The following is a 288,358-nucleotide window of genomic DNA, read 5'->3' as shown; positions in this document are numbered from 1 at the left end:
TGCGCAGTGATGGACAGAGAGAAGGGATCACTGAGGGACGGAGAGAGGTAGAGAAAGGTTCAGTGAGTTTCGGGGAGAAGTGTTCAGTGAGTACTGGAGAGAATGGTACAGTGGGGAACAGAGAAGTGTTCAGTGGGGAACACAGAGAATGGTTAAGTGAGGGACGGGGAGAAGATTTCAGTAAGGGTCAGAGAGAAGTGTTCAGTGAACAACGAGGGGAAGGTTTCAGTGATGATAGAGGGAATGTTTCAATGAGGGACGGAGGGAATGTCCAGTGAGGGAAAGAAACAGGCGTTCAGTGTATAACGGGGAGAAGGGTTCAGTGTGGGATGCAGAGTAGTGTAGAGTAAGGGTTAGAGAGAGGATTTCAGTAAGGAACGGTGATATGGCTAGAGTTAGGAATGGAGAGAAGGTTTCAGTGAGCTAAAGGAAGAAGGGTCCTGTGTGGGACAGAGAGAAGTGTTCAGTGAGGAACGGAGAGAATGTTTCATTGATGCACGGGGAATATGGTCAATTGAGGAATTGAGAGAAGGTTCCAATGGGGCACGGAGTGAAGTATTCAGTGAAGGACGGAGAATAGGGTTCAAGGAGGAAAGGGGGAAAGGGTTCAGTGAAGTACTGAGTGAAGGGATCAGTGAGGGACGGAGAGAAGGTAGCATTGAGGGACAGGGAGAATGGCTCAGTGACGGAGGGAGAGAAGTGATCACTGAGGGATGGAGAGTGGCGTTCAATCAGGAATGTAAATAAGTGTTCAGTGAGGGATTTGCAGAATGGTTCAGTTATTGATGGAGAGTGCATTTAGTGAGGAACAGAGTGAACGATTCATTGAGTGATGGACAGAAGGATTCAGTGACGGATAGAGAGAATGCTCCAGTGAGGGACTGGGAGACGTGTTCAGTAAGGAAGGGGGAGAAGGGTTCAGTGATGAATGGAGAGAAGGGTGCAGTGAGGGATGGAGAGAAATGTTCAATGAGGAACGGAGATTGGCGTTCATTGATGGACAGAGAGAAGTGATCAGTGAGGGACGGAGATAAGGCTTCAGTGATGAAGGTAGAGGAGGGATCAGTGAGGAACAGAGAGAATGGTTCAGTGAGGGACGGAGAAGAGGGTTCAGTGAGGGAAAGAGAGAAGGTATCAGTGGGGAACGGATTGAAGGGTTCAATGAGGGACGGAGAAAAGAGAACAGTGAAGGATGGAGGGAACGTTTCAGTGAGGAAAAGAGAGAAGGCAGCTTTGGGGAACGGACTGAAAAGGGTTCAATTGGGGCGGAGAAAAGACTTCAGTGAAGGGACGGAGAGAAGGGTTCACTGAGGAATGGAGGGAGCCATTCAGTGAGGGCCAGAGAGAAGGCTTCAGAGAGGGACGAGGAGAAGGGTTCAGTGAGGGATGGAGAGAATGGACCAGTGAGGAACGGGGAGAAGGTTCATTTGGGAAAGGTTAGAAGGGTTCAGTGAGAAATGGAGAGAAGGATTCAGTGAGGAAAAGGGAGAAGTGCTCAGTGAGCGATGGAGAGAAGGGTTCAGTGAGGTACGGAATGAACAGTTCAGTGAGTAATGTCGAGAAGGCTTCAGAGGGGAACAGAGAAGGGTTCAGTGGGGATCCCAGAGAATGTTTCTGTGAGGTACAGGATGAAGTTTTCAGTGAAGAAGGGATAGAAGGGTTCAATGAGGTACGGAGACAAATATTCAGTGAGGAACGGAGATAGGCATTCAGTGAGGGACAGAGAGAAGGGATCTGTGAGAGGCGGAGAGAAGGGATCAGTGAGTAATTGAGAGAAGAGTTCAGTGGAAATCATAATAAGGTCAGTGGAGATGCATAGTATGCTTCAGTGAGCAACGTGGAGAAGGGTTCAGTGAGAAATGGAGAGAAGGCTTCAGTAAGGGACAGAGAGGTGTTCACTGAGGAATGGAGAGAGCCGATCAGTGAGGGAAAGAGAGAAGGGGTCAGTGAACAACGAGGAGAAGGGTTCAGTGACTGATAGAGAGAAGGTTTCAGTGAAGGATGGAGGGAATGTCCAGTGAAGGAAAGAAACAGGCGTTCAGTGTATAACGGGGAGAAGGGTTCAGTGTGGGATGGAGAGAAGTGTATAGTAAGGGTTAGAGAGAGGTTTTCAGTGAGGAAAGGTGATAAGGCTACAGTTAGGAATGGAGAGATGTTTTCTGTGAGTAAAAGGGAGATGGGTTCTGTGAGGGACGGAGAGGATGCTTCAGTGAGGAATGGACAGAAAAGTTCAGCGAGGGACAGAGAGAAGCTTTCATCGAGAGAAGGAGAGAAGGGATCAGTGGGGAACAGCATGAAGGATTCAGTGAGTTACAGGGAAAAGGGTTCAGTGAAGGATTGAGAGAAGGGTTTACTGAGAAAATGAGAGAAGGGATCAGTGGGGAAAGGACTGATGGGTTCAGTGAGGAGAGGAGAAAAGGCTTCATTGAAGGATGGAGAGAAGGGTTCAGTGAGGAACGGAGAGGCCTTCAGTGTGGGACAGAGAGAAGGAATCAGTGAGGGATGGAGAGAAGGGATCATTGAGTGGTAGATAGAGGCGTTCAATCATGAATGTTAATAAGTGTTCATTGAGGGAAGGAGAGAAGGGATCAGTGGCGAACGTAATGAAGGGTTCAGTGTGACGGAGAAAAGCGTTCAGTGAAGGATGGAGAGAAGGGATCAGTGAGGGACTGAAAGAAGGTATCATTGAGGGGCAAGGAGAATGGCTCAGTGAGGGTCGGAGAGAAGTGATCTCTGAGGGATGGAGAGAGGCGTTCAATCAAGAATGTAAATAAGTGTTCAGTGAGGGATTTGGAGAATGGTTCAGTGATTGATGGAGAGAGGCATTTAGTCAGGAACGGAATGAATGATTAATTGAGTGATGGACAGAAGGATTCAGTGACGGATGGAGAGAATGGTCCAGTGAGGGACGGAGAAAAGGGATCAGTGGGGAACGGCATGAAAGGTTCAGTGAATGACGGGGATACCGGATCAGTGAAGGATGGAGAGAAGGGGTCAGTGGGAAAAGGACTGAAGGGTTTGGTGAGGGGAGGAGGAAAGGCTTCATTGAAGGACGGAGAGAAGGGTTCAGTGAGGAACGGATTGGCGTTCACTGAGGAACAGATAGAAGGGTTCAGTGAGGGACGGAGAGAAGGGTTCAGTTAGGGACGGAGAGAAGGGTTCACTGAGGAATGGACAGAGCCGTTCAGTGAGGGACAAAGAGAAGGTTTCAGTGAACAACGAGGGGAAGGGTTCAGTGAGTGATAGAGAGAAGGTTTCAATGAGGGACGGAGGGAATGTCCAGTGAGGGAAAGAAACAGGAGTTCAGTGTATAACGGGGAGAAGGGTTCAGTGTGGGATGCAGAGTAGTGTAGAGTAAGGGTTAGAGAGAGGATTTCAGTAAGGAACGGTGATATGGCTAGAGTTAGGAATGGAGAGAAGGTTTCAGTGAGCTAAAGGAAGAAGGGTCCTGTGTGGGACAGAGAGAAGTGTTCAGTGAGGAACGGAGAGAATGTTTCATTGATGCACGGGGAATATGGTCAATTGAGGAATTGAGAGAAGGTTCCAATGGGGCACGGAGTGAAGTATTCAGTGAAGGACGGAGAATAGGGTTCAAGGAGGAAATGGGAAAAGGGTTCAGTGAAGTACTGAGTGAAGGGATCAGTGAGGGACGGAGAGAAGGTAGCATTGAGGGACAGGGAGAATGGCTCAGTGACGGAGGGAGAGAAGTGATCACTGAGGGATGGAGAGTGGCGTTCAATCAGGAATGTAAATAAGTGTTCAGTGAGGGATTTGCAGAATGGTTCAGTTATTGATGGAGAGTGCATTTAGTGAGGAACAGGGTGAACGATTCATTGAGTGATGGACAGAAGGATTCAGTGACGGATAGAGAGAATGCTCCAGTGAGGGACGGGGAGACGTGTTCAGTAAGGAAGGGGGAGAAGGGTTCAGTGATGAATGGAGAGAAGGGTGCAGTGAGGGATGGAGAGAAATGTTCAATGAGGAACGGAGATTGGCGTTCATTGATGGACAGAGAGAAGTGATCAGTGAGGGACGGAGATAAGGCTTCAGTGATGAAGGTAGAGGAGGGATCAGTGAGGAACAGAGAGAAGGGTTCAGTTAGGGACGGAGAGAAGGGTTCACTGAGGAATAGAGGGAGCCATTCAGTGAGGGCCAGAGAGCAGGTTTCAGTGAACAACGAGGGGAATGGTTCAGTGAGTGATGGAGAATAGGGTTCAGAGAGGAAAGGGGAAAGGTTTTAGTGAGGGATGGAGGGACGGGTTCAGTGATGGACGGAGAGAATGGATAAGTGAGGGACGGAGAAGAGGACTCAGTGAGCGAAAGAGAGAAGGTATCAGTGGGGAACGGATTGAAGGGTTCAATGAGGGACGGAGAAAAGAGAACAGTGAAGGATGGAGGGAACGTTTCAGTGAGGAAAAGAGAGAAGACAGCTTTGGGGAACGGACTGAAAAGGGTTCAATTGGGGCGGAGAAAAGACTTCAGTGAAGGGACGGAGAGAAGGGTTCACTGAGGAATGGAGGGAGCCATTCAGTGAGGGCCAAAGAGAAGGCTCCAGAGAGGGACGAGGAGAAGGGTTCAGTGAGGGATGGAGAGAATGGACCAGTGAGGAACGGGGAGAAGGTTCATTTGGGAAAGGTTAGAAGGGTTCAGTGAGAAATGGAGAGAAGGATTCAGTGAGGAAAAGGGAGAAGTGCTCAGTGAGCGATGGAGAGAAGGGTTCAGTGAGGTACGGAATGAACAGTTCAGTGAGTAATGTCGAGAAGGCTTCAGTGGGGAACAGAGAAGGATTCAGTGGGGATCCCAGAGAATGTTTCTGTGAGGTACAGGTTGAAGTTTTCAGTGAAGAAGGGATAGAAGGGTTCAGTGAGGTATGGAGACAAATATTCAGTGAGGAACGGAGATAGGCATTCAGTGAGGGGCAGAGAGAAGGGATCTGTGAGAGGCGGAGAGAAGAGATCAGTGATGAAGGTAGAGGAGGGATCAGTGAGGAACAGAGAGAAGGGTTCAGTTAGGGACGGAGAGAAGGGTTCACTGAGGAATGGAGGGAGCCATTCAGTGAGGGCCAGAGAGCAGGTTTCAGTGAACAACGAGGGGAAGGGTTCAGTGAGTGATAGAGAGAAGGTTTCAATGAGGGACGGAGGGAATGTCCAGTGAGGGACAGAAACAGGCGTTCAGTGTATAACGGGGAGAATGGTTCTGTGGAGAATGGAGAGAAGTGTACAGTAATGGTTGGAGAGAGGCTTTCAGTTAGGAACAGTGATAAGGCTGCAGTTAGGAACGGAGAGGAGGTTTCAGTGATCTAAAGGGAGAAGGGTCCTATGAGGGACGGAGAGAAGCGTTTAGTGAGGAATGAAGGGAATGTTTCATTGATGCATGGGGAAAATGGTCAATTGAGGAATGGCGAGAAAGTTTCAGTGGGGCACGGAGTGAAGGGTTCAGTGAGGGACGGAGAATAGCGTTCAGAGAGGAAAGGGGAAAAGTTTCAGTGAGGGATGGAGAGATGGGTTCAGTGATGGACGGAGAGAATGTTTCAGTGAGAGATGGAGAGGAGGGTTCATTGAGGGAAAGAGAAAAGGGATCAGGGGAGAATGGATTGAAGGGTTCAATTAGGGACGGAGTAAAGGGATCAGTGAAGGATGGAGGGAAGTGTTCTGTGAGGAAAAGAGAGAAAGCATCTGTGGGGAGCGGACTGGAAAGGGTTCAATTGGGGCGGAGAAAAAGTTTCAGTGATGGACAGAGAGAAGGCTACAGTGAGGGACGAGGAGAGCGTTCAGTGAGGCATGGAGAGAATGGACAAGTGAGGGACGGGGAGAAGGTTCATTTGGGAAGGGTTAGAAGAGTTATAACCCTTCTGAATGGAGAGAAGGATTCAGTGAAGAAAAGGGAGAAGTGCTCAGTGAGGGATGGAGAGAAGGGTTCAGTGACGCACGGAATGAACGTTTCAGTGAGTAATGGCGAGAAGGCTTCAGTGGGGAACACAGAAGGGTTCAGTATGGAATGCAGAGAATGTTTCCATGAGGGACGGGATGAAGTTTTCAGTGAGGAAGGGAGAGAAGGGTTCAGTGAGGTACGGAGACAAATATTCAGTGAGGAACGGAGATAGTCATTCACTGAGGGACAGAGAGAAGGGTTCAGTGAGCAACGAGGGGAAGTGTTCAGTGAGTGATAGAGAGAAGGTTTCAATGAGGGACGGAGGGAATGTCCAGTGAGGGAAAGAAACAGGTGTTCTATGTATAACGGGGGAAAGGGTTCAGTGGGAGATGGAGAGAAATGTCCAGTGAGGGTTGGAGAGAGGATTTCAGTGAGGAATGATCATAAGGCTTCAGTTAGGAACAGAGAGAAGGTTATATTGAGGAAATGAGAGAAGGGTTCAGTGAGGTACGGAGACAAATATTCAGTGAGGAATGGAGATAGGCATTCAGTGAGGGTCAGGGTGAAGGGATCTGTGTGGGGCGGAGAGAGGGGTTCAGTGAGTAATGGAGAGAAGAGTTCAGTGGGGATCATAGTAAGGTTCAGTGGAGAATGCATTGTATGCTTCAGTGAGGAACCTTGGAGAAGGGTTCAGTGAGGTAGGGTGAGAATGGTTCAGTGTCGACGGAGAGAAGGGATCGTTGGAGAACGGACTGAAGGGTTCAGTGAGTGACAGAGAAAATCGTTCAGTGAAGGACGGAGAGAAGGGATCACTGAGGGACGGAGAGAGGCGTTCAATCAGGAATGTAAATAAGTGTTCAGTGAGAGATTTGGAGAATGAATCAGTGATGGAGGGAGAGAGTCAATTAGTCAGGAACGGGAAGTGCATTTAGTGAGGAACAGAGTGAAAGATTCATTGAGTGATGGACAGAAGGGTTCAGTGAAGGATGGAGAGAAAGATCCAGTGACGGACGGGGAGAAGTGTTCAGTAAGGAAGCGGGAGAAGGATTCAGTGAGGAATGGAGAGAAGGGATCATTGAGGAACGGACAGAAGGGTTCAGTGAGTGACTGAGTAAAGAGGTCAGTGAAGGATGGAGAGAAGGGGTCAGTGGGGAATGGACTGAAGGATTCAGTGAGGAGCAGAGAGATTCATTCAGTGAGGAACGGAGAGAAGGTTTCAGTATGGAACGGGGAGAAGGGTGTAGTGACCGAATTAGAGAATGGTCCAGTGTGGGAGGGGAGAAGGGTTCAGTCAGGTAGGATGAGAATGGTTCAGTGCTGACGGAGAGAAGGGATCATTGGAGAACGGATTGAAGGGTTCAGTGAGTGATGGAGAAAAGCGTTCAGTGAAGGACGTAGAGAAGCGATCACTGAGGGACGGAGAGAGGCATTCAATCAGGAATGTAAATAAGTGTTCAGTGAGAGATTTGGAGAATGAATCAGTGATGGAGGGAGAGAGTCAATTAGTCAGGAATGGACAGTGCATTTAGTGAGGAACAGAGTGAACGATTCATTGAGTGATGGAAAGAAGGGTTCAGGGATGGATTGGGAGAATGCACACGTGAGGGACGGGTAGAAGTGTTCAGTACGGAAGGGGTAGAAGGGTTCAGTGAAGAATGGAGAGAAGGGTTCAGTGAGGAAAAGGAAGGTGTTCTGTGAGGTTTTGAGAGAAGGGTTCAATGAGGAAAGGAGAGAAGGCTTCAGTGAGGGAAGAACAGAAGCTTTCAGTGAAAATGGAAAGAAGAGTTCAGTGAGGGACAGAGAGAAGCGTTCATCGAGGCAAGCAGAAAATGGATCAGTGGGGAATGGCATGAAGGCTTCAGTGAGTGATGGGGAAAAACGTTCAGTAAAGGATGAAGAGAAAGGTTTACTGAGGAAAGGAGAGAAGGGGTCATTGGGGAAAGGACTGAAGGGTTCGGTGAGGGGAGTAAAAAAGTCTTCATTGAAGGACGGGACAGAGAGAAGGGTTCAGTGAGGAACGGAGAGGGCCTTCAATGTGCGACAGAGAGAAGGGATCAGTGTGGGAAGGAGAGAAGGGATCATTGAGGGACGGATAGAGGCGTTCAATCAGGAATGTAAATAAGTGTTCAGTGAGGGACGGCGAGAGGGGTTCAGTGAAGGATGTGTAGAATGGTTCAGTGATGGATGGAGAGAAGGTTTCAGTGAGGAATGGAGAGAAGGAATCAGTGGGGAAAGGACTGAAATGTTCAGTGCGGGGCAGAGAGAAGCGTTCAGTGAGGGAAGAAGATAAGGGATCAGTGGGGAACGGAATGAATGGTTCAGTGAGTGACGGAGTAAAGGGGTCAGTGAAGGATGGAGAGAAGGAATCAGTGAGGAAAGGAGACAAGGGATCAGTGGGGAACGGACAGAAGCATTCTGTGAGTGGCGGAGAAATGCATTCAGTGAGTAACGCAGAGATGCCTTCAGTGTGCGACAGAGAGATGGGATCAGTGTGGGACGGAGAGAGCTGTTCATTCAGGAATGTTAATAAGTGTTCAGTGAGGGATTTGGAGAATGGTTCAGTGATTAATCGAGAGAGGCATTTAGTCAGGAAGGGAGAGTGCCTTTCGTGAGGAAGAGAGTGAAAGATTCATTGAGTGATGGACAGAAGGGTTCAGTGAAAGATGGAGAGAATGGTCCAATGAGGGACAGGGAAAAGTGTTCAGTAAGGAAGCGGGAGAAGGATTCAATGAGGAATGGAGAGAAGGGATCATTGGGGTACGGACAGAAGGGTTCAGTGAGGGTCGGATAGAAGCTTTCAGTGAGGGAATAAGAGAAGGGATCAGAGGGGAACGGACTGAATGGTTCAGTGAGTGACTGAGTAAAGGGGTCAGTGAAGGATGGAGAGAAGGGGTCAGTGGGGAACGGACTGAAGGGTTCAGTGAGGAGCGGAGAGATTCTTTCAGTGAGGAACGGAGAGAAGGTTTCAGTATGGAACGGGGAGAAGGGTGTAGTTACCGAAATGGAGAATGGTCCAGTGTGGGAGGGGAGAAGGGTTCAGTGAGGTAGGGTGAGAATAGTTCAGTGTCGACGGAAAGAAGGGATCATTGGAGAACGGACTGAAGGTTCCAGTGAGTGACGGAGAAAATCGTTCAGTGAAGGACGGAGAGAAAGGATCACTGAGGGACGGAGAGTGGCGTTCAATCAGGAATGTAAATAAGTGTTCAGTGAGAGATTTGGTGAATGAATCAGTGATGGATGGAGAGAGTCAATTAGTCAGGAAGGGGAAGTGCATTTAGTGGGGAACAGATTGAACGATTCATTGAGTGATGTACAGAAGGGTTCAGTGTTGGATTGAGAGAATGCACACGTGAGGGTCGAGAAGAAGTGTTCAGTAAAGAAGGGGTAGAAGGGTTCGTGAGGAATGGAGCGAAGGGTTCAGTGAGGAAAGGAAGGTGTTCAGTGAGGGTTTGAGAGAAGGGTTCAGTGAGGAAAGGAGAGAAGGCTTCAGTGAGGGATGAACAGAAGATTTCAGTGAGAAATGGAAAGAAGAGTTCAGTGAGGGACAGAGAGAAGCGTTCAGCGAGGGAAGGAGAGAAGGGATCAGTGGGGAACGGCATGAAGGCTTCAGTGAGTGACGGGGAAAAAGGTTCAGTGAAGGATGAAGAGAAAGGTTTAGTGAGGAAAGGAGAGAAGGGGTCATTGGGGAAAGGACTGAAGGGTTCGGTGAGGGGAGTAAAAAAGACTTCATTGAAGGACGGGATGGAGAGAAGGGTTCAGGGAGGAACGGAGAGGGGCCTTCAGTGTGCGACACAGAGAAGGGATCAGTGAGGGAAGGAGAGAAGGCTTCAGTGAGGGATGAACAGAAGATTTCAGTGAGAAATGCAAAGAAAAGTTCAGTGAGGGACAGAGAGAAGCGTTCAGCGAGGGAAGGAGAGAAGGGATCAGTGGGGAACGGCATGAAGGCTTCAGTGAGGAATGCAGAGAAGGAATCAGGTGGAACGGACTGAAGTGTTCAGTGCGGGGTGGAGAGAAGCGTTCCGCGAGGGCAGGAGAGAAGGGATCAGTGGGGAACGGCATGAAGGCTTCAGTGAGTGACGGGGAAAAAGGTTCAGTGAAGGATGAAGAGAAAGGTTTCGTGAGGAAAGGAGAGAAGGGGTCATTGGGGAAAGGACTGATGGGTTCGGTGAGGGGAGTAAAAAAGGCTTAATTGAAGAACGGGACGGAGAGAAGGGTTCAGTGAAGAACAGAGAGGGGCCTTCAGTGTGTGACAGAGAGAAGGGATCAGTGAGGAAAGGAGAGAAGCGATCATTGAGGGACGGATAGAGGCATTCAATCAGGAATATAAATAAGTGTTCAGTGAGGGACGGAGAGAGGGGTTCAGTGAAGGATGTGTAGAATGGTTCAGTGATGGATGGAGAAAAGGTTTCAGTGAGGAATGCAAAGAAGGAGTCAGGTGGAACAGACTGAAGTGTTCAGTGCGGGGCGGAGAGAAGTGTTCAGTGAGGGAAGAAGATAAGGGATCAGTGGGGAACCCACTGAATTGTTCATTGAGTGACGGAGTAAAGGGGTCTGTGAAGGACGGATAGAGGTGTTCAATCAGGAATGTAAATAAATGTTCAGTGTGTGACGGAGAGAAGGGATCAGTGAGGGAAGGAGAGAAGGGATCATTGAGGGACGGATAGAGGCATTCAATCAGGAATGTAAATAAGTGTTCAGTGAGGGACGGAGAGAGGGGTTCAGTGAAGGATGTGTAGAATGGTTCAGTGATGGATGGAGAGAAGGTTTCAGTGAGGAATGGAGAGAAGGAATCAGTGCGGAATGCACTGAATGGTTCAGTGAGTGATGGAGAAAAGGGGTCTGTGAAGGAGGGATTGAAGGATTCAGTAAGGAAAAGAGAGAAGGGATCAGTGAGGAACGGACTGATTGGTTCAGTGTGGGGCGGAGAGATGCATTCAGTGAGGAATGGAGAGAAGGTTTCAGTATGGAACGGGAAGAAGGGTTTAGTGACCGAAATAGAGAATAGTCCAGTGAGGGAGGGGAGAAGGGTTCAGTGAGATAGGGTGAGAATGGTTCAGTGAGGGACAGAGAGATGGGATCATTGGGGAACGGACTGAAGGGTTCAGTGAGTGAGGGAGAAAAGCGTTCAGTGAAGGACGGAGAGAAGGGATCAATGAGGGACGGAGAGTAGGTATCATTGAGAGGCAGGGAGAATGGCTCAGTGAGGGACGAAGAGAAGGGATCACTGAGGGACGGATAGAGGCGTTCAATTAGCATTATAAATAAGTGTTCAGTGAGGGATTTGGAGAATGGTTCAGTGATTGATGGTGAGAGGCATTTCGTCAGGAACGGAGTGTGCATTATTGAGGAACAGAGTGAACGATTCATTGAGTGATGGACAGAAGGGTTCAGTGATGGATGGAGAGAATAGTCCAGTTAGGGAAGGGGAGAAGTGTTCAGTGAAGAAGGGGAAAAGGATTCAGTGAGGAATGGAGAAAAAGGTTCAGCGAGGAAAAGGAAGAACTGTTCAGGAAGGTTTGGAGAGAAGGATTCAGTGAGCAAAGGAGAGAATGCTTCAGTGAGGAATGGACAGAAGAGTCCATCGAGGGACAGAAATAAGCGTTCAGCGAGGGGAGGATAGAAGGGATCATTGGGGAACGGCATGAAGGGTTCAGTGAGTGACAGGGAAAAGGGTTCATTGAATGATGGAGAGAAGCATTTACTGAGGAAAGGAGAGAAGGCATCAGTGCGGATAGGACTGAAGGGTTCGATGAGGGGAGGAGAAAAGGCTTCATTGAACGACGGAGAGAAGGGTTCAGTGAGGAACGGAGAGAGGCCTTCAGTGTGCGACAGACAGAGGGTATCAGGGAGGGAGCGAGAGGAGGTAACACTGAGGGACGGATTAAAGCGTTCAATCAGGAATATAAATAAGTGTTCAGTGATGGACAGAGAGAAGAGGTCAGTGGGGAACAGACTGAAGGGTTCCATGAGTGATGGAGAAAAGCATTCAGTGAAGGACGGAGAGAAGGGATCAGTGAGGGACGGAGAGAGGAGTTCTATCAAGAATGTAATTAAGTGTTCAGTGAGGGATTTGGAAAATGTTTCAGTGATTGATTGAGAGTGGTATTTAGTCAGGAACGGAGTGTGCTTTTCGTGAGGAACAGCGTGAACGAATCATTGAGTGATGGACAGAAGGATTCAGTGACGGATAGAGTGAATGGTCCAGTGAGGGACGGGGAGAAGTGTGCAGTAAAGAAGGGTTGAAGGATTCAGTGATGAATGGAGAGAAGGTTTCAGTGAGGAAAAGTAAGAAGTGTTCAGTGAGGGTTGGAGAGAAGGATTCAGTGAGGGGCGAAGAGAGGGGTTCAGTGAAGGATGTGTAGAATGGTTTAGTGATAGATGGAGAGAAGGTTTCAGTGGGGAATGGAGAGAAGGAATCAGTGGGGAACGGACTGAAGTTTTCAGTAAGGGGCGGAGAGAAGCGTTCATTGAGGGAAGAAGAGAAGGAATCAGTGGGGAACGTAGTGAATGGTTCAATGAGTGCCGGAGTAAAGGGGTCTGTGAAGGAAGGAGTGAAGGATTCAGTAAGGAAAAGAGAAAAGGGATCAGTGGGGAATGGACTGAATGGTTCAGTGTGGGGTGGAGAGAAGCATTCAGTGAGGAATGGAGAGAAGGTTTCAGTATGGAACGGGGAGAAGGGCTTAGTGACCGAAATAGAGAATGGCCCAGTGATGGAGGGGAGAAGCGTTCAGTGAGATAGGGTGAGAATGCTTCCGTGAGGGATGGAGAGAAGGGATCATTGGGGAACGGACTGAAGGGTTCAGTGAGTGAGTGAGAAAAACGTTCAGTAAAGGTGCAAGAGAAGGGATCAATGAGGGACGGAGAGAAGGTATCATTGAGAGGCAGGGAGAATGGCTCAGTGAGGGACGAAGAGAAGGGATCACTGAGGGATGGAGCGAGGTGTTCAATTTGCAATGTAAATAAGTGTTCAGTGAGGGATTTGGAGAATGGTTCAGTAATTGATGGTGAGAGGCATTTTGTCAGGAACGGAGTGTGCATTTAGTGAGGAACAGAGTGAACGATTCATTGAGTGAAGGACAGAAGAGTTCAGTGACGGATGCAGAGAATGGTCCATTTAGGGACGGGGAGAAGTGTTCAGTGAGGAAAGGAAATAGGCTTTCATTGAGGGACAAAAAGAATGGATCAGTGAGGGGCAGGGAGAAGGATTCATTGAGGAAAATAAAGGGATCAGTGAGGAATGGAGGAAAGGTTTCATTTAGGGATGGAGAGAAGGTTTCACTAAGGAATGGAGAGTGCCGTTCAGTGAGGGACAGAGAGAAGGGTTCGGTGAACAACGAGGGGATGAGTTCAGTTAGTGATAGAGAGAAGGTTGCAATGAGGGACGGAGAGAATGTCCAGTGAGGGAGAGAAGCAGGCGTTCAGTGTATAACGTGGTGAAGGGTTCAGTGTGGGATGGAGGGAAGGGATCAGTTAGGGACGGTGAGAAGGGATCACTGAGGGATGCACAGAGGCGTTCAATAAGGAATGTAAATAAGTGTTCAGTGAGGGACGGAGAGAAGGGTTCAGTGAGGGATGGGGTGAATGGTTCAGTGAGGGATGGAGAGAATGTTCTAGTGAGGAATGAACAGAATCGTTCAGTGATGGTCAGAGAGAGCGTTAAGTGAGGGAAGAAGAGAAGGGATCAGTGGGGAACAGACTGAAGGGATCCGTGAGTGACAGGGTAAAGCGTTCAGTGAAGGATGGAGAGAAGCATTCACTGAGGAAAGGGGAGAAGAGATCAGTGGGGAAAGGACTGAAAGGTTCGGTGAGGGGAGGAGAAAGGCTTCATTGAAGGACAGAGAGAAGGGATCAGTGGGGAACAGACTGAATGGTTCAGTGAGTGATGGAGTAAAGGGGTCAGTGAAGGATGGAGAGAAGTATTCAGTGAAGAAGGGAGAAAAGGGGTCAGTGGGGAACGGACTGAAGAGTTCAGTGAGAAGTGGAGAGATTCATTCAGTGAGGAACGGAGAGAAGGTTTCAGTATGGAATGGGGAGAAGGGTGTAGTGACCAAAATAGAGAATGATCCAGTATGAGAGGGGAGAAGGGTTCAGTGAGGTAGGGTGAGAATGGTTCAGTGTCGACTGAGAGAAGAGATCATTGGAGAATGGACTGAAGGGTTCAGTGAGTGACAGAGAAAAGTGTTCAGTGAAGGATGGAGAGAACGGATCACTGAGGGATGGAGAGAGGCGTTAAATCAGGAATGTAAATAAGTGTTCAGTGAGAGATTTGGAGAATGGTTCAGTGATGGATGGGGAGAGGCAATTAGTCAGGAATGGAGAGTGCATTTAGTGAGGAACAGAGTGAACGATTCATTGAGTAATGGACAGAAGGGATCGGTAATGGATTGAGAGAATGCACACGTGAGGGACGGGAAGAAGTGTTAAGTAAGAAAGGGGTAGAAGGGTTCAGTGAGGAATGGAGAGAAGGGTTCAGTGAGGAAAAGGAAAATGTTCTGTGAGGGTTTGAGAGAAGGGTTCAGTGAGGAAAGGAGAGAAGGCTTCAGTGAGTAATGGACAGAAGTTTTCAGTGAGAAATGGAAAGAAGAGTTCAGTGAGGGAAGAGAGATGCGTTCAGCGATGGAAGGAGACAAGGGATCAGTGGGGAACGGCATGAAGGATTCAGTGAGTAACGGGGAAAAAGGTTCAGCGAAGGATGAAGAGAAAGGTTTACTGAGCAAAGGAGAGAAGGGGTCATTGGGGAAAGGACTGAAGGGTTCGGTGAGGGGAGTAAAAAAGTCTTCATTGAAGGACGGGACAGAGAGAAGGGTTCAGTGAGGAACGGAGAGGGCCTTCAATGTGTGACAGAGAGAAGGGATCAGTGTGGGAAGGAGAGAAGGGATCATTGAGGGACGGATAGAGGCATTCAATCAGGAATGTAAATAAGTGTTCAGTGAGGGACGGCGAGAGGGGTTCAGTGAAGGATGTGTAGAATGGTTCAGTGATGGATGGAGAGAAGGTTTCAGTGAGGAATGCAGAGAAGAAATCAGGTGGAACGGTCTGAAGTGTTCAGTGCGGGGCGGAGAGAAGCGTTCAGTGAGGGAAGAAGATAAGGGATCAGTGAGGAACCCACTGAATGGTTCATTGAGTGACGGAGTAAAGGGGTCTGTGAAGGACGGATAGAGGCGTTCAATCAGGAATGTAAATAAGTGTTCAGTGTGTGACGGAGAGAAGGGATCAGTGAGGGAAGGAGAGAAGGGATCATTGAGGGACGGATAGAGGCATTCAATCAGGAATGTAAATAAGTGTTCAGTGAGGGACGGAGAGTGGGGTTCAGTGAAGGATGTGTAGAATGGTTCAGTGATGGATGGAGAGAAGGTTTCAGTGAGGAATGGAGAGAAGGAATCAGTGGGAAATGCACTGAATGGTTCAGTGAGTGATGGAGAAAAGGGGTCTGTGAAGGATGGATTGAAGGATTCAGTAAGGAAAAGAGAGAAGGGATCAGTGGGGAACAGACTGAATGGTTCAGTGTGGGGTGGAGAGATGCATTCAGTGAGGAATGGAGTGAAGGTTTCAGTATGGAACGGGGAGAAGGGTTTAGTGACCGAAATAGAGAATAGTCCAGTGAGGGAGGGGAGAAGGGTTCAGTGAGATAGGGTGAGAATGGTTCAGTGAGGGACAGAGAGAAGGGATCATTGGGGAACGGACTGAAGGGTTCAGTGAGTGACAGGGAAAAGGGTTCAGTGAATGATGGAGAGAAGCATTTACTGAAGAAAGGAGAGAAGGCATCAGTGCGGATAGGACTGAAGGGTTCGATGAGGGGAGGAGAAAAGGCTTCATTGAATGATGGAGAGAAGGGTTCAGTGAGGAACGGAGAGAGGCCTTCAGTGTGCGACAGACAGAGGGTATCAGGGAGGGACCGAGAGGAGGTATCACTGAGGGACGGATGAAGGCGTTCAATCAGGAATATAAATAAGTGTTCAGTGATGGACGGAGAGAAGAGGTCAGTGGGGAACAGACTGAAGGGTTCAATGAGTGATGGAGAAAAGCGTTCAGTGAAGGACGGAGAGAAGGGATCAGTGAGGGATGGAGAGAAGATATAACTGTGGGGCAGGGAGAATGCTCAGTGAGGGACGGAGAGAAGGGATTACTGAGGGACGAGGAGAGGAGTTCTATCAAGAATGTAATTAAGTGTTCAGTGAGGGATTTGGAGAATGTTTCAGTGATTGATTGAGAGTGGTATTTAGTCAGGACCGGAGAGTGCTTTTAGTGAGGATCAGCGTGAACGACTCATTGAGTGATGGACACAAGGATTCAGTGATGGATAGAGAGAATGGTCCAGTGCGGGACGGGGACAAGTGTGCAGTAAGGAAGGGTTGAAGGGTTCAGTGATGAATGTAGAGAAGGTTTCAGTGAGGAAAAGTAAGAAGTGTTCAGTGAGGGTTGGAGAGAAGGATTCAGTGAGGGGCGAAGAGAGGGGTTCAGTGAAGGATGTGTAGAATGGTTTAGTGATAGATGGAGAGGAGGTTTCAGTGGAGAATGGAGCGAAGGAATCAGTGGGGAACGAACTGAAGTTTTCAGTGAGGGGCGGAGAGAAGCGTTCATTGAGGGAAGAAGAGAAGGAATCAGTGGGGAACGCAGTGAATGGTTCAATGAGTGCCGGAGTAAAGGGGTCTGTGAAGGATGGAGAGAAGGATTCAGTAAGGAAAAGAGAGAAGGGATCAGTGGGGAACAGACTGAATGGTTCAGTGTGGGGCGGAGAGATGCATTCAGTGAGGAATGGAGTGAAGGTTTCAGTATGGAACGGGGAGAAGGGTTTAGTGACCGAAATAGAGAATAGTCCAGTGAGGGAGGGGAGAAGGGTTCATGAGATAGGGTGAGAATGGTTCAGTGAGGGACAGAGAGGAGCGATCATTGGGGGACGAACTGAAGGGTTCAGTGAGTGACAGGGAAAAGGGTTCAGTGAATGATGGAGAGAAGCATTTACTGAGGAAAGGAGAGAAGGCATCAGTGCAGATAGGACTGAAGGGTTCGATGAGGGGAGGAGAAAAGGCTTCATTGAACGACGGAGAGAAGGCTTCAGTGAGGAACGGAGAGATGCCTTCAGTGTGCGACAGACAGGGGTATCAGGGAGGGACCGAGAGGAGGTATCACTGAGGGACGGATGAAGGCGTTCAATCAGGAATGTAAATAAGTGTTCAATGAGGGACGGAGAGAGGGGTTCAGTGAAGGATGTGTAGAATTGTTCAGTGATGGATGGAGAGAATGTTTCAGTGAGGAATGCAGAGATGAAATCAGGTGGAACAGTCTGAAGTGTTCAGTGTGGGGCGGAGAGAAGCGTTCAGTGAGGGAAGAAGATAAGGGATCAGTGGGGAACCCACTGAATGGTTCATTGAGTGATGGAGCAAAAGGGTCTGTGAAGGACGGATAGAGGCGTTCAATCAGGAATGTAAATAAGTGTTCAGTGTGTGACGGAGAGAAGGGATCAGTGAGGGAAGGAGAGAAGGTATCATTGAGGGACGGATAGAGGCATTCAATCAGGAATGTAAATAAGTGTTCAGTGAGGGACGGAGAGAGGGGTTCAGTGAAGGATGTGTAGAATGGTTCAGTGATGGATGGAGAGAAGTTTTCAGTGAGCAATGCAGAGACGAAATCAGGTGGAACGGTCTGAAGTGTTCAGTGCGGGGCGGAGAGAAGCGTTCAGTGAGGGAAGAAGATAAGGGATCAGTGGGGAACCCACTGAATGGTTCATTGAGTAAAGGGGTCTGTGAAGGACGGATAGAGGCGTTCAATCAGGAATGTAAATAAGTGTTCAGTGTGTGACGGAGAGAAGGGATCAGTGAGGGAAGGAGAGAAGGGATCATTGAGGGACGGATAGAGGCATTCAATCAGGAATGTAAATAAGTGTTCAGTGAGGGACGGAGAGGGGTTCAGTGAGGAATGGAGAGAGGCCTTCAGTGTGCGACAGACAGAGGGTATCAGGGAGGGACCGAGAGGAGGTACCACTGAGGAACGGATGAAGGCGTTCAATCAGGAATGTAAATAAGTGTTCAGTGAGGGACGGAGAGAAGGGTTCAGTGTGGGATGGGGTGAATGGTTCAGTGAGGGATGGAGAGAATGTTCTAGTGAGGAATGAACAGAATGGTTCAGTGATGGTCAGAGAGAGCGTTAAGTGAGGGAAGAAGAGAAGGGATCAGTGGGGAACAGACTGAAGGGTTCCGTGAGTGACGGGGTAAAGCGTTCAGTGAAGGATGAAGAGAAGCGTTCACTGAGGAAAGGGGAGAAGAGATCAGTGGGGAAAGGACTGAAAGGTTCGGTGAGGGGAAGAGAAAGGCTTAATTGAAGGACAGAGAGAAGGGATCAGTGGGGAACAGACTGAATGGTTCAGTGAGTGATGGAGTAAAGGGGTCAGTGAAGGATGGAGAGAAGTATTCAGTGAAGAAGGGAGAAAAAGGGTCAGTGGGGAACGGACTGAAGAGTTCAGTGAGGAGTGGAGAGATTCATTCAGTGAGGAACGGAGAGAAGGTTTCAGTATGGAATGGGGAGAAGGGTGTAGTGACCAAAATAGAGAATGGTCCAGTATGAGAGGGGAGAAGGGATCAGTGAGGTAGGGTGAGAATGGTTCAGTGTCGACTGAGAGAAGAGATCATTGGAGAATGGACTGAAGGGTTCAGTGAGTGACAGAGAAAAGTGTTCAGTGAAGGATGGAGAGAAGGGATCACTGAGGGATGGAGAGAGGCGTTAAATCAGGAATGTAAATAAGTGTTCAGTGAGAGATTTGGAGAATGGTTCAGTGATGGATGGGGAGAGGCAATTAGTCAGGAATGGAGAGTGCATTTAGTGAGGAACAGAGTGAACGATTCATTGAGTAATGGACAGAAGGGTTCAGTAATGGATTGAGAGAATGCACACGTGAGGGACGGGAACAAGTGTTCAGTAAGAAAGGGGTAGAAGGGTTCAGTAAGGAATGGAGAGAAGGGTTCAGTGAGGAAAAGGAAAATGTTCTGTGAGGGTTTGAGAGAAGGGTTCAGTGAGGAAAGGAGAGAAGGCTTCAGTGAGGGATGGGCAGAAGCTTTCAGTGAGAAATGGAAAGAAGAGTTCAGTGAGGGAAGAGAGATGCGTTCAGCGAGGGAAGGAGAGAAGGGATCAGTGGGGAACGGCATGAAGGATTCAGTGAGTAACGGGGAAAAAGGTTCAGCGAAGGATGAAGAGAAAGGTTTACTGAGCAAAGGAGAGAACGGGTCAGTGGGGAAAGGACTGAAGGGTTCGGTGAGGGGAGGAAAAAAGGCTTCATTGAAGGACGGGATGGAGAGAAGGGTTCAGTGAAGAACAGAGAGGGGCCTTCAGTGTGTGACAGAGAGAAGGGATCAGTGAGGGAAGGAGAGAAGGGATCATTGAGGGACGGATAGAGGCATTCAATCAGGAATGTAAATAAGTGTTCAGTGAGGGACGGAGAGAGGGGTTCAGTGAAGGATGTGTAGAATGGTTCAGTGATGGATGGAGAGAAGATTTCAGTGAGGAATGCAGAGAAGAAATCAGGTGGAACGGTCTGAAGTGATCAGTGCGGGGCGGAGAGAAGCGTTAAGTGAGGGAAGAAGATAAGGGATCAGTGAGGAACCCACTGAATGGTTCATTGAGTGACGGAGTAAAGGGGTCTGTGAAGGACGGATAGAGGCGTTCAATCAGGAATGTAAATAAGTGTTCAGTGTGTGATGGAGAGAAGGGATCAGTGAGGGAAGGAGAGAAGGGATCATTGAGGGACGGTTAAAGGCATTCAATCAGGAATCTAAATAAGTGTTCAGTGAGGGACGGAGAGTGGGGTTCAGTGAAGGATGTGTAGAATGGTTCAGTGATGGATGGAGAGAAGGTTTCAGTGAGGAAAGGAGAGAAGGAATCAGTGGGAAATGCGCTGAATGGTTCAGTGAGTGATGAAGAAAAGGGGTCTGTGAAGGATGGATTGAAGGATTCAGTAAGGAAAAGAGAGAAGGGATCTGTGCGGAACGGACTGAATGGTTCAGTGTGGGGCGGAGAGATGCATTCAGTGAGGAATGGAGTGAAGGTTTCAGTATGGAACGGGGAGAAGGGTTTAGTGATCGAAATAGAGAATAGTCCAGTGAGGGAGGGGAGAAGGGTTCAGTGAGATAGGGTGAGAATGGTTCAGTGAGGGACAGAGAGAAGGGATCATTGGGGGACGGACTGAAGGGTTCAGTGAGTGACAGGGAAAAGGGTTCAGTGAATGATGGAGAGAAGCATTTACTGAGGAAAGGAGAGAAGGCATCAGTGCGGATAGGACTGAAGGGTTCGATGAGGGGAGGAGAAAAGGCTTCATTGAACGACGGAGAGAAGGGTTCAGTGAGGAACGGAGAGAGGCCTTCAGTGTGCGACAGACAGAGGGTATCAGGGAGGGACCGAGAGGAGGTATCACTGAGGGACGGATGAAGGCGTTCAATCAGGAATGTAAATAAGTGTTCAATGAGGGACGGAGAGAGGGGTTCAGTGAAGGATGTGTAGAATTGTTCAGTGATGGATGGAGAGAAGGTTTCAGTGAGGAACGCAGAGAAGAAATCAGGTGGAACGGTCTGAAGTGTTCAGTGTGGGGCGGAGAGAAGCGTTCAGTGAGAGAAGAAGATAAGGGATCAGTGGGGAACCCACTGAATGGTTCATTGAGTGATGGAGTAAAAGGGTCTGTGAAGGACGGATAGAGGCGTTCAATCTGGAATGTAAATAAGTGTTCAGTGTGTGACGGAGAGAAGGGATCAGTGAGGGAAGGAGAGAAGGGATCATTGAGGGACGGATAGAGGCATTCAATCAGGAATGTAAATAAGTGTTCAGTGAGGGACGGAGAGAGGGGTTCAGTGAAGGATGTGTAGAATGGTTCAGTGATGGATGGAGAGAAGGTTTCAGTGAGGAATGCAGAGAAGAAATCAGGAGGAACGGTCTGAAGTGTTCAGTGCGGGGCGGAGAGAAGCGTTCAGTGAGGAAAGAAGATAAGGGATCAGTGGGGAACCCACTGAATGGTTCATTGAGTGATGGAGTAAAGGGGTCTGTGAAGGACGGATAGAGGCGTTCAATCAGGAATGTAAATAAGTGTTCAGTGTGTGACGGAGAGAAGGGATCAGTGAGGGAAGGAGAGAAGGGATCATTGAGGGACGGATAGAGGCGTTCAATCAGGAATGTAAATAAGTGTTCAGTGTGTGACGGAGAGAAGGGATCAGTGAGGGAAGGAGAGAAGGGATCATTGAGGGACGGATAGAGGCATTCAATCAGGAATGTAAATAAGTGTTCAGTGAGGGACGGAGAGAGGGGTTCAGTGAAGGATGTGTAGAATGGTTCAGTGATGGATGGATAGAATGTTTCAGTGAGGAATGGAGAGAAGGAATCTGTGGGGAACGCACTGAATGGTTCAGTGAGTGACAGAGAAAAGGGGTCTGTGAAGGATGTATTGAAGGATTCATTAAGGAAAAGAGAGAAAGGATCAGTGGGGAACGGACTGAATGGTTCAGTGTGGGGCGGAGAGATGCATTCAGTGAGGAATGGAGAGATGCATTCAGTGAGGAATAGAGAGAAGGTTTCAGTATGGAACGGGGAGAAGGATTTAGTGACCGAAATAGAGATTAGTCCAGTGAGGGAGTGGTGAAGGGTTCAGTGAGATAGGGTGAGAATTGTTTAGTGAGGGACGGAGAGAAGGGATCATTGGGGAACGTACTGAAGGGTTCAGTGAGTGAGGGAGAAAATCGTTCAGTGAAGATCGGAGAGAAGGGATCAATGAGGGACAGAGAGAAGGTATCATTGAGGGACAGAGAGAATGGATCAGTGAGGGGCGGGGAGAAGGATTCATTGAGGAATGTAGAGAAGGGATCAGTGAGGAATAGAGGGAAGGTTGCAGTTAGGGACCAAGAGACGGGTTCACTGAGGAATGGAGAGTGCCGTTCAGTGAGGGACAGATAGAAGGGTTCGGTGAACAACGAGGGGATGAGTTCAGTTAGTGATAGAGAGAAGGTTGCAATGAGGGACAGAGAGAATGTCCAGTGAGGGAAAGAAGCAGGCGTTCAGTGTGTAACGTGGAGAAGGGTTCAGTGTGGGATGGAGAGAAGGGATCAGTTCGGGATGGAGAGAAGGGATCACTGAGGGATGCACAGAGGCGTTCAATCAGGAATGTAAATAAGTGTTCAGTGAGGGATGGAGGGAAGGGTTCAGTGAGGGATGGGGAGAATGGTTCAGTGAGGGATGGAGAGAAGGTTCTAGTGAGGAATTGACATAACGGTTCTGTGAGGGACAGGGAGAGTGTTCATCGAGGGAAGGAGAGAAAGGATCAGTGGGGAACAGACCTGAAGGGTTCAGTGAGTGACGGGGTAAAGCTTTCAGTGAACGTTGGAGAGAAGCGTTTACTGAGGAAAGGAGAGAAGGGATCAGTGGGGAAAGGACTGAAGGGTTCGGTGAGGGGATGAGAAAAGGCTTCTTTGAAGGACGGAGAGAAGGGTTCAGTGAGGAATGGAGAGAAGGCCTTCAGTGTGGGAAGGAGAAAAGGGATCAGTGGGGAATGGCATGAAGGGTTCCGTGAGTGACGGGAAACGGGTTCAGTGAAGGATGGAGAGAAGGGTTTACTGAAGAAAGGAGCGAAGGGATCCGTGGGAATAGGACTGAAGGTTTCGGTGATGTGAGGAGGAAAGGCTTCATTGATGGACGGAGAGAAGGGTTCAGTGAGGAACGGAGAGAGGCCTTCATTGTGCGACAGAGAGAAGGGATCAGTAAGGAACGGAGAGGAGGATCTCTGAGGGATGCATAGAGGCGTTCAATCAGGAAGGGAAATAAGTGTTCAATGAGGGTCGGAGGGAATGGTACAGTGAGGGATGTGGAGAAGGGTTCAGTGATGGATAGAGAGAAGGTTTCATTGAGGAATGGAGAGAAGGGATGAGTGGGCAATGGACTGAACGGTTCATTGAGAGGCGGAGAGAAGCTTTCAGTGAGGGAAGAAGAGAAGGGATCAGTGGGGAAAGGACTGAATGGTTCAGTGAGTGACGGAGTAAAGGGGTCAGTGAAGGATGGAGAGAAGGATTCAGTGATGAAAGGAGAAAAGGGGTCAGTGAGGTAGGGTGAGAATGGTTCAGTGGCGACGGAGAGAAGGCTTCATTGAGTGTCGGAGAAAAGTGTTCAGTGAAGGACGCAGAGAAGAGATCAGTGTGGGACGGAGAGAAGGGATCATTGAGGGATGGAGAGAGGCGTTCAATCAGGAATGTAAATAAGTGTTCAGTGCGAGATTTGGAGAATGGTTCAGTGATGGTTTGAGAGAGGCATTTAGTCTGGAATGGAGAGTGCATTTAGTTAGGAAGAGAGTGAACGATTCATTGAGTGATGTACAGAAGGGATCAGTCATGGATGGAGAGAATGGTCCAGTGAGGGCCGGGCGAAGTGTTCAGTAAGGAAGCGGGAGAAGGATTCAGTGAGGAATGGAGAGAAGGGATCATTGGAGAACGGGATGAATGGTCCAGTGAGTGACGGATTAAAGGGGTCAGTGAAGGATGGAGAGAAGGATTCAATGAAGGGGTCAGTGGGGAATGGACTGAAGGGTTCAGTGAAGAGCGGAGAGATTCATTCATTGTGGAATGGAGAGAAGGTTTCAGTATGGAACGGGGAGAAGGGTGTACTGACCAAAATAGAGAATGGTCCAGTGTGGGAGGGGAGAAGGGTTCAGTGAGGTAGGGTGAGAATGATTCAGTGTCGACGGAGAGAAGGGATCATTGGGGAATGGACTGAAGGGTTCAGTGAGTGACAGAGAAAAGCGTTCAGTGAAGGATGGAGAGAACGGATCACTGAGGGATGGAGAGAGGCGTTAAATCAGGAATGTAAATAAGTGTTCAGTGAGAGATTTGGAGAATGGTTCAGTGATGGATGGGGAGAGGCAATTAGTCAGGAATGGAGAGTGCATTTAGGGAGGAAAAGAGTGAACGATTCATTGAGTGATGGACAGAAGGCTTCAGTGATGAATTGAGAGAATGCACACGTGAGGGACGGGAAGAAGTGTTCAGTAAGTAAGGGGTAGAAGGGTTCAGTGAGGAATGGAGAGAAGTGTTCAGTGAGGGAAAAGGAAGGTGTTCCGTGAGTGTTTGAGAGAAGGGTTCAGTGAGGAAAGGAGAGAAGGCTTCAGTGAGGGATGGACAGAAGCTTTCAGTGAGAAATGGAATGAAGAGTTCAGTGAGGGACAGAGAGAAGCGTTCAGCGAGGGAAGGAGAGAAGGGATCAGTGGGGAAAGGACTGAAGGGTTCGGTGAGGGGAGGAAAAAAAGCTACATTGAAGGACGGGACGGAGAGAAGGGTTCAGTGAAAAATGGAGAGGGGCCTTCATTGTGCGACAGAGAAAAGGGATCAGTGAGCGAAGGATAGAAGCGATCATTGAGGGACAGATAGAGGCGTTCAATCAGGAATGTAAATAAGTGTTCAGTGAGGGGCGGAGAGAGGGGTTCAGTGAAGGATGTGTAGAATGGTTCAGTGATGGAAGGAGAGAAGGTTTCAGTGAGGAATTGAGAGAAGGAATCAGTGGGGAATGGACCTGAGGGTTCAGTGAGGGGCGGAGAGAAGTGTTCAATGAGGGAAGAAGAGAAGGGATCAGTGGGGAACGGACTGAATGGTTCAGTGAGGGGCGGAGAGATGCATTCAGTGAGGAATGGAGAGAAGATTTCAGTATGGAACGGGGAGAAGGGTTTAGTGACCGAAATGGAGACTGGTCCAGTGAGGGAGGGGAGAAGGGTTCAGTGAGGTAGGGTGAGAATGGTTAAGTGAGGGACGGACAGATAGGATCATTGGGGAACGGACTGAAGGGTTCAGTGAGTGAGGGAGAAAAGCATTCAGTGAAGGAGGGAGAGAAGGGCACAATGAGGGACGGAGAGAAGGTATCATTGAGAGGCAGGGAGAATGGCTCAGTGAGGGACGAAGAGAAGGGATCACTGAGTGACGGAGAGATGCGTTCAATTAGCAATGTAAATAAGTGTTCAGTGAGGGATTTGGAGAATGGTTCAGTGATTGATGGTGAGAGGCATTTCGTCAGGAACGGAGTGTGCATTTAGTGAGGAACAGAGTGAACGATTCATTGAGAGATAGACAGAAGGTTTCAGTGATGGATGGAGAGAATGGTCCAGTTAGGGATGGGGATAAGTGTTCAGTGAAGAAGGGGAGAAGGAGACAGTGAGGAATGGAAAGTAGGTTTCAGTGAGGAAAAGGAAGAACTGTTCAGTGAGGGTTGGAGAGGTGGGTTCAGTGAGGGGCAGAGAAAATGGATCAGTGAGGTGCTGAGAGAAGGATTCATTAAGGAAGTTAGAGAAGTGATCTGTGAGGAATAGAGGGAAGGTTTCAATTAGGGATGGAGAGAAGGGTTGACTGAGAAATGTAGAGTGCCATTCAGTGAGGGACAGAGAGATGGGTTCGGTGAACAACGAGGGGATGAGTTCAGTTAGTGATAGAGAGAAGGTTGCAATGAGGGACGAAGAGAATGTCCAGTGAGGAAAAGAAACATGCGTTCAGTGTATAACGTGGAGAAGGATTCAGTGTGGGATGGAGAGAAGGGATAAGTTAGGGATGGAGAGAAGGGATCACTGAGGGATGCACAGAGGCGTTCAATCAGGAATGTAAATAAGTGTTCAGTGAGGGACGGAGAGAAGGGTTCAGTGAGGGATGGGCAGAATGGTTCAGTGAGGGATGGAGAGAAGGTTCTAGTGAGGAATGGACAGAACGGTTCTGTGAGGGACAGAGAGAGCGTTCAGCGAGGGAAGGAGAGAAGGCATCAGTGGGGAACAGACCTGAAGGGTTCAGTGAATGACGGGGTAAAGCGTTCAGTGAACGTTGGAGAGAAGCGTTTACTGAGGAAAGGAGAGAAGGGATCAGTGGGGAAAGGACTGAAGGGTTCGGTGAGCGGATGAGAAAAGGCTTTGTTGAAGGACGGAGAGAAGGGTTCAGTGAGGAATGGAGAGAAGGCCTTCAGTGTGGGAAGGAGAAAAGGGATCAGTGGGGAACGGCATGAAGGGTTCAGTGAGTGACGGGGAAACTGGTTCAGTGAAGGATGGAGAGAAGGGTTTACTGAAGAAAGGAGAGAAGGGATCAGTGGGAAAACGACTGAATGGTTCGGTGTGGGGAGGAGGAAAGGCTTCATTGATGGACGGAGAGAAGGGTTCAGTGAGGAACGGAGAGAGGCCTTCAGTGTGCTACAGAGAAAAGGGATCAGTCAGGGACGGAGAGAAGGGATCACTGAGGGATGAATAGAGGCGTTCAATCAGGAATGGAAATAAGTGTTCAGTGAGTGACGGTGAGAAGGATACAGTGAGGGATGTGGAGAATGGTTCAGTGATGGATAGAGAAAAGGTTTCAGTGAGGAATGGAGAGAAAGGGTTAGTGGGCAACGGGCTGAATGGTTCAGTGAGGGGCGAAGAGAAGCGTTCAGTGAGGGAAGAAGAGAAGGTATCAGTGGGCAACGGACTGAATGGTTCAGTCAGTGACGGAGTAAAGGGGTCAGTGAAGGATGGAGAGAAGGATTCAGTGAAGGAAGGAGAGAAGGGTTCAGTGGGCAACGGACTGAAGGGTTCAGTGAGGAGCGGAGAGATGCATTCAGTGAAGAATGGAGAGAAGGTTTCTGTATGGAACGGGGAAAAGGCTTTAGTGACCGAAATAGAGAATGGTCAAGTGTGGGAGGGGAGAAGGGTTCAGTGAGGTAGGGTGAGAATGGCTCAGTGAGGGACGGAGAGAAGGGATCAGTCAGGGACGGAGGGAAGGTACCATTGAGGGACAGGGACAATGGCTCAGTGAGGGATGGAGAGAAGTGATCACTGAGGGACGGAGAGAGGCGTTCAATCAGGCATGTAAATATGTGTTCAGTGAAAGATTTGGAGAATGGTTCAGTGATGGATGGAGAGAGGCATTCGTCAGGAAGGGAGAGTGCATTTCGTGAGGAACAGGGTGAATGATTCATAGAGTGATGGACAGAAGGGATGGAGAGAAATGTTCAATGAGGAGCGGAGAGAATGGTCCAGTGATGGACAGGGAGAAGTGTTGAGTAACGAAGGGGGATAAGGATTCAGTGAGGAATGGAGAGAAGGGTTCAGTGAGGAAAGCAAGAAGTGTTCAGTGAGGGTTGGAGAGAAGGGTTCAGTGAGGGTTGTAGATAAATGTTCAGTGAGGTACGGAGATAGGCGTTCATTGAGTGACAGAGAAAAGGGATCAGTGAGGGGCGGAGAGAAAGGTTAATTGTGGGAGGTATAGAAGGTATCATTGAGGGGCAGGCAGAATTGCGCAGTGATGGACAGAGAGAAGGGATCACTGAGGGACGGAGAGAGGTAGAGAAAGGTTCAGTGAGTTTCGGGGAGAAGTGTTCAGTGAGTACTGGAGAGAATGGTACAGTGGGGAACAGAGAAGTGTTCAGTGGGGAACACAGAGAATGGTTAAGTGAGGGACGGGGAGAAGATTTCAGTAAGGGTCAGAGAGAAGTGTTCAGTGAACAACGAGGGGAAGGTTTCAGTGATGATAGAGGGAATGTTTCAATGAGGGACGGAGGGAATGTCCAGTGAGGGAAAGAAACAGGCGTTCAGTGTATAACGGGGAGAAGGGTTCAGTGTGGGATGCAGAGTAGTGTAGAGTAAGGGTTAGAGAGAGGATTTCAGTAAGGAACGGTGATATGGCTAGAGTTAGGAATGGAGAGAAGGTTTCAGTGAGCTAAAGGAAGAAGGGTCCTGTGTGGGACAGAGAGAAGTGTTCAGTGAGGAACGGAGAGAATGTTTCATTGATGCACGGGGAATATGGTCAATTGAGGAATTGAGAGAAGGTTCCAATGGGGCACGGAGTGAAGTATTCAGTGAAGGACGGAGAATAGGGTTCAAGGAGGAAAGGGGGAAAGGGTTCAGTGAAGTACTGAGTGAAGGGATCAGTGAGGGACGGAGAGAAGGTAGCATTGAGGGACAGGGAGAATGGCTCAGTGACGGAGGGAGAGAAGTGATCACTGAGGGATGGAGAGTGGCGTTCAATCAGGAATGTAAATAAGTGTTCAGTGAGGGATTTGCAGAATGGTTCAGTTATTGATGGAGAGTGCATTTAGTGAGGAACAGAGTGAACGATTCATTGAGTGATGGACAGAAGGATTCAGTGACGGATAGAGAGAATGCTCCAGTGAGGGACTGGGAGACGTGTTCAGTAAGGAAGGGGGAGAAGGGTTCAGTGATGAATGGAGAGAAGGGTGCAGTGAGGGATGGAGAGAAATGTTCAATGAGGAACGGAGATTGGCGTTCATTGATGGACAGAGAGAAGTGATCAGTGAGGGACGGAGATAAGGCTTCAGTGATGAAGGTAGAGGAGGGATCAGTGAGGAACAGAGAGAATGGTTCAGTGAGGGACGGAGAAGAGGGTTCAGTGAGGGAAAGAGAGAAGGTATCAGTGGGGAACGGATTGAAGGGTTCAATGAGGGACGGAGAAAAGAGAACAGTGAAGGATGGAGGGAACGTTTCAGTGAGGAAAAGAGAGAAGGCAGCTTTGGGGAACGGACTGAAAAGGGTTCAATTGGGGCGGAGAAAAGACTTCAGTGAAGGGACGGAGAGAAGGGTTCACTGAGGAATGGAGGGAGCCATTCAGTGAGGGCCAGAGAGAAGGCTTCAGAGAGGGACGAGGAGAAGGGTTCAGTGAGGGATGGAGAGAATGGACCAGTGAGGAACGGGGAGAAGGTTCATTTGGGAAAGGTTAGAAGGGTTCAGTGAGAAATGGAGAGAAGGATTCAGTGAGGAAAAGGGAGAAGTGCTCAGTGAGCGATGGAGAGAAGGGTTCAGTGAGGTACGGAATGAACAGTTCAGTGAGTAATGTCGAGAAGGCTTCAGAGGGGAACAGAGAAGGGTTCAGTGGGGATCCCAGAGAATGTTTCTGTGAGGTACAGGATGAAGTTTTCAGTGAAGAAGGGATAGAAGGGTTCAATGAGGTACGGAGACAAATATTCAGTGAGGAACGGAGATAGGCATTCAGTGAGGGACAGAGAGAAGGGATCTGTGAGAGGCGGAGAGAAGGGATCAGTGAGTAATTGAGAGAAGAGTTCAGTGGAAATCATAATAAGGTCAGTGGAGATGCATAGTATGCTTCAGTGAGCAACGTGGAGAAGGGTTCAGTGAGAAATGGAGAGAAGGCTTCAGTAAGGGACAGAGAGGTGTTCACTGAGGAATGGAGAGAGCCGATCAGTGAGGGAAAGAGAGAAGGGGTCAGTGAACAACGAGGAGAAGGGTTCAGTGACTGATAGAGAGAAGGTTTCAGTGAAGGATGGAGGGAATGTCCAGTGAAGGAAAGAAACAGGCGTTCAGTGTATAACGGGGAGAAGGGTTCAGTGTGGGATGGAGAGAAGTGTATAGTAAGGGTTAGAGAGAGGTTTTCAGTGAGGAAAGGTGATAAGGCTACAGTTAGGAATGGAGAGATGTTTTCTGTGAGTAAAAGGGAGATGGGTTCTGTGAGGGACGGAGAGGATGCTTCAGTGAGGAATGGACAGAAAAGTTCAGCGAGGGACAGAGAGAAGCTTTCATCGAGAGAAGGAGAGAAGGGATCAGTGGGGAACAGCATGAAGGATTCAGTGAGTTACAGGGAAAAGGGTTCAGTGAAGGATTGAGAGAAGGGTTTACTGAGAAAATGAGAGAAGGGATCAGTGGGGAAAGGACTGATGGGTTCAGTGAGGAGAGGAGAAAAGGCTTCATTGAAGGATGGAGAGAAGGGTTCAGTGAGGAACGGAGAGGCCTTCAGTGTGGGACAGAGAGAAGGAATCAGTGAGGGATGGAGAGAAGGGATCATTGAGTGGTAGATAGAGGCGTTCAATCATGAATGTTAATAAGTGTTCATTGAGGGAAGGAGAGAAGGGATCAGTGGCGAACGTAATGAAGGGTTCAGTGTGACGGAGAAAAGCGTTCAGTGAAGGATGGAGAGAAGGGATCAGTGAGGGACTGAAAGAAGGTATCATTGAGGGGCAAGGAGAATGGCTCAGTGAGGGTCGGAGAGAAGTGATCTCTGAGGGATGGAGAGAGGCGTTCAATCAAGAATGTAAATAAGTGTTCAGTGAGGGATTTGGAGAATGGTTCAGTGATTGATGGAGAGAGGCATTTAGTCAGGAACGGAATGAATGATTAATTGAGTGATGGACAGAAGGATTCAGTGACGGATGGAGAGAATGGTCCAGTGAGGGACGGAGAAAAGGGATCAGTGGGGAACGGCATGAAAGGTTCAGTGAATGACGGGGATACCGGATCAGTGAAGGATGGAGAGAAGGGGTCAGTGGGAAAAGGACTGAAGGGTTTGGTGAGGGGAGGAGGAAAGGCTTCATTGAAGGACGGAGAGAAGGGTTCAGTGAGGAACGGATTGGCGTTCACTGAGGAACAGATAGAAGGGTTCAGTGAGGGACGGAGAGAAGGGTTCAGTTAGGGACGGAGAGAAGGGTTCACTGAGGAATGGACAGAGCCGTTCAGTGAGGGACAAAGAGAAGGTTTCAGTGAACAACGAGGGGAAGGGTTCAGTGAGTGATAGAGAGAAGGTTTCAATGAGGGACGGAGGGAATGTCCAGTGAGGGAAAGAAACAGGAGTTCAGTGTATAACGGGGAGAAGGGTTCAGTGTGGGATGCAGAGTAGTGTAGAGTAAGGGTTAGAGAGAGGATTTCAGTAAGGAACGGTGATATGGCTAGAGTTAGGAATGGAGAGAAGGTTTCAGTGAGCTAAAGGAAGAAGGGTCCTGTGTGGGACAGAGAGAAGTGTTCAGTGAGGAACGGAGAGAATGTTTCATTGATGCACGGGGAATATGGTCAATTGAGGAATTGAGAGAAGGTTCCAATGGGGCACGGAGTGAAGTATTCAGTGAAGGACGGAGAATAGGGTTCAAGGAGGAAATGGGAAAAGGGTTCAGTGAAGTACTGAGTGAAGGGATCAGTGAGGGACGGAGAGAAGGTAGCATTGAGGGACAGGGAGAATGGCTCAGTGACGGAGGGAGAGAAGTGATCACTGAGGGATGGAGAGTGGCGTTCAATCAGGAATGTAAATAAGTGTTCAGTGAGGGATTTGCAGAATGGTTCAGTTATTGATGGAGAGTGCATTTAGTGAGGAACAGGGTGAACGATTCATTGAGTGATGGACAGAAGGATTCAGTGACGGATAGAGAGAATGCTCCAGTGAGGGACGGGGAGACGTGTTCAGTAAGGAAGGGGGAGAAGGGTTCAGTGATGAATGGAGAGAAGGGTGCAGTGAGGGATGGAGAGAAATGTTCAATGAGGAACGGAGATTGGCGTTCATTGATGGACAGAGAGAAGTGATCAGTGAGGGACGGAGATAAGGCTTCAGTGATGAAGGTAGAGGAGGGATCAGTGAGGAACAGAGAGAAGGGTTCAGTTAGGGACGGAGAGAAGGGTTCACTGAGGAATAGAGGGAGCCATTCAGTGAGGGCCAGAGAGCAGGTTTCAGTGAACAACGAGGGGAATGGTTCAGTGAGTGATGGAGAATAGGGTTCAGAGAGGAAAGGGGAAAGGTTTTAGTGAGGGATGGAGGGACGGGTTCAGTGATGGACGGAGAGAATGGATAAGTGAGGGACGGAGAAGAGGACTCAGTGAGCGAAAGAGAGAAGGTATCAGTGGGGAACGGATTGAAGGGTTCAATGAGGGACGGAGAAAAGAGAACAGTGAAGGATGGAGGGAACGTTTCAGTGAGGAAAAGAGAGAAGACAGCTTTGGGGAACGGACTGAAAAGGGTTCAATTGGGGCGGAGAAAAGACTTCAGTGAAGGGACGGAGAGAAGGGTTCACTGAGGAATGGAGGGAGCCATTCAGTGAGGGCCAAAGAGAAGGCTCCAGAGAGGGACGAGGAGAAGGGTTCAGTGAGGGATGGAGAGAATGGACCAGTGAGGAACGGGGAGAAGGTTCATTTGGGAAAGGTTAGAAGGGTTCAGTGAGAAATGGAGAGAAGGATTCAGTGAGGAAAAGGGAGAAGTGCTCAGTGAGCGATGGAGAGAAGGGTTCAGTGAGGTACGGAATGAACAGTTCAGTGAGTAATGTCGAGAAGGCTTCAGTGGGGAACAGAGAAGGATTCAGTGGGGATCCCAGAGAATGTTTCTGTGAGGTACAGGTTGAAGTTTTCAGTGAAGAAGGGATAGAAGGGTTCAGTGAGGTATGGAGACAAATATTCAGTGAGGAACGGAGATAGGCATTCAGTGAGGGACAGAGAGAAGGGATCTGTGAGAGGCGGAGAGAAGAGATCAGTGATGAAGGTAGAGGAGGGATCAGTGAGGAACAGAGAGAAGGGTTCAGTTAGGGACGGAGAGAAGGGTTCACTGAGGAATGGAGGGAGCCATTCAGTGAGGGCCAGAGAGCAGGTTTCAGTGAACAACGAGGGGAAGGGTTCAGTGAGTGATAGAGAGAAGGTTTCAATGAGGGACGGAGGGAATGTCCAGTGAGGGACAGAAACAGGCGTTCAGTGTATAACGGGGAGAATGGTTCTGTGGAGAATGGAGAGAAGTGTACAGTAATGGTTGGAGAGAGGCTTTCAGTTAGGAACAGTGATAAGGCTGCAGTTAGGAACGGAGAGGAGGTTTCAGTGATCTAAAGGGAGAAGGGTCCTATGAGGGACGGAGAGAAGCGTTTAGTGAGGAATGAAGGGAATGTTTCATTGATGCATGGGGAAAATGGTCAATTGAGGAATGGCGAGAAAGTTTCAGTGGGGCACGGAGTGAAGGGTTCAGTGAGGGACGGAGAATAGCGTTCAGAGAGGAAAGGGGAAAAGTTTCAGTGAGGGATGGAGAGATGGGTTCAGTGATGGACGGAGAGAATGTTTCAGTGAGAGATGGAGAGGAGGGTTCATTGAGGGAAAGAGAAAAGGGATCAGGGGAGAATGGATTGAAGGGTTCAATTAGGGACGGAGTAAAGGGATCAGTGAAGGATGGAGGGAAGTGTTCTGTGAGGAAAAGAGAGAAAGCATCTGTGGGGAGCGGACTGGAAAGGGTTCAATTGGGGCGGAGAAAAAGTTTCAGTGATGGACAGAGAGAAGGCTACAGTGAGGGACGAGGAGAGCGTTCAGTGAGGCATGGAGAGAATGGACAAGTGAGGGACGGGGAGAAGGTTCATTTGGGAAGGGTTAGAAGAGTTATAACCCTTCTGAATGGAGAGAAGGATTCAGTGAAGAAAAGGGAGAAGTGCTCAGTGAGGGATGGAGAGAAGGGTTCAGTGACGCACGGAATGAACGTTTCAGTGAGTAATGGCGAGAAGGCTTCAGTGGGGAACACAGAAGGGTTCAGTATGGAATGCAGAGAATGTTTCCATGAGGGACGGGATGAAGTTTTCAGTGAGGAAGGGAGAGAAGGGTTCAGTGAGGTACGGAGACAAATATTCAGTGAGGAACGGAGATAGTCATTCACTGAGGGACAGAGAGAAGGGTTCAGTGAGCAACGAGGGGAAGTGTTCAGTGAGTGATAGAGAGAAGGTTTCAATGAGGGACGGAGGGAATGTCCAGTGAGGGAAAGAAACAGGTGTTCTATGTATAACGGGGGAAAGGGTTCAGTGGGAGATGGAGAGAAATGTCCAGTGAGGGTTGGAGAGAGGATTTCAGTGAGGAATGATCATAAGGCTTCAGTTAGGAACAGAGAGAAGGTTATATTGAGGAAATGAGAGAAGGGTTCAGTGAGGTACGGAGACAAATATTCAGTGAGGAATGGAGATAGGCATTCAGTGAGGGTCAGGGTGAAGGGATCTGTGTGGGGCGGAGAGAGGGGTTCAGTGAGTAATGGAGAGAAGAGTTCAGTGGGGATCATAGTAAGGTTCAGTGGAGAATGCATTGTATGCTTCAGTGAGGAACCTTGGAGAAGGGTTCAGTGAGGAATGGAGAGAAGGGTTCAGTGAGTTTCAGGAAGAAGTGTGCAGTGAGTAATGGAGAGAATGGTTCTGTAGGGAACAGAGAAGAGTTCAGTGGGGAACGCATAGTATGTTTCTGTGAGGGACGTGTAAAGTGGTTCCGTGAGGAAGGGAGAGGACAGATCAGTGAGGGATGGAGAGAAGGGTTCAGTGAGTTTCGGGGAGAAGGTTTCACTGATTAATGGAGAGAATGGTACAGTGGTGAACAGAGAAGGGTTCAGTGGGGAACACAGAAAATGGTTAAGTGAGGGATGAGGAGAAGATTTCAGTGAGGAAGGGAGAGAAGGGTTCAGTGGGCAACGAGGGGAAATTTTCAGTGAGTGATAGAGAGAAGGTTTCAATGAGGGACGGAGGGAATGTCCTGTGAGGGAAAGAAACAGGTGTTCTGTGTATAACGGGGGAAAGGGTTCAGTGGGGGATGGAGAGAAATGTCCAGTGAGGGTTGGAGAGAGGCTTTCAGTGAGGAATGGTCATAAGGCCTCAGTTAGGAACGGAGAGAAGGTTTTATTGAGGAAATGAGAGAAGGGTCCTGGAGGGACGAAGAGAAGGGTTCAGTGAGGAACTGAGAGCATAGTTCAGTGATTTACGGGGAGAAGGGTTCAGTGAGGAATGGAGAGTTTTCAGTGGGACACGGAGTGAATGGTTCAGTGAGGGATGGAGAATATTGTTCAGTGAGGATAGGGGAAAAGGTTTCAATGAGGGATGGAGAGATATTTTCAGTGAGGGACTGAGAGAAGGGTTCAGTGAGGGATGGAGAAAAGGGTTCAGTGAGGGAAGGAGTGAAGGGATCAGTGGGGAACTGACTGAAGCATTCAGTGAGGGATGGAGAAAAGGGTACCGTGAAGGATTGAGAGAAGGGTTCAGTGAGGAAAGGAGAGAAGGCATCAGTGAAGAACAGACTGAAGGGTTCAGTTGGGGCTGAGAAAAGTCTTCAGTGAAGGACAGAGGGAAGGGTTCAGTGAGGATTGCAGAGAATGTATCAGTGAGGGATGTGGAGAAGCTTTCAGTGAGGAAGGGAGAGAAGGATTCAGTGAGGGTCGGAGAGAAATGTTCAGTGAGGAAGGGAAATAGGCATGCAGTGAGGGACAGAGAGAAGGGTTCAGTGAGTGACGGAGTAAAGGCTTCAGTGAAGGATGGAGAGATGGATTCAGTGAGAAAAGGAGAGAAGGGATCAGTGGAGAATTGAATAAAGCGTTCAGTGAGGAATGGAGAGAAGGGTTCAGTGAGGAAAAGGAAAGTGTTCCGTGAGGGTTTGAGAGAAGGGTTCAGTGAGGGAAGGAGACAAGGGATCAGTGGGGAACGGCATGAAGGATTCAGTGAGTGACGGGGAAAAAGGTTCAGTGAAGGATGAAGAGAAAGGTTTACTGAGGAAAGGAGAGAAGGGGTCAGTGGGGAAAGGACTGAAGGGTTCGGTGAGGGGAGGAAAAAAGGCTTAATTGAAGGACGGGACGGAGAGAAGGGTTCAGTGAAGAACAGAGAGGGGCCTTCAGTGTGGGACGGAGAAAAGGGATCAGTGAGGGAAGGAGAGAAGGGATCATTGAGGGATGGATAGAGGCATTCAATCAGGAATGAAAATAAGTGTTCAGTGAGGGACAGAGAGAGGGGTTCAGTGAAGGATGTGTAGAATGGTTCAGTGATGGATGGAGAGAAGGTTTCAGTTAGGAATGGAGAGAAGGAATCAGTGGGGAACGCACTGAATGGTTCAGTGAGTGACGTAGAAAAGGGGTCTGTGAAGGATGTATTGAAGGATTCAGTAAGGAAAAGAGAGAAGGGATCAGTGGGGAACGGACTGAATGGTTCAGTGTGGGGCAGAGAGATGCATTCAGTGAGGAATGGAGAGAAGGTTTCAGTATGGAACGGGGAGAAGGGTTTAGTGACCGAAATAGAGAATAGTCCAGTGAGGGAGTGGAGAAGGGTTCAGTGAGATAGGGTGAGAATTGTTTAGTGAGGGACGGAGAGAAGGGATCACTGGGGAACGGACTGAAGGGTTAAGTGAGTGAGGGAGAAAAGCGTTCAGTGCAGGATGGAGAGAAGGGATCAATGAGGGACGGAGAGAAGGTATCATTGAGGGACAGAGAGAATGGATCAGTGAGGGGCGGAGAGAAGGATTCATTGAGGAATGTAGAGAAGGGATCAGTGAGGAATAGAGGGAAGGTTTCAGTTAGGGATGAAGAGACGGGTTCACTGAGGAATGGAGAGTGCCGTTCTGTGAGGGACAGAGAGAAGGGTTCGGTGAACAACGAGGGGATGAGTTCAGTTAGTGATATAGAGAAGGTTGCAATGAGGGACAGAGAGAATGTCCAGTGAGGGAAAGAAGCAGGCGTTCAGTGTATAATGTGGAGAAGGGTTCAATGTGGGATGGAGAGAAGGGATCAATTCGGGACGGAGAGAAGGGATGACTGAGGGATTCACAGAGGTGTTCAATCATGAATATAAATAAGTGTTCATTGAGGGATGGAGAGAAGGGTTCAGTGAGGGATGGGGAGAATGGTTCAGTGAGGGATGGAGAGAAGGTTCTAGTGAGCAATGGACAGAACGGTTTTGTGAGGGACAGGGAGAGCATTCATCGAGGGAAGGAGAAAAGGGATCAGTGGGGAACGGCATGAAGGTTTCCGTGAGTGACGGGGAAATGGGTTCAGTGAAGGATGGAGAGAAGGGTTTACTGAAGAAAGGAGAGAAGGGATCAGTGGGAAAAGGACTGAAGGGTTCGGTGACGTGAGAGGCCTTCAGTGTGCTACAGAGAAAAGGGATCAGTGAGGGACGGAGAGAAGGGATCACTGAGGGATGAATAGAGGCGTACAATCAGGAATGGAAATAAGTGTTCAGTGAGTGACGGTGAGAAGGATACAGTGAGGGATGTGGAGAAGGGTTCAGTGATGGATAGAGAGAAGGTTTCAGTGAGGAATGGAGAGAAGGGATTAGTGGGCAATGGACTGAAGGGTTCAGTGAGGGGCGGAGAGAAGCGTTCAGTGAGGGAAGAAGAGAAGGGATCAGTGGGCAACGGACGGAATGGTTCAGTGAGTAACGGATAAAGGGGTCAGTAAAGGATGGAGAGAAGGATTCAGTGAGGAAAGGAGAGAAGGGTTCAGTGACGGATATAGAGAATGGACAAGTGAGGGACTGGGAGAAGTATTGAGTAAGGAAGGGGGATAAGGATTCAGTGAGGAATGGAAGAAGTGTTCAGTGAGGGTTGGAGAGAAGGGTTCAGTGAGGAAATGAGAGAAGGCTTCAGTGAGGGATGGAGAGAAATGTTCAATGAGGAGCGGAGAGAATGGTCCAGTGATGGACGGGGAGAAGTATTCAGTAAGGAAGGGGTAGAAGGGTTCAGTGAGGAATGGAGAGAAGGGTTCAGTGAGGAAAAGGAAGAAGTGTTCAGTGAGGGTTGGAGAGAAGGGTTCAGTGAGGGTTGGAGTTAAATGTTCAGTGAGGTACGGAGATAGGCGTTCATTGAGGGACAGAGAAAAGGGATCAGTGAGTGGCGGAGAGAAAGGTTAATTGTGGGAGGTAGAGAAGCTATCATTGAGGGGCAGGCAGAATTGCGCAGTGAGGGACAGAGAGAAGGGATCACTGAGGGACGGAGAGAGGTAGAGAAAGGTTCAGTGAGTTTCGGGGAGAAGGGTTCAGTGAGTACTGGAGAGAATGGTACAGTGGGGAACAGAGAAGTGTTCAGTGGGGAACACAGATAATGGTTAAGTGAGGGACGGGGAGAAGATTTCAGTGAGGAAGGGAGAGAAGGGTTCAGTTAGGGACGAGAGAAGTGTTCACTGAGGAATGGAGAGAGCCGTTCAGTGAGGGTCAGGGAGACGGGTTCAGTGAACAACGAGGGGAAGGTTTCAGTGAGCGATAGAGGGAATGTTTCAATGAGGGACGGAGGGAATGTCCATTGGGGGAAAGAAACAGGCGTTCAGTGTATAACAGGGAGAAGGGTTCAGTGGGGGATGGAGAGAAGTATACAGTAAGGTTTGAAGAGTGGATATCAGTTTGAAACGATGATAAAGCTACAGTTCGGAACAGAGTGGTTTCAGTGAGCTAAAGGGAGAAAGGTCCTATGAGGGACAGAGAGAAGGGTTTATTGAGGAACAGAGAGAATGTTTCAGTGATGCACAGGGAAAGGGTCAATTGAGGAATGGAGAGAAAATTCCAGTGGGGCAAGGAGTGAAGGGTTAAGTGAAGGAGGGAGAATAGGTTTCAGAGAGGAACGGAGAGAGGAAAGCGTTCAGTGAAGGACGGAGAGAAGGGAACAGTGAGGGACAGAGAGAATGTATAATTGAGGGCAGGAAGAATGGCTCAGTGAGGGACGGAGGGTAGGGATCACTGAGGGATGGAGAGAGGAGTTCAATCAGGAATGTAAATAAATGTTCAGTGAGGGATTTGGAGAATGGATCGGTGATTGATGGAGAGAGGCACTTCCTCAGGAACGGAGAGCACATTTAGTGAGGAACAGAGTGAACAATTCATTGAGTGATGGACAGAAGGTTTCATTGACGGATGGGAAGAATGCTCCAGTGAGGTACGGGGAGAAGTGTTCAGTAAGGAAGGTGGAGAATCTTTCAGTGATGCACGGGAAAGTGTCAATTGAGGAATGGAGAGAAGGTTCCAGTGGAGAACGGAGTGAAGGGTTCAGTGAAGGATGGAAAATAGGGTTACGAGAGGAAAGGGGAAAAGGTTTCAGTGAGGAATGGAGAGAAGGGATCAGTTGGGAGCAGACTAAAGCATTCAGTGAGGGATGGAGAGAAGGTTCTAGTGAGGAATGGACAGAACGGTTCTGTGAGGGACAGAGAGCGCGTTCAGCGAGGGAAGGAGAGAAGGGATCAGTGGGGAACAGACCTGAAGGGTTCAGTGAGTGACGGGGTAAAGCGTTCAGTGAACGTTGGAGAGAAGCGTTTTCTGAGGAAAGGAGAGAAGGGATCAGTGGGGAAAGGACTGAAGGGTTCGGTGAGGGGAGGAGAAAAAGATTCGTTGAAGGACGAAGAGAAGGTTCAGTGAGGAATGGAGAGAAGGCCTTCAGTGTGGGAAGTAGAAAAGGGATCAGTGGGGAACGGCATGAAGGGTTCAGTGAGTGACGGGGAAACTGGTTCAGTGAAGGATGGAGAGAAGGGTTTACTGAAGAAAGGAGAGAAAGGATCTGTGGGAAAAGGACTAAAGGTTCGGTGAGGGCAGGAGGAAAGGCTTCATTGATGGACGGAGAGAAGGGTTCAGTGAGGAACGGAGAGAGGCCTTCAGTGTGCTACAGAGAAAAGGGATCAGTCAGGGACGGAGAGAAGGGATCACTGAGGGATGAATAGAGGCGTTCAATCAGGAATGGAAATAAGTGTTCAGTGAGTGACGGTGAGAAGGATACAGTGAGGGATGTGGAGAATGGTTCAGTGATGGATAGAGAGAAGGTTTCAGTGAGGAATGGAGAGAAGGGTTTAGTGGACAACGGGCTGAAGGGTTCAGTGAGGGGCGAAGAGAAGCGTTCAGTGAGGGAAGAAGAGAAGGGATCAGTGGACAACGGACTGAATGGTTCAGTCAGTGACGGAGTAAAGGGGTCAGTGAAGGATGGAGAGAAGGATTCAGTGAGGAAAGGAGAGAAGGGTTCAGTGGGCAACAGACTGAAGGGTTCAGTGAGGAGCGGAGAAATGCATTCAGTGAAGAACGGAGAGAAGGTTTCAGTATGGAACGGGGAAAAGGCTTTAGTGACCGAAATAGAGAATGGTCAAGTGTGGGAGGGGAGAAGGGTTCAGTGAGGTAGGGTGAGAATGGTTCAGTGAGGGACGGAGAGAAGGGATCAGTCAGGGATGGAGGGAAGGTACCATTGAGGGACAGGGACAATGGCTCAGTGAGGGATGGAGAGAAGTGATCACTGAGGGACGGAGAGAGGCATTCAATCAGGCTTGTAAATATGTGTTCAGTGAAAGATTTGGTGAATGGTTCAGTGATGGATGGAGAGAGGCATTAGTCAGGAAGGGAGAGTGCATTTCGTGAGGAACAGGGTGAATGATTCATAGAGTGATGGACAGAAGGGTTCAGTGATGGATATAGAGAATGGACAAGTGAGGGACTCGGAGAAGTATTGAGTAAGGAAGAGGATAAGGATTCAGTGAGGAATGGAGAGAAAGGTTCAGTGAGGAAAGGAAGAAGTGTTCAGTGAGGGTTGGAGAGAAGGGTTCAGTGAGGAAATGAGAGAAGGCTTCAGTGAGGGATGGAGAGAAATGTTCAATGAGGAGCGGAGAGAATGGTCCAGTGCTGGACGGGGAGAAGTATTCAGTAAGGAAGGGGTAGAAGGGTTCAGTGAGGAATGGAGGGAAGGGTTCAGTGAGGAAAAGGAAGAAGTGTTCAGTGAGGGTTGGAGAGAAGGGTTCAATGAGGGTTGGAGTTAAATGTTCAGTGAGGTACGGAGATAGGCGTTCATTGAGGGACAGAGAAAAGGGATCAGTGAGTGGCGGAGAGAAAGGTTAATTGTGGGAGGTAGAGAAGGTATCATTGAGGGGCAGGCAGAATTGCGCAGTGAGGGACAGAGAGAAGGGATCACTGAGGGACAGAGAGAGGTAGAGAAAGGTTCAGTGAGTTTCGGGGAGAAGGGTTCAGTGAGTACTGGAGAGAATGGTACAGTGGGGAACAGAGAAGTGTTCAGTGGGGAACACAGAGAATGGTTAAGTGAGGGACGGGGAGAAGATTTCAGTGAGGAAGGGAGAGAAGGGTTCAGTTATGGACGAGAGAAGTGTTCACTGAGGAATGGAGAGAGCCGTTCAGTGAGGGTCAGAGAGAAGGGTTCAGTGAACAACGAGGGGAAGGTTTCAGTGAGCGATAGAGGCAATGTTTCAATGAGGGACAGAGGGAATGTCCAGAGAGGGAAAGAAACAGGCATTCAGTGTATAACGGGGAGAAGGGTTCAGTGGGGGATGGAGAGAAATATACAGTAAGGTTTGAAGAGAGGATATCAGTTTGAAACGATGATAAAGCTACAGTTCGGAACAGAGAGGTTTCAGTGAGCTAAAGGGAGAAAGGTCCTATGAAGGACAGAGAGAAGGGTTTAGTGAGGAACGGAGAGAATGTTTCAGTGATGCACAGGGAAAGGGTCAATTGAGGAATGGAGAGAAAATTCCAGTGGGGCAAGGAGTGAAGGGTTAAGTGAAGGAGGGAGAATAGGTTTCAGAGAGGAACGGAGAGAGGAAAGCGTTCAGTGAAGGACGGAGAGAAGGGAACAGTGAGGGACAGAGAGAATGTATCATTGAGGGCAGGAAGAATGGCTCAGTGAGGGACGGAGGATAGGGATCACTGAGGGATGGAGAGAGGAGTTCAATCAGGAATGTAAATAAACGTTCAGTGAGGGATTTGGAGAATGGTTCGGTGATTGATGGAGAGAGGCACTTCGTCAGGAACGGAGAGCACATTTAGTGAGGAACAGAGGGAACAATTCATTGAGTGATGGACAGAAGGTTTCATTGACGGATGGGGAGAATGCTCCAGTGAGGGACGGGGAGAAGTGTTCAGTAAGGAAGGGGGAGAATGTTTCAGTGATGCACGGGAAAAGTGTCAATTGAGGAATGGAGAGAAGGTTCCAGTGGGGAACGGAGTGAACGGTTCAGTGAAGGATGGAAAATAGGGTTACGAGAGGAAAGGGGAAAAGGTTTCAGTGAGGAATGGAGAGAGGGGATCAGTTGGGAACAGACTAAAGGATTCAGTGAGGGGAGGAGAGAAGGAATCAGTAGGGAACGGACTGAAGGTTTCAGTGAGTGATGGGGAAAAGTGTTCAGTGAAGGATGAGAGAAAGGTTTACTGAGGAAAGGCGAGAAGGGATCAGTGGGGAAAGGACTGAAGGCTTCGGTGAGGGCAGGAGAAAAGGCTTCATTGAAGGATGGAGAAAAGGGTTCAGTGAGGAACAGAGAGAGGCCTTCAGTGTGCGACAGAAAGAAGGGATCAGTTAGGGACGGAGAGAAGGGATCACTGAGGGACGGACAAAGGTGTTCAATCAGGAATGTCAATGTGTTCAATGAGGGACGGAGAGAAGGGTTCAGTGAGGGATAGGGAGAATGGTTCAGTGACGGATGGAAAGAAGGTTTCAATGAGGAATGGAGAGAAGGGATCAGTTGGGACCAGACTAAAGGATTCAGTGGGGGGTGGATAGAAGCGTTCAGTGAGGGAATGAGAGAAGGGATCAGTGGGGAACAGGCTGAATGGTTCAGTGAGTGAGGAGAAAAGGGGTCAGTGAAGGATGGAGAGAAGGATTAAGTGAGGAAAGGAGAGATGGAATCAGTGGGAAACGGACTGAAGAGTTCAGTGAGGGGCAGAGAGATGCTTTCAGTGAGGAATGGAGAGAAGGTTTCAGTATGAAATGGGGAGAAGGGTTTAGTGACCGAAGTAGAGAATGCACCAGTGAGGGAGGGGAGAAGGGTTCAGTGAAGTAGGGTGAGAAAGTTTCAGTGAAGGACAGAGAGATTGGATCAGTGGTGAACGGACTGAAGGCTTCAGTGAGTGACGGAGAAAAGCGTTCAATGAAGGATGGAGAGAAAGGTTCAGTGAGGGACGGAAATGAGGTATCATTGAGGGCCAGGGAGAATGGCGCAGTGAGGGACAGAGAGAAAGGATCACTGAGGGACGGAGAGAGGCGTTCAATCAGGATTTTAAATAAATGTTCAGTCAGGGATTTGGAGAATGGTTCAGTGATTGATGGAGAGAGGCACTTCGTCAGGAACGGAGAGTGCATTTAGTGAGGAACAGAGTGAACGATTCATTGAGTGATGGACAGAAAGTTTCACTGACGGATGTGGAGAATGGTCGAGTGAGGGATGGGGAGAAGTGTTCAGTAAGGAAGGGGGAGAATGGCTCAGTGAGGAATTGAGAGAAGGATTCAGTGAGGAAAAGGAAGAAGTGTTCAGTGAGGGTTGGAGAGAAGGGTTCAGTGAGGGACGGAGAGAAGGGATCAGTGGGGAACGGACTGAAGGGTTCAGTGAGTGAATGTGATAGGCGTTCATTGAGGGACAGAGAGAATGGATCAGTGAGGGGCGGAGAGGATGGTTCATTGAGGAAGGTAGAGAAGGGGTCAGTGAGAAATAGTGAGAAGGATTCAAATAGGGCCGGAGAGAAGGGTTCACTGAGGAATGGAGAGACCCGTTCAGTGAGGGACAGAGAGAAGCGTTCACTGAACAACATGGGGAAGGTTTCAGTGAGTGTTAGAGAGAATGTTTCAATGAGGGACGGTGGGAAAGTCCAGTGAAGGAAAGAAACAGGTGCTCAGTGTCTTAAACGGAAAAGGGTTCCGTGTGGGATGGAGAGAAGTGTAGAGTAAGGGTTAGAGAGAGGATTTCAGTGAGGAACGGTGATATGGCTAGAGTTAGGAATGGAGAGAAGGTTTCAGTGAGCTAAAGGGGGAAGGGTCCTGTGAGGGACAGAGAGAAGTGTTCAGTGAGGAACGGAGAGAATGTTTCATTGATGCACGGGGAATATGGTCAATTGAGGAATGGAGAGAAGGTTCCAGTGGGGCACGGAGTGAAGTATTAAGTGAAGGACGGAGAATAGGGTTCAAGGAGGAAAGGGGAAAAGGTTTCAGTGAAGTACTGAGTGAAGGGATCAGTGAGGGACGCAGAGAAGGTAGCATTGAGGGACAGGGAGAATGGCTCAGTGACGGAGGGAGAGAAGTGATCACTGAGGGATGGAGAGAGGCGTTCAATCAGGAATGTAAATAAGTGTTCAGTGAGGGATTTGCAGAATGGTTCAGTTATTGATGGAGGGAGGCATTTAGTCATGAACGGAGAGTGCATTTAGTGAGGAACAGAGTGAACGATTCATTGAGTGATGGACAGAAGGATTCAGTGACGGATAGAGAGAATGCTCCAGTGAGGGACGGGGAGACGTGTTCAGTAAGGAAGGAGGAGAAGGGTTCAGTGATGAATGGAGAGAAGGGTGCAGTGAGGGATGGAGAGAAATGTTCAATGAGGAACGGAGATTGGCGTTCATTGATGGACAGAGAGAAGGGATCAGTGAGGGACGGAGATAAGGGTTCACTGAGGAATGGAGGGAGCCATTCAGTGAGGGCCAGAGAGCAGGTTTCAGTGAAGAACGAGGGAAATGGTTCAGTGAGTGATTTAGAATAGGGTTCAGAGAGGAAAGGGGAAAGGTTTTAGTGAGGGATGGAGGGACGGGTTCAGTGATGGACGGAGAGAATGGTTCAGTGCGGGACGGAGAAGAGGATTCAGTGAGGGAAAGAGAGAAGGTATCAGTGGGGAACGGACTGAAGGGTTCAATGAGGGACGGAGAAAAGGGATCTGTGAAGGATGGAGGGAACGTTTCAGAGAGGAAAAGAGAGAAGGCAGCTTTGGGGAACGGACTGAAAAGGGTTCAATTAGGGCGGAGAAAAGACTTCAGTGAAGGACAGAGAGAAGGCTCCAGTGAGGGACGAGTAGAAGGGTTCAGTGAGGGATGGAGAGAATGGACCAGTGAGGAACGGGGAGAAGGTTCATTTGGGAAGTGTTAGAAGGGTTCAGTGAGAAATGGAGAGAAGGATTCAGTGAGGAAAAGGGAGAAGTGCTCAGTGAGCGATGGAGAGAAGGGTTGAGTGAGGTGCGGAATGAACAGTTCAGTGAGTAATGACGAGAAGGCTTCAGTGAGGAACAGAGAAGGGTTCAGTGGGGATCCCAGAGAATGTTTCCGTGAGGTACAGGATGAAGTTTTCAGTGAAGAAGGGAGAGAAGGGTTCAGTGAGGTATGGAAACAAATATTCAGTGAGGAACGGAGATAGGCATTCAGTGAGGGACAGAGAGAAGGGATCTGTGAGAGGCGGAGAGAAGGGATCAGTGAGTAATTGAGAGAAGAGTTCAGTGGGAATCATAATAAGGTCAGTGGAGAATGCATAGTATGCTTCAGTGAGCAACGTGGAGAAGGGTTCAGTGAGAAATGGAGAGAAGGCTTAAGTAAGGGACAGAGAGGTGTTCACTGATGAATGGAGAGAGCTGATCAGTGAGGGAAGGAGAGAATGGGTCAGTGAACAACGAGGAGAAGGGTTCAGTGAGTGATAGAGAGAAGATTTCAGTGAGGGATGGAGGGAAGGGATCTTTGAGTGGTAGATAGAGGCGCTCAATCATGAATGTTAATAAGTGTTCATTGAGGGAAGGAGAGAAGGGATCAGTGGCGAACGTAATGAAGGGTTCAGTGTGACGGAGAAAAGCGTTCAGTGAAGGACGGAGAGAAGGGATCAGTGAGGGACTGAAAGAAGGTATCATTGAGGGGCAAGGAGAATGGCTCAGTGAGGGTCGGAGAGAAGTGATCACTGAGGGACGGAGAGAGGCGTTCAATCAAGAATGTAAATAAGTGTTCAGTGAGGGATTTGGAGAATGGTTCAGTGATTGAAGGAGAGAGGCATTTAGTCAGGAACGGAATGAATGATTAATTGAGTGATGGACAGAAGGGTTCAGTGACGGATGGAGAGAATGTCCAGTGAGGGACGGAGAGAGGGCTTCAGTGAGGGAAGGAGAAAAGGGATCAGTGGGGAACGGCATGAAAGGTTCAGTGAATGACGGGGAAACCGGATCAGTGAAGGATGGAGAGAAGGGGTCAGTGGGAAAAGGACTGAAGGGTTTGGTGAGGGGAGGAGGAAAGGCTTCATTGAAGGACGGAGAGAAGGGTTCAGTGAGGAACGGATTGGCGTTCACTGAGGGACAGATAGAAGGGTTCAGTGAGGGACAGAGAGAAGGGTTCAGTTAGGGACGGAGAGAAGGGTTCACTGAGGAATGGACAGAGCCGTTCAGTGAGGGACAAAGAGAAGGTTTCAGTGAACAACGAGGGGAAGGGTTCAGTGAGTGATAGAGAGAAGGTTTCAATGAGGGACGGAGGGAATATCCAGTGAGGGAAAGAAACAGGCGTTCAGTGTATAATGGGAAGAATGGTTCTGTGGAGAATGGAGAGAAGTGTACAGTAATGGTTGGAGAGAGGCTTTCAGTTAGGAACAGTGATAAGGCTACACTTAGGAACGGAGAGGAGGTTTCAGTGATCTAAAGGGAGAAGGGTCCTATGAGGGACGGAGAGAAGTGTTTAGTGAGGAATGAAGGGAATGTTTCATTGATGCACGGGGAAAATGGTCAATTGAGGAATGGAGAGAAGATTTCAGTGGGGCACGGAGTGAAGGGTTCAGTGTGGGACGGAGAATAGCGTACAGAGAGGAAAGGGGAAAAGTTTCAGTGAGGGATGGAGAGAATGTTTCAGTGAGAGACGGAGAGGAGGGTTCATTGAGGGTAAGAGAGAAGGGATCAGTGGAGAACAGATTGAAGGGTTCAATTAGGGACGGAGTAAAGGGATCAGTGAAGGATGGAGGGAAGTGTTCTGTGAGGAAAAGAGAGAAGGCATCTGTGGGGAACGGACTGGAAAGGGTTCAATTGGGGCGGAGAAAAAGCTTCAGTGATGGGCAGAGGGAAGGCTACAGTGAGGGACGAGGAGAGGGTTCAGTGAGGCATGGAGAGAATGGACAAGTGAGGGACGGGGAGGAGGTTCATTTGGGAAGGGTTAGAAGAGTTATAACCCTTCTGAATGGAGAGAAGGATTCAGTGAGGAAAAGGGAGAAGTGCTCAGTGAGGGATGGAGAGAAGGGTTCAGTGATGTACGGAATGAACGTTTCAGTGAGTATTGGCGAGAAGGCTTCAGTGGGGAACAGAGAAGGGTTCAGTATGGAACGCAGAGAATGTTTCCATGAGGGACGGGATGAAGTTTTCAGTGAGGAAGGGAGAGTAGGGTTCAGTGAGTTACGGAGACAAATATTCAGTGAGGAACGGAGATAGTCATTCAGTGAGGGACAGAGAAAGGGTTCAGTTAGGGACGGAGAGAAGGGTTCACTGAGGAATGGAAAGAGCAGTTCAGTGTGGGACAGAGAGAAGGGTTCAGTGAGCAACGAGGGGAAGTGTTCAGTGAGTGATAGAGAGAAGGTTTCAATGAGGGACGGAGGGAATGTCCTGTGAGGGAAAGAAACAGGTGTTCTGTTTATAACGGGGGAAAGGGTTCAGTGGGGAATGGAGAGAAATGTCCAGTGAGGGTTGGAGAGAGGCTTTCAGTAAGGAATGGTCATAAGGCTTCAGTTAGGAACAGAGAGAAGGTTTTATTGAGGAAATGAGAGAAGGGTCCTGGAGGGACGAAGAGAAGGGTTCAATGAGGAACTGAGAGCATTGTTCAGTGATGTACGGGGAGAAGGGTTCAGTGAGGAATGGAGAGAAGTTTTCAGTGGGGCACGGAGTGAATGGTTCAGTGAGGGATGGAGAATAGGGTTCAGTGAGGATAGGGGAAAAGGTTTCAATGAGGGATGGAGAGATATTTTCAGTGAGGAACTGAGAGAAGGGTTCAGTGAGGGATGGAGAAAAGGGTTCAGTGAGGGAAGGAGTGAAGGGATCAGTGGGGAACTGACTGAAGCATTCAGTGAGGGACGGAGAAAAGGGTTCCGTGAAGGATTGAGAGAAGGGTTCAGTGAGGAATGCAGAGAATGTATCAGTGAGGGATGTGGAGAAGGTTTCAGTGAGGAAGGGAAAGAAGGATTCAGTGAGGGTCGGAGAGAAATGTTCAGTGAGGAAGGGAGATAGGCATGCAGTGAGGGACAGAGAGAAGGGTTCAGTGAGTGACGGAGTAAAGGCTTCAGTGAAGGATGGAGAGATGGATTCAGTGAGAAAAGGAGAGAAGGGATCAGTGGAGAATGGAATAAAGCGTTCAGTGAGGAATGGAGAGAAGGGTTAAGTGAGTGATGGAGAATAAAGTTCAGTGAGGAAAGGGGAAAAGGTTTCAGTGAGGGAAGGCGAGAAGGGTTCAGTGGGGAACGCTGATAATGTTTCATGAGGAACGGGGAGAAGCATTTAGTACAGAAGTGAGAGAAGGGATAAGCGAGGGACAGAGAGAAGGGTTCAGTGAGCATCGAGGGGAAGGATTCAGTGTGTGATAGAGAGAAGGTTTCAATGAGGAATGGAGGAAAGGTCCAGTTGGGAAAGAATCAGGCGTTCAGTGTATAATGGGAAGAAGAGTTCAGTGGGGGATGGACAGAAGTATCCAGTGAGGGTTGGAGAGAGGCTATCTGTGAGGAACGGTGATTAGGCTTCAGTTAGGAATGGAGAGAAGGTTTCAGTTAGGAAAAGGGAGAAGCGTCCTGTGAGGGACAGAGAGAAGGGTTCAGTGAGGGATGGAGAGAATGGTTCAGTGAAGTACTGGGAGACGGTATCTGTGAGGGATTGAGAGAAGGGTTCAGTGAGGGACGGAGCGAAGGCTTCAGTGAGGAAAGATAGAAGGGATCAGTGGGGAATGGACTGAAGGGTTCAGTGTGGGAGAGAGAGAATGGTTCAGTGAAGGATGGAGAGAAGGGTTCAGTGAGGAAAGGAAAGAAGGGATGTGGGGAATGGACTGAAGGGTTCAGTTGGGGCGGAGAAAAGGCTTAATTGAAGGATGGAGAGAAGGGTTCACTGAGGGACTGAAGGATTCACTGAGGGACGGAAAAGGTTCAGTGAGGAATGGAGAGAAAGATTCAGTGAGGGACGGAGAGAAGGGTTCAGTGAGGGATGGAGAGAACGGTTCAGTGATGTAGGGTTCAGTGAGGAATGGAGAGAAGGTTTATTTGGTGCATGGAGTGAAGGGTTCAGTGAGGGACAGAGAATAGGGTTCAGTGAGGAAACGGGAAAAGGTTTCAGTGAGCTATGGAGAGAATGTTCAGTGAGGGACGGAGAGAATGTTTCAGTGAGGGACAGAGAGAATGGTTCAGTGAGGGATGGGGAGAAGGGCACAGTGAGGAATGGAGAGAATGGTTCAGTGGAGAACAGGTTCAGTGAGGAATGGAGAGATGGGTTCAGTGAGGGATGGGTAGAAGGTTTCAGTGAGGAATGGAGAGAACGGTTCAGTGAGGTAGGGTTCAGAGTAATGGAGAGAAGGTTTCATTGGTGCATGGAGTGAAGGGTTCAGTGAGGGATGGAGAGAAGGGTTCAGTGAGTGAAAGAGAGAAGGACTCAATGAGGGATGGGGGAAGAGTCCAGTGAGGGATGGAGAGAGGCCTTCAGTGGGAAGGGTTAGAAGGTTTCAGTGACAGATGGAGAGAATTGTCCAGTGAGGGACGGGGAGAAGGGTTCAATGAGGAAGGGTGAGAAAGGTTCAGTGAGGAATGGAGAGAGGCGTTCAATGAGGAATGAAGAAAAGGGTTCATTGAGGAATGGAATGAACGGTTCAGTGAGTAATGGAGAGAAGGTTTCAGTGGGGATCAGAGAAGGCTTCAGTGGGGAATGCAGAGAATGTTTCCGTGAGGGACGGGGAGAAACTTTTAGTGTGGAAGGGAGAGAAGGGTTCTGTGAGGAATGGGGAGAATTGTTCAGTGAAGGATAGAGAGAAGGGTTCAGTGAGGAATGGAGAGAACGGTTCAGTGAGGTAGGGTTCAGTGAGGAATTGAGAGAAGGTTTCATTGGGGCATGAAGTGAAGGGTTCAGTGAGGGACGGAGAACAGTGTTCAATGAGGAAAGGGGAAGAGGTTTCAGTGAGGGATGGAAAGAAGGGTTCAGTCAGGGATGGAGAGATTGGTTCAGTACGGGACAGAGAGAATGGTTCAGTGAGGGAAGGAGAGAAGGGATCAGTGGGGAACAGACTGAAGGGTTCAGTGAGGAACGGAGAAAAGGGATCAGTGAAGGATTGAGAGAAGGGTTCAATGAGGAACGGAGAGAATGGTTCAGTGGTGTATGGGAAGAAGGTTTCAGTGAGGAATGGAGAGGATGTTTCAGTGGGGCACGGAGTGAAGTGTTCACTGAAGGACGGAGATAAGGGTTCAGTGAGGAAACGAGAAAAGGTTTCAGTGAGGGATGGAGAGAAGGTTTCAGTGAGGAATGGAGAGAAGGGTTCAGTGAGGGATGGAGTGAAGCATTCAATGAGGAATGGAGAGAAAGGATCAGTGGGGAATGGACTGAAGGGTTCTGTGAGTAATGGAGAAAAGGGTTCAGTGAAGGACAGAGGGAAGGGTTCTGTGAGACATGGGAGAGTGACATTCAGTAATGGATGGAGAGAACGTTTCAGTTAGGAAAGTGAAGGATTCATTGAGGGATGTATAGAAGGGTTCATTGAGGGATGGAGAGAATGGTGCAGTGCGGGTCAGAGGGAGGCGTTCAGTGGGAAATGGGGAGAAAGGTTCAGTGTTGGATGGAGAGAATGGTCCAGTGAGCTACGGAGAGAATGGTCCAGTGGGGAATGGTGAAAATGGTTAAATGAGGGATGGGGTGAAGGGTTCAGTGAGGAAGGGAGAGAAGGGTTTAATGAAGGATGGAGAGAGGCGTTCAGTGTGGGACAGAGTGAAGGGATCAATGAGGGATGGAGAGATGGGTTCATTGAGGCATGGAGAAAATGGTTCAGTGAGGGATGGAGAGAGGCATTCAGTCAGGAATGGAGAGTGCATTTAGTGAGGAACAGAGAAGGATTAATTGAGGGATGGACAGAAGGGTTCAGTGAGGATCGGAGAGAGGCATTCAGTGAGGGGCAGAGGGAAGGTTTCAGTGACGGATGGAGAGAATGGTCTTGTGAAGGACGGAGAGAAGGGTTCAGTGAGAAATTGAGAGAAGGTTTCAGTGAGGGAAAGGGAGAAGGGTTCAGTAAGGGATGGAGAGAAGGTTTCAGTGAGGAAAGGAGAGAGGTGTTCAGTGAGGAATGGAGAGAAAAGTTCAATAAGGTTCGAGGAGAAGGGTTCAGTGTGGAATGGAGAAAACTATTCAGTGAGGAATTGAAAGAAGGGTTCCATGTGGGGCAGAGAGAAGGGTTCAGTGAGGAATGGGGATGTGTTCAGTGAGGGATGCAGATAAGGATTCTGTGAGGGACGGAGAGAATGGTTCAGTGAGGGATGGAGAGAATTTTTCAGTAGGGAACAGAGAGGATTCAGTGAGGGACAGAGAGAAATGTTCATTGAGGATCAGAGAGAGGCGTTCAGTGAGGGACAGAGAGAAGAGAACAGTGAGGAATGGAGAGATTCATTCATTGAGCGGCAGAGAGAAGGGATCACTGAGGGATGGAGAGAAGTGTTCTGTGAGGTACGGGGAGAATGGTTCAGTGAGGGATGCAGAGAAGGGTTCAGTGAGGAACGGAGAGAGGCATTCAATGAGGGACAGAGAGAAGGGATTAGTGAGGAATGGAGAGAGGCGTTCAGTGAGGGGAAGAAAGAAGAGATAAGTGAGGGACGGAGAGAGGCGTTCATTTAGGAATGTAGAGAAGGTTTCAGTCAAGAACAGAGAGTGGTATTTAGCGAGGAACAGAGAGAAGGGTTCAGTGAGTAATGGAGTGAATGGATCAGTGGGGAATGGAAAGAAGGGTTCACTGAGGGACGGGGTGAAGGGTTCACTGATGGTCAGGGAGAAGGTTTCAGTGAGGGATGGAGAGATGGGAACTTTGAGGGATAGAGAGAGACATTCAGTGAGGGACAAAGAGTAGGGTTCAGTGCGGGACAAAGAGAATGGTTCAGTGAGGCACGGGGAGAATGGTTCAATCAGTGATGGATGGAAGAATTTAGCGATGAATGGAGAGTGACATTTAGTGAGGAACAGAGAGAAGGGTTCATTTCGGGACAGAGAGAAGGGTTCACTGAGGAATGGAGAGAGCCATTCAGTGAGGGACAGAGAGAAGGTTTCAGAGAGCAACGAGGAGAAGGGTTCAGTGAGGGATAGAGAGAAGGGTTCAGTGAGGGATGGAAAGTAGGGTCCAGTGAGGGACAGAAACAGGTGTTCAGTGTTTAACGGGGAGAATGATTCAGTGAGGGATGAAGAGTTCAGTGAGGGATAGAGAGAAGAGTCCAGTGAGGGATGGAGAGAGGCGTTCAGTGAGGGATGGTGAAAAGCATTCAGTGAAGGAGGGAGTGATGGGATTAGTGAGGAATGGACTGAAGGGTTCAGTGAGTAATGGAGAAAAGGGGTCAGTGTAGGATGGAGAGAAGGATTCAGTGAGGAAAGAAGAGAAGGGATCCGTGAGGAAAAGGGAGAAGGGTTCTGTGAGGTACGGGGAGAAGGGTTTGCTGAGGAATTGAGAGAGTGAAGGATGGAGAGAAGGGTTCAGTGAGGAATGGAGTGAAAGTTTCAGTGGGGCACAGAGTGAAGGGTTCAGTGAGGGATGGAGATAAGAATTCAGTGAGGAACGGAGAGAAGGGTTCATTGAGGTATGGGGAAAAGGGTTCAGTGAGGAATGATGAGAAGGGATCAGTGGGGAACAGATAAGGGTTCAGTGAGAGATGGAGAGAAAGGTTCAGTGGGGAATGGAGTGAAGTGTTCAGTGAGGGACGGGAAAAGGGTTCAGTGAGGAAGGGAGAGAATGGTTCAGTGAGGAATGGAGAAAAGTGTTCAGTGAGGGAAGGAGAGAAGGGTTCAGTGAGGGATGGGGTGGAGGGTTCAGATAAGGATGGAGTGAAGGGATCAGTGAGGGATTGAGACGTTCAGTGAGGAATGTAGAGAAGGTTTCAGTGAGGGGCGGCGAGGTGTTCAGTGAGGGATGAGGAGGTTGTTTCAGTGAGCAATGGAGAGTGGCATTTCGTGAGGAATGGAGAGTTGCATTTAATGAGGAACAGAGAGAAGTGTTCAGTGAGGGATGGATAGAAGGGTTCAGTGAGGATCGGAATGTGGAGTTCATTGAGGGATGGAGAGTAGTGTTCATCATGGAAGGGTTCGGTGAGTGATGGAGATAAGGGTTCAGTGATGGACGGAGAGAATGGTTCAGTGAAGGATGGAGAAAGGGTTTCTGTATGGAATGGGGAGATGGTTTCAGTGAGGGATGGAGATAAGGATTCAGTGAGGGTCAGAGAGAATGTTCCAGTTAGCGATAGAAGAGGCATTCAGTGAGGAATGGAGATAAGCATTCAGTGAGGATTGGAGAGAAGGGTTCAGTGAGTGACGGGGAGAGGCGTTCAGTGAGGATCTGAGAGAAGCATTCAGTGAAGAATGCAGAGAAGCGTTCAGTGAAGAATGGGGAGAAGGATTCAGTGAGGAATGGAGAGAAGGGTCCAATGAGCAACGGGGAAGAAGTGTTCAGTGTCGTGAGGAAGAACAAAAACACTGAATGCATCTTTTTGTTCCACACATGTTGCTAAACTTTCATCTTTTGACACTGTTTTTAATTTTGAGTTTCGCAAAATCTGAAGATCTCTCAGGACCTGTTGCTGATTCGTTCTTTGAAGGGGACCTGACTGATAACCTCAGTGTTTCAGAGTTTTGGGGCAAAGTGGAGGACATCAATACACTGTTTTTAATTTTGAGTTTCGCAAAATCTGAAGATCTCTCAGGACCTGTTGCTGATTCGTTCTTTGAAGGGGGACCTGACTGATAACCTCAGTGTTTCAGAGTTTTGGGGCAAAGTGGAGGACATCAATACCTTGATGATGACTGATGATAGTAACTCACCTGGCAGGGTATATCCCTTCCATATGTTATGGACCATAAACTATGTGGTATCCCCTCAAATGTTTCTTTGCAGAGGCGAAAGAGGATCTCCCTGCCTCACTGATGGCACAGCATAATGTAGGAACAGTCTGTCCTTCACATCACTGCGTTACATGAGCCAGGATTCGGTAAAGATGAGCGCTGCTTACGAAATACCCGTAATCTTCAAGGTAAAGGTTCCATTATCATCACATGAAGCTACATTTAATATGTAACATGCATGCAATTCTTTAGCTTTTTCTACCATAAAGCAGACCTTATTTGAAATACTGGAGCTCTGCTAATACTAGACATATTGGGGCCATAGCCTTTGCAAGAGCTTTGGAGAGTGCCCAAGAGACTTCACTCATGGATTGCTGTTTACAAAAAGGCAACATATGAAAGAATTTGTCGAGCAGCCTTCTGTCTGGTGTGGAACTTGCTGTTCTAGGAGGGTCATGTGGTTTTGTAAGCAGAGAGTTTCAATCAGGCTTTCTCTCAGAGAGAGACAGAGACAGAGATATATGTTCTGCAGTGATACAGGCAGCAACAGCAGCTGGAACTGGAATTGGACAGACTGGCAAGCTTGTGGAAAACCCCATTTGGAAGACGGGCTGTGAGTTCTTAGTTCAGCCTGGTCAAAGCCCTTGTGATTCATGCAAAAGTAGAGGACTGGCTGTCTAATATTTCATTTGAAGTAAGTGAAACAAAAAGGAACTCTGAGGTGACCTGAAAGAAAGAGGTTATCATTAAGTTTCATCAGCAAGACACTGAAGTGGCTGGGTGTCCATCGTGCAACAAATCTCTCTCTGAAAACTGACAAGAACCTTCCTGAACGGTAACCATTTACCTTTCAAGCACCAAAGCCTGGTGAACTTCATAAATGTTACATTCTGTGTACAGTTTAAGAATTGCCTGCAACCAGTGAACTTGGAGGAATGCGAAGTGAGATTGGACTGTGAATCAAAGAACTTTTCTGAACTTACAAACACATAACACACACGTGAACTTAGAATTAGGAGGGGGTTAAGTTAGGTTAGTTAAGTTAATAGTGATAAGTTAAAGTGTGATTCTGTTTACATGTTTAAAGATAATTAAAAGCAACTTTTGTTTAAGTAACTATTTAAGTAACTTTATGAGTCCTCTGGGCTTGCAACAGGGTGTTCTCTACAAAAGAAGGAGTATAAAACTGGAGGGCATTGATTGCAGATGAATGGGGATACATTCAAAAGCACATCATGAAATCAAAAAGAAAAGATGAATCATCGGAGTCCAAATGCAGAAGTTTTAAATGGTCCTAAATAGCCCTTCACAAGAGGGTGGTGAATCTATGGAATTTGTTGCAATTGGTAGCTTTGGGCACTAAGTCATTGGGTGAATTTGAGGAAGGTTCTTCCACAACTCAATAATATAGATAGATACATACATGGGAGGGATATGGAGGTCAAGGAGAAAAGGGAGAATGATCGTTCACCATGGATTAAATGGGATGAAGGGCTTGTTTCTGTGCTGTAGTGTTCTATGGTTTGAGATTCTGAAACATTTTTTTATTCCTCCCTCCTGCCTCTTTCTCTCCACGTAATTTTTCATGTCCACATTGGTTTCCATTTGCCTCCTTCCTCACCCATCAGATTCTCTGTTTTACCCATGTGTGTGACAAAATGCCCATCAGGTCTCCATTTGATCTTTCCACAGTTCCTTTAAATGTTAAAACCGAGCATGCAATCGGCACTTCAGCTGTCAATTCATTCCACACTCCCACCACTCTTTATGTGGTTCCACTTTGTGTTCCTTTAAACCTTCCCCCCTTTCACACTTGACCCATATCCTTCTCCATCCAATTCAACTGCAAGAACAAGAAATATCTGCCACTGTATACCCCCCTTCTCCCCCCGATCCTCTCTCTTTTTCTGAGGATGACGTACGGGCTGCCTGCAGGAGTATGAATCTGAGAAAAGCATCCAGTCCAGATGGAGTAACTGGCCGAGCATTAAAAGGACACAGGAGGCAACATGTGCCTGGAGGCGGAGGAAGTTGGGGAGGTCCTAAATGAATACTTTGCGTTAGTATTCACAAGAGAAAAGGTCTTTAATCAGGATGAGATTGAAATTGAACAGGCCTGTGTCTGAACAATATGGAGATTAAGGAAGTGTTAATGCTAGATCTTCTTAAAAACATCAAGTCACCAGGGCCGGATACTGCTGTGAGAAGTGAGAGAAGAGAGAGCTAGGGCAGTAGCTATGATCTTTGAGTCCTCTTTGGTTGCAGAGGATGTGCCAGAGGATTGGAGAATGGCAAATGTCATCCCCTGTTTAAGAAAGGAAATCGTGAGAATCCTGAGAATTATAGACTGGTGAGTGGTGTCTAAACTAATGGAGAGGATTCTTATGGATAGGATCTATGAGCATTTGGAGAAGTCCAGTCTACTCAAGGTTAGTCAGCAGGGCTTAGAAAAGGGAAGGTCATGCCTCACAAGTCTAAATGAGTCTTTTGAGGAGGTAACAAAATAAATTCATGAGGGTCGGGCGGTCAATGTGGTCAACCTAGATTTTAGCAAAGCATTTGACAAGGTCCCCTGTGAGAGATTCATCCTGAAAGTCATGAGTCACGGGATCAGTGGAACCTTGGCTTGTAGGAAGAAAGCAGAAAGTAGTAGTGGAAGGAAAATATTCTGCCTGGAAGTCAGTGACTAGTGGAGGGGCCGCAGGGATCTGTTCTTGGACCCCCCTGCTCTTTGTGTTTTTTTTTATAAATTACTTGGATGAAGAGATGGATGGATGGGTCAGTAAGATTGTTGATGACATGAAGGTTGGAGGAGTTATGGATGGAGCTGAACATTGTTGAAGTTTACAAGAGGATATAGACAGAATGCACAGAGAAGTGGCAGATGGATTTCAATCCAGATAAGTGTCCTTCCATTTTGGAAGGACAAACCAGAAGGCTGAGTGCAGACTGACCAATAGGTCAGTCACTTCACTGTGGATGAACAGAGGAATGTTGGGGTTCAAATCCGTACACCCATCAAGGTCACCGCATGGGTTGATAGGATAGTTAAGAAGGTCTATGAAATTTTTGGCTTCATTAATAGAGAGCAGATCAAATTCAGGAGTAGAGAGGTCATGTTGCAAATCTACAAATCTCTGATGAGACCACAGAGTATTGTGTTCAGTTCTGGTCATCTCATTTCAGGAAGAATGTGGATGTCATGGAGAGGGTGCAGAGATGATTCATTAGGGTATTGCCTGGATTGGAAAGCAAGTCTTATGAGGCAAGTTTAGCAGAGCTGGGACTTTTCTCTTTTGAGCGTAGAAGGATGAGAGGAGACTTGTTAGAGGTCGACAAGATAATGAGAAGCTTAGATGGGATGGACAGTCAACACCTGTTTCCCAGGGCAGGATCAACAAATACCAGAGGACATATGTCCAAAGTTAAGAGAGGAAAGTTTAAGGGAGACATCAGGGGCATTTTCTTTACACAGAGAGTTGTGGTGCCTGGATGGTGGTGGATGCTGGAACAATGGGGGCATTTAAGAGACCCATGTGGTCACACGATGACATTGTGGTGAATGCAATCTATGGATAAAAGTTAAGAAAATCCCCCTCTAAAGAGAAGAAACCATAAAATTTAGAAGAGAAAAAATAAAGCCCAGGAAACCTACAAATCCTACCAGTGAAGACACCAAACCCTCCATTGTTGTGCAGGATGTAACTGAAGAACATTCCAAGACCGGCAGGATGGTTGATATCTGTCCAACAGAAGCAGTAGTGTTTTTCAGACACCAATGCTCGAAAAATCTGTGAAAGATTTAACATAATTACTCACCTTATGGTCATTTACACTGCACACCTTAAATTCCTATGTATGTTAGTCCCAGTGCTTTTATGTGGAGCAACGTGGCATTGTGAAGAAAGTAAGCCAGTAGCTTTACTTCTTCTGGAGTCTGCAGAGGTTTGAAATAACATCGGAACCCATGAGAAAATTTACAGAGATGTGGTGGAAAGTGTGCTGACAGGTTGCATCATGGTCTGGTATAAGGGACACCAATACCTCTGAGAGTAAATCCCTCCAAACAGTGGGAACAGACCAGGACATCACAGGCAAAACCCTCCCCTCTATCAAGATCATCTACAGGGAACACTGTAGACCAGAGAGATAATGCTAAGACTTGTCATTCAATACCCTACTGTGTAATTGGATCCTGGGTTTCCTCCCCTCCAGACAACAATCAGTGAAGATTGGCAAGAACCTCTCCTCCACAACCTTCATCAGTACAGGAGGACCATAGGGCTGTGTTCTTAGCCCCCTGCTCTACTGACTATACACCTCTGACTGTGTAACTTTGCATGGCAACATCACTATCTACAAATTTGCCAGCAATACCACTGTCGTTAATTGTATAAAATGGGATGATGAGTCAACGAACAAGAGGACGATAGAAAACTTGGCTGAAGGGTGCCCCAACAACAACCTTGAACTCAATCTCACCAAAAGTAAGGAGCTGATTGTTGACTTCAGGAAAGTAAAACCAGAGGTGTATGGTCCAGTGATCATTGGGGGGGATCGGAGGTGGAGAGGATGAGAAAATTTAATTTCTTGGGAATCACTATCTTGGAGGATCTTTCCTGGACCCAATACACAAATGGCATCATGAAGAAAGCTTGTCAGTGCCTTTACTTCCTCAGGAGTGTGTGGAGGTTTGATACGCTATCAGAAACCCTGACAAATTTCTACAGAGGTCCGGTGGAAAGTGTACATCACAGACTGGTATGGGGGCGCCAATGCCCCTGAGCATAAAACCCTGCAAAAGGTAGTGGAAATAGCCCAGGACATCACAGGCAACCTCCCACCACCACCACCACCATCAAGAACATCTACAGGGAACGCTGCCATCAGAGAGCAGCAGCAAGCATCAAAGATCCCCACCATCCAGCATACCCTCTGTTCTCGCTGCTGCCATCAGGAAAGAGGTGTCTGTGCTACAAGACTCGCTCCACCAGGTTTGGGAACAGCTGCTGCCCCTCCACCATCTGACTCCTCAATGACAAACTCAATCTGGGTCTTGTTTAAGGACACTTACTTGTACACTTTATTGATTCTTAAAATTCTCTTGGTATTGCTTCCATTCATTATCTATTTACAATTCTTTGGTTGTTTACACATTTTACACTGTGTACAGTTTATTTGCAATAAGTGGTAATTCTGCCTCACAATTCGGAAAAAGAATCTCAGGGTTGTATGTGATGTTATGGATGTACTCTCACAACACATCTAAAATCGGAAACTAATTACTGACTCACACAATTTCAGTGGAAAATGCCAAACTTCATTTGATCTATCAATTCATAGTTTGAAATATCAAATCATCCTCATTCTATGCTCCAGTTTAACCCGTCTCTGTAACTCTGCTCCTCAAGTTTTGGCCACATTCTAGTAAATCTTGTCTCCACTCTTTCACACTTATTGATATCTTTCCAAAACTCCATGCAATACTCTAAATATGGCCTCACCGATGTCTTATACAACTTCACAATAATATCATACTCAATACTTTGATTGACAAAGGCCAATGTCCCAAAAGCTCTCTTTACAACCCTCTGTCGTCACAATTATGTATCTGTATTTCCAGATCCCTCTGTTCCACTGTTCTCCTCATTGCCCAATGGTTTCCCAGGTATATCTTACCTTGGTTAATCCTGCCTTAAGTACAACACTTCACCTCTATGAACATAAGAATATAAGAAGTGGAATGTAATGATAGGAAAGCCAGGTTTGCGAGTCAGATGTGCCAAGGCCTTCTGTTTCCCTCCCCACCTCTCCCTTGCCCACATATCTCCAGTTCATCCCTCAGTACATACTCCTTTTGCCTGGAATGTGTCACATGGCAACGTTCCAATGGAGATTTCTCTGTACCGGAGAGCCAATGCATTTGGAAAAGACCCAAAAATGATAATGTAGGAATGTGTTACACAGAGCACCAAAACAATTGTGACAGGCACATTTGGAGTTGTACTCAAGACTGCTTCATTCAGGCCTGCACCCCCGACTTTATACGTATTTCTGTTTCTGCAGCTCCCGGCGGAAATTACGTTATCAGTGAATACAAATAGATATTCCCACGCACGGGCTTTCTCCCCTCAATGAAGAAAGACCCGCACCATCTTGGGAGCCAGGCTCCCTGCCGACATGCGACCGCCATTTTGGAAGCCAGTCTGCGTGCGTCGTGAGAGGGCTGCCACAATGATATCCCAGTGCCAGCTAGCTGAAAGCTATTCAGCGCCAGCGACCCGGGTTCAAACCCAGAGCTGTCTGTTGGACGCAGCAGCAGCTGCACTCCCGAAAGAGGACCAGGAGAGCAAGGCAGTCAACCCCCGTCATTTTACAGGAGCACAATGGAGAGTATCCTGTCTGGCTGTATAATGTTATGGCATCAGACTGGAAGTCAATAGGGACAGCGTGGTTGGTGAAGTATCTAGGGCAATGCCTTTACAGCACCAGCGATTGGGACCAGGTTTCGTATCATGTGCAGTCTGCAAAGAGTTTCTACATTCTTCCAGTGTCTCCATGGGTTTTTCCCAGTGGCTCTGGTTTCCTCCTCCATTCAAAACCTACCGGGGGGGGGGGGGGGGGGGGTGGGGTTAACTTGGTGTAAACCTGGTGGCACGGACTCATGGGCCTAAATGGTGTGGTAGCGTGCTATATGTCTAAGTTTAAAATGTAAAATACTGAGGATCATTAATATGGCCGAGAAGGTCATTGGGGTCTCCTTTTCCTTCAGGAATGGCATTCACTGGTAGTGTTGTTTAAATAGAGCTCAAAGACTTATTGAGGACCTTTTCCATCCAGCACGCAGCATCTTTGACCCACAACCATCAGGAAGGATGTACAGAACTGTCAAAATCAGGACAGCCTGGCGGGGAAATAGTTACAGCCTGTAACCTTCAGTGTCTTATGAGTAAAATGAATCAATTATTCCAAAATATATACAAATATATTTTTATATTATACCTTTATATGACTATATATGAGTATTATTTGCTGTAAATTTTGAGTGCGTGCATGTGTGTACACCTATGTGAGTGTGTACCTGTGCGTGTGTGTGTGTGTGTGTGTGTGTGTGTGTGTGTGTGTGTGTGTGTGTGTGTGTGTGTGAGACAATGGAGTTTCATCGAACATTATAGCACAGAACAGGCCCTTCAGCCTACAATGGTGTGCTAACTTACCAAAAATATGAGACCCTGTCTCATGACTCTCTGTTTTTCTTTCATCCATGTGCCTGTCCAAGGGCATAATATGTTCTGATTGTTCCAGCCTCCACCACCACCCCTGGTGACACATTCCAGGCTCCCACAACTCTATGTGTAAAACAAACCTACTTCTTTTGTCTTCCCTAAACTTTCCTCCCTTCTCTTTGCTCAGATGTCCTCTGGTGTTTGCTATTCCTGCCCTCAGGAAAAGACACCAGACTTATCCCTGCTTCTCAGAATCTTGTTGACCTCTATTAAGTCTCCTCTCATCCTTCTTCGTTCCAAAGAGAAAAGTCCCAGCTCTGCCAACCTTGTCTCATAAGATGTATTCTCCAATCCAGGCAACATCCTGTGGAATCTCCTCTGCACCCTCTCTGCAGCTTTCACATTTGTCGTGTTATGAGGTGACCAGAACTGAACACAATATTCCTAGTCTGGTCTCACCAGAGATTTATAGAGCTACAACATTACCTCATGACTCCTGAACTTCATCTCCAATGGAGATGAACTCCAGCAAACCATGGGCCTTCTTGCCTATCCTACCAACCGCAAGGCAACATGAAGAGATCTATGGATTTGGATGCCAAAGTCCCTCTGTTTTTCCACACTGTTAAGAATCCCACCATAAACCATGTACTCTGCCTTCAAGACTGATCTTCCAAAATGCATCATTTCACACTTATCTGGATTGAACTCCATCTGGCACTTTTCTGCACAAATCTGAATCGTCTTTATATCCTGTTTTAAACTATGACAACTCTTCCAATCTTCATATCATCTGCAAACGTACTGAACCATCCCTTACTTCTTCATCCAGGTCATTCATTTAAAAAATCACAGAGAGCTGGAAAAAAAATCTCAGGGTTGTATATGATACCATAGAACCATAGAATATTACAGTACAGAAACAAACTCCTTCAACCCATTTAGTTCCTGCAAAATTATTATACTATCTAGCTCCACTGACCTGTACCTGGATCATTTCTCTCCATACCCTCCCATGTCCCTGTCCAAATTCTTCATAAATGTTAAAATTGAGCCCATATTCATCACTTCAACTGGCAGCTCACTCCACACGCCCACTGCTCTCTGTGTGAAGAAGTTCCCTCTCAACCCATGTCCTCTAGTTTGTATCTCATCTGCCCTCAGTGGGAAAAGCCTCCCTACATTTACTCTGTCCACCCCCTCCTCGTTTTAAATCCCTCTATCAAATCTACCCTCCTTAATTCTACTACACTCCATGGAATAAAGACCTCACCTGCTTATCCTTTCCATACAGCTCAGTTCCTGAAGGCCAGGCAACGTCCAAGTAAGCCTTCTCATGTATGTTCTCTGACGATAAATCTGAAATCTAAAGTTGTGTTGGATGTGCTGCTCGATGGTCCCAGCTCCACACAGTCTAAACCAGCCATTCTCAACCTTATATCTGCTATGGCTCATTTCAAATTCTGCTAAATGTTAATGGGGTCCCATCCCTTGAAGTCCTGGCTTCTTTGGTACTTTTCTCCTACTAAATGACATTAAAAAAATAACATGACAATTATTTACGTTGTATATTCCCAACAATGAAGACGCTGTTTACATCCGGTACCGCACGGATGGCAGTCTCTTCAATCTGAGGCGCCTGCAAGCTCACACCAAGACACAAGAGAAACTTGTCCGTGAACTACTCTTTGCAGACGATGCCGCTTTAGTTGCCCATTCAGCGCCAGCTCTTCAGCGCTTGACGTCCTGCTTTGCGGAAACTGCCAAAATGTTTGGCCTGGAAGTCAGCCTGAAGAAAACTGAGGTCCTCCATCAGCCAGCTCCCCACCATGACTACCAGCCCCCCCACATCTCCATCGGGCACACAAAACTCAAAACGGTCAACCAGTTTACCTATCTCGGCTGCACCATTTCATCAGATGCAAGGATAGACAGCAGACTCGCCAAGGCAAATAGCGCCTTTGGAAGACTACACAAAAGAGTCTGGAAAAACAACCAACTGAAAAACCTCACAAAGATAAGCGTATACAGAGCCGTTGTCATACCCACACTCCTGTTCGGCTCCGAATCATGGGTCCTCTACCGGCATCACCTACGGCTCCTAGAACGCTTCCACCAGCGTTGTCTCCGCTCCATCCTCAACATCCATTGGAGCGCTTTCATCCCTAACGTCGAAGTACTCGAGATGGCAGAGGTCGACAGCATCGAGTCCACGCTGCTGAAGATCCAGCTGCGCTGGGTGGGTCACGTCTCCAAAATGGAGGACCATCGCCTTCCCAAGATCGTGTTATATGGCGAGCTCTCCACTGGCCACCGTGACAGAGGTGCACCAAAGAAGAGGTACAAGGACTGCCTAAAGAAATCTCTTGGTGCCTGCCACATTGACCACCGCCAGTGGGCTGATATCGCCTCAAACCGTGCATTTTGGCGCCTCACAGTTTGGCGGGCAGCAACCTCTTTTGAAGAAGACCGCAGAGCCCACCTCACTGACAAAAGGCAAAGGAGGAAAAACCCAACACCCAACCCCAACCAACCAATTTTCCCCTGCAGCCGCTGCAACCGTGTCTGCCTGTCCCGCATCGGACTTGTCAGCCACAAACGAGCCTGCAGCTGACGTGGACTTTTACCCCCTCCTTAAATCTTCGTCCGCGAAGCCAAGCCAAAGAAGAAGATAAAGCAAAAAGAAAACAAGGCTTTTAGTTAAAGGTGTTGTGGCCCCCCGGGGGCGCCGCAGGGTTCCTGTTGAGAATGGTTGTTCTAAACCAATGATATTAGTACTTTTATGTTAATATATACAAAATATATTTAATTGTAATCACAAACACAAAAATACAAATAAAATTGCAGACATCTATCTATATATTTATAAATTATGCAGAAATTATATACAAAAACATCAGGATAGGCCAGAACTTGAGGATCTGACTTGCAGGAAAAGGTTAAACAGGTTTGGACATTATTCCCTGGATCCTTGAAGCCCTGACTAATCAGATGACTTCCCAATCTCTGCCTTAAATATACCCTGAGCACCCCGTCACATTGTAAATCTCTATCCCCGACCACTCTGTTCCACAGTGAGTACAACCACATTAATAACACTGAACCCCAACACTGTGACAATTGCAGAACACACCTCACTGTGAGAGTAATTAAACAGCATAGTCTTCAGATACTGGTATTGTGGAGCCATGACAACTGGGAAAGTTTCTGGCCCGTAGTTGAACAGTTTCTGCTGTAGGTGGCAACATGTACCTGAGCATCCTGGAGAGGGGGACGTTCATCTGCACCCGACGCGGTCTTTATCCCTCCTTCAAACTCCCTCTTCTGATGTGTTTTTAATTTTAGTTTGAGTTTTATGCTAATGTTTCATTTTTTCTTGGTGGGCTGGGAGACCACAGTCAGTATGAATAGGAAAAAAATCCCCTCGTTACTGACGATCAACAGAGGTGCACCTCGAAGATGTGTGCGGAACCCACTGCTCTACTTATGACTGTGTGTCCAGGCACAATTCAAATGCTATCTGCAATTTTGTCAATGTTACCAGGGTTGTTGGCAGAATCACAGACGGCAATAAGGAAGTGTCTTTTGGCTTGGCTTCGCGGACGAAGATTTATGGAGGGGGTAAAAAGTCCACGTCAGCTGCAGGCTCGTTTGTGGCTGACAAGTCCGATGCGGGACAGGCAGACACGGTTGCAGCGGTTGCAGGGGAAAATTGGTTGGTTGGGGTTGGGTGTTGGGTTTTTCCTCCTTTGTCTTTTGTCAGTGAGGAAGTGTACAGGAGGGACATCAACGTCAACAAAACCAGGAGATGATTATGGACTTCAGGAGGAAGTCAGGAGAAGCCGACCCAGTCCTCCTGAGGGGTCAGCAGTGGAGAGGGTCATGAACCTCAAATTCCTGGGGGGGGGTCAACATCTCCAAGGATCTGTCCCGGAGCCTCCACATCGATGCAGTCGTGAAGAAGGCTCGCCAGCAGCTAGACTTGGTGAGGAGTTTAAGGAGATTAAGTTTGTCACCGGAGACTCCCGAAAACATCTCCAGGTGTTCTGTGGAGAGCATTCTATTTGGATGAATCACTATCTAGTATGGAGGTGCCAACGGTCGGGACAGGAAAATCCTCCTGAGCTGTTAAGTCCGCCTGCGAAATTGCAAGCACCAGTCTACACTTAATCGAGGGTATCTACACGAGGCGGTGCCTCAAGAAAGCTGGATCCCCACCAGAAGGTACAGGAGCCTGAAGACGACCACAAGGACAGCTTCTTCCCCTCCACCATCAGATTCCTGAATCATCAACAAACCACAGACAAGGCCTCGTTTTGTCTTTCTGTTTTTCTTGCACTATTTTATTTATTTTGAAATGTGGTTTATAGCAACATTTGCACTGTGATGCGAGCACAAAACAATTAATTTTGGAACGTGTTCATGAGAATAAATTCTGATTCTGAGTGGTTTCAGAAAAGTCGAGGTTCATGCCATCTGGCTGGAGAGCCCCAGAGATTGTTCCGCCAATTTGATGGTGGTCTTGGTGGGACGGTTCATAAGACCATGGATGGACATGTGAGCATGGGAGTGTGATACAGAACTGAAATGGATGGTTTCTGGGAGGTCTCGGTCACGGGTGCAGACGGATTCAAAGGTGCTTAGAGAAGCAATCTTCCAATTTGCGCCCAGTCTCTTGAAGGTATGGAAGGCTACAGAGGGAGCACCGGATGCAGTAGATCAGTCCTGCAGGTACACATCTCCAACCTGACATCTTGACCACAGCAAGATGACCGTAAACTGAGCACCAACAAGGTGTGAAACCAGGATGCTGCCTGATTGTGAGAGAATGGTGGACAAACTTGGGTTGTTTGCTCTGAAGCGCCAGAGGCTGAGAAATGATCTGACAGAAGCTTCTAAAGTAATGAGGTATCAATAGGGTAAACAGTCAGAATCTTCAACTCCGACAGATGTTACATACCAGAAGATGTCCATTTCAGACAAGAGCGAGAACATTTAAAGAAAGAGTGGAGAGGTGTATAGAATTGTTATAGGCATCGGGTGGACAGCCAGTGCCTTTGTCCCCAGGGCAACAGGAGCAAGTACCAGAGGATATCTGTTTAAGGTGAGTGGAGTGAAGTTTAGGGGAGACATCAGGGATAGGTATTTTTCCCAGAGAACAGTGGATGCCTGGAATGCCTTGCCAGGGGCGATGGTGGAGGCTGGTACCACATGGGCATTAAAAAGACACATAGACGGGCACATGGATGCAAGATGAGTAGAGGGTTATGGGCGTGAGTTAGGGAAGGGTTTGGTTATTGTGGAGTAGGTTTACATAATGTTGTGGGCTGAAGGGCCTATCGTGTTCTGGAATGGTCTATGCTGAAATGGGCAGGGCAAGTTTTTTTTAACATGGAGAGAGGTGGGTGTCTGGAATGGATGGTCAGGGATGGTGGTGGAAATGGATACGACTATAGTGTTGCAATTACAAAAGAAATCGATGAGGGTTGGGCAGATGATGTGGTCTCTATGGATTTCAGTGAGGCATCTGAAAAAGATTCGTTCAGAAAGTCGAGAGGCACGGGGTCTGTGGAACCTTGGCTTGCCTGCAGAGAGCAGAAGAAGCGAAAGGCTGGAGGATTTGTGGATGGTGCTGAAGGTTGGCATAGGTTACAAAAGGATGCAGAGTCGGGTGGAGAAGTGGCAGATGGAATTCATTCCGGATAAGTGTGAGGTGATGCATTTTGGAAGGACAAACCAGGAGGTTCAGTGCAGGGTTAATGGTGGGATATTAAACATTGCAGAGGAACATAGGGACTCTGGTGTTTGAATCCAAACATCTCTCAAGGTCACCGCACAGGTTGAGAGGATACTTAGGAAGATTAATGGGATCTAGTCAGGTGATTGAGTTCAAGAGTCAAGATTACATGTTGCAACTCGACAAATCTCTGGTGAGACCACACTGAGAGTATTGTGTTCAGGTCTGGTTACCTCATTACAGGAAGGAAGTGGATGCTGTGGAGATGGGGCAGAGCAAATTTACTAGGATGGAGTAAATGGTATGGAGAATAAGTCATAGGAGGCAAGGTTGGCAGAGCTGGGACTTTTCTCTTTCAAGTGAAGAAGGATGAGAGGTAACTTCAAAAAGGTCGACAAGATTGTGAGAGGCAAAGATAAGGTGGACAGCCAGCACCTTAAAATCCCAGGGTGGGATTAGGAATCACCAGAGGACATTTTGTACAAAGTGAAGGGAGGGAAGTTTTGGGAAGACATCAGTGGTAAGTTTATTACACAGAGAGTTGTGGGGGCCTGGAATGCCTTGCCAGGCGTGATAGTGGAAACTGAAACATTGGGGACTCTTAGACAGGCACATGGATGAAAGAAAAATAGAGGGCTATGAGAAAGGAAGGATTTAGTATTTTTTAGGAATGAATATATAGGTCAGCACAACATCAGGGACCAAAGGGCCTGTTCTGAGGTGTTATGTTCCATCTTCTATGTCCTATGTTTAAGATGTTTCTTAGTAGACACTGGAAAATAATGGAAAGATGCAAATCCAGTGCAGACAAATGTCATGAGTTTAATTTGGGCATCATGTTTGGCATAGACACTTGGATCAAAGGGCCTGTTCCTTCGCTGTACTGTTCGATATCTCTTGTTTCGTGTATTCACCACAGGGGTGAGTTTAGTGGTAAGTTTCACCAGCCTCCGTTCCCTTCATTCAGAAAACCAGTCATCGGTAGAATCACAGACGGGCAATGAGGAAGTGTACGGGAGAGAGATAGATCAGCTCGTTGACTGGTGTCACAACAGCCACCTTTCGCTCAGCATTAGCAAAACTGAGGAACTGATAGTGGACTTCAGGAAGAGGAAAACCAGGAAAACATGAACAAGTCCTCATCAATAAGTAAAAAACTTCAAATACCCTGGGTGTCAACAACTCCGAGCCTCTGTGTCAACGTAATCAGAAAGAAGGCTATACTTTCTGAGGAGTTTGAGGAGATTCAGCATGTCACCAAAGATTATGAGAGTCATAGATAGAGTGGTCAGCCCAGGGCAGGATCACCAAACACCATGGCAGTGCCTGTGGTTCATTGATCATTCAGGAATCAGATGGTGGGGTGGGGGGGGGGGGGGGGTGGAATAGAAGCTGTCCTTGTGCCACTGAATGCTCATCTTTAGGCTCCTGTACCTTTTTCCCGACGGTAGCGGAGTGAAGAGGGCATGACCTGGCGGTGGGGGTCTTTAAGGATAAAGGCTGAGACACCACCTCTTGTAGATGTCCTCGATGGAGTGTGGTCTGGTGCCTGTGACATTGCAGGCCGAGTTAACAACCCTCTGAGCCCTGAGCATTGGCCTCTGTACCAGGCAGTGATGCAACCGGCCAGAATGCTCTCCCTCATCCACCTGGAGATTTTTGAGGGTCTTCAGAGACGAACCGAATCTCCTCCAAAGTATAGCCTCTGGCGAGCCTTCTTCGTGATTGCATCAACATGGAGCCTCTAGGACGGAACCTCAGAGCTGCTTAAAGTACTAGAAGAAGACCTTTAGTCTGATTTGAGCCTCCTGTTCAGCGCAGACGTGTGCACCGAAGTGCCTGTTCCTGTGACGAGCTGGTCTGTGTTCTTCCAAGAAAAAGCATGAATAAGCCAATGGACTCTCTCAAAGGTGACCCGCCAGCCAATAAGATCAAGGATGACCCAGTTTTGGCTTCAGCGCCACTTCCTTAATCTTCCTATTGTGACAAAATGTGTTAATTAAATATATGCTTATGAAAGGGATTAGAATTGGGTTGGGCTGTTAAGTTGCATGCATTTTTACAGACAGAACAACACCTTGCAAAGTTCCAAGGGCAGGTGGAAGCAGAAGGTTCTGGGCTTTAGCGACACCCCAGAAACTGAAACATTTGCAGAGAGTTGGGGCAATGTGTGGTTTTCTTTGTAAAGCCTGGCAACTGCAACATTTGCAAACTGAAACAAAAAAAATAATAATGCCTGGAACATCAGGAGGGGAGGGACGGAGAATGAGAGAGAAGGGGTCAGCAGGAGACAGTCTGAGAAAAGACTGAACAGAAGAGGAGATGCTGAAAAGGCTTCCATTTTCAAGACTGGACAGAGTTCCGATATGGCCGCCTGAGTGTGCTCTCTGTGGAAATCGGGAGTGGGGCATCTAGTCTTCCCAGTGTGGCGAAGAAGAGAAGAAGTCTGTGAGAAGAACCTGGAAAGAAGACAAGTTTCTTCTGCAAGACACTTCTGTTTGGGGGTGTCCAACAAGCAACACTCTGCATCCCTCCACAATGCTCCTGCCCAGTAATTCTAAGTGAAGCCCTGAAGTTTGCTTGAATGTAATGATTGTTTGATTCTGTTTACAGGACTGAAGATTACTGGAAACTGTCGCCTTGAAAATGTGATCAGTGGAAGACTGGCCAGTAAAAAGGACTTCCCTGAAAACACTTGACACACACTTGCTCTTCAGGGATTGTATAAATAACTTAGTGTTGATAAATGTTAATCTTGTTGTTCTACACTCAGAAAATTAAACTAATTTTGTTGCAGGAACCATTGCTTTGGTGTATTTCTATTGCTGCTGGTACATGGGGTTCACTGAACTCGTAACACTATCCTCTGATTGTCTTTGAACTCTCTGCTTTAAATCTGTTCATCAGCCCCACGACTGATCTTCCTTGTGACATCCACACTTTGCAGTCATCTCAAGAGTCTGGTCTCAACGTCCAGGAGAATGGGGTCAAGAGGAAAAATACGTTATCCCTGATTCAAATGGTGGAGCGGAATAATGGGTCGAAAGGCTTGACTCGCTCCACAGTATTATGCTGTTGCCTCGCACCCAAAACAGAGAGACCCAGTGGTGCAGTTGGAAGAGTCTCTGCCTCAGAGACCCGGAGACCTGAGTTTCTTCCCGACTCCAGAGGACTATGTGAGTGCAAGTGTGTGTGTGTGTGAGAGAGTGCATGATGTAAATGTGTGACTGCATGTGTGTATGGTGTGAGTGTGTGTGTGTGTGTGTGTGTGTGTGTGTGTGTGTGTGTGTGTGTGTGTGTGTGTGTGTGAGCGTGTATGTGTATGTGAGTGTGTGTGTGCAGCAGCGTGTGTGTGCATGGAGTGTCCATTATCTCTGTGAGTGTGTGCTCCCTGGCTATGGTCCAGTTTCCCCCCCCCCCACCCCACATCCCTATGATGTGTGGAGGTCGAGGGATAATAAGCTAAAAATTGCACCCCCCACCTCCCGCCCGCCAGTGTGTGGGTGAGGGAAGAGTTCATGTGGAATGTGAGGGAAGAAAAAAGTGTTTGTCACAGTCTCAGTGTTTCGTTACTGGACAAGATAAATTAACACAAACACATTATTGAAACATGGCTCGATCACAGTCAGAGACTTTACTCAGTGATGATTGAGCATGTACTGTTGTCTGTACAAACATATTTTGACCAAATTATATCACAGGTACGCTTCAGCATTTTGAAACCACAAACAGAATTACACACAAGTCTTGTTTGCAGGTAAATATCAGCGGGGCAAAGTAGCGAGTTCCATTGCATGGAGCTAAAGTTGGCTGTGGGATGGGAACCATTGTTGACTCCAAGCGTGGCAGGGATGAACTGAACTGATCGGGGGTCGCCCTCACTCACATGCGTGATCAATAGCGATGAAGTGCTTTGAAAGTCCGGCGTCGAAATGAATCTGCTCCTGTCTGAGCGACAGCGTAGATCCATTCCATTTCGCTTATCATAGCCCACGGCAGATGCCTTCTCTGCTCAAAACCTAAACGCACCTGGAAAGCAAAGGATGCACCCTGGATTTCCTCACCTCCAGACCACAATCAGTGAGGATTGGTAAGAACATCTCCTCCACAATCTCCATCAGTACCGGAGCCCCACAGGGCTGCATTCTTAGCCCCCTGCTCCACTCACTCTACACCTATGACTGTGTGGCTCAGTGCGACAATAACATCACCTACAAATTTCCCGATGACCCACGTTAGTGGCTTTCATGAACTTAAACTTTTGCGCATTCCCCATCTCTGATCGAGAGATCACTGATTCGAACACCTCTGGCTTTCCCTTCCTGAAGTTCACCATCTGCTCCTTGGTTTTGGTGACATGGAGCGCAAGGTTGTTGTTGATGCACCATTTGGCCAAGTTTTCAATCTCCCTCCTGTTCGCTGACTCATCCCCTTCCTTTATACAACCCACCACTGTGGTATCATCAGCGAATTTGTAGATGGTGTTATTGTCAGACAGAGCTACACAATCATAGGTATAAAGCGAGTGGAACAGGGGGCTAAGAACGCAGCCCTGTGGGGCTCCGGTACTGATGGAGATTGTGGTGCAGGTGTTCTTATCAATCCTGACTGATTGTGGTCTGGAGGTGAGGAAATCCAGGATCCAATTTCAAGTATCAAAAAGGAAGGTTAGAAATCTGAGGGGAAGGAGCTGTCCTTTGGATGGGGTCTGTGTGCTGGAATCCAGGGAACTCCTGGATGTCCTGACCTTGCCGGTTTCCTCGGAAGTGCCCATCTGACAACAGAAAGTTGGTCTCATATCCCACACCCGCTGGCTCCTCATTTGTCAGCTGCGCTGGCACTATATTGAGTTACAAACCAGCTTTGCGAGCTCACAGCCCAGCCCATGTTTGGGGAGCATTCCAAGAGGCCACAATTATGTTTGACACGGCAGTTGTTAACTCATTAATTACCAAGGCAACCCAGAAATAGCTCCCCAGCTGTTGACTCAATCTCAGTCAGTACCTACAACTGTTAGCCCCCAACCATTCCAACCCCCTACCCCCCACAAGTCTTACCCTCACAGGGTGGCACCAGTTAGCTTAGCAATTAGCGCAGCACTATTACAGGACCAGTGACTGGGACCTGTGAACAAATTATTCACTATCTGTAAGGAGATTGCTGGATTTCCATTTGTATATCCACCAGATTTAGTTGATAATTTTTTCAATTGAATCCCTCTCAGAAAGGGTTAATTGGAATTATATATGATAGGTTATTTTCTTTAAAACTTTATATATTTAACAAAATTTAAAATGCAAATACAACATAAAGTATGATAATATTAATACAAAATGTTCTCCCTATATACCCCCCTCCCCCTCCCATTCCCTCTCTCCCCACCTCCCCCCCATCTACCCCAAAAAAAACAAAAATAAAAATGGAGTAAATCAGTAATTTAATCCCAAACCCGTCTAACAACATATTCCAAATACGGATTCCATGTTTTAATAAAATAAGAATAATTATTACACAAATTATGTTATCTTCTCCAGGTAAAGGTGGATTTACTTCTGAGTTTTATAAAGAATTTTATGATTTATTGCTACTATTACTTATGGATGTATTGAAACAAGCTACAGATACAGGTTTTTTTCTCATGAGTCTTTATCTAAGGCATTAATTACTGTTATCCCAAAAAAGGATAGAGACCCATTGAAAGTTGGTTCGTGTAGACTAATTTCTTTATTGAATGTAGATTTTTTAATTGTGGCAAAGGTTTTGGCTAATAGATAAGCGAAATTTTTGGCTCATTTGGTTCATGTGGATCAGCCTGGATTTATAAAGAATAGATATTCAGCGGATAATATTGTTAAGTTAATTTAATTGATTAATGTTTCTAGAAAGCAACTCAATCAACAAATGATAGTAGATTTAGATGATGAAAAAGATTTTGATAGAGTGGAATTGAGTTTTTTTTATTTAGGGTTTTAGAGAAATTTAAGTTGAGACCACACTTCAATGAGAGATTATTGAAAGTACATCCGGTACTTCACGAAAAGATTAAAATGTCTTGGGAACTGGAACTTGCAAACCCCTTATCAGAGAATCAATGGGATTCTTAAATTGGTGAATACATCTTCTATATGTGCCCATTGTTCATTAATCCAATTCAAAGTGGTGCATCGTGTTCACAAGTCCAAAGATAAATTGGCTAGAAATTTTTTATAATATTAACCCTATTTGTGACAAATGCAAATCTGAAATTGTTACATTGACACGTATGTTTTGGTCTTATTAATCCTTAGAAAACTATTGGAAAGAAATTTTTAACATTGTTTCGACTATAATCCAAGTGGAGCTACGACCCAATCCAATAACTGCTCTTTTTGGAGTTATTCGTCCAGACGAAGGGAGCTTTTCTGTCCCTGCACAACGGATTGTGGCCTTCTCTACATTGTTGGCTAGAAGAGCCATCCTATTCAAATGAAAACACTCTAGACCTCCAACAGTGAAATTTTATTATGTGGGGCGGCATGGTTAGTTCCGTGGTTAATGTGACACTGTTACTGCGCCAGAGACTGGGGTTCAAACCCTGCGCTGTCTATAAGGAATTTGTACATTCTCCCTGTGGCAGCGTGGTTTCCTCCGGTGGTTCCAGTTTCCCCCACCCTTCAACATACAGTGGTTGTAGGTCAAATAGGTGTAATTGGGTGGCACAGGCACGTGGGCTGAAAGGTCCTATTACCATGCTGTATGTTTAAGTTAAAATTAAATTAACTTCCTATTCATTATTATTTGAATATAATTGTTTTTCCTTCAGCAAGCAAGAATTTTGGTGTACAAACACAATGCTGGAGAAACTCGGCAGGTCAGTGGACTTTATGGAGCAGAGATACAAAACCAACGGTTCATGCTGGTGCCCTTCATCAAGGGCGCCCAAACACATTTTGAAATACTTTGGTGCAGTCAGACGAAGTGAGAGGAAACTTCCAGGAAAACCTCAAAGCAAAGCTCGAGGATGCAATCCGCCTCACGGACTCGTCCCCTGAAACCCTCTGGGATCAGCTGAAGACTACCATACTGCAATCCACTGAAGAGGTACTGGGCTTCTCCTCCAGGAAAAACAAGGACTGGTTCGACGAAAACAGCCAGGAAATCCAGGAGCTGCTGGCAAAGAAGCAAGCTGCCCACCAGGCTCACCTTACAAAGCCATCCTGGCCAGAGAAGAAACAAGCCTTCCGTCGCGCATGCAGCCATCTTCAGCGCAAACTCCGGGAGATCCAAAATGAGTGGTGGACTAGCCTCGCCAAACGAACCCAGCTCAGCGCGGACATTGGCGACTTCAGGGGTTTTTACGAGGCTCTAAAGGCTGTGTACGGCCCCTCACCCCAAGTCCAAAGCCCGCTGCGCAGCTCAAACGGCAAAGTCCTCCTCAGCGACAAGATCTCCATCCTCAACCGATGGTCAAAACACTTCCAATCTCTTTTCAGTGCCAACCGCTCAGTCCAAGATTCCGCCCTGCTCCAGCTCCCTCAACAGCCCCTAAGGCGAGAGCTGGATGAGGTCCTCACCCGGGAAGAGACATATAAGGCAATTGAACAACTGAAAAGTGGCAAAGCAGCAGGTATGGATGGAATCCCCCCAGAGGTCTGGAAGGCTGGTGGCAAAATTCTGCATGCCAAACTGCATGAGTTTTCAAGCTTTGTTGGGACCAAGGAAAACTGCCTCAGGACCTTCGTGATGCCATCATCATCACCCTGTACAAAAACAAAGGCAAGAAGTCAGACTGCTCAAACTACAGGGGAATCACGCTGCTCTCCATTGCAGGCAAAATAGAATAATACCTAGTGTCACCGAGAATGTTCTCCCAGAATCACAGTGCAGCTTTCACGCAAACAGAGGAACTACTGATATGGTCTTGGCCCTCAGACAGCTCCAAGAAAAGTGCAGAGAACAAAACAAAGGACTCTACATCACCTTTGTTGACCTCACCAAAGTCTTCGACACCGTGAGCAGGAATGGGCTTTGGCAAATACTAGAGCGCATCGGATGCCCCCCAAAGTTCCTCAACATGGTTATCCAACTGCACGAAAACCAACAAGGTCGGGTCAGATACAGCAATGAGCTCTCTGAACCCTTCTCCATTAACAACGGCATGAAGCAAGGCTGCGTTCTTGCACCAACCCTCTTTTCAATCTTCTTCAGCATGATGCTGAACCAAGCCATGAAAGACCTCAACAATGAAGACGCTGTTTACATCCGGTACCGCACGGATGGCAGTCTCTTCAATCTGAGGCGCCTGCAAGCTCACACCAAGACACAAGAGCAACTTGTCCGTGAACTACTCTTTGCAGACGATGCCGCTTTAGTTGTCCATTCAGAGCCAGCTCTTCAGCACTTGACGTTCTGTTTTGCGGAAACTGCCAAAATGTTTGGCCTGGAAGTCAGCCTGAAGAAAACGGAGGTCCTCCATCAGCCAGCTCCCCACCATGACTACCAGCACCCCCCCACATCTCCATCAGGCACACAAAACTCAAAACGGTCAACCAGTTTACCTATCTCGGCTGCACCATTTCATCAGATGCAAGGATCGACAACGAGATAGACAACAGACTCGCCAAGGCAAATAGCGCCTTTGGAAGACTACACAAAAGAGTCTGGAAAAACAACCAACTGAAAAACCTCACAAAGATAAGTGTATACAGAGCCGTTGTCATACCCACACTCCTGTTCGGATCCGAATCATGGGTCCTCTACCGGCATCACCTACGGCTCCTAGAACGCTTCCACCAGCATTGTCTCCGCTCCATCCTCAACATTCACTGGAGCGACTTCATCCCTAACATCGAAGTACTCGAGATGGCAGAGGCCGACAGCATCAAATCCACGCTGTTGAAGATCCAACTGTGCTGGGTAGGTCACGTCTCCAGAATGGAGGACCATTGCTTTCCCAATATCATGTTATATGGCGAGCTCTCCACTGGCAATCATGTCAGATGTGCACCAAAGAAGAGGTACAAGGACTGCCTAAATAAATCTCTTGGTGCCTGCCACATTGACCACTGCCAGTGGGCTGATATCACCTCAAACCGTGCATCTTGGCGCCTCACAGTTTGGCGGGCAGCAACCTCCTTTGAAGAAGACCACAGAGCCCACCTCACTGACAAAAGACAAAGGAGGAAAAACCCAACACCCAACCCCAACCAACAAATTTTCACCTGCAACCGCTGCAACTGTGTCTGCCGCATCGGACTTGTCAGCCACAAACGAGCCTGCAGCTTACGTGGACATTTACCCCCTCCATAAATCTTCATCCGTGAAGCCAAGCCAAAGAAAAAGAAGAAATATGAAGGCATAAAGTGTCCTCTACTGTGGAATATTCCACAAAAATACGTGACTTTGTTCAGTGAACAAGGACATCCAATCACCTGAGTAACCTCTCTCTCTCTCTCTCTCTCTCCCTCCCTGAAAACATTGCTGAATGGTGCCCCAAAACTAAACAGCTGATTGTTGATTGGGTGGTCCAGTGATCATTGGGGGATCAGAGGTGGAGGGAGTGAGCACATTTAAGATCTTGGGAGTCATTATCTCAGAGGGTTTTTCCTGGACCCAAAACATCGTGAAGAAAGCGCGTCAGTGCCTCAACTTCCTCAGGAGTTTGCAAAGGTTTTGTACGACACCATAAACCCTGGCAGAGATGTGCTGGAAAGTGTGCATCACAGTCTGGTATGGGGACGCCAATACCCGTGAGTGTAAACTCCTCCAAAATGTTATGGACACTTCCCAGGACACCACAGGGAAAACTTTCCCCAAGACTGAGAACATCTACAGGGAACATTGCCATTGGAGAGCAGCAGCAATCATGAAAGACCCAGCGCCCGCTCTGTTCTCACTGCTGCCAGCAGGAAAGAGGTCTAGGGGCCACAAGAGTCGCACCCACCAGGTTCAGGAACAGCTGCTCCCCCTCCATCATCAGACTCAACAACAAACTCAACCAGGGACTCATTTAAGGACTCTCTGTATTGCACAGTCAGTTTGTTTACATTTGTTTATTTTACGTGGTTTTTTTTGCGCTACCAATCCTGCCTCACCCACAGGAAAAAGAATCTCAGGGTGTATGCGAAATCATGTATGTACTCTGACAATAAATCTGAAATCTCTCTCCCTTTCTCTTTTTTCTTCCTCCCCTCTCACCTACCTTCCCTCCCATATCTCTCTCTCTCTCTTCTCTCTCTCTCTCTCTCTCTCTCTCTCTCTCTCTCTCTCTCTCTCTCTCCCCTTCTCACTCTCAGCCTCCTTCTCCCTCCAAAAGGGGAACCACACGGGGTTAGATACAGAGACCCTCATTCTACACTTTCCAAAGGCAGGGACGGGGTGGGGGGGGTGGAATTAAGCTTCCTTTGTGATTGATGGCTCTGTACTCAGTGGTGTTTCGAAGGATGGGAGGGGAGGGGAACACATCGAAACATCCCAAATATTGAAAGGGCTGGATAGAGTAGAAATGGAGAAAATGTTTCCAGCAGTGGGAGAGCCTCAGGTTAAAAGGACATCATGTTAGAACAGAGACGAGGAAAGATTTATTCAGCCAGATAATGGTGTATCTATGGACGTCATCACCACAGACGGCTGTTGACACTGGGTAGATATAAAGCAGAGGTTGACAACCTTGATTGGTAAGTGGGGTGGGTCAAAGGTTATGGAGAGAAGGAAGGAGAATAAGGGTTAGAGGGAAAAGACACCAACCACGATTCGAGTCAATCTGATCACAAGAGTACAACCCGATGAAACAGCGTACTCCGGTCCTCGGTGCAAAACACGTAGACACACAACCAGTTGTAACACATTCCACTTGAGAAAATAACATGGAATTTACATAATAATTTTTTTTCTTGAAAGTATGGAGCTCATTTTTACAACATGTTGGTTTGAAGGTGGAAGATGATCTTGGAGGGCCCGTCCCACTGGGAACCCTTAATTCCATTAATATAAGTATTGAATTAATAATTGTTATTGACATTCACCTTGTTTCTTTTTCGATTAGTGGGTGGGGGAGGGGTGAGGGGGTGTTGTTTACTATACCATGTTTTCTTTCTATATATACCTTTATTCAATATGTTTTTTTGGACGTGGTTTTAAAATTTTTAAGTAAAATGTTTAAAAAACAGACATAACACACACACACACAGACAATCAATACATATGCAGCACAAGTATTCATTTATAAAATTAAATAAATAAATGTTTCATGAATACGAGGTGGTCAGTGAGAGCAGTTCCTTTGGTCGTTCAGCGTTCTCGCTGCCCGTGGGAAGAAGATGATCCTCAGCCTGGTGATGCTGGCTCTGATCCTCCTGGATCTTCACCCCAATGGGAGCTGCTGAAAGACGTGGTGTGCGGGGGTGGAAGGGTGTCCTCGATAATTTTGCATGCCCTCTTCAGACAATGATCCTGGTAGATCACGTCGATGGGGAGGAGGGAGACTGGCAGAACACGCCGGTAGTTTGTAGTTCTTCCCCATGACCTGCGTGGGTTTCCTCCAACCCTCAGGTTTTCCTCCCCATCCCAAAGGCACACGGAGTTGTCAGTTAATTGGGTGTATCTAGGCAGCCCAGGTTCATGGACTGGAATGGCCTGTTACTATGCTGTGTCTCTCAGTTAAGGAACTGATTGTAAACTTCAGGAGAGGGAAATCTAGAGAACATGAATCAGTCCTCATCAAGAAGTCAGCAGGGTTACAAAAAACTTCAAATTCCTGGGTGTCAACAACTCTGAGATGGGGTCTCCATGTCAATGCAATCATGAAGAAAGCTCACCAGTGGTTAAACTTCGTGAGGAGTTTGAGGAGATTTGGTACGTCACTAAAGACTCTTGCAAATTTCTACAGGTATACAGTGGAAAATGTTCTGAACCAGTGCATTACTGTCTGGTGCAGATGTGCCAATGCACAGGACAAGAAAAGATTACAGAGGGTTGTGAACTCAGCCAGCAACATTGTGGGCACCAGTCCTCACTTCATTGAGCCAGTCTTCACTCCATTGAGGGCATCTACAAGAGGCGGTGTTCTAATAAAGCAGCCTCCATCCTCAAACACCCCCCCACCACCACCACCATCACCACCCAGGTCATGCCCTCTTCACTCTGCTACCATCGGGGGTAAGGTCCAGGAGCCTGAAGGCGAGCACCCAGTGGCACAAGGATAGCTTCTTCCGTCAGATTTCTGAACGGACAGTGAACCACAGGCACAGTCTCACTTTCTCCTCATTTTCCAACGCTTTATTTTTAAAATGTAATTTTAGGTATTATTTCTGCTCACAATGGTGCCGCAGAGAAAGGAATTTTACGGCTCATGACAATAAATTCTGATTCCAAATTAAAGGGCCTTGATGTACAGTCGACTGTTCTGTTACGAGGCCAGAGGATGCCCAAACCCAGCAGCAATAGATATTCACCAAGACAAATGGTAACTTAAATAAAAGTTGCTCTTAGTTAAAACAGAATTAAACTTTAACTTATCTCTATTGACTTACTTAACCCCCTTCTAATTCTAAGCGCACGTGTGTGTAATGTGTGTGTAAGTTCAGAAAAGTTCTTTGGTTCACAGTCCAATCTCACTTCTCATTCCTCCAACTTCACTGGTTGCAGGCAATTCTTATACTGTGCACAGAATTTAACATTTATAAAGTTTACCAAGCTTTGGTGCTTGAAAGGTAAACAGTTACTTCTCAGGAAGGTTCTTGTCGGTTTTAAGAGAGAGATTTGTTGCTCCAGGACATCCACAACTGATGAACTTCCATCAGCCACTTCAGTGTCTTGCTGAAAAAACCTGCCCCTTCAGAGTTCTCCAGATGATAACCTCTTTCTTTCAAGTCACCACAGAGTTGCATTTTGTTTCACTTATTCCAAATGAAGCATTTGACAGCCAGTCCTCTCCTCTTGCATAAGCCACAAGGGCTTTGACCAGGCCATCTTCCAAAATGGGACATTCTACAAGCTTTCCAGCTTGTCCTGTTCCAGTACCAGCTGCTTCTGCTGGTTGTAACACTGTATAAATGATCACTGTCTGTCTCTCTTTCTCTGAGAGAAAGCGTGTTTGACTCTCTCTGCTTGCAAAACCACATGACCCTCTTAGAACAGCAAGCTCTCTTCCAGACAGAAGGCGGCTCCAACAAGGTCTTTCATCTGTTGCCTTTTGTAAACAACAATCCATTAGTGAAATCTTTTGGGCACTCTCCAAAGCTCTTTCAAATGCTGTGAGGCTGAAAAATCTAGCAAGGGGCAGAGCTCCAGTTTTTTAAAATAAGATCTGTTTTAAAATGTTTGTATATGACCTACACTAACAAACCTTTCCCAATTAATCTCCCAAAAACATAGTTGTATACTCTGTCACAGTTCTCTCTCGCCCACACAAACGCTGTTTGACCTGTTGAGTTTCTCCAGCAGGTTGTGTTTAGCAGCGGATTTTTTTTTTAAACTTTCAATCATTTTAATATCATATTATAGGTAAGTAATGCATGAGGAGGATATCATCAACAAGGGAAAAATATAAAATATATGACATGATATATTGGTCATCCTTCAGTTTGAAAAAGGCACGTTGTTGTGCAGTTCATCTGTGGACATGAAGTGACTCTGTGGTCCCAGTCTGGAAAGGTACAATGGAGGCACTGGAAGTCTATTGTTGTAATAACCGTACTTTGTGACGCCATTCACGGTATTTCCATCGGTTTTTGGCTTCGCCTGTCTTTGAAATCGGGGTAGATTTCGCAGCACAGAGCTCGTCAATGGGACCTGTCAGCTGCCATAGCTTCTACTCCTCTTTCCTGGATGCAGTAGCATGGGGTTTCCTTCATAGTTCAGGCATGGACGACCTTGAGGTCTCCTTCCAGACTCGAGTCCACCCTGGAGCAGCCAGTGAAGCGTCCGTTCTGAGGACATGTTTCCCCCACCGCATCTGGGCTCTGATGACCAGGAACTCCATGCTTTTGGACTTCAAACGACCCAAGACCTCCAGGTTGGAAACACGCTCTTGCCAACAAATGAATTATATAACATATTGTATTAACCATATATCTCTTCTTCTTTTTGGCTTGGCTTCGTGGACGAAGATTTATGGAGGGGGTAAATGTCCACGTCAGCTGCAGGCTCGTTTGTGGCTGACAAGTCCGATACGGGACAGGCAGACACGGTTGCAGCGGTTGCAGGGGAAAATTGGTTGGTTGGGGTTGGGTGTTGGGTTTTTCCTCCTTTGTCTTTTGTCAGTGAGGTGGGCTCTGCGGTCTTCTTCAAAGGAGATTGCTGCCCGCCGAACTGTGAGGCGCCAAGATGCACGGTTTGAGGCGATATCAGCCCACTGGCAGTGGTCAATGTGGCAGGCACCAAGAGATTTCTTTAGGCAGTCCTTGTACCTTTTCTTTGGTGCACCTCTGTCACGGTGGCCAGTGGAGAGCTCGCCATATAACACGATCTTGGGAAGGCGATGGTCCTCCATTCTCGAGACGTGACCCACCCAGCGCAGCTGGATCTTCAGCAGCGTGGACTCGATGCTGTGGGCCTCTGCCATCTCGAGTACTTCGACGTTAGGGATGAAAGCGCTCCAATGAATGTCGAGGATGGAGCGGAGACAACGCTGGTGGAAGCGTTCTAGGAGCTGTAGGTGATGCCGGTATAGGACCCATGATTCGGAGCCGAACAGGAGTGTGGGTATGACAACGGCTCTGTATACGCTTATCTTTGTGAGGTTTTTCAGTTGGTTGTTTTTCCAGACTCTTTTGTGTAGTCTTCCAAAGGCGCTATTTGCCTTGGCGAGTCTGTTGTCTATCTCGTTGTCGATCCTTGCATCTGTTGAAATGGTGCAGCCGAGATAGGTAAACTGGTTGACCGTTTTGAGTTTTGTGTGCCTGATGGAGATGTGGGGGGGCTGGTAGTCATGGTGGGGAGCTGGCTGATGGAGGACCTCCGTTTTCTTCAGGCTGACTTCCAGGCCAAACATTTTGGCAGTTTCCGCAAAACAGGACGTCAAGCGCTGAAGAGCTGGCTCTGAATATATAACCATATATAACCATATAACAATTACAGTACGGAAACAGGCCATCTCGGCCCCTCTTGTCCGTACCGATTTAAGTGAACCCCATTAGTCCCACCTACCCACTCCTTCTCCATAACCTTCCAATCCCATCCATGCACTCATTCAACCTTCTCTTAAATGACAAACCTGACCCTGCTGCAACCACCTCTTCCAGAAGGTCATTCCACTTCGCCACCCCTCTCTGAGTGAAGTAGCTCCCTCTCATATTACTTCTAATGTTTTTCCACCTAACCCTTAACCCCTCGTTCCATTCTCCCTTACCCTCAAGGGGAAGAGCCAATTCATATCTACTCTGTCTATTCCCCTCATAATCTTAAATACCTCTATCAAATCCCCACTCAACCTTCTACGCTCCAATGAATAGACCCAGTCCACTTTATCTTTCTCCGTATTCAAGATACTGTAATCCAGGCCACATTTTAGTAAATCTTCTCTGCACCTTCTCAACCTTATTGATATCCTTCCTATAATTTGGGGACCATAACTGCCCACAGTATTCCAAATTTTGCCTCACCAATGCCTTGAATAGTCTCAACAGCACCTCCCAACTCCTATATTCTATATTGCACCACAATTAACAAATATGTCCTCATCTCAACAATTTGAAATCCTTAAAAAAAAAGAGATTTTTATTGAATAAAACCCCACCTATTCTGAAGAAAACACTGGGCAGATTATCCTGAGAATTAATTAATAAAAATCAATTGACTAGTCTTCACCAACAAAGAGAAATTAATTATAGTCTGGAGAGAAAAAAATGACCTTATTGGTACAATGTGGTCCTAGTTCTTGTTTTAATTTCCTCATTGTTTGGGCACAATTTGTTATTTCAGCATCGAGGAGAATTTAATGCATAACTTAATGTTTAAATTATCCTGTTGCTGCTGTGAAAGTGACGTCTGAGAACATTTTGTTCCCTGTATTCGAACCAGAATGGAACTATTGTGTCTCAGCTTCATTAACGTCTAGACTGGGTCATGAGCTGCACTTTATACCCATCCCCCACCCCCCTCCCCCCCCCCCCACCACATCCCCAACCCCATGTCTGCATTGCTGATGGTTTTCCACAAAGGACTCGGAGGCATGGGCAATGAGGGAGGCAGCAGTTGTGGGAATAATGCCCCTCTCAAGTTCAAGTTGGACCCCTCTCCCTGAGTCTCCACGCTGCCGGAGGCAAGGGCAGAGGGAGGAGGGAGTGAGGGGACAGAGGGAGGAGTGAGTGGGGGAGCAGAGTGAAGAGGAAGTGAGGGGACAGAGGGAGGTTGGAGCGAGGGAGCAGAGAGAGGGGACAGAGGGAATGAGGGAGCAGAGGGAGGAGGGAGTGAGGAGATGGTGGAAGAAGCAATAGGAGGTGATGGGACAGAGGGAGGAGGGAGTGTTGGAGGAGGGAGTGCAGGGACAGAGGGAGGAGGGTGGGAGCAGAGGGAAGAGGGAGTGTGGACAGGGAGGAGGGAGTGAGGGAACAGAGGGTGGTGGAAGGAGGGGCAGAGAGGAGGGTTTAGGGCAGAGGGAAGCATTGAGAGGAGGAGGGAACAGGAAGGGCAAGGGAAGAGGAGGATTGGTGGGCAGAGAGGGAAATAGGGAAGGAAAGAAAGAGAGGGAGGGGGATAGGGAGGGGGACCACAGGCTGCAGGGCGACCTGTGGTCAGGAATCCTGTTGTGGGCTGTGGGCTGCTGGAAACCTAGTGGTCGTCCTTTGGTTAGTGGTCAGGCAGTTCATGTGTGGACACGAAGGTGACTCTGCAGTCCCAGTCTGGAAGGGCAGAGTCTAGCACAATGGGGGCACTGGAAGTCCATTGTTGTAATAACCGTGGCTGCTCTCCGACGCCGTTCACGGTTTGCCACCAGTTTTTGGCAGCGCCTGTCTTCAAAACCAGGGCTTGCCAGCGGGACCTGTCAGCTTCTACACCTCTTGCCTTCACAGCATCTTTATAGCACTTGCGTGGTCTCCTTCCAGCCTTCCATTCACAACAGAACAGCTGGTGAGGCATCCAGTGGTCGTCCATTCTGATAACGTGTCCCACCCAATGCATCTGGGCTCTGATGATCAGGGACCCGATGCTGGTGGACTTTGCGCGACCCAAGTTAGAGACATGATCTTGCCAATGCCAAGGATGAAATGAATGGAGGGCGCGCATGTGGAATTTCTCCAGTTGTTTTGATGTGAGGGAGGATGACCACGGCTCTGTAGACTTTCAGCTTGGTGGAGATGCGGACGTCGTGGTACAGAGCCTCCCCAGAGCCTGGCTGGCCTCACTAATCCTGCAGTCATTTCCTTTGTCCAAAGACCCATCACTCGAGATGATGCTCCCCATATATTTGAAGCTGGAGACCTAGAATACATGGGAGGTGAATCCACAGACACTGAATGACTCTGAAGGAACTCTCAACAGCCCCTTTCGCCCCACGAGCCAGTGTCGCCCAATTTAACCCCCAATTAACCAACAACCTCGTGTACGGTATGAACGGTGGGAGAAGACCTCAGAGGAAAGCCCTCAGAAGATACCAACTCCTTACAGATGGTGCAGGATTCGAACCCTGCTCGCTGGTGTGGTTATGGCGTTGCATCAGCCCCTAGACAAACCGTGCCCCCCCCTTCCATTCCCTCATCTGTAAGGGGCTAAATGCGAAGCTTTGTCTGTCTTGTGGCAGGCAGAAGGCAATTTGGTGTTCAGTAGGGACTCCGAGACGCCCTTGCGGTTACTGTGGAGGTCTGGGGGTCGCTTCGTCCTGGGCCTCCGGAGTTCGGGAAGCACCGTGAACTGTGTACGCTCTCCCTAACATAGCCCCTGGCCCATTGGGGAGTCACTGAACCTGACTGCGTGTAATCTGCAGTGGCCTTGGAAGATGAGTGGAAGCTTTCTTCTACATCTTAATGGCGGACAATTTGACGTCTTATTGGAACATGACTTACTCTACCATCTTTAGTCACTAATCGGGTATTGTTAGGGAGCTTAATTCTGATATTTCTGCGTGTTTTGTTGCTAGTTTTACTAATCAATGACAATAAAGTGAATCTAAATCTGATCTCTGACCTGGCAATGAAATAACAAGGAGAGTGAGGGGTAGGCGACGGATCAAAGAGAAGCCAGGGTCAATCGGCGGGGAAGGGGGAAAGAGGAAGAGGAGGGCTGGGAAAGGTGGTGTTGGGGGGATGTAAACAGAGGGGAGGAGAAGCGGGTGCTGGTGAGGAGGGGAAGAAATGAGGGGAGGGAGAACCGGTTCACAGATGGAGGAGTGGGACTGGCGCATTGCGAACATCACAAGTAGGAGGCTGTCTCCAAGGCAACCAGTGTTCAATGTTCTTTCTCTGCTAATAGTCTTTGAATGTCGGACAAAGCCGGAGCAGAGCCCTGGGTGTGGAGGCAGGGGTTTCGAACAGCTGTGGGGCTGGGGGGGGGGGTGCGGTGATAGAGCTTCTCAGACCTTCACCATCTGAGTCAATCCACCTGGGGACATTTGTCGCACTCTCCGTCACACACGGCACCCCCACCAAACAACCGCTGCAGGAGAAGCACAGAAACCACTATGAAAGACCAAAGGATATTAATCCAACTAGATGTTCCCCTTAAAGAGTTCCCTCCTTCCATCATACCCAGGGCAGGGTCAACACGGGTAGACACAGTGTGATGCTCCCAACGCACCAACCCATCACACACTCCCAGGGCACGGGTCACTCACAGAGTGAACCTCCCTCCACACCGTCCTGTCACACAGTCCCAGGGCACGGGTCGGACACCGGGTGAAGATCCCGCCTCAACGTCCCGTCACACACTCCCAAGGCATGGGTCAGACACAGAGTTAACCACCCTCCACACCGTCCCGTCACACACTGCCAGGGCACGGGTCAGACAAAGGGTGAAGATTCCTCTCAGTAACCTGAGGACTGAGGTATTTCAGAGAGTTTGACACAGTGCGTGAAATCTAAGAGGTTTCACACCTTCCCATAAAGTCGAAACTTCTCACGAGCTGTGCCTTGGTCTCAGAGAACATCTCAAAGTGAGAGCACCACCAGGAACACTTCATGACCTGCATCACAGAGAATAGTTGTGGTAATTTGAATTACACTAATGCATGGAATCTTGAATAAAAACCTTCTTATTGAACCAAAACACACATTATTGACCAGCCATCTATCAGGCAAGATCCAAAACTCATTTCAATATTTTTACACCACATTCATTTGAATTATTTATTGTCATCACGTGTTCTGAGATGCAGTAACAAGTTTTATTTGCCTGCTATCCAGGCAGGACAACTCACTCTCAGAGAAATCCCATCAGTCCCACTCCCTCACTGATTTCTAATTCCCTGTCAGTTATTCTCTCTCACTGGCCGATCCACTCACTGCAGTGCAACTTACAGCGGACAATGAACCCTCCACTGGTCACTAGAACACTGGGGTACAGTACTGGTGGGGATGGGTCTGTCATTGTGTAACACTGGGGTACAGGACTAGTGGTGATGGATCTGTCACTGTAAGCCTCCCATAGTGTCTATAATCTTGTATCTGATTTATTAACGGAATAACAAATCTTTTTCGTATTCAAATAGGACGTGCTGTCGAGCAATCTGTGATCACGAGTAGGCGGGGCAGCGCTTTTCCACTGAAGTAAAATCGCACGCCTCGCCAGAAGAGAGGCCAAAGACTCTGAACCAGAGATAAAGAGGAATTATTCCCTCCCATTGTGCTGAAGAGGGCCACCTCTTGAAAATTTTTGAGAAAGTCTGGGAAACCTCTCTACAGTCTTTACACCTGTCACACCAGGGAGTCGTATCAGAATAAAAGCAAGGCAATTTAGCCTTAGATGTATGCGCTGTACGTACCACATTGAATTGTTACAGGCAATGAGGAGCACATAACGAACTTAAGAATTGTGTCCCAATTCACATCTGATAGTCAAATTTAAATCTTGTTCCCAAGCAGTTTTGATTCTAACTAACGGAGTTGGAATTAAACATTGCAATTTCTCATAAATAATAGATTATTAAACCTTTACGAGAAGACATAAAGCTGAAAAAAACTCATCTCCAAAAACTTAATTCAGACTCTCTTGGGAAATTAGAAACCTATGATTCAAGAAAGTGCCAGGCTTGCAAATATCTAAAGAATGAAGGGGGGGGGGCAGGTTATATTTGGCAGAAAGCTATTCAAAGGATGCAAAATATCTATCAATGAAGAGGTCCTTAAAGCTTCAAATACCCACTCTATACCAGCTCTGGAAAATTACGTCATGTAAAGAGGGATGAAATAAGTGAATGGACTTGAGAGAGAAAAATGATGAAACGCAAAATGTTTTTTAAATTGTACCCAAATTCTCATAGAATATTTAACGATTGGATTATTTATTAACATAGTGGAAAATGGAAGCAATGAATTAGAACAATTGGGCGGAGGGAGAATTTAGCTCCATTAATATCCATAATGGACGGTCAGAATGATTATGAAAGAAGGGCCAAAACATAAGATTTCGTACATTTTGCCCAATAGTAGAATCTAAAGTTAGGCTGAACAATCCCACCATCTTTCCAAGATCTCTGTGGAAGAACTTCATTAAGGAAAGGAAGCTTACCCTTCCCTATGCGAGATGATATGTCAGTCAAACAACAAATTGGGGCAAATATTGGAACAGATTGAAAAAGATATAAAATTGTGAGCAAAATATTAATTTTAATGAAATTATACAGCTAACTAGAGTTGTAGACAAAGGTCAGGGAATGATTCTTGTTTAAGCATAGCTAGATAATTCTCCTTTAAAAAAAGATTTAATTTAACCCATACATCTCGTCTCACCGAGTTCGCAATCTTCCAGCAGTGCTCCCGCACATATTTGTATGTCCGTCACCCCCAATCACCCTCCACCGGCCTGTGTGGGTTTTCCCCTCTCACCATTCAAAACATACGGGGATTTCAGGTCAACCTGTTCCATTCCTCCACCCACTTCCCAGCCCCCTGTTCTCTCCCACCTGCCCATCGTTTGTACTCAGCATCTGGTGCCAATGTCCCAACAATAGTTGGCCGGCATTGATGGATTCCATTGGCCCTGATACCGCTTTTCCAGGGTCACAAAGTCCTGGTGAAACCTTTCACCATCTCCCAGCCACCTGTCCTTTTTCACCTGCCTGCTAAATCCTCCTTGATTTTCTTGGAACAATGTATACTTGGAGCAACTTTGAGTGGCCCAATAACCTTCTAATCCACAGGTTCCTGGGGTGTGAGAGGAGCCAGAAACACTTTGTCACACAAGGAAAGCAAAGGCTCTGCCTGGAATGCCCAGTCAATGGCCCACGCAGTTCGGAGGCTCTTATGGTCTTCCTGTATCATGGAAACATCGGGAACATTATCCCTTCTGTTTAGCCTGGATTGAAACTCATGCTGGGGATGGTGATAGATTAATATCTGGGCACCTGAGTATCACCTGTACCTATTGTTTGAATACACTGGTCAATTTTTTTCAAAAGGTTTGCTCGGGGGTTATGATAGCCAACGATATGCTGAACTCAAATATAATTTCAGATTTGCTGTATCCAGTGATCACTGGGGGATCGGAAGTGGACAGTGTGAGAACATTTAAGTTCTTGGGAGTCACTATCTCGAAGCATATTTCCTGGACCAAACACACTAATGGCATCAGGAAGAAAGCACTTCAGCACCTCGGCTTCCTCGGGAGTTTGCAGACATTTAGCATGACATTGGAAACCCTGGTAAATTTCCAGAGGTGTGGTGGAAAGTGCACTGACCGGCTACATCATGGGGACAGCAAAGCCCCTCAGCAGAAACTCTGCAAAAGGTCATGGACCCAGCCCAGGACATCACAGGCAAAACCCTCCCAGCCATCAAGAACATCTACAGGGGATCACTGCTGTCGGAGAGCAGCAGCGATCATCTTGGATCCACACCACCCAGCACACGCTCTGTTCTCACTGCTGCCAAAAGGTATTGCAGCCACAAGACTTGCACCACCAGGTTCGGGAAGAGCTTCTACCCCTCCACCATCTTCAATGACAAACTCAATTAGAGACTCATTTAAGAACTCTTATTTCTGCACTTTACTGTTTTATTTCTCTCTGTTTCGCACAGTTTGTTTACATTTTTTATTTGTATACCTTTGTCCATTGAGTACAGTTTTTGCACTACCAATAAGTGGTAATTCGGCCTGGCCCACAGGAAAAAGAATCTCAGGGTTGTATGTGATGCCATGTATGTACTGGGACAATATATAAATCTGAAATAAATCATGTAGGAAGTTGGTGAAACATTAAATTAACTTTGCTTGAATTTAGCATGTTTAATCACATAATTATCCTGACACATTGCGTTAGTTCAACTGACCTACAAACGTTTTGCTACTGATTTTCATTTGTACTCAGCATCTGATGCCTCTCGTGTCAGTGTCCATCAAGTGTCATCAATTTGCAGATAACTCACAGTAATTGGCCACATCAATGACTACGATGAGTCGCATGATGGAGAAGAGGTGGAAATCTCACGACGCTGTGCAAAAGTAACAACCTGAGTCTCATCATGGACAAGACAAGACAAAGGAGATGATCGTGGACTTAAGGAGGACCACTTTCCACTACACACCAACAACTCCGTAGTGGAGAGAGTGGAGGGCATCAGTCTCCTTGGAGTCCTCTTAATTAGTGACATATCATGGACACTCAACATCTCCTCACTTGTCAGGAAGATGCAACAGCAATTGCACTTCCTAAGAAGAATGAAGTGGGCGAGGCTACGAGCCACCATCATGTCAACCTTCCATAGGAGCTCTATTGAGAGCATCCTGGCCGGCTGGGTCACAGTAAGGGTACTGTTGGTGCAGAGAAATGGATTGAAGGTTAATCCATGGGACCAAAAGAATGGCAGAAAGGATCACTGGAGTCTCCCTCCCCCCATTGATGTGATCTACCGGGATCATTGTCTGAAGAGGATGCACAAAATTATTGAGGACTATAGAATATTACCACACTGAAATAGGCCTCTTCACCCCTTCTAGTCTGTGCTGAGCCTTTATTTTTGCACAGTCCCATAGTCCTCCATACCTCTCCCATCCTCCATATTCCTTTTAAATGTTAAAATTGAGGGACGCATTCACCATTTCAGTTGGCAACTCGTTCCACACCCCCACCACTCTCTGTGTGAAGAAGTTCCCCCTAAACCTTCCCCATTTCACTCTTAACCCATGACCACTTGCTTGTGCCTCACCTACCCTCAGTGAAAAAATTCTATCTCCATTTACCTTGTCTAACACCCTCGTAATTTTAGATGGCTTGATTAAATCTCCCCTTATTCTTCTATGCTGGAGGGAATAAGGATCTCACCTGTTTGACCTTTCCCTGTAACTCAGCGCCTGAAGTCTGGGCAATATTCTAGTAAATCTTCTCTGCCACGCCCCCTTCTCACGACATCAGGAAGGAGGTCCCCAAACGTCCAACGGTACAAAAGGAGCTTCTTCCCCTCAGCCATCAGATTTCTGAACGGACAATGAACCACACGTTCTCTTATATTTATAATAGTTTATTTAATTTCACATGTAATTTGAAGCAATGTGATGTTGCTGCCAAGCAATAAATTGCGATAAATTCATGGCGATAAATTCTGATTCCGATTCTGACTCCTCGAGTGTCCCATTGCCATAGTGAAAACACAAAATGCAGGAGAACTCAGCAGGTCAAACAGGGCCCTTTATGTAGCAAAGATACATGAATGACATTTCGGGCTTGAGCCTTTCATCAGGGTCTGAGGAAATGCCAGCAGGGGTCGAACAAAAGAGTTGGGGAGGGGGAAAAGGGTGGCAAAGGCAGGAGATGATAGGAGGAGAAAGGAGGGAGGGGCAGCAGCAATGAGGGGGAGGGAGGATGGCTGGGTGGGGGAGGGGGAAAGGAGGGAAAATTGGAAAATCATGAAAGGGGTGTGAAGAAAAGGTGAGCAGGTTTAATAAAAAGCAGAAAAGTCAATGTTAATGCCATCTGGCTGGAGGGCACCCAGATGGAAAATCAGGATTTGTTCCTCCAACCTACGGTGGTCTTAGAGTGGGAGTATGACTCAGAATTGAAATGGTAGGCTACTGGGAGGTCGCAGTTGTTGCGGACGGAGATGAGATTCTCAACGAAATCATCTCCCAATCTGCGACCAGTCTCCCCGACATAGAGAAGGGAGCACCGGATGCAGTGAACCAGTCCTGCAGTTATACAGGTGAAGCGTTGCTTCACGTGGAAAACCTGTTTTGGGACCGGGGGTGGGAGGAGGTGTGGGGAACAAGAGATGCACCTCCTGCGGGCTCAGGGGTGTGATGGGTGGGGAGGGGTGAGTGCAGAAGTGAATCACGGGGGATCGGTCCCTGCAGAGGGGAGGAGAAGAGAAATGTGTCTGGTGGTGGGATCCTGTAGTAAGTGCCAGAAATTCCATGCACCCACCTCCCTCTGTTTTAAAAAAAAGCTTCCTGTTGAATCCCCCACCCCACCACCTCACCCACATCCTCTGGTCCCCCAACCCTGAGCAAAGTACTCTCTATTCTTTCCCAATCTATTCTGACTAATGTCTTAAACATTGTACGTACAATTTCCATATGCATCGACATTCACAGTTGCTCCAGTCAACCTGGTGCTTCTGGAATAAAATTAAAATAAGAATAATTGAAAAATAGAGACAATAAATATTCAGTTATCATCGTGAAAGAATAACACTGGACTTAACATGCTGCCCCAGTTCCCCAGTAAAAAAATTTGTCCCACACATCTTTCAGGCCATAAATGCCTGAAAAGGTTTCTGGATTATTCTTTTCTTGAAAATGTTATTTATCATTTGCAGCAATACAAAGAAAAATTCAATAACACAGTAATTATTGTAAGTCCTTCTTATTTTTCTCCCCAATCACCCTCCCTCCCATAAGAAAGGGAGAAAAAGAAAGAGAACACCTATGTCTACATTTATAATATTATTATTAAATGTGTATAATCTTCATTGACTATTTTTGATATTTTCTCATTAAGATGGAAAAAGTAGATGAAATTTTATTCATAAAATCTATACATGGTCTCCAAATTTTATAAAAGTTTTCAATTTGATTCCTTGAACTATATGTATTTTTTTTTCTAAAGGTTGACAACTTTGCATATCCAGCTGCCATCTGTCCACCCTCACGGTTTTCCTCGTTACCGCTGTACATCTCTTTGCAGTCGCTACTGCTCTATTTTAAAAATTTTCTTGTTATTTATCCAATTTCAGTTTTGAATCTTTATTCATCTATATTCCCAAGTAAAAGTATTTTTGGATCTGTTTGTATCTTTATCTTCATAACTTGTCCGAGCAATACCCTCAGATCGTCTCAAACTCGTTCCACTTTCTCACAGGACCGGACCGAATGTTAGAAAAGTCCCTATTTCCTTGGTACATCTAAAACTCTTTATCTGAATAGTTAGAATGAAGCCAATTTAATTTATGTGGAGTATAATATAAATGATGTAGAAAATTATATTGAACCATTTGATATCCAGCATTAACTGCATTTGTAACATTGACACAGGTTTGACCAGATTTCCTCTTGAATTTATGCATTTAAATCTTTCTCCCATTGTAATTTTGATTTGTATAAATATTTTTCCTTGTATTTTCTTGTAATTTTATATGCATTATTAGTAATGAAATTCTTAATAATAAGGCACCTGTTATTATACCTTCAAATTAAGGTTTCTGATTATTGACCCCATCTATGAACTTTTATCTTCTTTCCTTTTTCATTGTTATATTATACTATTGAAAGAGACAAAGACACAGCATGTAAATATTTTGCTCATAATCTAACCCCTCCCTTGTGAAGTTATTGGCTGAACGTGCGTTCCGCGACTGTAACAGGGAAAGCATCCTCGAAACGGGATCTAAATAATCTTATAAATGATGAAAATATTTAAGGACCCCATAAAGTTGCAAAGTTCATTTCCGTAATAGAACATCTAAATGCTTTCCAGACCATTGCCATCACATCTGACAGCCATTGACAATGAGTAGGAGGGCCAGAACCTTTCCATCTCACTAATATGGCTCTTCTGGCGAAAAGGAGAGCAGAGGAAGTCGTGTGGAATTGTAGCCTGCCCCATCAACTTTTTGTTGGTCTGGGCCCCTCCCCCAGGCCGGCGCTGTCTGTTTTCTGAGATTTCCTGCTTCTGGCTCATTCTGTCCATCCCTTATCGAAGGCCCACAGAGTCGGCAAAATATCTTTGCTTTTTATTGTTGCGGCATTTTGGAGGTTCTTTACACTGAGTTGGTCCATCATTGTGTTTTTACTTGCAGACGTTCGGGTTTCATTAATTTATGTAGCTGCTACGTGATTTCCTTTATCTACTGAAGACAGGCATTCTTTCCTGCCCTTTCAACTTGCTTCTTGTCTGGGATCCCTCTGTACAACAAATGTTGTTAATTCTACACTTTCTCCTTATACCAGACCTGCCAAAGACTAACACCATGCACAACTTTAGACATGCACAGTGGTAAAGGGCCCTTTTGGCCCACAAACCTGTGCTGCCCAATTGACTGACCCCCCAGTACATTTCTGAAGGGAAGGAGGGAACTAGGGAGCCCAGAGGAAACCCACGCAAACACAGGGAGAACTTTGTACAGGCAGCACGGGATTTGAACCCCTGCCCCGATCACTGGCGCTGTTACCAGGCACCCACACTTGCTTTGATTCATTTTCCATCACTGCATGTGTGGAGGTAACTGATCAATAAGCTGCTGCATCCTTTCATAGCCACCCCCCACCCCGCCATGCCATCCATGACTCCATCAATTTTTGTTTCATCTGCGAACTTGCAAAGCACTCATCTATATTTTCATCGAAAGCAGAAAAGCGACCTGCTGGAGGCCAACAAGGCCAAGCGCCATCAGTGGAAGAATAATGGTCCATGCTTCCGATTGGAACCCTTCATCACAACTTGGCCATTTTCTTCTTCTTAACCTGCTGAATTTCTCCCAGAATTCTTTTTTCTCCAAATGCCAGCAGAAACAGAATCAGAATTTATTGTCTTGAATTAGTCATGGAATTCGGTGTTTTGCAGCAGCAACATGGTGCAAACGTTCATATTATAACCATCTTACATTACTATAAAAATAAAAATAATAGAGCATGAAAAGTAAGGCGGAGTCTTTGGTTCATTGATCATTCAGCAATCTGTTGGCGGGGAGGGGAAGAAGCTATCCTTGTGCCGCTGAGTGGTCCATTGAGTGCAGTCCTTCCAAACGAAGCAACATTTCATGGGTGAATCTGCAGGGGTCCTCTTCTGCATCCAGTGCTCCCGCTGAGGTCTCCTTTACATTGGAGAGAATGGACACAGACTCTGTCTGCTGCAATAGCGTGGATCTCCCAGTGGCCATTCATTTTAATTCCCCGCCCGATTCCCTTGCAAATATGTTTGTCCACGGCCAGACTGAGACCACCCGCAGAGTGGAGGAACAAACATCTCATCTTCCGATCGGGCTCCAAACAGCCAGATGGCATTAATATCGAATTATTTGGCTTTCATTAAACTAATCCCCCCCCCACAATGATTTTCCCTGTTGCCTTCCCCCAGTTCTGTCTCTCTCCCTTTTCCCTGTCTCCTTTCACACAGACATATTCAATCCTCACCACTTCCCTTATCATATCCAATTAACACCTTTTGTGGGTCTGGATTTCTTTCCCCCAGCCAGCAGGCGGAATTCTGAGATTTCCTGTTTTTTGCTTATTCTTTGCTTATGCCCTGAAGAAGGGCTCAGGCATGAAACATCGACGATATATTTTTTTTATCTCCAGACACTTTCTTTGGCTTGGCTTCGCGGACGAAGATTTATGGAGGGGTATGTCCACGTCTGCTGCAGGCTCGTTGGTGACTGACAAGTCTGATGCGGGACAGGCAGGCACGGTTGCAGCGGTTGCAAGGGAAAATTGGTTTGTTGGGGTTGGGTGTTGGGTTTTTCCTCCTTTGTCTTTTGTCAGTGAGGTGGGCTCTGCGGTCTTCTTCAAAGGAGGTTGCTGCCCGCCGAACTGTGAGGGATGGTTGGAGGTGATATCAGCCCACTGGCGGTGGTCAATGTGGCAGGCACCAAAAGATTTCTTTAAGGAGACCTTGTACCTCTTCTTTGGTGCACCTCTGTCACGGTGGCCAGTGGAGAGCTCGCTATATAACACGATCTTGGGAAGGCGATGTTCCTCCATTCTGGAGACATGACCCACCCAGTGCAGTTGGGTCTTCAGCAGCATGGATTTGATGCTTGCGGATTCTGCCAGCTCGAGTACTTCGATGTTGATGATGAAGTCATTCCAATGAATGTTGAGGATGGAGCGGAGACAGCGTTGATGGAAGCGCTCTAGGAGACGTAGGTGATGCCAGTAGAGGACCCATGATTCGGAGTCGAACAGGAGCGTGGGTATGACAACGGCTCTGTACACGCTGATCTTTGTATGTTTCTTCAGGTTGTTGTTTTTCTAGACTCTTTTGTGTAGTCTTCCAAAGGCGCTATTTGCCTTGGCGAGTCTGTTGTCTATCTTTTTGTCGATCCTTGCATCAGATGAAATGGTGCAGCCGAGGTAGGTAAACTGGTTGACTGTTTTGAGTTCTGTGTGCCCGATGGAGATGTGGGGGGGCTGGTAGTCATGGTGGGGAGCTGGCTGATGGAGGACCTCAGTTTTCTTCAGGCTGACTTCCAGGCCAAACAATTTGGCAGTTTCCGCAAAACAGGACGTCAAGCGCTGGACAGCTGGCTCTGATTGGGCAACTAAAGCGACATCGTCTGCAAAGAGTAGTTCACGGACAAGTTACTCTTGTGTCTTGGTGTGAGCTTGCAGGTGCCTCAGATTGAAGAGACTGCCATCTGTGCGGTACCGGATGTAAACAGCGTCTTCATTGTTGAGGTCTTTCATGGCTTGTTTCAGCATCATGCTGAAGAAGATAGTAAAGAGGGTTGGTGCAAGGACGCTGCTTTGCTTCACACCGTTATCAATGGAGAAGGGTTCGGAGAGCTCATTGCTGTATCTGACCCGACCTTGTTGGTTTTCGTGCAGTTGGATAACCATGTTGAGGAACTTGCGGGGGCATCGGAGGTGCTCTAGTATTTGCCAAAGCCCTTTCCTGCTCATGGTGTCAAGGCTTTGGTGAGGTCAACAAAGGTGATGTAGAGTCCTTTGTTTTGTTCTCTGTACTTTTCTTGGAGCTGTCTGAGGGCAAAGACCATGTCAATAGTTCCTCTGTTTGCGCGAAAGCCACACTGTGATTCTGCGAGGACATTTTCAGCGACACTAGGTATTAGTCTATTAAGGAGAATCCTAGCGAAGATTTTGCCTGCAATGGAGAGCAGCGTGATTCCCCTGTAGTTTGAGCAGTCTGATTTCTCACCTTTATTTTTGTACAGGGTGATGATGATGGCATCACGAAGGTCCTGAGGCAGCTTTCCTTGGTCCCAGCAAAGCATGAAAAACTCATGCAGTTTAGTATGCAGAGCTTTGCCGCCAGCCTTCCAAACCTCTGGGGGGATTCTATCCATACCTGCTGCTTTGCCACTTTTCAGTTGTTCAATTGCCTTATATGTCTCTTCCCAGGTAAGGACCTCATCCAGCTCTAGACTCAAGGGTTGTTGAGGGAGCTGGAACAGGGCGGATTCTTGGACTGAGCGGTTGGCACTGAAAAGGGATTGGAAGTGTTCTGACCATCGATTGATGATGGAAATCTTGTCGCTGAGGAGGACTTCGCCATCTGAGCTGCGCAGAGGGCTTTGGACTTGGGGTGAGGGGCCGTGTCTCATAAAAAACCCTGAAGTCGCCAATGTCGGCACTAAGCTGGGTTCATTTGGCGAGGCTAGTCCACCACTCATTTTGGATCTCCCGGAGTTTGCGCTGAAGATGCCTGCATGCGAGACAGAGGCTCGTTTTTTCTCTGGCCAGGAAGGCTTTGCAAGGTGAGCCTGGTGGGCAGATCGCTTCTTTGCCAGCAGCTCCTGGATTTCCTGGTTGTTTTCGTCAAACCAGTCCTTGTTTTTCCTGGAGGAGAAGCCCAGTGCCTCTTCAGTGGATTACAGTATGGCTGTTTTCAGCTGATCCCAGAGGGTTTCAGGAGACGTGTCCGTGAGGCAGTTTGCATCCTCGAGCTTTGCTTGGAGGTTTGCCTGGAAGTTTCCTCTCACTACATCTTGACTGCAAGTTTCCAACATTGAACCTCTTTCTAGGGGCTCCACTGTTCTTGAACTTTGGCTTGAAGTGAAGGTTGAGCTTGCAGTGAACAAGCCGGTGGTCAGTGTGGCATTCCGCGCTGGGCATGACCCTGGTGTGGAGCACATCTCGTTTGTCCCTTCCTCGCACCAGAACGTAGTCCAGGAGGTGCCAGTGTTTGGATCATAGATCCATCCAGGTATTCTTCAGGCTGACTCTCTGCTGGAAAAGGGTGTTAGTAATGACAAGCCGCTGTTCTGCGCAGAGTTCCAACAGGAGGCGCCCGTTGTCATTGCACTTGCTGACACCATGCTTGCCAAGGATTCCTGGCCAGGTTTCTGAGTCTTTGCCAACATGAGCGCTGAAGTTGCCAAGGATGACAACCTTGGTGGCTGTAAGGGTGATTTGGATGACGTTGCACAGATCAGTGTAGAACTTGTCCTTTTCTGCTGGTTCCACTTGAAGGGTTGGAGCATAGACACTGATGAGAGTAATGCCTCGCTTGTTTTGAAGAGGGAGTCGCATGGACATGATCCGGTCAGAGTGGCCTGTCGGGGGGTTTTCGAGTTTGGAGACACTACAGCACAGAAAACAGGCCATTCTGCCCTTCTGATCTGTACCAACCATCATTATGCTAGTCCCATTGGCCTGCTCTCACTCCATAATCCTCCAGACTTCTCCCATCCAATTTATTCTTAAGATTGAGCTTGCATTCACATCAGATGGCACACTCCCACCACTCTCTGAGTAAAGAACTTTCCCCTAATGTTCACCCCCTAAACCTCTTCCTTTCAGCTTAAAACTCTCGTATTTATCTCAGCCAATCTAAATGGAAAACGCCTCCTCGCATCCACTCTGTCTCTAACTCTCATAATCTGGTCAACCTCTATCAAATCTCCCCTCATTCTTCTTCACTCCAAGGAATAATGTCCCAACCTGCTTAATCTTTCCCTGTAATCAACTCCTGAAGCCCCAGAAACACTCTGCACTCTTTCAATCTCATTGATATCCTTCCTATAGTTTGGTGACCAAAACTGCACACAATACCCCAAATTTGGCCTCACCAATGTCTTAAACAACTTTATCATAACATCCCAACTCATGTACTCGGTACTTTGATTTATAAAGGCTAAGATCCCAAAAGCTTTCTTCACAACCCTGTCCACCTGGGACGTCACATTCAGGGAACAATGTATCTGTATTCCCAGATCCCTCAGGGCCCAACCATTTACCATGGACATCCTTGTCCTCCCAAAATGCAACACCTCACACTTGTCTGCATTAAACTCCATCTGCCGCTTTTTGGCCCATTCTCCCAGCTGGTCCAGTTCCCTCTGCAAGCTTTGAACAACCTCCCTTGCTGTCCACGACGCATGCAATCTTTGTGTCATGAATCCAGTAAACTTGCTGATCTGGCTGAGTTCCTCCTGCACTTCGACATGACACTGAGTTGCAGAGCCGGGACAGGGGGCCAAATGCCCTGCTCCTATTTTGCATGTGCTGACAGAACTCTGTAGCGCTGCATTGACACTTTCATCAAGGAAGATGTTGCAAAAGTCTCCGCTGGACACGGCGAGAAGTTTATTGCCAATCTATGTTATCAATTAGAACAAAGGCATGAACTCTTGCTGCAAGCCTCAACACGTTCTGCAAACCACCTTAAAACCGGGTTTCTCTGCATACATTAAAATGCATTTATTGTTAGAGAAAAAAATGCATATTTCACTCAGAAACGTACCAAGAAAGAAAGAAACCACACTTGGTTTTACAAAGCATTCAGTCAGTAAACATTAATGGGTTCCAGGGAGATCAAAGAGTAAGTTATTTTATTAATGCATTATACGTTCACCAAGAAAGGAAAACAGTCCTCAATAGCACGTTAACAAAAATAACACACACATGAACTTTCCCCTAATGTTCACCCCCTAAACCTCTTCCTTTCAGCTTAAAACTCTCGTATTTATCTCAGCCAATCTAAATGGAAAAAGCCTCCTCGCATCCACTCTGTCTCTAACTCTCATAATCTGGTCAACCTCTATCAAATCTCTATCAAAACACAACAATGAACCCACAACACCACATGAATCCTGAACTCTTTGTACATCAGTTTAGTGGGTGGATCAGTGAGGAAAAAGTGAAGCAAAAGATTGTGGAAAATATACAATGGTGTCCTGCAGATAGGCACTTTAGAAATGGTTGTGTCTTCACTTCCTCAATCTCACACACAGTGGATAGGTTAAGGGGTGGTCTGGTGTTCAAACTCTTGGGGGGGGGTGGGTGGAATCACATTATGTTCTAATAAGGCCTCATATTTCACGACCTTTTGAGAAAATTACACCCAATTTGCATGAGGAAGACACCTTCGTAAAGAGTGGCGGAGATGGGTTGTTTACCCATGCTCCAAATCTGCAGATTAAGCTCCAGACAATAACGTCTGAAGGCAATTACCCGAGCACGACGTGAAAAGTACCCTTGCACTTTCGTTGAAAACACTCGGCGATGCTGGCGGAACGCAGCCGATCTCACAGTGTCCATTGGAGGCAACAGGGAGGGGGGGCCACCAACTCTTCTCTGTTTAGCTGAAGCCCCATCAGGATGGTGACCAGGGGCAGCAGGCCAGGGGAGGGGGGCTCAGCGTTGAAGGCCGCGGGGGATCGGAATCTTGCAAAGGATCCACGCGGGCTGCTGGAGCCTGGCTTACAGGAGCCAGATATCGGAACTGGGGTTCAGGAGGGTGCCGAGGGCAAGAAGGGTTCCTGAAGGGCCTCCTGGTCATGTCAGAGGTTTAGGATCTGGAACTCGGGTTGCCAATGGTTTGGTCTGAAGTCTGTGCGGCAGTGGGGGCTGCAGGTGCACTGGAGGCAGATCCCTGGACACAGCGTCTCTGAACTGCCTTGTGTATCTCTTTCTGTTATTGTTAGGTGCGCTGGCCAATGTGCATGGACGGACGTTGAAATATATCATGTACATACAGTACATTTTTCATGTATTATTACATGACATTAAAAGGAAGCTTTTGAAATTGGAAAATTCAGAGGTTATTCCAAAAGGTTGCCTGGCGTCTGGACGGAAAATGCTATGTTCCGAGTTTACATTGGGTCTTACCATGGCATTACTGGAAATTGCAGACAGACGGACCGTAATGGGATTAGGGTTAAGAATTAAATTAATTAGGACAGTGTCTAGATGACAACAGATTCTGTCTCAGTATTTGTTATGATAGGATTATTAAATATAGACGAGCAACATGGCAAGAAGCTCTTCTGGTACGTGGGCCTTTGACTCCCCCCTCCACACCCCTGTAAAACACAACAATGAACCCACAAAACCTGCATGTTGTTTTGAAGGGTGGGAGGAATCCGGGGCACCCGGGGGAGCCCCACGCAGAGACTGGGAGAACGTAGAGACTTGTCGCAGACGGTGCCGGTTTCAGACCCGGGTGGGTGGCGCTACGGCGGATTCATGTTGTGATTTCAACCCAGGCGATGGGGTTCCAACAAGGAGGGGGAACTGCATCCACTTGGAGTGAAAGTGGGTGAAGGAAGTGGAATGGTACATTTTAAAAAATGGTGGTGGGGGGGGAAACAGGATAGGAACAGTGGAATGAACTAAACGAAGAAATCTCTGTGGTGGTGGGGTCAGTAGAAGGGCGTTGGCCAAGATTCACAGGGCAACGATCAGGAGCCCATGATTTCCCCACTGAGTTCCCTCACTTATTCCCCTCACATTTATTTTGGAATTATTTTGGAAATGAGAAAACTTGTTGATTTGATCAAAGCAATGTGAAAATAGTAGATTGATCACACACATCAAATCAGGCTCCCAGGTACAGGAGAGGATTGCAGAGACAGGCCGGCAGGAGATTAACGCCTTTTAAAATCAGTGTGGAGTCTCTAGGAGTTAATGACCAGAAGATGCAATATAAAATTAAAAAGGGGTGATTGAACAAAATCACTTATTCTTTGAATATTTCTTGACTATAAATTTAAATTTAAGAGATATAGCACAATAACAGGGCCTTTTGGCCCATGAGTCCGTGCCACCCAATCACACCCAATTAACCTACAACCCCCGGTACATTTTTGAAGGGTGGGAGGAAACCAGAGCCCCCGGGGAAAACCTGCTGAGAACGTACAAACACCTCACAGACAGCGTGGGATTCGAACATGTAACAGAGCTGCACTAACTGCTACATTAACCAGGCTGCTCCAGTGACTGGGAAATAAGATAATTCCAGTCGAACATCATCCAAATGGGTGAAAAAATATTTGGTTTTCTATCCATGCAGGGTAGAAAGGAACGGCCTCAAAACTGGTGAGACTGCAAGGAGGGGATAGGATGCAGGCAAATGACAGGAGGTCCTCATGGAAGCTCTAATAAGGTGGAGAATCAGATTTTTCAGAGTTGGCCACCCAAGGTTGAAGGCCTGTGTTGGTTAACTCCAGAGAAACTCACAAAAACACACACACACTGCCACTTTGTAGACTACAACATCTCTATAAGGGAGACATGGCATTGAGATGGCAGTAGCTTTTAATAAGCCACTGTTCTGGTGAAGTTGGAGCTGGAGGGGCAGACTGGCCTCCAGCTCAGTCCCACCAAGGCAGGTGGCCACCTCTGTTCTGAAGTCAGATGCTAACATCTTTAACTGCAAATCTAATGGACTTCCTTCTGATCAGCTTGGTGGCAGATTTAAGTTGGGGGGAGGAAAATTAAGGTGCTGCCACTGCTATAACTTGTGCAGACCCTGGAGGAGTGGAGAGCAGGTACCTGTCTTTCTGTGCTCCTCTCCCTACTGCCTTGTCTGTCCTGCCCCACAGTCCTGTGTGGGGTTAAACTGCCTGCACAACGGGGCTGACAGAGGTTTTTTTTTACAAACAAATATCTTCAGATGGCGGCGCCCGCGTTCGGCCGCTGAGACCACCAGGGGTCCAAAGGATAGAAGACCACAACAGTGGACCAGCGTGGCAGCGTCACAGGCTGCTGATGAGCGGCTTCTGGGAGTCATGAATTCGTGAGGGTGCCAATGGCGTGGGGGTCTTGAAGGGCGCCGGGCACGGGCAGCTTTTTAACTGGGTTCAGGGGGGATGGGTTTGGGAAACAGGGCCCTTGGAGGAACCCGGATGTCTGGAGCTCTGGTTCGTCGCAGGACTCCACAGGAGGCCGTGCGGCTACAGAAACATCTAACTTTGTAGCTTCAGAGGATGTGGCGGGATCCACGGACCCTTGATGCCTCTCTTTTGCTTCTCTTTTGAGTCTTGATACTGGGCCTGTGGGCCTTCACAGGACAAAGAAATACCGTATATGGCGACATATTGGATGGTCCTTGAACATTAAAAATGTCACCCCAAAACCAGGGGTCAACTTACACACCAAGTATAAAATCCGAACTTTAAAATGAAGCCTCGCATTCCCCCCATGCCAAGTATGAAATACAAAGCTTAATAGCAATGTCCCAGCGCTCACCTGCGGGGTTCATCTGCCCAGTACAATTGCTGTCAGCTCTGAACAGGCTTCAGACAGCCTGTTAAAGGAGCCAACAGTGGTTTAGTTTAAAATAGACCTTTACTGGGTAATTTGGCTTCAAAATATTGTGAATTAGTGTATTAAAAGTGCCCAGCAGCGTGGCTCCACTGTTCAGTGGGAAGTGCCAGACTTGGGGTGGTCTTAAACAGCAAGTATAGCTCAAAACTTACATTTTAGATGGGTTGTCTTAAACAGAGTCATCTTATGTGCTGGCATATATGGTACGTGACCATGAAGGAATCTTATCTGCTCCCCTCCCCCCAATGTGAGGTGTTATAAGCCGCGCGTGGCTGTGATATAAGAAAGAGAATTGAATAAAAGCATCAAACTAATCAAAACATCAATGTTCTTTTGTCAGGCAAGGATAGGGCATCATTAGTGCAGAAGATGTTGGGGAAATGGAGATTGCATCCCAAGTCTTCCTGCAATTTTTCCCCTCAACATTCTTAGGTCAGCCTGCGATCAGGCAAAGAGAGGTCATTCAGAAATAAAGAAAGTAGTCCTTGTGTAGTTGGGTCACTCGCCTCCTTGAGCATCTTGTTATCTTTGTCGGTCCCCAACCCTTCCCTAAGTGCATCAGAGCCTATCCGTGGTGCAGAGCATCTCAATGTGCAAAATATACGGAATAGTTTATTTCCAAAAAGCGACTTCTGAGGTGAGTTGGCTGCAGCTTGAAGTTTCTTTCTCAGTTGCCACTCCCGGCTGGATGAGCCGTAGGCAGGCGGTCAATAGCAAAGGGCTTCCTCAATGGTTCAGGGAGTGAAGGAACCCCCTCTCATCAGCAATCTGAAAGCGAAAAGGAAGAAAAACAAATTCAGGCAGGCATCACTGAGTGGTTGCCATTGCATTTTGCTTGGAAGCTATTATAGAAATGCAAGGAGAAAGATGGCCAGTCAATACCATGACCTCTAAAGTGCGGGTAACTAAATGAAGACACACGTGACATTCCCCTGTTGCTAAGAGAATCCTATCATTATAGTCTTCTCTGAGTACCAGCGTCAACCTTATCTTAGGCCCAAGTCCACTGTTAATTCTCTGCCAATACTGCTTTTGGATCACTATGTCAAGAATCACATTACTCAAGGCAATCCCATCATAAACCTAGTTAAAAATAAAAGCTGATTACAGCAAGATTTCCAAAGCCAGGTCTTAGTTTTGTTGACACATCCAAACAGACTTTGCATGTTTGATTTCCAGCCAAGGTCTATCTTTGCAGTGCCCTTAAAACTTTTCAGAACCTGCCCCTGCCTCACTACCCTTAAGCTTTCAATTCCAAACCTCAGACTTTGGTCGTAGTCAGGTGAAGACTTCAGGAAGCATTTGGACCTCTAGGCCGCAATTCCAGTGAGGATTGGTATGAACATCTCCTCCACCTTCTCCATCAGTCCCGGAGCACCACAGCACCCTGCTCTACTCACTCTACAACTACGACTGTGTGGCTCAGAACGACACCATCTACAAATTTGCTGGCGATATTAAGGCAGTGGGTTGTATAAAGGGGATGAGTCAGCGCACGGGGGGGGGGAAAATGAAAACTTGGCTAAAATGGTGCAACAGCAGCAACTTTGTACTCAATATCACCAAAACTAAGGAATTTTTGATTGTTGATTTCAGGAAGGGGAATCCAGAGGTGTACAATCCAGTGATCATTGGGGGATCAGAGGTGGAGAGGGGGAGCACATTTATATTTTTGGGAGTCACTATCTCAGAGGATCTTTCCTGGACCCAACTCTAACAGCATCGTGAAGAAAGCACATCAGCGCCTCGACTTCCTCAGGAGTTTATGGAGTCTAGTACGACGCCAGAAACCCCGGCAAATTTCTGCAGAGGTGTGGTGGAAAGTGTGCTGACCAGCTGCATCACAGTCTGGTATGGGGGGAAACCAATACCCTTGAGTGCAAAACCCTCCCCACCATTGAGAACATCTACGGGGGACACTGCCGTTGGAGAGCAAGTGATCCCCCAGGGTCCACACCACCCAGCGCATGCTCTGGTCTTGCTGTTGCCATCAGGAAAGAGGTCTCGTGGGCCACAAGACTCGCTCCCACCAGGTTCAGGAACAGTTGCTCCCCCTCCACCATCAGGCTCCTCAATGATAAACTCAGTCAGGGACTCATTTAAGGCCTCGCATTTGTGCGCTTTATTGATTGATCACTCTCTCAGTGTCGCACAGTCAGTTTGTTCAAATTCTTTATCTGTTTACAGTTATTTAGCTCTCCAGCCGGATGACATGAACTTAGATTTCTCTGGGTTCTGTTTGCCTGCTTCCCGTACTCCCTCTCTCTTCTCATCCCTCGTTTTCTTTCCTCCAGCTCTTCACCCCCTTCCCTCTGCATTGTCAGAGCCAGCCCCTTCCCCCGTTTGCTGGCATGCCCTCCCTCCCTTATCCATCTACTACCTCCTGCCTGTGAGAGAGTGCTGTTTGCAGTGCACGAGCAGTAACCAAAGAGACAAGCTGAGGGAATGATAGGCTTTAATCCAGTGAAGAGAGTTGCTGGCCCGGGATTCCAGGATAGGAATGGCAGCAAGGGAGAGTTGGCTCGACCTTTATGGCCCAGGACCACGAGGGAGGAGTTGTAGGGTATGAGTCATCCGTGGGCGGGCCAGCTCCATATATACAACCGGCAATGATAACTGGATACAATCACCACACTCCTCCCCCTGTCTGTCCCCCCACCCCCCATTCTGCTCAAACACCTGTACCCACATTTTGTCCTTACCATGATGAAGGATTCAAGCCTGAAATGTTTATGTATCTTTATCTTTGCTACACAAAGGACACTACTGAGTTTTTACTTCACCCACTTCTATGTTTTACTCCTGATAGAAACTGGGAGATCCCCAAGAGGCCAGATTTGGAAGAGGACAGAGATCTGAGAGTTGGGGGACTGCAGGAGACAGACCAAGAGGCCATGCAGCAATGTAAATAGGTGGGTGGGACTTTTAAATCAGACCATTCCCTTGCACTGAGAAGGGCCAGAAGTAAAAGCCACCAGGACCGTGTGAACGGGAACACCTATCAGGTTGGGAAAAGTCATTAATGAACTGGAAACCCCACATTTGAACTGTTTTCATTTAGTAGGTTCCCTGGACTGCCTCAGCCTCAGGTCCTCCAACAAAGGCAGCCAACTGCAACCATAATTGTTTAATTATATTCTGGGTACATTCTGTGCTTCAAGGCCATATTCTGCTTTGCTTGTCCAATTGGCCTTTCACCAACACACTAACTCCATACTACAGATGACAAATTCAAGCACCCGTCTGGAGATGCCAAGAACATTCTCCCTGAATAAAAACATAAACACACACACACACACAGACACAGACAAACACAGACATACACACACACAAACACACACACTCTCTCCCACACACACAAACACACTCACACACACACAAACACATGCACACACACAAACACAGACACACCCACACACTCTCTCACACATACAGATACAAAAAGACACACAATCACAGACACATGCACATACGCGCACAGACACACACATGCGCGCGCATACACACTCACAAACACAGTCACACACTCACACACACACTCTCTCATACACACAGACATGCGTGCACACAGAGACACACAGACACACACAAACACACACACACAAAAACACAGACAGACACACGCATGTGCACACACACTCACACACAGACACATTCACACAGACACACACACTCACTCACTCACACAGACACACACATTCACACACTCACTCACACAGACACACACACTCACTCACTCACACAGACACACACAAACACAGACACACACACAAACACAGACACACACACACTCACTCACTCACAGACACACACAAACACAGACACACACAGTCACACAGACACACACACACACACACAAACACAGATGCACACACAGGCATACACATGCACACACACACACACACACACACACACACACACACACACACACACACACACACGTGTGCGTTTAATGTCTCCCATTGTACTTTTTTCCAAACATACATATTGTAATGTTGGAAATAAATCAGCTTCTTTCAATGCTCTGGCAAACAATTTAATTTGCAGTCCTGCACCAGATAATTGTTTTAACCATTATGGCTAAGGGAGAGATATTGCTCTGGACTGCTAGCCTGTCCGGGAAATAATGCAATGGAGCTGCTTACATTGACCTGAAAGCGCAAACCAGGCCTTGGTTTAATATCCCACTGGACACACAGGTCATAGTGAATATGCGGTAAAATCCCCACTATCTGGAATTCAATCCACCAGAAACTCAAATAGCTGGCAAAATAAAAAATCCAGTATATCAATAAATAAGATTTTTAAGTGAATAAGAAAAAACAAAAGTTTAAATAAAATTTAAATTTGTGAACGTAAATGTTTTCCAAAGCAACACACAACCCCTTGGGAGCGAACATTCAGCCAGCAGCGCGCCCGAGCCTGCAGCAGCTATTTGAATAAAGTTTCAGTGAAGTTGCGTTAGAATAAAATGGCGGCACCCAGGGTGAAGAGCCGGCCAATGCCGGCACCCAGGGTAAAGAGCCGGCCAATGCCGCTCGTCTTTAGGGTGACTCTATCAAAGTGTCTCCCTATCCCTGCCGAGTAAGAGCCTTTATTTTTATTAATATATTATGAAGTATATTAGTAAGGCTTTATCTGTAAACTTGGGGGTGGGAGGGTTAAATATGAAAGCAGCATGATTAGCTTAGCGGCTAGTGCAACACTGTACAGCGCCAGCGAATGGAGATCGAATTTAAATTTTTCAAAATACAGGAATTACTTGATTAACGTGAACTTTACATAATTAAAGACTACAACATTGATTTTTTTTCAATTATTTTACCTTTTGCTTTTGTCTTTTGTTTTAAAACAATGTGCAGATAGTCCTCGACATACGTCCCAGTTCTCTTCTGACCCACTGGCCAGATCTCGAAGTGGTCTGTGTTATTCCGGGCTGACACGTTCTTAAACTGGAGCCACAGTCCACAGTCCACAGTCCAGCCCGCTCGGCACTGGAAAGACCCGTTGCCCGCCACCACCACCACCAGTCCTGCGCTCATCTCCCCCACTTAGAACACTGGGTCCACCACCGACCTTGTGTCCCGAAAATAGAACACATTTGACAGTGGCGGTGTCTCGGCACCCTCCCTGCCCATGGCCACTGCCACATTGCCCCTGGATCCCCGGGACCTGATGTGTAATTTTTATATTTAAATATATTTTTTCTTTACTTTTAAGATTTTTTGTTCATATGTATGGATGGTCATAAGTCGCATATGCCGTAAGTAGGGGACCACCTGTATTCTTAATGCAAGTGTATTAGTGAGGCATTGGAAGAATGAATCTCAGTCAACCAGAAATTTCACAAGTCTGACATCCATGGTCCCTGAAGGTGTCGGTTAATGGGGATACTACTGTAAACAAGAAAATCTACAAATGCTGTGCTCCTGTATTCATCCACTTTCTCAAATATATATTACAATTGATGAAGCGGTCAGCGCAACGCCTTTACTGCACCACCGACAGACCCAGGGTTTGAATCCAGCGAGGAGTTTGTATGTTCTCCCTGTGTCTGCGTGGGTTTTCCCTGAGGTGGGGGGGGGGGCTCTGGTTTCTTCCTTTCCTTTCAAAACATACTAGGGGTGTGGGTTAATGGGGTATAAATTGGGCGACCCAGACTCATGGGCAGTGTTACCGTGCTGTCAATCCAAACACTCAGACAGATCTTTGGTGGTCTTGTGGTACTGTTATGGTTTTGGTGATACAGAGAGGTTCTAGAGCTGCCAACAAAACACTGCTCCAACATCTGGACGTGTTGGACTGGGCACCTGCACTTCCCACCTAAAGATGGCAGAGAGAAGAGGGCATGGCCAGGGTGGTCTGGGGCCTTTTATAATGTTGACCGTCTTCTTGAGGTGGTGCCCCATCTACACCTGAAAGGTGGCAGGGAAAAGACAATGCAATTAAATCCTTGGGGGAGAAAGGAATAAAAAGACATATTGATGGAATGAGACGAATAAATGGAATGAGGCTGAGGGAAAGCATGAATGCTGCCTAGAGCCAATTGTGCTTCATTGTCCAATTCTGCTCCGTAAGATTTTATGCAAAGTAACGTCAGGGAATAAGAAGAACTATTCCTACTTGATGGCCTGAGTTTCTCCACTGAAATTACCTTCCTCCTTCTCCCTCGTCCTCTTCCTCCTTCTCCTCCCCAAGGGCAGTGTCTGAACAACCAAGCACTTCGCTCACATTGGCCATCCGAGCCTCTCGCGGTCACGAAGCGATATTTATTTATTTATTTGGATGGACGAATACTTGTCCTGCTCGTGTACCGTCTGCCCATCTGTCTGTGTGTGTGTGTGTGTGTGTGTGTGTGTGTGTGTGTGTGTGTGTGTGTGTGTGTGTGTGTGTGTGTGTGTGTGTGTGTGTGTGTGTGTGTGTGTGTGTGTGCGCTATGTCTGCTTGTGTGTCTACGGGCATTGAGCCGAGGACCAGAAAATGCTTTTTTCGTCGGGTTGGATGTGCTGGCAATAATAGAGGAAATAAAAGAAGAAATGCAAAAACCTGCAGAGGCCAGAATCTGTGAGCAAACAGCGAGAAGCTGGAGGGACTCAGTGGGTCAGGCAGCCTCCATGGAGAAAAAGGGTTCGTCAACTTTTCGGCTCCGAACCCTTTATTGAGTCAGAAGTACAGAATCTACTCTAACTGCTGAAGACCATTTCCATCCATGGACGCTGTATGACCTGCTGAGTCTCTCCACCATCTCTCTGTATGCTCATAGAGGGGAGAGATGTCGATATCGCTGACCAGTGTTATCACGTGGAAGATCTAGATTAAGTGGCTCAAAAGCCAAGACTTTATATAGCAGCTTTTCAGATTTAAATTTAGACAGAAACAGGCCTTTCCGCCCCACAAGAGCTTGCCCCCTCCCCGAGGAGGAGGAGGAGAAGGAAGGAGAAAAAGAGGACCTACAATACCTGTTCACCTTTGATGGGTGGGAGGATACCCATGCAGACACGGAGGGGAAGGTACAAACTCCTTACGGCCAGCGGTGGATTCGGACCCGGGTCGACGGTGCTGGGATAACACGGTGAGCGGCTCAGTGAGCTCCAAATGTTTCCGAGATTAAGAAGTCGTTTTCTTGATGAGCTGCCCCCGTTCCAGCATGGGAAATGCCGGTCCACTACCAGTAATTTGTCCTCACTGAGTTCCCACAAACAACAACTTCATGGCCTTTTTTTAGTCACGATGCCTGAAGAATAAGTATTGAACAGGAAAACTGGGGAATTCTCGTGCTCTGTTTGGAAGAGTGCCTGGGAAGTTTATACAGGAACACAATCCTTTATCTGGACATCTAAAATCCGGAAAGGTCCAAAACCAGCATTTTTTTTCCTGATGCTGGTACAGCGGAGGGGGAGAGATGGCAGCATGACTCTGCCAGGCCGGGGAGGTGAGGGGGAGAGAGAGACAGCAGCGTGACTGGAAGGGGGTGAATATGGCAACCCAATTCGGTGGACTTAAATCTGGCTTTTGTTCTGAAATCCGGAAAAATCCGAAATTCAGAACACACTGTCCCCCAAGGGTTCCAGATAAAGGATTGTGTACCTGTACCTCACTTGAGAAGGCAGGCAGGGACTCAATACCTTTCAGCATTGATTCTGAGAGTGTTGGCCTGAATGAGACTTCAATCCATGTCTTCTCTCAGATGCACTGAGCACAGATAAAAATACCCTCTGTACTGAAAGGGATATGCTTATATATAAAAAAAACTGCTCGGTATATCCCCAGCTAAATCTGCTTGAGATTCATGGAGATTGAAGGCCTCAGTTAAACAACCAAACAAACGCCACATGAACGAAACACTATCTGATACAAGGCACTGAACTATGGGATGATTTCCGCATGAGTCACGATTGCTGCTTTGAGTTAATCGACATACATAGAATTTTTGATTGAGTCTTTGGGGCAACTGAGTACTTTAGCCCCCACCCCCATTCATTATTTTAACACCTTTATTGTACAGTCTTCCCTTCAAGGCAATGCATCATAAGTAGTGGTTGCCAAGGCTACTGTCGAGGCCTGGAATCTCCAGGAATTAAAACTTATTCACTGTTGTCATCCATGTGGCAAAGAAAAAAATACTTGTTTCCTTTTCGTTGCACGGTTCCATTTTTTTTAAAAATTCAGATTTATTGACAGAGTACATGCATGACATCACGTACAACCCTGAAATTCTTTATTCCTGTGGGCCAGCCAGGCAGAATTTCTAACTATTAATTCAAAAATGAGAGAGAAAATTTGCCCTTTGATTTAAGAACAGCAAGAGCAAGCCATATCCTTGAATCCATTCAGCAAAATCGTGGCTGACCCAGTTACATTTAAATTTAGCCGCCAAAAGATACCCATTTGACCAACAACATCCGGTACGTTTTGAAGGGTGGGAGTACATCAGAACCCCCGGGGGAAACCCACGCAGACACGGAGAGAATATACAAACTCCTTACAGACAGTGCCGGTTTCGAACTTTGGTCCTGATCGCTGGTGCAGTAACAGCATGAGGGTGTGCAGGGGCAAGCCATGGTTTAGATGTAGTGTAAAACCCCTGGTATTCCGCACCAATAGGGATTGGTAGATGCTGAAGAAGCAAGTTTTCTGGTTGCTTGACTAATAACTCTGCATTCAGAATAAAGTTTAAAGACATAAACACTTACTCTGAACAAACTTCACTTGCCTGAATACATAAACCTTGAAGCATTTTACTTTCTTTTCAGTCACATTCACTGAAAACATTTAACTGTGCTGCATCTGCAGGTTCCTCCCCTTCCACAGAGCTGCCCGAAAGATGAACAATAATGTTATAGATAATTAAATCCACCCTCCCACCCCCACCAAGTTTACGGATAAACTCTCTGACTGGTGGGGGAGGGGAGCGACTCTTACTAAGTAGGGATAAGAAGAAACTTTAAGAGAGTTGTCCCAACAGCGAGCGGCATCAACCTGGGCGACCCCCATTGCTGTTTCATGCCACTTTATTCAAACAGCAAATCACGGCCAAGTTGAATATTTAATCCCATCTTCACCAAAGGTTTATGTGTTACTTCAGAGAACCTTTACTTTTACAATTTTAAAGTTTTATTAAGTTTTTATTCATTCTGATTCATTCCATTTTTCAATTTATTTATTTTCCGTAATTTTTATTTTGCCGGTTACTTGAGGGTGTCAGTGGCTTGAATTCTGAATGACAGGGGTTTCACTGTATTGGGCGAACAATGGTGGTATTTTGCAAGTGAGGGGCTGTTGTCGTGAAACCTCCACTTTCAGCTGTGCCAGCTGTACTCACCATCCTGACTTTCCCTTTCAACCAATTCCTCGAATCAACTTTGCACCATCATTTTCTTGACCACAGGACCCCTTCTTGAGCGACTACTGGGTCACCTTGTTTAATGCCTCCTTATCAATTATTGTCTGAGACTTTCAGAAGACACCTGCGGCACGGTCAGTGCTGTTACGGGGCCGACGACCCAGGTTCGGATCTGGCGCTGTCTGTAAGGAGTTTGTATGTTCTCTCCGTGTCTGCGTAGGTTACCCCCCGGATACCCTGGTTTCCTCCCGCCATTCAAAACGTACGGGGGTTGTAAGTTAACTGGGGCATTTGGGCAGTACGGACCCGTGGAGTGGAAGGGCCTGATACAATGCAGTGCCTAATTTTTAAAATATACGCAGGACACCTGCCTAGTTAATTTGTGCCCACGTTCAACTTCGCACATGCCTTCAGCTCTCCCTCTTCCACCCAACTTCTTCATGTGCTTACCCAGGCCTCGAAATACAACTGCATTTACTATTTTTAAAAACAGTTCTGTATATGAAAAGAACATTAACAAAACATTACCTAACTTTGGCCATGTTTGAAATATTGTGGTGTGAGAATTTAGCACTGTTTCTTTTCTGCTCATCAGCTCAACCAAATGGCTAAACTTTGGTTCTGGCAAGACTTTCAAACATTTGGATTGGAACTAGCACGGTTAACTGAAAGAAGATTCAGCTCTCAATACTGGTGAAGGCTCAAACTGACATCAGGTTCATCGCTGCTACAGTCACAGGCAGTATTTGCCTGGCAAATCAACCTCAAAGGGGATTTCAGAGATTCCAGCCACCACAACCTTGGTGAGTTTCAGCATGTTGGAAGTTGCCAATAACTTTGAATGCCCTCCATGAATTCTTGTCCCTGAATTAAACCTCTTCAGAATCAGAATCAGGTTTATTGTCACAAATATGTCATGCGGAATTCGTTGCTTTGTGGCTGCTTTATTGTGCAGAGCAAGGTGCAAAAATCACTATAAATTACAATTCTGTAAATAAAAGGTTTTGAAGTAAATTACCCATGTGAAAATGTGAGGTATCGTCCATAGGTTCAGTGTCCATTCAGACCAGGTTCAGTGTCCATTCAGACCAAGAGCTTCATTCCCGGAATCATCCTTGTGAACCTCCTCTGAATCCTCTCCAACGTCAGCACGTCCTTTCTTAAACGAGGAGCCCAAAACTGCCCATGTGAGGCCTCCCCAGTAAGACACCATATGCCAGAAGTTGCGCACACTCACAGACAAATTCTGCTTTGGGACCAACATTCAGGTTTATGCCAAGTGATAGTCAATGTACCTTTGCTATTGCCGCATTCACATCCACAAGGAGTGTCTGACGGCAGTGCAGACATTACTGTCAGGCATTCACAGATACCTCTCTGCAAACATCTGTCCTCGAGGGCCTTTAAAGTAGAAGGCTGGATCCTGCACTGTTCTTTACGAACCAGTGAATATCCTCTGTCCTCACTGCATGAGGCAGTTTCCCATGCAATTATTCCTTGTCGGCATTCCCCAGAAGTAATATGCGGTGTAGCGCTTTAAGAGCTACTTCCCGAGGCCAGGGCTGCAAGGTAGGGTGCCGGTAAAGCTTGAAACCTGATGCACTGTCCCCCCACTCCCAGCACCCTCTATTCCTGAAACAGAGTAGTGTTATAAGAAAGATCCTGCCAGCAGTGTTTTTAAGATGGCCCCAAAAAATTCATGATATTTTCAGATGTTTTTGAAACATTTATCAGGAAATTGCTGACATTGCTCTCACATTGACAAGAGAGTGAAAATTAAATTTGTGGATCTGGTCTTATTTCCCTCAATCATATAAATTCCAGGATAAAGAATCTCTTGAATTATTTACTGGACTAGTGACTATCTCATTGCTAACCCTTACCTACCTCAATAGCGATTGTCTCATCTTGAACCTAACAGCAACTGCACTTCCTGAAAAAGAGGTGGGCGAGGCTAATGGCCACCATCCTGTCAGCTTTCTACAGGAGCTCTACCGAGAGTGCCTTGGCCGGTGCATTTGCTGTGGAGAAATAGATCAGCGATCAAACCGCAGGACCATATAAGAGTGGCAGAGGATAACTGGTGCCTCCCTTCCCCCACCACCCCCCCACCACCCCATCACGTAGTCTAGAGGTTTGAAGAGGGCGCGCAAAACCCTTGCCACCCCTGTCGGGAAAAGCATACAGGAGGATCAGAGCAAGAATCACCAGGTTGAGAAACAGCTTCTTCCCACGGACAGTGAGAACGCTGAACGACTGAATGTTCATTTTCACTTATGCTTCTATGCTCTGCTTATGTATTGTTCATCTGTATGGATGTCCTGTCTGGTTGTGTGCCTACGTGTTTTGCACTGAGGTCTGGAGAACTGTTTTGTCGGGTTGTACTTATGAAATTGGACGATAATAAACTTGAACTACTGATGACCCCAGAGGTGAAAGTTGTTTATTTCTACTAACAACTCTTACAAAATTTGAAGACCATACTCAATGGTGAAGAGGCTCAGAATGATCTCTCTCAGTTCTGCCTCCATTCCCTCTCTATCTATTGTCATAGGTGCTGGATAAAGTTCTGCCAGGTACTAGGGCTGGTGTTTGAATCAAAAAGAGGCTATTAATGACCGGCATTCGTTTTGGAGATTGCAGCAAAGAAAATATTCCTTTTCATTAATCCAAGAGTTGAAGACGGCATGCGGAGTAGGAAGGTTTTTCAGTGGGGAGTTTGGTATGACATCAGAAACCCTGGCAAATTTCTACAGAGGTGTGGTGACTGCATCAGGGTCTGGTATGGGACACCAACACCCCTGACCGTAGAGCCCTGCCAAAGGCCATGGACGCAGCCCAAGACACCACAGGCAAAAGCCCCCGCCCCGCCATCGAGAACATCTACAGGGGGGGAAGCTGCCATCAGAGGGCAGCAGCGATCATCAAGGATCCACCCCACCCAGCATGCGCTCTGTTTTCGCTGCTGCCAGCAGGAAAGAGGTCTAGGGACCACAAGATTCGCCCCCACCAGGTTCAGGAACAGCGGCTCCGCCTCCACCATCAGACTCCTCAACATCAAACTCAATCAGGGACTCATTTAAGGACTCACACTTTTGCACTTTATTGATCTTTATCTCTGTATCGCACAGTCAGTTGTTTACATTTCCTAATTTGTTTACATGTGTACATTGTGTTTTTGTACTACCAGTAAGTGATCATTCTGCCTTGTTCACAGGAAAGAGAATCTCAGGGTTCAATGTGATGTCATGTATGTCTGACAATAAATCTGAAATGTAATCTTGAGGCCTTCATTTGACCCCAGCAACTAAACGTTCTCAGAGGACAAGGGTTAATGGATTCTATTCCTTCCTGATTCAGTGAGCTCTGTTTAATTCCTCGCCATCCTGGAGTCCACCCAGAAGAGAATTAATTCAACTTGACTCAATAATTTAATGAACACCTTGATCAGATTATCTTTAACAGGAAATAAAGTCTGGTATTAATGAGCTTAGTGTTAGGAATTAAAGTACCTTTAAAGAAATTGCTCGAGACAAAAATTGAGAACAAAGAACATTTATTACTACAACAATGCAAAGTTGGGTGCTTCCCCTTACCCTGGGAATACACACACATACTGGGGCTCACCCAACTTTTATACAGTCAATTTCAGTATCAGAATGCCCTCCCCCTTACATTCTTCTGCCCCCTGGATGGGTTTGGCATAGGTAATTCTTCCTGCCTACGTGCAATTTCAGTACACTTGGAGGACCAGGGGGGGTATCCTGTCGGTGTCCCTTCATGTCATTGTCCTTATTCACACCTTCCTGATTCTCTGGGCTACAGTCTCTTGATATGCAGAGTTGACTCATTCTATCTAGGGTTGGCTAATTTCATATGTATAAATCTGTGTATGGTTAGCTAATTAGAAATGTATGACTTGGTACTTCTGTCCAGGGCTAGGAGACCCTTATCTGATCCAGACTACCTCAACTTCCTACATTCTATTGTACCTTACCATTCCTTATCTTAGTCCTATGGTCTTGTCACAAAGGATAGAAGATTCTTATGTTAATCGTGCTGACTCTGCTTTCCTGCATCCTAAGCCCCAAACTTATCCTGTTTGAACTGGTTTCAGCCATTTTACTGATGAACTTTAGTTTCTTCCATGTTCATAATTTTAGATCAATTTTCCCATCTCTCACAATCCTCACTTTTCTTTTAGATCAGTAATACTGATCTTTCACCATGATCAGTGTTACTGATCTTTGGTTACTAGTGTCAGTGTGACTGATCCCCCACCCCCTCTCCTCACTTTTCTTTTAGATCAGTAACACTGATCTTTCAAGTGTAAGGTGTAGTTTTACCCAGCTGGTCAATAACCGAATTGTAATGTCTGTGTAAAGTCTTTAGGTAGGGGAGCACCATGAAGGTCAGGGGAGTGAGTCCAGCTGCTTATTAGGGTTTGGAGTATCAGGCTCCAGTTCTCAGTAAAGAGTCTAGTCCATCCCATACGTTGAAATATGGAAGCAGTGTCTTTGAAGCACACGACCTTTGTAAGTGTTGTCCCGACGAAGTCTGTGAGAGGCGCTGCGTTCAGCAGCGAACGAGTCGCAGTCTATGAGAAGCGCTGCCTTCAGCAGCGAACGAGTCGCAGTCTATGAGAAGCGCTGCCTTCAGCAGCGAACGAGTAGCAGTAGTCAGGCGGTTCCGTTTGATTGTGGCTAGTATCTGATGTCCCCTTCAGCCCCGAACCCTAGGGCCACCGATCTCCGAAGGCTGTTTGGAGCCTGATATTAAAGTGTCAAGCAGCTCACGTTGTTGGAAACTGGTGCTCCCTTTCATGGGGTGATGAAAAGAGACCAAGCTGGGGGGGGATTGTTTCTTGTGATTTAACTGTGTGTTGCAGCTTGTCTGCTAACATTCATTGAACTTGTGAGTTGCAGCCTGTCTGTGTACATTAGCATATGTGTCAACTCTCTCTCTCTCTGTTACATGTACAATGCTGACTACCATTCTGTCTGTCTTTGTCCCACCATGTCCTTTGTGCTATCGCTTCAAAACTCCTGTCTTTAATACCTGTGTAGGCTATGATACAAATTAGATGTACTCCACTAAAGCTGTTTAATTCCCCTGGTCCGTATTGGGATCCCTTATATCCCATTATGATTATACATTAAATCTATGCCCTGTCTACATTCTAAAGGAGCTGAATTGTAACCTCTGCTGCCCCTATTCCAGGGGGGCTTAAAACATTAACGAACAATATTCCAAAGAAATTAGTAAACAACAATGAACAATACATGTAAAGCTCATTAAAAACAGCACTAAAATACAATAAGAACTGAATAAAGCACAATAAATGTAAAGCTCATTGAAAACTGCAATAAAATACAATAAGAACTGAATAAAACACAATAAATGTAAAGCTCATTGAAAACTGCAATATTTCAGTGTAGGAATACCCTCCCCCTTCAACTGGCTGATCCAGCCACTTTACACATCAGATCCTTTCTTTATCTCACATACACTTAAAGTTAAGATGTATAGAACTCACCCTATTTGCGCAAACATTTCTCCCTGCAAATGTTATAACATCACTCAACTCTCAGGTACTCCCTGTGCAAAATCACATTTAAATACAATTTATTTCATAAATTGGAATTAACTGGTAGTTAAATTCGCTAATTCTACAGTATTGAAAAACGATCATTTATGACATTTAATTTTTAGCATGAATTTTAATCAATATTGGTCAGTGACTGAAGTGGGAAGTCGTGATTTATGAAATTATCTCTGGTCTCTACTCTCCCACTCCCTGCACTTCTCCCAACATTCAGGAGCTGGCACACAGTCCCTGCCTTTTTTTTTTCATGTTACTCATCTACTATTCCTTTAACTGCTTGCATCAAAATGTTAGCCTTTGCTTTCTGCTTATCCTCAGATGTCTGGACAAATGCTTTTTGTGTGATCTGTAGAAGCTGGGTTATTCCCTGCTCATGCCAATTTTCTGTCTTTTGTAATTTTCAATGTCTGGGGCTGAGTTGGTAACAAAACCTGTTAGTACCAATTGTTCCCCTGCTGGGGATTCTATGTCGAGACCCCCATATTGTATATATATTTGGTCCCAAAAATTGGTCTAACTGTTCGGCACATCCCTGGGGATCTTCTATCAGGGAGGTCAGTTCTTTCTTAAAGTTACACACTTCAGTACTGGTCAGGGGCACATTTACGAAACCGAGACCCTCTCTCATGGGAACTTCCCGCAGTGGTCTCATCCAATTGGTTTCTGGCTTATTAGGTCTGGGTTCCTGCTCCCTGGGAAATGAATCAAAGGGTTCTGCCCTTTCTTCCTGAAGAGTCTCACACTGTTCTGAATTAAAGTTACCTCTCTCTCCTGCCAACAGAGGTGGTAATCGAGTGCTTTGTGAGCAAGTTATCATACCACTCCTGCTCTCTTCTCTCTTCTCTAGTGGTGGGGGAGGTGGGGAAGGTGCAGAAGGGTAGGTCATAGGAGGGGAAGGAAAGATAGGAGCTGGCATAGGAGGAACATAGGGTGGAGGGAGGGAATGTAACACATCCCAACCCTGTGATTCAGGGACAAGAGGTTCCTCCTCTCTCTTATCCCTGGATTCTTTCTCATTCAAAACCAGCTGTTCAATGGATCCCTTGAGCCAGCAGGCTGCATATTCCCTGCTCTCAACATTGTCTGGCTGGTTTTGATAGAGCCATAAGTTCAAACTTCACACATCCATTCATCCTCGGATCCGAATTTTGGCCAGTACACGGAGCTCCCTTTAACCGGGTATCCCACCCATTCATTACAACAATACCTGACCGTCGTCAGTTTGTCTTTACCGCGGGTCTTTCCTGTGCCCCACTCAGATAACATCATCCCAAGCGGGCTGTACGTAGCTATCTGGTGGTCACGTCCTGTGTCAGGACTCTCATCTCTACTGCCCGCTAGTCTGTCTTTACCGCGGGTCTTTCCTGTGCCCCACTCAGATAACATCATCCCAAGCGGGCTGTACGTAGCTATCTGGTGGTCACGTCCTGTGTCAGGACTCTAATCTCTACTGCCCGCTATTCCCATACTTAGGAACAAGTAAAATACTCTTACCGAGTTCTGGCAGTACTGCTCTAGCGCGCGTCCTTCCGCCGTTTGTTCTCAATGCCTCTTCTCGGATATCACTCGCTTCTTCCACTGACCAGCCACCCGTCGCCCGTGAGTCCAGCTGAATCAGCCGGGGTGCACCTACTCTCGTCGTCGGGGTACTCTGTCAGTGGAGGGAGTGTGATCCCGGACGAGCCCCCATTTGTTAGGAATTAAAGTACCTTTAAAGAAATTGCTCGAGACAAAAATTGAGAACAAAGAACATTTATTACTACAACAATGCAAAGTTGGGTGCTTCCCCTTACCCTGGGAATACACACACATACTGGGGCTCACCCAACTTTTATACAGTCAATTTCAGTATCAGAATGCCCTCCCCCTTACATTCTTCTGCCCCCTGGATGGGTTTGGCATAGGTAATTCTTCCTGCCTACGTGCAATTTCAGTACACTTGGAGGACCAGGGGGGGTATCCTGTCGGTGTCCCTTCATGTCATTGTCCTTATTCACACCTTCCTGATTCTCTGGGCTACAGTCTCTTGATATGCAGAGTTGACTCATTCTATCTAGGGTTGGCTAATTTCATATGTATAAATCTGTGTATGGTTAGCTAATTAGAAATGTATGACTTGGTACTTCTGTCCAGGGCTAGGAGACCCTTATCTGATCCAGACTACCTCAACTTCCTACATTCTATTGTACCTTACCATTCCTTATCTTAGTCCTATGGTCTTGTCACAAAGGATAGAAGATTCTTATGTTAATCGTGCTGACTCTGCTTTCCTGCATCCTAAGCCCCAAACTTATCCTGTTTGAACTGGTTTCAGCCATTTTACTGATGAACTTTAGTTTCTTCCATGTTCATAATTTTAGATCAATTTTCCCATCTCTCACATTAGGACATCCCAAATACTTCACAGCCAATGAGGCACTTTAACCACGTTGTAATTTGAGAAAATATTGAAGCTAAATTGTGCCCAGTGAACAGAAATAGAAATGTTTTAATGACCAGATCATATGTTACAGTAATAATATTGGAGAAATACATATTCTCCTATTCTCTTGGGACCTTTTAGATTTATTTGACAGGACAGATGGTGCATGAACTTGGATAAGCATTCGACATCCTGATCCACATTGGGCAATGAGCTATGTTAGGTGCAAGAGGTAGTCTGCCAGGTAACTACAACAAACAAGAATAAAGGAAAAGACTTGAAAGGGTTAATGTAAAATGTCAGGCGGGAATATGACACAACAAGGATTGGATGTCATGAAAGGATAATTTGTTGTTAATTTTCCGAGACATTCCTGTTAAAACATTTAAACCAGGGAGACTCGGTCTCCAGTTTGTCTCTCACTCCCCTCACTCTGGGCCCCCATCCATTTTTTACTTTCAGATTCAGAGATAGACAAACGAAAAACGATTTAGTCTTCTGATTGGTTTGGACTGAACTGTGTGACTGCTGTGGCCTCAGGAGCGCTGATGGTGAATCCATGGACACTCAGTGACACTGGGGGTGCTCTCTTTTGTGGTGCAGCGGACTGGCACTCGCCCCACTGGGACGGAGAAGGAGAGGTGGTGACCTGACAGGATGGTGACCATGGCAATGGACCAGCGAGGGGCTCAGTGGCTGAAAGACCCACACAGGTTGCAGGCAGCTTGCGGCCAGGGAGCCCACAAAGAGTGTGGGCTGCTGGACACCAGCGCATGGGAGCCAGGTACCTGAGCTGGGATCAGCTAGGAAGCCAAGACTTCCTGGTCGTCGGAGATTTGGATCTGGAGCTCGGGTGGCCGATGGATCACACAAGGGTCTGTGCAGCTGCCATGGCTGTGGGCGGGCTGGAGGCGAATCCACGGACACTCAGTAACTCTGAAGCGACTCTCGTTTTGCTTCACTTTCTGTAAGGGGCGCCAGTCAATGTTAAGGGCAACTCCATCTGCCTGATAGCAGGAAGAAGGCCGTTTTGTGAAATATTACATGTTCTGCACTGACGATAAAGGATTATCGAATCTTGCTTCTCTTTCTGAGGGGCATCGGGACATACTGATGGAAAATCTTTACTTCAGGGCAATTTTGTGTAATGTTACATTTCTCTTTTATGATATGACAATGAAAATAAACTTGGCTTGATATTCAAGATACTTACTGAACTAAATCGTCTCCCAGTCAGGCAATACAATTCTTTCAAAACTCTCAGATTTTTTTTTATTGACGACTGCCTAATTACACAAAAATTAATCTACAACCCCGTGAATTTTGGAAGCTGGGAGGAGAAATCCCACGCAGACACAGAGAGAACGTAGAAACTCCTTCCAGGCAGTGCCACCTTCAAACCTGGGTGCCTGGCACTGTATTGGCATCACGCCAAACCCTGGGCTAACTCTGCCGGCCTTTTCAGAGTCCTTATCCCTCATCTTTGTGGCCTCCTCCATTCCTTGGATACCTTTGGGCTCTTCCATTTCTGGGTCCCTGAGTCCTCCCTTTGGCCTTTACCCCACCAGTGTCGGTGTGCCTTCAGATGACACAAGGTTAAATTCTGGTTTTGCGTGCTTGGAGCATGTTGTAGCTGGATGTAGTTTGTACATTTGCCACAAATGTAACAATGCATCTCTATTTCTCTCTCCCTCTTCACACCACTCGGTTCTTCAATCTGGCCTTTGTTTCCCCCATTACGTCAACTTCTGTGACTTGTGGCTGAATGCTTGCCTTAAGTTCCCATGAAGTTCCTTGGGGACATGGGGGTGGTTTCTACATTCAATGAATCCAAGCTATTGGAGGGCATGAGGTCTGGGGATTGAATGGAACAAAGCCCCACATGTCAGAACACATAAGCAAGGAAACCCAGACATGAAGAGAAAACAGTTCTGACCTTTTATGTGAAGAAGGGAAAATTAAAATTAGAAATGTGATAAGGGGCAATTTATCTCACTCAATCCCCAATGACAATGCCCCTGAAAAATGCATCCCACTGGTGTTTGGCAGCTTAGAGCTGTTTAAATAGCCAGTGATAGTTAACATCAAGGCATCGCCCATTTGATCCTTTCTACGTTGTGATATTCCTGTCTTCACCTTTAAATAGATTCTAACTTTTAATCAAGTGTCAAGTAGGGTTAGAAAGATTTTAGCCGTGCAGGCCATTCAAAAAGATGGGAGATTCAGCATCTGTAACCTTTGCGGTCGATGGAAACAACAGCTGTTAATGTGAGACTCGGCTCCAAGTCAACAGCTGCTGTCACTCAGCTGAATCTAGCTTCAAGCAATTATAGGATTTTGCGCAAATGGTATTTCTTACAGGGTTCATTAACATCCAAATACCTTGAACTATACGTAATCAATGTCTAGTCAAATACTGCGGGGCAGGTGCACCACACAGAAGGTGAAACTCTCCACCAGCTCCCATGTATTTTCCCTTATCTGGACAACACCATGAAACATACCCAGAGGAGGTGCAGCCTCAACAGCTCCTAAACTCATTTAAACAGAGCTCCGTGTCCACAAATTGGCAAGATGCGCACTTGGGACTGTCCTAAGGTTTACAAAAGATTGCGCCAAAGCCAGTGCGGCAAGTGTTCTGAGTGCACTTACACTCATTTTTACTTTTCCGGGAAATTTCTAACCAAATTACCTTTTTGTCTTCAAAATCCCACTCCCTGACCTGAGAAGTGACACACGAGACAAGGAACCATTGCTCGATGTCACAGACTAGAATGGAGGCACAAAAGAAAGTGGGGTGTTGGAATCTCAAGCAAACCTGGCAAAGAACAGAAATTTAACTTTCTCTGCACAATGCCACGAGATCACAATCAGAATTTATTGCCGTGAACACATCACGAAATTCGTTTCTGCGGCAGCATCACCCGTGCCACATTTTTATCAACCACATTTAAAAATAGTGCAAGAAAAAGAAAAAGTCAAAGTGAGGCAGGGTCTGTGGTTCGTTGTTCATTCAAGAATAAATGGCAGAGGGGAAGAAGCCGTCCTTGTGCTCCCCTTCAGGCTCCTGGACCTCCTCCCCGATGGTAGCGGGGTGAAGTGGGCATGGCCTGGGAGGTGGGGGCCCTTGAGGATAGGGGCAGCTTTCTTACAACACCGCCTCTTGTAGACGTCCTCGATGGAGTGACGTACTAAATCTCCAATGGTGTAATCGGCAAATTTGTAGACGGGCATTTGAATTGAGCAAAGCCACACGGTCATGGGTGTACATAGTGAGTAGAGCAGTGGGCGAAGCACGGATCCTTGAGGCGCATCTGTGCCGATAGTCAATGAGGAGGAGATGTTTGCGATTCACAGTGACTGTGGTCTTCCAATGAGGAAGTCAAGGATCCAGTTGCAAAGGCCCAGGTTTTGAAGCTTGTTGACTAGCACTGAGAGTATGATAGTGTTGAAAGCTGAGCTGTAGTTGATGTACCTGTTGCTATTGTCTGGAATGTTCCAGAGCTGAATGGAGAGCCTGGGAAATTGCCCCTGCTGTGGAGTGACTGTGACGGTAGGCGAATTGCACTGGGCCCTTACTTGGGTGCAAGTTAATTCTGGCCACGACAACCCTTTCAAAAGCATTTCATCAAAGTGGATGTGAGTAATCACTGAGGCAGCTCACCCTTCTCTTCTTGGGTAGCAGGATGATTGATTCCTATTTGAAGCAGATGGGAACCTCCGACTGCAGCAATTAGAGATTGTAAATGTCCGTGAACCTCTCCCCCCCACCCCCCACCTGGTTGGTTGGTACAGATTTTCAGTCCCCTGTCAGGTACGCCATCAGGACCTGATGCCTTGCAAGGGTTTGCCCTCTTGAAGGATCTTGTGTTCAATAGCACAAGAATAATTTATAGAATGTTTCTCAGTGAAAGCGAACAGACCCGGGGCCTACATCTATGGACAGTTTTACTTCACAGTTTGTTGGTTTTACTTGTCAGAAGAGAACTGCTATCACTGGGAGGATAAATTCCACACGGGAGGATGGGGATTGTTCTCCTGTATCAGCTGCACCTCACTTGAGAGCTCCCTCAACTTTTCTTAAACTTGGGACCCAAGTGATCATCTGCATCAATGCCCAGTGAAGGAATGTCGCACAGTTAGGGGAGCATGCTTTCAGAATAGAAAACAAAATTCACCCTCATTTCTCTCTGTAGTGATCACGCAAGATCCTGTGGAACAGTTTTAAAGACCAGAAGGGTGAACTATATCCAGTATCTTGGACCAATATTTATTTTATCAACATTTTAAAATGAAACTTGTTTGATCCTGCATCACAATTATTTTGTGTAATCTTCCTGGAATGGACAACTAATTTTTTTCACAAGGTTTGCTTTGTGAAAAAAAATTGGAAATCATGACGAACTCCAAGATAGTTTCAGATTTTCTGTATCACGCAAGTTGGAGAAACATTAAATTAACTTTTATTGAATTTAGCATGCTTACTCGCAAAATGATGTTCAACTGATCCAAAGTTGTTTTGCTGCTGATTTTCATTTGTACTCGGCATCTGATGCCTCTCGTGTCAGAGTTCAACAATAGTTGGCCAACTTTGGCGGATTCCAATTGCCCCTGGTACCACTTTTCCACGGTCGCAATGTTCCCAGTGAAACCTTTCACTGTGTTCGTCACTGGCCGCACTGAGATCAGCGGGGAAGATGTCCGAGTGCGAATGCAGAAGATTAATTTTCAATGGCACGTTGCACCTCATGGTTTTGTATGCTTGAAGCATGTTGTAGCTGGATATGATTTGTACAATCGCCAGAAATGTAACAATGCATCACAGTGAAGTGACATTGACGAGATATTTCTGCTGTATCGAATCTTCCTGAAGACAATAAATGCTATTGTTAAATTCACTCACTGTGCTATTGCCTAAAGAGCACGTGCATCAACATGAGTTCAATCTAATGTAATGCACAGCATCTGTATATGTGAACTGCTTTTATAGCCTGTCTGCATCTATCCTGACTAAGCATGCCCAGGCCTTCGACAATATTTGCATAACACCTGCAATGAGTGCGTGCCCAGGCACGCTTGGATTGACCAAAACAGCTTGTTTCGTGCGAAATACACTAGTAGTCTTAAAATATCACAAAAATCGGTTACTTCTGGAAAACAGTGCATGATAGGACCATTTTAAGATAATTTCATGATCAGCAGCCCAAAATCCATAAAATACACCCAAAAGTGTTTAGGAAGCAAAACTGTCATCCAGTGTGTTCCACACCGACACATCAATGCAGCACTGAAGGGGTGCTGCACAGTTAAAGGAGCATGTTGGCAGAGTAGGAAACAAAAAGAGCCCTCATTTATCTCTCTCGTGAACATACAAGATCATTCGGAACAGTCTTAAAGAATGAAAGGGTGAACTATCCCCAGTATTTGTTTTATCAACATTGCAAAATGTCACTGGTTTGGTCTTGTTTCACTATTTGTTGTGTAATCTTCCTGTCATCAAATTATTGGCTACATAATTGGATTCCCACATTAAAACTGTAGCTATTTTCGACAAGCCACGCCGTTCATGAGCTCTGTTCTGAGAACTTAACAGGGTGAGCAGAGGGAAAGGTTCAAGGGTGCTCTCAAAGACTCTTTGAAAATGTGCACTGCCCCAACAGGTTCCTGGGAATCTCTCATCCACAACTGCTTCAAGTGGAGGAGGAACATTCAGGGTGCTGCTGAAGATTTCAAGGCCATGCAGCAGACTCAGATTTCAGATTTATTGTCAGAGTACATACATACAACCTTCTTCCTGCAGGCGAGGCAGAATCACCACTAATTGGTAGTGCAAAATAAAAACTGACTCAACGTGCATGTGAACAAATAAGCAGATAGTGAAATGTAAACAATATCATTGTGCAATACAGAGAGAATTTTTTTTATGTGCATCAGTAATAGTCCTTAAACGAGTCCCTGATTGAATTTGTTGGTGAGGAACCTGATGGTGGAGGGGGAACAGCTGTTCCTGAACCTGGGAGTGAGAGTCTTGTGGCACCGAAACCTCTTTAAGGATGGTATCTGTGAGAATAGAGCGTGTGCCGGGTGGTGTAGACCCTTGATGATCGCTGCGGCTCTCCGACGGCAGCGCTCCCCCATAGATGTTCTCGAGGGTGGGGAGGGCCTTGCCTCTGATGTCTGGGCTGGGTTCAGCGGTGCATACGCCTGCACAAGCGGCAGTTTGAAACCTCACAAACCACCCACTCCTCCCATTTGTGGTTCCCGTGTGGGCCTCACCACCACGTGCTTCAGAACATATGGAAGTGGAGTAAAAATAAGCTATCCTTGATTCCAAAAGACAGCCTAATATGATGAAAATAACTGTGACTAATCTCCAGAAGTACATCATTGGTTGTAAAGTGTTTTGATAAGTCCTAAAATTTCATAGCTTATTCCAAAGTGCAAGACGTCTACAATACTTGGCACTAAGTACCTGAAAGGAGTGTACTCAATTCCTTGATCCTAACATTACTAATCAAACATGAAAACATAATTGAAACAAAACGTCCTGATGCTGGAAATCCAAAACAAAATAAGTTGAGTCTGATTCTCTCCTCACGATGCTACCTATCCTGAGGAATACCATCTGGGAACTCTCCCACTGGATGGCATTAACATCAACTTCTATGGTTTCTGCTAGCCTACCCTTTGGTCTCCCTCTCTTCCCTTGTCCCTCTGTCTTCTTTCCTCCAGCTCTCAAAAACCCCTTCCCTCTCCTTTTTACAGAGCTTTTCCCCCCTCCCCGATGTCTGCTGTACCCTCCCTCCCTTATCCACCTGTGGGACCGTGCTCCTCCCCCTGTCCCTCACCCCCCCTCCATTTTGTTCAGGTGTCTGCTCATACCTTGTGTTACGGAGTCCAGAGGACCCCAAAAACCAGCAGCAATAGATATGCACCACAACACAAAGGGGTACTTAAACAAAAGTAGTTTTTAATTATATTTGAAAAACAGAATTAAACTTTAACTTATTACTATCAACTTACTTAACCTACTTAACCACCCTCAATACTAAGCGCAGGTGTGTATAATGTGTATATAGGTGTAGAAAAGTTCTTTGGATCACAGTCCAATCTCACTGGTTGCAGGCAATTCTTGTACTGTGCACAGAAGATAGCATTAATAAAGTTCACCAGGTTTTGGTGCTCAGCAGGCAAATGGTTACCACTCAGGAGGGTTCTGGTTGGTTTTCTGAGAGAGATTCCTTTTTGTTCCAGGACATCCACAACTGATTCCTTCTCAATCAGTCTTGCTGACGAAACTTGACCCCTTCAGGGTTCTCCAGATGATCCTCTTTCTTTCAGGTCACCTTTCAGACAGCCAGTCTTCTCCTTTGACCAGGCAGTCTTCCAAATGTTTGCCAGCTTGTCCCTCTGGAACCGATTTCTCTGTCTTTCCTTCTCTCTCAGCTCCCTCCCACTCTGAGAGCTAAGCTGTTCTCCCCTCTGCCTGCAAAGATCACATGCTCTCCCAGGCAGCACACTGCTGTATGTTGCTACTTTGTTGCTCTTTTGCAAATAGCACTCTGCAAAAGTCCTGCAAAAATTCTTTGTTTTAAAACGTTCGTGTGCAACCTGATCTAACAATTCCTCCCAAGCCACCTCTAAATATTCTGCCACACTTGATGAAGGGCTCAAGCCTGAAACGTCAGTTCTGTATCTTTACCTTTGCTACATAAAGGACACTGTTTGACCTGCTGAGTTTCTCCAGCATTTTGTGTTTTTATTTCAACCATGGTGTCTGCAGTATTTTGTGTTTTTGGTTTGGAACATTGTTGGGATAGAAAGATGAAAAACACTACACCTAGGCGATTGTATCGCACTTTGTTTACACAACATATACAGATGCATCACATACAGAAACACATGCACAAATTGATTTCCATTGGCATCCCAGTTCATTGGCCGTCCAATTCCCGGGAGAGGAAGCCCTTTGTGCCGTTTCTACTCGGCCATCCTTAACTGGGACACGACTCATGCCTGGGGATCGGAGTGTTCTACCGTCAACCGGAAACGGATGACTCTCTGCTGTCCCTTTTCCTCTGATCTTATCAGCACGCTGGCATCATCAAACAGCGGGGATATGAGCAGGGGTCGAGGCGGTTAATCCCGGGCGTGAAATGACGCCAGCATGCTGACAGTTTTCTTTTAACACTGGGCCCTGTCCCAGTTAACTCCTGGGACAAAGTGGCAGTAGAAAAGGGGCTAATGACTGCGATATGTGAGATGTGCTTTTTTTTTTCCTGCCCATCCCACGCAGAAGGATTTCTGGGAAATCAGAGGCAGAAATACAGGACGGAAGGCCATTCAAACACTCAGATTCCTGAAGAAATATTTTGATTTCTGTGAGCTAATAGATAACAAGTAAATATCAGGCACACCACTCTTAACTATTTAATCAGTGAAATAATCAGCCAAACATTTGTGAAACGATGTTACTTCATAGGCACTAAACAAAATGGTTAAGCCACATTCAATAATACCACTGTTAAAGATTAATTGATCAGCAAAACATTAAACAAGGGTGTGAATCAGTGGTTTTCAAAGTTTTTTCTTTCTACTCACTTGTCACCTTAAGCAATGCCTGTGCCATAGGTGCTCTGTGATTAGTCAGGGTGTGGGTGGGAAGGGAAGGCTGAGAATCACTGCTCTAGACCCAAATATTTTGAGTTATGAAACCGTGCACATAACAAGTCAATTAGGTACGATTAAAACAGTGGTTTTCAAACTTTTTCTCACTCACATTTCACCTTAAAAGCGATCCCTTTCCAATCACAGAACACCAATGGCATAGGGATTGCTTCAGGTGGAATGTGAGTTTAGGGGGGCAGTTTGAAAACCACTGATTTAGATCCTAATGTAACCTTAGACAACCCTCTTCACTGTCCAATATGCAGTAAAAACCCCTGGTATCCAGCACCTATGGGAATTGGTAGATGCCAGATAAGTGCATTTTCCAATTGCTTGAGACTTACTCTTATAATGCCTGATTAGTTAAGAATAAACATTTTAAAAGACAAAAATACTCTATTGTACTTACCCTAAACCAGTGGTTCTCAACCTTTTTCTTCCCACTCATATCCCACTTTAAGTATTCCTTACGCATCAAGGATTATGGGGAGAAACCTGGAGAGTGGGGCTGAGGGGGAGGATGGATCAGCTCATGGTTAGAATGGCTACCAGCGATAGCTGGCTCCTCGGGACTGTGGCCTAGTCCTGCTCACGCTGCCTTGACATAATTTACAGCGTATCAAGGCATGACTGATGCTGGGAATCTATACTAACTCAGGGAACAATTTCTTCTTGGGTTCCATGGGCTGACTGGTCAAATTTTAAGATCATTTAAATTTCAAACTGCACTGAAAACAAAAATCAGAATTTCCACAAATGATTTAAACATTATTCACAAGATGTGGGTGCTATCGACAAGCTTGGTACAGCAAGATCCCTGTTTATCAGTAATTCAAGCAACCAGCAAATAAAATCATGGAAAATAAATGGGTAAAAAATAGGGAGGTTTAAAATTGGCGTGCCTCGTCGTTAGTTGTCCATTCATGTAACACGCAGTCTCAAACAGCTGGGAAATTCATTTATCCGAAATCTACCAATCCCTGTAGGCGCCAGATACCAGAGGTTTTGGTTCGTTCCTAATTGCTCTCGGAGAGACGATGAATTACCATGCTTCTGAGCGAGTATATCTCCAGAAGACATAGTGGTATTTGGGGACAGAATTCCATGCTTCAACACTAGAGACTGCAGAGGACTGATGATAGGGAAATGCACCAACCTGTCCATTGTTGGCCTTCTCCACTGCTGGAGTGAGGCCCACCGTGAACTCGAGGAAGTGGCTTCCTCTACATTGGCAAGATGAAGCACAGACCTGGCAACCAGTTTTCAGAGCACCCTCCTCTGTCTGCAATGGCCATCCCAGACTCTTACCAGCACGTTACTTCAACTCCTATTCCCATTCCCACGCTAACCTGTCCATCCTCGGTCTTCTCCACTGCCAGACTGAAGCCCATCGACAACAGTACCTAAACAAAAAAGCAATGGGATGAACAATTAATGTTCTCATTTCAGGTACCCATTCCCTCTTGAGTCGTAGGAAGTACGGAGAACAAGCAGTGAATTCATGGAATTTGTACAGATTAAAGAGGAGGAAGTGTTTGCTGTCTTAAAGTAAATAAGGGTGGATACATCCCCAGGACCTGATAAGATATTCCCTTGGACCTTGATGGAGGCTCGTGTAGAAATTGTAGGGGCTCTGGCAGAAATATTTAAAATGTTTTAGCCACAAATGTGTGTAATTGGGGTTAGCTCAGATTGTTCCGTTGTTTAAAAAATGCACCAAAAGTAACCCTGGAAATTATAGGCCAGTGAGCCTGACATCAGTGGGTAGGTAAATTATTGGAAGGTGTTCTTCAAGATCATATATACTTCACAATTATTTGGAAACACAGAAACTTACTACGACTCTGGCCCATTTCCTGAGTGAAGACCTATGATAAAAAAAGTCATTTAAGATTTCCCACATCTCTTTTGGCACCACTCTTCAAGGGGACCAATTCTGTCCCTTACTATCATTTTGCTCTTAATATACCTGTAGAAACCCTTAGGATTTCCTTCACATTGTCTGCCAAAGAAACCACATGTCTTCTTTTAGCCCTCCTCAAGTACCTCAGTTGCTCCATGTTGCCTACATCTGCTATAAACCTCTCTCTCTTTTTCCGAGTCAAATCCCAAATATCTCTCGAAAACCACGGTTCCTTTCTTACCCACCCTCTACAGCAGTGGTTCTCACCCTTACTCTTTCCATTCACATCCCACTTTAAGTAATCCCTATATCACCTGGGTTCTGGGATTAGTCAGGGATTGGTTAAAGCATGATGTGGGTGGGAAGGGAAGGTTGAGAATCACTGCTCTAGACCCAATTGTGACTGAAATATTTTGCTTGAGAAAAATTGCCATTGCCCTTTGGAGATCTGAAACTGCATTTAGGGACAATTAAAACAGTGGTTTTCAAACTTTTTCTTTCCAACCACATCCCATCTTAAGCACCCCCTTACTGATCACAGAGCACCAATGGCATCAGGATTACTTAAAGTGGAATTTGAGTGAAAAGGAAAAAAATTGAGAACCACTGGTTTACAGACTTAACTTTTAAAAAGTAAATCTAAAACTGTTCATGAGGATAAGGAAGAGAAACTATTAGCTAGCCAATTAAAAGTTATACAGCTAAACAACTTATTACAGGGATCCATAAGTCTGACAGTAAGATTACAAATGATCATGCTGAAATAAAGGAGACTTTTTCCCAGTTTTATTTTAATTTTTCACAGTTCTGATTCTATTTTGATCAAACTTCTATGATGCGATTCTTGGATAGATTGAATAGTCCCACTGTCTCTTCCGAGAACGCTTAAGCTGGAACAGCCTATCTCTGTGAAATTTTCTAAAATATTTTCCCACCTATTGACACCTCAATTAGATTTAGTTTTATCTCAAATCCTTACAAGTGGGAAGCTACCAGAAACATTTTATGAATCCTCAATTTCTTTAATACTTAAAAAGAACTGTTTCTCGTATAGACCAATTTCCCTTTTAAATGTGGATATTATCTAAGATTTTAGCCACCAGGCTACAAATTATTATACCTCTTATTAGCTTTGAAGAATAGACTGGGTTTATATTTCCTTAGATGCTGAAAAAGCATTTGACAGGGTGGAATGGGAATATCTATTTACTGTGTTAGGAAAATTTAATTTTAGTCCCCAATTTATCTCCTACAGCTTCAGTTTTTACCAACTCAATTAAATCCAAACTTTTTAAATTGTATCGTGGAACTAGCCAAGGTTGCCCTTTAAACCCTTTGTCATTTAACCTGGCATTAGAATCTTTAACCGTGGCCTTTTGACCATCGGATGAATTTTCTAGAATTACCAGAGATGGAGGTGTCCATGAAGTATCTCTTTATGCGGATGACCTTTTGCTGTATGTATCGAAACTGGATCCCTTTGTTCTATGTCTTCTTCGGTAATTTGGTCCACTTTCAGGATAGAAATTAAATTTACAGAAAAGTGAGATGTTTGTATTGGACTCTTCTAACTTTTTAGACTCTCCTGTTCCTTTTAAAATTGTCAATAGTCAATGTAATTATTTGGGTCTTACCTGTTTAAGGAAAATTTTCTTACCATAACTGATTCAGTTTAGAAGTCTTAATGGTCTCCACTTTCGATGTCCTTAATTGGACATGTTAATATTATTAAGATGAATATCCTGCCACAATTTTTATACATTTTTCAAGCTGGACCAGTTTTTGTTTCTAAATCCTATTTTGATTCTTCGGACTCCCTTATATCTTCCATTATATGGAATAATAAGCTTCCCTGTCTTTTAAAAAAAACCTTCCTTCAAATAATTAAGAAAAATGGAAACTTGGCTTTACCTTATTTTAGATTTTACTACTGGGCAGCTAATATCAGATACACTATTTTTTGGATTCACCATTAGGTTCTTTCAGCTGCTTCAGGTTGGATTAATTTGGAAATTAATATACTAAGAAGTCCATCCCTTATTTCAATACTTGGACCTCTTTTACCTTTCTCTGCTCATAGATTATCAGATAATTTTGTTGTTAGATTTACATTAAGAATTCAGGAAACAATTTGGATATCATAGATTCTTATTAGTTAGTCAAGATATTGGATATTATCAATGGTCTAACTTAGGCACCGATCTTTCTTGTCCATAATCTTGCCTCTTTCGAACAACAATTTGTTAAATTTAATGTACCCAGAGACAATTATTTTCATTATTTATAAGTTAGGTATTTTTGAACTCGTTATCTTTGAGACTTTCTCGGGACATGGAGTTTAATGTTATTGGGAAAATATATAATTTTCAACTGGACCATAAATAGCTGTTGTCTGCCCGGTAAGAACTACATTTTTCTTTCTTTGGCTTGGCTTCGCGGACGAAGATTTATGGAGGTGGTAAAAAGTCCACGTCAGCTGCAGGCTCGTTTGTGGCTGACCAGTCCGATGCGGGACAGGCAGACACGATTTACATTTACGAACTACATTTACTATCTAAGGATAATACCCTGGATGGAATTTAAAAACTATGGGAACAAGATTTCCAACAAATATTTTCTGAGACTAAATGGGATTCTATTTCAAGATGTATTCATTCATCTTCTCTTTGTGCCAGACTATTACAATTTAAAACCAGATTGGCTAAATTCTATCCAAGATTGGCTTCTATATGCGATAAATGTAAAACTGAAGACAGTTCATTGTATCATAGGTTTTGGTTACGTCCTCCTCTTCTCAATTATTGGGAAGGCATGTTTCGTAAACTATCTTTAGTTCTTTATAGTAAATTTGGCTCCATCTCCTTTTATTGCCGTGTTTGGAATATGTGGCCCCAAATGATCCAACATCGAATTCTTCACCATCTCACATTGTTGCATTTGCTCCCCTGATGCCCAGAAGGGCCGTACTAATGAAATGGAAAGATGCTGTCCCTCCCTCTCACACTAAATGGCTGTCTGGGACCATGCCTTTAGAACACACATGTCAAACTCTGGCCCGCAGGCCAAATTTGGCCCGCGATATAATTATATTTGGCCCGCAAGATCATTTCAAAAATGCATTAGAGGTGGCCGGCTGGCCGCCGCGCCAGTATAGTGCATGCACAGTAATACAACAAATCCCAGAATGCATTGGCATCAGCCTGCTAATCGCCCCCACCTCCTCTGTTTACGTTGCAGGGTCGCACCGTGGACTCTGGTTTTGGGTCCTGGCCGGTGTCAGGGGAAGCCAAGGCCACTTCCCAGCGCCCGGAACCGGAGGCCTCAGGCCTGACCTTGCCAGGACCGTTGCCCACTCCCCCTACCTGCCGCAGGCCAATCCGCGACTCACGGTGACGGGGCCGCTGATCTGCCGAGATGCCGCCCTGCAGCGAGAGCCGATGCCCCCGCACTGTCGTTGTCCAACTCGATCGCCCGCAAACCCCGCCCTCCCGCACACAGGCCTGAGTAAGTATCATGAACTTTAATCTCAGGATAAAATGATCTTCCAACAGTTTCATGTCACAGTGATAAATATATTCCTGGTTAAAAATGGTCCTGCACATGGATACAAGCTCATTAGGCATAAAACTTGAAAAGTGTGTAAATCAAAGGATATCTGTACCAATGGAAAAAGGGCATGGCAAATAACCCTGCTAGAGTTCATGCCCACAATCAGTCACCCATTTGATTGTTTCAGGAATCATGTTATTCTCCCACATTCTCAATAGCCCTCAGATTTTACTATTCGGCAGCACACTAGCAACATTTGACAAATCCTCTATAGAGAAATATTATTTATTGAATATTTTATTTTTCATTTGTTAATGCTTCTGGAAAGAGTTTATCCAAAACTATTATTAAACATTTATTTTAATAAGAAAAAGTTTAACATTACATACGTTGAAAGAAGAGAAAACATGCAGATGTTGTTGAAAATTTTCAATAAATATTTAGTTCGGCCCTCGACTTAGTCCAAGTTTTTAATTTTGGCCCTCCGTGAATTTGAGTTTGACACCCCTGCTTTAGAACAAATGAGATGTTCCACCCTTGTAAAGAATGTAAACTTTATTTATTTATGGGGTCCTTTCCTTAATTATTTCCCAAATCTGTAAGATGAACTCATTTTTGATTCTTGACCTCATTGTTAATTTTTTTTTTCATTATTAGACAGTGGACTACAACATCCTCTGTAGGTTGTTGATTAAAACCAGTTTCCTCTTATTTTCTTTTTGCATATACTCTTTTTTAAATGGATATAAAGGTTTTGACATTACTGATATTAGTATCATATGAATTTGATTATAGTTCTATTCATATTTATTGACCTATGTAACATTTTCTAAATGAAACTAATAAAAATATTGAAAAAGAAAACCAAGGTTTCCCTTTGCCTGCTAACCTTGCCTTTAATCCTTGCCTATACTCTCAAAATTTCACCTTTGAAATGGTCACAGGGAGTATGTAAAAACTCTTGATTCCAACCTGGGCTGCTATGCTATCATGCCATCCTATTTGACTTGCCTGTGCAGTCAAACTGGAAATGTGCTTGTAGTGGAACTAAAATGTGACAAGAACTGTTGAGAACTGGAAGCGATGTATGGGGAGAATGAATATTCTGTGCATAAATAGTTAAATTTGGTTTCTTCACTGAAAATCTACTGTTCGTTGGTGTAATTCAGCTGAATGAAATCTCATTTTTAATTAAATTCCCCTTGGAAATAGATTAATCAGACCTGTACAATTGCCACTGGACTGACCTCACCTAACAACCTCTCTCCACGTTGACCCTCTGTTCTACCCAGTCCCAGTAGTAAATGCTCGGCAACCATGGCCACTTTATAAAGCACTCTTTGATGTGTACGGTTTGCTGGGAGTCCCAGTGGCCTATTTACATCAACTATTTCTGTTATGAACAAAAACACAAGCTCCAAGGTTGTTCTCAAAAGATTCCATGCCTTCCAAAGTGCCAGACTTGGCGGGATCACAGATTAACTCTTTCCTTCCAGTCCAGTATGCAGCAGTCATCCACCTGCCTGCACAATGACTGTTGCCCCACAGTCTCCTGCAAGGATTTTTTTTGCAGGTCTTAAAGATCATTACTTTCTCAGTATTTCATGAGAAATCGGAGCAAGAGTCGGCCATATGACCCATTCAGCCTGCACCCCATTCAATGAGATCATGGCTGATCTCCACCTACCTGCCTTTTCCCCATAACCCTTAATTTCCCTACTTTGTATAAATCTATCTAATCTGTCTTCAATCTATTTACTGAGGTCACCTCCACAACTTCAATGGGCAGTGAATTCCACAGATTCCCCACCCTCTGGGAAAAGCAGTTCCTCCTCATCTCCGTCCTAAATCTACTCCCCTGGATCTTGAGGCCATGTCCCCTAGTTCTCATCTCCCCCACTAATGGAAACAACTTTCTTACCTCTTACCTATGACTTTCGGTAAGATCCCCTCTCATTCTTCTAAATTCCAGCGGGTACAGTCCCAGATCACCCAATCTCTCAAAATGCTAGCCACAGCTCAGTGGATCATTTTCTCACCAGTGAGATGGATTGCTTTTGATTTGAAACCCATTTCTAATCTGAATTTATTTTCATGAATTTGTTGTTTAGTGGCAGCTTTACACTTTATTGTGATGTGGCAATTCAAATCAATAAATTGGTGCAAAAAGGTCGTGTCTGTGGTTCATTGTACATTTAGAAATCTGATGGCCAAGGGGAAGAAGCTGTTGGGTGTTCTTCTTCAGGCTCCCGTACCTCTTCCCTGAGGACATGGCCTGGGCGATGGGGGACCTTGAGGATAGAGGCTGCTTTCTTGAGACAACACCTCTTGTAGAGGTTCTGGATGGAGTGAAGACTGGTGCCCAAGATGGCACTAGCTGCATTTACAACCGTCTGGAGCCTCTTCCTGTCCTGTGCAATGGCCCATCCATATCAGACAGTGATGCAATCAGTCAAAATGCTCTCCATGGTAGAATGTTCTCCACACTCATAGAAATTTGCAAGAGTCTTTGGTTACATACCAAATCACCTCGAACCCCTCACAAAGTACAGCCATGGTGAGCCTTCATCATGATTGCATCGATATGAAAGCCCCAGGACAGATCTTCAGAGTGGTTGACACCCAAGTTCTTAACCCTTTCCACTGCTGGCCCCTGGTTTGTGGCAAAAAAATCTGGGCTGGTGTTCGTGGCAAATGTGAGGGAATGTCACTCTGACAGGTTCATCATCGTTTAGATGGGACACTAAACCAATGGTTCTCAACCTTTTTTTCCCACTATTAACCTGCGCGGTGACCTTGAGGTAGCTATGGATTTGGACCCTTCTTTTCTTCCACACTGTTAAGTATCCAACCATTATCCCTGTGCTCTGCCTTCAAATTTAACCTTCCAAAATGCATCACCTCACACTTATCACAGATTAAACTCCACCTGACACTTTTCTGCCCAAATCTGCATTCTGCCTACATCCTGCTGTAACCTAACACAACGTTGAACACTATCCACATTAGAGAGGATTCAGAGGAAGTTTCACTCCAGGAATGGAAGGGTTATCATATGAGGACAATTGTATGATTCCTGCCCTGTACCTGTTGGAATTTAGGAGAATGAAACATTTTGAATGTTGAAAGGGATGGACAGAGCAAGTATTGGTTCCCATGGTAATGGAGTCTAGGACAAGACAGCACAACTTCACAATTGAAGGGTGTCCAGTTAGAACACTTAGAACAGTGGGATTTCTTCAGCCAGAGGGTGGTAAACCTCTAGAATTTGCTGCCATGCGCAGTTGTGGAGGCCAAATAGTTGGGTGTATTTAATGCAGCATTTGATAGGTATCTGAATCGTCAGGGATTCAAAGGGGGAAGGCAGGAGTGGGGCTGAGTGGGAGAATGGATCAGCTCTGAATAGCCTATTTGTGCTCCTATGTGTAAGATAGACAAGGCAGGGCAGGACGGTTAGCACTGCAGTTAGCACAACACCATTACTGCGCCAGCGGCCAAGGTTCAAATCGGGCGCTGTCTACAAGGAGTTTGAAATTTTTCACAGAGTCTGCGTGGGTTTAATCTCACCATTCAGAGAAAAAGTACTCAGGTCGATTGGGTGTAATTGGGTGGCATGGGCTTGTGCGCCACAAGCCCATGCATATTTATGTATTAAGTATGTCTAAACTTTTCAACATATACATAGATGTGAGGGGGTTGGAGGGTTATGGGCAAGGGAGCGGGTAGGTGGAACTAGTGTAGTTTCATGTAGATCGGTGCGGACTAGAAGGGCCAATATGGCCTGTTTCCGTACTGTAAATTGTTATATGTTATATGGTTATATGTGTGCCATGTCTACATGCTTGCAGTGTGTTGTGCCAAAGACTGCAGAACGCTATTTCGTCGGGTTATATTTATACAATCAAATGATAAACAAACTTGAAGACGAAAGCCAATCCTATTCTACAAGATCTCAATGGATCAAACGGCTTGGTCAATTACAAAAAAATGCTGAAAAAACTGTGAAAATTCTGAGCAGGCTAAACCTATTTTCAATGCTCCTAACGATGCAACGTCCTGTTAAACTCATCCCTTGGCACTGAGGATGACTTACTTCCCCTCATTTTTTTTTTCTGGTTGTGAAGTGATCGATGAGGCAAATTTAAATTTCAAGTTTAGACATACAAGCACGGTAACAGACCCTTTCAGTCCACAAGCCCACGCCACACAATTACCACCAATTGACCTACACCCCTGGTATGTTTTGAAGGGTGGTAGGAAACCAGACTGCACAGAGGAAACCCAGGCAGACATGGAGAGAAACATACAAACTCCTTACAAACAGCACCAGATCCAAAACCCGTTGCGCTAACCGCACTGACTGAGCAGGTGAGGTAGTCGTCCTTCTGCTAATTATCCAGGGTCTCCATGTGCTCTCAGCCCCCTTATTCTCCTCATTGTGCGGTCCTGGGCCAGAGGGTCCCAGGAGTTAGTGGGGATGCCGCATTGCTTCAAAGAGACTTTGAGCCCGTCTTTGAATTGTTTCTTCCATCCAGCCAGAAAGATCTATCCATGACTGCTTGCAATGCAGTGTCTGTTTTGAAGTCTAGTGTTCAGCATGAGAATGTCGACTCCAAATTGGCTTTATTCCTGGGGTTGTTGGCCTGGAGAAAGCACTGGCATTCAATTCATTTTTTCCAGTGAATCTGAAGGATATGAGAGATACCATTAACGTTACAGAAGAAATCCAAAAATCCGGATACCAGAAATCCGGACGACCTGAGGATCTGGACTTTTCAAAAACTCTCAAACTTTTTAAATTTAATGAGCTTTTGCATCTGTAAGGAGTTTGTAAATTCTCCCCATGTCTGCAAAACACTGCAAGCATACAGACACGGCACATTTTTTGAAAATTTAGACCAGTTTTAAAGAGAAATAAAGCCAACACTTGACAAAAATGTAAACATAAACGTTTTTCACTGCAATAAGTGTGTAACTCTTGAAATTATGTTTAAAGATAAACATTGTAAAAGAAAACTACTGTTTAAAAATACATTTCTTTGTGATAAGATTATTAGTATTAAGCGTTGTCATTTATTGCCACTGTGTATCGGTGGCACTTATGGATGTACCCATGCTCGCACACACATAAAAGATCGCTAAACTTAAAAAGATTGAGAGTCTGGATTCTCGGCTAGTGCGGATTTCTAGCAGATTTTGGACTCTTGCTGTATCTCCAGCTTACAGGAAACTTGCTTTACATATAAGCCATAATCAAGCATTTTGCTTTGTGGCAATACAGATCACACCATCAAATATGGCAAGCTTGGATGGGACTGGTGAGAAGTGTTGGACGGTTCACTGCTATTCACTCTGCTCAAGGAGATGACGTGGGGAACATTGCAGGGGCATTATAGACATGGAATTCACTTCCCTTAACTCGCTGAAAGGGAGCAGGAAGAATTAATTCACAGTGATCATCATCCGATTGTACAAGCACATGGCATCTTTCAGCTGTGCTCATCGGAGAAGAGATCCAGCACCACCGGCTTCTTCCCACGGGCAGTGAGAACGCTGAACGAACAAAGGAACTGCTCGCACTGACCTCCGAGACTCTCGTACTCATGAAACAATATTTATTTGTATGATGAATACTTGTACAATTGGATGATGATAAGCTTGACAACCCAACGAAACAGCGTTCTCTGGTCATCGGTGCAAAAAAAACCACGCAGACACACAACCAGACATCACACACATACAAACGATAGATATGCAGGACTGCAAAATATGCAGTTTAAGTGGAGTTGTCCCCATTTTAGATATGCAGGACTGCAAAATATGCAGTTTAAGTGGAGATGTCCCCATTTTAGATACGCAGGACTGCAAAATATGCAGTTTAAGAGGAGTTGTCCCCATTTTAGATATGCAGGACTGCAAAATATGCAGTTGGTGGAGATGTCCCCATTTTAGATACGCAGAACTCCAAAATATGCAGCTTAAGTGGAGATGTCCACATTTTAGATACGCAGGACTCCAAAATATGCAGCTTAAGTGGAGATGTCCCCATTTTAGATACGCAGGACTCCAAAATATGCAGCTTAAGTGGAGATGTCCCCATTTTAGATACGCAGGACTGCAAAATATGCAGTTGGTGGAGATGTCCCCATTTTAGATACGCAGAACTCCAAAATATGCAGCTTAAGAGGAGTTGTCCCCATTTTAGATATGCAGGACTGCAAAATATGCAGTTGGTGGAGATGTCCCCATTTTAGATACGCAGGACTCCAAAATATGCAGCTTAAGTGGAGTTGTCCCCATTTTAGATATGCAGGACTGCAAAATATGCAGCTTAATTGGAGATGTCCCCATTTTAGATACGCAGGACTGCAAAATATGCAGTTTAAGTGGAGATGTCCCCATTTTAGATACGCAGGACTCCAAAATATGCAGTTTAAGAGGAGTTGTCCCCATTTTAGATATGCAGGACTGCAAAATATGCAGTTGGTGGAGATGTCCCCATTTTAGATACGCAGGACTCCAAAATATGCAGCTTAAGTGGAGTTGTCCCCAATTTAGATACGCAGGACTGCAAAATATGCAGCTTAAGTGGAGATGTCCCCATTTTAGATACGCAGGACTGCAAAATATGCAGTTTAAGTGGAGATGTCCCCATTTTAGATACGCAGGACTCCAAAATATGCAGTTTAAGTGGAGTTGTCCCCATTTTAGATACGCAGGACTGCAAAATATGCAGTTTAAGTGGAGATGTCCCCATTTTAGATATGCAGGACTCCAAAATATGCAGTTTAAGTGGAGTTGTCCCCATTTTAGATACGCAGGACTGTAAAATATGCAGTTTAAGTGGAGATGTCCCCATTTTAGATAAGCAGGACTGCAAAATATGCAGTTTAAGTGGAGATGTCCCCATTTTAGATACGCAGGACTGCTAAATATGCAGTTTAAGTGGAGTTGTCCCCATTTTAAAATGATTGAATTTTGTGGTGAAGGAGCCTTAGTAATTTAAAAAGAAATCACAGTTACACATCATCTCCCGTGAACAAGTCTGAAAGGAATTTACAGGTCTTTAATTATTCCTTTAAAGAACCATCCATACTACAATGCAGAAAACACAACAGCCATTTAACGTCCTGCAAAGTTTCACAACCAGGAATGAGGTGCCTGATAGATCACTTTTTTTAATGTTGGCTGAGGGATAAATATTCGCCAAGGACACAGAGAGAGTTCTATTTATTTTATTCAAACGGTGAACAAGAGAGGTTTTAACACCTTATCAGAAGCGCAGTCCTTTCTGTAAAGCCTGTTCAGTAACTGAAAAGGATTTCCTTGGGCACTGAAATTTGCCGGTCTCTGTGGAGGTGAAACTGGAAAGTATCCTCAAAGGGAAAAGCTGAGACATACCCTACTCATTCCGCTCTCTCCCTTCTTGTCCCAACCATTATGACATTTTCATCCTTGCTTTAAATTCCATGCTGACCTTGTCTCCTCCTAGCACTGCATCCACCTCCATGCAGACACCTCATCAGTGATGCATCAGATTTCAATGACGCTCAGCCTTCTACACCATTCTTCCCTCAGTGCTGGTCAACAAGCTTCAAACCCTGGGTTTCTGCAACCACACCCCCCACCCCCCCGAGCCCTGCCCACAACTGGATCCTTGACTTCCTCAAAAGACCTCAATCAGTACAAATGGGAAACCACATCTCCTCCTCACTGACGATCAACATGGGTGTACCTCAAGGATGCGGGACTTAGCCCCCTGCCCTGCTCACTGTGCACCCAATTCCAATGCTATCTACAAATTTGCCAATAACACTACTATGGTTGTCAGTCAAATCCCAAAGAGCAATGAAGAAGTGTACAAGAGGGAGATAGATCAGCTGGTTTGAGTGGTCTCACCACAGGAATCATGCACTCAACGTTAACAAAACCAAGATGCCGATTGTGGACTTTAGAAGGAAATCAGGAGAACGCCAATCATTGAGGGGTCAGCAGTGCAGAGGGTCAAGAATTACGGCATTGTTAGCGTAGCAGTTAGCTCCAGCAATCGGGACTGGGGTTTGAATTCTGTGCTGTCTGTAAGGAGTTTTTAATGTTCTCCCTGTGGGTTTTCCCCGGGGGCTCCATTTACTCCCATTTTTCAAATCGTACTGAGGGTTGTAGGTGTAATTGGGTGGCACATATTTGTGGGGCAAAATGCCCCACTACCCTGCTGCATGTCTAAACTTTAAATTTTAAAAATTAATTTCAAATTCCTGGGTGTCAACATCTCCAAGGATCTGCCCTGGAGCCTCCATGTCAATGCAATCACGAAGAAGGCTCGCCAGTGGCTATACTGTGTAAGGAGTTTGAGAGATTTGGTTTACCACCAAGATTTTCAATAACTTCGGCAGGAGAGCACTCTGGCTGGTTGCATCACTGTCTGGAACGGAGGTGCCAACACTCAGGACAAGAAAAAACGCCAGAGGGCTGTTAACTCGGACGGCGACATCACAGGCACCACTTTTCACTCCATTGAGGACATCTACAAGAGGTGGTGTTTCTTAAGAAAACAGCCTCTATCCTCAAGGACCCTCACCACCCATGCCCCCTTCACTCTGCTACCATCAGGAAACAGGTTCAGGAGCCTGAAGACAAGTAGTCAGTGGCACAAGGACAGCTTCTTCCCATCCCATCCTGAATGAACAATGATCCCTGATTCCTGAATGAACAATGAACTACAAACACCTCCTCACTTTGTCTTTTTTTTTCTTTCCCTATTTTTATTTTGGTACAGTCTTTTTCTATAAATGTTTGGACTGTGATACTGCCACAAAACAGCAAATTTCGCACATGTTCATGACAATAAATTCTGATTCTGGTGCCTACAACTCGTCAGTGATCCATCAGAGAGCTGTTCAACGGTATCCATGTCTGCAGTAACTTAGGACCCAACCCCTGAAAAGGCCTTCCTAAACTTACCTACTTCTCTCTCCTCTTTGGCCAAGCGTTTGGGCAATGGTCTGAAAAGATCTGCACAGCTTCATCTCAAATTCTGTCTGAAAATGCACCTTGGGACACTTTACTGTACTGAAGGTCCACCGTGAGCACGTTGTTAATGAAGCCAGCACATGGACCGACTCAATGCCTCTCCCCACTCTCGCCCAAGACGTGCTCCAAGCACGTTCAAAACGTGGGCCATTGCATCGAGCAGAAATGACTTTCCCTGAGGTCTTCACAGTTTTTTCTGCATTCTGATGCTGATTAAATAAAAATGCGTCCAAGTTCCTCACTCTCTCCTCTGAATGGTCCCTTCTCTTGGCTTGAAGGCAAGATTCCAGTTGATATCACTTCTCTGTAACTGCAACTGTTTGCCATGTCTGGGAATGATTAAAAGAATCCATGGAAGAAACTCCATCAACTTCAGGGGCCCTGCTGACAACAAATCAGCAAACCGGACCCCTTCGTCTAACTCAAATAGAAGTACGGATATGCGTGCAAAGCAAAAATGTCTGCAGAAGCTTTGAGCGTGGTGAATACACAAATGTGCTGGAGAAACACAGCAGGTTCTGCAGCATCCATATAAGGCCAAGATGTTTCTGGTCTGAGCCCATCGTCCATGTTTGATATGAATATGGAGAGATTTAAAATTTTGAAGGAGTTCCAGGAGTAAGATAATTCTGTCCTGTACAAGCCATTCACCTATGACAGAAACCATTCCACAGATGATACTATAGCCTTGTCCCTTCACTCTGTCCCCACCAGCCTGGAGAACAACACCACATCAACTTCAGCCTGGCGTATAATATGATCATCCCCCAGAGGCTGGTGGAGAACCTGTCCTCACTGGGATTCAACACCCCCCTCGATAACTGGATTCTGGGCTTCCTAACGGAAAGAGCACAGTCCATCTGGGTTGGTAGCAGAACGTCGAGCACCGTCACGCTGAGCACTGGCACACCTCAAGCCTGTGTGCTCAGGCCGCTTCTGTTCACACTGCTGACCCACGGCGGCATCAGCAGATCCAGCTCCAACAAAGCCAGCATGTTAACAGATGACAGAGCAGTCATCAGCCTCATCAACAACGATGAGTCGCACTCCAGAGAAGAGGTGGAAAGCCCTGTGATATAGTGTGAGAATAACAACTTAAGTCACAAAGTGGATAGGACAGAGATGACTGTGGACTTCAGGAGGACCAAGTATGACCTCCCTCTGCTACACATCAACAACTCTGTAGAGGAGAGAGTGGAGAGACCAAGTTCCTTGGAGTTCAATGAACTAGTGACCTATCCCAGACACTTGACGTCCCCTCACTTGTCAGGAAGGAACAACAGCGACTGCACTTCCCGAGAAGACTGGAGCGGGCAAGGCTACCAGCCACTGTCATGTCTACCTTCTACAGGAGCTCTATCAAGAGTGTCCTGGCTGGGAAATCACAGTTTGGGGACAGTTACTGCAGAGAATTGGATCGGAGGTCAATCCACTGGACCAGAAGAGCGGCAGAGAGAATCCCCCCCACCCATCAACATGATCGACTGGGACTGTTGTCTGAAGAGGCCACGCAAAATCATTGAGGACCCCCTTCCATCTCACAAACAGCTTCTTTCAACTGCTCCTGTTGGGAAGGAGATCCAGGGGGATCAGAGACAGCACCACCAAGCTGAGGAGCAGCTTTTTCCCACGGGCTTGGAGGATGTTGAACGACCAAAGGAACCGCTCACACTAACCTTGAGGTTGTGTGGATGTTTTGCCCCGAGGACCAGAGAACTCAGTTTTGACACGTTGTAATTGACCAATTAGATGATGATAAACTGGGCTTGACTGTAGCACTATTAATTAACTCTCCTTGGATAGGACTGACATTGAGATCATACATGTACAAATCCTCCACCTGTGATAAGGGTTAGAGTGAATGCAAGCAGTCTCTTTCCACTGAGGTTGGATGAGACAAGACCAAGAGGACATTGGTTAAGGACGAAAGGGGAAGCGTTTCAGGAGAACATGAGGGGGAGCATCATTCAGAAGGTGGAATAAGCTGCCGGCACAGGCAGTGAATATGGGCTCAATTTTGATTCTTATGAAACATTTGGGCAGGTACATAGATGAAAGGAGGATGGAGGGTCAAGGACTGAGTGCAGGTCAGGGGAACAAGAACCATAGAACACTATAGCACAGACATCACCCCCTTCAACCCTCTAGTCTGTGCCAAACCATTTATTTGCCTAATCCCAGTGATGTGCACCTAGGACATAGCCCTCCATACTTCGCCCATCCATGTACCTGCCCAAATTGTTCTTAATTGCTAAAATTGACCCCACATTCACAACCTCAGTTTGTTCCACACTCCCACCACTCTGTGTGCAGTTCTCCCTCATGGTCCCACTAAACATTTTCCCTTTCGCTCTCAACCCATGACCTTTGGTTTGTATCTCACCTACCCTCAGTGGAAAAAGATCATCTGCCCCCCTCATCATTTTAAATACCTCTATCAAATCCCCTCATTCTTCTACACCCCAGCAAATAACATCCTAAGCTATTTATCCTTTCCCTGTAACTCAGTCCCTGAAGTCTGGGCAAGATCCCAGTAAATCTTCTCTGCGCTATTTCTATCTTATTGATATCTTTCCTGTAGTTCGGTAACCAAAACTGCCCGTAATCCTCCAAATTTGGTCTCACCAATGTCTTAAACAACTTTATCATAACATCCCAACTCCTGAACTCAATATTTTGATTTATGAAGGCCAATATGCCAAAAGCTCTCTATGGAACCTTATGCCACTTTCAGGGAAATATGCATCTGTATTCCCATCTCTTTCTGTTCTACTGCATGCGTCAGTGCCCGACCATTCACCATGTATGTCATTTCTTGGTTTGTCCTTCCAAAATGCAACACCTCACACTTGTCTGCATTAAATTCCATCAGCCATTTTTCAGCATATTTTTCCAGCTGGTCCACATCCCTCTGCAAGCTTTGAAAACCTTCCTCGCTGTCCACAAAGCCTCCAATCTTAGTGTCATCTGCAAACTTGCTGATCCAATTTACCACATTATCATCCAGATCACTGATATAGATGACAAAAAACAGTGGTCCCAGCACTGATCCCTGAGGTCCACCACTAGTTACAGGCCTCCAGTCTGAGAAGCATCATCCACCACTACTCTCTGACTTCTCTTGTCCAGCCATTGTTGAATCTAGTTCACTACTTTACCATGAATATCTAACATCTGAACCTTCCTGATTAACCTCCCATGTGGGACCTTGTCAAAGACCTTACTAAAGTCCATGTAGACAACATCCACAGCTATCCCTTCATCAACTTTCTTGGTAACCTCTTCAAAAAACTCTTATAAGATTGGTTAAACATGACCCACACACAAAGCAATGTGATCAGATCCTGGCTATCCAAATAATTGTATATTTGATCTCGAAGAAAAACCTTCCAATAATTTACCTACTATTGACATCAGGCTCACCAACCTATAATTTCCAAGGTTACATTTGGACCCCATTTTATACAATGGAAAAATGTGAACTACCCTCCAATCCCCTGGCACCACACCCATGGCTAAGGACATTTTAAATATTTCCACCAGAGCCGCTGCATTTCCTACATGAGCATCCCTCAAGGTCCGAGGGAATATCATCTCAGGCCTGGGGGATTTATCCAACCTTATTTGCTTTAAGAAAACAAACACTTCCTCCTCTTTAATCTGTTTCGATTCCATGTCCTCACTGCTTGTTTTCCTTACTTCCCACAATTCTGTGCCTGTTTCCTGAGTCAACACTGATGAATAAAAACATTTAAGATCTTCCCCCATCCGTTCAGGCTCCATACAAAGTCGATCACTCTGATCTTCAAGGGGACCAATTTTATCCATTACTATCCTTTTGTTCTTAATATACTGGTGGAAACACTTAGGATTTTCCTTCACATTGTCTGCCAAAGCAACCTCATGTCTCCTTTTGCCTTCCTGATTTCTTTCTTGAGTTTGTCCTTGCATTTTTATTTGCCTCAAGTACCTCATTTGCACCATGTTCCCTATACCTTCAATACACCTCTCTTCTTCTGAATCAGATCCCTAATATCCCTTGAAAACCAAGGTTTCCTATGCCTATTCTTGCCTTTGATCCCAACAGGAACATACAAACTCCGTTCTCCCAAATTTTCTCCTTTGAAGATCCTCCACTTACCTCGCACATCCTTGCCTGGAAACAACTTATCCCAATCCATGCATTCAAGATCCTTTCTCATTTCCACAAAATTAGCCTTTCTCTAATTTCAACTTGAGCACCAGACCCATCCTTCTCCATTATTAACTTGAAACTAATGACATCATGATCTCTGGAGTCAAAATACTCCCCTGTACATACTTCTGTCACCTGTCCTGTCTCGTTCCCTAATACAAGATCCAGTATTGCATTCTCTCTCATTGGCACCTCTATATATTAATTTAGAAAACTTTCCTGAACACATCTGACAAACTCCAAGCCGTCCAGCCCTTTATGGTATGAGAGTCCCAGTCAATATGTGGAAAATTTAAATCCCCTACTATTACAACGTTATGTTTCCTGCAGCTGGCTGCTATCTCTCTAAAGAGTTGTTCCTCCAGTTCTCATTGACTATTGGGTGGTCTATAATACAACCCCACGAGTATGGACATAGCTTTCCCATTCAGCTCCACCCATGTGGCCTCAGTAGAAGATGAGCCCTGTGACCTGTCCTGCCTGAGCACAGCTGTGATATTTTCCCTGGTAAGCAATGCCACTCCTCCCCCTTTCACCATTCTATCATATCTAAAGCAACGGAAGCCCGGAACATTCAGCTGCCAGTCCTGCCCCTCCTGCAACCAAGTTTCACTAATGGCCACAGCACCATAATTCCACATGCTAATCCATGTTCTAAGCTCACCTGCCTTTTCCACAATACTCCTTGCATTGAAATAGATGCACCTCAGAACATTTCCACCATATATGCCCCATTAATTTCCAATGGTTCATGCAATTTTCACATAATCTTACCCTCTTCCACTCCTCTGGCACTCCGGTTCCAATTCCCCTGCAAATTTAATTTAAACCCACCTGCAAATCTAGTTTAAACCAACCTGAGCTGCATTAGCAAATCTTCCCGCAAGATACAAACCATCCTGTGGGAACAGGTCCCACCTTCCCTGGAAGAGAGCCCAATGATCCAGAAATCTTAAGCCCTCACTCCTGCACCGTCTTTAACCACGTGTTAAACTATGTTATCCTCCTATTTCTAAAACCTCACATATTGACTTGGACTCTCATACCATAAAGGGCTGGACGGCTTGGAGTTTGTCAGATGTGTTCAGGAAAGTTTTCTAAATTAATATATAGAGGTGCCAATGAGAGAGAATACAATACATGGCACAGGTCGCAATCCTGAGATCACAACCCTGGAGGTCCTGTCCTTCAACCTAGCGCCTAACTCCCTGGCTCTCCTTGCAGGACCTCCTCACCCTTGATTCTTTTTTTCTTTGGCTTGGCTTCGCGGACGAAGATTTATGGAGGGGTAAATGTCCACATCAGCTGCAGGCTCGTTTGTGGCTTACAAGTCCGATGCGGGACAGGCAGACACGGTTGCAGCGGTTGCAAGGGAAAATTGGTTGGTTGGGGTTGGGTGTTGGGTTTTTCCTCCTTTGTCTTTTGTCAGTGAGGTGGGCTCTGCGGTCTTCTTCAAAGGAGGTTGCTGCCCACCGAACTGTGAGGCACCAAGATGCACGGTTTGAGGCGATATCAGCCCACTGGCGATGGTCAATGTGGCAGGCACCAAGAGCTTTCTTTAGGCAGTCCTTGTACCTCTTCTTTGGTGCACCTCTGTCTCGGTGGCCAGTGATAGAGGTATTCAAATTATTCGAGGGCGAGATAGAGTTAAATGCAAGTACTTTTTCCACTGAGGGTTGGTGAGATACAAACCAGAGGACATGGCTTAAGGGTGAAAGGAGAAAAATTTAGGAGGAACCTTTGGGGGAACTTCTTCACACAGAGAGTGGTGGGGGTGTGGAATGAGCTGCCAGCAAATGCGGGCTCTATTTTCACATTTTAGAAAAATATGGACAGGTACATAGATAGGAGGGGTCTGGAGAGCTATGGGCTGGGTGCAGGTCAGTGGGAATAAGCAGAATAGTTCAGCACAGACTAGAAGGGGCGAATGTTCTATTGGTGTTCCTCTTATTTGGGTGTCCTCGGTTTGGCAGCTCATTCAATAAACTCATGAATTCAGCACCAAAACTGCCAGCCTACATTAGAACATCCCACAGTGATCTCTTTCCACCTTAAAACAAAACTGTGGACCATCTTATGTGGCTTTACCTGTACCCTACGGTCAGCATCACACCCACACCCACTTGCATCGCTGCTGGTACAAACCGAACGCTATACCAGGCTTTGCAGTGCCTAAGCACAGGACGAGTTGCGCAAGCAACTCAGCCCCGTTTCATTTAGTGCTGGTTCACCTTGGTTGCCGGGGAGATGACTTTCCTCGCTGTCATTTGGTAGGTGACATCATGAAGTGAGCAGGTCAATGCCCCAGAGATTGCTCACGGTGAATGCTCACAGAAAACTTCAGGAGTGTATCTGTCACCAGCATGAACTCGCCACATAAAAAGTAGATCAGTGACACGGCATCATGAGTTATTGACTGTATCTCTTTTGATGATAATCCACCAATGTCTCTCAGCAACCCCTTCTCCATGCAATTCCTGATATTAACCTGTCACTCATTCTGTTGGAAAACTAAAAATGAAATAATTTGAGAGGAATTTTCCCCGCAGAGCTGCAAATCTTAAAAAAACATTTTAACTATCACAAGCTGCGGCTGGTCCAAGGCAGAGAAACACTGAAGATGTAGCAGCTAAAGAACACAAGAGTGAAAAAAAAATGTATTGATGGATAAAAAAAACAAAGAATACTTGTGTGGAGCAAAAATTTTAGCATGGTCAACTTGGCCTTGTTCCTGTGCTGTAAAATTCTCCGTAATCCTGGGATGAATAGCTCCTGCCTATTGTGCTTGACGGTTGGCTGCTGTTCTATTCCAGGGGTTACAGCCAGTGACATTGCTTGACGCCACCTCCCCCAAGATTTTGGCGCAACTTAGGGGCCACGCAGCAGTGCAAATTAATGTGATTTAGGACTGGGATGCCAGATGTAACGTGACAATTAATCCAGGGTTAACGTAACTGATAAAGTAGTTGTACATCCTCCACAGAAAACCATCTTATTTGCCAAGTATAAAATCCGAACCTTAATATCCTGTGGTATAGAGCACTGCATAAAGCTCTCACATAACTCCTACTACTAAATATTTTTCTTCTGAAACTTATGTTTGAGGAACTGAATTAATACTTTTCTTTGGCTTGGCTTCGCGGACGAAGATTTATGGAGGGGGTAAAAAGTCCACGTCAGCTGCAGGCTCGTTTGTGGCTAACAAGTCCGATGCGGGACAGGCAGACACGGTTGCAGCGGTTGCAGGGGAAAATTGGTTGGTTGGGGTTGGGTGTTGGGTTTTTCCTCCTTTGCCTTTTGTCAGTGAGGTGGGCTCTGCGGTCTTCTTCAAAGGAGGTTGCTGCCCGCCAAACTGTGAGGCGCCAAGATGCACGGTTTGAGGCGTTATCAGCCCACTGGCGGTGGTCAATGTGGCAGGCACCAAGAGATTTCTTTAGGCAGTCCTTGTACCTTTTCTTTGGTGCACCTCTGTCACGGTGGCCAGTGGAGAGCTCGCCATATAACACGATCTTGGGAAGGCGATGGTCCTCCATTCTGGAGACGTGACCCATCCAGCGCAGCTGGATCTTCAGCAGCGTGGACTCGATGCTGTCAACCTCTGCCATCTCGAGCACCTCGACGTTAGGGATGAAAGCGCTCCAATGGATGTTGAGGATGGAGCGGAGACAACGCTGGTGGAAGCGTTCTAGGAGCCGTAGGTGGTGCCGGTAGAGGACCCATGATTCGGAGCCGAACAGGAGTGTGGGTATGACAACGGCTCTGTATACGCTTATCTTTGTGAGGTTTTTCAGTTGGTTGTTTTTCCAGTTATATTAAAACAATAAAATTGTATTACAAATCTGTCCCACATAACTTACATTAACAGCACAGCAAAGGAAGCTAACAGCCTACTCCAGTCACCATTTACAACAGCTGACGACCAGAAAAGTCTCAGTGCTCCCCTTCGGGGTCCATCTGCCCAGTCCAACAGGCCTGTTAAAGGAGCCAGCGGTGGTTTATTTTAAAATATGCCAATAAAATGTAAACCTTTACTGGGTCATTGGCTTTTAAAACATTGTGACAGCATCACTCCACTGGCCAATGGGACGGTTGCTAAAGGACTATTGAGGTAGTAAGCTCTCAATGGTAAGTTTCAGACTTGGGATAGTCTTGTACAGCGAGATTAGCTCAAAACCTACGTTTTCAGAGGAAATTCTGAGGATTGCCTTACACAGCAACATTCTGCCTAGTCCCACTGACCTGAACCCGGACCATAACCCTCCAATCCATGGACCTGTCCAAAGTTGTCTTAAATGTCTAAATCGGCCCTGCATTCGCCACTTCAGCTGGCAGATGGTTCCACACTCCCTCCGTTCTCCGCGTGAAGAAGTTCCCTATTAAATATTTCACATTTCACCCTTCTGCTGGGTTCCCCTAAGACTGGAGCTCCAATCCCAGTCAGGGAGTGCTGCACAGTCAGAGATGAGTACCAAGATTCCCAGACTGGAGTATCCAATAGACAAGTTCTGCATTCAAAGAAGTGCTGAGAGGACAATAAACTGATTCGAGGATTGGTTTTGCCAGAACCATTCAGCTCCAGACCTCATTGAACCTTGGTCCAAATTCCAAACATGACATGAGAGTCACTACCCATAACATCAAAGCAGCATTAGACCAAGCATGATATTGAAGTAAACGGGGCATCAGGAGTAAAACATGCCAGGTTTGTGTCACATTTGGTGCAGAAAATAAATGTCACTGTCAGAGGTCGACAGAGTAAAATACACTCAGAAATGCTGGAGAAACTCAGCCAGTCTCACAATGCCCATCGAAGGCCAAGATATATGACATTTTTGGCCTGAGCCGTTCTTCAAGGTATAAGCAAAAAGCAGGCACACATCTTAATTAAACACTACAGATTATGGAGGAGTCCAGACCAACACCCAAAAGGTGTTAATTAGATGATAAGAGCAAAGGTAAGAATTGATTTTGGCTCAGTGAAAGGAAACAGAGAGAAAAGGGAAAAGAGAGAAAGAGGCAGAACTAGAGGGAAGGAGACAGGGTAGAAGGGGAGATGGGGATTTCTTAATGGAAACCGGAAAAGTCAATGTTAATGCCATCTGGTTGGAGGGCGGTCAGACAGAAGATGGCAGATGGTTATCGTGCAATATTATGGTTATCCCTCCAAATTGTGGGTGGTTCAGTCTGGCAGTGCATTAAACCATGGACAGACACATCAGCAAGGAATGGGATGGGTAATTGAAATGGGCGGCTACTGGGAGATCCACACGATTGCGGTGGACGGAGCCGAGGTGCTCAGCGAAGCGATCTCCCAGTCTGTGCCCGGTCTCTCTGATGTAGAAGAGATCACAGTGGGAGCTGACTCACAAGTAAAATACGTTCCAGTGGTGGGCCACTGCTTCAAGAATTTCACTGAGCAAAATTGCATAAACCTAAATCAGAAATCTTGGAAATGTGCTTTGGGTGTGGTGTGGAGATGGGAGCCTTTGTCCACTCAGTCAGGCTGTGCGCACATCTGAGATCCTTTGAGCAGGACTTGGGAGAGAAAAAAAATTACTCAAATGGATTTTCCACAGGATCCAGAATTGTACCTTCTGGGTAACATTATGGGTGGGAGTTTTAACCTGTCTAAGTACCAAAAAAAAAATTTTAATATTTTATTTATAATTTTACAAACTCAGTGTCAACAATCCATAATAATAAAAACACACTGCACTTTCCAATTATATATAAGCTTCATCATCAAGACCAATTTTCCCCCTCCTCCCTCTCATCCTTCCTCCCTTATCCCAATTAATATATCCAGAGACAAAATTAGACAATTACCCTGAAAAGAGAGAAAGCAACAATAAATTAGTCCTCATCCCCTATAGCATTTTACAGTGACCCTTTACCTTGCAGACATATTAGGGACATAAGAGCCAAAAAGTAAAACAAAACAATTACACATAAAAAAAATAAAAAGTAAAAACAATTTTAACGAAAAGAACAGTAATCGTAGGATCTGTCGGGACCCCACAGCTGGCCTCCAGGTCTTTACATTTTAGTGACTCAACCTAATTAAGATGGATGGATTGATTCCCCCCACCCCCAAAGGAGAGGGCATCCCAGTACCAAATTCAGTATGTGAAGGTGCCTTGGCAGTAGCCGAGAAATGTATAACGATCATGTGAAAGTCCGACTCCCAAGTAAATATTGCACGATGGAATACGGAGATGCAGACTTGCATTCCCCGGGAGAAAATCATGTACGATTTAAGGAAGAAATATGGATGAGAAGAAGATGGAAGGTTATGGGCATTGTGCAGGGAGGTGGGACTAGAAAGGGGTGTTTGGTTCGGTGCGGACTAGAAGGGCCTAATGGCCTGTTTCCGTGCTGTAATTGTTATGTTATGTTATTAATTTATTAACATTCGTTAGAGTGTGGCAACACTATTTGAAACTCATCGGTACACAGACATAATTTTCACCCCTTCAGAATGAAGGAAATGAAACAATCCATCCCAGCAGGGAAATAATTCGGATCAAAGAAGTGGGACTTGACGCAGACGGTTTGTCCCTGGCCCCTTTTTATTTAAGGACCTTGGGGTTTTTTTCAGTTTTTCACAAGGGTCATTGACCTCAACGGGACGTGTGGTTTTTTGCATTTGTATAATACTCTCAGTTGTATTGGGGCATGGGAGGGGAGGGGAGGGGTAAAACAGACTGAACGTTATACAGAAGTGTTGTAAGAAAGTGCATTGTTGCCTAAATTTATATGTCTTTGAAAATCAAACATAAGATATTCCAAAAAAAAGAATTTCACCAAGCAGTCCCTGGTCGAATCTTTCACTGCTTCAACGATTACTTACCTCCACTAGAAGATCCAAAATGGGAATGTTTGCTTGGACTCCACAATATGTACAATTCCACTTAAAACTCGTCAACAAATGAAAACTGGCCATGCCAGGGAGAGAGGTGGAAATCCAGTGATGACTGACCCACTCCTGTACACCCTGAGGCTCCCTATCAACCTCAAAGCAAAGTTGGGAGCTTGATGGAATATCTTCCATGCCCAGATCAGACAAGCTCCAAAAAACACCTCACCAATCACTCCAACAATTCCCTTCAACTCTGGGGCACCATGGCTATAGAGGGTATTTTTACAAAGTGCAGAATCACAAAATGGCGTGCAGGACACCATTTTATCTTCAGCTAAGAGCAATTGACTTCTTTACACCCTCCACATAGGCCAACATGTGCTTTCCTTTCAGATACTAAACCCAATGCCACAAAACACCAAATTATATGATAATAAACTCTGAATCTGATTCTGATCCATTTTCATATCTACAATTGAATCTGCTTCCTTGGCAATGCATTCTAGGTCCTAAGGACACTGCATAAACCAAGTATTGTGTCATATGAAGTCCCTGAAATTGTGCCTTGTATACCCATCCAAATTAGCATCAACCCTGCGGAAGAGTTCACTCAGGCACCTTTCCCACTATTGAAAAAGATTGAAGAACCAGTGCCAAACTATTCTGCCTTGTCCCAATCCCTCCCATCCATGTACCTGTCCAAATGTTTCTTCAATGTTAAAATTGAGCCTGTATTCACCACTTCAGCTGGCAGCTGGTTCCACACCCCCACCACTCTCTGTCTGAAAAAGTTCCCCCTCATATCCCCTTAAAGTTTTCCCCTTTCACCCTTAACCCATGTTCTCAGGTGTGACAGAGTATTTAGAGGTGTTTTGGGAAGGATTATTAGATCAGCTTGCACACAAACATTTTAAAACACAGAATATTTGCAGGACTTTTTTGCAAAAAAAGCAACAAAGTTGCAGCTTGCCTGGGAGAGCATGTGATTTTTGCAGGTAGGAACAGAACAGCTTTGTTCTCAGAGAGGGAGGGAGTGAAAAAGAGAGAGAGGAGACAGAAATCAGTTCCAGAAAGACAAAGCCGGCAAACTTTGGAAGGCTGCCTGGTCAAAGGAGAAGACTGGTGGTGTGAAAGGTGACCTGAAAGAAGAAGGATCATCAGGAGAACCCTGAAGGGGGCAAGCTTTGTCACCAAGACTGATTGGAAAGGAATCAGGTGCTGATGTCCTGGAACAAAAAGGAATCTCTCTCTGAAAACCAGCAAGAACCCTCCTGAGTGGTAACTATTTGCCTGTTAAGCACCAAAGATTGGTGAACTTTGTTAATGTTAACTGCTGTGCACAGAACAAGAATTGCCTCCAACCAGTGAGATTAGACTGTGATCCAAATAACTTTTCTAATCTTAAATATACATTACACACACCTGCACTTAGTATTAGTGGGGGGATTAAGTAGGTTAGGTAGGTTAAGTAATAAGTTAAAGTTTAATTCTGTTTTCTTGTTCAAATATAATTAAAAACTACTTTTGTTAAAGTAACCCCATGTTGTGGGGCATATCTTTTGCTCTGGTTTTTGGGGTCCTCTGGACTCCATAACATGGGTTTGTAACTCACCCAACCTCAAAGGGATTTACTCTGTCTATGCCGCATTAGTTGCCCATTCAGAGCCAGCTCTTCAGCGCTTGACGTCCTGTTTTGCGGAAACTGCTAAAATGTTTGGCCTGGAAGTCAGCCTGAAGAAATCTGAGATCCTCCATCAGCCAGCTCCCCACCATGACTACCAGCCCCCCCACATCTCCATCGGGCACACAAAACTCAAAACGGTCAACCAGTTTACCTATCTCAGCTGCACCATTTCTTCGGATGCAAGAATCGACAACGAGATAGACAACAGACTCACCAAGGCAAATAGTGCCTTTAGAAGACTACGTAAAAGAATCTGGAAAAACAACCAACTGAAAAACCTCACAAAGATTATCGTATACAGAGCCGTTGTCATACCCACACTCATGTTCGGCTCCGAATCATGGGTCCTCTACCGGCATCACCTACGGCTCCTAGAACGATTCCACCAGCATTGTCTCCGCTCCATCCTCAACATTCATTGGAACGAATTCATCCCTAACATCGAAGTACTCGAGATGGCAGAGGCCGACAGCATCGAATCCACGCTGCTGAAGATCCAACTCCACAGGGTAGGTCACATCTCCAGAATGGAGGACCATCGCCTTCCCAAGATCATGTTATATGGCGAGCTCTCCACTGGCCACCGTTACAGAGGTGCACCAAAGAAGACGTACAAGGACTGCCTAAAGAAATCTCTTGGTGCCTGCCACATTGACCACCGCCAGTGGGCTGATATCACCTCAAACCGTGCATCTTGGTGCCTCACAGTTCGGCGGGCAGCAACCTCCTTTGAAGAAGACCGCAGAGCCCACCTCACTGACAAAAGACAAAGGAGGAAAAACCCAACACCCAACCCCAACCAACCAATTTTCCCTTGCAACCGCTGCAACCATGTCTGCCTGTCCCGCATCGGACTTGTCAGCCACAAACGAGCCTGCAGCTGACGTGGACATTACCCCTCCATAAATCTTTGTCCGCGAAGCCAAGCCAAAGAAAAGACCTCTCATAATTTTGTATAACTGTTGACAAGGGTTATGTGAACCGACCGACTGAGATCAAGGAGCATTGTGTCTTCATTCAGAATGTTAACGCTTGCAACTCTATCAAATCTCCACTCATTCTTCTACTCTCCAAGGGAAAAAAAAGTCCTAACCTGCTTAACCATTCCCTGCAACTCAGTTTCTCAAGTCCCAGCAACGTTCTCATAAATCTTCTCTGCACTCTTTCAATCTTATTGATATCTTTTCTGGTCTTGGTTACTAGTTTTGTTGCTCCACCCTTTGCAATTGCAATTTTCCAGTCATTATGCACCAATCCTGAAGCCATCCATGCCCACACCTCTGCGATTCCTTTTCCTTCTTTCCTTAGAATCGAGGATGCATTCCATCTGGGTTGGGTGACTTACCTCTTGTGGTGCAATTGGACTGCAGATATTTTTGGAGGCTACTTCAATAGAAATCACAACTGCCTCCATCAGGAAGAACAGGGGTCACGTTCTCCAGCTCCTTTAAATTCTATACCATCCTGAATTGAAATCACTATTGAGTCAAGATCATCATACTCCTGAACTATTAACATTATGGGAGTACCTACACCAGAGCAGTTCAATAACATAGAACATTACAACACATTACAGGCCCTTCGGCCCACAATATAGTGCCGACCTATAAATACCCCAAAAAAACTGACCCCTCCCTAACTCATAAGCTATACTTTGAGAGGAGTTTGAGGAGATCCATCAAAGACTTTTGAAAACTTCCACGGGCGTACCGTGGAGACCATATGGGCTGGTTGCATCACTGTTTAGTAGGGAACTGCCAATGCTCAGGACAAGGAAAAATTCCATAGAGTTGTTCACTCGCCCTGAAACATCACAGGCCCCAGGCTTCACTCCGTTGAGGACATCGACAAGAGGCGGTGCTTTAAGAAAGCAGCCTCTATCCTCAAGGGACCCGCCCCTCCCCCCCCACCAACTGCTCAGGCCTTGCCCTCTTCACTCTGCTACCAGCGGGGAAAAGGTCCAGGAGCCTGAAGATGAGCACCCAGCAGCACAAGGACGGCTTCTTCTCCTCCGCCATCAGATTCCTGAACGGGTAACGACTCGCAGACACAGCCACACTTTGACTTTTTCTTGCACTATTTTTTATTTATTTTTTAAGGTAGTTAACATGAAAGTTTGCAATGTGATGCTGCCACTAAACACCGAATTTCGTGATATGTTCATGACAATAGATTCTGATTCTGAGCCTTCTACTTTTCTTTCATCCATGGGCCTGTCTGAGAGTCTCTTAAATGTCCCTATAGTTCCACCCTCCTCCATCACCCCTGGCAATACATTCCAGGCACCTTCAACTCTGTGTAAAAAAAACGTCCCCCTGACATCTCCTCTAAACATTCCTCCCTTCACTTTATACAGATGGGTGTTGAGAAATTTGTACATCCCAAACGAAGTAAAAAGAAATAGAGATAAAACTCCTGCCTGGGTATTATTGATGGATATCACACTCCCATACGTTACATGGAAAAATGCTTTTTATGACTCTTCCCCCCCCCCCCCCACCAATCCATGGCATTCTGAAAGTAGCTGTGGAATCCAACGTGGGAGCCACAGACTCTGTGATGGGAGGCAGAATGAACTTGGCAGGGCAAGTAGGTTTCATTTGTTTGGGAGAACATAAGAACACAAGAGCATAGGAGCAGGAGCAGACCATCTGGCCCATCGGGCCTGCTCCACCATTCAGTGTGGTCATGGCTGATCTGATGATGGCCTTAAAAAGTATCACCCTGAATTCTCCTTCTCCATTTTGGGATTTCAACAGATTGATGGGCAGGTTAAACCTTTCCAAAGGGGATTTGAGATCATCCTTGAACCATTTCCTTGGTCTTGCTGTGACAAAAGTTCAGAACAGTGTGCTTGTTTTTGGAAGTCTGGTCTCAGGCATGTAAACAATATGCCAGTTGGAGCTGACGGAACTTAATCTGACCTCAATATGGGCGATGTTGGCCTGGAAAAGGACGTTGATATTTATTTGCTTATCCTGTGAGTAGATTTGGAGGATTTAATGGATTACAATAAAATTATTGTTGGATAAACCCCTTCCTGAAGTAATACATTATGCTTAATTAGTTGTAAATTTCCCATACATAACACTCATTGTATTTCTGAATATAATAGTCCTGTATTTGTCATAGCTGAAGGGGGTTAGTGGGGACGAGCTCCCACTGCTGCACAAATGCTCTTCATGGCATGCGTCCAATTCCTGGCCTTCACGTGTGGCATCGTTCTTGTGCCCAGCGAAGCTGTTCTCACTGACAGGAGAAGGGGCAAAGGCGGGCCACTGGCGCCTTGAAACCAGACGCTCCGGGCAGATGGGGCTGGTTAACCACGGATGGTAACTCATCTAGGAGAGGGAAAACTCCGATTTCAAGCCCCCGCTGCCTTGTGCTTATACCTCACAGGAAGTAAACCCCGAGGGGAAAAGTCCAGAGTTGGAGACCCAAAGGCGGCTGACTGCCGTACCCAGCCCTGGCACGGCAACCCCTGTGATGCTGCTGCTGGCATTAAACTTTATCGATGTTCGCACTCCTTTAGACCTGTTATCACCATGGGGGGGGGGGGTCCCCACTGCATGGGCAACAGAGGGATCTCTATATCAACTCTGCTCTGGCTTACGCCCTGGAGAGGCCTCTCCAGCTACTACCAGAGCCGCAGCACCCACGGTCAACCATGACCGACAGAGGCCAATGTCACTGGATCCAAAACTCTCACTGCTGAGTACCAGTAAGTACTTCCATAAATATAGAAATATTGGGTATAACTCATAATGTAGCAACATGACATTTTTTAGTTGTTATCTATACCTGTTACGTGTTACTGGATACAACATTCCTGGATGTCATATTTACAGTAATTGAGATTTCCTTTTGCTATTAAAGTAAGAGGAAAAAAATCTCTGATCCACTGTTTTTGAGTCTGGCCACAAACTCACCCTGGAGCCAATAAACACAATCTTGGATGAATTTGCAGTAGTAATGTATTCTGGGGGTGACGAAATGCAGCAGAGAACCTTTGAAATGGTGTTAACAGCTTTGAAGGGAATCCCGGGAGTTTTCATTCACAAATTGCTCTTAGTTGCACCGATCCATTTCAACAAAATCAAAGTTCAATTAAAGAGAAAATGAGCATATAAAACATCCGATCATGCAGAGTTGAACAAGGGGAGCCATTGTGCTCTGTGATGGGAGGACGGGGGCTTGCGATCGAGTCATGCATTCCAGAACAGCAGAAGCGCCAGGGATTGGTGCTGGCTGCATATGGGTCCTGCTATTATGCACCGGGAGGTGATAATAAACTTACAACCAAGTAGGCCAGCCTCTTGATCTTCAGCCAAGTTCTATCACAGAGAGTCATTGAGCAAGGAGCTGAGAGAGGGAGAGATGGAGAGGGGAGGGGGAGCGAGAGGAAGGAGGGAGAGTGGGAGCGGTGGTCAGAAGAAGAAGAAGGCAGGCAAATAGTGGTGTGAATCCAGATGGAGAAGGTTGAAGAACAGCTCTGATAGCTGGAAGCGCCTTCAGTCGCTCTCAATACCTATGCAAGAAACTTTTATTTTATTCCACTGGCTTTACTTGTCACACAAAATCAAGAGGAATCCTCATTCAACTCCCCAGGACTGCCCTGTAGTTTCAAAGAGTTCCAGATGAATTGCCAGGAGACTTGATGTGAAATGGTAGGATGTTACAAGAAAAGATATGATATTTGTGCTGCCTTTCTTTGAAAGGGCCAACCAATTAGTCCTATAGTCTCCACTCCATCCACCAACGGCCTGAAATGTTCTCCCCAACATGCAATTGTCCAATTTTCTATTGAAAGCTAACAACTAATCTGCTTTCTCCGCCCTTTCGGGAAGTCCATTCTTTGTGTAAAAAAAAGATCTCACACCCCTCTCTCTTTCTCCAGTTATTTCTGGCCTCTCCTGCCGTGGAAAGAGTATTTGTTTGAAAACCTATTATAGGTGGAAAGAGAAGATTGAAGCCCATATGACCACAATGCTTGTGGGATCTTGCTGGGTGAAAATCAGCTGACAGCCACTCCTGCATTATGACAGTAATGATTTCAGTTCAAGAACGTCACAGTCTATGAAGTCTTAGGGCACCTCGAAGGTGATTAGAATGGTGCTGAGCCAATGCAGGCCCCGTTTTCTCTTGATGGGCTGAGGTGAAAGCCTTTCTTAGTTGCGTTTTATGCGACTGGAGAACTTGAATATATATGGGTATATGCTATTTCATTGCCTCAGAATACACAAAAGCACTTCAAAAGCAATAAAATATTTTAAAATCAAATTCACGGTTAGCATAGCGTAATGCCTTTGCAGTGCCAGCGAATGGGACCGGGGTTCCAATCCCACGCTGACTGTGAGGAGGTTGTACGTTCTGCGTGGGTTTCCTCTGGGTCTCCGGTTCCCTCCCACCGTTCAAAAATGTACTGGGAGTTGGAGATCAATTGGGTATAATTGGGCAGCGTGGGATTGTGAGCCAAAAGGGGGTGCTACTGAGCTGTACGTCTAAATTGAAAGTTTAAAAATTGAACTATTGTGTCTACTGGCCATGGATTATAAGCTATTAAAAGTGTGTTTGTGTCCTCGCTTGTCTCTGAGTGTAATCAGTCGCATTACAATTTTAACAGCTTAACTTTGAAATGGGATGGAAGCCTTGTTGAAGCCAGGCTTGCTCCAGGTCGACCCTCTGTCCCCTGAGGCCCCGGAGGAATTTGCCTACTGGCTGAGTACTTCCAGTCCTACCTGATGGCCACTTAAGACATCTTCAACTCGGATGGTCTCCAGAGATCGGCACTTCTCCCTGATGGTCCCAAAGTGAATGCTGTCATCAGAGACTGTGCTACCTACAAGTAGGCCTTAGAAAGCTTGAAGGCCTGGTACATGAGGCCCCCAAATGACGTGCTGGAGAGGCACCGACTATCTCAACATCGGCAGCGTCCGGGTGAATCGCTGGATGACTATATTTTTGAACTGTGGGTCCTGACCAGAAAGTGCCACTACAAAGCGGCCACAGCCCAGGAGAGAGGAGAAACAAATCCGGGACACCCTCATAGTAGGAGTGAGTTCGAGGTACATGAGGCAGGAACTGCTGGAGTTGGGGAAGAGAGACTTGGCCAACACCCTGGAGCTGGCGAAAGCGTTCGAGCAGGCCCCACTGGGAGCTGACGACGTCACGGGTGAAAGCAGCGCCCTTTCAGAGGACCAGGCCATTGGCTGAGGCCGCTCGCAACTGGGAATGCTACTTCTGTTGGCAAGCACAGCACCCCCAGGCCCGATGCCCCGCGAAAGACTCAGTGTGCATTGGATGTGGTAAACGAGGGCACTGGTGAAGGTCTGCTGGGCTAAAGGGAACCCAAAGAGGGTGACCGTGTATACAATCCCCGAATCATCGCTTGACTCGTGCCCAAGTCCCGAAGGACCTGCCCAGCCTCTCCATGCTGTTCGCCGCCAGCATCTTCTTGCTGCACCTCGCGACTAGCTACAATCTAGCTACAGGGAAATAGACAAGTTGAAAAAGAGAGCACAGCTATATGGAAGGCCGTGAAATTGGCTCTCTGGTCCAAAGGCCTTCCAGATTCACACTGGCAAGAAGTCCTATCCACGGCACATCCAATCCATAAGGTCACTCGTCTGTACGGCGACCAACACAACTCCTCACGAGCTTACGTCTACGTTCCAGTGGAAATCCACATCTGGGACTACTCTCCCGGCTTGGCTGATGGCACCCGGGGCTAGTCCTGCTGAGAAAGCACTTGAGGAGGAGAAAGACAGACCTCCTGATCGGGAGGATGCACCTGCTGCTCGCCAGCCCAACGTGGCATACCCTGACGGCAGAGAGGACACCGTCTCAATCAGAGACATGGCACCCGCCGGAACTGAGGGCCCAATGCCCGATGCCTCAAGAGTGCCAGGCTTACCCCAGTCAGGGTCCCGGAGGACACTGCTCGGGAAGTGGACCAATCCTCCCCATGGCCTGAGCTAGAGCCCTTGAGACCCACTGACCCTGTACCACAGGAGGTTCAGGAAGTTCGGGAAGCCCAAAATCCTCCAGTACTGAGACACTCGACCAGAACTACCAGATTTGTAGATATTTTTTTTAATGAATGGTCTCTGTTTTTCACCCACAGGCTCTATTCTGAAGGAAGGGGTGAATGCTGTGAACTGGAATTCACTGTCCATCTGTTGTTCAGATGACTGGCTTCTCCCCTGGCTCCACCCTCACCTACTCCAATATTACCTCAGATTCACCAGAGGACTATTGTGTCTACCGGTCATTGACTGTAAGCTATTAAAAGCATGTTTGTACTCCTCACAAGTCTCTGAATCTCAATTGTGTTACAAGGTACCACAAGACTCGCCCCACCAGGTTCAGGAACAGCTGCTCCCCCTCCACCATCAGACTCCTCAACGATAAACTCAATCAGGGACCTGTTTAAAGACTCGCACTTGTGCACTTTAGTGATTTTCTTTTTGTTCTCTCTGCATTGCACAGTCAGTTTGTTTACATTCGTTATCTGTTCACAGTTCTTTATTTGTTTACATGTTTACGTTGTGTACAGTTTATTTTTTTTCACTACCAATAAGTGGTCATTCTGCCAGGCCCACAGGAAAAAGGAATCTCACGGTTGTACATGATGTCATGTATGTTCTCTGAAAATAAATCGGAAATCATTTGAAAGGCAGTGCTCCCTTTCAGTCAATACAGATTACGCCTGAAAGTCTTGAAAATGTCATTTGAACTTGTGGAAGGCTCCAATCAATGAGTCCAAGCCGACACATGGGAAGTGCATCCTGGGGTTTGCCATCACCATGAGCATTGTCCGCCACAATAAAATAAAGGAACTAAAAGAGTCTGAAGAGGCAAAAGCAAACAAGTTCTCTGAAAATTAAAACTTGCTATTTTCCAGTGGGAGATCATAACAAAAAAAAAGCAAACTTCTGGGAAAACTTTCATCCAGCAATTTTCTCACACTCGGCACACTTCCAAATGTGTTAATAAGTGATTCAGAGAGTTAAGAATGAGATGGAGCGTTAGTTTATTTTAAAGAACAGATGGCTTTATCTTGGACAAATTGTAGGACCTTAGAAATAATATTTTCAGTTTCTTCTATCTCACACCATCCCGCATCCGACAAGAGATCATGCGATGAAATACACGGGAACGTCAGGAAATGGAGAGTCGAAATGAGGACAGATCTAAGGCTCTTGCAATAGCCATGAAAAGCAACCGGCATTCAGACTTTGGCCGAGCCTCTCTTCAGAAGATTTTGCTAGAACTTCATTTTCCCCGAATTATTTTCCCTGAGAAAGGGTGACCATGTGGCCTATTGTATAAGACTTAGGATTGGAATTAGACTATTCAGCCCATTGACTCTGCCCCGTCATTTAACCTACTATCCTTTCAAACCCTTTGGCATGCTCCAGCCAGATGGCCATTCATTCCTTCTGCCTGTTCTTCCTCTCCCTTCCCCATCCCTCTCCTCCAGGTCTCCACCCGCTTCCCCCTCCATTCACAGAGCCCTCCCCCCGCGCCTGTTTGCTGGGGTGCCCATCCTCCCTTATCCAACCATTACCTCCTGCCTGTGAGACTGTTCTCCTCCCCCTGCCCATCTCTTCCCTCCCCCCCCCACCATTTTGTCCAGGGGCCTGCCCACTTTTGCCCAGACCTTGATGAAGGGCTCAAGCTTGAAATGTTGGTTACCTTTGCTATATAAAGAGCACTGTTTGAACCACTGAGTTTCTCCAGCGATGTGATTTTACACTTTAACCATGGTGACTGCAGACATTCGTGTTTTACATCTATTGGAGTGTCCTTTATCTGATATATTAGGTGAACATAACTGACAATTATACAAAAGCTTTAAATTTATACCCAATGATTTGGCCTCCAAAATCATCCGTGGCAATATATTCCACAGATTCAACACCTTTTGGAGGAAGAAACTCCTCTTTATCTCTATTCTAAAGGGATTCTGACGCTGTGCCTTCTCACCAAAGGAAACATCCTTCCCACAACCACTCTATCCAGGACTTTCAGTATTTGACAGGTTTCAAGGAGGTTCCTCCTCATCCTCTAAACTCCAGCACCAGTACCATCGAATGCCCTTCACATGAAACCCTTTCGTGGCAGGGTTGATTCTGGTGAACCTTCTCTGCAGCTCTCAAATGCCATCACGTCATTCCTCAGGACCTTTTTACACAGAGATCCCACAATACTGCCGTAAAGAAGGCCATCATTAGGCTGGCTTTGCTAGTTTACACTGAACCAAACAATGCCGGCATAATTCTGCCCCAGTGTGTCATTTTACAAAGCATGCCAGCATTCCAGAAGCAAACGAGTCACGGCGTATAACACAACAGTGTGATGTATAACTTACATATCCTTTGCCATCCTGGTCCCGCCCTGCCGGCTCACCCTTTTTACACAGACGTTCACTCGGTGCTATGATTACCTCCTCTGCCGGCTTCAAGGCAGGACTACAATAACCTGCCCCCCCATTCCATCTTCACACCTTTTACACAGAAGGCGTGGCACAATAAAGAGAGCAATGTTCACGCCTTGGAAGAGCCTATGTAAAAGGGGCCCAAAATTGCTCACAATACTAATTGTTTCTGTGCCAGCATCCCCTCCTGTCCTTCTCTCAAACTTTTGAGGTTGATGGAATACATGTTCGGCGAGAACACTGTTCCCAACAGTAAATAAAAAGGAGCATAAAAACAGGCAAAATATGGTTCTGAACTCAGCAGCTGTACTGTTCAATAATTACAGTAAAACCTCGTTAGAATGCTGTAGATGGTGTCCAAGATTTACCAGTTTTCGAAGGATCCCCTATCGAGAACTAACAATTTCCATGAAAGAAAGCAAGTGCATTCTTTTAATATTGGAATTCTGAACTTTAATCAACTTATTTGCAAAGTTTGGGGTCCACAGACACCTGCGCTATAAGTGATTCCGTGGATTAATGAATCTAACGAGGTTTCAGTGTATGTCCGTAAAAGTCCTAAAATCCGGATAATCAAGAGCACTCGAGAATCCGATCTTCTTGAAAACTCTCAAACTTTTTTAATTTATACACACGTAAGCGCCACAGATGAACAGAAGTTGTGGAAATTAATGATAAATATTTATTTGTCTTTCTGTTTGTCTTGTCTTGTTTTTCTTGTCCATCAATAAACTATCAAAATTTACTTGTTCATCTCTTCTTGATTCTCTTTAAATTTGAATTATAAACATACTGCTGGAAAATCCAAATATCTGGATTGACCCACTCCGATTGTAGGACTTTTGCTGCAATGCCTATTAGAAAGTAAAGCATCTCCAAGAATTTCATGAAACAAAATTAGACATCGACTCATTGTGTGAGCAGATGACCAAAACCTTGATGAGATGGGATTAGAGGAGAGGTGGTTGTGAGGAAAATGCCAGAATTTAAGATCTTGATATTTACAGAATGCATCTCAAAGGTAGAGGTATGTGAAAGAGAGATGAGGAGATCAAAATTGGAGGAATTCAGGCATCTTGTTCAGCTGTGAAGAGTGAAGCAATTGGAAGGATCAGAAGACACAGATAAACATTTTAAAGCAAGACACTGTTGGATCAGAAAGGTGAAGACATGCACGGGAGGAAAATGGGAAAGTGCAAAATGAGTCCAGGCAGTCGTTTTGAGGAGTTAAGTTCAGCTGACTTTCCTGGTAGAGTGTGCTCTAACATGGGGTGGCATGGTGATAATTGCTGTCAGTGGCGTGTGTTTATTGGCCTACAGAGTGACTTATGTCAACTTATCCTGTGGCCAGGAGGTCAACCTTCTACAGGAGCTCTATGGAGAGCAACCCGGCCGGCTGCATTACAGTATGGTATAGTTGCCACAGAGAAATGGATCAAGGTCAATCCACAGGACCATAAGAGTGGAAGGGAGGATAAGTGTAGTCTCCTCTCCCCACCCACCCACCCCCCAACCACTGACATGATCCATCAGGTTCGTTGTCTGAAGAGGGTGTGAAAAATCTTTGAGGACCCCTTCCACTCCGCACACAGCATCTTTAAGATGCTGCCACTGGGGAAGAGATCCAGGAGGATCAGAGCCAGCACCACTAAGCTGAGGAACAGCTTCTTCCCACGGGCAGTGAGAATGCTGAACGACCAAAGGAACTGGTCACACTGACCCTCCAAGACTCTACTATCCATTTATTTATATGAATCTTTGTCGTGCCTGTGCATTGTTTGAATGTATGTCATGTCTGGCTGTGTACCTGCATTGTTTTGCACTGAGAACGCTGTTTCATCGGGTTGTACTTGTACAATCAGATGACAATAAACTGATGACTTAAAAATTAAGAGGTTGATCACAAAATTAAGAAAAATTCTTCAACTGTTGATTTTCTCCTTATTTTGTCACCATGGTTCTTTTACATTGTTTAAGTATTTGTCCAAATCCTGTTTTGAAAGCTTCCACAGCATTTTCCACCTTTTCAGGTGATGCAGTCTCGCAACAAAAATAATGTCTCTTCATCTCCCCTCGAGTTCTTTCACCAATTATCTTAATTGTGCTCCCTGGGTATCAACTCCCCTGCCAGTGTACACAGTGTTTCCTTATTATCAACACCCCATAATTTTGAACTCTTCTATTAATACGACTCTTAGCCTTCTCTGCTCAAGGTCCCAAGGTGCATCATAGAAGTTTATACATGAAAGCTGCTGTTATCTTCCTTTAATTATATACCTCGGCCTTGACAATCCAATTTCATGAATATTTTAGAAACTGCAGCGTCTGAATAAGGAGTGGCAGTCTTGAGATTTGCAAGATACTAGCGAATTAAAAGAGGGAGGCACCTGGGCATTGACATTTATAAGAGTTGTTTCACTCCTATAAACCTAAATATAAAACCTACCATAAATGATAAGATGAAGGTTCCTTTCGATTAATTTATTACCAATCTAATGACCATAACTGCAGCAGTATAGGGAGATGGGAGTAGTGCAAAGGCTCCGACCAAGTCAAGTTTCTTGTCGTCCTGTTGCACGAAACAGCGTTCTCCGGTCCTCGGCACACAACCAGGCGTAACACACATACTGAACAAAGATGAACAGGGAAAGAAACAATGGGAGTTTTACATGTCATGTAACATCTATCACCCTGTACACCTATGCATGAACAAGTGCAGGAAGAAGAAAAGACAGTATTCATTCCAAATGCCATGCATGCATTGTAGGAACATGCATGTGGGCAGTGAGCTCAGTAAACAAAAGCCTTTTCTTTTAACTGAGTGTACAGGTGGTGTATGAGTTGAAATGACCAGATATTGTTTGTTGAGCCAAAAGGCAGGTCTTTGAAAGTCAAAAGAAAATACTGATTCCATCCTGCAATTCATTTCAAACTGTTGATGTCAATATTGAACTGGGGACGCTCCAGGGTTCAAGTGGTATTGGGTTCCATGCAGAACAGATTCCAGCTGAGAATAACATGTCGATAGGAAGAACTATAAAACTGGAATGGTAACGGCGACAAGGCTATCAAAGATACCAGGGTCACTCTCTTTAGTCGAGAAGATTACGGTGAGGTTGATTCGAGGTTATGTGAAGAGAACAGATCCATTCTCTTTGGTCGAGAACGTTAAGGTGAGGTTTAATAGAGATGTTCAAAATCTTCACGGTTTTAGTCATCCAGCACAGTAACAGGCCCTTTTGGCTGTGCTGGCCAATTACACCCAATTGACCCCCCATCCCCGTACGTTTTGAACGATGGGAAGAAACCAGAGCACCTGGAGGAAACATGCAGGTCATGGGGAGAATGTACAAACTCTTTACAGACAGCGCAGGATTCAAATCCTGGTCCCAGGCGTCGGCGCTGTAACAGTGTTGCGCTAACTGCTACGCCATCCAAGCTGCCCTTTGAGTCAGAGATTGACAGGTATGTGATTAGTGGAAAAGTATTATCAAGGATGCATCTCACCCTAACTATGGACTCTTTACTCCGCTCCCAGACCAGGAAGAGCTTCTTTTCTGAGACTGTGACCCTGCTGAATCTCAGAGTATTATTGTACCCATATTTGCACTGTCAGTATTTTGAAACTTGGTTGTTTGCCTGAGCGCTTGCTTTTATTCACAATTGTTTTTATTGAAAATAGTTCTTTTTTGTTTGCACTTCTGGTTAGATGCTAATTGTATTTCATTGTACTTGGCACAATGACAATAAAGCTGAATCTAATCTAATCTAATTAGTCAGGGCATGATGGGTCACGAGAAGGCCAGGGAGCGAGGACGTGTGAGAGGTCTGCGTGATTAGCTCATGATCAAAATGGCGGAGCAAACTCGATGGGTTCTACTTCTGCTCTCATCTCTCATGAATCCGTAAAGAAACTGGTTCCAGTAACAGAAGTTACCAATCATCATAGGACCCAGCTTCATGTAACTCAGCAGAAGAGCCAAATTTATTTATATTCTCAGTGGGTTGCAATCTGGATACACTGTCTGAAAAGGCAATGGAAAGAGAATATTCAAAAGGGGATTTAATAAATATTTCAATGGAGAAATATGCACAAGGATGTCAAAAGAACAAGAGAGCATGACTTATTCAATGGCCAGGAGTGTCTTGGGCTGAGTAGCCTATTCATTATGTGATCCTTTAAAAACAACAGGATATTGGTGCACAAACTAATAAGGTAAGTGACTCACTGATTCAAACTGGCCAATTCCCCAATTAAAATATGGACCTGAGAGCTAATCTCCTGTAATCTCTTTAATGAACAACAAACAGGTTGCCTTACAAAAATGTCATGCACTAGACAAACAGCATCATCTACCTGCCTAATAAATAGTGCTCTCTAATCAGAAGAGCTGACTCCTGTTGGAACAGGCCGTGACTGCCCTTGCGGGGCTTAAATAAAATGCTTAGAAGAAAGTTTATCAAGCTATCCTGTCTCGTGCATCCATAATCTCGCACCCACCTGGCCAAAACTCCATCTTTCCCTGCCCAACACTCCATCTTTCCCTGCCCTTCTCGTACCCACTCTCCCTTCTATGATGCATATGGCAGAAGATGCTTCAAAGAGAAGCAATGGCTCAGTCAATAAATTGTGGGTATCAGTCCTCGCTCATAACATTTGAGGACAAACTCCTTATCCAACATTCTCAGCGCAGGGCTTGAAAACTCATTAATATTTGAACAATTAAGACATCAGCAGAACCTGGCCAAATTTATCCTGAAAATAAGCGTCGCTAAAACAGATTCTTTGATCATTTATCTCAGCAATCTTTGTCCTGTGCACATCAGCTCCCTTGCTTCAAACAATGGCACACAACGCAAATAATTAGTTAACCGGCTGGACTATTCTTTGGGGTATTGAAGTCTTGAAATATCTTTACCAGTGTTGCACGAAACAACAACGAGCTTCACCAAGGGGTATGCCAGAGGATTCATTTCAATGGAAAATAAGGTCTGTTAACACATGGGATGGGGGTAGGGTTGTTGGGCAAGTTCAAAGCCAGATGAAACAGATGCAAGGTTTCAGTCATGTCCATTTGTTACAGCCTGTCCAAATGCTAATCTTTCATCCCCCTCTCCTCCTCTCCACCAAAAAAATTTTGTTCCCCAGAATTAGCCCAGACCATGACAGTGGAAGGAGAACTATGGATTGGCAGCCTGTATAGTAGATTACTGAAAGTCTATTGAGCTGCTGAAGATCCAGCTGCGCTGGATGGGTCACGTCTCCAGAATGGAGGACCATCGCCTTCCCAAGATCGTTTTATATGGCGAGCTCTCCACTGGCCACCGTGACAGAGGTGCACCAAAGAAGAGGTACAAGGACTGCCTAAAGAAATCTCTTGGTGCCTGCCACATTGACCACCGCCAGTGGGCTGATATCGCCTCAAACCGTGCATCTTGGCGCCTCACAGTTTGGCGGGCAGCAGCCTCCTTTGAAGAAGACCGCAGAGCCTACCTCACTGACAAAAGGCAAAGGAGGAAAAACCCAACACCCAACCCCAACCAACCAATTTTCCCCTGCAGCCGCTGCAACCGTGTCTGCCTGTCTCGCATCGGACTTGTCAGCCACAAACGAGCCTGCAGCTGACGTGGACTTTTTACCCCCTCCATAAATCTTCGTCCGCGAAGCCAAGCCAAAGAAAGATTGAGCAGCTTTTCAGAGAGCGAGGCAATGAAGAGAGTGTGGGATGTGAAAAGTTGAAACTACTATCACAAAGTATTTTAAAGACTATATATTTTAATCGGCCATTAAGTCCACTCCGCCATTCCACCGTAGCTGATCCGTTCTCCCACTCAGCCCCACACCCTTATCTTTTCCCATCACCTTTGATACCCTGACTATTCAGATACCCATCAATCTCTGCCTTAAATACACCCAATGACCTGGCCTCCATGGCCGCCAGTGGTAGCAAATTCCAAAGGTTCACCACTCTGCTGAAGAAATTCCTCCACAACTCTGTTTTAAATGGGCGCTCTTTAATCCTGAAGTTGTCCCCTCTTGTCCAAAACTCCCCAACCACGAGAAAAAAACTTTGCCACATCTACTCTGTCCAGGCCTTTCAACATTCAAAATGCTTCTATCAGGAGGTTCCCCCCACCATCCCCCCCCCCCATTCCTCTGAACTCCAAGGGGTACAGTCTAAGTGCCGTCAAATGCCCCTTCATTCCAGGAATTATTCTGGTGAATCTTCTCTGAACCCTCTCCAATGCCAGCACTTACTTTCTTAAATAAGGAGCCCAGAACTGACCCCACACTCCAAGTGAGACCTTTCCACTACCTTATGAAGCCTCAGTGTCACATCCCTGCTCTTGTATCCTACTCCTCAAAATATGAATGCCAACAATGTATTCTTCTTCACCACCAACTCACACTGAGGACATCTCAAGTCCCTTTTCATTTCTACATTTTGAATATTCTGCCCACCCAAATAATAGTCTGTCCTTTCATTCATTTGCCAACCAGATCCCCAAAAATTGCATGTGTTCAGAGAACTGCAAAAATATTCCAATATCCAAAACACAGACACTTAAGTAGAAAACAGGGCAAATAGTTACAGAAGTAAAAGATAAAATGGAAAAGCATTCCATTGCTTCGAATTACCACTGGTGACAGTATTGCGGAGAAATTGGTCATTCTCAAGACATGCACGCCTGAATAAAAACAGAAAATGCTGAAACACTCAGGTCAGGCCATATCTCAAGGTTCAAGGTTCCTTCACTGTTAAATACAGTGCAGTATTACACGAAAATTGCCTTCATCTGGTGTAAGGCAGACAGATTCGCCATCGGCAGAAACTACCTGAAGCACCTCTTAGAGAAGCAAAAGAGAATCCCCCCAGTGTCACCGAGTGCCTGTGGATTCGCCTCCAGCACCTTCCGCAGGCACATAGAATCCAATCAAAAGCATCCACGGTCCGAGCTCCAGATCCAAGCCTCCGACACGATCAGTAAACTTTCAGTACCCTCAGCCCTCTCTCGCGTGCTGATTCTGATATCTGGCACCCCCTTCAGCCAGTCTTGAGCTGGTCTCCAGCAGTCCACAGCTTGGTGTGAATCCAGGTCACCAGAAGCCCACGGCCTGCGTGGTTTGCTTATCAGCCTGCAGCCACAGAGCCCCTCACTGGTCCGCCACCATGGTCACTGTCTCCTCCGCTTCACCCTATTTTATGCTGCTGTGCGCCAGTCCTCCGCCTCCCCAGAGTCTGCAACCCCCATCAGCTGCTGCCAATCGCAGGCGCCGCCATCTTGGGACTAGATCCTGCGGTCGCGGGATTTTAAATAAAACCACCATTGACCCTGGCATTCCAGCAGCATTAGGGATTATGGGTAAGGAAGACATCCATTGCACGCAAGTGCTGACTGCAGCTAAGATTGCCTACAAATTGGCCACCAGCAGCTACACGGTGTGTGTTCATGGATCAGCCATCCACCTCCAAGGTGATTTGCCTACCTGTGCATTTTTTTTTAAATCTTCCCACTTACTGGCCTATACACAGGTAGAAAACCTGCCAAATTGACAGGTTAAACTCAAATTTAATCCAATTTGTAAACCCCTAATGCCCCATATGCACACTTTCAACTAATTCATTGAGGTACATGAGAGAATATGTCTTATAACAGGATTTATAATAGAGACTCTCAGAGTTGGATCTGATGTCATGTGTATAAATCTAAACTTTGAATATTGAGCCTTTATCAAGCTCGTGAGTTAGTTATTAGTGGCCCATGGTTCTGCAGATTTGACTACCCCACCCCCCCCCCACTTCAAAATATGGGCACTGTAACAACCCATCCCAGCAGGGAAATGAGTGGGATTAAGGACATGGCGCAGGCGATGGGCTTTTCTAATTTTTTCTTTTTTTTTTATTCCTTACCTTTTGTCATTTAGTCGCCATGGTTGTTTTTTTTTCCTGAGGCTTTTTCCTGGGTTTCTGTAGGGGTCGTTGATCCCCACCAGTATTTGTATCTGTATAATTTATATAACTGCATTCTCAGTTGTATTGGGGTGGGGGAAAGTGTGATAAATTCAGACTGCATGTGATATAACCATATAACAATTTACAGTACAGAAACAGGCCATATTGGCCCTTCTAGTCCGCACCGATCTACATGAAACTCCACTAGTTCACCTACCTACTCCCTTGCCCATAACCCTCCAACCCCCTCACATCCATGTACTCATCTAACCTCTTAAATGACAGAATTGACCCTGCTGCAGCTATCTCTTCTAGAAGGATATTCCACTCAGCCACCACTCTCTGAGTGAAGGAGCATCCTCTAATATTACTCCTAAAGTTTTGCCCCCTAACCCTTAACTTATGACCCCTCTTTTCCAATCTCCCCTACCCTCAGGGAAAAGAGCCTATTCACATCTACTCTATCTATTCCCTTCATAATTTTAATACCTCTATCAAATCCCCTCTCAATATTCCACACTCCAACAAATAAAGTCCCAGTCTACTCAATCTTTCTCCGTATTCAAGATACTGCAACATTTTTGTCAACCTTTTTTGCACCCTCTCAGCCTTATTGATATCCTTCCTATAATTTGGAGACCATAACTGCACACAATACTTGATTGTGTTGTTTGATTGATTCAATGGAAATCAGAAATCAAATATTACTGATTTAATGAACAAGTAGTAGGTTAAAAGTTCAATGTGACCTGCTGAGTTCCTCTGGTATTGGGTTTTGACTACAATCACAGCATCTGCAAGCTTTCGTGTTTCACTCCAAATATGCAAAACAAGGTTCTAAATGTGACAACTGCAAAATAGAAAAATGTAAGAACTCTCAAAATTCTTTCCAACTGCAACAAAATCAAAAAATTCCACCTATCACCTGGGAAGAACCTCGAGGACTCAGCTCGATACAGATCTGAGGGTTTGTTTGGGTCAGCACGGGGTCAGCGTAGCGGTCGGCGCCACGCTGTTGCCACGCCAGTGACCCGGGTCTGTATCCAGCACCGCCTGTAAGGAGTTTGCACATCCTCCCCTTGGCTGTGTGGGTTTCCTCCCACCTTTCAAAGCGTATGGAAACTTGGAGGTCAATTGGGTGCAATTGGGCAGAATGGGCTCGTGGGCCAGAAGGGCCTGTTACTGGGCTGTCTGTCTAAATTTAAATTTATAGGTGATTCACAGTAAGCCAAGGAACACTTAAGAAGGTCTGTAGATGAAAAGAAGTCGGGAAACATCCCTTTGAAGCCTTTGCAAAAGGAAGGCCCTTTGCCAACCTGTTACCCTCCCCCCACCCCTAATTCAGCAGGTCACGCAGCCTTCACAGGAGGTAAAGAAACATCGTCAACATTTCAGGCCTGAGTCCTTCTTCATGGTTAGCACAGCTGGCATGCGAGTTAGCACAACACATTTACAGCACCAGCGATCAGGGCCAGAATCTGTACGTTCTTCCCCGACCCTGCGTGGGTTTACCCCAAGAGCTTCGGTTTGCTCCCACCGTTCAAAACATACCGGGGTGTAAGCTAATGGGGTGTGAATTGGGCAGCACGGACTTGTCGGCCGAAATGGCCCATTACCGTGTTGTATATCTAAATTAAATTCAAAGTACAGAGCCCTCCACGATGTTTGGGTCAAAGAAACTTTTTTTTCCTTTATTTGCCCTGTGCTCTAAAGTCTTAAATTTCTCATCAAACAATTCACATATGATTAAATTGCACATTCCAGATTTCATTTAATGTTATTTGTACACATTTTGGTTTGACCATGTAGAAATGACTGCATTTTTATACTAGTTCCCCCATTTCAGGGCACCATAACGTTTGGGACACTTGGCTTCACAGGTGTTTGAGTCCTCAGGTATGTTTTCATTGCTTCACTGGTGCATAAGGGAGCAAGGCTTGGTTCTAAGTTTTTGATCACCTTTGGAGTCTGTAGTTGCCATTTTTCAACAAGAGGACCAGAGTTGTGCCAATGAAAGTCAAAGAAGCCGTTAAGAGGCTGAAAAACAAGAATAAAACAGAAAGGATTTTGCCCAAACCTTAGGATTATCAAAATCAACTGTTTAGAACATCACTAAGAAGAAAGAGCGTACTGGTGAGCTCAGTAATTACCAAGGGACTGGTATGCCAAGGAAGACTCCACCGCTGATGATTGAACAATCATCGTAATAAAGAAAAATCCACAAATGCTTCTCCAACAGATTAGAAATACTCTTTAGGAGGCAGGCATGGATGTGTCGATGACGACTGTCCACATAAGACTTCACGAACAGAAATACAGAGGGTACACTGCAAGATGCAAACCACTAGTAGGCCATAAAAACAGGACAGCCAGATTACAGTTTGCCAACAAGTATTTAAAAGAGCCTGCAGAATTCTGGTAAAAGGGTCTTGCGGACAGACTAGACCAAGATTAACTCGCATCAGGGTGATGGCAACAGAAAAGTGGAGGCATAAATAACTGTCCAAGATCCAACGTATACCATCCCATCTGTGAAACGTGGTGGTGGGGGTGTTATGGCTCGGGCATGTCTGGCTGCCACAGGTCCTGACGCACTTGTCTTCATTGAGATGTAACTGCTGATGGCAGCGGCAGAATTAATTCTGAGATGAATAGAAATATCTTATCTGCTCAAGTTCGAGCATAGTCATTGGACGGTGCTTCATCCTATAGCAAGACAACGATCCCAAATATACTGCTAAAACAACAAAGGAGTTTTTCAAAGCTAAAAACTGGAAAATTCTTGAATCCCCAAGTCAGTCGCCTGCTCTAAATCCAGTTGATCATGTCTTCCATACACTGAAGAGAAAACTCAGTGGGACCAGCCCCCGAATCAAGCTGGAACTGAAGACGGCTGCAGTCGAGGCCTGGCAGAGCATCACCAGAGAAGATGCTCAACACCTGGTCTTTGAATCACAGACTTCAAGCAGCCATTGCCTGCAAGGGATATTCAACAAAGTACTAAGCATGACCCTTTTAATACACATTCCACTGCTGTGTCCCAAATAATATGGTGCCCTGAAATGAGGGGACTGTGTGTAAAAAGTGCTGTATTTTCTACATGGTCAAATCAAAATGGATACAAAGAATCTTGAATAAAATCTGGAATGTACACTTTAATCACGTGAATTGTTTGATGATTAATTTAAAACTGTGACGCACAGGGGCAGATAAAGGAAATGAAGTGTCTTTGTCCCAAACATTACGCAGTACAGTTGGTGTAGTGCTTAGTGCAACGCTGTTACTGCGCCAGATCCAGACCAGGGTTCAAATCCTGCACTGTCTGCAAGGAGTTTGTATGTTCACCCCGTGTCTGTGTGGGAGTTCCCAGATTCCCACCATTTGAAACATACTGGGGCTTGTAGGTCAGTTGGGTGCATTTGGGCGGCACGGGCTCGTGGAGGGTGCTGTAGGGGTGATTGCTCCAGGATGGACAGGAAATTCCAGGAGACAGTTAACTCAGCAGCTCACCCAGATTTGCAGCCTTTCACAACCTCACAACGAATAGAAAATGAGCAAAAGGTGCAAATGAGCTGCAACATGCCAAACTCTGCACCTCCCTCTCCCTCCCTCCACTCAAGAGCCATCTGTGGTTCAGCCCGGCATCTCAGGATGGATCCCACCCACATGGCAGGGATCAAAGAGCTCACCACAAGGATAGTCAGTCTTGAAAACAATCCCACCTCCCATCCTACCCTCTCCCTGTTCCCACCTAGTGCTTCCCATCCCCAGAAAATAAAAAAAAACAAGTGCTGAAGATGACCAGAAGGTCAAGCAGGATCTGTAGAGGGAAAAACAATCATCGTTCTGCACTGCTCCAATTCTGAGCTCTGATTGCTGTATTTATTTAGACGTACAGCATGGTAAGAGGCCCTTTCTGCCCATGCCGCCCAATTACGCATAATTCACCTAAAATCCCAATAGGTTTTTTTGAACAGAAGGAGGAAACCCACGCACACACGGGGAGAACAGACAAACTCCTTACAGACAGTGCAGGGTTTGAACCTTGTCCCAATAGCTGACGCCGTGACAGTGTTGCACTCACCACTTCTACATTGCCATTCCGTGCTTCCCCACAGATGTTCAGGGATATGAGAATGCATGTCATTCTCAAAATAAGACTGGATCTTAACCTGTTCTTTGGTAAGCAAGCTAAGTTTTGTTTCAGATTAAAAGACATCAATTCACTGATCCTGAATTCAGAGACTATTGCTCCCTCCAACCGTTCCAACCCCAGCTGCCCAGAGTTCAAGTGACAGGCAATTATTCCAAAATGACTAAAACACGAAAGTCTGCAGACACCGTGATTGAAGTAAAGATACAATGTTGGAGAAACTCAGCAGGTCATAGCAAAGATCTGCTGCACACTGGTCATCGCCAGCTCCACTGTCAACGTCGTCAAGAGCATTACGTTCCCCTAGCGTGCACCTGGTGGAGGATCTCTCCTGGTCCCCCCCAACACCAGGTCCATCTCTCTTGGTTCCCCTCTCCAACACCAGGTCCATGTCTCCTGGATCCCCCCCAACACCAGGTCCATCTCTCCTGGTCCCCCCCCCCAACACCAGGTCCATCTCTCCTGGATCCCCCCCCAACACCAGGTCCATCTGTCCTGGTTCTCCCCCCACCCCAACACTGTCCATCTCTCCCGGTCCCCCCCAACACCAGGTCCATTGCCAAGAATGTCCAACAATGCCTTTACTTCCTGCGGAGGTTGAGGCAAGTTCAGCTTCCACCCTCCATCTTCGCCACATTCTGCAGGGGATGCCTCGAGAGCATCTGATGTGACTGCATCACCGCTTGGTTCAGGAACTGCACTATGCAAGTGTCTGCAGCGGATAGTAAAGACTGCTGAGGGGATTATTGGGGTCTCTCTCCCTGCCACAATGGGCATATATAACGGCCATTGTTTGCAGAGAGCTATAAACATTGTGAAGGACAGCACACACCCTTACACACCAAACCTTGCTGTACCAAGGTTCTACTTGTCTGCATTCTGTCCTAAAAGAAAGTAATTTCAATGGTCGACCTGAATTTCTCTGCTTTAATTTCTCTTTTGCAGCGTGCTATCAAGGGTCACATGATCAATGAGCACTCGATGGAGTAAATGAAGAAAAGGGTGTGGAAGTACCTTTGTCAACTTCATTACGAATGCGAGCAAAATCAACCGAAGAAGCTGGATGTTTCACCAAATCACACCTGTACTTGATGTACTTCAGTGGTTCAAATGCAGAGAGTGGAGAGCAGAAAGTTTCTTGGTGCGCACATAATGGACGAACTATTCTGGATCCTCAATACCTCCTCATTATTCAGCAAGAAGCAGCAGCACCTACACTTCTTTAGGAGGGCAACGGTACCGGCCCTCATCTTGACTACTATCAGCTAGTAGCACTAACATCTATTGTGATTAAATGCTTTGAGAGGTTGGATGTGGCCAGACTTTTCACATACCTGAGGAAAGATCTGGACCCACTCCAATTCACCTACCATCAACAGACTCAATCACTGGCTCTCCATTCAGCTCTTGATCCCCTGGAAAACTGCAACTCTTGCATACAGCCACTCTTCGAAGACTACAGCTCAGCCTTCAACGCCATTATTCCCTCAAGTGCTGATCAACAAGCTCCAAACCATGGGCCTCTGCACCCACCTCTGCAACTGGATCTTGATTTCCTCATTGGAAGGCCACAGTTAGTAAAAATTGGAAACAACATCTCCTCGTCACTGATAATCAACACAAGCACACCCCAAGGATGCGTGCTTAGCCCACTGCTCTACTCACTCTACACCCACAGCTGAGAGGCCAGGCACAATTCCACTGGCATCTACAAATTTGCCAATGACACCATGGTTGTCACAGAATCATAGACGGCATTGAGGAAGCATACAGGAGGGAGATAGATCAGCTGGTTGACAAGAACCTTGCGCTCAACGTTAGCAAAACCTAGGAGATCATTGTGGACTTCAGAAGGAAATCAGGAGAACACGAGCCAGTCCTCATCAAGGGGTCAGCAGTGGAGAGAATCAAGAACTTCAAATTCATGGGAATCAACATCTCTGAGGGCGGTACGGTTGGCGCCACGCCTTTACAGCGCCAACGACCGGGATTGGACATGGGTTTGAATCCCGCATTTGTACGTTCTCCCCGCGTCTACAAGAGGCAGTATCTTAAGAAAGCAGCTTCTACCTTCACCTCCCAGGCCACACCCTCTTCACTCTGTTACCATCGGGAAAATGGTACATGAGCCTGAAGATGAGCAGCCAGTGGACAGCTTCTTCCCCACTGCCATCAGATTCTTGAATGATCAATCAACCAAAGACACTGCCATACTTTGCCTTTGTCGTGCACTATTTTTATTTACTTTGTCAGATGGTTTACATAAATATAAAATTACTGTGATGCTGCCACAAAACAACGATTTTGTGACATGTTTATGGCAATAAATTCTGATAAATATTATACAGGAGCAAAATTCAAAAGGTCCTATCTGGCTGCATCATTGTGTGGGACAGTAGATGCAAAGCATTGGTCCAGAAATCAATACAAAGGAAAATCAAAACAGCCGAGAAGATTGCTGGGGTCTCCCTTTCCTTTCGTGACAACATTTCCTGGGGATCAAAGAAATATGGAGGATCCTTTCCATCCAGTAAACAGTATCGTTGACCCACTACCATCAAGGAGGAGGTACAAGAGTATCAAAATCATAACTGCTAGGCTGGGAAATAGCTTCTTCTCGCAGGCCCTGTGATGGATGAACAGTATCCTGTAACCGAGTAAATCATCTGAAATATAAATTGATATTTATTTTTAATTCTATCTTTATGTATATGATGGTACGGATGCTGCAGAAAAAAAGGATCAGAGGTCAATCAACAGGACCATAACAGTGCCAGAGAGGATCATTGGGCTATCCCTCCACCCCCCAATTAAAACGTGATCTACCGGGATCGCCATCTGAAGAAGGCGCGCAAAATCACTGAGGGCCCCTTCCACCTCCCACACGGCGTCTTTCAGCTGCTCCCGTCGGGGAAGAGATCCAGGAGGATCAGAGCCACCACCACCAGGCTGAGGCGCAGCTTCTTCCCACGGGGCAGTGGGAGCACTGAACGACCAGAGGAACTGGTCACACTAACCATCCGAGACTCTCATATTTATGAAGCAATATTTATTATGTATGAATACTTGTCCTGCAGATGCACTGTTTGCCTGTCTGGTTAAGCATCTGTGTGTTTTGCACCAAGGACCCTGTTTCATCAGGTTGTACTTGTGCAATTAGATGACAATAAACTTGACTTATGTCCTCTGTATTGTGTGTGCACCATGGTCCAGAGAAATGCTGTTTTGTTGCTCTGTATATGAAGAAAACTGAGGTCCTCCATCAGCCAGCTCCCCACCATGACTACCAGCCCCCCCACATCTCCATCGGGCACACAAAACTCAAAACGGTCAACCAGTTTACCTATCTCGGCTGCACCATTTCATCAGATGCAAGGATCGACAATGAGATAGACAACAGACTCGCCAAGGCAAATAGCGCCTTTGGAAGACTACACAAAAGAGTCTGGAAAAACAACCAACTGAAAAACCTCACAAAGATAAGTGTATACAGAGCCGTTGTCATACCCACACTCCTGTTCGGCTCCGAATCATGGGTCCTCTACCGGCACCACCTACGGCTCCTAGAACGCTTCCACCAGCGTTGTCTCCGCTCCATCCTCAACATCCATTGGAGCGCTTACATCCCTAACGTCGAAGTACTCGAGATGGCAGAGGTCGACAGCATCGAGTCCACGCTGCTGAAGATCCAGCTGCGCTGGATGGGCCACGTCTCCAGAATGGAGGACCATCGCCTTCCCAAGATCGTTTTATATGGCGAGCTCTCCACTGGCCACCGTGACAGAGGTGCACCAAAGAAAAGGTACAAGGACTGCCTAAAGAAATCTCTTGGTGCCTGCCACATTGACCACCGCCAGTGGGCTGATAACGCCTCAAACCATGCATCTTGGCGCCTCACAGTTTGGCGGGCAGCAACCTCCTTTGAAGAAGACCGCAGAGCCCACCTCACTGACAAAAGGCAAAGGAGGAAAAACCCAACACCCAACCCCAACCAACCAATTTTCCCCTGCAACCGCTGCAATCGTGTCTGCCTGTCCCGCATCGGACTTGTCAGCCACAAACGAGCCTGCAGCTGACGTGGACTTTTTACCCCCTCCATAAATCTTCGTCCGCGAAGCCAAGCCAAAGAAATATGTACAGTCAAATGATAATAAACTTGAGCATGGGAAAAATCTGGGGATCAGGATTTACCATTGAGCCAAAGATCTATTCTGGTGAGTGATAGTGGGGCTAATGCCAGGACTAAATCCAAGCCATAAGAGTTCTTTACAATACATTACATCCATTTCCTAGGTTCAAGGCTCCCTTTATTGTCACATAATCTAATATATATTTGTGCATGTATGTCTGTCTCCATGCAAATTGATATAGAGCACTTTAGAAATGTCCAAGGAGGTTCAGTCGGGGAAACGTTTGATGCTGAATGTCATGACCACATTGAATTGAACCTTTAAGGTCCTATTTTTTGAACGTGCCAGGGACATCTGAATTAGTTACAGCGTGTGCATCAATTAAAACAAGTGGCCAAACCCAGTTCAACATGGGCCCAAAAAAAGCGAAGCGACATGGGCAGAAGCTCTTCACAAGCCCGTAGAATTAGACAAAGCAAGAGACAGCAGAGGGACATTGGTCTCGCCCCTCACTGTTGATGCTTCCAGACAGGCCAGGAGCAGGCGGCGGGAAGCAGAACAGAGATACCAGGCCCGCCTCAGTGCTCAGGGCCTCCAGACAGGCAACGGGCAGGCAGCAGGAAACTGACGATCAACGTCAAGCCCACCGCAGTGCTGATGCCACCAGGCATTCCATGAGCAGACAACAAAAGTCTGCTGAGAATTACCATGAAGATATTTTGTTTCATCCATGTATTCAACAATTGAGTGATTATTTCCCAGGTAACACCCAGGATCCTGCTAGTAATATATAAAAATGCAATATACATGATATATTTCAACATTTGCCTGTCAATGGCTGGATGGGAGAAGCCAGAGAGTGGAGGTGGATGATGCTTCTCAGACTGGAGGCCGGTGATGAATGGTGGACCTCAGGGATCGGTGCTGGTCATCTATATCAATGATCTGGATGATAATGTGGTAAACTGGATCAGCAGGTTGGCAGATGACACTAAGATTGGAGGCGTTGGAGACAGTAAGGAAGACTTTCAAAGCTTGCAGAGGGATGTGGACCAGCTGGAAAAATGGGGTGAAAATGGCAGATGGAATTTAATGCGTGAGGTGTTGAATTTTGGAAGGACAAACGAAGAAAGGACGTACAGGGTGAATGGTCGGCACTGAGAAGTGCGGTAGAACAGAGGGATCTGGGAATACAGATGCATAATTCCCTGAAAGTGGCATCACAGGTGGATAAGGTTGTAAAGAGAGCTTTTGGCATATTGCCTTCATAAATTGAAGTATTGAGTATAGGAGTTGGGATGTTCTAGTAAAGTTGTATAAGGTGAAATTTGAATCAATGTGTGCAGTTTTGGTCACCGAACGACAGCAAGGATATCAGTGAGATTGAAAGAGTGCAGAGAAAATTTACTAAGATGTTGCCTGGACTTCAGGAACTGAGTTACAGGGGAAGGTTGAACAGGTTAGGACTTTATTCCCTGGAGTATAGAAGAGTGAGGGGAGATTTGATCGAGGTATTTAAAATTATGAGGGGTAGAGACAGAGTAAATGTGGGTCAGCTTTTCCCACTGAGGGTTGGTGAGGTACAAACCAGTGGACATGGATTAAGGGTGAAAGAGGAAAAGAGAGGGGTGGGAGGGTGGAGTGAGTTGCTCAGCTGAAGTAGTGAATGCGACTATTTTAACATACAAGAAAAATTGGAAAGGTACATGGATGGGAGGGGTATGGAGGGCTATGGACTGGCTACAGGTCAGTGAGACTAGGCAGAAAAATAGTTAAGCACAGACTAGAAGGGCCGAAGGGGCATGTTTTTGTGCTGAAATGTTCATTGGTTCTATGTATATTACATGACATACACATAATACACTAACACACTCTTACACTAACAGCCATTTCCAAACTGTTCCTGATCCTAACCACGCCACCAATGTGGGAAGGTACGACCTTCGAAGCTTCCTCTGTGTTTGAAAAACAGTGTGGAGGTGAACCTGTCCTGAGAGAATTTGATGGAACTAGGTGTCTAAAATTGAAATTTACGACCTCCGACAGCCTTCATCTCTTTCTGTTTCCTTATTAAACTAACTGAATTGAGATTCAAGCTCAGTATCATCTATTAATTCTAACCATGATGATGTGGTGTGGGGTTTCCCAACAGACAAATCTCCTTCTAAGAGCAGCCCGTCTCATTTTCTAGTTTATTCTCTATTCTTTCTTCTTGGAAGTCGTATCTTTATCTTGGGCTGCACAGAAGAGAGTTTTCCAGCAAACAACCGAAAGGCTTCTAAGAACTGCTCACCAATCATTGAGCTGGGTTCTGCCATATGTTTTCCAGTAAATCTATCTCAACAGAAATCAGTTTCACAGCACATTGTGCACTTTCCAGATACACCAATTCACTCTGCAGCAGACAAGGCACACCTTATTGTAAATGCACACCACAGAGTCTCACAAACAGCAGCGAAAATAACATTTTTTTCAATATTGTTACTTGAAAGAGAGATTGGTATCAGAACAGGATGGAGAAATGGCCCTTCTTTGAGCTAACAGGGCCATCCAGGAAACCAGTGGTTCTCCACCATTTGCACACCACCTTAAGTAATCTCTTGCTAACCATCCTGTGCCACAGATACTCTATGGTTAGTAAGGAATCACTTACATGGTATGTGAGTGGGGACAGCAGGGGTAAACCGTGTAAAGTCTTGTTCAAGTGAAACTATCTTTCAGCAACAAAATCTCACCGCTGATTTTATTTCTTTTATTTTAGAGGCACAGCGCATCCACAGGCTCTTCTGACCCATGAGCTTGTGATGCCTAAATATACCAATTAACTACAACCCCCGAGCATTTATAGAGGGTGGGAGAAAATAGGAGCTCCTGGAGGAAACCTCCAAGGTCATGGAGAGAACATATAAACACTTTATAGACAGAAGTAGATTTGAGCCCAGGTTTGCTGGCACCTGTGATCGTGTTGCACTAAACCACGATGCCACTCATCATCAAAAATGGACAAGAATGCAAGCACAAGTACCTGGAATAGGTAGGAGGTCTACTGACAATGGGAAGCGCATTACCAGCACTAAAATACCCGGGGGGAGCACAGTTAGCACAACACCTTTACAGTGCCCGCGATCGGGAACTGGGGGTTCCAATCCCACGCTGTCTGTAAGGAGTTTGTCCATTCTCCCCGGGTCTGAGCGGGTTTTCCCCAGAGGCTCCGGTTTCCTACCACCATTCAAAACGTACTGGGGGGGGTGTCTGTTAATTGGTGTAAATTGGGCGGCGCGGACTCGTGGGCCAAAATGGACTGTTACAGTTTTAAAAAGTATTTTCACCATTACATTGCTGTTTGGACCTCTGTAACATCGGAAACAGATACCACAGGAGACCATATGCCTGAAATCCTGCCATGCTCAAACGTACACTTGAGTTTCCAACACTGCCCTTCGGAAGCACGTCATTGTCTTGGAAATACTTTCAGGCTGTGTATTACATGAGTGCAGCCTTTAAACAGTCTGACTGTCAATGGGAACTTTGCACATTGAAAGTGCATCCTCCAGTAAAAAGTTAATCAACTCATTGAAGCAACTCCTGCCTCGGAGTTAGAAAGTAAAGAATTTGAAGCTATCCCTTGTAGGTCGAGGCTCAAGTTCTCTTAACTTATGAGATGCAGATAGACCTACATTTTATGCATCATGGAGATCCTAAAAACCAATCCAGCCTACAGAACAAGTATAAAAATCAGTCATGGCAGTGAAGAAGTGTTTAAGTATTAGTCAGGACAATGGATAAACCTAAGAATACTTCCATTGCATCACAATGTTCTCCTAGTCTGAAGCCACAAAAGACAAAATTTTGGTTTCTGATTCGTATCCATATGGAGATTTTTGAGCTTCACATATGGACAATATTAAGTTCAGCTTCAGAGCCTTATGAGGACATTGGCATTCAGCTCTAACATTCACAGACAATTTGATGACAGGGAATAACACAAGAAAGAAAAGAACACGTTATCACGCCCACCAAAATAACTGCATTCACAGGGGAGATGGTATAACTGGGAGGGAAGGACAAAGAAGTGGAGAAGGGGACAGGCAGAAAGAAAAAGGGGCAAGAATAAAAGAGGTGGTAGTGGGGGGGGTGTGGTAGGTGGGTGGCAAGAAATAAGGGGAAAAGAAACCAGCAGAGAGAAAAATGGGAGGTAGCAGCCAATGAGAGGCATGGAGAAATGGGCCCTTCGAAAAGATAAAGCAAGAGAAAATGCAAGAGCTAGGGAAACACTGCAAGTAGATAGGCAAGTTTGCCAGTAAAGGATAGGGATCTGGAATAGGGACAAGCTGGCAGAGAGGTCATAAATATTGAATTTTAATTTAGACATACAGGCTATGTCCGTGTGCCCAATTTACCCCCAATTAACCTGCAACCCATGGTGCGTTTTGGACGATGGGATGAACTGGAGCCCCCCCCCCCCCAGGGGAAAACCCACGCAGACATAAGGAGAATGTACAAACTCCTTGCAGACAGTGAGGGATTTAAAGCCCTGTCTCGATGCTGTAAAGTCGAAGCACTAATGGCTACGCCAGCCATGGTGGTTGTCATCTGGCGAAACCTAACCGTGAAGCCTTGCGGACCTAATCAAGAACACCTGAAAAGCAGAGGCTTTCTTTCTCATCCTCCCCAATAAACACACTATTGGGAAAACAGCAACCTTCAAAAATATTATTACAGCACCAGCGACGCTGGTTCAAATCCAGCCCTGTCTGAAAGGACTGTACATTCTCCCTGTGTCTGAGTGGGGTTCCTCCTGTTTCCTCCCACCCTCCGAATATGTACAGGGTTTGTAGGCTAATCGATGTATTTGGGTGACACAGGCTCATCATTCCAAATTCTAGCGAGTACAGACCAAGTACCATCAAACAATCCAAATCGTCTCATCCCTAGGACCATTCCCATAAACGTCATCTAGACTATTTCCATTGCCAACAGATCTTTCCTTCGATATGAAAGGGGAAACCAAGGTGGATAGGGTTGTAAGGAGATCTTTTGGCATAAATCAAAGTATTGACTATTGGAGTTGGGATGTTATGGTAAAGTTGCATAAGACATTGGTGAGGCCAAATTTGGACCAATGCATGCAGTTTTGGTCACCAAACTACAGCAAGGATATTGATAAGACAGAAAGAGGGCAGAGAAGATTTACTAGGAAGTTGTCAGGACTTCAGGAACTGAGTTTCAGAGAAAAGTTAAACAGGTTAGATCTGCCTTTATTACCTGGAGTGTAGAAGAAGGAGGGGAGATTTGATAGAGGTATTTGAAATGAGGGGGATAGATAAATACGTAGACAGCTTTTTTCCACTGAGAGTGGGTGAGATACAAACCAGAGGACATGGATAAAGGGTGAAAGGGGCAATGTTTTGGGGGAACTTCTTCGCACAGAGAGTGGAACAAGATGCCAGCTGAAGTAGTGAATGTGGGCTCAATTTAAACATGAAGAAGAATGTTGATAGGTACATGGATGGGAGGGGTATGGAGGGCTATGGACTGGGTGCAGATTAGTGGGACTAGGCAAAAAAAAGTTCGGCACAGATTAGGAGGGCCAAAGGGACCTGTTTCTGTACTGTAACGTCCTATGGTTCTAAATTGCTCACAGAACTCAAAAATGCGTTCTGACCAACACCTTATAAAGCCTCAGTTTTACACCCATGTTTTTAATAACTCAGCCTCTCTAAACGAACGCTAACATTGCATTTGCCTTCCAAGCTGTTCCTCAGCCTGGCAGTGTTTTGGCTCTGATCCTCCTGGATCTCCTCCCTGACGGGAATAGCTGAAAGATGCTGTGTGCGGGGGTGCAAGGGGGTCCTTAACAATTTTGTGAGCCCTCTTCAGACAACGATCCCAGTAGATCACATCGATGTGGGGGGGAGACTCCAGTGATCCTCTCCGCCGCTCTTCTGGTCCTGTGGATTGAGCTCCGATCCAATGCTCTCCAGCAACCATCCCCACACTGTGACTCAGCCCATCCAAGATGCTCTGGATAGAGCTCCTGTGGAAAGTCGATGTAATGGTGGCTGGTAGCCTTGCCCACCTCAGTCTTCTCAGAAACTGCAGTTGACAAGTGAGGAGATGTTGAATGTCCACAGTCCATCACTAGTTAAGTGAACTCCAAGGAACATGGTGCTCTCCACTCTTCCACTGAAGAGTTATTGGAGGCTGGCTGTTATTATCCCCCTGAAGTCCTTGATCATCTACTTTGCTTTATTCACCTTGAGACTCAGGCATCATAACACGATATTTTCCACTCTGCAGTGTGACTCATCGTTGTTTCTGATGAGGCCAACTAGCGCTGTGCCATCTGCAACTTGATGACGTTGTTCGAGCTGGATCTGCCTGTGCAGTAGCGTGAACAGGAATGGGCTGAGCACGCAGCCCTGTGATGGTGCTCGACGTTCTGCTACCAACTGTGGTCTTCCATAAAGTGCCCGTTTATTCCATCTGCTGCTTCATTGCCCATTCTCCCAACCTGTCCAAGTCACTTGAAAGACTCCGCCTCCTCAATACTACCTGCCCCTCAACCTATCTTGGCATCGTCCACAAACCTGGCCACAAAGCCATCAATTCTGCCATTCAGATCATTAATGGATAACGTGAAAAGTAGACACCAAACAACGACCCTTGCAAAACACCACTGATCACTGGCAGCCAACCACTACAGACCACCTTTATTCCCAATGTTGCCCTCTGCCAGTCAGCCATTCATACTCGTACCTTTCCTGGAACACCATCGAATCTAATCTTGTTTCGCAGCCTCGTATACAGCACCATGTCAAAAGCCCTCTGAAAATCTAAGTAAGCAACATCCATTGACTCTCCAGCAGAGAAGACATGGTAAAGCTCATGGTACGGTGCAAGAGCAACAACCTGTGTGTGTCAATGTGGACAAGGCAAAGGGGGACCAGGAACGACCACCCTCAACACCCTGCACATGAACAACTCTGTAGTGGTGAGAGTGGAGAGCACCTCGTTCCTTGGAGTTCACTTAACTAGCGACCTATCGTGGACACTCAACATCTCCTCACTTGTCAGGAAGGTGGAACAACTACTGCACTTCCTGAGAAGACTGAACCAGGCAAGGCTACCGGCCACCATCATGCCAACCTCCTACAAGAGCTCTATCGAGAGCGTCCAGGCCAGCTGCATCACAGAGTGGGGACTGTTCCAGCAGATAAATGGTCTGGAGCTCAATCCACAGGACCAGAAGAGTGGCAATGGAGTCTCCCAAACCCCCATCGATGTGATCTCCAGGGACCGTCGTCTGAAGAGGGCACGCAAAATCATTGAGGACCCCTTCCACTCTTTCAGCTGCTCCCATCGGGGAAGAGATCCAGGAGGATCAGAGTCAACACCACCAGGCTGAGGAACAGCTTCTTCCTCCAGGCAGTGACAATGCTGAATGACCAAAGAAACTGCTCAGACTGACCAACCGAGACCCTCATATTTACGAAACGATATTTATTTACATGTTTATATGAATACTTGTCCTGCATATGTATTGTTTTGTCTGCATGTGTTCTGTCTGGTTGCGTGACTGCATGTTTTGCACCGAGGACCGGAGAACCCTGTTTCGTCAGGTGGAATTTGTGTAATCAGAAGACAATAAACTTGACTTGGCTTGACTTTGTCTCTTCTGCTTGTTACTTCCTCAAAGAATTCCAACATGCAAGATCTTTCCAGAAGGAAACCATGCTGAATTCGGCCTATTTTCTCAGGTGCCTTTAAGAACTCAGATCCTCAACAATTTGAAGAATAGAAAGGGCGATTGTGGGAAGACAAATTACTAGATATAAACTTACATGAATATAAATTTGATACTGACTGTCACCTGGAATGTCAGTGCTGAGATCCAGGCTGATGAGTGCAATTTATATTTAAATTAAATCAATTTTTCCTTCATTCAGAACTTGGACAGCACAACATAGAAGACTCTAACCAACTTCAGCTGATGATGTTCAGAAGGCTATGACATGGTCACATTCCACTCATCCATTGATCTTTTTGATCTTAACATTGTTAGTCCTATTAACCACTGTACTGGGCACGTAGAGGCCAATAAGCCGATCATCTGTAAGTGCTGGGATTTGTTTATAACAAGAAATGTGGCGTCATGGAGCATTTAAACATAGTAGAGCAACGGCAGACAGTGCACTCAAAATCCAGATACAGAAGTTAATATCATAAGACCATAAGACACAGGAGCAGAAATAGGCTCTTCAGCCCATCGAGTCTGGCCTGCCTTTTATTCAAGAGCTGATCTTTTTTCCCACTCAGCCAACTTTGGAATATTGTGTGAAGAATATATAGCTGCCTTCTCTGGCAAGCCGATTCTGTATCCAGAAAGCAAGGTCTCTTTGGATTCCCTACTTCGTTACTGTCTGAATCTGCCTTTCAAAGGGACGGTTATCAATTGAAATCCACATACACTATATCCATCAATATTCTTCGTTTCATCCTCAAAGAATTCAATCAGACACGACCTTCCCCTGGTTCAAGATGCCTTTACATAGGAGAAGAAATAGGCCATTCAGCCCACTGTGTCTGCCCCATCATTTAATCCTGAGCTGATCCATTCTCCCACTCAGCCCCACTGCCTGGCTTCTCCCTATAACCTTTGATGCCCTGGCTAATCAAGAATCTATCAATCTCTGCCTTAAATGCACCAAATAACCCGGCCTCCATGACCACCTGTGGCAACAAATTCCACAGATTTACCACCCTCTGGCTGAAGAAATTCCTCCGCTTCTCTGTTCTAAGTGGACACCCTTCAATCCTGAAGTTGTGCCCTCTTGTCCGAGACTCTCCCACCATGGGAAACAACCTTCCTACGTCTACTCTGTCCATGCCTTTTATGGCCTAACAAGCCACCCTATTTGAGTTCGCTTAATCATGGCATAAAATGCCTTGCCTGCTCACCACAGCCACATGAATAAAAAGAGGCCAGGTAATTTCAGAAGATTATTCCCTCAGTGCTGGTCAACGAGCTCCAAACCCCACTCTGCAAATGGATTCTTCTTCATCTGAAGACCACAGTCGGTAAGAATTGGAAACGTCTCCTCATTGACGACCAACACAGGGGCATCCCAAGGATGCGGGGCTCATTCTACTCTACACAAACGTCTGTGTGACCAGGCACAATTCACATTCTACCCACAAATATGCCAATGGCATTATGGTCAATGAGGAAGCGTACAGGAGAGAGATAGAATCAGCTCGTTGAATGGAGTCATGACCTTGCACTCACGTGAAACACGAAAATCTGCAGACACTGTGGTTGAAGTAAAAAAAAAACTAAATATGTTGGCAGGCGTCTGAGCAGAAGAGTAAAGTGTTGGGCGGGAAGGTGTGGTCACAAAGGTGATAGATGGAGAAGGGAGGAAGAGGAGAGCAGAGGAAAGGGATGGCTGGGTGAAGGGAGCGGGGCGAACTCGAAAGGAGAAGGGGAGGAGGGAGGAGAGCAGGTTAGCAGAAACCGGAAAAGTTGATGTTAATGCCATCTGGCTGGACAGAGATAATCGGGTGCTGTTGCTCAAATTTGTAGGTGATCTTGGTGGGACAGTACACAAGGCCATGGACGGACATGTGAGCGTGGGAGTGTGACACAGAACTGAAATGACTGGCTACTGGGAGGTCTCGGTCACTGTAGCGGACGGAGCTCAGCGATCTCCCAATCTGCGCTCAGTCTCTCTGATGTAAAGGGAGCACCAGATGCAGTAAATCAGTCCAGCGGACAGACAAGTGAAGTGTTGCTTCACTTGAAAGGCTGTTTGGGAACCCGTTCCATAGTGAGGAAGGGAGGTGTGGGCATTTCACTTCCTGCGGCAACAGGAGAAGGTGCTGGGGGTTTGGTGGGGGTTGGGGGGGGAGATTGGTGGGGAGGGATGAGTGCACGAGGGAGTCACGGAGGGAGCAGCCCCCTATGGAATGCAGAGAGGCAAAGATGCACTCAATGTTAGTAAAACCAAGGAGATTATTGTAGACTTGAGGAGGAAATCAGGAGAACACGAGGCAGTGGAGAGGGTCAGGAATTTCCAAAATCTTGCCTGTCAACATCTCTGAGGCTCTGTCCTGAAGCCTCCATGTCAATGCAATCATGAAGAAGGCTCGCCAGCGGCTATACATTGTGAGGTGTTTGAAGAGATCCGGTATGTCACCAAAGACTCTTGGAAACTTCTACTGGTGTACCTTGGAGAGCATATGAGCTGGTATGGAGATGCTAAGGATCTGGACAAGAAAAAACTCCAGAGGGTAAATAACTCGGCATGCAACATCACGGGTACTAGTCTCCACTCCATCGAGGACATCAACAAGAGGCGGGTGTCTTAAGAAAGCAGCCTCTATCCTCAAGAACCCCCACCTCCCAGGCCATACCCTCTTCACTCTGCTACCATCGGGGGAAAAAGGTACAGGAGCCTGAAGATGAGCACTCAGCAGCACAAGGGCAGGTACTTCCCCTCCACCACCAGATTCCTGAATGATCAATGAACCATAGACAAGCATCACATTCCTCGCCCAACCTCAGAGGAAAAAGCTCTATTGATACCCCTTATAATTTTGTATCCCTCAATCAAATCTCTCTTCATTTCTCTGTGCTCCAGGGAATACAGTAGAAACCTAATAGCCTGAATAAACCTGAGATTTGTCTGATCTCAGAGCGAAGCAGACTCAGGCCTGGTCAGTACTTGGAGGGGAGATCGCCTGGGAACTCCAGGTGCTGTAGGTTTCTGTGAGGGGCATTGGACAAAGTGAAGCCTCTCTGTCTGCCTTACAGTGGATAAAAGTTAAAGATTTTCATGTATGTTACATTCTAAATGTAGTATTATGTGACAATAATGGAACCTTTATCTTTACCTTCATAAAGTCCTGACCAGTTCTCAGTTTCTGGCGACTGTATTTCTTCAATCTTATTGATATCTCTCCTTTAGTTAGGTGAACAAAGCTGCACATAGTACACTAATTAGGACCCTACAAAGGTGAGCATGAAGGTTTAGTATGGCATCGGAAACCCTGGCAAATTTCGACAGATATGCGGTGGAAAGTGTGCTGACTGGCTGCCTCAGGGCCTGGTATGAGGGACACCAATACCCCTGAGCATAAAGCCCTGCAAAAGGTCGTAGACACAGCCCGGGACATCACAGGCAAAACCCTCCCCACCGAAGAGAACATCTACAGGGGACGCTGCCATCTGAGAGCAGCAGTGATCATCAAGGATCCACACCACCCAGCACACACTCTGTTCTCACTGTTACCATCAGGAAAGAGGTATTGCTGCCACAAGACTCGCACCCCCAGATTCAGGAACAGCTGCTCCCCCCTCCACCATCAGACTCCTCAATGACAAACTCAATCAGGACTCATTTAAGGATTCTTACTTTGACATTTTATTGATTTTTTTCTATCTGTATTGCACAGTCAGATTGTTCACATTTCTTTATTTGTTTACATGTATACATTAAGTACAGCTTTTTTGTACTGCCAATAAGTGCCGTGTCCATAGGAAAAAGAATCTCAGGGTTTTATGTGATGTCATGTATGTACTTTGACAATAAATCTGAAATCTAAATTTGGCCTCTCTCGAGTCTTCTACAACTTCAACATCATATCTCAATTCCTTACCTTTCCTCAGTACTTTGATTTATGAAGGTCAAGTTCTATTTATGACCCTATCTACATGTGATGCCTCTCTAAGGGAATTGTGCATGGATCCCAGATCCCTCTGTTCTACTGCACTCCTCAGCACCCTATCATTTATCGTGTATGCCCCAGGACATAGAAAACTACACCACCAGTCTAAGCCCTTCAGCCCATCATGTTGTGCTGACCTACAAACACCAACTCAACACCTAAACCTTCCCTTCCCTGGGCCGTCCTCCAAAATGTGCAACACCTCACACTTGTCTGCATTAAATTCCATCTGGCATTTTGCCAACCAGCCCAGACCTGGTGCAAGCTTTGAAAGCCTTCCTCGCTGCCCACTGCACCCACCCCCCCAAATCTGCGTGTCATCTACTGAATGGCCTACTTTGACTTCTGCTTTTGACAGGGTTGTCTTTGTCAGATGCGAATCGTTCTTCCAATTAGTACCATCGAGAACCTCAGTCACTTCATGTCTTTCTCAATGCTCTTCTGTTCCTAAGTGCCCAGAGAAAGAAAAATCAAGTTTAAGAGCAGTTATTAAGTGAAGCAGAATTCACTACATCTTGAATCAAGCACTGTTTTCAATGTACTTCTAGTTAATGAAGTCATGACTCAGTGAAAACATAATGATGAATGGTGAATTGAAGCAATTATTAAGGGCACATCAACCATTATGTACGAGTGATGGATGGAGCAAAAGAGTGATTAATTTAGAGTCACTACTTAGTACACCATATAATGGGATCTGAAACAAAAACAGGAAATGCTGGAGACTCTCCACAAGTCAAGTAGCATCCATGGAGAGAGAAACTGGCTCAATCAATCATCGCCATTAAGAACACGTTCAAAATCCAACAGGATTGAAAGTGCAGAGCAGGGGAAGGCGGAAGAGAAAGAAATGTCTGAAACAGGATGAGCCAAGCGAGACTAAATAACCAAAGTGATGTGGGAGAGGTTGTTCAACGCACCTGCTCTGTCTAAAAAAAAATGCAAACAGGAAGAGATAAATGGAAGGAAAAATATAAGCACAAAAGAGCAGCCCATTACTGCACTTTGGATTCATAGAACCAAAAAACAGCCCAGAAACAGGGCCTTCTTGTCTGTGCTGAACTATTATTCTGCCTTGTCCCACTGACCTGCACCCAGTCCATAGCCCCCACAACCCACCCATCTATGTACCTGTCCAAATTCTTCTTAAATGTTAAAATTGAGCCTGCATTCACCACCTCAGCTGGCAGCTCATTCCACATTCCCACTGCTCTTTGTGTGAAGAAGTTCCCCCTAAACATTTCCTTTCCCCCATAACCCATGTCCTCTGGTTTGTATCTCACCCACCCTCAGTGGAAAAAGCCTCCCTACGTTTACTCTGTCTACCCCCCTCATCATTTTAAATACCTTGATCAAATCTCCCCTCATTCTTCTATGCTCCAGAGAATAAAGTCCTGACCTGCTTAACCTTTCCCTGTAACTCAGTTCCTGAAGTCCGGGCAACATCTTAGTAAATCTTCTCTGCTCTCTTTCAATCTTATTGATATCTTTCCTGTAGTTCAGTGGCCAAAACTGCACTTGATGCTCCAAATTGGCCTCACCAATGTCTTATACAACTTTACCGTAACATCCCAACTCTTAGACTCAATACTTTGATTTATGAAGGCCACAATGCCAAAAGTTCACTTTAAAAGCTCATCTACCTGTGAACCCACTTTCAGGCAATTATGTGTTTATATTCTCTGTTCTACCGCAATCCTCAATGCCCGACCATTTACCGTGAACATTCATTTCTTGGTTTGTCCTTCACACTTAGTCTGCGTTAAATCCCATCTGCCATTTTTCAGCCCTTTTTTCCAGCTGGCCCAGATGCCTCTGCAAACTTTGAAAGTCTTCCTCATTGTCCACGACGCCCCAAATCTTAGTGTAATCTGAAAGCCTGCTGATCTAATTTATCACATCATCATCCAGATCATTGATATAGATGACAATGGTCTCAGCACCGATCCCTGAGGCCCACCACTCGTCACAGGCCTCCAGTCTGAGAAGCATCATCCACCTCCACTCCCTGGCTTCTCCCATACGGTCAACGTCGGATCAAATTCAAAAATCACATATAACCATCTTATCAAATTTCGATCAAAGCTGGTCAATACTGACGAAAGGTCAGCTCATATTAACTATTTTTCTCGCCACAAGCAACTGCCTGACTTGTTTCAAATTTCCAGTTTAGTTTCTCAATTCCTGTATTGTTTGCTTTTTACCTTCTCTCCCAGTTTCATTCATCTACATGTTTTCCAGATGGATCAGTAGTGATTAGCAAAGTTTTGCCACACACTATCAGCATTTGCATCATTAAGTCCCCCCCTGAACACCAAGCTATCAACAATTTTGTGGTAAATCACTGTATGTATATATTTATATGATTGGGTGACTATACCTCCCACAGGCTCCAGAATAAAGGTGACTGTACCACAGCCCCCTCCCCAGTGCAGAACAGTCGAGCAGCATGGATGGGCCTTTGTTCTAAAGCGAATAAAAGCCCATCAGTTTGCTTAACTTCAGTCTTTTGGAGTCATTGATGGTGTATCAGACGTTCCACCTGTTCACGCCATCCCACCCTTCTCTACAACTTCAAAGGTGTTGATTTTTATTTTATTTTCTAATTTTGATGAAAGACAAACAAGCTGAATAAACCACCCACCCCACCCCCCCTCCAACCATCGACGCGATCTACCGGGATCGTTGTCTGAAGAGGGCACGTAAAATCATCGAGGGACCCCTTCCACCCCCGCACACAGCATCCTTCAGCTGCTCCCGTCAGAGAAGAGATCCAGGAGGATCAGAACCAGCACCACCAGGCTGAGGAACAGCTTCTTCCCACGGGCAGTGAGAACACTGAACGACTGAAGGAACCGCTCATACTGACCAGCCGAGACTCTCATATTCATGAAACAATATTTATTTATTTGTATACATGAATACTTGCCTGCATATGTATTCTTTGTCTGTCTGTCTGGTTGTGTATCTGCATGTTTTATACTGAGGACTGGTGAATGCTGTTTCATTGGGTTGTACCGTGTAACCACTTCACTTGAAATGCCCTCTTTTTTTTCTCTTTGGAGATGGTTGAGTGTTTCTAGTATTTGCCATTTCTGTTTAAGATTTCCAGTGTTCATGGAGTTTTTGCTGTGGCTTTTCACATGTTTTGGACTTTTTTTTTTAATTCCCACCTTCACTAACAGGGGTTGCTACCTGCCTTGATTCTACCCAGTGTGCCATGGCTTGGCGATCTGCCCCAGAGAAATTCATCCTAGGTTTAAGAGTGTAAAACTTCCAGTGGGATTACTGAGGGAGTGTTCCATTTACTCTGGGGTGGTTTTCGGATGTGACTTTAATCTGAAGATGATCTGTCATGTGGATGTAAAAGATCCCACAAACCCCAGGGGCAGAGAAGCAAATAAATTTGTCCTGTGTAACATTATGGGTCAGGTTTATGTATGAAAGAAACTTGATAAACTTCAATAGACAGGAATCCAATGGTTAACTATTCAATAATTTAAATTCTGTTCATCTCGAACAACAGCGCCCAGCTTTGGAGATGAAACAATCAATTCAGTTACCAAGCATAGGCTCTTTGGCACTAAAGTTTCTACTATTGGTTTTGAATGAAAGTCAATAAGTATAGTCTCTAATAATGCTCGGGAAATGGACAAGAATAATTTCTCAATTTACTGGCTTAATGCTTTATGGAGATTACCAATATCTCGCTGCTTCACATATCATATGGATCTTTGTAGATTTCCTCCTCCCAGCCAAGGTTTAGTTGAGGAAATGGTATATGCCAGTATATACGGTGGCATGTCACCCCAAAATGTCACCCCAAAACAAGGGGTCATCTTCTATTGCCAAGTATAAAATCTGAACCTTAACCGCAAAGGCTCAGTACTTTCCTGTGGGATACATCTGCCTAGTTCAACTGCCCGCCGGCTCTGTACAGCCTTTAAACGGCCTGGTGAAGGAGCCGAAGGTGGTTTACTTCAAAATATGCTAAATCTTTTTAGTGTAGGGGCAGCAGGGTTAGTGTAGGGAGGGCACAGTTAGTGTTGGGGAAGCACGGTTAGTGTAGAGGAAGAATGGTTAGTGTAGGGGGAACACGGTTAGTATAGGGGGACAAGGTTAGTGTAGAAGAAGCATGGTTAATGTAGGGGGGTCATGGTTAGTGTGGAGGGGGACATAGTAAGTGTAGGGGAACACAGTTAGTGTAGAGGGGGCATGGTTAGTATAGGGGAAACATGGTTAGTGTAGGGGCAGCACAGTTAGTGTAGAGGAAGCAAGGTTAATGTAGAGGGGACGGTTAGTGTAGGGGACACGGTTAGTGTAGAGGCAGCAGGGTTAGTGTAGAGGCAGCAGGGTTAGTGTAGGGGAAGTGTGGCTAGTGTAGGGGAAGCATGGTTAGTGTAGGGGAAGCATGGTTAGTGTAGGGGCAGCGCAGTTAGTGTTGGGGGGCATGGTTAGTGTAGAGGCAGCACGGTTAGTGTGGGGGGACACAGTTAGTGTAGGGGCAGCACGGTTAGTGTAGGGGCAGCACAGTTAGTGTAGGGGGGACACAGTTAGTGTAGGGGAAGCACGGTTAGTGTATGGGCAGCAGGGTTAGCCTAGCAGTTAGCGCAACGCCTTTACAGCGCCAGCAATCGGGACCAGGGTTCGAATCCCAAGCTGACTGTAAAGAGTTGGTACGTTCTGCCCGTGGCTGCGTAGGTTTTCCCTGGGGGCTCTGGTTTCCTCCCACCGTTTGAAATGTACCAGGGGTTGTAGCACAGGTTCATGGGCCAAGATAGCCTGTTCTGGTGCTGCAGGTGTAAATTCTAAAATGTAAAAAAACCTGAACCTTCACTGGGTGATTTGTATTTAAAATATTGTCACTCTACCGGACAATGGGATGGTTGGCAACTAAGTTGCGGAAGTAAGTAGTCTTAATCAGCAAAAACCTATATTTTAAGTGGAAATTCAGGGGTTCGTCTAATACACTGGCATATATGGTAACTGGATTCGTAACAAAGGTAATTCAATGGATTTGATTTTTACTTCAAACCTCCACCTCAAAAACTACAAAGGCTCTGAAGATGGATGGCGCTGACGCTGGGTGGCTTTTATTATTCCCTCTTTGAGGCCGATGGTGATACAAACACTTGACCGAAGGAACCATTGGCTGCACCAGTAAAATGGACTGTGGCACTGCACACACTCAGCAGCAGGGCTGCAGTAATAAGAACACATCACCCTATCAGGATTGTCATCATTGATCCAAACACTCAACCCCAGTACAAATAGTAGGAAAACACAGGGCAGTCAAACACACACAAAACACAGATAAGACTTTTTTTTAAATAATTCTGACTCCATCAACCAGATTAGGCCATGATTACTTGTACTTTGGTCAGCTGAATATTTAACCCAGCTGATGAGGAACAACGTACAGACTGACAGGTTCTGTTGAAAAGCTGTCCAGTTAGTCCCACTATCTTCTCTTTCCCTGTACCTCTACTGTAACTTCTTGGTCTTCAGTCAGGCCACAGGAATAAAAATGGGAAGATTTCAGTTGACCACAGTGCCAGCCTCAATCTTGCCAAGTGAGAAAGTGGTTTCAAAGCCGTCACCAGAGACGAGAACAGAACACCCATAAGACACACTTATCGAGTCTGCCCTGCCATTTAATCATGAGCCAATCCATTTCCCCACTCGGCCCCAATGCCCGGCCTTCTCCCCATAACCTTTGATGGCCTTTCAATCTCTGCTTTCAATACACCCAATGAATTGATCTCCACAGTCATCTCTGGCAACAGATTCCACAGATTTATCAGCCTCTTGTTGAAAAAATTTGTCCGAATTTCTATTCTAAGCAAAAGCCCTTTAATCCTGAAGTTGTGTCCTCTTGTCCTGGACTCTCCCACCATGGGAAACAACTTTCTGCATGTCTCTCCCCACGTCTTTCAACATTCAAAATGTTTCATTGAGATCCCCCCATATTCTCCTAAATTCCAACAAGCACAGGCCAAGAGCAGTCAAACCGTTTCATTCCTGGAATCATCCTTGTGAACCTCCTCTGAACCCTCTCCAATGTCAGCATGTCCTTCCTTAAATGAGGAGCCTGAAACTGAACATCTTCAACATCTCACTCCGGCAGAGCATGGTACCCACTTGTTTCAAATAGGCCTCGATTGTACCGCTGCCCAAGAAAAGTGTGGAAACCTGCCTTAACGACTACTGACCAGTGGCATTAACATCCACAATGAAAAAGTGTTTCGAAAGGCTGGTGTTGAAGCACATCAGCTCCTGCCTGAGTGGCGAAATGGATCCATTTCAATTTGCTTACCATAGCAAAATGTCCACGGCAGGTGCCATCTCATTGGCTCGACACAAAGCCCTGGAACACGTGGCAGCAAAGATACATACATCAAGATACTATTTATCAATGATAGTTCAGTATTCAATACTATCAAACCTGATCAGCAAAATCCAAATCAGTGAAGATTGATAAGAACATTTTATTCACAATCTCCATCAGTCCCTGAGCGCCACAGGGCTGTGTACTTAGCCCCCCTGCTCTACCCACTTTGTACAAACGACAACCACACCATCTAAAAATTTAATGTGTTATGAGTCCAGAGGACACCAAAACCCAGCAGCAATAGATAAGCCCCACGACAAAAGGTTACTTAAACAGCTGTCGATACCACGGTAGTGGGTTATATAAAATGAAGAGAAGATTCAACACACTGGAGGGAGACTGAAAACTTGGTGCACCAACAACCACCTCGTGCTCAGTCACCAAATCCAAGGAGCTGACTGTGGACTTCAGGAGGGGAAAGGAATCTGAACTTCGAAATTTGTTTCTGCGCAAAGGTAGAGCCAAGCCCAAGATCATAAAAGCACAACATACTCAGGCAAGTTCCGTCTCTACAATCGAAGGATGTAAACGCTGTCATGCAACCACGTCAAAGCAATACTGTAGCAGTCTTGGAGTTAAACAAGACGGTCTGCAGATGCTGGGATCGAGTGCAATGCACGTTCGTGCTGGAGAAGACCTGGTGGAGGATTTTCTCCAGCAGGTTTCCCTATTGCTGTTGGAGACGTGACTGTTTTCTTAATTTACAGCATTATCACTGCTGCTTAAAAACAGAATGTAATATTCAGAATCAGAATTTATTGTCATAAAAATGTCAAAAAAATTGATTTGTGGCAGCATCACAGGGCAAATATTGCTATAAAATAAATAAATTTGTGCGAAAGTTAGAGGGTGAGGTAGTGACAGCGGTTCATTATCCATTCAGATATCTGATGGCGGAGAGGAGGAAGCTGTCCCTGCGTCTTCAGGCTCGGGTCCTGGGTGGTGAAGGTCCTTCATGATAAAGGTTGCTCTCTTGTAGTTGTCCTCAATGGAGTGGAGGCTGATGCTCGTAATGGTGCAGGTCAAGGTCAGAGCTCTCCTGAGGTCCACAACCACCTTCTTGGTTTTTGCTATCGGTGAATGCAAAGTGGTTACTGATCTCTCTGCCTCTTGTACACTTCCTCATTGCCTATTCCCTATCAGGATGGTAACTCACGGTGGAGTCAAGCCCATCCCCCAGCTTCCAGTCATTGGAAAGATAAATCCCACCTGAGCTCTCACTCCAAATACATTGCAGGATGTAGCAAGACAACGGAAATGAGAAAAAAAAGATGTTGGGTTAACACTGGGGCAGGAAGCCTTCTCTGTTCCAAATGTAAAAAAAGCTTTGTTTTTGAAAGAAATTACATTTCTTTATTTGACTACAGGCAAACGTGATGTTTTCTCTGAAGTGACAATTACTTCAACTTAACCAGGATCATCTCCCACCATCTCCAATCATCCACTGGGATCAATTAGCTCTCAGCCACAAACAGCAGAAGCTCCTCCAAGAACAATGGAACATGTCACCCCTCATGGCTGACCTGTGTAACTGCGTCATAGGGAAATATGTCAAGACCACTGGAAGGCTGACATTTTAGATTTCAGATTTATTATCAGACTACATACATTGCATAACATACGACTCTGAGATACTTATTCCTTGTGAGTGAGGCAGAATTACCACTTATTGATATAAGTACAGATAAACTGTACTCAATGTGTACAGGCAAACAAATCATGAAATGTAAAAAATTGACTGTGCAATGAATACAGAGAGGAAAAAAAATCAATAAAATGCAAAGTCAGAGTCCGTAAATGAGTCCCTGATTGAGTTTGTCATTGAGGAGTAGATGGTGGAGGGGGAGCAGCTGTTCCTGAACCTGATGGTTGCGAGTCTTGTGGTCCCCAAGACCTCTTTCCTGATGGCAGCAGCGAGAACAGAGCGTGCGCTGGATGGTGTGGATCCTTGATGATCACTGCTGCTGCTCTCCGACAGCAGCGTTCCCTGTTGATGTCCTCGACAGTGGGGAGGATTTGGCCTGTGAGGTCCTGGGCCGTGTCCACAATATTTTTTAGGGATTTATTCGCTGGGATATTGGTATCCCCATACCAGGTTGTGGTGCAGTTGGTCAGCACACTTTCCACCACACATCTGCAGAAATTTGACAGGGTTTCTGGTGTCGTACCAAACCTCGGCAAACTCCTGAGGAAGTTAAGGTGCTGATGTGCTTTCTCCACGATGCCATTGGTGTGTTGGGTCCATGAAATATCCTCCGAGATAGTGACTCCCAAGAACTTCAATTTTCTCACCCTCTCCACCTCTGATCCCCCAGTGATCACTGGATCGTCCACCTCTGCCTTTCCCTTCCTGAAGTCAACAATCAGCTCCTTGGTTTTGGTGACATTGAGTGCGAGACTGTTGTTGGAGCACTATTCAGCCAGGTTTTCAATTGCCCTCTTATACACTGACTCGTAGCCCTTTTTTATACAACCCACCACGAACAAATTTTAGAAGGTGTTACTGTCGTACCTAGCTGCACGGTGATAGGTATAATGAGAGTGGAGCAGGGGGCTAGAAACTCAGCCCCATGGTCCTCCGACACTGATGGAGATTGTGGAGAAGTTCTTAACCATCCTCACTGATCGTGGTCTGGTTATTAGAAATAGGTCCAGGATTGAGGGAATTTGTGAAGAGACATTCAAGAGAGAAATCCAAAAGTGAGGAGCTTTGATCATTTCTCCGAGGAGGGCCTGAAGACAGTTTTCTGAAGGATTATAGGAAGAGTGGAGAAATGAAATAAGTCCTCACAGTTTGGATCATAATGTGCAAAAAGGTGATTCAATGCCTCCTTTTATTGCTCCCACCTTGAGATGCTGCATCAGCATCACTGGTGAAGGGCGGCATCACATCCTCTTTATTTCAACGGTAAAACCTCACCAATCTACTATATGGACTGTTCAGAAATTATGAGTAAAACACAAAAGTCTGCAGTCACTGTGACTGAAGTGAAAACACAATTGCTGGAGAAACTCAGCAGGTTCAATAATGTACTGCAAAGATAAAGATGCAGAGCCAATGTTTTGGGCATGAGCCCTTCATCAAGGTTCAGAAATTAGGGTGGGTTCCAGTCTGACTCACTGGGTGCTGATGCCTGCACCGCCCTCAACTGTGGGCCAGCGGACCCACCGCCCCTCCAACAGAGAAAGAACCAGTGTACCCACTGTCCCTCGAACAGAGAAGGATCCAGCGGACCCACCGTCCCTCCCACAGAGAAGGAACCAGTGTACCCAGCTTTCCAACAAGACAGTGAGACCCAATGTCCCCCCCCACCCTCTCCTGTACACAACACAGTGAGGCCCAGTGTTCCCCTCCTCTCCCCACAACACAGTGAGGCCCAGTGTTCCCCTCCCCGTCCACACAACACAGTGTCCCCCTCCCCTGTCCACAACACAGTTAGGCCCAGTGTTCCCCTCCCCTCCCCACAACACAGTGAGGCTCAGTGTTCCCCCCTCCCACCTCCCCACAAAAACAGTGAGGCCCAATGTTTCCCTCCCCTCCCCACATCACAGTGTCCATATCCCCTGTCCACAACACAGTGAGGCCTAGTGTCCCCCTCCCCTGTCCACAAAACAGTGAGGCCCAGTGTCCCCCTCCCCTGTCCACAACACAGTGAGGCCCAGTGTTCCCCCTTCCCCACAACATTGCAGGTACCGAGTTCTTCACTCTGCTGAATCTCACTGGGTTCTGCTCTGTGCCTCACCTTACTAACTCCTCATTAAACTACCATAGAACAGCTTGAAAAAGTTGATTTAAAATGTGTTGCAAAGTCCATTGGAATAACACTCTGCTGTCCGGAAAGTCTGTCAGCCTGCCTCCACTGCCTAATTCAACTGACATGCAAATTTCACTTTCAAATGTGAGATTTGCAAAAGACAAAATTAACAATAATAATCAATTCTGACCAATGAATGAAAGGAATTGCTTGAAAAACACTCACCCTCATTGTTATTTTTATGGCTTCTTAATTCCTCGGACTTGTGAAAGTCAATGCTGGCGTAAGCATTCAACATCGGACTGCTGTTTGCTTGCGTATAAAGCCTCTGCAAGGGTGAGAGTTCTGTCTTGCTCCTGTCTGTACCCAGATCCAAGTCGATGTAGTTCAGACCATTCTCGAAGCCAATCGACATGTGACGTGACATTATTGCATAAGGCTCCTCCGAGCCACTCCCAACACTGGCGTCTGCGGGTGGCCAGACATTCTCAAAGGATGCAGAGTCACAGCATCTCACTGGGTCGGCGCAGGGCACAGGGGGAGGCGGTGCAGCAGAGACGGGCAGAAAGGTCTCAGAGCAGTGGCGGCGTCTCCTCTGGGCATCAGCGCAGATCACCCTGGCTCTTCGGTGGGGGTCAGGGCTCAGATCCGAAAAGCCAGTGGGTTTTAGGGCCCCTTGAGGGGAAGGTCCAGCTGCATGCTCCCCCGGAGGTACCTGGCCGAGATCCAAATTAACATATTGGGAGGCTGGCGCTGGAAGGCGATGGAACACATCAGCTTGAGGACCCAGCCTGGGCAAGGTGTGGGGCAGGTGGGCCTCAGCACGGATTTCAATGCTGACATACTCTCCAAGGCTCTGAGACTCTGGGGGGCATTCTCGCCGGCGGGGAAGAGTGTTGGCCTTGGCTACATCGATGGAGAGACCAGTCTGGCGCCCCCCACATTTCCTACCCAGTCTCGGGGGCTGCTGGCCAGCAGCTGATGCCGAGGTGGGGCATCGACCCTCTACCTCTCCCAGGCTGTCGCAGCTGCCACCGATGGAGGAGGACGAGGAGAGGGAGAGCTGGCCAGAGGAGCTAACGGTGGCTGTCTGCCTGTAGCAGCGGGGAAGCGAGCGGTAGCCAAGGTAGGAGTTGTCTGCCTGTTCACCTTCCTCACCACAGGGCGGCACAGGGGTGAGGGGGCTCCCCGGGGGCGTACTGGAAGCTGACCGACTGCTGGGTGACATGTTCATATAGTCGCTGACTCCATCGCCTATCCCCAGCTTGCAAGTGAGTGTCCGGGCCCAGCCTTCAGGGGAGCAGCTCCCACTGGGTGACATGAGCATGTAACCTCCTGCATGGTGGTCTGCTGGCCAGGGACCCAATATCTGCAGGGGCACTGAGGCCCCCTTTGGGGTCATCGTCACGTAGTCACCTCCCTGGCTGTGCCCAGGTACCACCCCGGGCAACATGGCCATGTACCCATTGTCTGTAACGTCTTTGTACCCTCTCTCGGCTGGCTCGGGAGTCTTCGAGGTCGGCCAGCTCCCCTTGCCTGGCCAGGCTTGCTTGCTCAGGCCACACTCCCCCGGCTCCTCCTCTCCCTGAATGCAAGCCCGCCTTAGGAGCTGCCGCTGCTGGGGTTGGGCTGGGCCGCACAAGGCAACGTAATCCCGGGGATGGCCCTCCAGGGGGAAGTAGGCAGGGCTGGAGCCCAACTCCCCCTCGCCATCAGACGAGGATGGGGGGGAGGAGGAGGCTGAGGGGGAGGAGAAGCCGCGGTCAGCGGTCAGGCTGGGAGCCAGGCCCACAGTGCAGGGCGAGCGTCGGGAAGAAGGGTCGGGCGTCGACCTTGTCTGGCCCAGCAGTGGGTGGGCCTTGATGGGTCCCTGTTGCGAGGGGGTCAGGCCAGCGCCAGGGGAGGTGCTGGCTGGGAATTCATCGGCCGAAGCAGGGCGAGAGGAGGGGGAGGAGACACTGCTGCCATCACTCGAGGTTCGTGCCCTGGCCGAGTTGCAGCGCTGGGCAGGCGAAGTAGCATCTCCCCTCCTCGTGGAGAAGCCCACCTGGCTGGGTGGCAAATTGGCCAGGTGGTAGCGCCTAGGTGGCGCAGAGATGGGGTTGGAGCTGGACGATTGGCTCTTGCTCCTCAGCCGGAACTCCTCACTCATGGCCTTCATGGCTTCCAGGATGGTCTCATGCATGTTCTGGGCAACCACAGAGTCATCCACCTGCATCCAGAACTCTCCGGGTCCTGTGACAGCCGATCGCCCCACTTCCACGAAGAAAAAGTTGTCCGAGTGGCCACAGCGCCGGATGTTCATCAATTGCAGAACCACTGCCGCGGCGTCGGAGTTCAGCTTCACCAGGTTGATTGTCTTCTCTGTCAGGCACAGCCGGTAAATGCCACTCATGTTCCTTGACTGGCCCAAGCCTCGGGGACGAAGGTTGACCTGCCAAACCTCCTTGAATGCCGGTCCGGGTGCCATGGAGTAGTTGGAGTCTCCATTTTCGACGTAAGTCTTATCTGAAATTAAAATCAGACCAAATCACACTATTAGACTTCTTTGGTAAGTATTAAAATCAATGCCCTTTACTAACAGACTGGATAGTGGAAATAGACATTCTTTATCTTCACAAAAACATTCAGAGTACAGTTGAAGTCTGAAAATTCGGACTGATTGGGGATTGAGTGGGTCCAGATTGACAGATTTTCCAGGCAGTTCTTCTAAAATTCAAATATAGGGAGGGATAAAGAAAAGATGAACAGGTAAATTTCGACAGTTCATTCATTAGCAAATGCAGCGTGCTTCATTGATCAAAACGAGAAGTTTTAAAGAAAAATAAAGTTGTCGCTTGTTGCCCACTAAGCATCTGTGGCACTTACGCCTGCATGCAGAAGTCCACTAAATTTAAAAAGTTTGGGAGTTCTCAAAATGTCCAGATTCTCGGGTAGTCTGGATTTCTGGACTTCCAGTCTACTATACAATTCCATCAGAGCTGCAACATGACCTCACGACTCCTGAACTCAATCCCCTGATTAATGAAGCCCATCAGTGTGGGGACTGGTGGTGGGCTGTCAGGGGGGAGGGGGCAGTGGGATCAGTGTGGGGGCTAGTGGTGCGCTGTCAGGGGGGAGGGGGTAGTGGGATCAGTGTGGGGGCTAGTAGTGGGCTGTCTGGGGGAGCGTGGTGATGGAATCAGTATGTGGACTGGTGGCGGGCTGTTAGGGGGAGCAGGGCAGTGGGATCAGTGTGGGGACTGGTATTGGGCCATCAGGGAGAGCGGGGTGGTGGATTCAGTATGTGGACTGGTGGTGGGGGGGAGCCGGGTAGCAGGACCATTGTGGGAACCAACAGTGGGCTGCCAGGAGAGTCTCCGGACAGCCCGCCACCAGTCCCCACACTAATCATACTGCCCCCCCCACAAGCCCCCAACAAGAGATAGCAGCAATGCTAGGAGCCTCACAGCGATGATGGTCACTGTCAACATTACTCACCATTATCACCCAGATTTCAACTTTGCATATAAGACCCGGGGGATATTTTGAAGCCATATTTGGGGGAAAAAAGTCAATCTTGTAAGCAGTATTTTGATCCTCAAACTCACTACCTAAGCTCAGAATCGTGGAGAATCTCTCGATTTCCATCCTCACTCTATTCAGAGCCGAAAGAATTTCTGTGTTCAAGTGGCCAATGAAAAGTCATTGTCACAGGTACAATAAAACCAGCTCTTTACAAACATTATTCTTAATCTCACTCCACTGCCTCCTACCTTCCTCCCCACCTCCACCCCCCAGATTGATATTTAAATGCATTTGGAAGGAGGAACATCGAAGGTGACTGTTCAGCAAATATTAACATGCCGTCTCCAAGTCATGACACTGGCCTGTTGCATTTGCTGAGTGACTCAGACAAATTGTTTGTGCACCTTGTTTTGTGCGTTGGGTGAATCATGAGGAATCATCTAATGTCAAAAGCACAGAAGCATTTGGCCTATCATGCTTAGTCAGCCTATTTCTTCCATGCCCTTCTACATCACGATATTCCTTCATGTATTTACCCAATCATTTTCTGAGAACTCGCTGCTGAATTTTATTAAAGGGCAGCGCATGACCATTAATAACGTGGCACAGTTGGCGCAGCGCCAGCGACCAGGGTTCATATCCCAGTACCGTCCGTAAGGAGCTTGGACGTTCTTCCCACGGGGTTTCCTCCAGGGGCTCCGGTTTCCTCCCACCCATCAAAACGTACCGGGGTTGTTGGTCAATTGGACGGCACGGGCTCATGGGCCAAAAGGGCCTGTTTCTGAGCTGTTCGTCTCAATTTTTTTTAAAATAATGCAGTTCAAGTCCTCTTTATCTCCCTGGTGTTTTGTTTAAACAAAAGATTGTGTTTTCCAGTTCATGGGAAGTTTCTCTTTTGAGCAACCACAGTAAACTTCCCCTAGCTCTCAAAAGAATCACTGTGTAACCATCATCTCTTATCAACGATAATTAAAGTTTTAAAAATCAAGGCCTACTCGACTTTGGACCAAAGGTGTCAGTGACCATGAGGGTGACGGACAAACAATGAGGGGCGCTGGATACATTCTCCTTTCTGGCTCCGAAGAGTACGCGCAGAGGTCGCTGGAAGCATCCAGTGGAGCAGGCTGCTGGCAGCCACATTGCCTGGCCCAACCCCCCCACCCCGGCCAACGGGAGGCCAAACTAAGTTCATGCAATTGCTTATAATTGTCTGTTAAAATCATCTGGTCAGAGACGGACTTTAAGATATCCCACAGAGTACAAAACTATCAGTTAACATTAAGATTGTAAACTTACACCACAGAAAAAAAATTAATTTATCTAACAGGTGTGAGCTGGCATTAATATCTTGTGAAGAACCTTCCATCAAATCAGCTATTAATTTCACCCACAAGTTTATTCATATTACCCTTAGATTTGTCTACTTGAAGCATAGTTCTGAATTTTAAGAACCCTCCGGAAAGAGTTATAAAACTAAGAGCAGCAACTGTACTTAATGGCCAGGAAAGTCATGCAGATCAGATGGGGGTCAATCTCCCAGCTGGATTTATTAGTCATTGTACCTTTCTCCCCAATTGTGGACTCCGCTTCGGCCTACAAACTCTATACTCTCAAAATTTCACCTCTGAAACTTAATCAGGAACCTTGACTTTTGAGACAGATTGCGGCTCCGGTTAAAGAGTGGGAGGAGCTGCCCAGCACATTTAGGGAGCCAGCAACGAGGCTCCGTGAACTCAGTGGTCTTGTAAACCAGAGTTCGTTCCTCGCCGGGGTCTCACTTCTGTGAGGGATGCTTTTCGGTAACTCTGTCTTCCTTACAGTAATCGAGAGGAGTTAAAAAGAAGATACGAGGTTCCTCTGGCAGACAAGGTAAAGAAAAATCGCAAGGGCTTCTACAGATATATTAAAAGCAAAAAGTTATCAAGGCACAAAATTTGTCCTCTTGAAGATCAGAGTGGTCATCTGTGCATGGTTCCAAATGAGATGGGGGGGACGTTACAAAGATTATTTGCTCAGAAGATGGGCACTCAGTCTACAGAAGGGAGGCTAAACAGCAGTGAGGTTGTGAGCCCTATCCAGATTACAGAGGAGGAGGAGGAGTTTGCTTTCTTGTAAGGGAGGTTAAATCGCAAGGGCCTGACAAGATATTCAATCTGAACTTGAGGAAGGCTTGCGCAGAAAGTGCAGGGGCTCTAACGGAGGTATTTAAAATGTCTTTGGTCACAGGTGAGGATTAGAGAGAAGATAATGTTTATCGTTGTTCAAGAAAGGTTCTGAGAATAATCTGGGAAAGTATAACCCGATGAGTCTGATGTCAGTCCATCCATGGCCCATCCCTTCGCAAGCGAAGATGAACACAGTGCCTTGTAGCTTTTCAGCTGTGGGCACCGTGTGCCGGGGCAAGGACCAAAGCCTCCCTCTGTGTCCCACGCCACTGGGCCTGGCGGAGTGCAAGGCATGTCAGCCAGAGGGACGCGGGATTGCCCCGCAGTGGTCTGCTCCAGGACCGTTCTCACTGGCCGTCGTCCTTACAGATCCTTCGTCCACCAAGTTTGCTGCTAGGGAAACTCTTTTCTGCGCTCTGTCGCAGCTGCCAGCCCCTGTTGCCAGACTGACATGTGCTATTTGCCCATAGCTGGGGCCCTTTCCAGTAAGTGGGTAAGTTATTGGAAGGTATTTTAAGAGACGTACTTGAATAGTCAGGGACTGATTCGGGATAGTCAACATGGCTGTGCGCTTGGTAAGGCGTGTTTAACCAATCTTCTGGTATTTTTTGTGGCGGTTACCAGGAAAGTTGATGAAGTTGATGGATTTTATTCAGGCCTTTGACAAGATCCCGCACAAGAGGTTGGTAAGTTAGGTATTCAGGTTGAAGAAGTAAACTGGATTAGACAATGGCTTTGGAGGAGAAGCCAGAGAGTGATAGCAGATGATTGCCTCTCCGACTGGAGGTCTGTGACTAATGGTGGGCTTCAGGGATCGGTGCTAGGACCATTGTTGTTTCGCCAAGGCATCAACAGTCAGCATAATGTGCTAAATTGGATTAGCAGATTTCCCAATAGCTTTGAGATTGAGGACATAGCAGACAGCGAGGAACGTTCTCATAGCTTGTAGCAGGATCTGGAGCAGCTGTGGTGGGGGGGGGGGAAAGCTGCAAAATGGCAGATGGAGCTTAACGTGGACAGGTATGATGTGTTCCACTTGGCAGCTCAAACTAGGGGTAGATCTTATGTGTTAAAAGGCTGGGCAATGAGGACTGCGGTAGAGGTCTGGGAATACAGATGCTAATTGCATGAAAGTGCCATCAGAGGTAGATAGAATCATAACAAGATTTGGCATCTTGGCCTTCATTAAAGTATTGAATGCAGAAGTTGCAATGTTATGTGGCAGTTGTATAAAACTTTCGTGAGGCAAAATTTGGAGTATTGTGTGCAGTTCTGGTCACCTATCACCAGGCACATGTTCCCCTCTCTACCTTCTGCAGGAACCATTCCCTCTGTGACTCCCTCACCCATTCCTCCCTCCCCATCAATCGTCTCCTCCCTGAGCAGGGGAGATGCTCCCTCACTAATATCTGCTGCCCCAAACAGTCCTTCCAAGTGAAGCAACTCTTCGCTTGCGCATCTGCCGGGGCCATCTACTGCATCCTGTGCTCCTGCTGCGATCTCTTCTACGCCAGAGACCGGGAGATCGCTTCGTGGAGCACCTCAGCTCTGTCCGCCACAATAGCATGAATCTCCCAGCAGCCACCCATTTCAATTCCCCTCCAATTCCCTTGCTGACATGTCTGTCCAGGGTCTCATGCACTGTCAGACCACCCGCAAATTGGAGGAACAACATCTCTTATTCTGTCTGGGCATCCTGCAACCGGATAGCATTAACATCGACTTCCCCGGTTTCCGTTAGAACCCCCACCCCCACCCTTCTTTCCTCAGGTCTCCCGTCCTCTCTCTCTCTTCCCTTTTCCCCCCGGTCTTCTTTCACAGAGCCAAAATTAATTCTCACTTTTCCTCTCTCCTGTTCTCTTATCACATCCAATAACACCTTTTGTCTCATGGTCTGAAATCCTCCCATTCTTCTCTTTCCCTTTCCCTTCTGTACAGATGCCTATCTCTCTTTCTTAACTCATCCTTTGAGGAAGGGCAGAGAGCTGAAACGTCGGTAATATATCTTTACCTCATATGGATGTTGTGAGACCAGCTGAGTTCCTCCGGCATGTCTGTGTTTTCACTACCTACCTGGTGGAAAATATCAATAAGGTTGAAAGAGTGCTGGGGCTTCAGGAGGTGAGTTTTCAGGGGGGTGTCGGAAAATAAGGGGAGATTTACAAAGTTAAGAGGGCAAATCCAAGCAGGCTTTTTCCACTGAGGGTGGGTGAGACAAAAACTCGGGGACATGTATTGAGAGTGAAAGGTGAAGTGTTTAAGGGGTTTAGAGCGCGTCGAAAGAAACAAAGACTTGTTGGTCCAAACCAAGACTTTTATTAACTAAAAGACTGGAGCGTATCACAAGAAGGTCGACCAGTCCAGAATTACCTGGTCTGGATTGGAGCAATCCTTTAAGACCTGCCAGTAGGTGGAGCGCGTCAAAAGAACCTAAGACTTGTTGATCCAAACCAAGGCTTTTATTAACTAAAAGACTGGAGCATATCACAACTAGGTCGACCAGTCCAGAATGACCTGGTCTGGCTAGGAGCAATCCTTTAAGACCTGCCAGTAGGTGGAGCGCGTCGAAAGAACCAAATACTTGTTGATCCAAACCAAGGCTTTTATTAACTAAAAGACTGGACCGTATCACAAGTAGATCGACCAGTCCAGATGATCTGGTCTGGCTAAGAGCAATCCTTTAAGACCTTCCAGTAGGTTTGGCTATGCTCTCAGCCAATCACAGTCATCCTACACTACCATCTGTACATATACACATTGGTGATAGAATCTATACTATCACAAGGGGAACGAGGTCAGCGTTCGAATCCCGTGCTGTCTACAAAGAGTTTGTGCGTTCTCCCCATATCTGTGTAGGTTTCCTCCTGGTGTTCTCCCTTCCTCCCACCGTTCAAAATTTACTGGGGGCTTTACGTCAATTGGAGGTAATGGGGCGGCACGGGCTCATGGGCCAAGGGTCCATTGCCATGCTATACATCTAAGATTTAAATAAATTTAACATTTTGGGGAAACTTCTCTCAGAGAATGGCGAAAGTGTAGAGAGGGTGGATGTGGGTCAGATTGCAATGCGCTGAAACCTCATTAGAATGCGATTCATTAATCTGCAAAATCACGTATCTGTGGACCCCAAACTTTGAAAATTTTGAAAGATAGATGGATGGATGGATGGATGGATTTGGCAGATTATTGATATGCGTTTTGCCCTCAAAATCAAGAACCAATTGAAATTATAAATTAAGTAGTTTACTTATTTTTAATAGGAGTGTTTGACTGCCATTTTGTATATTTACAGCTTGAATTTAGTTTTCTTTGAAGGTGTTAATCTGCATAAATTACCTCCATTATCACGAGTCGATTTACTTCTCACCTATTTAACACCGCGTTTGATCAAATAGTTCCGCATTCATTATGTTCTTTTGTTTGGCTCAAACTTGTGAAAATTTAACTGCAAGTATGATCAGCGTTCACGTTATATATCGCGTTGATCTGTAATGGTAGGTCCTTTTAAGTGGTCATTTTGAAGGAAAATATTTGGAAAAACTCCATTTTCCTGTAAAATAAGTTGATTAAAATTCAGAATGCCAAGTTAAAAGAATGCGCTTGCTTTCTTTCATTGAAATTGTTAGCTATAGAGAGCAGATCCTTCAAAACCTGGTAATACTTGGTTTTGATTATCCATGGGCACTCTGACACATATGCATCTGTTCCACGACTTGGCTGGAATGCAGTATGAAATCTTGGACCCCAACTACCGCGTTCTAATGAAATTTTACTGTATCTGGATAAGTACATGGCCGGGAGGGATAAGGAGGGCTACATTACAGGTTAAGGTCAATGGAGCGGGGCAGAAACATAGTTCAGCACCGACCAGATGAGTGAAAGGCCCTACTTCTGTGCTGGAGTTCTACCATTCTATCAATCCCGTTCATATTCAACCTCTGGGAAAAGCATCCTCAGGCTCTTTGGATCCATAATGGGCAACCCTCAGCGTTGGCCCAGAGCCTCCACGTGGTCACATTTACCATGGTCCCAGCACCGATCCCTGCAGCACACCACTAGTCACAGGCCTCCAGTCTGTGAAGCTATTGTCCACGGCCACTCACTGGCTTCTCCCACACAGCCAATGTTTTTGAATATTTTAATATGAGATTTCACATCCAAAGTACAGAGTACCTATGGATAGATGTTAAAATTCTCAAAGACACACTACACTTCAAATCACCAATGCCTGAAGAGGGCACACAAAATCAGTGAACCGGTGCAGACTCGAAAGGCCAACATGGCCTGTTTCCGCTCCATAAATGGTTATATGGTTATATATAACTGCTCACTTCTGATATTTTTTTTGTAAATTTTTATTTCGCACCACCCGCCGTGCCATTGTCTGAACAGATTTTCCCTGCAGCAATGCACAGCATCCATGGAGGGCAATGTCAACCTTTCAGGCCATAACCTTTCACGGGAATCCCGAGTTATTCATGAATTTCCAACAGAATTTATTGATGAAAATCCTATTTCTAAGAAAATCGAAGCTCCACAGCGTGATAACTGAAAAACTATCAGCTTATAATTGGACAGTGGGAGTCAAAACAGCGAAAGAAAAATGGCAAGAAAAAGATAGCTTAGATATTTTAACCTTAATTCAATATCTACAGTGTGTAGGAATATATGGATTAAACAAACACACAGACTTTGTTCACAGCTAAAGAAATATTGGACCAGGGAAGAGTCATTTGTCCCTCAGCTTTGCTGGCCTGGACATGAAGTACATTTACTCGACTTCTGGACTTCGCATTCTTGCCTGACGTAAATTTGACAATCTCAGCTTTGAAACTTGCAATGATCTGTGGCCGCAAAGCACTATAAGGACACTCCAACTTTGAGGGAAGAGATAAATTGTCAGGTTACAAGGACGGAACAAAGTGGATTGCTTGAAGAGGATGAACACAAGAAATGGGAGCAAGAGTCAGCCGTTCGGCCCGTTGAGTCCTGCTCCACCATTCTATGAGACCGTGGTTGATCTGATGATGGGCTCATCTCCACCAACCTACCTTTTCCCCATATCACTCAATCCCCTACTATGTAAAAATCTATCCAACCTTGTCTTCAATATATTTACTGAGGGTGGCAGTGAATTCCACAGATTCACCACCCTCTTGGAAAAGCAGTTCCTCCTCATCTCCGTCCTAAATCTACTCCCCTGAATCTTTAGGCTATGTCTCCCCCACCAATGGAAATAATTTGCCTACATCTATCTATCTATGCCTTTCATAATTTTATACATTTCTATAAGATCCCCTCTCATTCTCTCAATCTCTCCTCATAGACCAAACCCTTCATCTCTGGAATCAACCTGGTGACCCTCCTCTGCACCACCTCCAGAGCCAGTCCATCCTTCCTCAAGTAAGGAGACCAGAACTGCACACGGTTCTCCAAATACGGCCTCACCAGGACCGTGTATGGTTGTAGCAGATCCTCCTGCTCCTAAATTCAATCCCTCCAGAGATGAAGGCCAGCATTCCACTTGCATCTCTGATAGCAACCTGCACCTGCAAGCCAACCTTTTGTGATTCATGCACAAGCCCTCCCAAGTCCTTCTTCTGCATGGCAGCCAGCTGCAATCACTTGCCGTTTAAAAAAATACTCTGATCTTCCACTTTTCACATTTACCAGTCTCTTGCCCACTCAATTAACCTCTCTATATCTTTCTGCAAACTCTCTGTATGAAGGGACTAATTGGCCACATTCCTTGCCTTAACAACTCTGCAATGTGTGAAGAAATTCTTTCTAACGTCACGCAGATGGATAAAGAAAAAAACTCAAGGATGGGCTCAGAGATTCTCTGAAGCAAGGCAACATCTCCACTGACTCTTGGAAATGTATGGCCCATGACCAGGCAAGGTTTTAAAAACCATGGGCAAAGCAAATGTTCACAGTGTTTTTTTCGAGGATAAATGCTTCCAGAATTAAAAGGTATAGGTTTAAGGTGATATGGGAGAGATTTAAGAGGGGCCTGAGGGGCAACTTCTTTCATCCAGAGAGTAGTTGGGCAGCACGGTTAGCGCAATGCTGTTACAGGGCCAGTGGCCCGGGTTCGAATCCAGCACTGTCTGTAAGGAGTTTGTAGGCTCTGCCTGTCTCTGTGAGCATCTGGTTTCCTCCCACCCTTCAAAACGTACAGGGGTTGTAGATTAATTGGGGTATAACTGGGCAGCACAGACTCATGAGTTGGAAGAGCCTATAACCATGCTGTATGTCTAAATTTAATTTAAATGTAGTCTATATTTGGAAAAAGAGGAAGTTATAGAACCAGATACAATTAGTACAATTACAGTGTTGAAAAGACATTTGGACAGATATGGATAGGAAGGGTTTCTAAGGAACTGTACCAAATGCAATCAAATGAGAACATGGATGAGTTGGGATAAAGGGCCTGTCAGTCTTGTATGACTTCATGACTCTAACAGACAAACAGCATTTGGAGTTGCATTGAGAACCTCATGTCCATATATTGATCTTTTTAAGAGTAGACATATAGCACGGTAACAGGCCCTTTCGGTCCATGAGCCCAAATCATACCCAATTGAGCTACAACCCATGGTACGTTTTGGAGGGTGGTCAGAAACCGGAGCCCCTGGGGAAAGCCCATGCAGACGTGGGGAGAGCGTACAAGCCCCTTACAGAGAGCACAGGATTCAAATTCCGTCTTGATCACTGGCACTGCAACAGCGTTGCGCTAACCATGCCCCCCACCCCCGCTAAAGTATCCTCTGCATTTCCCCTCAGGTTCCTCTTAAATCTCTCCCATCAGACGTACACAGAGCCATGTGCTGAGGGAAAGGTTCCATTACTGACGCATAATACTACATTTAGAATGTAAAATGCATGAAATTCTTTATCTTTACCGTTAGACAGCCAAAGAATCGCCACATTGTCCAGCGCCCCTCACAGTGTCTCACCTCATCAACCACTCTCCAGCCTACCCCATCAGGAACATCTAGCCCCAACTACAGTTTCTCCACTGGCCTTACGAACCACCTCAGAGGTCACAAAGCCAGCATGGAAGCAGGTCCCCCTCAATCTCAAAAGACTATCAGAGAAGAAAACATGGGCATTATGGTACTGAGGATACACCAAAGTCATATTTTTTCCATATAATTTTTAGAGAGCATAGGATACAGTGCAGGCTCTTCGGCCCTCAAGGTATTTGTACCTACATCTTCCTCCCAACAAAACAAATGACTAAACCCTTCCTACCCTGTAACCCTCTATTTTGCTTCCATCCATGTCCCTGAGTCTCTTAAACGCCCCTAATGTTGCAGCCTCCGCCCCCACCCCAAGGCATTCCAGGCCCCCCCAACTCTCTGTAAAAAAAAACCTACCCCTGACGTCTCCCCTAAACTCCCCTCCCTTCACCGTAGAAAGATGTCCCCTGGTGCTTGCTCCTCCCGCTCCCCCCTCAGAATCTTGTAGACTTCCCATCCTTATTAAAGTCGCCTCAAGAGTTTACAAAACTGCTGCCATTCTGCAGATCTACTTTGTACCATTAACCAGCCCCTTGATGAGAACATTTCCACATGCCTGTCCCTAAAACCACAGTCCAAACTTCAACTAACATTACAACTCAATCATAAAACACAAACTCAGAGGATGGGGGGGGAGGGGATGAGGGCATTTTTCATCCTGACTTCTGAATTTAAGAAATCCTGCTGTAATTTACACATGCCCCAATTCATCAGAAAAACATCACACCACCCAATTATCGAATCTGAACTGTTGAAATCGTCTGTCACCCAACATTTACCACAAGTAGTCACTAATTAGTCGATCAAATAGCTATGTGAGCATATTATGCTGTGATTACACCCTTGAGTCAGTGCTGGAATGTAGCAATGAGTTGTGCATCTTGCAACCTTCAAATCCAAGCCTTTTGTCACTCCCTTGTCATTTGCTGAACTGGAGCCAAACAGCTGGCTTCAGCTTCCACACCAAATTTCAGTGTCTATCCAATAATCTGGTGTCTTACAGCACACTCCCACTTTACAGCATTGAGCTTGGTTGCTGGGTGGTCGGTTGTTGGGGGGTGCGGGAGTGGGGGGGTGGGGGGAGGGGGGTGATAATAGTCAAACCAATAGACTCAGATGAGTTCTTCTAGGATCCCACAGATGGTTAAAAAAAAAACCCTCCTTGAAATGCTGGAGGAGCTCAGCCAGTCTTTAAACTTTCATAAGAAATCAAAAGTAAGCAATGCTTGTTTCTTGAAGAAGGGCTCAGGCCCGAAATGTCAGATTTCAGGTTTACTGTCAGAAGACACACATAACATCACATACAGCCCTGAGATTCCTTTTTCCCTGTGGATGCAGCAGAATTACCACTAACTGGTCATGCAAAAAATGAACTGTACACAGTGTAAACATGTAAACAAACAAATAAATGGAAACAGATAACGAATGTAAACACTATCTCTTTGCTATTTATGGACGCTGCAGACTTTCGTCTTTCACTCCCACAGATGGCCATATAGGGACAGGGCACGTGGGGTTCAATCGTAATTCTTGCTCAAAGTTCATACTTCTTACATCAGGGAAACAACCCGCCTGGCTATTCATCTCCCAGCTCTGTGAGCTGTTGTGCACAAAGAGTTGGCCACATTGGTGTTACCGCATGAAAGGCACACTTATAAAGTGCTTTGGGATGTTCTGCAATTATAAACAGGACCACGCAAAATGATGAGAAGCTGTGGAAAAAAACTGCAGATTTTGGATTCCTGGGCAGTCCAAATAGAAATGGTTGGTCAACGGTCGAAAGTGAATAGAGTCCCAATCTGAAACGCCAATTGACCATTTCTACCCAAGGATGCTGCCTGACCTGTCAACTTCCTCTGAGACAGCTCATTGTTTCCTCCCTCTACACTGCCCCATCACACATTCCCAGGGCAAGGACACCATAGGTTGGATACAGCGTGAATCTGCGTTGTCCCGTCACATGTTCCCAGTGCAGAAACAGCACAGGTTACACACAGAGTAAAACTCCTTTCACACTGTCCTGTCACACCTTCCCAGATCAGAGTGTACTGTATCACAATGCCAATTCACACAACCTTAGAACACAGCACAGAAGCAGGCCCTTCAGCCCTTCTAGTCTGTGGCAAAGTATTATTCTTCCTAGTCCTGCAACCTGACCACAGCCCTCCATACCCCTCCCATCCATGAACCTGTCCATATTCTTCTTAAAAGTCAAAAATTGAGCCCGCATTCAGCTGGCAGCTCATTCCACTCCCACCGCTCTCTGCGTGAAGAAGCCCCCCCCTCGTTCCCCCTAAACTTTTCCCCTTTCACCCTTAACCCAAGTCCTCTGGTTTGTATCTCACCGACCCTCAGTGGAAAACGCCGACCTACATTTACTTTGCCCAGACTCTTCATATTTTAAACACCTCTATCAAATCTCCCCTCGACCTTCCAGAGAAGAAAGTCCTAACCTGTTGAACCTTTCCCTGAAACTCAGTCCCTGATGTCTGGGCAACATCCTAGTAAATCCTCTCTGTGCTCTTTCTATCTTATTGATATATTTGCTGTAGTTCGGTGACCAAAACTGCACACAATCCTCCAAATTTGGCCTCCCCAATGTCTTATACAACTTTACCGTCACATCCCAACACCTGTACTCAGTACTTTGATTTATGAAGGCCAAGATGCCAAAAGCTCTCTTTACAACCCTGACCACCTGTGACGCAATTCCTCCCAGCCCACGTGATGACCTTTTAGTATGAAGGACCTTTTACATTTTGCAAACTAAATGCAGATGAGTTGGCATGGAGACACCAACATCCCTAAGAAACCAGGCACTAGTCAATAGCACGCTTGCACTGTGCAGACAAGATCAATATCAAACTACGTAGCCTCAAGAGGTTGATCAATCAATTTGTGACATTTCTCCAACTTTAAAAAAATACCAATAAAATCAGAAAACAAGCGATTAAGAAAAAAAGAAATGAACGTGGATTATTGCATCCGAGAGTGGGTAAATATGTAAATATTGTAACTTTTTACAGCATCAAAAGAGCTCCTTTCAATTCAACCACTTCCCCCACCACTCCTCCCAAGCTCTGGATAAAGATGTCCCGTTATGATTAAATGAGGCACCGCTTGAGACTGTACCTTGCGTACAATTTCGGTCTCCTGATCATAAAAGAAAAATTGATGGACTTGCTAAACATGGAGGACAGCAAAGGCCCACCAGACCGATTCCCGAGGCCGTGGGTCACAAACACATTTCCCAACCCAAGAGTCCGCTGACCTTCCCTGCCCCTCTGCACATGACACCGACCTCCTTCCCGCACACATGCAAGCGCTAACATCACGAACCGCACCTGGTAAGACTGGTTCCCCTCTCCCAACAAGAGTCAGAACTTGGATGAATTTAACTCACCCTGCCTGGCTGTGATGTTTCACACCAGGCGATAACCGGGAAAAGGCCCGCTAAATTAGCCGGTTAACCCACATGGAATCAGCAGTGTGAGAGGAGGTTATAACGAGCAATAAACTTTCAAGGAATAAAAGGTAACCTTGTTGAAATGTGTGAAGATCTTAAATGAGAGTATCAGGAAGCAGCCACTGGTGGGAGCCCGAGGGGAGCGAGGAGCGGAGATACAGCGCTCCCACGGGGTCCAACTACTGTCAGCTCCACGCAGGCTCTGAACAGCCCGCTAAAGGAGCCAACGGTAGTTTTATTTAAAATCCCGCGACCACGAGGTCTGTGCCCAAGACGGCAGCACCATGGTTGCAGCCATGAAGGGTTGCAGACTCCAGGGGAGTGGATCAAAATGGCACAGGGCACCAGAAAATGGGGAGACCATCTCCTGTTTGAGGGGAAGCAGAGGAGACGACCCACAGGGATGGCGACCGCGAGGGCAGACCATTGAAGGGGCTCTGCGGCTGAAAGACCCTCGCACGCGGCAGGCTGCTGGCGACTCGAGGCGAGGATCCCACGGAGGCTGCGGGCTGCTGGAGACCGCTGATGGGACACTCGCGCTGGGCTGCAGACTGAGGGAGACTGGCTTCAAACTGGATGAAGGGGTAACCAGGTATCGGAACCGGGTTGCGAGGAGGTGCCAAAGGTTTCCGGACCATGTCGGAGGTTCATATCTGGAGCTCGTGTTGCCAATAGTATATTGGCAATAGCCTACAGACGAGCACTCAACGGCACAAGGACAGCTTTTACCCCTCTGCCATCCCAGATTCCTAAATGAACAATGAACCACAGGCACGTTTTTTTATTTATTTTATAAGGTGGTTTATATGTTTGCACTCCGAATGTGGCTGCAAAACAACGAATGTCAAGATAATAAATTCTGATATTTCATCTGGGCATTAATATTGACCACCGGTTTCCATCAGTCGCCCCCCTCCCACCCACACCAGGCCCCATCTTTCTCCACGTCTCCTTTCCTGCCTCATTTCCCTTTTCCCTCTTATGATTTGTACGCAGCCTTCGCGGGATTTTACCGTTACAAAGAGTCTCCGGTGTCCCGGCATAGGCCATTCACATTGCAATGACCAAAACTTAAAATCTCCATTTCTGACCATGATTTTTCCGGAATAGCAGTATGTAAGAGGCGGGACGAGCAAAGCCGCTGCGTCAACATCGACTGTGATGTATAAGTATGTGGGGCATACAATGCCACTGCATCGACGGCAACTGGCCACCTTCATCAAAGTCGCGTTCATTAATAGCCAGTTGTTCCGGAAATGCCTGAAGTACAGTTTACACTGCAGACATTCCGGGAAAATGACAAGGGGTCTCGGAGGAAAAAAGTCAGAACTGAAAGGCACCCACATTCTGCTTCTGAGCTTTTTACACAGCACGCTTTCTGGGAAAATGGGAATAATTTTCAGGAATGGAGCGGCTGTGTTAAAAACAAATTTGTCTCTCTATCCCAGCTCTGCATTAAGAGCCAAAACTACCCCGTCAACTCTCACCTTTCCTCTCTCCTGGCCTCTTCTCCACATCCAATTGTCTGTCGGTCTGGACTATACCCCCTCCCCCTGCTTTTTGTCATAAGGGCTCAGGCCTGAAACATCATAGCATATGTTCACCTCCCATGTGCGCTACAACTTCCCGATGAAGTTTCAGCTCACTGACACTGCTCAACGCCTTGAGCTCCTCCTGTAGATTGAGTTTGCCTTTCAGATTCCAGTGCCTGAAGTCTTCAGATTCGCCCTGCTCACCTTCTCTTTAAACCCACCATGTTTTGTTTCCCGATTCCTTTAAAAACTCTGCCACACGTCCTCAAACCCACAGGGTTCGCTGCAAACATTCCGTACTGCAGTGAAACACCTGCACAAATTTTGCTGAAGCATTTACAAGGGTGGCATCCAACCATCCAGAGATTTTGCCAGTCCAGCACAAAAGCTGTTAGGGTGGAAAAATTATTGGGATCTTTATGATCATCGACTGTAGAAACCCTGTTATCCAGAATTCAAGCAAATGGTTACCTCCAGCAACCGACAAAGAAAAATCGAGGAAAACAAATAAATCAATAAATGTAAAAATGAATAAAAATGTCAATAAAAGTTTCAATTTGTAATAGTAAATGTTCTCTGAAGTAACACATAAACCTTTGGTGAAGATGGGAGCAAATATTCAGCCAGCAGAGGGAGGGCCTTGGTCGGGCTCTGCTCATAGCAGCTGTTTGAATAAAGTTATGTGAAACAGCAATGGCGTTGCGCAGGATGAAAAGCTGGTTGATGCCGTTCGCCCTTGGGGTGTCTCTCCTTATCCCTGCTTAGTAGAGTCTTATTAGTGTATTATTAAGTATATTAGTAAGACTTTGTCTGTAAGATTACTGTGATGGAGCAGGGGAGAGGGACTGACAGGGGTGGTTAATAATCCATATTATTGTCCGTCTTTCAGCCGGCTCCATGGAGGGGGAGGAACCTGCAGATGCAGCGAAGGTTAAATGTTTTCAAAGAACGTTTTCAAATTAAGTGAAACGCTTTAAGGTTTATACGTTCATGTGAAGTTTGTTCAAATTTTTTAATATACAAATTCAGACATACAGCACAGTAACAAGCCCTTTCAGCCCACGAGCCGGGCTGTCCAATTACCCCAATAGACCTACGACACTGGAACTTTTTTTAATGGTGGGAAACCACAGCTCCCGGGGAAAACCCACGCAGGCAGGGGGACTACGTACAAACTCCTTACAGCAGTGGTTCTCAATCTCTTTCTTTCTATTCACAAACCACTTTAAGTAATTAGCAAGGGTTTGCTTAAGGTGGTTTGTGGGTGGGAAGGGAAATTGAGAATCACTGGTCTAGATCCAAATATTATTGAAATCTTTTGCTTGAGAAAAATTGCCATTGGCCCATTTCCTTCGGATTCTGAAACCGTGCACATAGGTACGATTAAAACAGTGGTTTTCAAACTCTTTCTTTCCACCCACATCCCACCTTAAGCAATCCTTACTAATCACAGAGCACCTATGACATCGGGATGACTTAAAGTGGGATGTGAGTGGAAATAAAAAGGTTGAGAACCACTACCTTACAACAGTGTGGGATTTGAACCCCGGTCCTAATTGCTGGTGTATTCATTGCACTAACCGGCATACTAACCGTGCCACCCATACGTTGAACGGCGCACTAACCGAGCCATTCAGTGTAAATATAGCATTTTTATCTTGTAAACTGTTCATTCTTAAGGCAGGCGTATTGATTAGACATGGTAAGAGTGAATCTCAAGCAACAAGGAAACTCACTTATCTGGCATCTAGTGAGGGTTTTACCGTAATTTGTTACGCAGTTTGAAGCTATTGCAACAAATACATGTGCCCCTGCAACAGCTCACTTGCAAATGGCTTAGGATCTGTTTCTACGCTGCTCAAATGAGTTTCTTTTTTAATTTCTAAATGTAATCATACGGCAAGGTGACAGGCCCTTCCACCCAATTAATCGACGTACCCCATTTGTTTTTGAGGGCGGGAGGAATCCGGAGCGCCTGGAGGAAGCCCACGCAGACACGGGGAGAGCATACAAACTCCTCGCAGACAGTGCCGATTTCAAACCCGGGCCGTTGGTGCCATAAGCGCTTAGAGCTAACCGCACCACTCCTTCTCGTCTGATTACTGCCAGGCAAGGTGCAAGGGGGACCTTTTTTCACCGCACTGGTGACTGCTCTGGAATGCACGTCGAGAGTAGGCAGCAGAAGCATCGTCGTTTACGGAATATAAAACAGGTCATGACGAGCATGTGGATCACTGAGTCTGCTTTAACATGCAATTACCATAAATGGCTCCCCACTGGTCAGCATGAGTCTGATGGGCCAAATGACATATATTCAGGCTCTATGACTATGCTGATTATCAACTGTGAATATTGATTTTACATTTCGCGATCACAAGACAAAGGGACCGAAGCAGGCCACTAGGCCCATCGAATCTGTTCCGTAAATCTACACTAGTTCAAATTTCCAGCCTTCTCCCCATATCCATTGATACCCTCACTAATGAGATACTTGCCTATTTCTTGTTTAAATACTCCCAGTGATCTGGCTTCCACTGCTGTATGCGGCAGCAAGTTCCACAGATCCACGACCCTCTGGCTAAAGAAGTTCTTCCTAATCTCTGTTTTATACGGATAACTTCTAATTTTCAGACTATGACCCCCTTGTCCTCGATTCACCCACCAAGGGAAACATCTTACCCTCATCCACCCTATCTAAACCTTTCAAAATACGAAAAGCCTCTATGAGATCTCCTCTCATTAACATATATAACAATATAACAGTTTTCAGCGTGGAAACAGGCCATATCGGCCCTTTGAGTCCACGCTGGTTCACTTGAACAACTCCACTAGCTCCCCCCTCCCGTTCTCCGCCCATAACCCTCCAACCCCCTCACATCCATGTACACATCCAACCTTCTCTTAAATGACAGAAGGGACCCTGCCGCAACTATCTCCTCTGGAAGATCATTCCATTCTGCCACCACTCTCTGAGTGAAGAAGCATCCTCTAACATTTCTCCTAAAGTTTTGCCCCCTTATCCTTAACTTATGCCCTCTTGTTCCAAAAGAGTCTACTCACATCTAGTCATTCTATTCCCTTCATAATTTTAAATACCTCTATCAAATCCCCTCTCAACTGTCTACGTTCCAATGAATAAAGTCCCAGTCTCCTTAATCTCTCCCTGTAATCCAGATGCTGTAAGCCAGGCAACATCCTTGTAAATCTTCTCTGCACCCTCTCCACCTTATCTATATCCTTTTCATTCTCCTATACTCCAATGAATACAACCCAAGAGCTGCCAAACGCTCCTCGTATGTGAGCCCTTGCATTCCAGGAATCATCCTCTGCACCCTCTCCAACAACACCACATCCTTTCTAATATAGGGGGCCCAAAACTGTACACAATTCTCCAAATGAGGTCTTTCTTTCAGTCTCGGTAATTTCATTTGGAGTTGGTGTCTCCTATGTACGTCTGTGGCTCCAGCATGTACATTGTACTTTCGTATATGAAGTGAAAATTATATCACAGATTCAAAAGGGCAACAAAATCATAAATACACCAGACAGCGAGGAAACAGACCCAGGGCCCACCCAGAGTTCTGACCATCAGGCTCCAATTTACACTCATCCTATTTCATTGTCCCCACGTTTCCACACAATCCCTCTGATACTTACAAATTAGGGGCAATTCACAGCTGTCCATTAATCCACAGGTCTTTGAAATGTGGGAGGAAGGACCCGGGTGGGGGAAATGGGGCCTGCACGATCAGAGGGAGAATGCGCACAGTGCACTACACATGCATGTGCACAGACATGCACGCGCAAACACGCACGCAGACATGTACATACGCATGTGCACAAAAACACACCCTCAGTCATGCACACACACACACACACACACAGATGCAGTAACACAGACTGACACACAAACACAGTGACACACACGCATGCAGTCACATACACTGAGAAACACACACACTCACATATACACACACTGACAAACACACACATGCACACAGTCTCTCACACACACCCCCCCCCCCTACTGGGTTGCTGCCGCATCCCAGTGAATTAGCTGTGCAATGTCCCAGGATAGGAAGCTGTTTGTGCCATTTCCACTAGGCCACCTTTAAAATAAAGGTCACTGACTGCTTTTCTGCTGAACACAACCTATCCCCAGGGATCAGAGAGTCACCTTCGAATGGAATGGATGGAAATTGTCCTTTCTCCACTGGTTTAATCAGCACGCCGGGGATATGTGTAGGGGTAGAGGCTGTCAATCCCCGACATGATTTGACATAAGCTGGTGTGCTGATTACTTTCCTTTTCCACTGGACCCTTGACTAGATAATTCCTGGGACAAGGTGCCAGTGGAAAAGGGGCTAACGTGTTGCCCTAAAATCGCATAATCAAACACCGTCCTTCTCAAAGATGAAGTACGGTTACGTTTCTCACATTAACCGGAACCGACAAAAGAGGAAGGTCAAAAAGCCAAATGGGAAAAAGCCAGGTAAAATAACAACACAAACCAGAGAACAACAAGCAATGCGGGAAAGGAGGACAGAAATTAAAGTGAAGTCAAGTGCAGAGATTTGGCAAAACATCAGTCAAGCAGGAAAATCAGGACAGGATAGAAAGGAGAAGACGTGCAGACAACAGAGACGTGGGTGCACGTGAGAACAGGGAGGGTGGAATGAGTGAGGAGAAAGGATTACCGAGGACATGAAGGGAAATGGCAGACGTGGGCAAGGCAGGGTGCAGAGGGGATGTGTGAGGGAAGGGTAGCGGAGGTATGAGGATTGGAAGGAGGGGGGTGAAGCATGTTGGGAAGTGGAACAAGGCAGAGGGGCCACTAAGGAAGAGGGCAGTGCGTAGGAAGTGGGGGAAAGTGCACGGGGAAGGTTAGTCTACAGCAGCGGGGGAGGCATGTGGATAGGCAAGCGACAAGAGGGAGGGAGGGCGTGAGGGAGAGAAAGAAATACGTGCGAGGGATGGAAGGTGTGTGAGGGAGAGAAGGAAAGGTAGTATATGAGGGAGAGAAGATGTAAGGGTGGGATTAAAAGTGCACGAGGGTAGGAAGGTATGAAGAGGGGAAGGTATCAGTGAGGGTTAGAAAGTGTGTGAGGGAGGGAATATGAGGGGGAGGGAAAGAAGGTGTGGAGAGAGAGGGAAGGTGTGAGGGAGGGAAGGTGTGAGGATGGGAAAATGAGAGGGAAGGAAGGTGTGACGGAGGAAGCTAAGGTGTGAGGGCAGGAAGGTGAGAGGGAGGGTGGGAAGGTGTGAGAGTGGGAAAATGAGAGGGCGGGAAGGTGTGAGGCAGGGAGGGAAGGTGTGAGGGCAAGAAGGTGGGAGGGAGGGTGGGAAGGTGTGAGGGAGGGAAGGAAGTTGTGAGGGAGGGAGGGAAGGTGTGAGGGCAGGAAGGTGGGTGGGCAGGAAGGTGGGAGGGCAGGAGGTGAGAGGGTGGGAGGGTAGTGGTGGGGTGGGCAGGAAGGTGGGAGGGCAGGAGGTGAGAGGGTGGGAGGGTAGTGGTGGGGTGTGAGGGCAGGAAAGTGTGAAGGAGGTGTGAGGATGGGAAAGTATGAGGGCAGGAAGGTGAGAGGGAAGGAAGTGCAAGGACAGGAAGTGTGAGGGCATGAAGGTGTGAGGGCAGGAAGATGAGAGGGCAGGAAGGTGTGGTCAGGAAGGCGAGAGGGAGGGTGGGAAGGTGTGAGGGCAGGAAGGTGCGAGGGCGGAAAGGTGCGAGGGCGGGAAGGTGCGAGGGCGGGAAGGTGCGAGGGCGGGAAGGTGCGAGGGCGGGAAGGTGCGAGGGCGGGAAGGTGCGAGGGCGGGAAGGTGCGAGGGCGGGAAGGTGCGAGGGCGGGAAGGTGCGAGGGCAGAAATGTGCGAGGGCAGAAGGTGCGAGGGCAGAAATGTGCGAGGGCAGAAGGTGCGAGGTCAGAAGGTGCGAGGGCAGAAGGTGCGAGGGCAGAAGGTGCGAGGGCAGAAGGTGCGAGGGCAGAAGGTGCGAGGGCAGAAGGTGCGAGGGCAGAAGGTGCGAGGGCAGAAGGTGCGAGGGCAGAAGGTGCGAGGGCAGAAGGTGCGAGGGCAGAAGGTGCGAGGGCAGAAGGTGCGAGGGCAGAAGGTGCGAGGGCTAAAGGTGCGAGGGCTAAAGGTGCGAGGGCAGAAGGTGCGAGGGCAGAAGGTGCGAGGGCAGAAGGTGCGAGGGCAGAAGGTGCGAGGGCAGAAGGTGCGAGGGCAGAAGGTGCGAGGGCAGAAGGTGCGAGGGCAGAAGGTGCGAGGGCAGAAGGTGCGAGGGCAGAAGGTGCGAGGGCAGAAGGTGCGAGGGCGGGAAGGTGCGAGGGTGGGAAGGTGCGAGGGCGGAAGGTGCGAGGGCGGAAGGTGCGAGGGCGGAAGGTGCGAGGGCGGAAGGTGCGAGGGCGGAAGGTGCGAGGGTGGGAAGGTGCGAGGGCGGGAAGGTGCGAGGGCGGAAGGTGCAAGGGTGGGAAGGTGCGAGGGCGGGAAGGTGCGAGGGCGGGAAGGTGCGAGGGCGGGAAGGTTTGAGGGCGGGAAGGTGCGAGGGAGGGAAGGTGCGAGGGCGGGAAGGTGCAAGGGCGGGAAGGTGCGAGGGCGGGAAGGTGCGAGGGCAGGGTGCAAGGGCGGGAAGGTGCAAGAGCAGGAAGGTGCGAGGGTGGGAAGGTGCGAGGACAGGAAGGTGCAAGGGTGGGAAGGTGCGAGGGTGGGAAGGTGCGAGGGCAGGAAGGTGTGAGGGCGGGAAGGTGAAAGGGAGAATGTGAAGGTGTGAGGTCAGGAAGGTGATAGGGCAGGAAGGTCCGAGGGCGGGAAGGTGAGAGGGCGGGAAGGTGAGAGGGCGGGAAGGTGAGAGGGCGGGAAGGTGCGAGGGCGGGAAGGTGCGAGGTTGGGAAGGTGCGAGGGTGGGAAGGTGTGAAGGCGGGAAGGCGAGAGGGAGGGTGGGGTGTGAGGGCAGGAAGGTGATAGGGCAGGAAGTGCGAGGGCGTGAAGGTGTGAGGGCGGGAAGATGAGAGGGCAGGAAGGTGTGAGGGCGGGAAGGCGAGAGGGAGAGTGGGAAGGTGTGAGGGCAGGAAGGTGCGAGGGTGGGAAGATATGAAGGCGGGAAGGCGAGAGGGAGGGTGGGGTGTGAGGGCAGGAAGGTGATAGGGCAGGAAGATGCAAGGGCGGGAAGGTGCGAGGGCGGGAAGGTGCGAGGGCAGGAAGGTGCAAGGGCGGGAAGGTGCAAGAGCAGGAAGGTGCGAGGGTGGGAAGGTGCGAGGACAGGAAGGTGCAAGGGTGGGAAGGTGCGAGGGTGGGAAGGTGCGAGGGCAGGAAGGTGTGAGGGCAGGAAGGTGAAAGGGAGAGTGGGAAGGTGTGAGGGCAGGAAGGTGATAGGGCAGGAAGGTCCGAGGGCGGGAAGGTGAGAGGGCGGGAAGGTGAGAGGGCGGGAAGGTGCGAGGTTGGGAAGGTGCGAGGTTGGGAAGGTGCGAGGGTGGGAAGGTGTGAAGGCGGGAAGGCGAGAGGGAGGGTGGGGTGTGAGGGCAGGAAGGTGATAGGGCAGGAAGTGCGAGGGCGTGAAGGTGTGAGGGCGGGAAGATGAGAGGGCAGGAAGGTGTGAGGGTGGGAAGGCGAGAGGGAGAGTGGGAAGGTGTGAGGGCAGGAAGGTGCGAGGGTGGGAAGATATGAAGGCGGGAAGGCGAGAGGGAGGGTGGGGTGTGAGGGCAGGAAGGTGATAGGGCAGGAAGATGCGAGGGCAGGAAGATGCGAGGGCGGGAAGGTGTGAGGGCAGGAAGGTGAGAGGGAGGGTGGGAAGGTGTGAGAGAAGGAAGGTGATAGGGCAGGAAGTTATGAGGCAGGGAGGGAAGTTGCGAGGGCAGGAAGGTGCGAGGGCGGGAAGGTGTGAGTTAGGGAGGGAAGAGGTGAGGGAGGGCAGGGAGTTGTGAGGGAGGATGGGAAGATGTGAGGGAAAGTGTGAGGGAGGATGGGAAAGTGTGTGTGAGGGAAGGAAGGTGTGTGGGAGGGAGGGAAGATGTGAGGGAGGACTGGAAGATGTGAGGGAGGACAGGAAGATGTGAGGGAGGGAAGGAGTGAGGGCGGGAAGGGAATGTGTGAGGGCGGGAAGGTGCGAGGGCGGGGCGGGGGAGCCGACTGGCGAAGCGTCGCGCCGTACCGGGGCCCAGCAGCTCGACGATCGCCTGGTACCAGCTGTCCTGCTCCTGCGCGCTCTCGGCCGCCACGGCCAGGCACTCGGCGCGCGTGTAGAGCGCCACCAGGTACTTGCTGCGCGCATCAGCGCGCTTCGTCACGCTGAAGCAGCCCTGCAGCGGTAGCACGCGCCGCGGGGCCGTTCCCCGGCCCCGGAACTTCTTCTCGCTGTCGTAGTACTCGAGCCGGGCTTCCCCGCGCTCGCTGGCCGCCCACAGCACGAAGTACCTGCGGTGTAAGCTCTTGGACTTGCGGAGGTTGCCGCACTTCTTCACGTCCGAGTCGAGGCAATCCTCCGCAGGGTTGGCCATTGCAAGAAATGGGAAGGAATCCAAAAGAAATGGAGATCCTCAGTCCTCCTCCTTCCCTCGGTACTCCGATAATCCCTTCTGGCTTCACACTCCTCCTCCTGTGATTCTTTCCTTTGCACAAACCTCCCTGTCCTGCAAATAAAACTTTGCAATAATTCTCTCTCTGCCAAATCGCAGCCAGGCGCCGCTAATCCGCCCCCCCCCCCGCACCCCCCTCCGCGCCGCCGCCGCCGCCGCCGGTTGCAAGCGCCTCTGACCGAGTCCTGCTCCTCTTTGCAGATCTGTACACACTATGTTTCCGTGCATGTGGGTGTTTTTTTTTTAAACTGCTCTGAGTACATTTGCATTTCTAAATAGGGGAGCCAAGAGCCGCAGACACACAAACACAGCGCGAGAGAGGGAGCATGTGTCTGCGTGTACTGGGTCCTAGCGCCGCCCTCTTCTCCGCACTGACTCAACTGGGACATCTGCGCTCCTCAAATCCACAGATCGCTGGCGCGTTGAGGAAGAGGGAGCTCACTTTAATACGCCATCAACTTGTTTATTTTATCTTTGAGTTATGGAATGTTGAGTTTCTCCCTCTCTTCCCGCTTTCAGGTGGTCAAGCCGCCTAAAATACCCAAATGAGGCCACCTGACCCTGACCCGAGGAGTTACTTGGCCAAACCTCCTCGGGTAGGTGTATTCTCTGCTTCCGAGCGCCTCCCATCCCAGGCACCTGAAAGCGGGCGGGACTATGGCCACAGTCGACGGGAGCCGGTGCTTGTGCCATGGCGCCTCTCCCCGCTGCGGACCTTTCAGGTGGCAGGACGGCGCCTTTAGCACCGCCACCTGAACGTCGCTTCACGCACACCCGCAGCCGGCATTTTCCCGGCAATTCCACCTGAAAACAGCTCCTCTCTCTCTCTCTCTCTCTCCAGCCAGACCGGCTGAGTTCCTCCAGCGTTTACCGTGTGTTTTTCCACTTACTTGATGATTGATATTGGTGCAAGATCCCCAACCCCACAATTATGGTATTTGGATGGCAGAATCAAGGAATCTTGACTGCACGGGCAGTCTGAAAAGGGAACGTGCAGGAATTTGGAGTCGATTTATCCTGCAGGACCCCTACAACTTTGTGGAGGAAGCCTGCAGTGTAAATTGTACTGGAAAAATTCATTGACGGTCATCCGCTCAACTGGACGTCCAACTCTCCACCCCCCCCCCCCCCCCCCCCACTCCCGCACTCTTGCCCTCAGGTACTTGCAATCTAAAATGGCGCGCAGTGTGAACGACCACAAAGGCAGTAATTACGTTAATATTTTCTGCAATTTTTCTAACTTTGCAGTCTTATTCTGCATTTTTACTCCCCAACTTTTCTTCTGCCCCATAATGGTCCCTCCTCTCGCTGTATCTCACCCTCACACCTCTGTCCGCTACCTTATCACCTCTTGACACCACCACCCCCCCCCCCCCACCCACAACCTTCTTTCTCCCTTGATATATGGGACATTCCCTTTTTCATTTTCTCCATGAAGGATCTCGACCCGAAATGCTGCATGATCTGCTGTACCTGCGGCTGCTGCCTGGCACCCCCCACCACCCCGACTTCCACCAACAGTTCATTCCTTGCTCGGTTTTAATGCCATCTGGCTGCACTCCTGTTTCTTTGAAGTTGTTTGGTCCATGGGTTTCACTCCTTCCCTCGTCCTACAACCTCCTCCTTCCCCCACTGCCCTCCGAGCTCTCTGCACCTCTTAAAGTTTCGTCCCGCCTGCTCCCTCTGCGCCCACCACTTCTTTTGCCCACCATAGTCTCCAGCTCCGGAATGATCACCCAGAACTTTTCTACTGCTCCTCCCTGTCTCAATCTTTATCTCTTTCACTCTCTCTCTCACTCTTTATCCCCATTTTTCTCCCATCTCCCTTTATCTCTCTTCCTCTCTCTCCTGCTCCTCTCACTCTATCACTCTTTCTCTTTCTCCCTCTTGCAATCTCATTCTATCTCTATCTCTCTTGCTCTATCCCCATCTTTCTCTATCTCTTTCACCCTCTCCCTCCTGATCTTCTCTCTCTCAATCACTCTCCGTCTCCCCTCCCTCTCTCTCAATCTCTTATTCTATCCCTATCCCTCTCTCTCTCTCTCTCTCTCTCTCTCTCTCTCTCTCTCTCTCTCTCTCTCTGTCCCTCAGTCCAACCAAAGCAACCCCCCAACACCCAACTATTGGTCACCTAATATCTCAGGGGAGTCAGACAAACTTTGACTTTGATGCATTGGAAATACTTACCAGATAGAAGACATTTTTTGGGTTGTCAGTTCCATGAGGGTGTGGCAACAAAGAGACCAAGTCAACCACTGTGTGCACTGTTTGTCTCCTGTCCAATCTTCAGTGGTCAAGTTCAAGTTTGTTTTTGCAAAACTAGCAAAGATGCAATGAAAATATAACTTCAGGTGGCTTCTCAGCTCTAACAAACACACAGCACAGAAAAGGTAGAGTGAACAATTCTTAAACAAAGGCAGGGGACACAGACGCAGACGCTGGAATCTGGAGCCAAACACCACCTTCCAAAGGAACTCAGTGGCATCCATGGGAGAGAAGAAAAAAAAGCGATCGTCGCTGCAGGTCATTCAGTCGAATAGTCACCCTATCCATCTGCCTGTCAACCCTTACCTTTCTCTCGTTCATACTGGGTCCAGATCACTGGAGCAGAAATAGGCTATTCAGCCCATCCAGTCTTCCCTGCCATTTATTCATGAGCTGACCCATTTGCCCCACAGCCCCACACCCCTTAGATTACAGAACAGGCTCGACCGGCCCGATGGCCGATTCCTGTTCTGATTTCTTATGTTCTCGGAGATCCACAGTTGCGCCGCAATAAAAACTCACGGCCTTTAAATATTAACTTTGATTTTCTCTCCCCCAGCCTGTTATTATTCTGTTATTTACAAAAAATATGAAGGTCCCACGTGCATTCTGATATGAATTTAAATAAAGATTGCAAGCAAAATACGAACAAAGACAAAACTTCAATATTTCTCTGTTTTGCACTTTTTTTAAACTTAATTTACAAAATTTTAATTTATAGCAATTTTGCACCTGTCCTGATAATTACTGATGGAGAACATCAACACACTATGACACGATTCTGATCCCGATAATAGTGAGACTGGTCCATCACTGGTGGTTCAGTACTGATAGGGATGGGTCTGCACTGTGTAACGCCGGGGTACGATACTGGTGGGGATGGGTCTGCACTGTGTAACACCGGGGTATGGTACTGGTGGGGATGGTCTGTCACTGTGTAACACTGAAGTACAGTATTGGTGGGGATGGGTCTGCACTGTGTAACGCCACGGTACGGTTCTGGTGGGGATGGGTCTGCACAGTGTGATGCTGGGGTACAGTACTGGTTGGGACAGGTCTGCACTCTGAAATACCAGGGTATGGTACTGGAGGAAACGGGTCTGCACTATGTAACGTCGGGGTACGGTTCCGGTGGGGACGGGTCTGCACTGTGTAACACCAGGATACAGTACTGGTGGGGACGGGTTTGCACTGTGTAACACTGAGGTACAGTACTGGTGGAGACGGGTCTGAACTGTATAACACCGGGGTATGGTACTGGTGGAGATGGTCTGTCACTGTGTAACACGGGGGAACAGTACTGGTGGGGATGGGCCTGCACTGTGTAACACCGCGGTACAGTTCTGGTGGGGATGGGTCTGCACTGTGTAACACCGGGGTATGGTACTGGTGGGGATGGTCTGTCACTGTGTAACACTGAAGTACAGTATTGGTGGGGATGGGTCTGCACTGTGTAACGCCACGGTACGGTTCTGGTGGGGATGGGTCTGCACAGTGTGATGCTGGGGTACAGTACTGGTTGGGACAGGTCTGCACTCTGAAATACCAGGGTATGGTACTGGAGGAAACGGGTCTGCACTATGTAACGTCGGGGTACGGTTCCGGTGGGGACGGGTCTGAACTGTGTAACACCAGGATACAGTACTGGTGGGGACGGGTTTGCACTGTGTAACACTGAGGTACAGTACTGGTGGAGACGGGTCTGAACTGTATAACACCGGGGTATGGTACTGGTGGAGATGGTCTGTCACTGTGTAACACGGGGGAACAGTACTGGTGGGGATGGGCCTGCACTGTGTAACACCGCGGTACAGTTCTGGTGGGGACGGGTTTGCACTGTGTAACACCGAAGTACAGTACTGGTGGAGACGGGTCTGCACTGTGTAACACCGGGGTACGGTACTGGTGGGATGGTATGTCAGTGTGTAACACCGGGGTATAGTACTGGTGGGGATGGGCCTGCACTGTGTAACACCGCGATACGGTTCTGGAGGGGATGGATCTGCACTGTGTAACACCGGGGTACGGTACTGGTGGGATGGTATGTCAGTGTGTAACACCGGGGTATAGTACTGGTGGGGATGGGCCTGCACTGTGTAACACCGCGATACGGTTCTGGTGGGGATGGGTCTGCACTGTGTAAAACTGGGGTACGGTACTGGTAGGTTCGGGTCTGTCATTGTGTTGTACCAGGGTACGGTACTGGTGGGGTTGGGTCTGCACTGTGTAACACAGGGGTACAGTGCTTGTGGGGATGAGTCTAGATTGTGTGACACTGGGGTACAGTACTGGTTGGGATGGGTCTGCACTGTATAACACCAGGATACGGTACTGGTAGGGACGTGTCTGCACTGTGTAACATCTGGGTACGATACTGGTGGGGACGGGTTTGCACTTTGTAACATCAGGGTACGGTACTGGTGGGGATGGGTCTGTACTGTGCAACACCAGTGTACGGTACTGGTGGAGATGGGTCTGTCACTGTGTAACACCGGGGTACGGTACTGGTGGGGACGAGTCTGCCTTGTGTAACACCGGGGTAAGATACTGGTGGGGACAGATCTGTCACCGTGTAACACCGGGGTACAGTACTGGTGGGGGCAGGTCTGCACTGTGTAACATCTGGGTACGGTACTGGTGGGGATGGTTCTGCACTGTGTAACATCAAGGTACGGTACTTGTGGAGACAGATCTGTCACTGGGTAACACCGGGTTCGGTACTGGTGGGGACAGGTCTGCACTATGTAACACCAGGGCACGGTACTGTTGAAGACGCGTCTGTCACTGTGTAACACCGGAATACAGTACTGGTGGGGATGGGGTACAGTACTGGTGGGGACTGGTCTGAAACTGTGTAATACCAGGGTACGGTACTGGTGGAGAGGGTCTGTCACTGTGTAACACTGGGATACCGTACTGGTGGGGATGGTTCTACACTGTGTAACACCGCGATACCGTTCTGGTGGGGATGTGTCTGCACTGTGTAACACTGGGGTACGGTACTGGTTGGGACGGATCTGTCACTGTGTAACACCGGGGTATGGTACTCTTGGGACGGATCTGCATTGTGTAACACCGGGGTACGGTACTGGTGCAGATGTGTCTGCACTGTGTAACACCAGGATATGGTTCTGGTAGGGACGTGTCTACACTGTGTAACACCAGGGTACAGTACTGGTGGGGATGGGTCTGCAATGTGTAACATCTGGGTACGGAAGTGGTGTGGACGGGTTTGCACTGTGTAACATCAGCGTACGGTTCTGGTGGGGATGGATCTGCAATATGTAACACCGGTGTATGGTACTGGTGGGGTCGGGTCTGTCACTGTGTTGCACCAGGGTACGGTACTGGTGGGTTTGGGTCTGCACGGTTTAACACAAGGGTACAATACTGGTGGGGATGGTTCTGCACTGTGTAACACCAGGGTACGGTACTGCTGGGGATGGGTCTGCACTGTGTAACACAGGGGTACGGTACTGGTTGGGATGGGTCTGCACTGTGTTACACCAGGGTACGATGCTGCTGGGGACGGGTCTGCACTGTGTTTCACCGGGATACGGTACTGATGGGGACGCGTCTGCACTGTGTAACACCGGGATACGGCACTGGTGGGGACGGGTCTGCACTGTGTAACACCAGGGTACAGTACTGGTGGGGACGGGTTTGGACTGTGTAACACCGAGGTACAGTACTGGTGGAGATGGGTCTGCACTGTGTACCACCGGGGTACGGTACTGGTGGGTATGGTCGGTCACTGTTAATACAGGGGACAGTACTGGTGGGGATGACCCTGCACTGTGTTACACCGCTGTACAGTTCTGGTGGGGATGGGTCTGCAATGTGTAACCCCGGTGTATGGTACTGGTGGGGTCGGGTCTGTCACTGTGTTGCACCAGGGTACAGTACTGGTGGGTTTGGGTCTGCACGGTTCAACACCGGGCTTCGGTACTGGTGGGGACGGGTCTGCACTGTGTATTACCAGGGCACGGTACTGTTGAAGACGCGTCTGTCACTGTGTAACACCGGGGTACGGTACTGGTGGGGACGGGTCTGGACTATGTAACACCGGGGTACTGTACAGGTGGGGATGGGTCTGTCACTGTGCCACAACAGGGTATGGTACTGGTAGGGTCGGGTCTGTCACTGAGTTGTACCAGGGTACGGTACTGGTGGGGTTGTGTCTGCACTGTGTAACACAGGGGTACAGTACTGGTGCGGATGGGTCTAGATTGTGTGTCACTGGGGTACAGTACTGGTTGGGACGGGTCTGCACTGTGTGACACCAGGGTACGGTACTGGTGGGAACTGGTCTGCACTATGTAACATCGGGTTACGGTACTGGTGGGGATGGGTCTGCACTGTGTAACACCAGGGTACAGTACTGGTGGGGACGGGTTTGCACTGTGTAACACCGAAGTACAGTACTGGTGGAGACGGGTCTGCACTGTGTAACACCGGGGTACGGTACTGGTGGGATGGTATGTGTTATATATAGAGAATTTAGGTTAAAATGGCTTAAGTTAAAATGTGATGATTAATCATAAAAAGGGAAGCCAGAACGGACAGGGAGCTTACTAGCAGCCAAGGACAAAAGGTTCAGCTGGATATGTTTTTTTTTAAACATATCTTTTCATGGTCATAGTGAGAGACATGCAGGAGACAAAAGATTGATAAGAAGGGTGAGAAACAGAATTTAGTGTATGTAGAGTTCGCAGCGTACGTAACGAACGTGATAATTAAAAATGCAGTTGTACTTAGAATGCTTTTGCAATACTAACCAATTAAAACAGTATTAATAAGTAGGGGAAGGGCAAACAACAAGGGTATAAAAATCAATGCACTGTATGTATCGGGGCTTAACTGGTGAGAAGCCAGTTGAGTCCAACTCTGCAGACTTGTAAATAAAGCTTGTCGTGTCATCAGTTTTAAAGAGACACATGTGTGAGATGTTTTATCTCTGACAAATGGGGGCTCGTCCGGGATCTACACTCCGGCCGTGAGGGGAGGCGAGAAGAGGGACATCGGAGGCGGTGCACCCCGCTGAGTTCAGCGGCTCCTAGTCCCTTGCTCGTCGCTTCGGGCGGCTTGAGCGAGTGGTATCCGGACAAGGTGACACGACAAGACGGAGAGGAGAAGGGTGACGGTTCAATCCCCGGGAAGACACCGGTAAGTGACGACTTACGATTGTGGTGTGGGGATTGGGTAACAGGTGTAACGGGATACACCTGTTTGGATAAAAAAAAACATAACGTAATAGATCAGGTATAGAGCTTTTGTCGTGGCGTGAGGACCCTGTCGTGGGACTCTAGGATAGACCCCAGGGAAACCTCGGCGGTAACCGAAGGAGGGACAGCACCTCCGACGAAGTGCCGAGAAGAGAGGGGTCAACCCCAGGGAAACCTCAGCGGTAACCGAAGGAGGGACAGTACCTCCGACGAGGCGTCTGAGAAGAAGGGAGTAGGGTCCAGAACGAGAGGGTCCTCAGCAACAATAAACGGATCTAGGTGGGATAATGGGAGGATCAAAATCTAAGGGCTCGTCTGAAAATTCAGGACAATTCCTGGGAGTTCCCCTTGACAGCCCTTTGGGGAGAATGTTTGAAAATTGGGATAGTAAAAGATATCGAGACAAAAACAAGAAAAAGATGGTTCAATATTGTCTCCTTTGGTCGAAACAACCTATTAAAGGTTCCTCGGTCTGGTGGCCGAAATTTGGATCTGATGAGGATTGGGTTAGACAAGCATTAAACATATATGTAAATTCGAGACCAAAGGTGAATCAAGAAGAGTCAGCATATGCATTTTGTTGGGTTCCCTGGCCAGGATCCTTAACAAAATGTTTTAAATTGAGGGTAGCGGGAGAAAAGAAGTGGGAACCTTTGGACAACCTCCCCCCTCCTTATGTTCCCCCGGTGCCCACAGCGCCTGAGGGAAGCTCGCTGCTGGAGGGGAAAGGTGATGAATCTGATTGCCCCGAAAGGGGCCGGGAAAAAAAGAATGAATTAAGGGAGTCGGACCCTAAACTTCCACCGGTAAACCGACCCTGGACAAGATCCCAGACTGGTCCAGGCCCATCAAAGTTTTCAATAAGCCTACATCCCCTGAGGGAAGTTCCTATGGGAGGACCGGGAGGGGGAACGGGATATGTGAATGTTCCCCTAACTAGTACAGAGGTGCGGGGATTTAAGAAAGAAATGAAAAAGTTATTGGAAGATCCTATAGGACTGGCCGAACAGCTCGACCAATTCCTGGGACCAAACACATATACGTGGGAAGAGATGCAGGCAATAATGGGAACATTATTCTCACCCCAGGAGAGGCAGATGATTCGACGGGCTGCCCTCCTCATGTGGGAATATGAACAACCTGGGGACCCCAGACCCCATGAACAAAAATATCCCTTAAATGAACCCAGGTGGGACAAACGAACACCCGAGGGATTGGCAAGTATGAGACAATATAGAGAGTGGACAATTAAAGGGATACGGGAGGCTGTGCCAAAGGGTCACAATTTCACCAAGGCATTTGGGAACCACCAGGGGAAAGACGAGTCCCCTACTGATTTTTTGGAGAGGGTGAGAAAGAATGTCCAAAAGTATACGGGCGTGGATCCTAGTACACCAATGGGTGAACAGCTTATTCGAATTGAATTTGTTTCCAAATCATGGCAGGACATTAGAAAGAAACTAGAAAAGGAGGAGGACTGGAGCGAAAAACCCCTAAGTGACCTGTTAAAAAAGGCGCAAAAAGTATATGTGCAGAGAGAAGAAGAAGATCAAAAGAGGGCGACAAAGGTTATGGTACAGACTATCCGACAGATGAATGCCGAATCCAGAGGGGAAAGAAAACAAAACCTTCCTCTAAACAATCCAAGATATCCAAGAGAGGGAAGACCCCGGAGGTTCGTTAAGTGCTATTACTGCATTGAGGAAGGACACTTTAAGAGGGAATTCCCCTGATACAAGAGGAAATTGCATGCCCTCGAACTTATGGAAGAAGATTAGGGGGGTCAGGGGTTCCAAATGTTAGGGACCAAGTATAAGAGGGAACCCCTGGTAAAACTAAAAATTGGTCCCAAGGGAGAAGAGGTGGTGTTTATGGTGGACACAGGAGCGGAACGAAGTAGTGTAATAACTGTGCCAATCGGAACTGAACCTGTAAAAAGTAATTTGACAATTTCTGGGATAGAAGGGGCTCCCAGAGTGGTATCAATAATTCCCCAAGTAACAGTGAAACTGGAAGAAAGAGAAGGGGTACAAGACCTCTTGTTGTTACCGTCGGCTGGATTTAACCTCCTAGGAAGGGACTTACAGGCTCTCCTAGGTTTGGGTGCTCTCCCTGTGGATGGAGAAGTGCGAGTCCACCTCTGTGCTTTAAAGGAAGAGGATGAACGGCAGATTGACGAGAGAGTCTGGTATAAGGAGGGAAATCGAGGAGGTCTGGACATCCCACCTTTACATGTCACATTAATACCAGGTCATCAGCCGGTAAGGAAACGTCAGTATCCTATTTCTTTGGAAGGGAGAAAAGGGCTACAGCCGGTAATTGAGACTCTATTACGAGACGGACTATTAGAAGAATGTATGTCACCTTATAACACCCCTATACTCCCAGTGAAAAAGTCAGATGGATCCTATCGCCTAGTTCAGGATCTAAGAAGTTTGAATGCTATTGTTCAGACCCGCCACCCAGTGGTGCCTAATCCCTATACTATTATGAGTCGGATTCCCCCAGACCATGAGTGGTTTAGTGTTATCGGCTTGAAGGATGCCTTCTGGACGTGTCCATTAGAAGAGGAAAGTAGAGATATGTTCGCGTTTGAATGGGAAAATCCATGGACAGGTAGACGGAGACAGCTTCGGTGGACTGTATTGCCCCAAGGGTTCACTGAATCTCCGAACCTGTTTGGACAAATGCTATAACAAATCCTGGCGGACTATCCACAATCTGATGATTCCCAACTAATGCAGTATGTGGACGATTTACTATTATCAGGACCCAAGGAACAAGAAATGAGGGGAGATACAATTAGACTCTTGAATTATCTGGCGAAAAAGGGTCTACGGGTGTCCAGGAACAAGTTACAGTTCGTTGAGAGAACTGTGGTATATCTGGGACACCAGATAAGTAAAGGACAGAAACGGATTACCCCTGAACGGATTGCGGGAATCACTAGAATGCCGTTACCCCGTAATAAGAAGGAAATAAGACAATTCCTGGAACTCTTAGGTTACTGTAGGTTATGGATAGAGGACTACTCAGCGTTGGTGAAGTTTATGTATGAAAAGCTGACAAATGAAAATGAATATCCATTGAAATGGACCCAGGAGGAGGAGGGATGGTTTGAGGACTTGAAGCATCGCCTGACACGAGCCCCAGTACTCACTCTGCCCTCTTTAAAACAGCCCTTCCAGCTATTTGTCACTCATAACCAAGGAACAGCTGTGGGAGTTTTAACATAGGAAAAAGGTGGTCAGCGACACCCAGTGGCTTTCCTTTCCAAAATGATGGACCCAGTGTCTCGCGGATGGCCGACGTGTATCCAGGGAGTAGCGGCTGCTGCTCTGTTGGTAGAGGAACCACGTAAACTTACTTTTGGTGGAAAGATGACTGTGTACACCTCCCATTCTGTGAGTGTTTTATTAACACAAACTGCCCATCGATGGCTGACTGATTCTCGCATATTAAAGTATGAAACCATTTTAATGGTCGGAGAAGATCTACAGTTTGCAAAGATTAATAGCTGCAACCCAGCTCAGTTTTTATACGGCAGTGAAACAGAGAGAGAGGTGGAGCACGACTGTGTCGAGTTGACAGATCTTCAGACCAAGACCCGAGAAGACCTTTGCGATACTCCGCTGGGAGAAGGATATGAATTCTACATTGACGGCTCCGCCAGATGTGTTGACGGAATGAGAAGAAGTGGGTATGCTATAATAGAAGGAAATACTTGGAAAGTATTAGAATCTACGAGACTACCCGGAAGCTGGTCAGCACAATCCTGTGAACTATATGCCTTGCAGAGAGCCCTCAGAATACTGGCAGTGAAAACTGGAACGATTTACACTGATTCCAAATACGCATACGGGGTAGTGCATACCTTTGGTAAGATCTGGAAGGAGCGTGGTCTAATTACATCAAGAGGAAAGGAATTGGCACACGAACAGATGATTACTCTGACTTTAGAAGCCTTGACATTACCCCAGGAAATAGCAGTGGTCTACATACCAAGCCATCAGAGGGGAGATACCCCGACAGCAATTGGAAACAGACTGGCTGATGAAGAAGCCAAAAGGGCAACCATGCAACAAGAAGTCCGTTTGCTGACCTTAATCCCAATAAGACAAGGCATAAAGAAGGCTCCCATTTTCACTGCTAAGGAAGAAAAGGACATGGCTCAGCTGGGCGCAAGCCAGCTGCCTGATGGAACATGGAAGACACCAGATGGAAGAATGGTTCTAAATAAAGAAATAACTCGCAATATTTTAATTGATTTGTAATGCACCCAAGCCTTATGTGACACAGTGCTTCGAGAATATGTGTGTAAGGGAATCTACACCTTGGCCCAACAGGAGGTGCAGAACTGTCACCTATGCACAAAAATTAATAAGAAGATAATGAGGACAGGGACCATGGGAGGTCAACCATTAGCCATACGCCCTTTTCAAAGTATCCAGATCGACTTCACAGAGTTACCTCAAGTCCAAAGATGGAAGTATCTGTTGGTGGTAATAGATCACTTTACCCGATGGGTGGAAGCCTTCCCAACAGTAAATGCTACAGCCTCTACAGTAGCTCGCCTCCTCCTAGAACAGATAATCCCCAGATATGGTATAATGGATTCTATAGACTCAGACAGGGGTCCACATTTTTGTTCAAAAATCCAGCAATTGATTTGTAATGCATTACAGGTCTCTTGGAAATTGCATACCCCTTGGCATCCACAAAGCTCAGGGAGGGTTGAACGTATGAATGGAACCCTAAAAATGCAATTGACAAAATTAATGGTGGAAACTAAAATGCCTTGGATAAAGTGTCTGCCCCTGGCTTTATTGAGAATTCGTACTGCCCCACGAAAAGATGTAGGGTTGTCCCCTTATGAAATGATGTTTGGGCTTCCCTTCTGGAGTACAGTTGAGGGGTGTCCCACCTTGGGGGAAGGGGATATATTTGTTAGGAACTATTTACAGGCACTGTCACGCTCTCTTGCAGATTTACAAAAGAGAGGACTATTGGCACAAACACCGCCTTTAGACTTTTCTTTACACAAAGTGGAACCAGGAGACTGGATTCTCATCAAGACCTGGAAAACTGAAAAACTCCAGCCCCAGTGGGAAGGTCCATACCAAGTTCTCTTAACTACAGAGGCTGCAGCACGAACAAGAGAGAAGGCGTGGACGCACGCATCCAGATTTAAGGGACTTGTAGAGGCGCCTCAGGACCCTGATACGAACTCAGATTGGACTTGTGTTCCTGGAAAAAAACCTCTTACCTTGCGATTTCGCAGAAAGATTTGATTCACAATGTTATTGTTATGTTCTTTGATTTTTCTTAGTTTGCCTATGTCTTTATCAGGTGTGAAATGTAAGAAATGCAGAGACACAGTGGTCCTGTTTCAGGACCACTTTTGGGGAAGAAAGGAGGGTAATTTTATTTCCCATACCTCAGTTCCTGAGAAATGCTGGGCAGAAAATACCACCCAACATCCATATACCCCTTGTGTGGAAAAAGAAGGAAATAATATGGGTCATTATATACAGATTCCTAATACCACTCCTTTCCCTCTTAACGGTTGGAAGGGTGACTCAGGCCCACCATGCCCTGATGGACTCTGGTTTTGCATACACCAGCGTACTGTTCCAATAAGAAATTCCACTCCACACTCAAAAGTGCCTGCCCCTTTAAGACAGCCGGACTTAGTTCGAGTCCATCCAAATAACCATGAAAGTTTCGGTCACGCAGTTGGGGGAGATAACCTTTTTGTTGATCTTGCAACTAGAATTGCAGGAACTTTTAATGTAACCAATTGTGGGTCATCGGAGGTATTTTATTCCTCCTACTTGTTTTGCCCTGTATTATTCCCTGTCTACGCAGCCTGGTGATTTCCATGGTCCAACAGGCTATGCAACCAGGGGGACTGGGAGACCCCGTTAGAATTTTACTTCAGCACGAGATTAATTTATCATGAAACGTTTCTCTTCCCCGAGTTAAAATCCCCATTCATATATATATAATACACACATTTTAAAGAGAGAAAGGGGTGTCAGTGTGTAACACCGGGGTATAGTACTGGTGGGGATGGGCCTGCACTGTGTAACACCGGGGTATGGTACTGCTTGGCACGGATCTGTATTATGTAACACCGGGGTACGGTACTGGTGCATTGGGTCTGCACTGTGTAACACCAGGATACGGTACTGGTGGGGACGTGCCTGCACTGTGTAACACCGGGGGAACGGTATTGTTGGGGATGGATCTGTCACTGTGTACCACCGGGGTACGGTACTGGTGGGGACGTGTTTGCACTGTGTAACATCAGGGTCCGGTAATGGTGGGGACAGGTCTGTACTGTGCAAAACCAGGGTACTGTACTGGTGGGGATGGGTCTGTCACTGTGCAACAACAGGGTATGGTTCTGGTAGGTTCGGGTCTGTCACTGTGTTGTACCAGGGTACGGTACTGGTGGAGTTGGGTCTGCACTGTGTAATACAGGGGTACAGTACTGGTTGGGACGGGTCTGCACTGTGTGACACCAGGGCACGGTACTGTTGAAGATGCGTCTGTCACTTTGTAACACCGGAATACAGTACTGGTGGGGATTGGGTACAGTACTGGTGGGGAAAGGTCTGTCACTGTGTTGCACCAGGGTACGGTACTGGTGGGTTTGGGTCTGCACGGTTTAACACAGAGGTACAGTACAGGTGCGGATGGGTCTGCAGTGTGTAACACTGGGTTATGGTACTTGTGGGGATGGGTCTGCACTGTGTAACATCAAGGTACGGTACTTGTGGAGACGGATCTGTCACTGGGTAACACCAGGCTTCGGTACTGGTGGGGACGGGTCTGCAATGTGTATTACCAGGTCACGGTACTGTTGAAGACGAGCCTGTCACTGTGTAACACCGGAATACAGTACTGGTGGGTATGGGGTACAGTACTGGTGGGGATGGGTCTGTCACTGTGTAATACCAGGGTACGGTACTGGTGGAGATGGGTCTGAAACTGTGTAATACCAGGGTACGGTACTGGTGGAGATGGTCTGTCAATGTGTAACACCGGGATACCGTTCTGGTGGGGATGGGTCTACACTGTGTAACACCACGATACGGTTCTGGTGGGGATGGGTCTGCACTGTGTAACACCGGGGTATGGTACTGGTGGAGATGGTCTGTCACTTTGTAAAACCGGGGTACAGTACTGGTGGGGATGGATCTGCACTGTGTAACACCACGGTACGGTTCTGGTGGGGATGGGTCTGCACTGTGTAACACCGGGGTATGGTACTGGTGGAGATGGTCTGTCACTTTGTAAAACCGGGGTACAGTAGTGGTGGGGATGGATCTGCACTGTGTAACACCACGGTACGGTACTGGTGGGGACGGGTCTGCACTGTGTAACACCAGGGCACGGTACTGTTGAAGATGCGTCTGTCACTTTGTAACACCGGAATACAGTACTGGTGGGGATTGGGTACAGTACTGGTGGGGAAGGGTCTGTCACTGTGCAACAACAGGGTATGGTACTGGTAGGTTCGGGTCTGTCACTGTGTTTAACCAGGGTACGGTACTGATGGGGTTGGGTCTGCACTGCGTAACACAGGGGCACAGTGCTGGTGGGGATGTGTCTAGATTGTGTGACACTGCGGTACAGTACTAGTTGGGACGGGTCTGCACTGTGTAACACCAGGGTACGGTACTTGTGGGAACGGGACTGCACTATGTAACATCGGGTTACGGTACTGGTGGGGACGGGTCTGCACTGTGTAATACGAGGTTACGGTACAGGTGGGGACGGGTTTGCACTGTGTAACACCGAGGTACAGTACTGGTGGAGACGGATCTGCACTGTGTAACACCGGGGTACGGTACTAGTGGGATGGTCTGTCAGTGTGTAACACCGGGTTATAGAACTGGTGGGGATGGACGTGCACTGTGTAACACCGGGGTATGGTACTGCTTGGGACGGATCTGCATTATGTACACCGGGGTACGGTACTGGTGCAATGGGTCTGCACTGTGTAACATCAGGATACGGTACTGGTGGGGACGTGTCTGCACTGTGTAACACCGGGGGAACGGTATTGGTGGGGACGGATCTGTCACTGTGTACCACCGGGGTACTGTACTGGTGGGGATGGGTCTGCAATGTGTAACATCTGGGTACGGTACTGGTGGGGACGGGTTTGCACTGTGTAACATCAGTGTACGGTACTGGTGGGGACGGGTCTGTACTGTGCAAAACCAGGGTACGGTACTGGTGGAGATGGGTCTGTCACTGTGTAGCACCGGGGTACTGTACTGGTGGGGATGGGTCTGTCACTGTGTAACACTGAGGTACGGTACTGGTGGGGTTGGGTCTGCACTGTGTAAAACAGGGGTACAGTACTGGTGGAGATGGGTCTGTCACTGTGCAACACCAGGGTATGGTACTGCTGGGGACGTGTCTGCACTGTGAAACACCGGGCTACGATACTGCTGGGGATTGTTCTGTCACTGTGTAACACTGGGGTACAGTACTGGTGGGGATGGGTCTGCACTGTGTAACACCAGGGTATGATACTGCTGGGGACGGGTTTGCACTGTGTAACACCGAGGTACAGTACTGGTGGAGATGGGTCTGCACTGTGTAACACCGGGGTATGGTACTGGTGGGTATGGTCTGTCACTGTTAATACAGGGGACAGTACTGGTGGGGATGGGCCTGCACTGTGTAACACCGCTGTACAGTTCTGGTGGGGATGGGTCTGCACTGTGTGACACCGGGGTACGGTACCTGTTTGGATGGGTCTGTCACTGTGTAACACCGGTGTATGGTACTGGTGGGGTCGGGTTTGCACTGTGTAACACCGAGGCACAGTACTGGTGGAGATGGTCCTGCACTGTGTAACACCGCTGTACAGTTCTGATGGGGATGGGTCTGCAATGTGTAACACCGGTGTATGGTACTGGTGGGGTCGGGTCTGTCACTGTGTTGCACCAGGGTACGGTACTGGTTGGGATGGGTCTGCACTGTGTTACACCAGGATACGGTGCTGCTGGGGACAGGTCTGCACTGTGTATCACCGGGGTATAGTACTGATGGAGACGCGTCTGCACTGTGTAACACCGGGGTACGGTACTGGTGGGGACGGGTCTGCACTGTGTAACACCGTGGTACGGTTCTGGTGGGGATGGGTCTGCACTGTGTAACACTGGGTTATGGTACTTGTGGGGATGGGTCTGCACTGTGTAACATCAAGGTACGGTACTTGTGGAGACGGATCTGTCACTGGGTAACAACGGGCTTCGGTACTGGTGGGGACGGGTCTGCACTATGTATTACCAGGGCACGGTACTGTTGAAGACGCGTCTGTCACTGTGTAACACCGGGGTACGGTACTGGTGGGGACGGGTCTGGACTGTGTAACACCGGGGTACTGTACAGGTGGGGATGCGTCTGTCACTGTGCCACAACAGGGTATGGTACTGGTAGGGTCGGGTCTGTCACTGAGTTGTACCAGGGTACGGTACTGGTGGGGTTGTGTCTGCACTGTGTAACACAGGGGTACAGTACTGTTGGGGATGGGTCTAGATTGTGTGACACTGGGGTACAGTACTGGTTGGGACGGGTCTGCACTGTGTAACACCAGGGTACAGTACTGGTGGGGACGGGTTTGCACTGTGTAACACCGAGGTACAGTACTGGTGAGGATGGGCCTGCACTGTGTAACACCGGGGTATGGTACTGCTTGGGACGGATCTGCATTATGTAACACCGGGGTACGGTACTGGTGCAATGGGTCTGCTCTGTGTAACACCAGGATACGATACTGGTGGGGATGTGTCTGCACTGTGTAACACTGGGGGAACGGTATTGGTGGGGATGGATCTGTCACTGTGTACCACCGGGGTACTGTACTGGTGGGGATAGGTCTGTCACTGTGTAACACCGGGGTATGGTACTGCTGTGGACGGATCTGCACTGCGTAACACCGGGGTACGGTACTGGTGGGGACGTGTTTGCACTGTGTAACACAGGGTCCGGTAATGGTGGGGACAGGTCTGTACTGTGCAAAACCAGGGTACTGTACTGGTGGGGATGGGTCTGTCACTGTGCAACAACAGGGTATGGTTCTGGTAGGTTCGGGACTGTCACTGTGTTGTACCAGGGTACGGTACTGGTGGGGTTGGGTCTGCACTGTGTAACACAGGGGTACAGTGCTGGTGGGGATGGGTCTAGATTGTGTGACACTGGGGTACAATACTGGTTGGGATGGGTCTGCACTGTGTAACACCAGGATACGGTACTGGTTGGGACGTGTCTGCTCAGTGTAACATCTGGGTACGGTACTGGTGGGGACGGGTTTGCACTTTGTAACATCAGGGTACGGTACTGGTGGGGATGGGTCTGTACTGTGCAACACCAGTGTACGGTACTGGTGGAGATGGGTCTGTCACTGTGTAACACCGGGGTACTGTACTGGTGGGGATGGGTCTGTCACTGTGCAACACCAGGGTACGGTACTGCTGGGGACGGGCCTGCACTGTGAAACACCGGGCTACGATACTGCTGGGGATGTTTCTGTCACTGTGTAACACTGGGGTACGGTACTGGTGGGGTTGGGTCTGCACTGTGTAAAACAGGGGTACAGTACTGGTGGGGATGGGTCTGCACTGTGTAACACCAGGGTATGATACTGCTGGGGATGGGTCTGCACTGTGTAACACCAGGATACGGTACTGGTGGGGACGTGTCTACACTGTATACCACCAGGGTACGGTACTGGTGGGGATGGGTCTGCAAAGTGTAACATCTGGGTATGGTACTGGTGGGGACGGGTTTGCACTGTGTAACATCAGGGTACGGTACTGGTGGGGATGGGTCTGCAATGTGTAACACCGGTGTATCGAACTGGTGGGGTTGGGTCTGTCACTGTGTTGCACCAGGGTACGGTACTGGTGGGTTTGGGTCTGCACGGTTTAACACAGGGTTACAGTACTGCTGGGGATGGTTCTGGAATGTGTAACACCAGGGTACGGTACTGCTGGGGATGGGTCTGCACTGTGTAACACAGGGGTACGTTACTGGTTGGGATGGGTCTGCACTGTGTTACACCAGGGTACGGTGCTGCTGGGGACGGGTCTGCACGGTTTAACACAGGGGTACAGTACAGGTGGGGATGGGTCTGCACTGTGTAACACCAAAGTACGTTACTAATGGGGACGGGTCTGTACTGTGTAACACCAAGCTACGGTAATGGTGGGGACGGGTCTGCACGATGTAACACCGGGGTATTTTACTGGTGGAGATGGTCTGTCACTTTGTAACACCGGGGTACAGTACTGGTGGGGATGGATCTGCACTGTGTAACACCACGGTACGGTTCTGGTGGGGAAGGGTCTGCACTGTGTAACACTGGGTTATGGTACTTGTGGGGATGGGTTTGCACTGTGTAACATCAAGGTACGGTACTTGTGGAGACGGATCTGTCACTGGGTAACACCGGGCTTCGGTACTGGTGGGGACGGGTCTGCACTGTGTATTACCAGGGCACGGTACTGTTGAAGACGCGTCTGTCACTGTGTAACACCGGGGTACGGTACTGGTGGGGACGGGTCTGGACTGTGTAACACCGGGCTACTGTACAGTTAGGGATGGGTCTGTCACTGTGCAACAACAGGGTATGGTACTGGTAGGGTCGTGTCTGTCACTGAGTTGTACCAGGGTATGCAACTGGTGGGGTTGTGTCTGCATTGTGTAACACAGGGGTACAGTACTGGTGGGGATGGGTCTAGATTCTGTGACACTGGGGTACAGTACTGTTTGGGACGGGTCTGCACTGTGTAACACCAGGGTACGGTACTGGTGGGGACGGGTCTGTCACTGTGTAACACCGGTGTATGGCACTGGTGGTGTCGGGTGTGTACTGTGTAACACCAAGGTACGGTAATGGTGGGGACGGGTCTGCATGGTTTAACACAGGGGTACAGTACTGGTGGGGATTGGTCTGCACTGTGTAACACCGAGGTACATTACTGATGGGGACGGGTCTGTACTGTGTAACAACAAGGTACGGTAATGGTGGGGACGGGTCTGCACTATGTAACACCGGGGTATGGTACTGGTGGAGATGGTCTGTCACTTTGTAAAACCGGGGTACAGTACTGGTGGGGATGGATCTGCACTGTGTAACACCACGGTACGGTTCTGGTGGGGATGGGTCTGCACTGTGTAACACCGGGGTATGGTACTGGTGGAGATGGTCTGTCACTTTGTAAAACCGGGGTACAGTACTGGTGGGGATGGATCTGCATTGTGTAACACCGGGGTACGGTACTGGTGCAGATGGGTCTGCACTGTGTAACACCAGGATACGGTACTGGTGGGGATGTGTCTACACTGTGTAACACCAGGGTACGTTACTGGTGGGGACGGGTCTGCACAGTGTAACACCAGGGCACGGTACTGTTGAAGATGCGTCTGTCACTTTGTAACACCGGAATACAGTACTGGTGGGGATTGGGTACAGTACTGGTGGGGAAGGGTCTGTCACTGTGCAACAACAGGGTATGGTACTGGTAGGTTCGGGTCTGTCACTGTGTTGTACCAGGGTACGGTACTGATGGGGTTGGGTCTGCACTGCGTAACACAGGGGCACAGTGCTGGTGGGGATGTGTCTAGATTGTGTGACACTGCGGTACTGTACTAGTTGGGATGGGTCTGCACTGTGTAACACCAGGGTACGGTACTTGTGGGAACGGGACTGCACTATGTAACATCGGGTTACGGTACTGGTGGGGACGGGTCTGCACTGTGTAATACCAGGTTACGGTACTGGTGGGGACGGGTTTGCACTGTGTAACACCGAGGTACAGTACTGGTGGAGACGGATCTGCACTGTGTAACACCGGGGTACGGTACTAGTGGGATGGTCTGTCAGTGTGTAACACCGGGGTATAGAACTGGTGGGGATGGACGTGCACTGTGTAACACCGGGGTATGGTACTGCTTGGGACGGATCTGCATTATGTACACCGGGGTACGGTACTGGTGCAATGGGTCTGCACTGTGTAACATCAGGATACGGTACTGGTGGGGACGTGTCTGCACTGTGTAACACCGGGGGAACGGTATTGGTGGGGACGGATCTGTCACTGTGTACCACCGGGGTACTGTAATAGTGGGGATGGGTCTGCAATGTGTAACATCTGGGTACGCTACTGGTGGGGACGGGTTTGCACTGTGTAACATCAGTGTACGGTACTGGTGGGGATGGGTCTGTACTGTGCAAAACCAGGGTACGGTACTGGTGGAGATGGGTCTGTCACTGTGTAGCACCGGGGTACTGTACTGGTGGGGATGGGTCTGTCACTGTGCAACACCAGGGTATGGTACTGCTGGGGACGGGTCTGCACTGTGAAACACCGGGCTACGATACTGCTGGGGATGGGTCTGTCACTGTGTAACACTGGGGTACGGTACTGGTGGGGTTGGGTCTGCACTGTGTAAAACAGGGGTACAGTACTGGTGGAGATGGGTCTGTCACTGTGCAACACCAGGGTATGGTACTGCTGGGGACGTGTCTGCACTGTGAAACACCGGGCTATGATACTGCTGGGGATTGTTCTGTCACTGTGTAACACTGGGGTACAGTACTGGTGGGGATGGGTCTGCACTGTGTAACACCAGGGTATGATACTGCTGGGGACGGGTTTGCACTGTGTAACACCGAGGTACAGTATTGGTGGAGATGGGTCTGCACTGTGTAACACCGGGGTATGGTACTGGTGGGTATGGTCTGTCACTGTTAATACAGGGGACAGTACTGGTGGGGATGGGCCTGCACTGTGTAACACCGCTGTACAGTTCTGGTGGGGATGGGTCTGCACTGTGTGACACCGGGGTACGGTACCTGTTTGGATGGGTCTGTCACTGTGTAACACCGGTGTATGGTACTGGTGGGGTCGGGTCTGTCACTGTGTTGCACCAGGGCACGGTACTGGTGGGTTTGGGTCTGCACGGTTTAACACAGAGGTACAGTACAGGTGGGGATGGGTCTGCACTGTGAAACACCAAGGTACGTTACTGATGGGAACAGGTCTGTACTGTGTAACACCAAGGTATGGTAATGGTGGGGATGGATCTGCACTGTGTAACACCGCGGTACGGTTCTGGTGGCGATGGGTCTGCACTGTGTGACACTGGTGTACGGTACCTGTGTGGATGGGTCTGTCACTGTGTAACACCGGTGTATGGTACTGGTCGGGTCGGGTCTGTCACTGTGTTGCACCAGGGTACGGTACTGGTGGGTTTGGGTCTGCACGGTTTAACACAGAGGTACAGTACAGGTGGGGATGGGTCTGCACTGTGTAACACCAAGGTACGTTACTGATGGGGATGGGTCTGTACTGTGTAACACCAAGGTACGGTAATGGTGGGGATGGATCTGCACTGTGTAACACCGCGGTACGGTTCTGGTGAGGATGGGTCTGCACTGTGTAACACTGGGTTATGGTACTTGTGGGGATGGGTCTGCACTGTGTAACATCAAGGTACGGTACTTGTGGAGACGGATCTGTCACTGGGTAACACCGGGCTTCGGTACTGGTGGGGACGGGTCTGCACTGTGTATTACCAGGGCACGGTACTGTTGAAGACGCGTCTGTCACTGTGTAACACCGGGGTACGGTACTGGTGGGGACGGGTCTGGACTATGTAACACCGGGGTACTGTACAGGTGGGGATGGGTCTGTCACTGTGCAACAACAGGGTATGGTACTGGAAGGGTCGGATCTGTCACTGAGTTGTACCAGGGTACGGTACTGGTGGGGTTGTGTCTGCACTGTGTAACACAGGGGTACAGTACTGGTGGGGATGGATCTAGATTGTGTGACACTGGGGTACAGTACTGGTTGGGACGGGTCTGCACAGTGTGACACCAGAGTACGGTACTGGTGGGAACTGGTCTGCACTATGTAACATCGGGTTACGGTACTGGTGGGGACGGGTCTGCACTGTGTAACACCAGGGTACAGTACTGGTGGGGACGGGTTTGCACTGTGTAACACCGAGGTACAGTACTGGTGGAGAAGGTCCTGCACTGTCTAACACCGCTGTACAGTTCTGATGGGGATGGGTCTGCAATGTGTAACACCGGTGTATGGTACTGGTGGGGTCGGGTCTGCACTGTGCAACTCCAGGGTACAGTACTGGTGGGGACGGGTTTGCACTGTGTAACACCGAGGTACAGTACTGGTGGAGATGGGTCTGCACTGTGTAACACCGGGGTACGGTACTGGTGGGGACGGGTCTGCACTGTGCAACTCCAGGGTACAGTACTGGTGGGGACGGGTTTGCACTGTGTAACACCGAGGTACAGTACTGGTGGAGATGGGTCTGCACTGTGTAACACCGGGGTATGGTACTGGTGGGTATGGTCTGTCACTGTTAATACAGGGGACAGTACTGGTGGGGATGGGCCTGCACTGTGTAACACCGCTGTACAGTTCTGGTGGGGATGGGTCTGCACTGTGTGACACCGGGGTACGGTACCTGTTTGGATGGGTCTGTCACTGTGTAACACCGGTGTATGGTACTGGTGGGGTCGGGTCTGTCACTGTGTTGCACCAGGGTACGGTACTGGTGGGTTTGGGTCTGCACGGTTTAACACAGAGGTACAGTACAGGTGGGGATGGGTCTGCACTGTGAAACACCAAGGTACGTTACTGATGGGGACAGGTCTGTACTGTGTAACACCAAGGTATGGTAATGGTGGGGATGGATCTGCACTGTGTAACACCGCGGTACGGTTCTGGTGGGGATGGGTCTGCACTGTGTGACACTGGTGTACGGTACCTGTGTGGATGGGTCTGTCACTGTGTAACACCGGTGTATGGTACTGGTGGGGTCGGGTCTGTCACTGTGTTGCACCAGGGTACGGTACTGGTGGGTTTGGGTCTGCATGGTTTAACACAGAGGTACAGTACAGGTGGGGATGGGTCTGCACTGTGTAACACCAAGGTACGTTACTGATGGGGATGGGTCTGTACTGTGTAACACCAAGGTACGGTAATGGTGGGGATGGATCTGCACTGTGTAACACCGCGGTACGGTTCTGGTGGGGATGGGTCTGCACTGTGTAACACTGGGTTATGGTACTTGTGGGGATGGGTCTGCACTGTGTAACATCAAGGTACGGTACTTGTGGAGACGGATCTGTCACTGGGTAACACCGGGCTTCGGTACTGGTGGGGACGGGTCTGCACTGTGTATTACCAGGGCACGGTACTGTTGAAGACGCGTCTGTCACTGTGTAACACCGGGGTACGGTACTGGTGGGGACGGGTCTGGACTATGTAACACCGGGGTACTGTACAGGTGGGGATGGGTCTGTCACTGTGCAACAACAGGGTATGGTACTGGAAGGGTCGGGTCTGTCACTGAGTTGTACCAGGGTACGGTACTGGTGGGGTTGTGTCTGCACTGTGTAACACAGGGGTACAGTACTGGTGGGGATGGATCTAGATTGTGTGACACTGGGGTACAGTACTGGTTGGGACGGGTCTGCACTGTGTGACACCAGGGTACGGTACTGGTGGGAACTGGTCTGCACTATGTAACATCGGGTTACGGTACTGGTGGGGACGGGTCTGCACTGTGTAACACCAGGGTACAGTACTGGTGGGGACGGGTTTGTACTGTGTAACACCGAGGTACAGTACTGGTGGAGATGGTCCTGCACTGTCTAACACCGCTGTACAGTTCTGATGGGGATGGGTCTGCAATGTGTAACACCGGTGTATGGTACTGGTGGGGTCGGGTCTGTCACTGTGTTGCACCAGGGTACGGTACTGGTTGGGACAGGTCTGCACTGTGTATCACCGGGGTATAATACTGATGGAGACGCGTCTGCACTGTGTAACACCGGGGTACGGTACTGGTGGGGACGGGTCTGCACTGTGCAACTCCAGGGTACAGTTCTGGTGGGGACAGGTTTGCACTGTGTAACACCGAGGTACAGTACTGGTGGAGATGGGTCTGCACTGTGTAACACCGGGGTATGGTACTGGTGGGTATGGTCTGTCACTGTTAATACAGGGGACAGTACTAGTGGGGATGGGCCTGCACTGTGTAACACCGCTGTACAGTTCTGGTGGTGATGGGTCTGCACTGTGTGACACTGGGGTACGAACCTGTGTGGATGGGTCTGTCACTGTGTCACACCGGTGTATGGTACTGGTGGGGTCGGGTCTGTCACTGTGTTGCACCAGGGTACGGTACTGGTGGGTTTGGGTCTGCACGGTTTAACACAGAGGTACAGTACAGGTGGGGATGGGTCTGCAGTGTGTAACACTGGGTTATGGTACTTGTGGGGATGGGTCTGCACTGTGTAACATCAAGGTACGGTACTTGTGGAGACGGATCTGTCACTGGGTAACACCAGGCTTCGGTACTGGTGGGGACGGGTCTGCAATGTGTATTACCAGGTCACGGTACTGTTGAAGACGAGCCTGTCACTGTGTAACACCGGAATACAGTACTGGTGGGTATGGGGTACAGTACTGGTGGGGATGGGTCTGTCACTGTGTAATACCAGGGTACGGTACTGGTGGAGATGGGTCTGAAACTGTGTAATACCAGGGTACGGTACTGGTGGAGATGGTCTGTCAATGTGTAACACCGGGATACCGTACTGGTGGGGATGGGTCTACACTGTGTAACACCACGATACGGTTCTGGTGGGGATGGGTCTGCACTGTGTAACACCGGGGTATGGTACTGGTGGAGATGGTCTGTCACTTTGTAAAACCGGGGTACAGTACTGGTGGGGATGGATCTGCACTGTGTAACACCACGGTACGGTTCTGGTGGGGATGGGTCTGCACTGTGTAACACCGGGGTATGGTACTGGTGGAGATGGATCTGCACTGTGTAACACCGCGGTACGGTTCTGGTGGGGATGGTTCTGCACTGTGTAACACTGGGTTATGGTACTTGTGGGGATGGGTCTGCACTGTGTAACACCGGGGTATGGTACTGCTTGGGACGGATCTGCATTATGTACACCGGGGTACGGTACTGGTGCAATGGGTCTGCACTGTGTAACATCAGGATACGGTACTGGTGGGGACGTGTCTGCACTGTGTAACACCGGGGGAACGGTATTGGTGGGGACGGATCTGTCACTGTGTACCACCGGGGTACTGTAATAGTGGGGATGGGTCTGCAATGTGTAACATCTGGGTACGCTACTGGTGGGGACGGGTTTGCACTGTGTAACATCAGTGTACGGTACTGGTGGGGATGGGTCTGTACTGTGCAAAACCAGGGTACGGTACTGGTGGAGATGGGTCTGTCACTGTGTAGCACCGGGGTACTGTACTGGTGGGGATGGGTCTGTCACTGTGCAACACCAGGGTATAGTACTGCTGGGGACGGGTCTGCACTGTGAAACACCGGGCTACGATACTGCTGGGGATGGGTCTGTCACTGTGTAACACTGGGGTACGGTACTGGTGGGGTTGGGTCTGCACTGTGTAAACCAGGGGTACAGTACTGGTGGAGATGGGTCTGTCACTGTGCAACACCAGGGTATGGTACTGCTGGGGACGTGTCTGCACTGTGAAACACCGGGCTACGATACTGCTGGGGATTGTTCTGTCACTGTGTAACACTGGGGTACAGTACTGGTGGGGATGGGTCTGCACTGTGTAACACCAGGGTATGATACTGCTGGGGACGGGTTTGCACTGTGTAACACCGAGGTACAGTATTGGTGGAGATGGGTCTGCACTGTGTAACACCGGGGTATGGTACTGGTGGGTATGGTCTGTCACTGTTAATACAGGGGACAGTACTGGTGGGGATGGGCCTGCACTGTGTAACACCGCTGTACAGTTCTGGTGGGGATGGGTCTGCACTGTGTGACACCGGGGTACGGTACCTGTTTGGATGGGTCTGTCACTGTGTAACACCGGTGTATGGTACTGGTGGGGTCGGGTCTGTCACTGTGTTGCACCAGGGCACGGTACTGGTGGGTTTGGGTCTGCACGGTTTAACACAGAGGTACAGTACAGGTGGGGATGGGTCTGCACTGTGAAACACCAAGGTACGTTACTGATGGGAACAGGTCTGTACTGTGTAACACCAAGGTATGGTAATGGTGGGGATGGATCTGCACTGTGTAACACCGCAGTACGGTTCTGGTGGCGATGGGTCTGCACTGTGTGACACTGGTGTACGGTACCTGTGTGGATGGGTCTGTCACTGTGTAACACCGGTGTATGGTACTGGTCGGGTCGGGTCTGTCACTGTGTTGCACCAGGGTACGGTACTGGTGGGTTTGGGTCTGCACGGTTTAACACAGAGGTACAGTACAGGTGGGGATGGGTCTGCACTGTGTAACACCAAGGTACGTTACTGATGGGGATGGGTCTGTACTGTGTAACACCAAGGTACGGTAATGGTGGGGATGGATCTGCACTGTGTAACACCGCGGTACGGTTCTGATGAGGATGGGTCTGCACTGTGTAACACTGGGTTATGGTACTTGTGGGGATGGGTCTGCACTGTGTAACATCAAGGTACGGTACTTGTGGAGACGGATCTGTCACTGGGTAACACCGGGCTTCGGTACTGGTGGGGACGGGTCTGCACTGTGTATTACCAGGGCACGGTACTGTTGAAGACGCGTCTGTCACTGTGTAACACCGGGGTACGGTACTGGTGGGGACGGGTCTGGACTATGTAACACCGGGGTACTGTACAGGTGGGGATGGGTCTGTCACTGTGCAACAACAGGGTATGGTACTGGAAGGGTCGGATCTGTCACTGAGTTGTACCAGGGTACGGTACTGGTGGGGTTGTGTCTGCACTGTGTAACACAGGGGTACAGTACTGGTGGGGATGGATCTAGATTGTGTGACACTGGGGTACAGTACTGGTTGGGACGGGTCTGCACTGTGTGACACCAGAGTACGGTACTGGTGGGAACTGGTCTGCACTATGTAACATCGGGTTACGGTACTGGTGGGGACGGGTCTGCACTGTGTAACACCAGGGTACAGTACTGGTGGGGACGGGTTTGCACTGTGTAACACCGAGGTACAGTACTGGTGGAGAAGGTCCTGCACTGTCTAACACCGCTGTACAGTTCTGATGGGGATGGGTCTGCAATGTGTAACACCGGTGTATGGTACTGGTGGGGTCGGGTCTGCACTGTGCAACTCCAGGGTACAGTACTGGTGGGGACGGGTTTGCACTGTGTAACACCGAGGTACAGTACTGGTGGAGATGGGTCTGCACTGTGTAACACCGGGGTACGGTACTGGTGGGGACGGGTCTGCACTGTGCAACTCCAGGGTACAGTACTGGTGGGGACGGGTTTGCACTGTGTAACACCGAGGTACAGTACTGGTGGAGATGGGTCTGCACTGTGTAACACCGGGGTATGGTACTGGTGGGTATGGTCTGTCACTGTTAATACAGGGGACAGTACTGGTGGGGATGGGCCTGCACTGTGTAACACCGCTGTACAGTTCTGGTGGGGATGGGTCTGCACTGTGTGACACCGGGGTACGGTACCTGTTTGGATGGGTCTGTCACTGTGTAACACCGGTGTATGGTACTGGTGGGGTCGGGTCTGTCACTGTGTTGCACCAGGGTACGGTACTGGTGGGTTTGGGTCTGCACGGTTTAACACAGAGGTACAGTACAGGTGGGGATGGGTCTGCACTGTGAAACACCAAGGTACGTTACTGATGGGGACAGGTCTGTACTGTGTAACACCAAGGTATGGTAATGGTGGGGATGGATCTGCACTGTGTAACACCGCGGTACGGTTCTGGTGGGGATGGGTCTGCACTGTGTGACACTGGTGTACGGTACCTGTGTGGATGGGTCTGTCACTGTGTAACACCGGTGTATGGTACTGGTGGGGTCGGGTCTGTCACTGTGTTGCACCAGGGTACGGTACTGGTGGGTTTGGGTCTGCATGGTTTAACACAGAGGTACAGTACAGGTGGGGATGGGTCTGCACTGTGTAACACCAAGGTACGTTACTGATGGGGATGGGTCTGTACTGTGTAACACCAAGGTACGGTAATGGTGGGGATGGATCTGCACTGTGTAACACCGCGGTACGGTTCTGGTGGGGATGGGTCTGCACTGTGTAACACTGGGTTATGGTACTTGTGGGGATGGGTCTGCACTGTGTAACATCAAGGTACGGTACTTGTGGAGACGGATCTGTCACTGGGTAACACCGGGCTTCGGTACTGGTGGGGACGGGTCTGCACTGTGTATTACCAGGGCACGGTACTGTTGAAGACGCGTCTGTCACTGTGTAACACCGGGGTACGGTACTGGTGGGGACGGGTCTGGACTATGTAACACCGGGGTACTGTACAGGTGGGGATGGGTCTGTCACTGTGCAACAACAGGGTATGGTACTGGAAGGGTCGGGTCTGTCACTGAGTTGTACCAGGGTACGGTACTGGTGGGGTTGTGTCTGCACTGTGTAACACAGGGGTACAGTACTGGTGGGGATGGATCTAGATTGTGTGACACTGGGGTACAGTACTGGTTGGGACGGGTCTGCACTGTGTGACACCAGGGTACGGTACTGGTGGGAACTGGTCTGCACTATGTAACATCGGGTTACGGTACTGGTGGGGACGGGTCTGCACTGTGTAACACCAGGGTACAGTACTGGTGGGGACGGGTTTGTACTGTGTAACACCGAGGTACAGTACTGGTGGAGATGGTCCTGCACTGTCTAACACCGCTGTACAGTTCTGATGGGGATGGGTCTGCAATGTGTAACACCGGTGTATGGTACTGGTGGGGTCGGGTCTGTCACTGTGTTGCACCAGGGTACGGTACTGGTTGGGACAGGTCTGCACTGTGTATCACCGGGGTATAATACTGATGGAGACGCGTCTGCACTGTGTAACACCGGGGTACGGTACTGGTGGGGACGGGTCTGCACTGTGCAACTCCAGGGTACAGTTCTGGTGGGGACAGGTTTGCACTGTGTAACACCGAGGTACAGTACTGGTGGAGATGGGTCTGCACTGTGTAACACCGGTGTATGGTACTGGTGGGGTCGGGTCTGTCACTGTGTTGCACCAGGGTACGGTACTGGTTGGGATGGGTCTGCACTGTGTTACACCAGGATACGGTGCTGCTGGGGACAGGTCTGCACTGTGTATCACCGGGGTATAGTACTGATGGAGACGCGTCTGCACTGTGTACCACCGGGGTACGGTACTGGTGGGGACGGGTCTGCACTGTGTAACACCGTGGTACGGTTCTGGTGGGGATGGGTCTGCACTGTGTAACACTGGGTTATGGTACTTGTGGGGATGGGTCTGCACTGTGTAACATCAAGGTACGGTACTTGTGGAGACGGATCTGTCACTGGGTAACAACGGGCTTCGGTACTGGTGGGGACGGGTCTGCACTATGTATTACCAGGGCACGGTACTGTTGAAGACGCGTCTGTCACTGTGTAACACCGGGGTACGGTACTGGTGGGGACGGGTCTGGACTGTGTAACACCGGGGTACTGTACAGGTGGGGATGCGTCTGTCACTGTGCCACAACAGGGTATGGTACTGGTAGGGTCGGGTCTGTCACTGAGTTGTACCAGGGTACGGTACTGGTGGGGTTGTGTCTGCACTGTGTAACACAGGGGTACAGTACTGTTGGGGATGGGTCTAGATTGTGTGACACTGGGGTACAGTACTGGTTGGGACGGGTCTGCACTGTGTAACACCAGGGTACAGTACTGGTGGGGACGGGTTTGCACTGTGTAACACCGAGGTACAGTACTGGTGAGGATGGGCCTGCACTGTGTAACACCGGGGTATGGTACTGCTTGGGACGGATCTGCATTATGTAACACCGGGGTACGGTACTGGTGCAATGGGTCTGCTCTGTGTAACACCAGGATACGATACTGGTGGGGATGTGTCTGCACTGTGTAACACTGGGGGAACGGTATTGGTGGGGATGGATCTGTCACTGTGTACCACCGGGGTACTGTACTGGTGGGGATAGGTCTGTCACTGTGTAACACCGGGGTATGGTACTGCTGTGGACGGATCTGCACTGCGTAACACCGGGGTACGGTACTGGTGGGGACGTGTTTGCACTGTGTAACACAGGGTCCGGTAATGGTGGGGACAGGTCTGTACTGTGCAAAACCAGGGTACTGTACTGGTGGGGATGGGTCTGTCACTGTGCAACAACAGGGTATGGTTCTGGTAGGTTCGGGACTGTCACTGTGTTGTACCAGGGTACGGTACTGGTGGGGTTGGGTCTGCACTGTGTAACACAGGGGTACAGTGCTGGTGGGGATGGGTCTAGATTGTGTGACACTGGGGTACAATACTGGTTGGGATGCGTCTGCACTGTGTAACACCAGGATACGGTACTGGTTGGGACGTGTCTGCTCAGTGTAACATCTGGGTACGGTACTGGTGGGGACGGGTTTGCACTTTGTAACATCAGGGTACGGTACTGGTGGGGATGGGTCTGTACTGTGCAACACCAGTGTACGGTACTGGTGGAGATGGGTCTGTCACTGTGTAACACCGGGGTACTGTACTGGTGGGGATGGGTCTGTCACTGTGCAACACCAGGGTATGGTACTGCTGGGGACGGGCCTGCACTGTGAAACACCGGGCTACGATACTGCTGGGGATGTTTCTGTCACTGTGTAACACTGGGGTACGGTACTGGTGGGGTTGGGTCTGCACTGTGTAAAACAGGGGTACAGTACTGGTGGGGATGGGTCTGCACTGTGTAACACCAGGGTATGATACTGCTGGGGACGGGTCTGCACTGTGTAACACCAGGATACGGTACTGGTGGGGACGTGTCTACACTGTATACCACCAGGGTACGGTACTGGTGGGGATGGGTCTGCAAAGTGTAACATCTGGGTATGGTACTGGTGGGGACGGGTTTGCACTGTGTAACATCAGGGTACGGTACTGGTGGGGATGGGTCTGCAATGTGTAACACCGGTGTATCGAACTGGTGGGGTTGGGTCTGTCACTGTGTTGCACCAGGGTACGGTACTGGTGGGTTTGGGTCTGCACGGTTTAACACAGGGTTACAGTACTGCTGGGGATGGTTCTGGAATGTGTAACACCAGGGTACGGTACTGCTGGGGATGGGTCTGCACTGTGTAACACAGGGGTACGTTACTGGTTGGGATGGGTCTGCACTGTGTTACACCAGGGTACGGTGCTGCTGGGGACGGGTCTGCACGGTTTAACACAGGGGTACAGTACAGGTGGGGATGGGTCTGCACTGTGTAACACCAAAGTACGTTACTAATGGGGACGGGTCTGTACTGTGTAACACCAAGCTACGGTAATGGTGGGGACGGGTCTGCACGATGTAACACCGGGGTATTTTACTGGTGGAGATGGTCTGTCACTTTGTAACACCGGGGTACAGTACTGGTGGGGATGGATCTGCACTGTGTAACACCACGGTACGGTTCTGGTGGGGAAGGGTCTGCACTGTGTAGCACTGGGTTATGGTACTTGTGGGGATGGGTTTGCACTGTGTAACATCAAGGTACGGTACTTGTGGAGACGGATCTGTCACTGGGTAACACCGGGCTTCGGTACTGGTGGGGACGGGTCTGCACTGTGTATTACCAGGGCACGGTACTGTTGAAGACGCGTCTGTCACTGTGTAACACCGGGGTACGGTACTGGTGGGGACGGGTCTGGACTGTGTAACACCGGGCTACTGTACAGTTAGGGATGGGTCTGTCACTGTGCAACAACAGGGTATGGTACTGGTAGGGTCGTGTCTGTCACTGAGTTGTACCAGGGTATGCAACTGGTGGGGTTGTGTCTGCATTGTGTAACACAGGGGTATAGTACTGGTGGGGATGGGTCTAGATTCTGTGACACTGGGGTACAGTACTGTTTGGGACGGGTCTGCACTGTGTAACACCAGGGTACGGTACTGGTGGGGACGGGTCTGTCACTGTGTAACACCGGTGTATGGCACTGGTGGTGTCGGGTCTGTACTGTGTAACACCAAGGTACGGTAATGGTGGGGACGGGTCTGCATGGTTTAACACAGGGGTACAGTACTGGTGGGGATTGGTCTGCACTGTGTAACACCGAGGTACATTACTGATGGGGACGGGTCTGTACTGTGTAACAACAAGGTACGGTAATGGTGGGGACGGGTCTGCACTATGTAACACCGGGGTATGGTACTGGTGGAGATGGTCTGTCACTTTGTAAAACCGGGGTACAGTACTGGTGGGGATGGATCTGCACTGTGTAATACCACGGTACGGTTCTGGTGGGGATGGGTCTGCACTGTGTAACACCGGGGTATGGTACTGGTGGAGATGGTCTGTCACTTTGTAAAACCGGGGTACAGTACTGGTGGGGATGGATCTGCACTGTGTAACACCACGGTACGGTACTGGTGGGGACGGGTCTGCACTGTGTAACACCAGGGCACGGAACTGTTGAAGATGCGTCTGTCACTTTGTAACACCGGAATACAGTACTGGTGGGGATTGGGTACAGTACTGGTGGGGAAGGGTCTGTCACTGTGCAACAACAGGGTATGGTACTGGTAGGTTCGGGTCTGTCACTGTGTTGTACCAGGGTACGGTACTGATGGGGTTGGGTCTGCACTGCGTAACACAGGGGCACAGTGCTGGTGGGGATGTGTCTAGATTGTGTGACACTGCGGTACTGTACAAGTTGGGATGGGTCTGCACTGTGTAACACCAGGGTACGGTACTTGTGGGAACGGGACTGCACTATGTAACATCGGGTTACGGTACTGGTGGGGACGGGTCTGCACTGTGTAATACCAGGTTACGGTACTGGTGGGGACGGGTTTGCACTGTGTAACACCGAGGTACAGTACTGGTGGAGACGGATCTGCACTGTGTAACACCGGGGTACGGTACTAGTGGGATGGTCTGTCAGTGTGTAACACCGGGGTATAGAACTGGTGGGGATGGACGTGCACTGTGTAACACCGGGGTATGGTACTGCTTGGGACGGATCTGCATTATGTACACCGGGGTACGGTACTGGTGCAATGGGTCTGCACTGTGTAACATCAGGATACGGTACTGGTGGGGACGTGTCTGCACTGTGTAACACCGGGGGAACGGTATTGGTGGGGACGGATCTGTCACTGTGTACCACCGGGGTACTGTAATAGTGGGGATGGGTCTGCAATGTGTAACATCTGGGTACGCTACTGGTGGGGACGGGTTTGCACTGTGTAACATCAGTGTACGGTACTGGTGGGGATGGGTCTGTACTGTGCAAAACCAGGGTACGGTACTGGTGGAGATGGGTCTGTCACTGTGTAGCACCGGGGTACTGTACTGGTGGGGATGGGTCTGTCACTGTGCAACACCAGGGTATGGTACTGCTGGGGACGGGTCTGCACTGTGAAACACCGGGCTACGATACTGCTGGGGATGGGTCTGTCACTGTGTAACACTGGGGTACGGTACTGGTGGGGTTGGGTCTGCACTGTGTAAAACAGGGGTACAGTACTGGTGGAGATGGGTCTGTCACTGTGCAACACCAGGGTATGGTACTGCTGGGGACGTGTCTGCACTGTGAAACACCGGGCTACGATACTGCTGGGGATTGTTCTGTCACTGTGTAACACTGGGGTACAGTACTGGTGGGGATGGGTCTGCACTGTGTAACACCAGGGTATGATACTGCTGGGGACGGGTTTGCACTGTGTAACACCGAGGTACAGTATTGGTGGAGATGGGTCTGCACTGTGTAACACCGGGGTATGGTACTGGTGGGTATGGTCTGTCACTGTTAATACAGGGGACAGTACTGGTGGGGATGGGCCTGCACTGTGTAACACCGCTGTACAGTTCTGGTGGGGATGGGTCTGCACTGTGTGACACCGGGGTACGGTACCTGTTTGGATGGGTCTGTCACTGTGTAACACCGGTGTATGGTACTGGTGGGGTCGGGTCTGTCACTGTGTTGCACCAGGGCACGGTACTGGTGGGTTTGGGTCTGCACGGTTTAACACAGAGGTACAGTACAGGTGGGGATGGGTCTGCACTGTGAAACACCAAGGTACGTTACTGATGGGAACAGGTCTGTACTGTGTAACACCAAGGTATGGTAATGGTGGGGATGGATCTGCACTGTGTAACACCGCGGTACGGTTCTGGTGGCGATGGGTCTGCACTGTGTGACACTGGTGTACGGTACCTGTGTGGATGGGTCTGTCACTGTGTAACACCGGTGTATGGTACTGGTCGGGTCGGGTCTGTCACTGTGTTGCACCAGGGTACGGTACTGGTGGGTTTGGGTCTGCACGGTTTAACACAGAGGTACAGTACAGGTGGGGATGGGTCTGCACTGTGTAACACCAAGGTACGTTACTGATGGGGATGGGTCTGTACTGTGTAACACCAAGGTACGGTAATGGTGGGGATGGATCTGCACTGTGTAACACCGCGGTACGGTTCTGGTGAGGATGGGTCTGCACTGTGTAACACTGGGTTATGGTACTTGTGGGGATGGGTCTGCACTGTGTAACATCAAGGTACGGTACTTGTGGAGACGGATCTGTCACTGGGTAACACCGGGCTTCGGTACTGGTGGGGACGGGTCTGCACTGTGTATTACCAGGGCACGGTACTGTTGAAGACGCGTCTGTCACTGTGTAACACCGGGGTACGGTACTGGTGGGGACGGGTCTGGACTATGTAACACCGGGGTACTGTACAGGTGGGGATGGGTCTGTCACTGTGCAACAACAGGGTATGGTACTGGAAGGGTCGGATCTGTCACTGAGTTGTACCAGGGTACGGTACTGGTGGGGTTGTGTCTGCACTGTGTAACACAGGGGTACAGTACTGGTGGGGATGGATCTAGATTGTGTGACACTGGGGTACAGTACTGGTTGGGACGGGTCTGCACAGTGTGACACCAGAGTACGGTACTGGTGGGAACTGGTCTGCACTATGTAACATCGGGTTACGGTACTGGTGGGGACGGGTCTGCACTGTGTAACACCAGGGTACAGTACTGGTGGGGACGGGTTTGCACTGTGTAACACCGAGGTACAGTACTGGTGGAGAAGGTCCTGCACTGTCTAACACCGCTGTACAGTTCTGATGGGGATGGGTCTGCAATGTGTAACACCGGTGTATGGTACTGGTGGGGTCGGGTCTGCACTGTGCAACTCCAGGGTACAGTACTGGTGGGGACGGGTTTGCACTGTGTAACACCGAGGTACAGTACTGGTGGAGATGGGTCTGCACTGTGTAACACCGGGGTACGGTACTGGTGGGGACGGGTCTGCACTGTGCAACTCCAGGGTACAGTACTGGTGGGGACGGGTTTGCACTGTGTAACACCGAGGTACAGTACTGGTGGAGATGGGTCTGCACTGTGTAACACCGGGGTATGGTACTGGTGGGTATGGTCTGTCACTGTTAATACAGGGGACAGTACTGGTGGGGATGGGCCTGCACTGTGTAACACCGCTGTACAGTTCTGGTGGGGATGGGTCTGCACTGTGTGACACCGGGGTACGGTACCTGTTTGGATGGGTCTGTCACTGTGTAACACCGGTGTATGGTACTGGTGGGGTCGGTTCTGTCACTGTGTTGCACCAGGGTACGGTACTGGTGGGTTTGGGTCTGCACGGTTTAACACAGAGGTACAGTACAGGTGGGGATGGGTCTGCACTGTGAAACACCAAGGTACGTTACTGATGGGGACAGGTCTGTACTGTGTAACACCAAGGTATGGTAATGGTGGGGATGGATCTGCACTGTGTAACACCGCGGTACGGTTCTGGTGGGGATGGGTCTGCACTGTGTGACACTGGTGTACGGTACCTGTGTGGATGGGTCTGTCACTGTGTAACACCGGTGTATGGTACTGGTGGGGTCGGGTCTGTCACTGTGTTGCACCAGGGTACGGTACTGGTGGGTTTGGGTCTGCATGGTTTAACACAGAGGTACAGTACAGGTGGGGATGGGTCTGCACTGTGTAACACCAAGGTACGTTACTGATGGGGATGGGTCTGTACTGTGTAACACCAAGGTACGGTAATGGTGGGGATGGATCTGCACTGTGTAACACCGCGGTACGGTTCTGGTGGGGATGGGTCTGCACTGTGTAACACTGGGTTATGGTACTTGTGGGGATGGGTCTGCACTGTGTAACATCAAGGTACGGTACTTGTGGAGACGGATCTGTCACTGGGTAACACCGGGCTTCGGTACTGGTGGGGACGGGTCTGCACTGTGTATTACCAGGGCACGGTACTGTTGAAGACGCGTCTGTCACTGTGTAACACCGGGGTACGGTACTGGTGGGGACGGGTCTGGACTATGTAACACCGGGGTACTGTACAGGTGGGGATGGGTCTGTCACTGTGCAACAACAGGGTATGGTACTGGAAGGGTCGGGTCTGTCACTGAGTTGTACCAGGGTACGGTACTGGTGGGGTTGTGTCTGCACTGTGTAACACAGGGGTACAGTACTGGTGGGGATGGATCTAGATTGTGTGACACTGGGGTACAGTACTGGTTGGGACGGGTCTGCACTGTGTGACACCAGGGTACGGTACTGGTGGGAACTGGTCTGCACTATGTAACATCGGGTTACGGTACTGGTGGGGACGGGTCTGCACTGTGTAACACCAGGGTACAGTACTGGTGGGGACGGGTTTGTACTGTGTAACACCGAGGTACAGTACTGGTGGAGATGGTCCTGCACTGTCTAACACCGCTGTACAGTTCTGATGGGGATGGGTCTGCAATGTGTAACACCGGTGTATGGTACTGGTGGGGTCGGGTCTGTCACTGTGTTGCACCAGGGTACGGTACTGGTTGGGACAGGTCTGCACTGTGTATCACCGGGGTATAATACTGATGGAGACGCGTCTGCACTGTGTAACACCGGGGTACGGTACTGGTGGGGACGGGTCTGCACTGTGCAACTCCAGGGTACAGTTCTGGTGGGGACAGGTTTGCACTGTGTAACACCGAGGTACAGTACTGGTGGAGATGGGTCTGCACTGTGTAACACCGGGGTATGGTACTGGTGGGTATGGTCTGTCACTGTTAATACAGGGGACAGTACTAGTGGGGATGGGCCTGCACTGTGTAACACCGCTGTACAGTTCTGGTGGTGATGGGTCTGCACTGTGTGACACTGGGGTACGAACCTGTGTGGATGGGTCTGTCACTGTGTCACACCGGTGTATGGTACTGGTGGGGTCGGGTCTGTCACTGTGTTGCACCAGGGTACGGTACTGGTGGGTTTGGGTCTGCACGGTTTAACACAGAGGTACAGTACAGGTGGGGATGGGTCTGCAGTGTGTAACACTGGGTTATGGTACTTGTGGGGATGGGTCTGCACTGTGTAACATCAAGGTACGGTACTTGTGGAGACGGATCTGTCACTGGGTAACACCAGGCTTCGGTACTGGTGGGGACGGGTCTGCAATGTGTATTACCAGGTCACGGTACTGTTGAAGACGAGCCTGTCACTGTGTAACACCGGAATACAGTACTGGTGGGTATGGGGTACAGTACTGGTGGGGATGGGTCTGTCACTGTGTAATACCAGGGTACGGTACTGGTGGAGATGGGTCTGAAACTGTGTAATACCAGGGTACGGTACTGGTGGAGATGGTCTGTCAATGTGTAACACCGGGATACCGTACTGGTGGGGATGGGTCTACACTGTGTAACACCACGATACGGTTCTGGTGGGGATGGGTCTGCACTGTGTAACACCGGGGTATGGTACTGGTGGAGATGGTCTGTCACTTTGTAAAACCGGGGTACAGTACTGGTGGGGATGGATCTGCACTGTGTAACACCACGGTACGGTTCTGGTGGGGATGGGTCTGCACTGTGTAACACCGGGGTATGGTACTGGTGGAGATGGATCTGCACTGTGTAACACCGCGGTACGGTTCTGGTGGGGATGGTTCTGCACTGTGTAACACTGGGTTATGGTACTTGTGGGGATGGGTCTGCACTGTGTAACACCGGGGTATGGTACTGCTTGGGACGGATCTGCATTATGTACACCGGGGTACGGTACTGGTGCAATGGGTCTGCACTGTGTAACATCAGGATACGGTACTGGTGGGGACGTGTCTGCACTGTGTAACACCGGGGGAACGGTATTGGTGGGGACGGATCTGTCACTGTGTACCACCGGGGTACTGTAATAGTGGGGATGGGTCTGCAATGTGTAACATCTGGGTACGCTACTGGTGGGGACGGGTTTGCACTGTGTAACATCAGTGTACGGTACTGGTGGGGATGGGTCTGTACTGTGCAAAACCAGGGTACGGTACTGGTGGAGATGGGTCTGTCACTGTGTAGCACCGGGGTACTGTACTGGTGGGGATGGGTCTGTCACTGTGCAACACCAGGGTATGGTACTGCTGGGGACGGGTCTGCACTGTGAAACACCGGGCTACGATACTGCTGGGGATGGGTCTGTCACTGTGTAACACTGGGGTACGGTACTGGTGGGGTTGGGTCTGCACTGTGTAAAACAGGGGTACAGTACTGGTGGAGATGGGTCTGTCACTGTGCAACACCAGGGTATGGTACTGCTGGGGACGTGTCTGCACTGTGAAACACCGGGCTACGATACTGCTGGGGATTGTTCTGTCACTGTGTAACACTGGGGTACAGTACTGGTGGGGATGGGTCTGCACTGTGTAACACCAGGGTATGATACTGCTGGGGACGGGTTTGCACTGTGTAACACCGAGGTACAGTATTGGTGGAGATGGGTCTGCACTGTGTAACACCGGGGTATGGTACTGGTGGGTATGGTCTGTCACTGTTAATACAGGGGACAGTACTGGTGGGGATGGGCCTGCACTGTGTAACACCGCTGTACAGTTCTGGTGGGGATGGGTCTGCACTGTGTGACACCGGGGTACGGTACCTGTTTGGATGGGTCTGTCACTGTGTAACACCGGTGTATGGTACTGGTGGGGTCGGGTCTGTCACTGTGTTGCACCAGGGCACGGTACTGGTGGGTTTGGGTCTGCACGGTTTAACACAGAGGTACAGTACAGGTGGGGATGGGTCTGCACTGTGAAACACCAAGGTACGTTACTGATGGGAACAGGTCTGTACTGTGTAACACCAAGGTATGGTAATGGTGGGGATGGATCTGCACTGTGTAACACCGCAGTACGGTTCTGGTGGCGATGGGTCTGCACTGTGTGACACTGGTGTACGGTACCTGTGTGGATGGGTCTGTCACTGTGTAACACCGGTGTATGGTACTGGTCGGGTCGGGTCTGTCACTGTGTTGCACCAGGGTACGGTACTGGTGGGTTTGGGTCTGCACGGTTTAACACAGAGGTACAGTACAGGTGGGGATGGGTCTGCACTGTGTAACACCAAGGTACGTTACTGATGGGGATGGGTCTGTACTGTGTAACACCAAGGTACGGTAATGGTGGGGATGGATCTGCACTGTGTAACACCGCGGTACGGTTCTGGTGAGGATGGGTCTGCACTGTGTAACACTGGGTTATGGTACTTGTGGGGATGGGTCTGCACTGTGTAACATCAAGGTACGGTACTTGTGGAGACGGATCTGTCACTGGGTAACACCGGGCTTCGGTACTGGTGGGGACGGGTCTGCACTGTGTATTACCAGGGCACGGTACTGTTGAAGACGCGTCTGTCACTGTGTAACACCGGGGTACGGTACTGGTGGGGACGGGTCTGGACTATGTAACACCGGGGTACTGTACAGGTGGGGATGGGTCTGTCACTGTGCAACAACAGGGTATGGTACTGGAAGGGTCGGATCTGTCACTGAGTTGTACCAGGGTACGGTACTGGTGGGGTTGTGTCTGCACTGTGTAACACAGGGGTACAGTACTGGTGGGGATGGATCTAGATTGTGTGACACTGGGGTACAGTACTGGTTGGGACGGGTCTGCACTGTGTGACACCAGAGTACGGTACTGGTGGGAACTGGTCTGCACTATGTAACATCGGGTTACGGTACTGGTGGGGACGGGTCTGCACTGTGTAACACCAGGGTACAGTACTGGTGGGGACGGGTTTGCACTGTGTAACACCGAGGTACAGTACTGGTGGAGAAGGTCCTGCACTGTCTAACACCGCTGTACATTTCTGATGGGGATGGGTCTGCAATGTGTAACACCGGTGTATGGTACTGGTGGGGTTGGGTCTGCACTGTGCAACTCCAGGGTACAGTACTGGTGGGGACGGGTTTGCACTGTGTAACACCGAGGTACAGTACTGGTGGAGATGGGTCTGCACTGTGTAACACCGGGGTACGGTACTGGTGGGGACGGGTCTGCACTGTGCAACTCCAGGGTACAGTACTGGTGGGGACGGGTTTGCACTGTGTAACACCGAGGTACAGTACTGGTGGAGATGGGTCTGCACTGTGTAACACCGGGGTATGGTACTGGTGGGTATGGTCTGTCACTGTTAATACAGGGGACAGTACTGGTGGGGATGGGCCTGCACTGTGTAACACCGCTGTACAGTTCTGGTGGGGATGGGTCTGCACTGTGTGACACCGGGGTACGGTACCTGTTTGGATGGGTCTGTCACTGTGTAACACCGGTGTATGGTACTGGTGGGGTCGGGTCTGTCACTGTGTTGCACCAGGGTACGGTACTGGTGGGTTTGGGTCTGCACGGTTTAACACAGAGGTACAGTACAGGTGGGGATGGGTCTGCACTGTGAAACACCAAGGTACGTTACTGATGGGGACAGGTCTGTACTGTGTAACACCAAGGTATGGTAATGGTGGGGATGGATCTGCACTGTGTAACACCGCGGTACGGTTCTGGTGGGGATGGGTCTGCACTGTGTGACACTGGTGTACGGTACCTGTGTGGATGGGTCTGTCACTGTGTAACACCGGTGTATGGTACTGGTGGGGTCGGGTCTGTCACTGTGTTGCACCAGGGTACGGTACTGGTGGGTTTGGGTCTGCATGGTTTAACACAGAGGTACAGTACAGGTGGGGATGGGTCTGCACTGTGTAACACCAAGGTACGTTACTGATGGGGATGGGTCTGTACTGTGTAACACCAAGGTACGGTAATGGTGGGGATGGATCTGCACTGTGTAACACCGCGGTACGGTTCTGGTGGGGATGGGTCTGCACTGTGTAACACTGGGTTATGGTACTTGTGGGGATGGGTCTGCACTGTGTAACATCAAGGTACGGTACTTGTGGAGACGGATCTGTCACTGGGTAACACCGGGCTTCGGTACTGGTGGGGACGGGTCTGCACTGTGTATTACCAGGGCACGGTACTGTTGAAGACGCGTCTGTCACTGTGAAACACCGGGGTACGGTACTGGTGGGGACGTGTCTGGACTATGTAACACCGGGGTACTGTACAGGTGGGGATGGGTCTGTCACTGTGCAACAACAGGGTATGGTACTGGAAGGGTCGGGTCTGTCACTGAGTTGTACCAGGGTACGGTACTGGTGGGGTTGTGTCTGCACTGTGTAACACAGGGGTACAGTACTGGTGGGGATGGATCTAGATTGTGTGACACTGGGGTACAGTACTGGTTGGGACGGGTCTGCACTGTGTGACACCAGGGTACGGTACTGGTGGGAACTGGTCTGCACTATGTAACATCGGGTTACGGTACTGGTGGGGACGGGTCTGCACTGTGTAACACCAGGGTACAGTACTGGTGGGGACGGGTTTGTACTGTGTAACACCGAGGTACAGTACTGGTGGAGATGGTCCTGCACTGTCTAACACCGCTGTACAGTTCTGATGGGGATGGGTCTGCAATGTGTAACACCGGTGTATGGTACTGGTGGGGTCGGGTCTGTCACTGTGTTGCACCAGGGTACGGTACTGGTTGGGACAGGTCTGCACTGTGTATCACCGGGGTATAATACTGATGGAGACGCGTCTGCACTGTGTAACACCGGGGTACGGTACTGGTGGGGACGGGTCTGCACTGTGCAACTCCAGGGTACAGTTCTGGTGGGGACAGGTTTGCACTGTGTAACACCGAGGTACAGTACTGGTGGAGATGGGTCTGCACTGTGTAACACCGGGGTATGGTACTGGTGGGTATGGTCTGTCACTGTTAATACAGGGGACAGTACTAGTGGGGATGGGCCTGCACTGTGTAACACCGCTGTACAGTTCTGGTGGTGATGGGTCTGCACTGTGTGACACTGGGGTACGAACCTGTGTGGATGGGTCTGTCACTGTGTCACACCGGTGTATGGTACTGGTGGGGTCGGGTCTGTCACTGTGTTGCACCAGGGTACGGTACTGGTGGGTTTGGGTCTGCACGGTTTAACACAGAGGTACAGTACAGGTGGGGATGGGTCTGCAGTGTGTAACACTGGGTTATGGTACTTGTGGGGATGGGTCTGCACTGTGTAACATCAAGGTACGGTACTTGTGGAGACGGATCTGTCACTGGGTAACACCAGGCTTCGGTACTGGTGGGGACGGGTCTGCAATGTGTATTACCAGGTCACGGTACTGTTGAAGACGAGCCTGTCACTGTGTAACACCGGAATACAGTACTGGTGGGTATGGGGTACAGTACTGGTGGGGATGGGTCTGTCACTGTGTAATACCAGGGTACGGTACTGGTGGAGATGGGTCTGAAACTGTGTAATACCAGGGTACGGTACTGGTGGAGATGGTCTGTCAATGTGTAACACCGGGATACCGTACTGGTGGGGATGGGTCTACACTGTGTAACACCACGATACGGTTCTGGTGGGGATGGGTCTGCACTGTGTAACACCGGGGTATGGTACTGGTGGACATGGTCTGTCACTTTGTAAAACCGGGGTACAGTACTGGTGGGGATGGATCTGCACTGTGTAACACCACGGTACGGTTCTGGTGGGGATGGGTCTGCACTGTGTAACACCGGGGTATGGTACTGGTGGAGATGGATCTGCACTGTGTAACACCGCGGTACGGTTCTGGTGGGGATGGTTCTGCACTGTGTAACACTGGGTTATGGTACTTGTGGGGATGGGTCTGCACTGTGTAACATCAAGGTACGGTACTTGTGGAGACGGATCTGTCACTGGGTAACACCGGGCTTCTGTACTGGTGGGGACGGGTCTGCACTGTGTATTACCAGTGCACGGTACTGTTGAAGACGCGTCTGTCACTGTGTAACACCGGGGTACGGTACTGGTGGGGACGGGTCTGGACTATGTAACACCAGGGTACTGTACAGGTGGGGATGGGTCTGTCACTGTGCAACAACAGGGTATGGTACTGGAAGGGTCGGGTCTGTCACTGAGTTGTACCAGGGTACGGTACTGGTGGGGTTGTGTCTGCACTGTGTAACACAGGGGTACAGTACTGGTGGGGATGGATCTAGATTGTGTGACACTGGGGTACAGTACTGGTTGGGACGGGTCTGCACTGTGTGACACCAGGGTACGGTACTGGTGGGAACTGGTCTGCACTATGTAACATCGGGTTACGGTACTGGTGGGGACGGGTCTGCACTGTGTAACACCAGGGTACAGTACTGGTGGGGACGGGTTTGCACTGTGTAACACCGAGGTACAGTACTGGTGGAGATGGTCCTGCACTGTCTAACACCGCTGTACAGTTCTGATGGGGATGGGTCTGCAATGTGTAACACCGGTGTATGGTACTGGTGGGGTCGGGTCTGTCACTGTGTTGCACCAGGGTACGGTACTGGTTGGGACAGGTCTGCACTGTGTATCACCGGGGTATAATACTGATGGAGACGCGTCTGCACTGTGTAACACCGGGGTACGGTACTGGTGGGGACGGGTCTGCACTGTGTAACTCCAGGGTACAGTACTGGTGGGGACGGGTTTGCACTGTGTAACACCGAGGTACAGTACTGGTGGAGATGGGTCTGCACTGTGTAACACCGGGGTATGGTACTCGTGGGTATGGACTGTCACTGTTAATACAGGGGACAGTACTAGTGGGGATGGGCCTGCACTGTGTAACACCGCTGTACAGTTCTGGTGGGGATGGGTCTGCACTGTGTGACACTGGGGTACGAACCTGTGTGGATGGGTCTGTCACTGTGTAACACCGGTGTATGTTACTGGTGGGGTCGGGTCTGTCACTGTGTTGCACCAGGGTACGGTACTGGTGGGTTTGGGTCTGCACGGTTTAACACAGAGGTACAGTACAGGTGGGGATGGGTCTGCAGTGTGTAACACTGGGTTATGGTACTTGTGGGGATGGGTCTGCACTGTGTAACATCAAGGTACGGTACTTGTGGAGACGGATCTGTCACTGGGTAACACCAGGCTTCGGTACTGGTGGGGACGGGTCTGCAATGTGTATTACCAGGTCACGGTACTGTTGAAGACGAGCCTGTCACTGTGTAACACCGGAATACAGTACTGGTGGGTATGGGGTACAGTACTGGTGGGGATGGGTCTGTCACTGTGTAATACCGGGGTACGGTACTGGTGGGGACGGGTCTGCACTGTGTAACTCCAGGGTACAGTACTGGTGGGGACGGGTTTGCACTGTGTAACACCGAGGTACAGTACTGGTGGAGATGGGTCTGCACTGTGTAACACCGGGGTATGGTACTGGTGGGTATGTTCTGTCACTGTTAATACAGGGGACAGTACTAGTGGGGATGGGCCTGCACTGTGTAACACCGCTGTAGAGTTCTGGTGGGGATGGGTCTGCACTGTGTGACACTGGGGTACGAACCTGTGTGGATGGGTCTGTCACTGTGTAACACCGGTGTATGGTACTGGTGGGGTCGGGTCTGTCACTGTGTTGCACCAGGGTACGGTACTGGTGGGTTTGGGTCTGCACGGTTTAACACAGAGGTACAGTACAGGTGGGGATGGGTCTGCAGTGTGTAACACTGGGTTATGGTACTTGTGGGGATGGGTCTGCACTGTGTAACATCAAGGTACGGTACTTGTGGAGACGGATCTGTCACTGGGTAACACCAGGCTTCGGTACTGGTGGGGACGGGTCTGCAATGTGTATTACCAGGTCACGGTACTGTTGAAGACGAGCCTGTCACTGTGTAACACCGGAATACAGTACTGGTGGGTATGGGGTACAGTACTGGTGGGGATGGGTCTGTCACTGTGTAATACCAGGGTACGGTACTGGTGGAGATGGGTCTGAAACTGTGTAATACCAGGGTACGGTACTGGTGGAGATGGTCTGTCAATGTGTAACACCGGGATACCGTACTGGTGGGGATGGGTCTACACTGTGTAATACCACGATACGGTTCTGGTGGGGATGGGTCTGCACTGTGTAACACCGGGGTATGGCACTGGTGGAGATGGTCTGTCACTTTGTAAAACCGGGGTACAGTACTGGTGGGGATGGATCTGCACTGTGTAACACCACGGTACGGTTCTGGTGGGGATGGGTCTGCACTGTGTAACACCGGGGTATGGTACTGGTGGAGATGGTCTGTCACTTTGTAAAACCGGGGTACAGTACTGGTGGGGATGGATCTGCACTGTGTAACACCACGGTACGGTACTGGTGGGGACGGGTCTGCACTGTGTAACACCAGGGCACGGTACTGTTGAAGATGCGTCTGTCACTTTGTAACACCGGAATACAGTACTGGTGGGGATTGGGTACAGTACTGGTGGGGAAGGGTCTGTCACTGTGCAACAACAGGGTATGGTACTGGTAGGTTCGGGTCTGTCACTGTGTTGTACCAGTGTACGGTACTGATGGGGTTGGGTCTGCACTGCGTAACACAGGGGCACAGTGCTGGTGGGGATGTGTCTAGATTGTGTGACACTGCGGTACAGTACTAGTTGGGACGGGTCTGCACTGTGTAACACCAGGGTACGGTACTTGTGGAAACGGGACTGCACTATGTAACATCGGGTTACGGTACTGGTGGGGACGGGTCTGCACTGTGTAATACCAGGTTACGGTACTGGTGGGGACGGGTTTGCACTGTGTAACACCGAGGTACAGTACTGGTGGAGATGGATCTGCACTGTGTAACACCGGGGTACGGTACTAGTGGGATGGTCTGTCAGTGTGTAACACCGGGGTATAGAACTGGTGGGGATGGACGTGCACTGTGTAACACCGGGGTATGGTACTGCTTGGGACGGATCTGCATTATGTACACCGGGGTACGGTACTGGTGCAATGGGTCTGCACTGTGTAACATCAGGATATGGTACTGGTGGGGACGTGTCTGCACTGTGTAACACCGGGGGAACGGTATTGGTGGGGACGGATCTGTCACTGTGTACCACCGGGGTACTGTACTGGTGGGGATGGGTCTGCAATGTGTAACATCTGGGTACGGTACTGGTGGGGACGGGTTTGCACTGTGTAACATCAGTGTACGGTACTGGTGGGGACGGGTCTGTACTGTGCAAAACCAGGGTACGGTACTGGTGGAGATGGGTCTGTCACTGTGTACCACCGGGGTACTGTACTGGTGGGGATGGGTCTGTCACTGTGCAACACCAGGGTATGGTACTGCTGGGGACGGGTCTGCACTGTGAAACACCGGGCTACGATACTGCTGGGGATGGGTCTGCACTGTGTAACACCAAGGTACGTTACTGATGGGGACGGGTCTGTACTGTGTAACACCAAGGTACGGTAATGGTGGGGATGGATCTGCACTGTGTAACACCGCGGTACGGTTCTGGTGGGGATGGGTCTGCACTGTGTAACACTGGGTTATGGTACTTGTGGGGATGGGTCTGCACTGTGTAACATCAAGGTACGGTACTTGTGGAGACGGATCTGTCACTGGGTAACACCGGGCTTCGGTACTGGTGGGGACGGGTCTGCACTGTGTATTACCAGGGCACGGTACTGTTGAAGACGCGTCTGTCACTGTGTAACACCGGGGTACGGTACTGGTGGGGACGGGTCTGGACTATGTAACACTGGGGGAACGGTATTGGTGGGGACGGATCTGTCACTGTGTACCACCGGGGTACTGTACTGGTGGGGACGGGTCTGCACTGTGTAACACCAGGGTACAGTACTGGTGGGGACGGGTTTGCACTGTGTAACACCGAGGTACAGTACTGGTGGAGATGGTCCTGCACTGTCTAACACCGCTGTACAGTTCTGATGGGGATGGGTCTGCAATGTGTAACACCGGTGTATGGTACTGGTGGGGTCGGGTCTGTCACTGTGTTGCACCAGGGTACGGTACTGGTTGGGACAGGTCTGCACTGTGTATTACCGGGGTATAATACTGATGGAGACGCGTCTGCACTGTGTAACACCGGGGTACGGTACTGGTGGGGACGGGTCTGCACTGTGTAACTCCAGGGTACAGTACTGGTGGGGACGGGTTTTCACTGTGTAACACCGAGGTACAGTACTGGTGGAGATGGGTCTGCACTGTGTAACACCGGGGTATGGTACTGGTGGGTATGGTCTGTCACTGTTAATACAGGGGACAGTACTGGTGGGGATGGGCCTGCACTGTGTAACACCGCTGTACAGTTCTGGTGGGGATGGGTCTGCACTGTGTGACACCGGGGTACGGTACCTGTTTGGATGGGTCTGTCACTGTGTAACACCGGTGTATGGTACTGGTGGGGTCGGGTCTGTCACTGTGTTGCACCAGGGTACGGTACTGGTGGGTTTGGGTCTGCACGGTTTAACACAGAGGTACAGTACAGGTGGGGATGGGTCTGCACTGTGAAACACCAAGGTACGTTACTGATGGGGACAGGTCTGTACTGTGTAACACCAAGGTATGGTAATGGTGGGGATGGATCTGCACTGTGTAACACCGCGGTACGGTTCTGGTGGGGATGGGTCTGCACTGTGTGACACTGGTGTACGGTACCTGTGTGGATGGGTCTGTCACTGTGTAACACCGGTGTATGGTACTGGTGGGGTCGGGTCTGTCACTGTGTTGCACCAGGGTACGGTACTGGTGGGTTTGGGTCTGCATGGTTTAACACAGAGGTACAGTACAGGTGGGGATGGGTCTGCACTGTGTAACACCAAGGTACGTTACTGATGGGGATGGGTCTGTACTGTGTAACACCAAGGTACGGTAATGGTGGGGATGGATCTGCACTGTGTAACACCGCGGTACGGTTCTGGTGGGGATGGGTCTGCACTGTGTAACACTGGGTTATGGTACTTGTGGGGATGGGTCTGCACTGTGTAACATCAAGGTACGGTACTTGTGGAGACGGATCTGTCACTGGGTAACACCGGGCTTCGGTACTGGTGGGGACGGGTCTGCACTGTGTATTACCAGGGCACGGTACTGTTGAAGACGCGTCTGTCACTGTGTAACACCGGGGTACGGTACTGGTGGGGACGGGTCTGGACTATGTAACACCGGGGTACTGTACAAGTGGGTATGGGTCTGTCACTGTGCAACAACAGGGTATGGTACTGGAAGGGTCGGGTCTGTCACTGAGTTGTACCAGGGTACGGTACTGGTGGGGTTGTGTCTGCACTGTGTAACACAGGGGTACAGTACTGGTGGGGATGGATCTAGATTGTGTGACACTGGGGTACAGTACTGGTTGGGACGGGTCTGCACTGTGTGACACCAGGGTACGGTACTGGTGGGAACTGGTCTGCACTATGTAACATCGGGTTACGGTACTGGTGGGGACGGGTCTGCACTGTGTAACACCAGGGTACAGTACTGGTGGGGACGGGTTTGCACTGTGTAACACCGAAGTACAGTACTGATGGAGATGGTCCTGCACTGTCTAACACCGCTGTACAGTTCTGATGGGTATAAATACTGATGGAGACGCGTCTGCACTGTGTAACACCGGGGTACGGTACTGGTGGGGACGGGTCTGCACTGTGCAACTCCAGGGTACAGTACTGGTGGGGACGGGTTTACACTGTGTAACACCGAGATACAGTACTGGTGGAGATGGGTCTGCACTGTGTAACACCGGGGTATGGTACTGGTGGGTATGGTCTGTCACTGTTAATACAGGGGACAGTACTAGTGGGGATGGGCCTGCACTGTGTAACACCGCTGTACAGTTCTGGTGGGTTTGGGTCTGCAAGGTTTAACACAGAGGTACAGTACAGGTGGGGATGGGTCTGCACTGTGTAATACTGGGTTATGGTACTTGTGGGGATGGGTCTGTACTGTGTAACATCAAGGTACGGTACTTGTGGAGACGGATCTGTCACTCGGTAACACCGGGCTTCGGTACTGGTGGGGACGGGTCTGCACTGAGTATTACCAGGGCACGGTACTGTTGAAGACGCGTCTGTCACTGTGTAACACCGGGGTACGGTACTGGTGGGGACGGGTCTGGACTATGTAACACCAGGGTACTGTACAGGTGGGGATGGGTCTGTCACTGTGCAACAACAGGGTATGGAACTGGAAGGGTCGGGTCTGTCACTGAGTTGTACCAGGGTACGGTACTGGTGGGGTTGTGTCTGCACTGTGTAACACAGGGGTACAGTACTGGTGGGGATGGATCTAGATTGTGTGACACTGGGGTACAGTACTGGTTGGGACGGGTCTGCACTGTGTGACACCAGGGTACGGTACTGGTGGGAACTGGTCTGCACTATGTAACATCGGGTTACGGTACTGGTGGGGACGGGTCTGCACTGTGGAACACCAGGGTACAGTACTGGTGGGGACGGGTTTGCACTGTGTAACACCGAGGTACAGTACTGATGGAGATGGTCCTGCACTGTCTAACACCGCTGTACAGTTCTGATGGGGATGGGTCTGCAATGTGTAACACCGGTGTATGGTACTGGTGGGGTCGGGTCTGTCACTGTGTTGCACCAGGGTACGGTACTGGTTGGGATGGGTCTGCACTGTGTTACACCAGGATACGGTGCTGCTGGGGACAGGTCTGCACTGTGTATCACCGGGGTATAATACTGATGGAGACGCGTCTGCACTGTGTAACACCGGGGTACGGTACTGGTGGGGAAGGGTCTGCACTGTGTAACTCCAGGGTACAGTACTGGTGGGGATGGGTTTGCACTGTGTAACACCGAGGTACAGTACTGGTGGAGATGGGTCTGCACTGTGTAACACCGGGGTATGGTACTCGTGGGTATGGACTGTCACTGTTAATACAGGGGACAGTACTAGTGGGGATGGGCCTGCACTGTGTAACACCGCTGTACAGTTCTGGTGGGGATGGGTCTGCACTGTGTGACACTGGGGTACGAACCTGTGTGGATGGGTCTGTCACTGTGTAACACCGGTGTATGTTACTGGTGGGGTCGGGTCTGTCACTGTGTTGCACCAGGGTACGGTACTGGTGGGTTTGGGTCTGCACGGTTTAACACAGAGGTACAGTACAGGTGGGGATGGGTCTGCAGTGTGTAACACTGGGTTATGGTACTTGTGGGGATGGGTCTGCACTGTGTAACATCAAGGTACGGTACTTGTGGAGACGGATCTGTCACTGGGTAACACCAGGCTTCGGTACTGGTGGGGACGGGTCTGCAATGTGTATTACCAGGTCACGGTACTGTTGAAGACGAGCCTGTCACTGTGTAACACCGGAATACAGTACTGGTGGGTATGGGGTACAGTACTGGTGGGGATGGGTCTGTCACTGTGTAATACCAGGGTACGGTACTGGTGGAGATGGGTCTGAAACTGTGTAATACCAGGGTACGGTACTGGTGGAGATGGTCTGTCAATGTGTAACACCGGGATACCGTACTGGTGGGGATGGGTCTACACTGTGTAACACCACGATACGGTTCTGGTGGGGATGGGTCTGCACTGTGTAACACCGGGGTATGGTACTGGTGGACATGGTCTGTCACTTTGTAAAACCGGGGTACAGTACTGGTGGGGATGGATCTGCACTGTGTAACACCACGGTACGGTTCTGGTGGGGATGGGTCTGCACTGTGTAACACCGGGGTATGGTACTGGTGGAGATGGATCTGCACTGTGTAACACCGCGGTACGGTTCTGGTGGGGATGGTTCTGCACTGTGTAACACTGGGTTATGGTACTTGTGGGGATGGGTCTGCACTGTGTAACATCAAGGTACGGTACTTGTGGAGACGGATCTGTCACTGGGTAACACCGGGCTTCTGTACTGGTGGGGACGGGTCTGCACTGTGTATTACCAGTGCACGGTACTGTTGAAGACGCGTCTGTCACTGTGTAACACCGGGGTACGGTACTGGTGGGGACGGGTCTGGACTATGTAACACCAGGGTACTGTACAGGTGGGGATGGGTCTGTCACTGTGCAACAACAGGGTATGGTACTGGAAGGGTCGGGTCTGTCACTGAGTTGTACCAGGGTACGGTACTGGTGGGGTTGTGTCTGCACTGTGTAACACAGGGGTACAGTACTGGTGGGGATGGATCTAGATTGTGTGACACTGGGGTACAGTACTGGTTGGGACGGGTCTGCACTGTGTGACACCAGGGTACGGTACTGGTGGGAACTGGTCTGCACTATGTAACATCGGGTTACGGTACTGGTGGGGACGGGTCTGCACTGTGTAACACCAGGGTACAGTACTGGTGGGGACGGGTTTGCACTGTGTAACACCGAGGTACAGTACTGGTGGAGATGGTCCTGCACTGTCTAACACCGCTGTACAGTTCTGATGGGGATGGGTCTGCAATGTGTAACACCGGTGTATGGTACTGGTGGGGTCGGGTCTGTCACTGTGTTGCACCAGGGTACGGTACTGGTTGGGACAGGTCTGCACTGTGTATCACCGGGGTATAATACTGATGGAGACGCGTCTGCACTGTGTAACACCGGGGTACGGTACTGGTGGGGACGGGTCTGCACTGTGTAACTCCAGGGTACAGTACTGGTGGGGACGGGTTTGCACTGTGTAACACCGAGGTACAGTACTGGTGGAGATGGGTCTGCACTGTGTAACACCGGGGTATGGTACTCGTGGGTATGGACTGTCACTGTTAATACAGGGGACAGTACTAGTGGGGATGGGCCTGCACTGTGTAACACCGCTGTACAGTTCTGGTGGGGATGGGTCTGCACTGTGTGACACTGGGGTACGAACCTGTGTGGATGGGTCTGTCACTGTGTAACACCGGTGTATGTTACTGGTGGGGTCGGGTCTGTCACTGTGTTGCACCAGGGTACGGTACTGGTGGGTTTGGGTCTGCACGGTTTAACACAGAGGTACAGTACAGGTGGGGATGGGTCTGCAGTGTGTAACACTGGGTTATGGTACTTGTGGGGATGGGTCTGCACTGTGTAACATCAAGGTACGGTACTTGTGGAGACGGATCTGTCACTGGGTAACACCAGGCTTCGGTACTGGTGGGGACGGGTCTGCAATGTGTATTACCAGGTCACGGTACTGTTGAAGACGAGCCTGTCACTGTGTAACACCGGAATACAGTACTGGTGGGTATGGGGTACAGTACTGGTGGGGATGGGTCTGTCACTGTGTAATACCGGGGTACGGTACTGGTGGGGACGGGTCTGCACTGTGTAACTCCAGGGTACAGTACTGGTGGGGACGGGTTTGCACTGTGTAACACCGAGGTACAGTACTGGTGGAGATGGGTCTGCACTGTGTAACACCGGGGTATGGTACTGGTGGGTATGTTCTGTCACTGTTAATACAGGGGACAGTACTAGTGGGGATGGGCCTGCACTGTGTAACACCGCTGTACAGTTCTGGTGGGGATGGGTCTGCACTGTGTGACACTGGGGTACGAACCTGTGTGGATGGGTCTGTCACTGTGTAACACCGGTGTATGGTACTGGTGGGGTCGGGTCTGTCACTGTGTTGCACCAGGGTACGGTACTGGTGGGTTTGGGTCTGCACGGTTTAACACAGAGGTACAGTACAGGTGGGGATGGGTCTGCAGTGTGTAACACTGGGTTATGGTACTTGTGGGGATGGGTCTGCACTGTGTAACATCAAGGTACGGTACTTGTGGAGACGGATCTGTCACTGGGTAACACCAGGCTTCGGTACTGGTGGGGACGGGTCTGCAATGTGTATTACCAGGTCACGGTACTGTTGAAGACGAGCCTGTCACTGTGTAACACCGGAATACAGTACTGGTGGGTATGGGGTACAGTACTGGTGGGGATGGGTCTGTCACTGTGTAATACCAGGGTACGGTACTGGTGGAGATGGGTCTGAAACTGTGTAATACCAGGGTACGGTACTGGTGGAGATGGTCTGTCAATGTGTAACACCGGGATACCGTACTGGTGGGGATGGGTCTACACTGTGTAATACCACGATACGGTTCTGGTGGGGATGGGTCTGCACTGTGTAACACCGGGGTATGGCACTGGTGGAGATGGTCTGTCACTTTGTAAAACCGGGGTACAGTACTGGTGGGGATGGATCTGCACTGTGTAACACCACGGTACGGTTCTGGTGGGGATGGGTCTGCACTGTGTAACACCGGGGTATGGTACTGGTGGAGATGGTCTGTCACTTTGTAAAACCGGGGTACAGTACTGGTGGGGATGGATCTGCACTGTGTAACACCACGGTACGGTACTGGTGGGGACGGGTCTGCACTGTGTAACACCAGGGCACGGTACTGTTGAAGATGCGTCTGTCACTTTGTAACACCGGAATACAGTACTGGTGGGGATTGGGTACAGTACTGGTGGGGAAGGGTCTGTCACTGTGCAACAACAGGGTATGGTACTGGTAGGTTCGGGTCTGTCACTGTGTTGTACCAGTGTACGGTACTGATGGGGTTGGGTCTGCACTGCGTAACACAGGGGCACAGTGCTGGTGGGGATGTGTCTAGATTGTGTGACACTGCGGTACAGTACTAGTTGGGACGGGTCTGCACTGTGTAACACCAGGGTACGGTACTTGTGGAAACGGGACTGCACTATGTAACATCGGGTTACGGTACTGGTGGGGACGGGTCTGCACTGTGTAATACCAGGTTACGGTACTGGTGGGGACGGGTTTGCACTGTGTAACACCGAGGTACAGTACTGGTGGAGATGGATCTGCACTGTGTAACACCGGGGTACGGTACTAGTGGGATGGTCTGTCAGTGTGTAACACCGGGGTATAGAACTGGTGGGGATGGACGTGCACTGTGTAACACCGGGGTATGGTACTGCTTGGGACGGATCTGCATTATGTACACCGGGGTACGGTACTGGTGCAATGGGTCTGCACTGTGTAACATCAGGATATGGTACTGGTGGGGACGTGTCTGCACTGTGTAACACCGGGGGAACGGTATTGGTGGGGACGGATCTGTCACTGTGTACCACCGGGGTACTGTACTGGTGGGGATGGGTCTGCAATGTGTAACATCTGGGTACGGTACTGGTGGGGACGGGTTTGCACTGTGTAACATCAGTGTACGGTACTGGTGGGGACGGGTCTGTACTGTGCAAAACCAGGGTACGGTACTGGTGGAGATGGGTCTGTCACTGTGTACCACCGGGGTACTGTACTGGTGGGGATGGGTCTGTCACTGTGCAACACCAGGGTATGGTACTGCTGGGGACGGGTCTGCACTGTGAAACACCGGGCTACGATACTGCTGGGGATGGGTCTGCACTGTGTAACACCAAGGTACGTTACTGATGGGGACGGGTCTGTACTGTGTAACACCAAGGTACGGTAATGGTGGGGATGGATCTGCACTGTGTAACACCGCGGTACGGTTCTGGTGGGGATGGGTCTGCACTGTGTAACACTGGGTTATGGTACTTGTGGGGATGGGTCTGCACTGTGTAACATCAAGGTACGGTACTTGTGGAGACGGATCTGTCACTGGGTAACACCGGGCTTCGGTACTGGTGGGGACGGGTCTGCACTGTGTATTACCAGGGCACGGTACTGTTGAAGACGCGTCTGTCACTGTGTAACACCGGGGTACGGTACTGGTGGGGACGGGTCTGGACTATGTAACACTGGGGGAACGGTATTGGTGGGGACGGATCTGTCACTGTGTACCACCGGGGTACTGTACTGGTGGGGACGGGTCTGCACTGTGTAACACCAGGGTACAGTACTGGTGGGGACGGGTTTGCACTGTGTAACACCGAGGTACAGTACTGGTGGAGATGGTCCTGCACTGTCTAACACCGCTGTACAGTTCTGATGGGGATGGGTCTGCAATGTGTAACACCGGTGTATGGTACTGGTGGGGTCGGGTCTGTCACTGTGTTGCACCAGGGTACGGTACTGGTTGGGACAGGTCTGCACTGTGTATTACCGGGGTATAATACTGATGGAGACGCGTCTGCACTGTGTAACACCGGGGTACGGTACTGGTGGGGACGGGTCTGCACTGTGTAACTCCAGGGTACAGTACTGGTGGGGACGGGTTTTCACTGTGTAACACCGAGGTACAGTACTGGTGGAGATGGGTCTGCACTGTGTAACACCGGGGTATGGTACTGGTGGGTATGGTCTGTCACTGTTAATACAGGGGACAGTACTGGTGGGGATGGGCCTGCACTGTGTAACACCGCTGTACAGTTCTGGTGGGGATGGGTCTGCACTGTGTGACACCGGGGTACGGTACCTGTTTGGATGGGTCTGTCACTGTGTAACACCGGTGTATGGTACTGGTGGGGTCGGGTCTGTCACTGTGTTGCACCAGGGTACGGTACTGGTGGGTTTGGGTCTGCACGGTTTAACACAGAGGTACAGTACAGGTGGGGATGGGTCTGCACTGTGAAACACCAAGGTACGTTACTGATGGGGACAGGTCTGTACTGTGTAACACCAAGGTATGGTAATGGTGGGGATGGATCTGCACTGTGTAACACCGCGGTACGGTTCTGGTGGGGATGGGTCTGCACTGTGTGACACTGGTGTACGGTACCTGTGTGGATGGGTCTGTCACTGTGTAACACCGGTGTATGGTACTGGTGGGGTCGGGTCTGTCACTGTGTTGCACCAGGGTACGGTACTGGTGGGTTTGGGTCTGCATGGTTTAACACAGAGGTACAGTACAGGTGGGGATGGGTCTGCACTGTGTAACACCAAGGTACGTTACTGATGGGGATGGGTCTGTACTGTGTAACACCAAGGTACGGTAATGGTGGGGATGGATCTGCACTGTGTAACACCGCGGTACGGTTCTGGTGGGGATGGGTCTGCACTGTGTAACACTGGGTTATGGTACTTGTGGGGATGGGTCTGCACTGTGTAACATCAAGGTACGGTACTTGTGGAGACGGATCTGTCACTGGGTAACACCGGGCTTCGGTACTGGTGGGGACGGGTCTGCACTGTGTATTACCAGGGCACGGTACTGTTGAAGACGCGTCTGTCACTGTGTAACACCGGGGTACGGTACTGGTGGGGACGGGTCTGGACTATGTAACACCGGGGTACTGTACAAGTGGGTATGGGTCTGTCACTGTGCAACAACAGGGTATGGTACTGGAAGGGTCGGGTCTGTCACTGAGTTGTACCAGGGTACGGTACTGGTGGGGTTGTGTCTGCACTGTGTAACACAGGGGTACAGTACTGGTGGGGATGGATCTAGATTGTGTGACACTGGGGTACAGTACTGGTTGGGACGGGTCTGCACTGTGTGACACCAGGGTACGGTACTGGTGGGAACTGGTCTGCACTATGTAACATCGGGTTACGGTACTGGTGGGGACGGGTCTGCACTGTGTAACACCAGGGTACAGTACTGGTGGGGACGGGTTTGCACTGTGTAACACCGAAGTACAGTACTGATGGAGATGGTCCTGCACTGTCTAACACCGCTGTACAGTTCTGATGGGTATAAATACTGATGGAGACGCGTCTGCACTGTGTAACACCGGGGTACGGTACTGGTGGGGACGGGTCTGCACTGTGCAACTCCAGGGTACAGTACTGGTGGGGACGGGTTTACACTGTGTAACACCGAGATACAGTACTGGTGGAGATGGGTCTGCACTGTGTAACACCGGGGTATGGTACTGGTGGGTATGGTCTGTCACTGTTAATACAGGGGACAGTACTAGTGGGGATGGGCCTGCACTGTGTAACACCGCTGTACAGTTCTGGTGGGTTTGGGTCTGCAAGGTTTAACACAGAGGTACAGTACAGGTGGGGATGGGTCTGCACTGTGTAATACTGGGTTATGGTACTTGTGGGGATGGGTCTGTACTGTGTAACATCAAGGTACGGTACTTGTGGAGACGGATCTGTCACTCGGTAACACCGGGCTTCGGTACTGGTGGGGACGGGTCTGCACTGAGTATTACCAGGGCACGGTACTGTTGAAGACGCGTCTGTCACTGTGTAACACCGGGGTACGGTACTGGTGGGGACGGGTCTGGACTATGTAACACCAGGGTACTGTACAGGTGGGGATGGGTCTGTCACTGTGCAACAACAGGGTATGGAACTGGAAGGGTCGGGTCTGTCACTGAGTTGTACCAGGGTACGGTACTGGTGGGGTTGTGTCTGCACTGTGTAACACAGGGGTACAGTACTGGTGGGGATGGATCTAGATTGTGTGACACTGGGGTACAGTACTGGTTGGGACGGGTCTGCACTGTGTGACACCAGGGTACGGTACTGGTGGGAACTGGTCTGCACTATGTAACATCGGGTTACGGTACTGGTGGGGACGGGTCTGCACTGTGGAACACCAGGGTACAGTACTGGTGGGGACGGGTTTGCACTGTGTAACACCGAGGTACAGTACTGATGGAGATGGTCCTGCACTGTCTAACACCGCTGTACAGTTCTGATGGGGATGGGTCTGCAATGTGTAACACCGGTGTATGGTACTGGTGGGGTCGGGTCTGTCACTGTGTTGCACCAGGGTACGGTACTGGTTGGGATGGGTCTGCACTGTGTTACACCAGGATACGGTGCTGCTGGGGACAGGTCTGCACTGTGTATCACCGGGGTATAATACTGATGGAGACGCGTCTGCACTGTGTAACACCGGGGTACGGTACTGGTGGGGAAGGGTCTGCACTGTGTAACTCCAGGGTACAGTACTGGTGGGGATGGGTTTGCACTGTGTAACACCGAGGTACAGTACTGGTGGAGATGGGTCTGCACTGTGTAACACCGGGGTATGGTACTCGTGGGTATGGACTGTCACTGTTAATACAGGGGACAGTACTAGTGGGGATGGGCCTGCACTGTGTAACACCGCTGTACAGTTCTGGTGGGGATGGGTCTGCACTGTGTGACACTGGGGTACGAACCTGTGTGGATGGGTCTGTCACTGTGTAACACCGGTGTATGTTACTGGTGGGGTCGGGTCTGTCACTGTGTTGCACCAGGGTACGGTACTGGTGGGTTTGGGTCTGCACGGTTTAACACAGAGGTACAGTACAGGTGGGGATGGGTCTGCAGTGTGTAACACTGGGTTATGGTACTTGTGGGGATGGGTCTGCACTGTGTAACATCAAGGTACGGTACTTGTGGAGACGGATCTGTCACTGGGTAACACCAGGCTTCGGTACTGGTGGGGACGGGTCTGCAATGTGTATTACCAGGTCACGGTACTGTTGAAGACGAGCCTGTCACTGTGTAACACCGGAATACAGTACTGGTGGGTATGGGGTACAGTACTGGTGGGGATGGGTCTGTCACTGTGTAATACCAGGGTACGGTCCTGGTGGAGATGGGTCTGAAACTGTGTAATACCAGGGTACGGTACTGGTGGAGATGGTCTGTCAATGTGTAACACCGGGATACCGTACTGGTGGGGATGGGTCTACACTGTGTAATACCACGATACGGTTCTGGTGGGGATGGGTCTGCACTGTGTAACACCGGGGTATGGTACTGGTGGAGATGGTCTGTCACTTTGTAAAACCGGGGTACAGTACTGGTGGGGATGGATCTGCACTGTGTAACACCACGGTACGGTTCTGGTGGGGATTGGTCTGCACTGTGTAACACCGTGGTATGGTACTGGTGGAGATGGTCTGTCACTTTGTAAAACCGGGGTACAGTACTGGTGGGGATGGATCTGCACTGTGTAACACCACGGTACGGTACTGG

At 47.9% G+C, this 288,358-nt stretch overlaps 1 protein-coding gene and 1 long non-coding RNA gene across 7 annotated transcripts; one reads left to right on the top strand and one right to left on the bottom strand.

Moving 5' to 3' along the window:
• Nucleotides 1-98,096: 98,096 nt before the first annotated feature.
• On the bottom strand, nt 98,097-229,022 carry LOC138755018 (insulin receptor substrate 1-B-like). Of its 6 annotated transcripts, none has more exons than XR_011351991.1 (5): nt 228,740-228,829; nt 202,867-205,149; nt 129,218-129,271; nt 113,062-113,195; nt 98,097-102,599 (listed from the first exon to the last, which is right to left on the bottom strand). XR_011351991.1 is itself a non-coding variant. In XM_069920161.1 (4 exons), exons 1-4 carry the CDS (start codon nt 228,820-228,822, stop codon nt 102,592-102,594), a joined length of 2,691 nt encoding a protein of 896 aa, XP_069776262.1. In that variant the 5' UTR covers nt 228,823-229,022; the 3' UTR covers nt 98,097-102,591. The 6 variants fall into 6 exon arrangements, 4 of the variants coding, with proteins under 4 accessions (XP_069776262.1, XP_069776264.1, XP_069776261.1 ...); XR_011351992.1 differs by lacking the exon at nt 228,740-228,829 and adding an exon at nt 210,325-210,360; XM_069920161.1 differs by lacking the exon at nt 113,062-113,195 and having other exon boundaries at nt 228,477-229,022.
• Nucleotides 229,023-235,654: 6,632 nt separating this feature from the next.
• LOC138755017 (uncharacterized) lies at nt 235,655-241,693 on the top strand. Its single transcript, XR_011351990.1, has 2 exons — nt 235,655-236,331; nt 241,377-241,693. It is a non-coding gene; the product is annotated as an uncharacterized lncRNA (long non-coding RNA).
• Nucleotides 241,694-288,358: the final 46,665 nt, after the last annotated feature.

The sequence above is a fragment of the Narcine bancroftii genome, chromosome 2 (genome assembly GCF_036971445.1).
Source record: "Narcine bancroftii isolate sNarBan1 chromosome 2, sNarBan1.hap1, whole genome shotgun sequence".
NCBI lineage: Eukaryota > Metazoa > Chordata > Chondrichthyes > Torpediniformes > Narcinidae > Narcine > Narcine bancroftii.
This window is presented reverse-complemented; position numbering and strand designations above follow the sequence as displayed.

What these genes read in the sequence shown, in the direction of transcription:
- LOC138755018 (XM_069920160.1), bottom strand. Translation starts at nt 228,822, where the DNA reads ATGGCCAACCCTGCGGAGGATTGCCTCGACTCGGACGTGAAGAAGTGC. An exon ending in CGTCGAGCTGCTGGGCCCCG is followed by an intron (nt 205,150 to 228,476) that starts GTACGGCGCGAC and finishes TTTTAATTTCAG; the next exon opens with ATAAGACTTACGTCGAAAAT. An exon ending in AGAAGACCGAGGATGGACAG is followed by an intron (nt 127,588 to 129,217) that starts GTTAGCGTGGGA and finishes GTTATCTATTAG; the next exon opens with CTCACAGAAATCAAAATATT.